This window comes from Bos javanicus, chromosome 19 (genome assembly GCF_032452875.1).
Source record: "Bos javanicus breed banteng chromosome 19, ARS-OSU_banteng_1.0, whole genome shotgun sequence".
Taxonomy (NCBI): domain Eukaryota; kingdom Metazoa; phylum Chordata; class Mammalia; order Artiodactyla; family Bovidae; genus Bos; species Bos javanicus.
Window position 1 is genome coordinate 23,855,195 of NC_083886.1, and position 251,449 is coordinate 24,106,643.

Consider the following 251,449-nt stretch of genomic DNA (forward strand, 5'->3'; position numbering starts at 1 on the left):
AGAGCTCATGATTCAAGGAGAGAAGGCACCACAATGTGAAGATGGTATACCAAAACAAAGAGTAGCACCCTACTTGCCCCAACTAGAGAAAGCCCTCGAACAGCAACGAAGACCCAGCCCAACCAAAAAAAAAAAAAAATATATATATATATATAGGAATGCTAGGAAAATTTACTGATGGAATGCAGAGGAAGACAAGTTCCTTTTATCACATGTTGGTTCTAAGGTTTTCAAAGATCACTCAAGTAGAAATAACAGGCATGGAATTGGAAAAGGGGACTGGCATTTCAAGCTGGAGGAAGGCTACAGATGGAAGCAGCTAGAGAATGTGTGGAGGAGGAACAGGACAAACAAAACCTTGAAGAATGCTTACTTTTAAGTGATAGAAATCAGAAGCCAGCAAAGTTAGGCTCCTTAAGCCCCTTCACTTTTGTCTTATAAAATGTCAACAGTGAATGATTAAGGGTCAAAAGATCTGGACTCCAGCCCTAGTTCTATAACTAAATAAATATGTGACCATCAGAAAGTTATTTCCACCTCTGAGCTTTATGTCAATCTGCAAAGTTAACTGGAGACCTTATGTTAGGCTACAAAACAAGTCTTAACGATTAAAAGACTGAAACAACACAAAGTCTCATATTGAAACTAGAAATCAATGAGAAGGAAAACTAGGAAAATTTCAAAGATGTGCAGAAATTAAATAACATTCTGTTAACTAACTTATGGGCCGAAAAAGAAATCACAAGGAAAATTAGCAAATACCTTGAAATGAATAAAAATGAAAATACAATATACCAAAAAGTATGAAATGCAGCAAAAATTGTGCAAAGATGGAAATTTATAGCTGTAAATGTCTATTTTTTTTTTTTTGCCCCAAGGGCAGCCCCCAGCAGATCCAGCCACTAGTGTAAGCCAGGGATGGACCCGAGACCGAAACCTAAATGTCTAACTTAAAAAGAAGGATCTATAAATGAAATGGGAGCACTGAACATGAAATAGAAAAGTGAAATGAGATAAAAGTTAATCACATAGTCCAGTTGCTAGTTTATGTTTTCCAATTTTTTTTTATGTTGTCAAGGCTTTATCAAGTAGAAAAGCTTTTGTGTATATACACAAATATTATGTTAAAAATACATATTTTATAAAATTTATGAATCTTTGCCTAGCTAAAAAATTTAGGACATTTTTATTCCATTTGTTTGACTTAGTATGAATAGAATGCTAGATTTCTAATTTTAAAAATAGATATGCAACAAGCAACAAAGGATAACTGAATAGCACAGGGAACTATAGTATCTTGTAATAACCTATAATGGAAAATAATCTGAAAATAATATGTGTATATGTATAACTGAATCACCTTGCTGTGCACCTTAAACATTGTAAGTCAACAATACTTCAGTAAAATATATAAAAAAAAGATCTAAAAGAAAAGAAAGATCTCACATATTAGGAAGCCTGTGTCATTGGTCCTACATTCACATACTTCAAAGCTTTATTAAAAATATTTGGATCCCCATGAAGCCATGCTGTACCCAAGTTTACCAGGAGATCTGGGTAGGAATGGAGTTGATGGGCTTTATCATTTATAAAATCAGGAGTACTGATAAAAAAAAGCTTTGAAATCTTCTAGTTCAGCGCCTACTCATGGTCATCTTTAACCAGCTTTTCTTGGAAAGAACATCAGTCTGGTTGAAGGTTTTAGCAAGCTGTGTCAAATGGGAACCTGTGCTGTCCTCCCAGCATGAATAAATGTACCTGTGAGATGCACACTGCCTGCACAGGTGTTCCTCCCTTAGCCCCGTGCCCATCACATCTTTGTGATGCAGCAGGTCTCACTGAGCCATCCCATCCTTAGGAAACCTGAGGGATTGAGAAGTAAGTATCTCAATTAGCAGGTAGGAGTTAGGGATCAGATCTAGGCACTCACCTCTGGTGTTCAGTAAATATGGTAAAGGTGGGGGATAAATGGGAATTTCTATTTGGAATTTATAGGTACACACTACTATATGCAAAATAGATAAACAAGGACCTACTGTATAGCACTGAGAACTATATTTAATATCTCGTAATAACCTATACTGGAAGAGAGTCTGAATATATATTAAATAAAAGTTATATATATATAATTGATTTGGCTTTGCTGTACAGCTGAAATATTGCACATCAATTATACTTGAGTTAAAAATATATTTGTTAAAAAAAAAATATATATATATATATATATATATATATATATATATTTGTTGCAACTTCCCTGGTGGTCCAGTGGTTAAGACTGCCTGCTCCCAATGCAGAGGGCATGGGCTCAATACCGACCAGTTACCTGGTCGGTAACTAAGGTCCCACATACCACACGGTGCGGCATATGTGCATGAAAGTGACCTAAATGAAAGATACTCTGTGTTCCTGGATCAGAAGATAACAGTAATGTTCAGATAACATTACTACACAAAGTGATCTACAATCACTTGATTGCAGAGAGTCAATGCAATCTCTATCAAAATCCCAATGGCATTTTTTTGCAGAAATGAAGTCAAACAGCTAAATTTGCTGACCTCTAGAAATCTCTCCATGGGCTTCTCTGGTGGCTCAGTGTTAGAGAACTCGCCTACCAATTTAAGAGAAGCAAGTTCAATCCCTGGGTCAGGAAGATTACCTGGAGAAAGAAATGTCAACCCACTTCAGTATTCTTGCCTGGGAAATCCCATGGGCAGAAGAGCCTGGTGGACTACAGTCCATGAGGTCGCAGAAGAGTTGGATACAACTTAGGGACTATACAACAACAAGAAATGGCTCCCAGACATGTCACAGCAGCTAAGGTAGATGGGCTCTTCTTCCTTGGGTTCCATGGCTCCTTATCACCTGTGCAATGGGAATCGATTACTCAACTTCTTTACACGTTTTCTCCCCTGTAAAATGGCAGTGGTATTTTCCTCACACAAATAAGAACTAAGTGGGAGATTGGAAGAAAAAAAAAAAAAAGATACTCAATGAATGTTAGCTATATTTATTCATGTTTCTATGGTTCAACCTTGAGTGAGAACCAGAAGTTAGTGTCATAAAATACAAGTGAAAAGAGTTCAAAAATAAGGGGTGGTCAAATGAAATTTTGCAAAGACATCAAGATTAGCACTGAGAAAAAGCCACTGGATATAGCAATGAGGTCATTACTGACCTTCATTCAAGAACAGTTTCAAAAGGGTGTTGGAAGCCAGACTGCATTTGGTTGAAGTACAAAGACAATAAAGTGGAAGCTGTAAGTGTAGGGTTCTCTTGAGAATATGTGAAAAGGTACAAGGTGATTATTTAACTGGGGTGATGACCCCAATAAGGGTGGTCAAATAACTGATTGAGTAGGTTCCAGGTTCGCAAAACTCACCCCACCTTACAAAGCCATCTGTGCTGCCAAGCTGACCACAGAACACGCAGAGATTAGGAGTAACATCTTTTTAACCACTGGGTCTTCTCCCCTGAACACTGTTTCCCACGACTGACTAAAGTCTATAGGAAGGTGACACTTCAAAAACGACTGAAAAGGCAGAAATCTTAAACCTTAGATTGATTCCCTGATCATACTGCCTGTTCTCTCAACTGACAGAACTAAAAGGGACAGAAATTGTTGACAGGGAAACAAAAATATAAAGAGAAACACTTTTGATATAGCACCTGGGATTATGAACAGATAAAAAAAATTCATGGTTCTCTGAGGGCGGCTCCCAAAGTATGGCACTGCACTTCTCATGCTGCTGTGGTGATGGGCACTCACCAACATCGCCAGGTCAGCACTCACCAACATTGCCAGGTCAATCGATCACACCCCTAAATAGAAGTCTCCCAACTTTATTGAAAAATCCGCTTTAATAGAAACAAGATCTGTGGTAGTGTACTAACCACCACACGAAGGAAATGAGACGTTAAAAAATATGATTAGTCATTGCCTCCAGGAGCTTGAAGTTTAGGACTTATTTTCTTTTTCAAGGTATGGTGTTTTTATTTGTAAAAATAAGTTATTTTTATTTTATACCTTTTTGACTTTAATTTTTACCATATATACACACACACACACATATATATCATCTTTACATTTTGATATAATAAATAGAATCAACTTTACAGTTTAAATCTGATGAAAAATTCTCACAATATATGGTTAAGTATAAAAATCAAGAAATACAATCACATATTTAGTATTATTGCATTGGTAAAAATACAGTCATACTTGGAACAAAGATTAGAAAAATACATTAAAAGAATGCTAAAATAAATTTTGTTTAGGGATTACAGATGATTTATTTTTAGCTTGTTTATTTTCAAAACTTCTTGAATTATGTATTACTTTTACAGCCTAAAAAAGGTAAACTAAAAGAATGATTTACTGCTACAATAGTTAGGCAGACTGCTTTTTCCCCTTAATATATCATGGCCATCTTTCCAATAGTATCTATGAAGATACCTTATTCTTTTTAATAGCTTTATGATATTCTCTTAAACCAGTGTTACATCATTTAACCAATCCTATATTGATTAACATTAAAGCTCTTTAAAATATTTTGTTTCTACAAATCACACACAAATCCCTTCTATCTTTACACATATACAAGGATATTTCTAGAAGGGAAATAATTAAGTCAAAGAGTATGCACACTTTTTTGGTAAATGTTATACCAATTTATACAAACAGAAAAGTGTACAAAATTTAAATGCACAACTGAATATTTCCCCAAAAGTAACTCACATAAACTGCATCCCGTTCCAGAAGCAGAATATTGCATAAGGCCCAGAAGTCTCCTGTGTATGCACACTTTTTATAATTTTTACAGTTGTTGTGAAATTGCTTTTCAGAAATGTTAACTGAATCTACACATAACCCAATAGTATTTGAGACTGCCAGGTTCTTACATCCTCTCCAACACAGATTTATCATACTTGAAATTTTTGATAATTTGGTAGATGAGATGAGAATTATGTCTCATTGACTTGCCTTTTTGGGGTTTTAATGAGGTGGAGGATTTTGTGTTTTTCTATAAATTGTCTATTACTAACCTTCTTCATTTTTCTATTAGTTGTCTATTTCTTATTGTGTACAGGAATTCTTTATTTTATAGATGCTACCCCCTTTGGTTCTTAAATATGATGCAAACATTTTCTCATTGTCATTTGTCCTTTATGCTGACTTTTAAACTGAAGAAGTTTCAAACTTCAAATATCCTGTTGTCGCATCCTTCAGTCTTTTTCCTTTTGGGCCTCTCAGTTTTGTATCATGCTTCAGTAGTCCTCTAGACATTCAACAGAACAAAAATATCCACCTGTTCTTTCTTCCTGTTCTACTATAATTTTGCTTTTAACATTTAGATCTTTAATATATTTAAAATTGTGTGTGTTGGAAAGGTAGACCTTAAAAAATCAATAAACCTAATGCTGTTATGGTTTGTTCATTACTTCTAAAGTGGAGGGGCTTCCCTGGTGGTCCAGTGGTTAAGTCTGCCTTGCAATGCAGGGGACACTGGTTTGATCCCTGGTCTGGGAAGGTCCCACATGCCGCGGGGCAACTATTGAGCCCACGTGCTGCAACCACTGAAGCCTGCGCACCATGGAGCCCATGCTTTGCCACAGAGAAACCACCACAATGAGAAACCCACTACAACTAGTGAGTAGCCCCCGCTCTCCACAACTAGAGAAAAGCCTGCAGAGCAACGAAGACCCAGCACAGCCAAAAATAAATAAATATAAAAATTGATTTGAAAATGCCTTCTTTACTATATGCCAAATTTTCTTATATCTGATTCTAAATGTATTTAGAGCTGTTGATCCCTTATTTCAATGATATTACTCATTGCAACAGCTTAAGAGCACGTTTTTATATCTGGTACGGTAAGTTTTCTCTAGAAAATTTCACTTATTTTGTACTAGATGAACTGAAGAATTAACTTAAAAAGTTCTCCCAGGATTCACTTTGATTTTGATTGAGGTTACCCTGAGTTTATAGATTAATTAGGGGAGAATTAGAAATCTTTTCAACAATGAGTCTTCCCACTCAAGAATATATTTCTCCCACTTTTTTCAAGTCTCTTTTATATGATCTTTTTTTCCTTCATCATGATGTGTCTTGTAGGATCTTAGTTCTCCGACCAGGGATCAAACCCTGCAGTGGAAGCTCAGAGTCCTAACCACTAGACCTCCAGGGAATTCCCTCTTTTAAATGATTTTAATTTACATAGTTAGATTAAGAGAGATTTATAGAGATCTTACAAATTTCTAGTTAAATTTATTTCCAAATATTTAAGAGACTATTGGTATCGTAAATGATATCAGTATTATCATTTAATGGGCATTATTGTTGAATTCCTGATTTTAATGGGAATATCTCTAGTATTTCACCATTAAGGGTGATCTGATAAACAGGTTTTTGAAAATCAAGTTAAAGAGATCCTTCTCCTTCGTTTGTTTTAGCTGCCTTGGGTCTTTGTTGCTGTTACATCTGCGGTAAGCCGGGACTACTCTAGTTGCAGTGCATGGGCTTCTCATTGCAGTGGCTTCTCTTGCTGCGGAGGACAGGTTCTAGGGCACATGGGCTTCAGAGGTTGTGGCTCTCAGGCTTAGTAATTGTGGTGCATGGGCTCGGCTGCCTTACAGCATATGGAATCTTTTCGAACCAGGGACTGAACCCGCGTCCCCTGTATTTGCCGGTGGATTCTTTTTTTTCTTTTGGCAGGCAGATTTTTAACCACTGGACCATGAGGGAAGTCCAGATCCTTCTACTTCTAATCTGGCAAGAGTTTACTTAAAATCACGGTTGATTTTCACTGGATGCTTTTTCAGGCTCCATTTATATACGTATATATTGAACCCACACCCCCTGCAATGGAAGCACACTCTTAACCACTAGACTGCCAGGCAAGTCCCATCAGGCTCCATTTTCATGAGCTGTGGTTTCTTCATTAATTAGTATGTACAGCTAATTGTTTTAATAGATTTCCTAACATGGAACCATGGTTGCAACGCTGGAATAACTTCTTTTTAGTTATATATATGATAGGCAGCCAGTGCCTGGATATCATGGGGATACCTGCAAGAGTTCTTTGGCAGGTTCTCCAGGGGTTACAAGCAAGTTTCTTCAGCCCAGCAACTTATTGCTTTGTCCATTTGGTCCTTAGGAAAATACCCATGATCTTACTAAATCGGAGTGTATGCCAAAATAGGAAAGTATGGTGGCTCCCCTGCACCTTCCCTCACTACTGCCGTCTCTGCTCAGTCCTCCAGTCCAGGGCCCAGAGAGGCGCCGGAACGTGAGCCATCCATCGCATCTGCATCCTTCTACTTCTGTGGCTGATTCACGTCAAGATCCTGCTGTTCTCCTGATTACTTGTAAAACCCATCGCTTCCAAACCTCTCAAGAGTCCATAACACAGGAATAAGAAAGGATTATCGTAAAAGTGGCTTGAGGATAAGAGTATGTTAGAAAGAAGTTAGGTCTACACTTTATGCCATTCACCAATTATTTTTTTGACTTAATAAAGTAGGTTTAAAGACCAGCTTATCAAAATGCTAGTATAAAACACAATCAAATAAATGTCTGTCAGATCTGAGAAAGGATGCTCAGAATGCACTGAAAGGAAAAACTATTTGAATAAACAGTAAATCCAATAAATAAAATATGCACAGGATATAACCTGATAATTCATATATGAGGAAATTCAAGGGGTAAAAACAAAACAGAAAGATTAATTTTTACTAGTAATAAAAAAGTGATTGAGATATACTTAACATTTTTAAATTCTTTAAGTGAAAAATTGTAAAATACACATAACAAAGTTAACATCTTAACCATTTTTAAGTATACAGTTCAGTAGTGTTAAGTACATTCACAATGCTATTGGAGATATACTTAGCAGCATACTAAATTATCTTTAAAATTCAATGGTAAGCCACACTTTCTAGGTTATTCTGTTAGCAGTGTTGAAAGTTCGTAAATGTCTTTTAGAAAGCAATATAATTATGGTGGTAACAGCCATCATCCAGTAATCCTACTCCTGGGAATTTGTGCTAAAAATAATTCAACTGAACCAAAAGGCTATATTCACAAATACGTGACTGTAGCAAATTATCACAAGCTTTGTCGTTTACAACAGATTTACTCTTTATGGTTCTGGTGGATAAGAAGTCCTAAAATCAACAGCAGGACTGTGTTCCTTCTAAAGGCTCAAAAAGAGAATCCACCTTTTGTCATTTCCAACTTCTATAGTCTACCTGCATTCCGCTTCCTCCATCTTTGGAGTGCTTCATTGAAACCTCCATTGTTAAATCTCCTTTTTCTGATTCCTCTTGAGTCCCTCTTACAATTCCACTGGGCCCACCAAGATAATCCAGGGTAATTTCTCAGGTCAAGGTCTTTAATTTAATCACAACTGCAAAATCCCTTTTGTCATATAGGGTAACAAGTTCCAGGGATAAGGATGTAATCCTGACAAAACGTGGTCCACTGGAGAAGGGAATGGCAAACCAGTTCAGTATTCTTGCCTTGAGAACCTCATGAATCCCTTTTCATAAAAGGCAAAAAGATTGGACACTGAAAGATGACCTCCCCTGGTTGGTAGGTGCCCAATATGCTACTGAAGATCAGTGGAGAAATAACTCCAGAAAAAATGGAGAGACAGAGCCAAAGCAAAAACACCACCCAGCTGTGGATGTGACTGGTGATGGAAGTAAAGTTCGATGCTGTAAAGAGCAATATTGTATAGGAACCTGGAATGTTAGGTACATGAATCAAGGTAAATTAGAAGTAGACAAATAGGAGAGGGCAAGAGTGAACATTGACATTTTAGGAATCAGTGAACTAAAATGGACTGGAATGGGTGAATTTAACTCAGATGACCACTATATATACCACTGTGGGCAGGAATCCCTTAGAAGAAATGAAGTAGCCATCATAGTCAACAAGAGAGTCCAAAATGCAATAGTTGGGTGCAGTCTCAAAAATGACAGAATGATCTCTGTTCATTTCCAAGCAAACCATTCATTATCACAGTAATCCAAGTCTATGCCCCAACCAGTAACGCTGAAGAAGCTGAAGTTGAACGGTTCTATGAAGACCTATAAAACCTTTTAGAAATAACACCAAAAAAAGATGTCCTTTTCATTATAGGGGACTGGAATACAAAAGTAGGAAGTCAAGAGATACGTGGAGTAACAGGCAAATTTAGCCTTGGAGTACAGAATGGAGGAGGGAAAAGGCTAACAGAGTTTTGCCAAGAGAACACACTGGTCATAGCAAACACCCTTTTCCAACAACACAAGAGAAGACTCTACACATGGACATCACCAGATGGTCAATACTGAAATCAGATTGATTATAATCTTTGCAGCTGAAGATGGAAAAGCTCTATACAATCAGCAAAAACAAGACTGGGAGCTGACTGTAGCTCAGTGGAAATGCAGAGTCTCATCCACTAGACCACCAGGGAAATCCCTGGACCATTTGTTTTATAGAGTATCTCACATCCTGGATTTGTTTCTTCAGCTCTTTGTGGTGTTATTTAACTTGTTCCTCTATTCCTATTTTCTGTAAACTAATAGCTGGATTAGAGTCAGGTTCAATTTTGGGGGGTTTGAATACCTCAGAGGTGGTGCTTGTTGGGAGCTTCCTGTTGTATCACATCAGAGACAATGTCCTGTTTGCTTTTAAGTGATGCTCACATTGAAGAGACAATGTTTTTAAAATGGCTTTACTGAGATATAATTTACATACCACAGAATCCACCCACTTCACGTATACTATTCAATGACTTTTATCTATTTACAGTTGTACAATCACTGCTACAATCTAATTTTAGAACACTTCCATCACATCAAAATGAAACTTTGAACCCATTTTGAGTCCATCTCTCAGCCCCAGGCAATCATTAATCTATTTTCTGTCTCTGTAGATTTGCCTTTTATAGAAACAAATCATATTTTGTGTGCTTCAGTGTTCTGGTCTCTCTGTTAACTCTCAGTTGGTTTCTGAACTCAATTCAGACATGTGAACCTAAGTCTGTTTGTTTCTTGCTCCTGGTTCTCTCAATCCCTCATTCATTTTGACCCACTTGTAAGAACAAGTGCTTTCTTCATTTTCTTGCATATTTCTATGCAAGAAACTTCATTTCTTCATATTTCTGTGCAATATTTCCTGTGTTTTCTTCATTTTCTTGCTTTGTGCATTTCGTGCCATCTCATGTTCCCAGTAACCATTTCTCCGCTACCCTTAGGTTGAGTATCCAGGGCCTTATTAGCCCAGAGGGAACTTTTGTAAGACATAAAAAATAAGTGTCCTTTCCACATAGATGCAGCCCTAGGGGCTCACTGCTTAGCAAGCAAAATGTACCTTTGAATTTCAAATGGTGCCTCCTGCAGGCAGACAAAGCCAAGTCAGGGACTGGGACTGTTTCTTAGCTACCACAGTACAGGCTGGATTTCAACTTCACTCCTTGCCTGGCATGTCCTTGGGAAGGGAATTACTTGTACATCTACACGCAGCAGCACTGTTGGTTAAGATGAGACGTTCAGCTCTCCTTTATAACAGTAAATAAGAGGTTTACTCTTATCCATTCAACATATTTGCTGAGTGCTTTCCATGTCCTAATCAGGTGAGGTGCTACAGATAAAAGTTAATAAAGTGGACACAGTCCCTTTCCATATGAAGCTTCCTGTCACTCTTCATTCTCAGTGCCATTTTTCCAAGTGCCTTTCTTCCCAAAGTTCCCATAGCCCAGTTCCAAACACCTACTTTAGCAGTACTAAAAATCATGATTACACATGCAGTGTTCAAATTACAAAATAAAGTGAAGAAAAACTATGGACATTTGGGTATTGACTCACCCAGTGATGATGCTTCCTAGTAATGTGTGCTTCTTCACGTATTTTAGTCAAATAGTTTCTTTGGGGTAGCTGTGCATATTCCAAAAATGGCTGGATTTGGTCATTCTTCCTATATCCACACCCCTTTGCAGTATGAACTTAACAGTTTCTCCCATCAAGAGGAAGAGTCTATTTTTTCACTCCTTGAATTTGAGCTGGCCTTGGGACTTGCTCTGATCAAGAGAAGGCAGTGTTATATAGACATTGTGTCAGTTCTAAGGCTAAGCCTTAAGAGGCCTTGTGTGATTCCATCTGTTCTCTTGGAACCCTGTCAATAGCCATGAGAACCAGTCCAGGCTACCCTGCTGGAGGATACAAGATCACAGGAAGCAGAGATTAAACTCTGCTGGCTGAGGGCCATTCAAGACCAGCCAGCCCCCAGCCAATTAGATGCTAGATATGTCAAATTAGCCCAGACCAGAACTGTCCAGCAGAACCAAACGGAAACTGCTAAGCTGCAGAATTACAAGATAAAGGATTGTTTTAATTCACCACGTACCGATGTGGTTTATCCTACAGCAAAAGCTGACACTGTAACCTTAAATCCCTAAGAATATTACTACCCAACGCTCCCTCTTGACTTTTGATGATATCTAGCCCACCCATCCTGAGGTTCATTCTTTTGTTCAAAATACACACTCTGGGTATCTTGCTGTGTGTCAAGCAGGGCTAGGTGTTGGAAATATGATGATGTATCTTGGTCTTGTGACAGATACACGCACAGGCAATTTCAATTCAGTGTGACAACTGTAGGCATATATTGCCAAGAGAAGACATGGAACAGATAGATAAGCCAAATTAGAGTGTAATTAGTGTAGCTGAAGGTGAGACAGATAAAGACTGTACAAAAGCCTTGAGGGTTGAGCAAGTGGATCGGTCAGGTAAAGAAAGGACACAAATGCAGCATGGCTAGAGCTCAGAGTAGAGAAGGGAAGTGAAGAGAGGGGAGGCTGGAGACAGGAGCAGGAACTAACATACAGAGCTCTGCATCTTCTGTAGAGGGAATTTAGGTATCTGCTGAGGGAGAATATAATCTATTATAAACTACAGAATGCTCACTAAGGCTGCAACAAACATAACAAAGGGGTTGGAGGAGCCAAAATTAAAGGCATTCTGGTGACTTCTGAGGTCATCCAGATGAGAAACATTGGCATCTGAACTAAGGCAGCAGCAGTTGGGAAGGAGGTAAGTGGACTGATTTTAGATGGTCGGGAGTTAGGACTTAGTAAGACTACAGATGGGATGAACTCTCCAGAGGAAGAATAAAAGATGGTCCTGGGTTTTTGGCTTAGCCAAATGGTGCCATTGAGACAGGGGATATGGATGAAGGACTGATGGGGGAAGGGACAATGAATTCAGTTTGGAATATATTAAAGAGTTTGAAGTTCCTTCAAGATATCCAAAAGGTGTTCACTAGGCAGTTGGATATATCTAAGACTGGACAATATTCTACTCATTTGTTCATCTTTGGAAAAAAAAATAGCAGGTGGCTAATAGTTGAGGAGCTTAGGGACTAGAAAGTGCCTTGAAATGGAAGAACTAGGGCTTTGGGAAGACAGTGAGAGAACAGAAAGGCTAGAAGGTAGTGATCAGAGAGTAAGATGTTTTAAGATTCCAGGGATATCACAGTACAAGATAATGGATTTGAGGTGGTCCAAAAAGTGAGAAGCCAAGGTGATGAAAATGGTAACCCCATATGACAGCAGATCTTGGCAAAATGAAACACTGAGAACCAGATGACCAAAAATAAATGAGAAGAAATTTGATTGGGACAGCAAAGACAGTAGGGAGCCTAACGGGTTGGTAAATCTTCAAAGAGGAGAGTCCAAAAATGGGAGATGCGTGATCAGAGAAGACTCAGTACAGCAAGAGGATGACAGTAATAAAATGAGAGGTCATCAAGAAGCCTTACATTTGGGACAGTTAGAAAGATAACAAGAACAGGAGCTCTGGAAGGAGCTGCTTGGCCCCAGCTGTCCTGGTATGGATTGTTTTTGCTTCAGAATTCAATTTCCCTGGAGGAAAGAGCAGCCTCCCTGCAGCAATGTTTCTCTAAAGGGGAGACCAGGGATAGAGTTGCCAGGTTTAGCAAATAAAAACACAGGATGCCCAGTTAAATTTCAATTTCAGGTATTACATAGGTCATACTTACACTAAAAAGTTACTTATCAGGTATCTGAAGCATCTTATTTCTACAAAGTTTTGGCATCATGTGGCCCTAACCATCTACCAGATGGTCAACCTCTCACCTATTCATCTCCTTTGTATTAGTTGGAGTAGGCTAGCTAATTCAACCTTAAAACATATGGTTGAACAAAAGTTTATTTTTTGCTAGCTAAGTGTGTCACCAGGCTCCCCAGGTGGCTCAGATGATAAAAAAAAAATCCACCTGCAACGTGGGAGACCCAGGTTCAATTCCTAGGTCAGGAAGGTCCCCTGGAGTAGGAAATAGCAACCCACTCCAGTATTCTTGCCTGGAGAATTTCACGGACAAAGGAGCCTGACAGGTTGCAGTTCATGGGGTCACAGAGTCAGACATAAGTAAGTGACTAACACTTGCACATTTTCAAGCTGGTCATCAAGCCAAGCTGCCCCTCTCATGTGGATGAAGGCTCTAGCCTGGGTGTCATCTACATTCCTGCCTGATAGAAAGGAAGAGCATGGAGGAGCTCCTAGAGGAGGGGTCTAGAGGCCAGGGCTGAAAGTGGTGCAGGCGCTTCTGTGCATAGTCCATTGGCTGCACTCCATCACATGGTCATGTGCAATGCAAGGGAGCCTGGGAATCATAGTGTGCACAGGAAGAAAAGACTATGGCTTTGAGGGAGCATCTACCACACCCCTTATATCAATTTATCCATGGATTCCCTAGGGATCAAGATTCTGGATCAATAATCTCTGCTTGAGAAGAACAGGTACCCACACATAAACCATATCCTAACTGCTACTGAAAATGCTGATCAGGGAGAGTTAAAGATCATTACATGCAAAAAAAAAAAAAAAGATCATTACATGCATTCCTTTTTCCCTAGACATCAAGTTTTTTTGATAGCTAAAAGCAGTACCTATCAAACAGATCTCACTAGAAAGATGAAAAAGTCAACCCTGTTGGTCCAAATTCTAGCTGCTAGCCCACCAAGTTGTGTGTTTTATCTTTGCATTACGATGAAATTTACCACAAACCATCCCAAACAACTCATGTTATCCCCTGGTTCTTCCTTATGCAAATGTTGGTTGCTGTGAAAACAAAAAGGCCTGCCATTGATCAAAGGGCAGAGCTTGCTAAGGAACAAGAAACGAGATGGTTCAGGCATAAACCTAACCCTGCACGCATGTTTATTTAACAAGGGAAATAAGAAATTGGGGCAACTTCTTATTGAAAAGAAAAAGTGAAAGTAGAACTTGATTCTAGTAAGAGAAAAGATGTGGCCAAAGAATTTACATAAACTGTTTCCTCTGCCTGCATTCTTTTTGGGGGATGGTACCTGGCTTTCTCTTTTGTTGTTGTTGAATCACAAGGCTCATAAAACGATTTGGGCCTCAGACTTGGGACACTTTTGTCTACTTTCTACCTACTCTGACATTAAAGCGGGGCCGTTTACCACAATGCACAGAATTCAAGAGGGCCCTGCCTCCCTTAGGCGCTTTCTGGAGTTGCTGCCTCTGAGGTCTGTTATTGAAAGACCTAAATGCCAACAGGATACGGTACAGCTACTCAGTATTGTTTAGGCTGTTAAGCTGCTTCTATTACTGGTATTGTAGAACAAGATAATTCTGACATTTTTGTTAATTCACTCTTTTTGAAAATATCACCAAAACTAGAAATTACAATACAACCAGTGAATGGTCTTCATTGTATGAATATAGCTTCCCTTTCAGTGATCCATTCACCTCTCCTATGGGGGGAAAAAGCAAAACAAAACATGGAAGCACCAGAGTTCTCAAGACTGGGCTTTGTCAAGCATTTCACATTTCAGAAGCAGAATGACCTACGGAATCGGGTTTTACTTTAACCAAAATTAAAAATGAACCTTCCGCCATGGACCATACCCAAGAGCAGGGGTGCTGCAGAGAGCAGCTGAGAGGTAACCAGCCGGGTCCCTATTCCCCAGACTCAAATCCTGCCAAGAAAAACATTATTTGATCAACAAGTATATATTTTCTGCTGTGAGTCAGGCTCTGTGCTGGGCTCTGGAGATGATGAACAAATTAGACGTGGCTCCTGTCCTGATGGAACTGATTTATAGTCTAAGGGAAGAGGTGGAATAAAATCAGAGAAAGAATAATAATCTGAGAGGAGTGCTGAGAAGGGACTTGAGATCAGGGAAGACATCTCTTGACAAAGCAGCATTTAAGCCAGAATTGAGTGGAGGCAAATTAAGCTCGCTTTCGACCTGTATCCCAACAGAATCCTTAAGTCTTGCTCTTTGAGCCTCGATTCTTAATAGCAGTTCTTCTTGGCCCCCTACCTTATCTCCCCATTTCTTTTTCTTCATATATGTAGCAGTCGAGTTCCAAATTCTTAGCTTCCTCCTGCAAAACTTTGGAAGACTATTTTCATATTTTCATCTGTGGACAGGGCCACCTCTTTCTTCACTTCTGTAAGAGGAATAGACTTTAATCTGAAGATCAGGGTCACAAAATACAAGACTGTTAGGAGCACTCCAGGCTATGTAAAGAAATCCAACTCTACCTATCACAAAGATTTTATTTCTAATTGATAAAAAAGTGTAAACACATTTAAATCACCTTGCTGTTAAGTGTGTGTACAGCAAACACAGCTCCCTTGCAGTGGTTGCCTTTATTTACCTCTAGGTTGATATTCTGCCATGTATACAGCAGTAGCTAGACTGTGCATTTGGGTTCAAGGCAGCATACTCTATGACTGACTGACCACGCTTGTCCTTATTATCTTAAAACTTCACTGTCCACAGGAACATAAGACTATGGCGTATACAGTCAGCTTTTTAGGTATATATATCTACACATTGTACATATCCATCTAAATACACATGTGCTTCGAGAAAGGATGGGAAGAACAAAATGTTTTAACTTTTTAAATTTCCCAAATTATCTACACTGAAGTACTGTCACTTACATAAAAAAGGAGAAATTATACTGAATATCTCCCCTAACGATTCTAAAAACCTACTGTGTAACAGCCACACTTCTCACTTGCTTTATGAAGACCCCTACCACAATCATATTTTCCTTAAACCCACGTGTGATTTGGTATTATCTGTTCACATCATTCCAGCTTTCCTATCATTATATAATCATTCTTCTTATATTCCCCTCAAATCATTATTTTTGGACTTCTGGAGACCCTTCAAAGTAACACCAATGATTGATCCCATTTTTATGAGTACCTAGTGTGTATAATTGTTTATCTGATTGTTTGTAGGCTGTTGAGTACTACACACAACTCTGACTCCCTAAGCATAAAAGATTTAGCTCTTTTGTGAAAAATATTCAAAGATTGCTTTCTTCAAAAGATCACCAAGCCAAACATTTGGCCATATTTTTATTTACTACATATACTATAAACATATACAATACATGCTACAAAAAAAACATTTTTAAAATTTAACTGTCAAGAAAGTGTATAGTGTTATAATACAATGGCACATGTTTCATATTTTATTTCAAATTGGTTTGCTTATCATCCATTTCAAACCTTTAATAGTGAAATGTTACTTATGGATAATTAAAATTATCTATTTGCATTATTAACAATAAACAATTCCAACAATTAATAAGAATTAACCATGTCAAATATTAGTATCCAAAAAAATGGGTTTTTGCAGAAATTATTATATCAAATATAGCAGCCAATTGCGGTTTATTTTGCTCACTGACAATGTACATATGCACTTGAATAGGATTCTTGCATTTGCTTTTGGAAGATACTTATAAGAAGTCCTTTGAGTTCTTAAGGTCCAACAACTGCCAAACCCAGGCAAATCCAACCCAACAATTCATGTAATGGCTTTGGACAACCGATCACTGAGAAAGTCTTCTGATTTGGGTAGAGCTGCATGTTCCACCAAAATTACATATGATGAAAAGAGACATTACAAGCCAATATCAAGGTCAGAGGCAAAAAAAAAAAAAACACAAACATTCAAATCAGTTGTGACAAAGCTTTTCTACAAATATTTTAGATGTCATACTTTCAGGAAAACAAGATTCAACGTGTAGGGTTTTACAGTATCTACGCTCTAACTGAAAATGTAAGAGTCGTCAGATGGAATTAAATCTAGTATTGCAAACCTGTCCATTCAACATTACTGAGCACCCACTATGTGCATAGCACTGTGCCAACATTTTATAAGTTGAGTATTAATGTCTTTATCAAGCACTATCTTAGTGTGAGGTAAAAATATATTAAATTAGCGTCAACTCATTAGTTTGCTTGTGGTAATGTATGTAATCCTGTGCCAGCTGGCTTCCCTGTGCCATATAATGAGCTTCTGCACACCTCGCATTCACTCTCACAAATCTGTATGCCAGCTGTGCCAGGCACGGTGCTAGTCACTGGGATATCATGATTTAGCATACGTTCAATGAATGCAAATTAATCTTCACCTAGGCAAAACAACTGGAAAAATACTTTTCTAAAATGAGGCCTGAAGCAAAGAACACGGTGTTTCTATTGGTCATATCACACCACAGACCAGTAAGTGCTTCTAGACTGGGAACTAAATTTGAAAAAGTTTCATATGGTAGTCTAAATAGCCTACATCATTTTTGGTCTCAGAAGTCAATTCTTTGGAGCACCTTACCCTATATAAACCATTCCATACTTAAAAGGGTTTGTAAACTAAACTTGAACACAAAGAAAAAGCGCCCCAAGTGAAGGCAGTTTATAACATCGTGTATTTCAAGCACTATTCTGGCCATATGAAACAAATACATAAGTAATTCATGATTGGTTCAAACATTTTTCAAAGCACTAAAACCCTATCCCCAAACTCATGTAATTTTAACTTGATTTTTATACAAGTTGTACATAAAGCAAAGGGCAGAATTTGGCCCCCCAACCATCCATGGAATATTCTAAGTGATTGGTCCTTCCACTCCAAGTAGAAGCTAAGAATTTCAAGAAGTCCCCTGACAGAACAATGGCACTCAGGAGAACGGCATGCTGGATCCCATTAGCCAGGAGTCCACTGAACTGTGGTAGCAATGTGAACCTACTATGACCCTTTGAGGGATGGCAGAGAGCTGGGAGTTTGGCTGTCCACGCAGTGAATCCAATACTGGCTTAAAGCTATGCACTGAATAAAGTGCTCTGCACATCCTGCTTATCATCTGGAATGAAAATAAACACTTATCTTGAGAATTAACCTATCTGCAGGTCTAGGGAAAAGGAATTACAAGGCTTGAAAGAATCCCAAGAAAAAGTATGAAGCACTGACTGGGAAGGAAGACAAATGCCTCTAGTAGTGTCCTCAGAATTCTCAGGATTTGAACTGTCAGAATGAGTCATACAATGGTCATGTTCCATAAATGAAAAAGCAATCCCACTGGGTACTATTCACACGTGCACGATTACTTCATGGGGTGGAAGGGAACAGTCTATTGCCATTTGACAGCATAGTTTCAGAATGAAAACCAAACCGTTGAATAAATCAGGGTAAGTGGTGTGCAACACTTCTCTCCCGTCCATCAGTTTTCCACAGGTTGATTTGTATTGCCTAAGAAAAGGGAGGCAAGATGCTGCTCCTTTCAGATACACTCAGGCAATGGTGCTACCACCTAAAACCACCAATTCAAAAGTTAACACACAAGCCCTCCAGTTTCGTACCCTGAATATGGTAAATAAGACCAGGGATGGAGTAGTTCAGTCTAAAAAAGATCACAGGCAACAGAATGCTTATATAAACTAGACTGCTTTGACATCTGTAAGAAAACTGTATAGATGGCAATTGGAAAAAAAAAAAAAAAGATTGTTCCCATCTGTCAGCAAAACTGTTTGTTGAGCTATACTCAGCTGAAGTCCTCATCGGGATTCTGTTGATCCAGCAGACGGACATGTGTGAATGGGAAGTGACCTCGTTTGCCATTACACTCCCCTTCCCACTGACCACTCACATTAATCTTCGTAACCTTTACCAGCTCACCGACCTGCAGGAGGAGAATAAGGACAGCACTTTATTTCCAGTTATGAATGCAAGCTGAAAAACTCCATTCTCTGGTTAGCCATACCCTGCCCATGTGATTGCTCTAGGACTGATATTACAGAAACGGCTATTTGCTGCCTCCCAAGCCCCAGCCACCAGACCGATTACTTATGGTTAATGCAGGCAAGAGGAAGAAGTGATTTTAGCAGTGCAGAGAAAAACAGAGTACAGAAAATAGGAGGAATGCTAGAAAATGACACCTTTTGGAAAGTTCAAGGGTCTCTGGAGCAGCAACCCTACCTAGGATGATCTATATGCCCTGTCTTTGTAGCCACTACTCTTAGCTTCCTGCCTGGTCCACACTGGCCCTCCCCTCTCTGGCATATAGCAGTGCAATTCCCCAGCCCACTCTTATACACACATCCTGGCCTGGTGTTGCTTGTAGAGCAGAAGACAATCAGAGGAAGCATACATCATTTGGTCCCAGAAAACGGAAGTGTTCCCATCACTGTCCTACCAAGGCAAGGCTTCCCCACTTGGTACAGGCGAAGACTCCAAATTCTATCAGCTCCCTGAAAGCCTCAACCTTCTTCAGCTAGTTTTACTTGGCAGGCCACTGCCTGCCAGTCCCCCCCACTACCCACCCCTAAGCAGGTACTGACAGACTTTGCTGCTCTCTCAATGCCACCTGGTACCTGTTCCTTAACAGTAGGAGGATATCGTGTTTCTGCTGTTACAAAAAGTTTTCCTGTTGCAACATCAAATATTTTTGACAATCTAGGATATACCTGTGTCTTAATATGAAACTTAAAAGATAAGGTGTTTGATGAATGGATTCACCCTGTAACAAAGTATTTAACAATGGTGAGGTACGTTCCCAAATGCCACTAAAGAGCTTTATGACTATCCTTGAATTATCAACATCTGAGTTCTGCACACGCAAGTGGTTTCTAAACATTACTGTTCATTTGGTTTCATTAATAATGATATTTAACTCCCATAAAGTACTATAGTGCTTTATATAAAATCATTTTCTGATAATCATATAATCCTTTAAACAGGAATTCTTTTCATTTTACGTATGACATTCAGAACAACTACATGTTACACCTGAAGTCACAAAGCCAGTGACAGGGCTGAGATTTGAGCCCAGAAGTATCCAGCTCCCAAGCCCATTTATGTTCTTCCACTATATTAAGAACTTTCAAACTATGCTCCCCTAGCCCTGCAGGTTCCTTCCCTGCGAAGGCCTATGGGCTGACTACCAGCCAAAGCCAACTCGTTTAGGCCAGGGCCTTCTCTTAAACCAGCCTGATCTCACTCACAGAGGAATTAGGTTACCTACTGACCTACCTACAGTTTCCTTAAGAATTATATGAAAAGCTTAGAGGCCTAAAGTGGCTGCAGGAATCATAAGATGCTGAGAAAAGGAAGAGAGAAACCATGGAATATTAGAGAGACAGGGATAAGATACAAGGGTGAGAAAAGGCAGCAGCTTGATGGGTTAATAATGAAGATGAAGGCTGATGGGGAAAGGTGAGGAGAGAGGAAAATGACACTGCGTATCTGTCTTTGCAAACAGATCCAGCTCCTACAGGCTCTAGCACCCAGGGTTCTGTTTATTCCCAGCAATCTTCCAATTCAATTCCTGATATCTGAGCAGGCCAACTATGACAAGTAAAAATTTTCAGTCTTTGTAGAGGAAGATCTGAACATCAAATGAGAATTTCTTTGGTGGTAAAAACAGTCTGGAAGATTTCTTCTTATATCCCCAATTCTAGTTCTCAAGACTACCTCGCTTGTTCCCATCTTTTAAAAATTCTTAACAGCATTACAAGAAGTTAGGCTCTATATAAACTCCGTAACGTGTGACTATTCCTTAGTGAATTTTCCTCCTTCCTGACCTGTCAGCTACCTTTGACTCCCCATCCTTCACACACACACACACACACACACACACACACACACACACACACAACACATTACTGGAATTAATGCCCCTCCACCACTAGCCCCTTGCTATGTTACAGTAAACTTTACTAAGTGCAACGCTCTTCCCTCTCATTTTTATTATGTACTCATGTTATACTCAAGTGCTATTCAGACAGCTGGACCCAGAATAAGTTCCTGACCTTAAGAAAGAAAAAAAAAAACACTTAAAGGAATAGGTATGCTCGTGTCAAAAATTTAAACTGCCACTCATGGGACTTCCCTGGTGGTGGTCCAGTAGTCAAGACTCTGCTTCTACTGCAGGGGCACGGGTTCGATCCCTGGTTGGGAAACTAAGATTCCACATATAGGAAAATAAATAAATAAATAACCTTGCCACACATGTTAGATTCTCCTCCAGATGGCCAGTAAGTGGCCAGTTTCTTTTAAGAAGCTGGTCTGATGCCATCCCAGCTATCTTAATCCATCATTTTACTGATATTAAAAACACAACTAAGGGACATGAGGGAACAATCTGGAATGGTGAAAACATTCTATACTTTCATCTGGGTGGTTGTCACATAGGTATATATGCATATAAATTCACTGATCTACATACTTATATACTTAGGACTGGTACATTCTACCAAATGATTTCATATCTAAATAAAAAGGTGAAAAGAATGTTATGTTTCTCCAGCTTTTCTTTGTTGCTCAGTTGTGTCTGATTCTTTGTGACCCCATAGACAGCAGCATACCAGGCTTCCCTGTCCTTCACTATCTCCCAGAGCTTTTCTAGGTGTTTTGTAAAAGACGGGTCTTCAGGATACAAATTTAAGTCCACCATTCTACTTGACACCAAAACCCAGGTTTAAACACCTCTCTTTAAGACTGTCATTCTAAGAATAAGATTGTTGTTATTCTTAAGCATTCAAAGTGCTGTCTCAAATCATGTCCCAAAGAGCTCTAAGCAACGGGTAGTTAAAATGTGGACCATCCACCCGCTCCATGGCATCAGTACCACAAAACCACACTAGCTTCTCTACAAGAGAGCAAAGCCTTCTGCTCTGCCCTCAGACCATTCTTCCTGCAGAATTCTAAGTGAGAAATGAGTCAGGGCTCCCATACAGCAAGATGCTAGTAGGGAAAAGAATGAAGTGCAAGATAGGCCTTTGGACAGCATCAGGGTCATCTCTGATATACACTCTCTTGGTTCTAACTACAGAGAAAGACTCAGGAAAAGCAACCATCTTCTAGAACCCAGAATCGTTTTTTTACAGTTGATTAGGTTCTTGGCAGAAAAGTCCAAACATCAAGGGGTGAAAGAAAGGTTGGGTCATGACTCTGAAATGGTTCTGATTTTTAAACGGGTAAAAGAGGAAAGCTGTAAGCATTTAATAAGCTAATTAACCTGCCCAAAGTGGCCTTGAAGCACAAATACTTCGAGGTAGACCTTATTAAAATTAAATACCTATGCATAATACCCTATGGGTTCTTTCTCCTGAAATAGTCAAAGCACATAGGGAGTCCTGGGGTCAAGAACAGACAAGTCCCAAAGGCAAAAACATGACTATCTTTGAGAAAACATGCTATGGAGCCTGAGGCAGAGTGCAGGAGGGGATGGGGCAGTCTAGGAATATGGCACTCCACTAAGCGCAGTTCTTTCTCCAAGTCAGAAATGACACGGTAATTTGTGCTCCTCTCCCTGTTAGGCAACAACACTCTAAAGGAGAGTTCCCTCAGGCAAGACCAGGGAGGATCAGGGGGTGCACACAGGTTTGAAGCTTGGTGTACTAATTCAAAGACAAAGAAAGGGAGACTGAGTGCCTGCCCTAGAAATGCTCCAATTTTAAGACACAAAGGAATGTACTTGCAGTAATAACTGTAGTTCTCACATTACCAATTTCAAAATTCACATTACAGATGGAAGAAAAAACTCATCTGCGCACTAATGAAAACGAAAGAACTTCTAAAGGACCTGAAGCACGACAAGGCAGTTAACCTTTCTTTTCATGAGGCAGACTTCACTAACACCTTGTAAAGGAGAGACTGATGATGCTTTCACCACCAAGGTACTATTTTAGTGTTGAGTTAGTTCCTAGTCTCTCAACCCTATACCACACCCTCAGGAGTAAGTCTGCAAGTAAATCATGGCGTCATCTGTAAAGAGGACCGAATGTAGTTACTCTCTTTTCCTCACTCCCAGGGAACTTAATGAACACTCACCTTTACCAGTGAGTTCCAGGCATAATTAGAAAAAATATGAAGTCCAAATGGCATTAATTTTTGGTGTTCCCTAAATAGGAGACGGATAGGGTCAGATACCACTGAGGGACTTTACTTTCACCATGCATTGGAGAAGGAAATGGCAACCCACTCCAGTGTTCTTGCCTGGAGAATCCCAGGGACAGGGGAGCCTAGTGGGCTGCCATCTATGGGGTCGCACAGAGTCAGACACGACTGAAGCGACTTAGCAGCAAACAGGAGACACCAGAAACTGTGACCTCCCCTGCTGGCGCAACCCCAGGTGACTGCTTTTCTAGTTTCTATCCCTGCTATCTAAGAGGAAAGGCATCAATAGTTGCCAATGCTTCTTTGATCCAGATTTGCTGCATGATTCCTGTGAGCTCAGGACAGGAAACATATAACTAACTTTATGTAAATAAAGCCCGGGAAACCAAGCGCAGAGACAGACTACAAGGACTTTGTTTTCAAAGACTTTCAAACACACCAAGAACACATTTCAAGATCTGACTGAAGGAGGGAAAAAGGTAAGAAAACTACAGCAATCTAAGACAGGGCTCGGCAAACTGTGTGGCCCATGAGCCACATCCAGCTTGCTGCCTGTTTCTGTAAATAGCTTCACTCTAACACAGCGAGCTCATCTGCTGTTTTGTCTATGGCTGCTTTCTAGCTACAGTGGCAAACTGACAGAGGCTGCATGGCCTGTGAAGTCCTTCACAGGAAAAGTCTGCAGATCCCTGATCTACAGAATAGGTAATATTTAGGGCCCATCTAAAATCTTTAAAATCAGTGAAGACAAGTGAGGCCAATTCAGTCTTAATGATTCACTTGCCTCAGAGACGGACTGAAGTGCACATGGCTCATATTCGTGGATCATTGCAGGTCTTTGAGATTTAACTCGTAGATACATTTCCTGATGTCAAGCAAAAGCACCACACTGAAGACAGGTGTTACCCTGACTGTAGTCCAAGTCCAAAAAGATCTTTCTGTAGCTCAACAACTGATAATAACTGAAACTAAGTTCCCCACCCTCTTGATGAGAGGTACACGGAACAGATACATTTTAGCTCAATACAAGGAATTTTCTAAGAACTAGTACAGTCAACGAGACCCGAGGTTCCCAGACTGAAGAGTCAGAGGCACTGCCGCCAATTCTGAGGGGTCCCACCAAGTATTCTGTATTTTTGAGGGAAACAGAAATATCTGATGTCTGTTATGCCATGTGAACTACAAACTCAAAACTGTTAACAATTTTGACATCAGATTATACTACATCCCTTTCAAAGATGTCATGTCTTTGCAAAGCTGGGCTTTGGCAGTTGCTATAATAAAAATCAAGTACCTTATGAAAATAAATGTGGAACAGGAAATGAAGGTGGCAATGTTCCACATGATCCCAAGGTTTGAGAAACTTTGCTATTTAATGGGGGGTTAAATAACTGACTATTTTATTAAAATGAAAATATTCATAACTTTCAATTATGTTTATTATTTTTTCAAGTGGGTATGAAGTTATTATACATATAGCCAAGACTTGTCACGCAGTTCTTACACTTCCTAATCTCATTTTTTCTCTCTGGAACAAAGGGGAAATTAAGATCTTCATTTCACTTTTCCATATATAGGTCAAAAGGCCTAAATAACTTAAGGTTTCAGAGCTCTACATGGGGAGATGTAGAGTTAATATAGTCACTGCTGCATATAACCAGGGACTCATGGAACTTTACATCTTCCCTATCTGTGACCAGAAGAACAGGTTCACACCTAAGTCCACCTGAAAGGCTCCTTGGTTACTCAGAAGTCTTATCTATCAAAGGCAAGAGGCCAGGCTGAATCAGAAAATGGAAGTTACATGAATAGTACATTCCAAGATAATATGATTGTTCTGGACAGTCTACAGAGGCATGAAATAAACTTTAACACCTGCAATTTACAAGATAAGATTCACCACTATTCCAGCTCCCAAGGAGCCATGACTCGTGAAACCAAAACCAATCAAATTGAAATCTCAGATCAAATCTAAGACCAAAAAAGTAAATGAGTAAATGGTGCCTCTGCACTGTTCTAGTGTTACTTCCAGTGTTTCTCCTTCAAAATACATTTGTTTAAAATCTCTTTATTAGAAGCTCCAGGATGGAACAGATGGTGTCTTCCTGGTTCGGTTACATTCCCCAGAGTTACAGTGAACCGAGGAATACCCCTACTTTGGTTGTTTGCTAGAATTAATCCCTTCTTTCCAACAACCTTCATTCCTACTAGAGAAATCTGATGGGTGGGAAAAGAGGAAGGAGTCATTGACTTATATTCTACTGGAGGACTCTGGTCACAGCAAATATACCATGCAGGAAACATCCATCTGTAAGGGGAGGACAGGTGGATCCTGAACATAAGTACAGAAACCCTTCCTTAAAAACAACCTTAGAGAGACACCGATATTTAACACAGTAAAACAAAGTGGCTTTGACGGAAGTAAGAGAGGTGACCCAGAGCGCTGCATCCGCAGCTATCTTCTGGGAAATACTAGGAGTTTGGACCCTTACTATACCTGGGGCTCTGCCCACTTCTAAAATGCAATGATTTCAACATCAATTTCAAGTTAACTGTAAAACTTCTCCGAAATGTGCCTAGCTTGTCTACAGATCTCAATCTATAATGGGTCAACTACAGCAATGAATTTTTTTCTCATCAGAATGCGAAGGTCAGAAAGTCAGAGCTTCCTAATCTTATCTCCTGGCTTCATCTCCACAGGGACTAGGCATCAGCTCCTATGGAAAACCAGAGATGGGAAAGGAAACTGCCTCCCTGCACGGAGAGTACACATGAGGACACGCTGCCAGTTACACCACACAAAACTGACAGGAGGGCAGTATCACCACCACAAAACAAAAAGTACCACAGATGCAATCTGGGCATGGATGAAAAGGCCCCACTGTAGATCTGGACTCCTCATCTCTCCAACTAGTTTAAACAACCCATTCAATCCATCCCTTACTTTTTTCAATAAATGAATAGGGGTATCTAAGGTCTTTTCTAGCTTTAGATTTCTGTGATGCTAAACTAACATGATGTTTTCTTAAGTACATGAGGTGTTTTTAAAGTTATTATTTGGGGTATTTGTTCTAACGTGAAAGAGGCTATTGTCATCAGTCAACACATGTGGCTCAAAACTAATACCCAACCAAAAAAGGAAACTTACTGACATCACAAACCACTCTTCTACTTTAGTCTTTATTGCACAAGGTTTAGGTTTCACAGTAGGGGAGCAGCTCGACCATTCTGGAGCACTAAGGCTTCTAATTAAGGCAAGCATCGTTGGGGCAAACAATTCTGGGAATTCCCTGATGGTCCAGTGGTTAGGACTCGGCATTTTCACTGCCATGGGCCCAGGTTCAATCCCTGGTTAGGGAACTGCTGCTGCTGCTAAGTCACTTCAGTCGTGTCCGACCCTGTGTGACCCCATAGACGGCAGCCCACCAGGCTCTCCTGTCCTTGGGATTCTCAAGGCAAGAACACTGGAGTGGGTTACCATTTCCTTCTCCAATGCATAAAAGTGAAGTCGCTCAGTCATGTCCGACTCTTAAATCCTACAAATTGCTCAGTGAGGTCAAAACCAAACCAAACCAAACCAATTCTCTTTGAGAAAGGAATTGCAAGTGGAAGCAAAATTAATGTGGTAACTATTCTCTCCTGGGTATTAGCTAGCTATTTCCACACTCCAGCCCAGTGCTAACAGGGCCTGCAATAAATGTCGAGTCACAGCTGTCATGGGCACAGCACCATCTTGGCTGTTGCCATCATATGAACTTAAATGAAAACATGAACCTAGAAACTTGTTTTCCTTATCCTCCAAATTCTAAGTGGGAAAAAGTAGTGTAACCTAGACAACATATAATTCCTTTCTCATCAAAAGCAGGACACAATACTTTTCAGTCACAACATGACCTCAAAATACACACATTTTAAAAGCACACATTTTTTTTCAGTCAAACCTGTAGACCTAACCCTCCTTTGCACCCACTCTTCAGAATGCAAAAGAAAAACTTTAAATCCAGTAATATCAGACTATTTCAAATAAATTTCAGCTCACTGTACAGCCTTTTACTTAGGCAACTCCCACTCCTCAGTGTATAAGCATGATCCAAAGGATTTTAGAGATTTCCATTTACAAAAATATATTAATACTTTAGCCCCTTCTCTGCTAACCTGCCCCCCCACCTGAGTAACTTCAGCCTATGTTCATGAAATTTAGCTACTTGCTTAAAGTGATCATATCTGAAAGGCTCTGAAAGACAGGAAAGCATGCCACTTCTACACTAGCTTTTATGCTGAACCACTACCTCTGCATAACTCAGAAAGGGAGGGAGGGAAGGAGGGAAGAAGAAAGAGAAGAGGTAAGAGACAAAGCTGTGAGTGCTAAGGATAAGAATAAATACAATGCAATGGTTGGCCAGAGGAGATGGGCTACCAAGGATAACTATTCACCAGTAAAAGGTAAAAATTTATTCCTCAGGAGGAACTGGTTTCTTGAGTATAAAATGCATCAAACAACAAAGACCAAGTAAACCTGCTGCTTCTTGGAATTAATACTTTTGGGTATCTATCTCATTATACCTTTACAAGTAATCAATGGTAAGAAACCCCAAGCCCCCTAAAGTAAAAACACATTTCTGTAAGAAAATTCATTTAAGTATTTTGATAGAGACCACTTATACTCAAATTTGTGGAGCCCACTTATTTCAGATAATGATAAACAGAAAGAAACAGATTAGAATGTAGATGAAAAAAAATATTTTAGGTTAATTCCTGTGAATTCAGGTGGTGTTATTAAAGAAGTCAAAGTATGGTTTAGTAAATCAATCAGAACATTCAGTTATACAGTTTTAAGCTTACTCATTCCAAAATAGGTTTTCTATAAAAAAGAGAAAACCCCACATTAAGTGCCAAGATCAGTACTTAATGGTAAAAGTACCATTCAACATCTATAACAATGTTACAACGCTGCTGCTTGTATTCAGCATTCCTACAAAGCTCTAAGAGGTCTGAAAGGGAGACCCTGTAGCAGATCTCTTCTTTCTACATTTTGCACATTATGTACCTCCAAAGCCAAGGCTGTCTTGTCGTAGGCATTAGGGACTCGCTTCTGGATTACCCTGGCATAAATGGGCCCATTCTGGAGGTTAGGGAGCGGAGTGTTGACGCTGGGTTGGGCATAGGGCCCAGGCTCCGGCCCACCCAGTGGCTGTGGGTGGGAACCCTCCTGGTTACCTCCAATCAGAGCCGATACTGAGGCGGAGGCAGGTCTATACTTCTCCACGTAAGGGACTGGAATCATCCCTCTCTTGCCTTCGCTGTCCTCTGCATTCCACCACTGCTCTTCAGGCTTATCCCGGATTCTCAGGATGTCTCCTTTCTTAAAGGGAAGATCTTCTTCATCATTCCCATTAAAGTCAAAGAGGGCTCGTACATACTCTGCCTCTTCCTGCCTGAGAATCACTCCACTACCCTGCCTGGATCTGGAAACTGGTTCTATCAACGTTGTAGTGTCCAAATAGTGTATTTTGTAGAATTCCAGTAAAGCAGGCAATGAATCAAATTCTTGATCTCCTATTCGGAGTCTGGAGGGACTCACCCCTAAAAAAAAAAAAGAGTAGGGTATTATTGAAAGATATACTGGAGATGAAATGCAGATTTTAAGCATCTCCCCGCACATATTTACTCAATATTTAACCAAAAAGAAAGAGAAGGAAAAAAATAATCTAAATAACCCCTTCTCCTAACAGTAAACTAAAATCATACTTTGTAGCTCAAATGTTCCCTGGGAATAAAGTAAGCGATCACCACCTGCAGCAGAGAAGAGACAGAGGCTGTGATAGAGCAACCACGCCTGTCAGGACAAGCTCACATATTGGACCAAAGACAGAGCACCATGGAGACTTCTTGTTCATTCTACCAAAACGTTCTGTGGCTATTCGATTTACAGAGTACAAGGGTTCAAGGCTGTGTTAGTCTTCTTTTTCTTTTCAACCTCAGGAAATGTAGCAAGCTCTCCGTTTTCACAGGTCCCAGCAGCTATCCCAACAAAAGGCGGGATATTTTATTCTCAATTTTTCACTACTGCAAACAATGCTCTTATGAGTGCTTTTATTAATGAACATTTTTTATTACCTCCTTAGGATAAACTTCTTAAAATGCAACTGCTGGATCAAAGGGTAAGAACACTAAGGTTTATGTTGCCTGTCGTCCAAAAAGTTTTGATTTTACACTCGCACCAGTGGATTATGAGTTCCCATTTCCCCCATGTCCTTGCCAGAACAGCAAGGATGTCTCTTCTTAAATATCATCTTTGATTGTTTGATGTTTTTCACATTTATTGAATATCTGTACTTCTTTTGTGAAAATTACTTGTTCGAGTTCTTTGTTAAAGAGAGGGCCTAAACTACCCTCACCACTCCTATTAAAACCAGTCAGTCAAAACAAAAACCTAACCAATCCATCTAAAAACCCTTTGCTGTTAATGCTGTGAAACAGGAACACTGCAGTAGCCCAGCTGTCTAAATTGCTTCGCCACTCTAAAAAAATGAGACCAAATTATTTTGTTCCGTGTTAGAAAACGCTCTGTCCAGATAGACGAGAAAAAGTACATTTAAAATTCTCTCCTGGGGAGAGGTGAATGATAAACTTTGGAGGTTAACCAGAAGTCCTCAGTATAGAACGTATATTGATGAGTGACTTCTCTTTGCACCCATATGAAACAAAGGCCGAGCCTCAATTTAGAGGACAGATGCACATTTCTTACATTGCAAAAGTCCATCTGTGGAATTCATGGCTATAAACTAAAACAAGTTAATAGCCCACAGCCAGTAATGCTGGCTGTCTCTCTGACTCAAGATGTTGAAATACATGCTCATACCCAGGATTGTCCATCTATGGCAAACACTCCTCAGACACTAGCAGAATGCAACCCCAATAGTTCCAAGTACAGAGCTGGTGACTGGAGAGATGATTTTGGTTATGACCATACCAGAGCACAGTGGTGCTATATGCTGGAGTTTCTCTTCTCTAAACTTGATCACTGATGGGTAATTATTCCTATTCCAGCCTGGTAAACAAGGAAGACGCATGGCTACCTCATCCATCACCTCTAGGCTACAGTGATCCTTCAGGCCTGTGGAACTATGTGAAAGACAGAGTCAGTGTGAGCTCCAAGAAAATCTACTTTGTACTGCCTGGTCAAGAAAGCCTAAAGGGCAGAGTGGTAGGGAGAACCTTCACACCAGCAGAGAACCTAGCTTAGAAAGTTGTCCTGGTGACACCTAGGAAGAAAAGTTCCCTTCTTAGAATTCACCCAACAATACGCCAAGGTACAACTGCCAATATGGCTGTCACTAGTCACCCTTTAGGGACCGTGTCATTAAGTGTTAAGACAATGAACGTAACTCTCAAGTGAGGAAAATCTGTCCCCAGGTTTGACAAACTCACAGCATAGCTGGGCATACAAAGGCAAACACAGTGTGGCTGGTGAGCAAGGGGCATAGCAGCATGTTTCAGGAAGACATTCTTTTTCTCCCCTGGCATTCACTTCCAATTGGGGATGTACTCTTACAAAAATCAGTGGCAACAACAAGCTACGTTTTAAGATAGAACAAAATTACGATAAAAGAATAGCTCTTTCCATTCCTGAATGGTTCTTTCTTTCCTTCTTTCATTTTGCCCCATTGGGAAGCTTGCGAGATCTCAGTTCTCTGACAAGGAACTGAACCAAGATCCCAGCAGCGAAAGCCTGGAGTCCTAACCACTGAACCACCAGAGAACTCCCTCTTTTCCTATCCTAATGACATTATAATTATTCCATAGAGGAATACCTGTTTTTGTGTACTGCTGCAGCAGTTACATGTTTTATATATATATATATATATATATATATATATAGGCAATCAAGCTTCAGGAGAGGAGGGAGAACAAAATATACATACATAAGTTCCAGATAAGCCCAAACCTCACCACAGCCATGTGCTCCGGCTCCTTTTCCCTAGTTCATCTCTTTCCAACCACAAACAGCTAAAGCCAGGAAATAGAAGGGCGGGAAAGGAAGGAGACACAGTCAGTCAGTCTAGAGAACAGAACCAACAGCAGAGTTCTCATAGCTTGGACTTGGAAAACCTCACTGACTTGTTCTCCATCAAACCTGTGCTGGATTCTAAATGTGCAGTTATGAACATAGTCAGAAATCAAAATCAATGCAGTCTGAGCTATCTTTTAACCAAAAGAGCTGTACATGCTCAACTCATCACTTCCAAGCATGTCAGCCCTCAGGTTACAACAGTTTTTACAATACCATTCCCTGAGGGTTTTATGAAGAACACCCGAGAGCTCTGTGGGCTAAACAGGCCAAGTCACTTCTGGCGTGGGCATCGCCACAGTGGCTCCATTATCAGTCTCTTAATCTCACACTTCTTCTCCTTTCTTCTCTCCTAAATTCTCATTCCCTCTCTTCTTTCTCCACTGCCTATGGTATTTATAGAGGTTCCTTGAACGCTCTTACCATCTGTCCACTACAAAGAACTAACAAGGCCACTGACTTCATTTGAGAAAGTATCCTGAAGAAGTTCTAAAAATGGTGGCTATCAGCATGTGACTTTGCAGATTCAGACTTACAAAGTTTGAAGAATTCAGGCTGTGGTATTTCTAGCTATCTGAATTGTTATTTAACTTTTCACAGGGATCTATACTACTAATAATAAAATTTCTAAAAGTAGCTGGTATATTATAGATGCCCAATAAAAGGCAAATGAGCTTAATATATATCCCCCAAACCTCTGAACACCTCTGTAAATTTTCAATTCTTCCCAAAGAAGATTCCACAGAATCTCAAGATGCTTCTCAAAAAGTGCTGTGGTCAGACTGGTTTGAAAAACCCACTATCCAATACCTGCCTGTCTAGAGTCACAATTTCACATGAACATAGGGAAGGCTTAGAGAATCCAGCGATAAACGCACTTTCTTTTACTACGGATTTTGGGGCGGGGGGGCGGGGTCTAAAATCTTTAAGTAACTCACTAAAGAACTCCTCATAGAACCACTGAATATCTTTAACTCATTAAAGAGTGAATCATGAGGACCAGGTTTGAGAACTACAAGGATGAGCCAAACAAATGAAATAAATGCTGGATGTTCACAAAGCCAGCAGTGGTTAAGAGGCAATCCCCTAGGATCTCCAGAAGTAGCCTGGCCCAGCACCACCTTGAAGAGGCAGCACAATCATCACCCTAGCATCTGCCCCCACCCCCAAAATGAGACAAGCTTTTATGTTCCCCTCACCCACTAGGGCCAACAGGTAGGAGGTTCTGGGCTGAGCGGGTAATGGAAGCCATCATCTTATTTCCACACACTGGATCCAAAGTTCCTTCATACTTCTTGATGCACCCCCACCCAGCACTTACTCCTTCAGACATGCTGTGAGCCTCTCAAAGCTGAGAATTGTTTTCCATTTTGCTTCAATTTTTCCCTCTCCACCACATCTGTTAATATACCTAACGCTAGTTCCATTCCTAAGCATTTAATATTTAAACTCATTTAACCCTTGAAATAACCCTGTCAGCACTATTTCCCCTCTTTCACTGATGAGGAAACTGAGGCAGAGAGAAGTTAAAGAACTTGCCTAAAGTTATATGAGCAGTAAGCAGAAGGTAAGGAAGGTTCAAACCCAGACTTCAGAACACAAGCTTTTAACTATTCTCCCAACTCATATTTACTGTTTTATTGACTGTTTATTGGACAAGGTCTAGTAAAACCTCATGTTCAAGAGGTAAAAACTAATGGATCAATCAACGATTGCAAAGTCTTCCCAAGAGGTACACCTGACAGAGTGTGACCGGTAGACTTGACCAAGCCCTGCCCTATGGCCCTGGGGCACAGTCAGGGGACTTCCAGGCAATGGCAGCACTGGCAGCCTGTGGGAGCTAAACACAAGTTAAAAACAAGCTAACCAGAAAAGGCTGAGAATATCTGGTCTATTTTGTTCATATACCTCTAAAATGTATATCTAAGCCATTCCGTACAAATTCATCCTATGCATTATGTCCACAAAATACATTATATAATCCTAAACAAAAAGCTCATTTCCCATATTTAATCTGCCAAATAAGGTTATTAAAAACCTCTTCATCACTGACTTTAGATAGCAGATGCATACTGCCTGAGCGCTAAAGCCAGCTTCTTGTCATCCTTTCCTTTGGTCTTTACTTAGGCCATGCCACGCGGCATGCAGGACCTTAGTTCCCCAACCAGGGATCAAACCCATGCCCCCACAGTGGAAGCCTGGAGTCTTAACCACTGGACAGCCAGGGAAGTCCCTCCTTTCAGTCTATAAACAGAACCTGGGACCCAGAACAGAGAAAAAAGTGTTGAGGCTTCACACTGCACTGCTGGGATATCAAAAGTAAACTGGCTTTGACAGAAAGCAGTGCAGTGTAACAGTGTCAGCTCTCAGGCCACAATTCCTAGGTTCAATTCTGGCTCAGTCACTTACAAGCTGTGTGACTTTGGGGCACTTTACTGTATCTCTGTCAGTTTCCTCATCTATAAAATGGAAATAGTTTAATAAGTGGAGATCATAGTACTTTCCTCACTGGACTGTTATAGACAGTAAATGAGACAAGGCATATAACGTACTCAGCAAAGTGCCTGGCACAGAATAACCAGTCAATAAATGTCAGCTATTAATATTGTATATGCCTCTCTAAAATTGAAGAAATTCTTCTGTGTGGTTTCAAAAGAAAAGAGCTTGATGGGGGGAGGGGGAGAACAAAGATTAAGTAATCTTTATAAAGACAGCAACTAAATAAATTGTCCTATGCAGAAAATAGGGTACATGGCAGAAACAAAAAGGACCACAATGCCCGTGAACCTTCCACACCCCAGCCACAAACTCTGGCAATCCTCACCTTCTCTCCTGGGCCAAAGATCTGAATTCATATCTGTTATGAAAAGGTGGAGCTCAACATTAAGCTAACAGCTGAGATTAAAGTTATTAACACCAAGACGTGGGGAAAGCTCAAACAAAGCTGTGTGTTAGTCACTGAGTCGTGTCCAACTCTTCGCGACTCCATGGATTGTAGCCTGCCAGGCTCCCCAGTCCATGGGATTCTCCAGGCAAGAATACTGGACTGGGTTGCCATTTCCTTCTCCCAGGGATCTTCCCCACCCAGGGATTGAACCTGGGTTCTCATGCACTGCAGGCAGATTCTTTACCATCTGAGCCACCAGGGAAGCCCCTGCTGCTATTTCCAAATTTTGCAACCAACAAAACACACAAAAGGTTGAGAACTTGAGTTTCAGTGACTGTTTGCCATCATGTCACTGCACAGTAATGCAAAACCCCAGATATCATGAAGGTGGTAAAAAGTAGAACATATTTGGTTTAGAGCAAACACACATTCCCACCTCATGTTATAATGCTATTAAACCAAACAGACTGAGAAAGACCTAGAATAATTTGTAAGCTTTACGATCCCTATGCTTTTTTTTTTAATTGGTATGTGTTAACAAGAGATTATCCCATTTCATTTCTGGTCAGAGAGAATAAACCTAAATTAGGACTCTCCTAAAAAAGTAAGTCTGCAAAGGCTGGTTCAGGAGTCTAATTCAGGTGAGACTGGCCTGAATCTAGTCTCACGTGGTCAGGATTAAACTGCTTCCACCTGGAACAGCGAGGTGGCACTAAGACTCTCCGTACTGTTACACAGATAACAATAACCTCAGAATTACTCTGTATACCACAAATCTCAAGTACCAAATGCACAAATCCCTTTAACAACTCCAGTGGCCTGGGTGAGTGTCATGTCTCAACCTTTAGCAAGGAAGATCCAGTGCAGATCATTTAAACTCTCAAGAGAGTCACTTCAGTGGGATCTGTTTTCAACATCTAGGAAGACTCAAGCCACAGCCCTCAACTTACTGAACAAGGAGAGGCCCTGGAGGACAAGACTGATAACGTTCAAGTCCAGGGAAAAATGAACTTCCATTCACTTTCAGGGGAGGGATTGTTTCCACTGGCTTATTTCTGAATTATTTCCTGAAATTAAAAAAAAAATATCTTTCCTCCACTGATTGCTTTGAAAACTATAACCCCCTCATTTTGGAGAACAGTCTCTGGACGCTAAGATCTCTTGGACACAGTCAGCCGGGTATCAGCTTATTCAGGGCTGGTCACAGAGGCTTTTCTTCTATAACCAAGGCACTTAGCTCACCACCTTCATTCTCCGCGGGGGAAGAGGAAGGTAAAAGTATTTTGGAAAAATGCCCAAGAAAGGAAAAAGCTGACCGATTTCCTGAGGGTGTCTCCATCCCTCTCGGCCAGTATGTGGTGACTTCCTACCAAAGGCCACCAGGGGAGTATAGCCAAACCCGGCTCTCCGACACTGCAGGAAATGTTTCAAGCCTAAAAAGCCACTTGTAGGATTATCGGATTCATTCCCGGCACCGCTGCCAAGTGATGCCCCCGCAGTGCCAACATCATTCTCAGCTCTTTGTCCCCACGTTGCCCGGCTCTGCTCGGGCGCTAGCCCCACCCTGGGGCCGAGGCAGTTCCCCTTCCCCTGGGCTGTCCTCCCAAGTCACACCCAGAGGCCTGGGTCAGCGGCTCCTCCTCCCCCACACACTCGCGCTGGTCCGTGGGAGCGAGCCCCGGCAGAAGCTGCGCCCCGGCCACGCTCACTCCAGCCCTGTGCCCACGTCCCTCGTGGGGGTGAGCTCTCGAGGAGCAGCCAGGCTGGGGAGTTCCGCGGCCCTCACCCCCGCCCGGGGCCTCCCGTCCCGTCCGTCCCTCACCGGGCGGAGGCTGGGCGGGCGACGGTGGCACCGGCGGGCGCGGGCCGCTGCTGTTGATGATGTAGTGGGAGACGCGCGAGTTCTCGGAGACGCTGAGCACATAGTCCCCGGGGCTAGTGCTCGAGTCCCGCACCAGGAACACCCCGTGCCGCTGGCCCTGCAACAGCGCCACCGCCTCCTGCCGACTCAGCCGCCCCCAGTACCAGCTACTCCGCTCCTCCGAGTCGAAGTTGCCCGCCATGGCCGCCTCCGCGCCTACACGCTGGGCCGCCGCCGCCGCCGCCGCCGCAGCCGCGCGCGCCCCTCCAGCCCCGGCCCCGCCGCCCAGCGGACCGGCTCGGGTCCCAGCCTCACAGCAGCGCCCGAAATGGCGGCGGCGGCCGCAGGCCTTCCCCACCGGAAATGACGTGATCCTGGCCCCCCGGAGGATGCCGGGAAGGGGACCACCGCCCGCCATTGGGAGAAGGGCAAGCGACAGATCGTGAGAGCACTGCGCATGCGGCCTCTTGGGCGTCGCCGCCTGGCTGGGACTGGGACTGCAGAGGGTGACGGGGCGTCCAGGACCGAGGGGCGGGGCTTCAGCTACCAGTCGGCTGTTGGCGACGCGGTTCTTTGCTCCTCCAGGTTTCAAGTTACTGGAAGGCCCAGGCTTCTAGGCAGCGACTAGGGTACAGAATTAGAGCAGAAAAGGTGATTAGAGCAGAAAAGGCCCCAGGGGCTGTGTTTCCTGAGACTGTCTTTTTCCGATGGTTCCTCCAGCTTCTCCCCATGCCTGCAGAAGTTCTTATTTTCATTGATTCATTCAGCAAACAGTTGACACCACATTTGCCCTGAGGGTGCAAAGGTCATCAAGGGTGAGCCCTTCCCTCACCGAATTCTCAGACCAGTGGGAGAAACCAGGAAACAGTCTATGAGGAAGGTGTGCCAAGTGATACGATAGGGAAGGGGCAAGGGGCTCTAGGAACACATAGCAGAGCCCCCTAATCCATTCTGTAGGGGAATCCAGGAGGGCTTCCCAGAGGAGGTGACTTGCACTGAATATTGAATGGCAGTCAGGGAAGAGCATTCAAGACAAAGGGAACAGAGGGTGCCAAGCCAGGTGGAAGTATGGAGTTCTCTCTGTCTAGGCTCTTAAGACACCTGCCCAGATTCTCTAAACTCTAATTGTGGCCATGGGTATCCTCTGCTCTCCCTGCTGTCAGGACCATTTCCACCTCTACATCCCGTATCTATTTTTGTATTCTGTGACAGCCTGCTCACTGCTTTCTATAGTCTTGCTGTCCCTAATTGTATAGCACACATCTGCCAGTTTGCACTTTCTCAATTATAGCTCTGAGTCAGCTGCGATTCTGTATAAAACTTTTAACAACCTCCAGGTGTTAGAACTCCCCGTTTACCTCGCAGCATACAACCAAGCCAGCATCTCATCTTCACCACTTCTACATGAACCTTGTGTTTCTTCTCTCTGGAATGCCCCTCCACTCCTTTGGGGATCTCAGTGTCAAAAGTGTCCCCTTTCCTGACCATCACATCACTCCCTCTCTGTATGTACAGCCCTATTTCTTTATTATCTCTATTATGGTTCTTAACCACTGTACTGTAATCTTTCATTTACAAGTCTGTATGCCATGGTAGATCTCAAAGGCCAGGCATCTACTGTAGGAGGCACTCCATAATCATTTCGTAATAACAGCTAACATTTATTCAGGAAATACTACCTGCCAGGCATAGTGCTAACGGCCCTTAGATGGATCACTTCATTTAATCCTCTCAACAACCTTATGGATTGGTCCCATTTAACCAATGAAGCTCAGAAGGGTTAGGTGACTTGTCCAGAGATACATAGCTGCTGTTAGGATCTGGGATTCAAATCCTGGAAGGAGACGAGAGCTATGATCACTCTGCTGTGTCCTCAGACTTCTGAGGATAGGAAAGGCAGGAGATGGGTGGGGAGAGTAGAGGAAGGATGGCAGAAATAAACATTTTAAAAAAATCAGTCAGCCCTGGGTTTCATGGTTTTCTATGAATAACACACCTCTTTCAGACCCATTTCACATGCCCCGGGCCTGCTCTGGGAAGGGGTGGGGAGCAAGGGCATCTTCTCTGCTGTGGGTGACTCATCACGACCCTGGCTTAGTCACAGCATGTCACCACAAGCCAACAGAAGAAGCCAGGCCAGGGTAAAGTCTGGTCCTTTGGGGAAAAGAAGTGCCTGCTTTTCATTTCCCCAGGACGACTGGCCTTTGGGGCAGGAACTGACCATGGACTGCCATGGGGGTCTGAAGCAGTGCCTCTAAGCCCCCTTTCTAGGACACATGGACATGACAGAACAAAATACCTTAAGAGAAAAAGAAAGAAGGAAAGAAAGGAGAAGAAAAATAAAGAGGGAGGCAGGAGAGAACAAATCATAACTAAGCTGAAAAACAGGCAAGGAGATTGGTAAGGAGGGGATGAAAAAATGAAAGTGTTAGTCGCTCTTCGGGACCACATGGATTGTAGCCTGCCAGGCTTCTCTGTCCATGGAATTCTCCAGGCAAGAATACTGGAGTGGATAGCCATTTCCTTCTCCAGGGGAACTTCCTGACCCAGTAAACGAACACGGGTCTCCTGCACTGCAGGCAGATTCTTTACCGTCTGAGACACCAGGAAAGGAGGGGATACCTAGCACCAGGCAGCCATTAAGTGTATTCTGCCTCGGAGTACAGAGAACCTACAAAGTCAGAGGCCAATGAGGTGGGAACGGGAGTGGCCTTGGGACAAAAAAAGGGCAAGTGCTACTGCCCCTCCCTCCTTTCTCTTCTCCTTCTCCCCCTCCTCTCCCCTTCATACAGAAAGATTTACAGCTAAGGTGGTGGCTTTTGCCCCTTGATCAGTCTGAGATCTGCCCTACAAAGAATGTAAAGAATGTGACCTTCTTGTGCAAGAAGATGCTCCTGGAGTTGCCTAAAGGAGAAGCAGAGATGAAAGAGGAAAAGAAAGAGAAGACTTCCCTAGATCAAGAGAAAACCACATCAAAGTCGTCCACTCCCTCCCCTCTAACCAAAGAAAGGCGTTCCTGGGAAATCCCTGGCTATCCAGTGGTTTGGACTCTGTATTTTCACTGCGGAGAAAGGCACTCTTTTAGCAAAGGACCAGGAGCAGGGGTTCGAGGACCTATTTGCCTGCCTGTGTCTCCTAAAGTCATGAGAGTTGCCTCGTACAGCTGTGCAAGTTGTGCCCTGCACGACTCCAGGGTACTATATAAATGAAACCCTCCGGAGTTGGGTTACTCACACTCATTTTTCCTTAAAAAAAAAAAAAAAAAAAAATTCCTGTGACGATGACAAAAATTGCTATATACAGAGAAAATGAAAGTATCACCTTGAAAAATGTGTATGAGAGAAAGGGAGAAACAAAATTTGGTGTATGTATAGGCACCATTTGTACTGGTGGGAAAATACATTTCTGCCTAGTTCTCATCTATGGATGGAGACAAGAAGAGAGAAAGGAGACAGAAAAACTCCCAAGTCTCTGCTGGAATTTTGGGATTATGAAGAAGAGAGATTCCCCACCCCTCACCCCCCACCAGTGGGTAGCCCTTAGTTTTGCAAAGACACGGATCTGTTTTAAGCTATGCAAAGGTAGGATCTAGAGGCAGCTCTGGGGAGAGAAGTCAAGGGATTGCAAGGGAGGGGGAGGGGAGGAGAGCATGCTGGGAACCAAGGCAGGAGGTGGGACCTTCCTTTTGTTGTTTGGTCACTTAGTTGTGTCCCTCTCGTTGCAACCCCATGGACTACAGCATGCCAGGCTACCCTATCCTTCACCATCTCCTGGAGTTTGCTCATATTCATGTCCATTGAGTCAGTGATGCCATCCAACCATCTTGTACTCTCTCGTGCCTTCTCCTCCCACCTTCAATCTTTCCCAGCATCAGGGTCTTTTCCAATGAGTCAGCTCTTCACATCAGGTGGCCAAAGGATTGGAGTTTCAGCTTCAGCATCAGTCCTTCCAATGAATATTCAGGATTGATTTCCTTTAGGATTGACTGGTTTGATCTCCTTGCAGACCAAGGGACTCTCAAGAGTCTTCTCCAGCACCACAGTTAGGACCTTTCTAGAAAGGTCAGTGAGATGTTCCCTGGGGCGACGACATGCTTCGGGGCTTTTGAGACTCATTCATCTGCTTTGCTTCAATGTAAGTCCCTCTGATTGTCCCATCCTTTAGAAGAGCTGCTCACACAGATACCTCTGCAGGGAGAAATCAAGGTGTCTGGAGTTCCCTGGCGGGCCAGTGGTTAGAGCTCTGTGCCTCCAGTGCACAGGAACTAGGATCCTGCATGCTATGTGGCATGGCCAAAAAAAAAGAGAGGGAGAGGGTGCCATCTTCCTTGTCTCCATCTTCATGGAGCTGAGAAAAATCGAGAACGTACAAAGGAGGTGAAATGCAAGTGTGCCTGTCTTCTCTTCTGCTCTTTTCCTCCTTCCCACTCCTTTCTGGCCCCACTAACCTTTCTCTTCCCCTTTGCTTTGACTTGCTGTTCCCTCTACCCAGATTTCCATGGTCATTCCCTCAGAGATCTCCTTCCTCTGTCTCTGCTCCCACGTTGCTTCATCAAGGAGACCTTTCGACACTGCAGACTGCCTACCCCACTTTCCCCCTCCCCCTTCTCTGCTTTGTTTTCCTTGTACTCACCTCCTTCTAATTTTACAGATTTGTTTCATGCATTGTCCTCTCTTCCCTAATATGTGTAAGCTCCATAGGAGCAAGAATTTTGGTCTTTTTGCTCCTGTTGTATCTCAAGCGCCTGGCAGAATGCCTGGCACGTAGGCCTTACGTGAATGTTAGTTGAATGACGAAATGACTGAAAGGAGAGTCCAGCGGAGGCACTTGTTCAGAGTCAGATTTAGCTTCCTGTAATTGGCAGGTGTCTCCTGGCAAGCACTGCCCTTCCAGCAGGAGGTGAGCTGGGGGTGCACAATGTTTTTGGTTACCTCTCAAAAGGATAGGTCTGCGGCTGCATCTGGACTGGGTCGGTGACATCACTCTCCCATGTGCTTCTGCTTGCTAGAGGAAGGCGTGTGGTTACAGTTGTAAAGCTGGTAATTGCACCTATCCGATTGCTTATCTTATCTGTCCCCTCCTTGGTGTCAGCTTCTCAGGGCGCGGTTCCTACTGACAAGAATGGACAAATGATTGTGGTGCTTTCATTTTTCTGTAACTTATTTGTGGGGTGGCGTCTCAAATCTAGGTGTGGTCACAGGATGGTGTGAACCCTGAGACAAAATTAGTTCAGTTAGGTTCAGTCCTTCAGTTGTGTCCAACTCTTTGCTACCCCATGAACTGCAGCACGCCAGGCTTCCCTGTCCATCACCAACTCCTGGAGCTTGCTCAAACTCTTGTCCATTGAGTTGATGATGCCATCCAACCATCTCATCTTCTGTAGTCCCCTTCTCCTCCTGCCTTCAATCTTTCCCAGCATCAGGGTCTTTTCAAATGAGTCAGTTCTTCGCATCAGGTGGCCAAAGTATTGAACTTTCAGCTTCAACATCAGTCCTTCCAATGAATATTCAGTACTGAATATTCCTTTAGGACTGACTGGTTTGATCTCCTTGCAGTCCAAGGGACTCTCAAGAGTCTTCTCCAGCACCACAGTTCAAAAGCATCAGTTCTTTGGCGCTCAACTTTCTTTATAGTCCAACTCTCACGTCCACACATGACTACTGAAAAAAACATAGCTTTGACTAGATGGACCTTTGTTGGCAAAGTAATGTCTCTGCTTTTTAATATGCTATCTAGGTTGGTCATAGCTTTTCTTCCAAGGAGCAAGCGTCTTTTGACTTCATGGCTAAAGTCACCATCTGCAGTGATTTTGGAGCCCAAAAACATAAAGTCTCTCACTGTTTCCATTGTTTCTCCCATCTATTTGTCATGGAGTGATGGGACCAGATGCCATGATCTTAGTTTTTTATTTTTATTCCCAAATTTCAGCCATTTATTTTTGTTTCATCTTTTAATTCCTATGGGGTTCATCAACTCTTTATCAGTAATGTTCTAACTGACAAAGACCAATTTACATTAACTATAGTTATATACAACATATATAGTTATATACAACATGTCAAGGGAGTACACAGGAAAATCAGAACACAAGACTTCATCAGCTAAACAGAGTTCAAGTTTGCTCTTATGAAGACATACAAGAAAACAAATACACTGAAGCATAAACAAACAAACAAAAAAATCAGAGTCACACATTCCAGAAGGAAAGATACAATAAAGATCTTAATTTACAATATGATAATTATATAATTTATTAAAATTAACACAATTCATGTACATAATATTAACATGGTAGTCATTAAGTTTGTTAAGCACTTCAACTACTGAAATGTTAAAACACAATGAAAACTACATTAACCAACTTCTCCATCAAGGGATCTAACCTAGCTCACTAGTTCAAGCTGAACATTCACTTTCCAAAGTACTTCAGGCATGCAAAAAACAGGGCTAACAGGTTTAATCTGTTCTTCTCCCAAAAGTGACAATCCAACAATTCCAAACAGAGTATGAAAAGGATCTACCGTATCTCCTGGCCTATCTGCAAATCCTCCTGTTTCCTCATCTTGACATGCGAGGATGAAACTGCAGAGTTTTTCTCTATCAACCCTATGAAGCCTTTCAGTTATCTTTAGAAAAGCCAACACCCACCATGAATAACATACGTCTGGTTACTTCTCTGGTCTTACATTGAGTCTGCCTGATGGAAGCTGTTGTTCACAAAATCACCAACCGTGTAAATCAGAATTTACTTGGTGCAACTGACTAGTAATAGACAAGAATCCTGCCCAGCACGGGATTCAGAACCTGGCCTGCAACCAAATCCACCATCAAAGTTCACACATGATAAAACAAATTCGATTGCCTTTTCCACATTAATAGCATCCAACTTCCCCAATAGAGCCAAAATTGCCATCACACAAAAAGAGAATCTTGTATCAGTTTTCCCCCAAGTATCTCCAGCAAAAGAACCATCTTTCTGTAGACTCTGAACATATTCTACAACTTTATTTATGTCAGTAACATGAATACTATCAATGGCACCCCACTCCAGTACTCTTGCCTGGAAAATCCCATGGATTGGAGGAGCCTGGTGGGCTGCAGTCCATGGGGTCTCGAAGGGTCGGACACGACTGAGCAACTTCACTTTCACTTTTCACTTTCATGCATTGGAGAAGGAAATGGCAACCCACTCCAGTGTTCTTGCCTGGAGAATCCCAGGGACAGGGGAGCCTAGTGGGCTGCCGTCTATGGGGTCACAGAGTCAGACACGACTGAAGCAACTTAGCAGCAGCAGCAGCAGAGAGTAAGTATTTGAACAGCACTAAGAGTGTACAAAAGGTGAGGATCATGTCCAATACTAGCACTTATTCCACCACACTTGTGTTGACAAGACTTAATAAATGTCAGAATTTCTTCTCTATTCATGCAATGTAGTTGTCTGATGAGATCCATTACGGTCAGACCCCAATAGATGCCACTCATTCTCAAATACTCAGACATGCAATATTCATAATCATCTTTCTTTGAGCCATAGGATACAGTATAATTTCCCTCCTTCTCCAGTAACAGGGTGTCAGGTGCATCTGACTTAATAATAACATCCTACTGCCGTGTACCCCTATCCACTCTCCTACTGATGTATCTAGACAGCAATACAAAACACGTCCACACTCACCATAACCCTGATCTTGGTTTTTTTTAATGTTGAGTTTTAAGCTAGCTTTTTCACTCTCCTCTTTCACTTTCATTAAGAGGCTCTTTAGTTCTTCTTCACTTTCTGCCAGAAGGGTGGTGTCATCTGCGTATCTGAGGTTATTGATATTTCTCCTGGCAATCTTGATTCCAGCTTGTGCTTCATCCAGCCCAGCATTTTGCATGATGTGCAAGATAGTCATATGTTATGTGATATCTTGTTCTTTGGGGACTTCTGTCCCAGGTGATGAATCTAAACCCCTCAGTAGGTACTCTGACTCCTAATTAAACCTTTCATGACCTTTAAACCCTGCACGTGCCATTGCCATTCCTCCTACCTACAAGGCGCCTCCCTTTGGGGAAAATGGCCTGCGGAGGAGCTCAGTAATTGCAGCTTTTAACACTTACTCCCTTTCTTCTGGAGGCAGCATCTGATTTTCAGGGAAATCATCTCTCCCTAGTCTCTATCCTTGAGGTCAGGTGTGGTTCGTGCTTCTGTCTTGAGGGGGAGCAGGCATGTGACCCAGGTCCAGTAGGCATGTATCAGAATGAGCTCCGCTCCCAAACTACACCCGTTGGGGCAGGGGAGAGCACATCATTCAAGCTGGTCCACCGAGAATCAGCTCTGAGACTTTCTTTTTAATTATTTATTTTTGGCTGTGCTGGGTCTTCATTGCTGCACGGACTTTTCTATAGTTGCAGGATGTGGGCTCAGTAGTTGTGGCTCCTGGGCTCCAAGGCACAGGCTCAGTAGTTGTGGCACATGGGCTTAGTTGCTTTGCGGCATGTGGGATCTTCCTAGATCAGGGAATGAACCCACGTCTCTTGTATTGGCAGGCGGATTCTTTACTCACTACTGAGCTACATGGGAAGCCCCTCTAAGACTTTCAAATCACTGAGAAAGAGATACTTTCTGCTTTCGAGGCTGAATTACCAAAGCCTGAGGCTGCCTATGGCTGCTGCTGCCACCACACCCGAGGGGAGAATGGGCCTGAGAATGCAGCCTCCAGACACGTTCCTGAGAGTGAGTATCTGGAAGCCACCTACCCTGGAACTGTTAGGTTGCTAACACTAATAGATGCCCTTTTCTGCTCAAGCCACTTTGCATTTGGTTTGTCATTTGCAGGGGAGTTCATAGACTGTCCTTTGAGATGGATGACCTCAAACGTCATCTCTGTGAAGTGTTTACAAATCCTCACCCTCTACCTGAGTCAGTTTCTCACCAGTGTGCCCTTGATGCCTGTACTTCCCAAATGGACTGTGTTTCCGTCTGCCAGCCCTGCCTGCTGGGCTAAGGGCCACATGGCAGGCACTGTCTGATGTTTCCCCCTCCCCTGCCCCCTGGAAGGGCCAGGTTGAGTGGCCCTTCCACGGACGGTCAGTGAAAGAGCAAGGCCACGTTGCAGCTACTGACCACTCCTGCCCTTTTCCTGGGGGAGGGAGCCCAGCCTCCTTCTGGGGACAAGGCAAAAATTATAATAATACAAGACCCCTGAAAGGATAGTTAGGGACTTTAGAAAGGTCATGTACACACTGCTCTATTCAAAATGGATAACCAAGAAAGAATAAGAAAAACAAAAACAAAAATAAATAAAATGGATAACCAACAAGGACCTACTCAGTGTATAGAACTCTGGAACTCTGCTCAGTGTTACGTGGCAGCCTGGATGGGAGGAAGGTTTGGGGGAGAATGGACACGTGTATATATATGGCTGAGACCCTTTGCTGTTCACCTGAAACTACCATAACATTGTTAATTGGCTATTCCCCAATACAAAATAAAAAGTTTTTGGGGAAAAGAGAGTAATACAAGACCCTTGGTTGCCTTCTAGGGGGTTGTCTCCTTTTTATTATTTTTGGCCACATCAAGTGGCCTGTGGGATCTTAGTTCCCTGACCAGGGATTGAACCCATGCCCCCTGCAGTGGAAGGGAAGTCCTTACCACTGGACCATCAGGGAAGTCCTTCCCTTTACTAACATTCACAAGGAGACCAACATTGGCAAACACATATTGCTTTATTTAGTGTTTCTCTGGATTGCAGAAGTGTCAGCAGTGGGCTGAGACCCGCAGGAGGGCAGAGGCAGCTGGGCAGCCCCCAGGCCCTCTGGGGAGTTGGGGGTGGGGGTGGGGGAGAAGCAGCAGAAAGAGGTGATGCCCCTGCAGCTCCTCCCAAGGCCAGCCCCTTCCCCAGGCTCCCAGGATAGGGAGGGGGTCAGGAGCCAGTGAAGGCCCCGAGTCTTTAACCTGGGGCCAGAGTATACAGGTAAGGTGTTTGTCATCCTAAGGCATGGACTCAGGTGGAAGCCCTCCTCCCACCTGGTGGCCCCCAAGGCTGATTGCTGGTCAGGAAGCCACATGCACCCTTAAGACATGAGCCTGTTTCACGGGGCCCCCAGTCCCTGGGAGAGGCAGTGAGGTGTGCTGAGGACAGTCTGGTTTTGCCCCAACCTGCTGGATCACCTTGGGCAAGTCCCTTCCCCTCTCTGGGCCTCTATCTCTTGCTCCATCACACCAGAAGACTCAACTAGGTGATCTCCCAGTCGTCCAAATCCTCCGCTCTGAGAGCCCCGCCTTTACTCCAGGATGTCCTCAGGCTGGGCTGATATTAGAAGGGCATTTTTAAGGCTGGACGGAGAGGGAGGCAAGGGTGGTTTTAGCCCCCAGGGGAATGTCGGAGTGGGCTACAGGTGGACAGGCAGACAGACAGACAAGGTGCCAAGGGAACGGGGAGAAGAGGGGGGCCTGGGCAGGGAAGAGGGCACCAGGGCCCAGATCGCCCACCCTCTCGGCAACATTCCCTGCCCTGCTGAGTCAGGGAAAACACATCCAGTGTGTCTTGGCGGTGGCGGGGGGACGGGGAGGGCACGGGTGGGAAGATGGCTTTTTTAAAAAATAGTTTCCTATAAAGCATCAAAAAAATCTCAGAGAAAAACCTCAGCAAAAGTTCCCTTCTCTCAAATATTTGGCATTGGCAGTGGGGCTGGCGCGGCTGCCTCTGGCCCCGGCTCTTCCTATTGCTGTGGCCCGGCCTGGCCCACTCCTGGGGCAGCTTCCTGCGCCCCTGCCGCCCCCTCGAGGGAGGGCCGAGCAGGAGGCGGGAGTTTGTCGGTGGGCTTCGAGGTGTCCCTGGGTCCCTGTCTGGAAGCTCGAGTCTTTGGTAGCTGGGAAGGGAGGAGGGGATGAGCAAAGCACTGGGAGGCGGGAGGGGTCCTCTGGGTGCCTTCATCACCGCGAGTTCAGCCGCGGGGCCACCTGCGGGGACCAGGGGAGAAGCCCAGAGGTGAGCAGGAAGCAGAGGTGCTCCGGGCACTGGTCTTCGTGAGGTAGATACTTGGTAGTACACGCTGGGGCAGGGAGGGGGCAGGTCCGGAGGCCTCGGTGCTGGAGACTCGGCCCTTAGATCCTACTGCCCCGACTAGAGTGGGCCTCTCTTCCCAAGCAGCATATCCCCTGCCACCTGCCCATGCTGCCCTCTTTATGACCCTCTGCACTGGTCTCTGGTGCTCAGTGGGCAATGGGTTGAAGGGTGCCCTCTGGATCGAGACCCACAGTGAGGTGCCTAGGCTCTGTCCAGGATGGCCGAGGGAGGAAGGCCCAGCCCCCAGAGGCTCTGCCCCCGCCCCACACTCACCACAGCCAGGTGCCCGTTCTTGGCCTTGGTGATGAGCAGCTCCGAGCCGGGTGTGAAGTCAATGATGCCATCCCTGCCGGGCCCCCCTGCGAACGTGATGCTGGAGAGAAGTGGGTGTGTGAGGCCTGCCCCCTGTGCATGCACGGCCTGCTCAGCAGCCTTCCCTGCCTCACCTGCCCTGGTTGATGTTGATGTTGTTCACTCGGTCAGCGCTGAGGGCCGTCTTGGTCAGGGTCTCGATCACGTGGTCACTCTGCAGCACCACGTCCCCCTGGGGGCCCACACAGGGACAGGGGTCAGGCCCTGCCCAGCGCTTAGAGGACCCGTCCCCTCCCCACCTCCCCAGGCCCCAAGGGGCACCTTCTGCTTATTGTCCTCACGCTGCACGTGGAGCACAAAGAGGCTGTCGCTCAGGCTGCTGACGGAGATTCCTGGGGGGAAAGGGCAGAGGTCAGGGATCAAGGGGCAGAGCAGGGCCCCCTCTATGGAGCCAACCTGGACTCGGGCTCACCGGTCAGGTTGGTGTACTCAATCCTCTGCTTGACCTTGGCGTCCTCCACAATGACCACGGCGTTGGGCGTCAGCAGCAGCTGCCGGGAGCGCGGCTTGTAGCCCTTGCGGTCGTACTTCACGACGGGCACGGCGTACTGGGGACAGAGGGTGGGTGAGGGGCCTCCTCACCCCCTGCCCAGGCCCCGCCCCCCGCCCACGCAGCCCTTGGGCAGCTGAACTGTGTGGGGCTGAGGGCTGCCCACAGGGTCTCACCTGGATGGGCTCCGAGCCCAGGGCCTGCAGCACTCTGGGGTTGATCTCATCTGCACCTGCAACCCAGATAGGGGAGCGAAGGGGGCGTGAGCGGAGGAGAGAGGGGACCGGGCTGCTGATGGAGGGTTTGCACACTGGAGGGGCGGGGGCTCACCAAGCCGCGTGCTGATGAAGAGTCTGGGGACACTCTGGGGGTAATTGTCCTTCTTGCCCTTGAAGATCTCACTCGCAACGGCCTTTTGCTGCAGCTGAGGAGACAACAGCAGGGAGGGCGGGGGATGTCAGAAAGGTGGGGCCGTCACAGCAGAGCAGGAGTCTGCTGAGACAGGAGCTGAGACCACCTCCCTCACCCTCTCTCTGGACCCAAAAGCAGGAGGCTAAGCCCTGCCACCAATACTCCCCTTCAGCCCCTTCTCTCTCTTACCCCCGTCCCCACCAACCGAGGCAGTGGCCTCTCCACAAGGGTCATGACAGTGCTGTCAGGGTCCAGGCCCCACTTCGGGGATTATTCCCATCATCACAGGCCCTGGAGCCCCTGAGATTCAGCTCTGGCCTGAGATCTTAAAGTTGGCTGATTCTAATACTCAGAACTACTGTGGGGCTTCCCTGGCGGTCCTGTGATTAAGAATCTGCCTTGTAATGCAAGGGACATCAGTTTAATCCCTGATCTGAGAAGATCCTACATACCTTGGAGCAACTAAGCCTGTGGTGTGCCACAACTATTGAACCACAACTACTGAAGCCCTAGAGCCACTGAGCGACTTCACTTTCACTTTTCACTTTCATGCACTGGAGAAGGAAATGGCAACCCACCCCAGTGTTCTTGCCTGGAGAATCCCAGGGACAGGGGAGCCTGGTGGGCTGCCATCTATGGGGTCGCACAGAGTCGGACACGACTGAAGTGACTTAGCAGCAGAGCCTGTGCTCTGCAACAAGAGAAGCCACCGCAACAAGAAGCCTGTGTACCGCAACTGGAGAGTAGCCCCCACTCGGTGCAATTAGAGAAAATCCTGAGCACAGCAATGATGACCCAGCATAGCCAAAAATAAATAAAATTATGCAAAAAACCCCCCAAAACTACTGCAGGTTAACTCTGCTGGGTGGGTCCTTCATCATCATCCGATACTGAGTTGGCAAATACAAGGCCCATCGGTCACCAATGTCTCTCTCTGGAACTATTCTAATAGACCGATGCTGCAGCCTTTTCAACACAGGACTCTGGGTAGCCTCAACCAGTCCAGTGCAGCTGCTCTAGAAGATAAACTTTATTTGCCTTGCAAAATCTACTCCAGTCTCCACTTCACACAGGAGCCCAGACAAGGGCCTGGATCAATTCAAGGTTGCATGGTAAGTCAGGGCAAAGGTCCTCCAGGCCAGCTCTCTTCCAGCACCGCCCATCCCCCACCCCCCACGCCCCCCCCCACCTCCCCATACCTGCCTCCCAGCCCCATACCTGCTGCTTCCATTCAGGGCTGATGCTCCGGCAGTATTTCCACACCATGTTCTTCCGGCACAGCTCCCGCAGCAGCTCTGAGGCCTGTGGGTGAGAGGGAGGTCAGGGCACCCAGGCAGCCTGGCTCCTTCCCTCTGCAGACAACAGGCACGTGCCCACCATCGGGTCTTGGCCTAAGTGACACCCCCTCAACCTGGACACCCTTCCATTCCTGAATTGTTTCTCTGCAAAGAACTCGCTCTCCATGGCCCAGCTCCAAGTCCCTTCCCTTCCCATGGATCCTCGGGTCACATGGTTATTAGGTCCCTCTGCTGGGTAAATTGGTAGTCCCCCAGTCAGCAGGGAGAGCCCACAGACCTCACGCAGGGCAGGTGGGGGCGTGGGCCAAGAAGTGTCCAGAATATTCCGGGGCAGCTGCCGTCGAAGGTTGAGCAGAAAAGAGGTGCGCACATGGTCCACGAAGAAGGCATTCTCAGGGCAACGGGGCGCATGGCGCAGGATGAAGCCCTGGATGAGCCTGGGGGCGGGGGTCCGACATGGGTGGAGGTGAGAAGCCTGGCAGCAGACCTGCCCCGACACTCTGCTCTGCACCCTCTGCGTGGCGCCCAGTGCTCACCGCCGGATGGTCTGTGCCGCCCACTTCCTCTTGGCCGCCTTCCTCCGGCCCAGCGTTCCTCGCCACCACGACTGGATGCAGATCGCTGCAGAGACCACAAATGGCTGACCTCTATCTCTTCCCACAGTGGCCCACCCTAGCCCCGGCCCCCATCGTCCTGAAGACCCCTGGGCGCCCGAACCTGATCGCTTCACCCGGAGGAATTTCTGCCGGCAGTGAAAGCCCCTCCAGGTGGCCTGGATCTTCGTGGCTGTGGTTGGGAAAGAAAGTCACTTGGCCAGAGCGCAAGGGACCCAGCTGGGGGCCTGGCCCTGTTAAGAGCTCACTGAGTAAGGGGAGTGGCTGAACCAGCTTCGAGTGCGAGGATAAATAAGTGAAGGAGAGTACAGGAAAGGGCAAGGGCTGGTCTAGTGGTTAAGACTTCGCCTTGCAAATGCAGGGAACACAGGTTCAATCCTTGGTTGGGGAACTAAGATCCCACAGACTGTGGGGCAACTAAGCTTGAGCTGTGCAACCAGAGAAGCCTGCGCATTGCAACAAAGACCCAGAACAGCCAAAAGAAAAACAAGAGCGAGAGAGGGAGCAAAGCAATGTGGGAACATGCTGAGTGTGTATCTGGGAGCAGACGAGGCGGGCAGCCCCATGTGGACATGGCAGACGTCCCAGAGAAGCAGCCGAATACAGTGATTTCTTTCCCACTTCCCAGAACAGACCCCACTGGACAGGATGAGTGGGGCCCCTCGCTCACCCAGGCTCTGTCGTCGGATCTCCAAGGCGTCCTCTGTGGCAAACAGGGTCTTGGGGAAGCGGATGAAGATCTTGGTCCTGGGAGGGCAGCAGTGATCAGCCCCTGGTTGCCAACTCTGTAGCCCTCAAACCCCAGGCATGGGCGCCACTCACCTGCCCATCTTGTACTCTTCCGGCTTGTAGCCCAGGTGCCTGACCAGCACAGTCACCCCATCCTGGGGCCGTCCTGTCCACGTGGGCCATGTCTCTGGGCACAGTGACTTGTACCTGGTGAGAGGAGGAGCAGAAATGCACCCAGCGCCCCCGCCCCCCACCAGCGCTCTTCTCTGGGAACCAGACCAGCTTTCCTGGTCCCACTGACTCTTAGGTCACAGAAAGTCGGGGAGGTAGCTCTGTTACTACCCCTACTTTAAAGATGAGAAAATTGAGGTTTCTCATCTGAGATCCAACCAGTCAATCCTGAAGGAAATCAATCCTGAATATTCATTGGAAGGACTGATGCTGAAGCTGAAACTCCAATCCTTTGGCCACCTGATGTGAAGAACTGACTCATTGGAAAAGACCCTGATGCTGGGAAAGATTGAAGGCAGGAGGAAAAGGGGCCAACAGAGGATGAGATGGTTGGATGGCATCACTGACTTGATGGACATGAATTTCAGTAAGCTCCGGGAGTTGGTGACGGACAGGGGAGCCTGGCATGCTGCAGTCCATGGGGTCGCAAAGAGTCGGACTGAGTGACTGAACTGAACTGAACATCTGCCTAAGGTCACAGGCCTAGAAAGACATGCCTGGTGACTCCTCAGACCCCTGACCAGGGATAACAACGAAGTTGCTTTCTGAACTGACTGCAAACTCTGTCCCCTTCACAGGCTCTTACTGTCTCCACTGGTGATAGGTATGTGAATGCGTGCCTCATTGGACCCCTGACCAGCTGCTCTGTGAGGCCAGGGCCTGGGCGTGGGGAGGGCTGGTCTTTGCCCTCTCAAGCTTAACATTAGGCCTGCAGCATGGAGGGGCCCCTGGTGTGGCTCCCACCGCAGCTGAGGGCTGTCCTCCCGCCCAGGATCTCAGAGGCTCACACCCTCCCAGCCCTTCCCCCTGGCGCCAAGCCAGGCCCCGCCCCCACCTCTGCAGGAAAGCCTCGTATTTGCGGCGGTAGGCAAAGCCGGCTCTGCGCACACGCAGGTTCTCCATCAGCCCTAGGTACTTCACCTGGTGCCGGATTAGCACCTCATCAAAGCGGCCTGGGGGCAGAGATCACTGGCTGGTCAGCGGGCTTTGACCGGCCTCTGCAGGGGAGGCCAAGCCCCCACCGGCCTACGGGGCAGAGGGCCTACCGGGCTGCTTGGAGTCATTGGGCTTGATGCAGCGGACGTAGGCAGGCTCCTTTGACTTCAAGATCTCTACCAGCTCCAGGAGGCTCATCTTGAACTGGGTGGCCACCTGGTCAGCCAAGATGAACAACAGGAAGGTTGGTGGTAACTGGGCTGAAGCCACTGACCCCTGCAAATGCCCCTCCCTGCGCAGAACCCCACAGACACCCCTCCTGGGGCAAAACACCACCAGTTCCCACAGCTGACCCTGCCCTTCGTAGACCTTTTTTTAAAAATTACAACTCTTTATTGCAGCATCTGCAAAGGTCAGATTTCTGAAGCCAACGAAGATGGTGCAGCATTTCCAAGTGAAATGTTACAAGTTTTCTGTCTGTGGGGTAGGGGGTAGCAGGAAGGGTCTTCGGGAAATAACCCTTCAGGTAAGAAGGAAAGGACAAGTAGGAGACAGCCAGAAGGGAGGCAGGAACGGCACTGGGGCAGAGCAACAGAGTGAGCGAAGGCTTGGTGTCCACAGGGAACTACAAGCCATGCAAGGATCTAGGAGGGGAGTAGAAAAGAGCATCAGAGAGGCAGGGTCATGGTAGGACTCAGGAACCACATCAGGGAGACTGAACTTTATCCTGAGGGAAATAGGGAGCCAAAGAGGAATCTGGAGGGAGAGAGGGACAGGAAGAGATCTGCCTTTTGGAGTATCTCTACAGCACATAGGTGGAGGGTGGTTGGTAAGAGCAGGTGGGAAGACAGAAGGCCAGGGAGGAGGCTGACCGGCTCAGAGGACTATTAATGGAATAAGGGTTACGGGGAGGGGCTGAAAGGAAGGGGTTTTCAGGCAACAAAAACCAGCAAGATCCAGCAGTTGTTAGGATGAGGGCAATGGGGGAGGCTAAGGAATGAGGGATGCGGCCCAGGCTTCTGTCTTTCAGGACTGGGTGGAGGGTGGTCCCTGCCTTGAGTTAGGGAAATAGGAGATGCATGCCTGGGACACTGGACAGTCAGGGTGCATCATAGGCTAGTGGGGTCTGGAGTAGCTGCGGGTCCCTGGGAGGGGTCAATGGAATCTCTGGTTTGCTGGAGAGGCCTGGACAGGAGTGGGTGTGTCCTCACAAGGGTGGGGCTGAGAACCATCAGGGAAGGGGTGGGGTTGGGGAACCGAGGACAGGGTCCCAAGGAGTCAGACTCTGGGCAACACTCTGCCTCCACGGCCTCCCTGCCAGCATGTCTTGGCCTGCAGCTCCCTGGCTTCCACCTCTCCCTGACCTTGCTCGTCCTGAGACTGCCCTAACCCTCCCCCTGCCAAGCCTGGCAGCCACACCTCTGTGCACAGCTCACTGGATGGAGCATTCCCCTCATCTGGCACCACTGGCCAGATCTGCCTTCCCTCCATCGCTCTCCTTGAAAATGGCACTTTGTGGTCCACTTCCTGGTCTTTTTTGGACTGTGCTCCTGTGTGGGGCTCTGCAGGGCCCTCCCATACGTCTGACAAGCATCTATACTCATTCCCAAGTTACCTCAGAGGCTTCCTCCTTCAGGAAGCTTTCCCTGACTCCCCTCCCCTCTTCTACTTCCGCAGGCAATTTGCTGCTCCCTATTGTAAGCTTCCATAGCACCCATGCACATTTCTAGGTCAGCATGTGTTCATTTTTGTATCCTAAGTGTCCAGTAATGTCCACCACAAGTGTCTGCTGCAGGGAGTGAATGCATGCAAGCACCCACACAGACACAGGTGTACATGCGTGCATCCATACTTAAGAGACGTTAGACACCCAGACATCCATCAAAGTAGGCACAGATGCACCCACGGCAGCCTCCCAGACACACACAGATGTGCACCGAGGCACCAGCAAACACAGGAACTCACACACACACACACTGCCAGCTCCCAGCTCAAGCAGGCAGTGGGCCTGCTCGCGTGTGCACACACACACCCCCTGGGGTCCCACCGCCTTCACACCGTCTCTGGCCGCTTCTTGTCGCTGAGCTCACTCCGGTCGAAGCACTGGCCCAGGATGGGGTTCTCCGAGCTGCACATGGTCTGTGAGGGCAGGGCAGGGGCCATGTAGGAAGCATAGGGACAGGCCAGTCAGCTTTCTGGGGCAGAGATCATTCAGAGCCCAGACCCTCAGCCCTCCCCCTGGAGGTCCTCCTCACCTCCTTCAGGTTCCGGAAAAGAAGGTCGTTGTTTTTATCCAGAAACCCTGAGGGGAGAGAGCAGACATGAGGGGAGGCAGAGCCCTTCTCCCAGCCCCCCCGGGGGGACACAGCCTTAGGGTCCTCACCGGTCACATTGTAGGTCACCTCCCCGGCATAGTGCAGGAGGCGGAACTCCCCGCGGTCCAGAGATTTCCTGGTCCGCTGGTCAGCCAGCTTGTGCCTGGGGCAACAGGGAGAGGAAGCTGCCAATGGCTGGCCTGAGCCAGGCCCCTGTCTGCCGAAGAGACTTCAAGAGAGGAATCAGGCATCCTCTAGGAAACCAGCAGGGCGGGGCCTCCTCCCGCAGAGGCCACCACAGAGGCTCAGAGAGGTAGATGGCCTTGCCCGGGGTCACACAGCGCCAGGACTGGGACCTCAGCCTCCATGCTGCCAGGGCCCGCAGGGTGGAGGGCTATTTGGTGTTGCCTTTGGCTGTTGCATTGGAGAAGGCAATGGCACCCCACTCCAGTACTCTTGCCTGGAAAATCCCATGGACGGAGGAGCCTAGAAGGCTGCAGTCCATGGGATCTCGAAGAGTCAGACACGACTGAGTGACTTCACTTTCACTTTTCACTTTCATGCATTGAAGAAGGAAATGGCAACCCACTCCAGTGTTCTTGCCTGGAGAATCCCAGGGACGGGGGAGCCTGGTGGGCTGCCGTCTATGGGGTCGCATAGAGTCAGACACGACTTAAGCAACTTAGCAGCAGCAGCAGCAGCAGCAGCAGTGGCTGTTGCGTGGCTCTGCTCAGAGTGCTGAGTGCTGCCCGCTACATTTTAAGAATGGAATCAGCCCCCAAGAGACTGCTGCTGCTGCTGCTGCTAAGTTGCTTCAGTCGTGTCCGACTCTGTGCGATCCCATAGACGGCAGCCCACCAGGCTCCCCGTCCCTGGGATTCTCCAGGCAAGAACACTGGAGTGGGTTGCCATTTCCTTCTCCAATGCATGAAAGTGAAAACTGAAAGTGAAGTCGCTCAGGTCGTGTCCAACTCTTCTCAACCGCATGGACTGCACCCTACCAGGCTCCTCCGTCCATGGGACTTTCCAGGCAAGAGTACTGGAGTGGGGTGCCATTGCCTTCTCGCCTTAAGCATGTCTATACCCTTTAGCCCATTTTCTACTTTTAAAGAAGAATTCCAAGCAACTAACCAGAGAGACCAGGCAGAGATTTAAGGCCCAGGGGTAGGTATTCTCTTTTCCCAGCAGAAACCCAGAGGCTGGACAGGGCCCCGAGAGGCCGGGTGAGAGCAGTGGTGTGTGTGTGTGTTAGAGCCGCCGGAGGAAGTGTTTTGAGGAAAGTTTTCTGTTTGATGATACAGGAAGATACTCAGGATATAACGTTATCCTGAGTCCTATATACAATAAGCTCTCAACCACAAAAAAGAAAAAAAAGTATATAGAAAAAGGCAGGAAGAAAACGTCTCAAATTATTAACAGTGGTGACCTCTGGGTGACAGGCTTACAAGTGGCTTTTGCACACATTCCAACTTTTCTCTGAGGAGGGATTTTTTTTTACAAACAGAAAAACAGGTGTTTTTCTTTCTTTCTTTTTGCAGGCAAGGCTTTACTGGGACCCCTGCTGCAGCCCGTGGGGAATGGGAACAAACGGGTTCCTCGCTTGCTCGCTCCAGAAAAAGCTGCTCAGGAATTCCCTGGTGGTACAGTGCTTAGAACTCTGCTTTCACCGCTGGGAGTCAGGTTCGATTCCTTGTCAGGGAACTAATCTGTGGCTCTGGGCCTGAGGTCCAACTCTGGACTTGATGTGAGATAACCTCCGGCAAAGGGCTGTACCTCTGAAAGTCTCAGTAAAACCTCCTCCGGGGGTTGCTTCTAGTTAGAGGAGGTGATATTATCAAAATATGCAAGGCAAAGCTGGGACAGAGAGGCTTGTTTCTTTTCTCCCCTCATCCCATTTTACGGGATATCTTAAATAAAAAGGAATTTCCAAGCAAGGAGGCTAAAAAAAAAACCTTAGCAAGTTTCATTCTTGAGCGGGTTAAGGAGGAAGTGGCGTTCCTCGCTTATTACTCGGGAGGCACCAGGAGCCAAAGCTCTGTGTGCCTGGCCTTCACTGGCACCTCCCCCGGTCACCTCTTTGTGGCTGGCACTTTATGGGTGAGGGGGTTCCCAGGCTTCCACAGGCTCTGGCCCAGGACAGCCCCCAGCCCCACTCACGTCAGGAAGTGTGGATGCTGCTTGATTGTGTCCTCCAGCTTCTCCAGGAAGGTCAGGTCCGTGGCCTCCCCGGGACGCAGACACTCCTCGTCCTGGGTGGGTGGTGGCAGAGGGTGAGGGGTGTGTGTGGGGGAGGGACCGGAGAGCACAGGGACTCAGGGGCCCCGGAGGGAGGCGCAGACACTCCCAGGGCTGGCCAGCGCCTCCCCTCACCCTCCATACACAGCCCTGTTCTGTCCCTCATCAGGCTCCGAGGACTCTGGCCCTCTGCAGACAGGCCTGTCCAGCTGGGAGAGCGAGGGGAAAGGGGTGACGTCATCCCACCCAGCCCCCAGCCCGAGGCCCTGGAGGAGCAGATGGCTCACCAAAATGGAGATGATGCCTTTGAACTTCTCCTCCACCAGGTCACAGATAATCTTGTTGTTGAAATACTGGACCGGTTCCCACTGAGGGGCACAAGGGGAGGGAGGCATCACCGTGGGGTCGAGGCTCCTCCCCTGGGGACACCCAGGCCTGGATCTTGGCTGCACGTGGGGCCGCCCGCGGGCCGGCCTGCACTCACCGCGATGCCCTCGGCCTCGTACTCCTCCTGCTCTGACTTGAGGGTGAGCTCGATGAAGAGCTGCTGTAGCTTCTCATTGCAGTAATTGATGCAGAACTGCTCAAAGCTGTGAGGGAGACAGAGGCGTCCTCAGTACTTTAGTTGGGGGAAGGGGGCCAGACCAGGAAAGGTGGGGAGGGGCAGAACAAGGCCCCAGCACTAGCCGAGGGAAGAAACATACAGCGGGACCCAAGCGGCTGGAAGTCACTGGCAGGAATGAAGGAGGCCGGGAGAGAGGTGAGGGACCAGGACAGGGGAGACGATGGGAGGAGAGACAGGCAGAGTCAGGGGAGGCGCTGACCTGTTGTGCTGGAACACTTCAAAGCCGTAAATGTCCAGAAGCCCAAGGACCGTGGTGCTCCGCCAGCTGGGGCTCTCGGCATCCTAGGGCCAGCCAACCAAGGGTGTGGATCCCCACGTTCGCCACCTCGCAGCCCTGGCCTCCCTGAACCGCCCTCCCTGCTACCTTGGGAGTAGCAGGGGCCAAGTTCTCACCTTGGAGGCCAGGGACCTGTTGATCTTCGCGACCAGCCAGGTAAAGGTGCGACTGTACACAGCCTTGGCGAGGGCGTCCCGTGCATATGCAGCCTGTTCTAGGTTTAGCGGGCTCAGGAGCTGCAGGTGGAGGGTGAGATGGGAGATGAATGCAGTCCCTTCCCACCCCTGGCCCCTTTGACTCAGGAAACTGATCACTCTGCCATCCCTGCCCCCAGTGAGCCTGGTGCCGGCCAGGGGGCGGCATCCAGGGGAGGACACAGTGGCCCCACCAGAGGTCTCATTCCTGGAAGTCAGTCTTCCTTCCAGCCTCACCCTCTTCCTGTGTGACCCTGGCCACCTCCCTGTGCCTCTCTGAGCCACCTGCCTTATAAGCTTCCGATATTGCTAAGAGGACCAGCTGAGCAGACCAGGGTAATGGGGGATGATGGGAGCGGGGGCTGCCTTGGAACACCTGTCCCCCCACCGCCTGGCCTCACCTCTTCGCCCTTGGCGATGATCTTCCTGTGGGTCAGGGCTTCCCGCAGCGTTGAGCCTTCCACACCAAGGAGCTGCCAAGGGGGTGGGGCTGGTGAGGGTGCAGCCCCCCCGCCCCAGCTGCCCCGCCCTCGCCTTCTGCTCGCCTCCTCACCCTGGTCAGGTACTTGAGCTGGTTCTCGGTGGTGACCTGGGCGTTGCTCTCCTCATCGGCGGCAAAGTGGGTGTTGCCCAGATGCAGGACGCTGGCCACGATGCTTAACAGGTCCTGGATGGGGGTGAGGGGACAGGGAGGGGCGGCGGGGGTTACGGGAGGGTCTGAGAGCCCCAGGAGGGCACATGTGGATGGTCAGCAGGAGCTGGGAATGGAGGGAGCAAGGCGTGTGAGAGGAGACGGCGGGGGGAGTAGAAGCAGGCTATAAAGGTAGCCTGGGATTTTCACGGGGTGACAGGAGGGAAGGGCCGGCCCCCGACAGAGGTCTCACCTCCACCTCGTCCTCGGTGAAGTCGATGACAGTCAGGGCCTTCCTGACCACCTTCCAATCACTCTTGTCGTTGATGGAGGAGACTTTGGCGCACTGGCCCTGTGGCACGGGCAGAGCGGGGTTACAGCTCTGGCTGGGTGGGTTCCCTAGGTGGCACCAGGTCCTGCCCGCCAGCCCCTCTCTACTCACCTTCACCAGGTACAGGTAGCTCTGTGGGTTCCGTTCCAGGCCCAGCCTGCGCAGCGTCTCCTCCTCACCCCCCTCCAGCAGCTGGTAGAAGATGTGGAAGTTCCTCTCCCCGTGATTCTGGTGCACCACCCGGGACTTCTCCAGGAGGTAACTGAGGATGTGGCCACCCACGGGGGCACCCTGCGGGCCGGGCAGGATGTGGTGACTGCTCAGGGGGACAGGGGACACAGCCCATCTTCCCCTTCCCCCCCTGCCCTCCAGAGTATGAATTTTAGCTCTGGCTGCATGGGCTCAGGCACGTCGCCCCTCCTGGCCCCCATTTCTTCCTCTATGAAATGAGGATGCTAAGCCCTTTCTTGGGCTTCCCAGGTGGCACAAGTGGTAAAGAACCCTCCTGCCAATGCAAGAGACATGGGTTTGAACCCTGGGTCAGGAAGATCCCCTGGAGAAGGGCATAGCAACTTGCTCAAGTATTCTTGACTGGAGAATTCTATGGACAGAGGAGCCTAGCAGGCTACAGTCCACGGGGTTGCAAAGAGTCAGACATGACAAGCCACTCAGCACACATGCATGCATGCTCTTTCTACCTGGTGGATCACACCTGGAGGTCCCATAAGCATCTCAAACTCAACAGGTCTGAAACTTAAGTCCTGGTCTCCGCTCCTCAAACCAGCTCCCTCCTCCCACTCTGCTCACCCTTCTAGGTGTTCAGACCAAGAAGTCTGCGGTCCTCCTGGGGGCCTCCCTGTCTCTCACACCTCACATCCAATCAGCCAGCCAATCCTGCCACCCTCACCTTCAGAATATCCAGAATCCAGCTACAGCCACCAGACTGGGCCCAGCCACCATCATCTGTCACCCAGATCTAATAATCATCAGTTTCCTAACTCATTTTCTTGCTCGGCCTCAGTCTCTACCATTTATTCTCAACAAAGCAGCCAGAGCGATCACTTTAAGAGGAAATTGAGGTCATAATACACTTCTCTTTCAAACTTTTGGGACTTCCCTGGTGCTTCAGTGTACTTCCACTGCAGGGGACACAGGTTCAATACCTTGTTGAGAGACTAAGATACCATATGCCATGAGGCCCGGCCAAAAAATTAAAAAAAAAAAAAAAAATATATATATGGTTCAAACTTTCAGGAATTTTCCTGGTGGTCCAGTGGTTAAGGCTCTGCACTTCCACTGCATGGGACATGGGTTCAGTCGCTGGTTGGGGAACTAAAATCCTGCAGGCCATGTGGGCATGACCACACAAACAAACAAAAATCCCCCAAAATTCTCTTGCCTCACTTCCACTCAAGAGTTTTAAAAAAATTCTTACAAAGACCCAAAAGGACCCGCACCATCGAGCCTCCTCTTCTGTTCCTTGGCCCCTTGCTCTCTTCTCCAGCCATTCTGGCCTCCTTGCTGTCTGTAAACACATCCAGCATCTTGTTCATCTGCACCTCTGCACTGGTCGTGCCCTCTGCCTGGACCCTCTCGAGTGTATGCACAACTCATTCTCTGTCTCCATCAAGGCTTTACCAAAGGCCACCTTCTCCATGCCTACTGTATCTGCATTATTTCAAACAGCCAATGCCCCTTCTCCTTGCCTCATTTTCTTTTTTGTTGTGACATGTGTTGGCTACTTTACACTTTTCTGTGGACTATCTCCCTGCTGGTCGTTCAGTCATGTCTGCTGTTTGTGACCCCCATGGACTACAGCCTGCCAGGCTCCTCTGTCCATTGGATTCTCCAGGCGAGAATACTGGAGTGGGTTGCCATTCCCTTCTCCAGGGCATCTTCCCAACCCAGGGATCGAAGCTGGGTCTCCTGCATTGCAGGCAAATTCTTTATCTTCCTGGAGGCAGGATTTCTGTCTGTTTTGTTTCACTTCTGTGTCACTAGCACTTGTAACAGTGCCTGATACACAGAAGGTGCTCAATAAATGTTTACTGGTGCCAAAGACGCGGGCCAATGGGTGCCCACTACATGGGAATCCCATTCCCCCTGCCCTGCCCCGCCCATGGGTACCTTGAAGTCAAACTGCACGTCCATGTACTTCCCAAACCTGCTGGAGTTATCGTTCCGGAGGGTCTTCGCGTTGCCAAAGGCCTAGGAAAGGGCCAGGGTGTGAGGGGTGCCTGGTGGCCTCCACCTGCCCCTCCCACCCCCAGGGGCTGCTGTCCCCTCACCTCCAGCACCGGGTTGCTCTGCAGCAGCCGGTCCCGCACAGCACCACCCCGCTCAGGGGCTGGGCAGGTCTCGGCATAGAACTGCAGCAGCCGCTTGGTGGCCTCGGTCTTGCCTGCCCCGCTTTCCCCAGAGATCATCACTGCCTGGTCCCGGCGCTCCGTGCGCAGTGCCCGATAGACAGTGTCAGCCACCGCGAACCTGGGGCAGAGGCCCGTCAGGAGCTTAGGGGGCAGGGGGGCCGAGTGGCTGCAGGGGCTGGGAATCCCACAGGAAGGACTGGGGGTGTACCCTTGAGGACAGGTGACCCCTCCAGGATGTGGGTCAAGGGAGATCCTTCACAGTTGAGAATGAGAGTCATATTCTGATGGAAAATTGAAGGGCTCACTCATGGGTGAGGAGATTGGAATTCATTCAGGTGAAGATTGAGGTCATTCATAGGTAGGGCTGGGAGGTCCTTCAGAGGTGCAGGTCAGAGGGTCACTAAGGTGGGAGGGCCATGTCCAGGTAGTGTTGGGAGAATAAGTCACAGGTGTGGGAATTCCCTGGTGGTTCAGTGGTTAGGGCTCCACACTTCCATTGCAAGGGACATGGGTTCAATTCCCAGTCAGGGAACTAAAATCCCGCAAGCCACACAGCAGGGCCAAAAAAATAGTCCTGGGTGTGAGTTGGGGTGGAGGCTAGGGGGATCCTGATGCAATAGAGAGATTCACCTTGGGTGAGGACTGGGTATTCCTCAGAGATGTGAATTGTGATTCATCCCAAGTGGGAAGGTGGGTGGAATCATCTCAGGTGGTGATGCTGGGGGGCGGGGGGAGTGGGGGGGTCACTCACAGGTGAGGTGGAACCTCATAGAAGCTGACGCCTCGGTAACGCTCCATGTGCTGTCGGCTGTAGATCTGCAGGTCTCGGTAGGGGTTGACAGAGACCAGCACGGGGCCAATGTAGGTCTGGGGGTCAGAGGAGGAGGCTCAGAAGTTTCTCCCAGAGGCCCCGGCGCCGCTCTCCCGACTCCCTGCAGCCCTGCATCTGTGGCCCCCGCGCCCCCTCCGCCTTCCCACTCCGGCCTCACGTAGATCAGGTTCTCCCGGAAGCGCCGTCGCAGGTTCTCGATGAAGGCGGCCTCGCTGGTGAAGTTCTCCAGCAGCACGAAGTCCTGTACCCCCACCCGGTCACGGGCGGTCAGTGCGCTCTCCATGGTGACCCGCACCCCGTCACTGCCCAGGGCCTGCAGGGACGGGCCACGGGAGAGAGTCAGAGGCAGCAGGGCAAGGGAAGGGCTCTTCTCCCCTTCGCCACAGCCTGGAGGACTGAGGGGGCAACCAGGGCACGCGAACACAGGGCACACCTGAGAAACAGGTGCCCCAGGCTGGGTAGAGAGGGCCTGGACGACAGAAAGCTGGCACACGGGACACTGGGAACATGGGTCCGAGAAGCAAGGCCACCTGGGCACGTGGGCCAGAACACGGGCCACTGGACACACAGGCCCCAGAGGACATGGGGCCAAGGCCGCTGAGTCCAGGGAGGGGCTGGTTTGTGTAGAGAGAGTGAGGGGTGGGGGAGTGATGTCATGAGAATAAAAGAAAGAATGCTCTGTTGACCTGGGACAAAACCCCTCCTCTCTCTGGAAGGCATCCCAAGGAGGAGGAGTTGAGGTAGACCAGGTGACTTCAAGTCCCCTAGCTCTAGGCCTTGTGTGACAGGTGCTTTGTAGGACAAATCGCATGGAGTGAATTCTACAAGCAGGGTGGGGCTGTCTCTCCCCCTCTGACTCACCAAAATCTCCAGGGGGAGAGAGAGGGTCTAGGGACCCAGCAAGGGGCTGCACCAGGCGCCAGGAGAGAGATTCCCCTGGGGCAGGGGCAGGGAGACCCTCACATCCCAGCTGGGCTCACCACTCACCCCAGAAGGGGGCCCTCCCTCCCAGAGCGGAACCACACCCTCCCCGCCAGCTGCCAGGCTCCCCAGACACCCTCCTCCACTGGGAGTCCTGAGAAGTCTCAAGGGAGCAGGGGTTTTACCAGGGAAAACCCAGCTGGCAGCTGGAGCCCATCAGAGGGTAGGAAGAAGCACAGGCTCAACAAGACCCTCACCCCTCACCACACTCTTCAAAAGGATCTGAGAGCTCTAGGAAATTGACACCAAGAGTGTCAAGGGTCAGGGAAGAAAGAGCAAGCTGGCCCCAGGGATAGGGATCCAAAGAGGCCACCAGGTCGCCTCCAACCGCAGACCATCCAGATCTTGGGCGGGGGGCACCCCTTTGGGTCTGGTCGTGGCCCTGCCTCTTCCAGGCCTGCCCCTCAGCGCCCTCCCCTCCACCTCTCTAATTCTGTCCCGAAGCTGCTGCCAAATCTGACCCAAGCCCCAGCCCCCTTGCCCTCTGGGTGGCGGGTCTGGGCGCTCTCAGACTTCCCCGGGAGTTATTGGCCCGGCCTGGGTCCGAGCGCCTCGCGGCCCTCCCGGCCTCGGCCTCCACTCTCCTGCAACTTTCCGGGACGTTTTTCCACCCGAAATTCCTGGGCCGCGCCCGCTTCCTGGCGGGGCGGAGGCGGCGCCGCGAGGCCGGCAGGGACGCCTGGGACCCCCCCGGCCCTGCCCCGCACCCCTCGCTCACCGACGCCCGGTAGCGCATCCTGCCCGGTCGGCCAGGCGCCCGTCTCCGCGGCCCGCGCCCTCGGCCCGGGGTTCGGCGGCGGCGGCGGCGTCACGAGGGAGGGGCCGGTCCTCCCCCCGTTCCGCCTCCGCTAGGCTCGGAGGCGTGGGACTCCCTAGGCGCCCCCGCCTCGCTCGGGGCTCGGACTCCGGGGTCCCTCTCCAGTTGGTAGGGGTGGGGCAGGCGCTCAGTGCGGGGGACGGGGGGAAATCTAGCGGCGTGGGTGGGGACAGAGCGGGGGCGGAGCTCCCGGCTGGGCAGGGGCTCCGCCTGAGTCAGGTTTTCCAGGAGGGACGTAGTCGGTTCTCCCAGGGGTGGGGCCCGGAACCCGCGCGGCCGCTGCGTCTACACCGACCCGGAACTCACTTCCGGGCTCGTGTCTACACTGCGCACTAGGCCAGGCTGGGGACTCAACTCACTAGGCAGAGAGGCCCGTGGGTCCCGGAGGAAGCAGGATTTCCCTCCCCCGCCCCACACCCCAACCTCGAGTCCCGGGAAAGTTAAAAATAGAACGAAATGTCCAAATACGGCCGTCGTGCCCAGACAGGCGGAGCCTCGGTGCGGGGACACTGTCCACCCCCCACCCCGTACAGTCTGGAGGGTGGGTCCCACGTCTTTAAACCCAAGAAAATCTCTTGGGTTCACAGAACACTCGCCCCAGGGAGGGAGACGGCCACAGGACGCCTGTGCCCAGCGTCGTTCGTGTAGGGCCTCCACGGAGGGCTCAGCTTTCCATCTGGGAAATCCACGGCCCGATTTCCAGCATTCGGAGCAATACCCTTCCCCCTACCCAGGACACCCTGACTAGGCTCCCCCCACCGCGCCCAAGGGCTCCTCACCTTTCTTTTTCTTCTGTTTGGTGGGGGGACTCCCTCTCTGGATCCTTCCATATTTTCTGCCCTGGACACCCTCCAGCTACCCAAACCAAACCAGCCTCCAGCAGCCCCATCCTCGCTGAGCTCTAGGTGCGCAGTGGGCAGCAGCCTGCGGGACAAGTCTAGCTCAGATCCCAGGGCAGGTGGGGGTGTAATGGCTGTGCTTAGTCACTTAGTCGTGTTGGATTCTTTGCGACCCCATGGACTGTAGCCCTCCAGGCTCCTCTGTCCATGGGGATTCTCCAGACAAAACTACTGGAGTGGGTTGCCATACCTGCCTCCAGGGGATCTTCCCAACCCAGCGATCCAACCCATATGTCTCGCACTGCAGACAGATTCTTTACTGTCTGAGCCACCAGGGAAGCCCCGTGTGATGGCTAGTGCTTCCTAAAGGCCGGGCTACTTCTCACAAGCTGTATGACTGCCAGCAGGTCATTTCACTTCTGGAAACCTCTCCTAGAGCCTTGAAATGAGACTAACCTCTGTCTCAAATGGCTGTTGAGAAGCCTAAGATAAGGCACCCAGGCACCTCCCAGACCCTCAGTAAATATCACTTCCCTCTCTGGCCAGACACTCTCTGCACAGGCTTGGAGCAGACGTCTCTCTTCAATGCAATGCTAAGTCCGCTTCAGTAATGTCTGATTCTGCGACCCTTAGGGACTGTGTAGCCCACCAGGCTCCTCTGTCCATGAGATTCTCCAGCCAAGAATACTGGAGTGGGTTGTCGTGCTGTCCTCCAAGGGATCTTCCCCACCCAGGGATCAAACCCGCATTTCTAATGTCTCCTGCATTGGCAGGCGGGTCCTTTACCACTAGCGTCATCTGGGAAGCCAGTGGGAACAGACATACAGAGCCAGGTCCTGGGTCAGACAGGTCACACTTATTATCTAGCAGGGAAAGCCCCTGAGGCGTGTCCCTCGGCCAATTAGAAAGAGCTCTCCAACTTCACCTCCATTGCACCTGACAGATAAGGAACCAGAGGTGCAATAATGCAGATACCGACTTTATCCTAGGGGGCAGAAGGCAGGGTTAGGACCCAAAGCCCTAGCCTGGCCCACACTCTTGGACATAGGCACCCCGGGGAGGGAGTGAGGTGGCGGCAGGTGCGGGCTGCAGCCTCTTGGGGAAGGCTTATTACTTTGAAAACAACAGCCCGGCCAGAGCCCGCGGGACCCCGCGGCGGGGGGCGCCAGCTGGGAGATGGGGCCCTCTGGAGGGACAGAGGGGACCGAGCGCCACCGCGCGCAGCTGGGAGATGGGTGGGAGCGGAAGGGCGGGGCTGGGTCTTAAATGCCACCAGCTTCGGGCTTCGGTCGGGAGGAGGCCCTCTCCGCGAGGCCCCCAGGGTGAAAATGCAGAAAGAAAGAGCGCGGAGAGGACTCAGCCTCCCGCTCAGCTGGAGTGGGGAGGTACTTGGGGGACGGGAGGAAGAGGGTAAAGCCGGTGCCCACCGGGAGCACGGCTCCGAGGGCCGTGCAAGCACCGGGTTGGCGCGGCTGGCCGTGGCCCGCGGGCCCGAGGGGAGGGGCTGGCAAGGGGGCGTGACCTGGCGGGTAAAGGGGCGTGGCCTAGTCGCCGAGGCTAGCGGCTGGAATGAGGGGAATCCGCGCACCGAGGGGTTTGGCCGGCCACCCCCGCCCGAGCCGCTCTGCCGCATTCCCGGGATGCCCGCCGACGCCCCCTGAGCCGCCACTCGGTGGCGGAAGGAGGGGGCGGCTAAGCGGCTAAGCAGGCCAGGCGAGACCGCAGCCCCTGGCCAGCGCCACCGGCCATCCCGCCCCGCTAGGCGGAAGCGCCTGTCCCGGGGGAAGAGGAGTTAGAAAGGCGGCGGTGGGGTGGGGGTTGGGGTGGGTGGACCGAGAGTGTGAGAGACACCAGGGCTGCAGCGCCTGGCGCTTCCTGCGTTCGGATCGCTGTCTTCTGGTACTACCTTCAATGCCCTTGAACTGAGCCTTGAGGTCTGGATTATTACCCCCATTCTACAGACAGGGAAACTGAGGCTCAGTAGACGAACGTCGTGTTCAAGATCCCAGGACTAGTAAAAGAAAGGGTGGCATTGGAACTGGAAAGTCTACCACTGTCTATTCCTGTAGGGCTGCCTAAGGGGGAGACGCCTGCTTAGCCCTGGCAGATTTCCCAGCTTCTCTGTTAGGTTAACCTGCTACCTGCCAGGCTGTGACCTTCCTTAATGAACCTGTGACTGCAGTGCCTAGTATCCACCTTTGGCTGTGTTGTGTGAGTATTGACGTGTAGGCCTTGGGAATAGCAGCTAGGGAGTGGGCCATGATCCTTGGGTCCCCAGCATGGCCCTGAACCTAGGGGCTGGCTGCAGACTAGGATGCAGCCATGCCTCACCTCTGAGTGACCCAGGACTTATTTTCCAAGGCTGCCTCTAGGTTTCATTCCATCTGGAGAGGGGTTTCCCCTAAAAGCGGGGATGGGCAGACCCAGCAGACCTGGATTATTCCCCCTGTTACCTAGTATGGGCCAGGTGCCCCCAAGCCTGTCCTCTGGGAGGGTAGTGAGCAGCTTCAGGGGTTCCTTCAGGCCAGGGCTATGGAGGTCTGGAGAGGGTGTTCTGAGGATCCTCAGATTGCCGCTAGAAACTGGTTTCCACTGGGGGTAGCCTCCCAGCCTGTTGGGGCAGCAGAAAGTACCATAGCCTATCTTACCCCCAGCACATGCTGGGCACAGAATAGGTGCTCGACTTTTCTTTTTTTAAATCAAACATATCTTAGGTCTGGACCCAGGTTGCCCCACCTAGGACTGTTCCAGACTCAAGGGAACTGTTGTAAGGGGGAATGAAAAGGAAAGACGAGGACTTAGGGGTTCTACCTGATATCTCATGGACCCCAGTCAAACGTTTACACTCACGGGCCTTTTGCCTGCCAGATGCCTCTATCTGGGGGTCCAGTAGAAGTAAACAAAGTACCTTGCCCCCTAACCTGTCCTCCTGGTTCAATATCCCATCTGTTGAGAGGAGACAGGCACCTCCAGCTAGTTGTCACTGCCGGGCATCAAAGGCCCTGCCCTCCTCCCTCCGCTCCTCACACGGAGGAGTCACCACCTGCCAACACCCCCACACACACACACTTTGTTCCTCCATCACTGTTGTGCCCCTGGATGAGGCAAGCAGCCTCCAAACTGGCATCCCTGCCTTCCTCCAATTCATTTTCCTGCAGCCTCCAGTGGTATTTACAAATGCAAATCTGATCAATTAACGTCTCATGTTAAGAGAGTGAAGGTTCCCTATGCCAAGCACACCCACTGCTTCTTGCCAGGCCCCTGTTTGTGGACTTCAGCCGCCCTCTCTGTCCTCAGTTTACCACTGCTCCGGAGTTCCTGTGTGGCCACAGGGGTACCCTCTCCAGTGCCTTCTCTCCCCACGCCTCCCTCACTACCCCACACAGCCAAGAGGCGCTCTACGGACGCCCCTGCCACCAGCCGCCCGGCTCTAAGCTTCTCGCCTTTGCACCTGCAGCTTCTTTGGCCCTCGCACCCAACCCCCTCCCCACCTGACTGACTCTTAGTCATCCTTGAAGACTCGGGTCAGGTATCACTTCCTCCAGAACCCCTTCCTGACTCCCCGAAACACACAGCCCCCTCCTTGTCGCATTCCGCTCTAATCGAAGGTTTCCTAGTCCGTCGCTCCCGGGAGATTGCCCCCGCTCCAGGCAGGCACACAGTGGGGGCTCAAAAACTGCTCGCGGACGCCTGCGTGAATGAATGAATCACAGAGCCCGGGAGTGTGAGCAGAAGGCCGGAGCGTGCCGGGCGTTGAATAGGCCGTGGGCCAGCCATTCATTCTCTCATTCATCTCGGAGCCCCCCAGCCGGCGCACACACGCAGGGGCCACTCGCGCGCCAGGGCCCGGAGGCGGGGAACGGGAAGGGGCGGGGCCCGGACGGCTGCTCCAGAACCCGGAGGCAGAGCAGGCTGCCCGAGGGCCCCAAAGGGCGCGCAGGGTGCCTGAGTCCCGCGGCCCCAGCCGCTCCTCACCGCCCTCACGTTACCCGCAAACAATCTAAGTCTCCAACAGGCCGAGTTCCGGCGCCACCGGCTCCTGGGACCCCCGCAGCGGCCGTGCAGAGCCTACCCGCAGCCCCCGCGATCCCTGCGCCGGCGACCCTCGCCTTCCGCACGGTAGCTCCGGGACTGGGTCGCCGCCCGGCCGCTTACCCTCTTCTCCATCCTGCCTACGAGCGAAGCACCCAGCTCCCCCGGGCCACGCGGCTGCGGCCCGCCTCGCGCCCTGTGTACCCACCTTCTCGGCTTCTCGGGTGCGCGGGCGGGGGCCAGGCTAGGCGGCGTGGCCGGCTCCGGAGTCGGCGGCCCTGGCACGCTCTCCCCGCCCAGGGCCCGCCCGGGGCCGAGCCGCTGCCTTTCGTCATCCCAGGCAGGGCCCAGGCCCCGGCGCGCGCGCGCACCCTACGGCCCCGCCCCGGCCGGCCTTGGCCGGGCTCCGGCCCCGGCCCGCGTCCGTGTCCGCGGGGGGCTTGATGCAGCACCCTCTGCAGCCCGTTCCCCGGGACGAGGCGCGTCACAGTCATACACACACACACACACGCACGCACCCTCCTCTGTCGACGACCTGGCCCACTTGCTGCAGTGCAGGGTGGCGGGGTGTCTTACACGTTTCTCCTTTCTCACCCTAGTGCGCCTTTGCAAACCCGACCCTCCCCTGCTTGCCAGGCCAAATAGTTCTTCCCCATTTGCGCCTGCCTGACTCTCTTCACCCTCCTTCCCCACCCTCACTACTGCTCTGAACTGGCCAGTGTCAGTTTTTCAAGCCAGATGGGAAAGCCGGGCGGTATTAACTGAGCCTGTACTGTATGCCACCTGGAACTTTATACGCACCGTTCTTTAGATCTCGGAGCGGCCCTGTCACCTCCGTGTTGTTAACCCAGTTCATAGCCCGGCCCACTGAGGATCAGGGAGCTGGAGGAGAAGGGAGTCAAACCCAGATCCCCACTTTGAAACACTCGGCCCCTAGTGGGCTTAAACCCATCCCCCTTCCTTCCATTTACCCCTTCTTGTCCGGTCCCTTCACGTCCTACCAAGGACCAGAACGCTTCCCCACTGCTCACCTCTTCCCCATGGAGTTTGCTTGAGAGGGGGCTTCTGGGCACTGGGGAGACACTCCCACCCTCCTCCCAGCCCAGAGCATCCCAACTTACTAGCTTGCAGGGCCTGTGCGGGTGAACCACACGGATGATCTCCCCGGTAGGTATCAGCTCCACTTGCAGCGCCATTCCGCCTGTGGAGAGCCAGCGTGCCGAGCTCTGGGACCTCTGAGCAAAAGCCCGCCTGCCTGCCTGCCCGCTGGCTCTGGCTGTGCCCGGAACCAGGAATCTGGTCTCACGCTGGGATGGCCACTGGGTTCAGCTTCAACTCCTGCCCCAGGGGATGGGTCTGGTCCAGTGCCTCAGGACACAGCTGGAGAAGCCCAGGTCTGATTGGGAGGCCTCTTGGCCCAGCAGGGTTGGGGCAGGAAGAGGAGGGGCTGAGGGATGGAGGAAATGCCTGTTGTCCCAGGTAACCAGAGGAGCTGATGCAGCCACCCCTGGGGGACCCTGGGCTCCAGGTCAAAGGGTAGGAGGCTGTTCCCCCAGCAGCTCCATGACCGGGCCTCTCCTGATGCCCTCTCACCAATGTCAGCTGGAGAGCACAGTGACCACTCCCCAAAATCAGAATGTACATCCTGCCCTGAGCCAAGAGGAGCCGTCATTAGGCACTGCGCCTTCTGCGTGTCCCCACAGCTTGCCTGCCACCCGCAGCAGCAGGTGAGCCGCGGGGGTTTGAGAGGCCAGGGCTGCTGGGGACTGGCCATGTTGGGCAGAGGGAGTTGGCTGGAGAGTCAGAAGGGCACCTTGAGGAGGCCCCTATCCTACCCTCCTCTGGAGCCTCGAATGCTTGAGACATTGGTCCCTGGGTTGCTTGGCCAGCCGTGGGGAACCTTAGTCTTGTTTGCTCCCTACTTTTCCATAGCACCCTCAGTGCTCCCCACCCCCAAATGTTCCTGTTTTTCTATCTTTATTGTTGCTCAATCACAGCTGACACTTTCCTGGCCTGGGACTGAGCCCTCGGGTCTCTGGCCGTTCCTTATAGGAAGGGCAAAGTGAATGGGCGAAAGCGACCTTTCCAGAGGAAGATACTGGCAGGGGAGGGGTGGAGTCCCGTGGGCCTGCGCTGGCCTTGACAGCCCCTCTCGGGCGGGCACCTTCCCCCAGGCACCCTTCCTTGCCTCCCCTCAGCTTCCCCCGCCCAGGAAAGGCCAGCAGAGCTTCCTTCCTTCCTCCGGGAAGCACATCTATCCAGGGCAGGATCATCCCAGCGGCCACACAATGGCCCTTATCAGCCGTGGAGCCAGGCGCAGAGACCCAGCGCACACGAAGTCTCACATATTTCCTGTTTCCACTCGGCGGGTCAGGGCTGGGCCCAGAGCGGCCATATCCTGACTGGGGCCAAGGGGAGGGAGAGCAGCCCCCCTTCCCCTTCCCGCCTCTCAGTCACTGCTGGACTCAGCCCTCCTGGCCACAAGAGGCAGGGGTAGGAGTGTGTGAAGACAGAAGGGCAAAGGGGAGAGGTGGGCACGTACAGGACATGCATGACCCAGAGACAGAAGGAGAAACACGGGGATCCCTGGAGTCAGGAGCCCTGGGGTCCTGCCCCAGGGCTGCATCGATTAGTTTGAAGACCTGGGTAGAATGTTTTGCAATTGTTCTCACACAGTAATCTTGCGAATTGGAATGCTATTTGTTATTTTATAGAAACTGGGACTCCTAGAGTAGGGTAGAGGAGGGTACCCTACTCGTAGAGTAGGGGAGAATAGGGTAAAGCAGGGACTCTCATTCGAACCCAGCTCTTGACCCCATTCCTGTGTTTCTGCATGACACCACAGTTCAGGGGATCACGCCATTTCTCTGAGCTCTCGCTTCCCCCAGCTACAGAGGAAGGGTGGCAGCACCCATGATGCTTGTGCATGTGAGGAGACGTAGGGGACTTCCAGGGTTGGGCTCCTCGGGTGTGTGTGTGTTGTGGGCAGAGAAGTTACCATGGGGACCTCGGGGTAGAGGGATCTGGGGAGAGGTAACATTTTCGGAGAGCTTTCGTGCACCACTACTACTGAGCCCGGAGTGCAGCAGCTACTGAAGCCCGCACGCGCCACAGCCTGTGCTCCACCGTGAGGAAGGCACCGCAAGAAGCCCGCACACAACGAAGAAGAGTCGCCCCTCACTGCCCCTAGAGAAAGCCCAAGCAGCAACGAAGAGCCAGCACAGCCAAAAACAAATACATAGATAAAATTATTAAAAAGAAAAATACTAAGGTACGAAGGAGTGCCAGGTGAGGAGGGATTAACTGGTGAGAGCAGAGTGGACACCTTTTCTGAGTTCAGCCCCAAGAAGCCCACTCTACCTACTTAGAAGGAGTAAGCCAAGTGCCCAACAGCAAAGGAGGCACAGCCCCCTGGGACCCAGGACCCAGAGGGCCACCATCCTGGAACCTCATTCTCCCATTTCAACACAGGCAACATCTGTCACCATCATCAGACACTCTAGTCTGGACAACAGGGCCCTCATCCTGGAGTCAAGCAGGAGCCCATGAACATGGGCACGTTCCCACCACCATCACAAAAAAGTCACACACAGGTGTAAAAGCCAGTTTCTAATTAACCCCCAATGCAACAGCCACAGAACACAGCCAGCCATGGCCCACTAGAGGCCAGAGGGACAGTTCCAGATGGCTCCCAGGGTGGAGTCAGGATACAGAGCAACTGGTGTCCCTCCGTCTCAGGTCCTAGGATGGGCCTGATGGTCACAGAGCAGGCTCCCTGAGGTGTCTTCTCCTGGAAGGTGACCGTTTCAGCCACTGTTGACTCAAGGGAGATGGTGGGCGTGGGGCCAGGCTGCACCCACACAGCGCCTGGAGAATGCTCTCTGAAGACCCCCAGGCCAAATTCTCCAGAATGTCTTGATTCCGGCTCCGCCTGCCCCCACTTCTAGGTCCCAGGGCAGAGCGGGCAGATCTCTGGCCAGCGACAGCAAGCGAGGATAGGGGCAGATGGGATGGACTGGGCATGGACCGCCCTGCGAAAGTCTGTGGCCAAGCTCCTCTACCAACTGCCAGCCCTTCTCAGGAGGGCACGTTGGGGGCATGAAGCCTGACTTATGAGCAGAAGCCAACTTGGGTGCAATCCTCTGCTCAGACCCTGAAACTTTCTGGGCTGGATTCCTTGAGCTGGGGGTGGAGGTGGGGGTATGTGTGTGCGGTTGGCAGGACATACCTCAACCTGTCCGCAACAACTACAGGAGAGCCTGGGTGGAGGGCTCCTCCATCCTGCCTACTTGGCCACTGGCTTCTGCTGAAAGCAGGGATCTCAGACCCTCTGCCCACCCCTCAAGGGGACAGGCAACAAGATGTCAAGACTCCTGGGACCCATGCTCTGTGCGCCAACCAGTCTCTGCAGCCTGTACGAATGGGAGCATCTCCTCCGCCCAGCCTAAGGCCCAGGGTGGCGTGACAAGAATGCAGGCCTGTGCCAGATGGGGCATGTGCCTGGCAGGCCTGCCCGGGCGGGGCTGGAAGCGTGTGGGCAAAATTCAGAAATGAGATGCGGGAGGGAGGGTCCTTCCCGCATCCAGGGGCCTGCCTCTAGATCTTCACTGTTGACAAACTAGCTGGTTTCACGCACACCTCAGCAACAAAAAAACCTGTATTTAAGGGGCCCATTCCAGAGATCTAGACTGAAGAGAGCAGAGGAGGGTGGCCAGGGCTCCCCCTCAGAGGTGGAGGATGCCGCTGCCTCCTCTGGGGGCTGGGCTGGGCCCCCAGCTCCTGGCAGTGGTGGGCAGAGCTGGCTGCCAGCTCCGGCCTCTGCCCTGGATTCACTCTAGCCCGGCTCAGATCTGTGGCTGGGCTTCATCCAGTGGGTCCTCCTCCAGGAAGGAGAAAGGCTGGATCTGCAGGGATAAAGCAGGTGGTGAGTGGAAGGGGCAAGGGCAGGTTTTTGGTCCATGCCTTCCGTCTCTCCCACCCCCCAGTGGATGCAGTGGTGGCAGGGTTTGCGGGGCTCCTTGGCCCATGGCCTCAGGGAGCCAGCGATGGGCTCAAGTCTCCTGGACTAGCCTTCCTTTTGTGTTGTTGCTCTTTAGTCACTAAGCTGTGTCCAATTCTTTTGTGACCCCGTGGACTGTAGCCCGCCGGGCTCCTCTGTCCATGGGATTTCCCATGCAAGAACACTGGTATGGGTTGCCGTGTCCTACTCCATGGGATCTTCCTGACCCAGGGGTCAAACCCAGGTCTCCTGCATTGCAGGCGGATTCTTTGCTGCTGAGTCAGCAGGGAAGCCCACCCTTCCTGTTACCCACCGGTATCTGTTACCTTGAAGGGTTTGCTTATCCCCACCACAGAATGTAGGTTGTTGCTATAGTAAAAAAGGAGAAACTGATCCTCAGTCTCAGGGATGTCGCTGATGTCAATGTACACCTGGAAAGGACAGACAGATGCAGATCAGCTCTATGGCCTCAGGCCCCATCCAGCTCTCAGTGACTAGGTATCCACCTCTCTGTCTCTTCCAGAGGGCAGAGGAGAGCTCAGGCAAGCCCCCCTGCTGGCGAGGTGGAACACCTGTCTCAGGTAAGGGGGAAGGTACCTGGTTCAGCCTGTCACTGAAGGAGACCTGGTTGTCCTTGACCCAGACATAGGAGACATAGTCATTAATGTGGCGCAGCCCCACCTGTAGGAGGGGGGGATCGGGCGGGCGGTCAGTGGTTTGGGAGGACACGGGACCCATGTAAAGTCCTAAGGAGAGGATGGTCTCATTTCTGAGGCTGGCATCATAGCATTATCTGCCTCCTCCCCTTCACGGCCAGCCCCTCGGTAGGCAAGGACTCCGGGTGGTCTCTACGCCCAGCTCCCATGAGCCCTCAGAATGGATAAACCACGGGGGTGCGGCCGATGGGCCCCGTCACCTTGTACAGGCCAATCCAGTCCCAGGGGCTGCTGAGGAAGTCTGCAGCCAGGCAGTAGCTGATCAGCAGGTCGTTCTCCATGGTGCATGGGCCCTCGGGCAGCAGGGTGATCAGCGGGGCAGACACCAATGGCTTCAGCTACACACAGGGGTCAGAGGGGGTTGAAGTCCCACAGCAGCATCCCCTTCCCTGGGACGAGAGTCCTGACTGTGCCCTTCCAACAGGTCAGGGTCACCGCGGGGGTAGGGGGGCAGCCAGCGGGTGGGGTTAGCTCTTGCTAGGCTGCCCAGAGGGTATCAGACCTTGGCTGGCTGGCTGGAAAGAAGGGCCAAAGGCTGGTGGGGGATGGCTGGCCCCGCCAGGGAGGATGGGCCGGGGGCCGGGTGGGAGGGTAACCTGGCAGAGAGCCACGTACTGGGGAAGAGTGTGGGGGTGGGGGAGACCGCGGGAGCTGCTGACAGGACGAAGAAAGCAGCCAGGGAATAGCTCTCAGGATTCCACAGTTTCTGACCCAAAGGCCCAAATTCAATTTGGGGGCCTCTGGTGAGAACAGCCGGAGGCATGTGGAGGGACACAAGGATATAAAGACACACAAGATGAGGGCAGCCGGTGGCTCAAAGGGGACCGCACCGCCTCGGTCACTAGACGGCAAGATACAGGGGGAGGGGGCTCCCTCTGCAACACGAGCCAGACAGGTTTAGGACAAATGAAAGGCAGTCCTACCTCACATGGTAGGTAATAAGCATAATAGAACTCAGGAGTCCCCGGGGACAGTTCCAAGAGGTAAGGGAAACCTACTGACAAAGGGTTCCAACATGTTTTTGACAGACAGAGCCAGCCACGGCTCCTAAGAACAGGGGGACACCTGACCTGAGAGGAAAGGCAATCGTGTCCTCCTACAGGCCACCCCGGGGGGCCTGCTGAGCTCTGAACCCAGGGCAGGTGGGTCTGGGATGTGGCCTGGCACAGCTGCGGCTCTGCCAAGTGCCAGGCAGCCTGGAGATTTACCTCCAAGTCAAAGGTGCAGGTGACGGGCTTATGGTCACTGATGGTGTACACCATGTGGCTGACGTAGCTCCTCAGGAACAGGGCGAAGGGGGCTGAGAGCTCGGGGGTCTGGAAGTCGGTCTGGGACTGCCGCTTCAGCCTCCAAAGGACGCGATCGGTCCAGGCAGGCTTGCGCTTTTTCTCACTGGGGGTGGGGGGAGAGGAAGAAGGAGAGAGAAGGCTCAGCAGGCCAGCAGGAAGGGACCCCCACAAGCTCCCTTGGAGCCCCTAATGCCAGGGCCTGTTAGCCACCATGAGATGCCCCAGGACAGAGCTGGAGCCCAGCCTGGTAGTGGGCAGGAGCGTACCCCGTGGAAGCAACAACAGTACATGGGTCTGTGTCAGACTCAGCCAAGGACCCTCGGTCTCGTCTACATTTTTATGAATCAAATGGTGACTCAGAAACACTCTAAAACCTTTCTTACTTCTTGAACAAAAGCAGCTGCAGATCAAAGAGGCTGAGGTTTGGAATGCAGGGTTAGAGCTGAGCTGGAACTTGGCTCCCTCTCCGTCCCTACAACTACAGATTGATCGTGGGAAAGGCAAGGGAAGTATTTAGGGAATCTCCCCACGTGCTTTCGACCAGGACCATTTATCCCCTCTTCACAGGTGGAGAAAATGGGTCTTAAGAGGGGTTGGGACTTTCCCAAAATTGCCCAGCCATGGCGTGGTGAAGCCAGGACTCTGGGCCAGCCAGCATGACCACAGGGCACATGCCCGTCGTTGCCAGGATAACCCCTCTTGGGCCTCAGCTCTTCATCAGTAGAATGGAGATAACAGTAGTTACATCTCAGGGCTACTGAGATGGTTAAATGAGATAAAACACAAAGAGCAGATAGCGCCGTGCTTCCTACAATGCAAGCTGCCCACGGACACTGGCTCTTATGAGGCTTTCTTCTCAAGAGTCAACTGAGGACCTGCCATTCCCTTTCTGTACTCCCAGCTTCCCCAACGGGCATGAGAGACACCATACGGCCTGGTCAGATGATTCACCGCTTTAAAACTTTTAAGGACGGACTTCCCTGGTGGTCCAGTGGCTAAGACTCTGTGCTCCCAATTCCGGGGCTTGGGTTCCATCCCTGGTCAGGGAACTAGATTCCACATGCTGCAACTAAGATCTGGTGCAGTCAAATAAATAAATGTATATTTTTTAAAACAAATCCAGCAAAAACCTTTTAAGGAGTCTTCACTGCCTCCAGGATAAAGTTCAGGTCTCCAAATGTGACTTTCAAGGTGCCCAGGATTCTGACCCCCCTTATTGTACCATATCACCCACCTCCACCCCAGACCCACCTGGCCCTGGTGACCCTCTCAAGCCTCTGGGCCTCTGTTCTTGCAGCTTTGCTGCCTGGCACTCCCTTTGTCGCAGGGAGAGGCCCAGTTCAGTGCGGTCGTTGTCATAAAGCCGCCCCTGACCTCTCTGCTTCCAGAGCACTTGACACGAGCACGTCTACTGCTACACTCTATCGTAGTTTACTGCTCCCCACTCAGCCTATCAGTCAGCGTGAGCTCAGAAGGCAAGGAAGGGGCTCTTGGTGTCTCCTGTGTCCCCTTGGCACTAGCACAGAGCCTGGTATGCAGCAAGTACTCAACAGTATAGCAGTTAGTTCCTCACTTGTGTCCAGCTCTTTGTGACCGCATGGACTGTAGCCCATCAGGCTCCTCTGTCCATGGACTACCTCCAGGCAAGAATACTGGAGTGGGTTGCCATTCCCTTCTCCAGGGGATCTTCCCAATCTAGGGATCGAACCCATCAACAAGTGCTCATGAAAAAGAAAAAAAAAAAAAGCGCTTGTGAAATACAAATAACTAAAAAAAAGAAAAAAAAACAAAAAAAACCCCAAGCTCACTCTCCTTCCTCAAAAATGCCCAGTCAATTTTAACATACACGACTTCACATGCTTATAGCTTGAAAGGCTATTTTTGTCTTCTGCTTTATTCACTTACTATTTTAAACAAACATTCCTGCCACACTTTCATCACTTCAATAGCAAAATGGCTCTCTAGCAATAGTGGCAGAACGGTGGTGCCCTGGAGGTGAACTTTGGCTCTAAAATCGGAGACCAATTGGTGAAAAGTTCTGTCCTGTTAATGAAGAGTTCTGGGTTGGTGAATTTGGGGAGTGGTGCGCTTGGAGAGGGTATTGAAGCTCTGTTCCTCTTCCCACACCTTGTCTGACACATCTCTTCCATCTGCCTATTTCTGAGTTGCATACTTTTAAAACAAATCAGTGATCTAGTTTAAAAAAACAAAGTTCTGCCCTTGGCAAGTGACATCATCACTCCAAACCTCAGTTTCTTCAACTCTAAGATGAGGTGATAACAGTACTTACTTCAAAAACCTTATCGAGGGACCGTTCCAGAAGTGGTAAGTGGCCACATCTCTTCCTCTCTGTGCTCCTGGCGTGTTTTGACCTTTCATGCTTCTGAAGAGTGTTCGTGGGATGTTGGAATGTGGTAATTCCATCCCAGAAACTACAGACACAAAATCTCTAATGCAACCTTGGACATTCAGTGCCTAGCAATTCTTGAGACTTGGTAGTGAACTGCATGAATGCACCACTCTCCCTTTCAAAGCATCCTCCTGCCCCCACTTCCCTATTATGGTCAGCAGCCCATACATGCAGTCCCGTCAGAATCCTCCCCAAGTCCTGACCACAGCCCCACTCTCCTTCCCCCGCAGGACCTCCGCCTGTCTCCCTTTCTTCCTTTTCCATGGCCTGGCCCACACTCATCACTGGGCACCTGTACTGTCCATTCTTTTGAAGACCTTTGTTGCTGTTCAGTCGCTAAGTCATGTCCAATTCTTTTTCGATCCCCACAGACTGTAGCCCGCCAGGCTCCTTCTGTCCAAGGGATTTCCCTGGCAAGAATACTGGAGTGGGTTGCCATTTCCTCCTCCAGGGGATCTTCCCAATGCAACGGTTAAATCCACATCTCCTGCATTGTAGGCGATTCTTTACCACTGGGCCACCAGGGAAGCCCTCAATCACCTTTACTGAGCCCTTATTATAAGACAGGAGACTGGGGAGGATCTGATAAATGGGATTGCCAAACTTCTTGAGGAGCTTGTTTAACAAACAAAAGACAAAGGAACAAATAAGCAGAATAAATATGTACAAACTAAATATATTCCCCCAGTTCTCCATTCCTGTAACAGCTAAACACGCGGCCGCTCCATGCATCACGTGGCTGTGGCAGGCACCTCAGACTGTTCTAATCTTCCTAACCCCGGGAGGGCGCCACGGGTCACATCTCCCTTCTTCTCCAGGACACTGACGCTGAGGGAGGTCAGCGAGTGCAGGGGAGCTGGGTGCCCTCACGGTGCTGGCCAGGAGTTAGCTCTCCTTCACCGCACCCGTGTCCTCCCAGTCTGTCCCTCCGTGGCCGATCCCCAGCGTGTAACCAGAGTGGGGCCTCACTAATGCTTTTTTTGGCTGAATGGTCATGACTGAGAACAAGAACTTTTTTTTAAATAATTTTCATTTATTTATTCCCGGCTGTGCTGACTCTTGGTTGCCGCTCGGCCTTTTCTCGAGTTGTGGTTCGAGCTTCTCATTGTGGTGGCTTTTCTCGTTGTGGAGCGTGGACTCGAGGGGGCGAGGGCTTTGGTAGTTGTGGCTCAGTGGTTGTGGCTCTCGGGCTCTAGAGCACAGGCTCAATAGCTGAGATACACGGGCTTAATTGCTCTGCAGCATGAGGGATCTTCCTGCATCACGGTTCAAACCCATGTCTACTGCATTAGCAGGTGGATTCTTTACTACTGAGCCACCAGGGAAGCCCCCAAGAACTGTTTCTGGAGACAACAGGCACACCCCGGGTTACTGTGCTTTCTTATTAATACTTGGCTGAGATTGCGATTTTTACAAATTGAACGTTTGTGGCAAACCTGCATTGAGCAAGACTACTTGGAACCATTTTTCAAATAGCATTCGTTCCCTTTGTGTCTCTGAGTCACATTTTGGTAGTTCTTATAATAGTTCAAGCTCTCTTACGGTTATAACTGTTAGGTGATCTGTGACCTTTGATGCTACTATCACAGAAAAGGAGGACTTGCCAAAGGCTCCGAGACTGGTTAGCATTTTTTACTAATGAAGTATTTTAAAACTAAGGTATGTACATTATTTTAGATATGTTATTGTACACTCAATAGACTACAGAACAGTATAAACCTAACTTTTCTGTGCACCAGGAAACCAAAAAGTCTGAGTGACTCTATTGTGATATTTGCCTTACTGTGGTGGCCTGGAACCAATTCCACAGTATCTCCCAGGCATGCCTGTGATATGTCTTTACTTTCTAAAAATTAAGACCCAGTAGCTCTGCAAGATTCTCCAGGCTTAAGAGCCTAGAAAACTTGAGCCAATTTACTGGCCCCAAAGGAGTGATGTGTTCCATTTTTGGGTCTGAGAGCATTTTCCTCTTGGCTCCCTATAGGTGGTTTCTAAGTGTCCCACTGAACTCAGGACTTGAGTCTTGCCTAGATCGATCGTAACATCCTCTGCTCACTGCCGAGCGGGGAGGTGGACTAGGTTCCTGTCGACTGTAACAAAACCCTACTACAATCCCTGACTTTAATAGGATTTGCTGCCCTCAGCCCCTTTACCCTCCCCTGTAACGGAGCCGACCTCGTTTCTCATTACATCTTGGCTCGGGTGCGTTGCCGAGGCTGGGTAAAGCTGCAAACCATGCCCTGCACACAGCTCAGTCCCTCTGTACAGTGGGGCAGCCCCACTCAAAGTGCCTCTCATCAGCGCTGCTGCTGAGAATGCCTGTCCTTTCTGTGAAACCTGCTGCCTCGCTGACAGTTCTCATTGACTCCTCATGGCTTCAGCTGTCCGCCTCCTTACCGTTCACTTCGCTGTCTTTTACCACTTCCACACAGAGTTCTGGAACCTTCTATCGGCCAGCTCCTGGACTTGAGAGTGTTTATTTGGCTCTCTCGCTCTGGGTGGGTCCCTCTACTAGACTGGCTGCTCCTTAAATATCTTATCTTTTCCTTTTGTTCTCTCAGGCTCTCAGTTCAAACACATGGCAGGCACACTGTGCTATATAACCAGGGACGGTCGTAAATCAGACCCAGCCTCTGTGCTCCGGGCATTCATAGCACAGCAAAAAAGGCACGCCATGTCTTAACAGACACACTGAACGCATGATGTGCAAGGCTTGCAGGCAGCACAGCACCAGGAGAGAACTCCCAGCAAAACTGGCAAGGGTCAAGGAAGATTTTCCAGTAGAGATGATGCCTCAACCTGGTTTTCAAGGATGAATAACAGGCTGATCACACAGCAATGTTTCTGTTCCCTACACGGGGCTCCTGCCAACCGCAGGCACTCCCAGCTGGGGATATTTCAGTTGTGATGTCCCCCTGTAATGCCGTTGTTCCTGTCCAGACATTCCTTCATTTCCTGGGCTCCAGGCAAGGGGAAGCATGAGTCTGGATTCACACAGACCTCAGTTCAAATTTTTGCTCATCACTTATTCTGTTACTACCTTACTTAGACCTTCTGAGATACAGAAGGTCTATTTGTACGATTTGTACAAATCTTCCTTATTTGTAAGAAGTCAGTATCAACAGTGTCTACCTAATGAAGATACAGTAGGAATTAAGTGAAGTGATGCAGGCAAAGCGCTGTGCCCAATGCCTGGCCCGTTGTCAGCACTCAGCGATGTCAGTCACCGTGTGGATTTTATCTATCACGTAGAAATAACATCTGCCTTCTCCTTGGCAAGCTTTTTGCTATCCCAGCCCTGGGCTCCTTTCTGCTGCTAGCTGGCAAGACTGGCTGTGTGGGGACTTCCCTGGTGGTCCAATGGTTAGGACTCCACGCTTCCAATGCAGGGGGTGTGGGTTGGATCCCTGGTTGGGAAACCAAGATCCCACATGTACTGTATGGCACAGCCAAAAAATAGATACACATTAAAAATAAATACAATTCATAAAAAAAAAAAAAAAGACTGTCTGTGAACTTGGAGGCACTGCAGGCTAGAGGAAGGCATCATGGGCAACACAGTCTGGAGAGGTCTAGCCCCGGCTCCACTGTCACGAGCACAGCCACCTGGGGAAGGCCGTGAACATCTCTGAGCCCCTCTACACCGCCTGCATGACTTCCAGTCTCCTGCGGGCTTCCCTCCCATACCCAGGGGAGTGAGCAGGGTGATGCTTGGCTACACGGCCTGTGAGCCATTCTCTTCCTGTGGGCAAGTGTCAACTGGTAGAGGATCCCGGCTTGTCCCACAGAGGCCTGACAATCTCCATGACGATCCTCATTTCCAATGGATGGCAGGGGAGATGGACAGTTGCGGACCTGGGCCCGTGGGCCAGCGGAAGCCTGCCCTCTTCCCTACTTTCTGGCTTGTGCTGCGGCCCAGGCTGGTCCTCAGTTCCAGTGTCTGTGGCCTCCTCTTGTGTGCACTGCCCCTGACTGTGACCCCACTCTGTCTTGCTCCACACGCCTCAAATGGCTCACGCTCTCCCCTTCACTTGACGGGAGAGCCACACGGCTTCCGGCCCTGGGCCAGCAGGGCCCCCTCTCATCCTGGCCTGGCTGTGGACAGACCTACTCACCGCCTAAATCCGAGAGGCCTGGGCTGCCCTGGGGGCACCTCCTATCTCCCTCAGAAGACAATTCTGCTAGGGGAATACAAAGAGCCCCATAACGTGTAGGGGGTTATTCTTCTTCAAAGAGATGAGGGTCCCTGCCCTAAATCAGGTCAGGGGCTTTGGGCTTGAGCTACTTTTGCCCCACTGCCTAAGTCTAAGGTTTTGGTGGTTACCTATCCCTTTCTCAGTTCTTTAGAAAGGCTTTCAGTAAAACTCCGACCTGAAGATCAGAATCTAAAAACAACAACAGCAGTTATCATGGTGCCTACTGGGTGCCAGGCACTAGGCTAACATGCCAGGTCTTATTTATTTCTTTTTAAATATTTATTTACTTGGCTTCCCTGGGTCTTAGTTGCAGCATGTGGGATCTAACCAGGGATCGAAACAGGGCCCCCTGCTTTGGGAGCTGGGAGTCTTAGCTACTGGACCACCATGGAAGTCCTTTGGTGGTCTCAATGAATCCTCAGTCCCATGAGACAGGCACTGTTATCATCCCCATTTTATAGACGGAAAAATTGAGGCTTAAATACTATGACCAAGGTCATGCTGCCGATAAAGCACAAACTGTGCTTCTGATTTCTAACCAGGTGTACTATCTCTGCATTGTTCCCCATTAACTGCCCCACTGACAACTCCCACTCATATTCCTTAACTAGTACTCAACCCACTCACAGCCAGGGCAGGATTACTTAACACCAGTGACTGGCTGAGCCAAGCTTTCTGTCCCCACCATCATCTGGGCAGGACCAGAAAGCCCTGAGGGGGCAGCAGGGCAGGAGTCTAAAGGATGCTGAAGTATAGTCCCTCCCCGATCTCCCTTGCCCTGAAGTCAGCAATCAGCCGTCTTCCCTCCCCTTTGGCTCTACCTGCCCCGGCCCCAGCTCCCCTTCCTGCTCCCTCCTGGGACAGCTCCCATAATCAGCATATCATCAGGGGTGCAGAGGCACCGCTCCTGAGCAGTGATGGCTGGATCTAGTCCTGCTCCCCCAACACTTCTAACTGAAGGTGGCTCCCTTGATCACAAGGGCCAGCACGGTCTGACTTCCCAGGCCCAGATCTGCGACAGGCACATCCTCTCCCGGCGGGGCCCCCTCACCTGGTGTCATAGTTGTTGGAGTTCTTATCAAACTTGTAGGTGGGTGGGAAGAGCAGGGAGCCTTCCTGGAATTCCCGCAGCAGTGGGTCGTGTCTCTTGGCGATGCTGAGCTGGAGGAAAAGGGATTGGCATTTGCCATCGCAGTGGGGCAAGAACTCAAACCTGGCAGTGCCCTCCCAGTCAGACTGCTCCTCACTGCCCCAGCCCTGTACCCCACCCCCAGGACAGCAGTTGAATGCAAACGCAAACATCACCCCCTCACGCCCACCCCATAGTCCCAGGGCAGAGAGCCGCCTGCCACTTCCCAGTCCTTGAACCACAGGGATCAGGCTCTGAATTCTATTTCCCTAGGAGCCACTAGCAGAAGTGTATCAGAGGGGAGGCTGGGGTAGGCAGGGTATCCCAATGGGTGGTATCTCATCCTCCAGGAGGCAAGTCAGGTTGGGAGTGGGAAAGACAACAGGGACATTGAGGGCTGGTGCAGGGCCAGCAGGCCAAAGCCCTGCTCACTCCCTGACCTCACACACACCTGGTGCTGGAGCGCCTCCAGGTGGAGACCAGGCTGGCCAGATAAGCCTGACTGCCCCACTCCCAGCAGCCAAGGCCTATTAGACTCTGCCCTGCCTGGGGTCAGGGACTTTTGAAGGCTTGGGAAAAGAGAATGGGCGCTAGGGAACCTCCCCACACCTCCTGTTGACCTCCCTGGCCTTGGGCTCAGAACTCTCCTCTCTTGGGCTCAGATCCCCCCTCTCAGATACCTGATCCTTCTCCCACAGGTCACTGTAGCGCTGATTTTTTATGGATTCTCGAACAAAGTGCAACCCGAAGTCCTCAATCCGAAAGTTCATGTCTCCAAACCAGAGAATGAGGCTTCAGAAAGAAAGGAAGACAGGCAGCCTGAAGGGCTGTGATGGGGTCAGAGCAGGCAGGAGACCACAGGGGCTCTGACCGCTCACTGCAGGGCTGCCAGGGGGCAGAAGGCTCGGGGGGCGGGTGAAAAGCCAGAGGCTGAGGGAGGATCAGGTAAAGACAAGGGCGGGCCCCAACGGGCCTGTTCTCCTGGCCCCACCGGCCATTCGAGCCAAAAGGACCAGCCCTGAGGGGCAAGTGGCAAACATGGAGCAGGCTCTAGCCCTCCCTCCGTTCCCCAGCCGGGTACCCGGCACCAGGTGCCCCAGAGGGCACACCTGAGAACCAGCCCTTCCTGGGGACCTCAGGAACCACAAGGTTCTTGACCTGGGATGTTTGGAAGCATCCAGAATTTCTAGGCAGGACAGAGGGGCCAGGGAAAGGGAAGGGGTCCCAGACCCCAGGCAGGCAGAGCTGGAGAGGAGACAGGGCATCAGGGAAGAGGCTGCGAGAGGGCGGGAGATGGGGGCAGACTGCCTCTGGTGGGGGAGCAGTGACCGGGCAAAGCAGGCTTGCGGGGCTGGCCTGGGGGAGACGGTCGGGCACAGTTCACAGCAGCACGCTCACTCGTGGTCCAGGATGTTGGGGGTATCCTGTGCCTCAAAATTCTGCATCTCCAAGATCCGGTCAAAGTGCTCCAGCCGCTGGTCATTGTTGGCCATGTGGGGGGGCAGGTGGCAGTTGATGATGCTGACATAGTAGCCGTAAAGCTTCAGAAAGATGTTGACACCCCCTTTGTTCCCCTGGTAGGTGGGCAGGAAGGGGGGGGACACACCTCTGTTTTCCCATCTGGGGCCTGAGGGCAGATGGTCTCAGTTCCTGCGGGATCTCCCAGGGTCAGCAGACACTCACCTCCGCAGAGCCCAGCTCACCTACCTGCCGTCCCAGGGACACTAGGCCCCCCAGAGGAGGGAAGGCAGCTATGCGGGGCACTGGCCTGGACAGAGTGCCAAGATTCATTTCACCCCCTCTTTTCAATTCATTCATTCCCTTTTTCAGTTGCCCAGCTCTAAAGCCCCCAGCCCTACCCCATCCAGTGAGAGAAGGCCCCCAGCTCCTGACTCAGAAAACAGCTCAGTCCTTACCCAGTACCCGAAGAGGCCGGTGGGGGTGGATTTAGTAGACAGGACCTGGATAAAGGGCAAATGCTGGTACTTGGCAAAGATCAGTAAGAGGAGCCCTTGCATGCGGACACTGGAGACCTGCGGGACAGAAGGGTGACAGTCATTCATGTCCCTCTAGGGCCTGTGCCGGGAGCCCTTGAGAGCCCTGAGCCACATGGATGTCCTGCCCCAGGGGTCTATGGCATCTCAGTGCCGATGGAGTCTCAGCTGCCAAATGAGGCAATCTGGGGGCTCTGCAGCGGGTGGAGACATCCCACCAACAGGAGGGCACTGACTCTTCCGCTCCAGCCCACGTATGGTGCCCTTCTCCCTAGTGCCCTCCTGAGCTCCCACGGGTACTGTGCATGGAGGGGCTCAAAGAACTTCAGAGATGCTTTATGGGAAAATGGCTAAGGGCCAGATCTACGTTCAGAAACCAGCTCAGGCTGTTAGTATTTGATGCCGGACAAGTCTATTTTCTCATCGATAAAGCAGGAATCTATCTTAAAGATGCTGAATTAACTGGTAGTTCTTGATATTAATTTTTACTTTAAGGATTCTTGAAAGTAAATGCAGAGAAGGGACATGAGCATGAGAGAGCGGGAAATACTCTGTATCTTGATTTGATGGGTGGCAGCGTGGCTACATATACGTATAAAAATCCACCAGACTCTACACTTCATTTCTCCATACATTATAGCTCAGGGAAAAACAACTAAGAAAACGCTACTGAAAAATAATACAGACTATGGGCAGCTGGTGTCCGTGAATGCCACGCAGAGGGGATGAGAGTGAGCACAGAGGACGAGTCGCAGGTTGGGGGAAACAGCTAATTCTGGCCAACTTTTGAAAGAAGGGTCCCTGTTTGAAGAAGGACTGAGGCTCAAGGAGACTAAGGAACCAGCAGGACCACTTTGAATAGCAATGTCAAAGGCCCAGGACTGCCAGAATCCCCTCGCTCAGTGGCCGTGGAGGTGGGGTGGGAATGGGCCTGTGACCCTCTCACAGCTTCAGGCTGTCTACACCCACCACCCGAGTAGCTATTTCCGGAGCATGAGGTGCAGAGGCCAAGGAGGAAATCCCCGGGTGGGGAGCATGTACTGGGGCCTTCCAGGAATTATGAAACTTGATCCCACAGGCCAGGAGCTTTGGGATGGTGGAAGAGTCAAGGGAGGGGGAACCCTGAACACAAGACGGAGGGAGGGAGGCGTGAGCACCCAGAGCTGGGCACAGGTTGCTACAAATGTGTCCCCGACTTCACTTTCCACCCCTATCTTGGTCTCTCCCCTTCGAAAGCAAATAGGACAATGGGAGTGGGGAAGGGCTGGCTCCTGGGGGTGGTGGGGGCTGACTCCCAGGGAACTGAGAAAGATTTGGGAAGAGTTTCAAGATTAATCTGATCCCACAGAGCAGGTCTGGGCCACTGAGCCCCGCCCCACAGGCTAGAGCCCACTCTGAAAGAGGAGGGAAGTGGGGGTGGGGCAGGGAGGATGGAGGTGGGGGTGGGGCAGGAAAACTTCAGATTGGGAGAAAGGGTGGGGCTATGGGGAAAGGCAGGAGACTCCTAGGGGAAGTTTTAGTTGGAGGAAACGAAGGAGGAGGAGCTAAGGAAGGGACTAGAAGGAGGGAGGCTGGGAGCCTAGGAGCCCGCAAAGGGGATCAGCCCCAGGCTTCTCAACCTGTGGCCAGCAACTTCCGGCCCCAGGAACAGGCTGCAGGCAGGGCTCGCCCTTCACCTCTACTCTCTACTCTCGGCCGTGCAAAGGAGGGGTATTTGCTGTGGGTGCCTGCCAGGCCCTCAGGCTGGTCTCCCAGCCTCGGTAGGCCGCATGGAGAGAGTGAGCTGTGTCCATGCCACAGGATGAGCTAATTTCCTTGGCTCAAGTCCATCCCACCGATCCCTTGCCAGTGAGCCGAGGTACAAGGAGGCCTCCAGTCTTGGGAAGGGAGTGGGTGGTAAGAGACAAGTGATTTTGCCCTCTGAGAGGGGCCAGCTCCAAGTCTGCAGGAAGAGGCCCTAGTTCAATCTGGAGGGAGCCAAGGGCTTGGGGACTGGCATCTTTTAGCCTCAGCAGCAGGATCACATCTGATGTGACCTCCTGGCTCTGCCCGCCTCCAGAGGACTCACAGCTCTTGCCTCAGCACCTCTGGGCAGATTAGGGTAACGGAGTGAATTCTGAAGCAATCCAATCACCCAGGGAAAGGAAAAAAGGAATTCTGGTATTTCTGAGAAGCAATGCTTCTTGGAGGTATTTTTAGTGGGACTGTGTTTCATCTCTTAGCTGTGCAGGGCAGACAAGTAAGATTCAGCAATCTAGAGCATTCCTGCAGATTCTCCTATGGTCTAAACATTTCTCAAAGAAAAAAAAAGATTTCCCAAAGAATACTGGCCTTATAGACTGAGAACCCTTCTCCTCCACATGTGTCTCTTCTAACCTCTGAGTCTCTGAGGATTTGAGGTGCATGTCTCTTAAGATCAGAGGACACCCTCTGATACCAGCAGGAGAGTCATAGGATACCTGTCAACCTTCGAGATCACCAGTACAGTAATAAAGTACAGTAGTTAAGGACACAGGTTATGAAGTTTGAAAGATCTGGATCCAAATCTGTCATGATCTCTGAGTCTTGGTTTTATCCATACAACACCTATATTTCAGAATAGTTAAGATTTTTAAATAATGTATATAAAGAGTTTGTTTATAATGCTGATGCTTTCAAACTGTGGTTCTGGAGAAGACTCTTGAGAGTCCCTTGGACAGCAAGGAGATCAAACCAGTTGATCCTAAAGGAAATCAACTCTGAATATTTATTGAAAGGACTGATGCTGAAGCTGAAGCATCAATACTTTGGCCACCTGATGCCAAGAGCTGACTCACTGGAAAAGACCCTGATGCTGGGAAAGATTGAAAGTGGGAAGAGAAGGGGGCAAGACAGGATGAGATGGGTTAATGGCATCACCGACTCAATGGACACAGGGTTGCAAAGAGTTAAACACGACTGAGTGAACAATAAAATACCACCACCAATAAGCAAGCCATGGACAGTGGCAATTATTATTATACTCTGAGATTTCAGGCTGGGTCTTTGAGTAGAGACTGGAGGCTGGGGGTGGGGTAGGCAATCAGGTGTTACTAAGCCCTGCTGCATCTCCCCAAGGAATTCTCCCAACCTGAAAAATATCAAGGTGTTAAACTAGCCCCTGGGGTCCCAGCTCAGCCCCAGCTACTTCAGAAAGACACAAGGCAGGCAGGAGCCCCAGGGAACCAGGTGCAACTGGGGTTTGGGTCTTTAAATAAAAGGGTAACAGCATGAAAGCTGGACTGGGAGACAAAGGACTAGGGATTAGTAATAAGAGGTGAGACACATTTCCCAATTGCCCACGAACTTGCAAGTTACCTTGACGAAGCTCAGAGGGGAAAGCACGTCCATGAAGTAACTGCTCCATGGGTCTTCAAAGGCAGTGTCGGAAAGGAGGCTCATGATCCCACAGTTCAGTTCCTGCAAACTGCCCATCCCAGATCAGAGGCCTGCCCCCTGGCCTGTAGGGCCCTGCCTCTGCTCCAACATCCAGCACTGTCCTCAGCCGACTGTCCAGCGCTGGGTTCTGCCTCCCCTGTGGCTACTGCTCGCCAGCCCCTTGCCACTGCTGACCCAGGACAACAGATGTGGCCTGGCTCTGATGCAGGCTGAAAGTTCTTGGCTTTCACACTCCAGGGCGAGGGCGAACAGGTTATAGTGGTTCCCTGTGGGGACAACTTGGGACTGGTCAGGCTTACCTGATCCTGATCTCAGATATAGGCATGCGTGACAGGTCCTGTGGACACCTACCCAATGACATATATGTCCAGGTCCAGGTTCAGGTTGTTCAGCTGAAGCAGATCACTGAGGTCTGGAGGGGGTGCTGCAGAGGCCACGTTCCACGTCACAACATGTATGCTGAGAAGGGAAGCCATGGAGGAAGGAGGATGAGACCTCGTCCAGGTAATAGACCGGGGGCTGCTCCTGCTAAGGGCTGGACCATAATCTGTTGTAGTCAGAATGGGGAAATGTGTGTTTTTCTGCATCCACTGGAGGGAACTGGGGCACTGAACTACAAGCCCTTCATCTTCAAGCCCTCTGTCCCTTGAAGCAGGAAATGCCCACCCTGGATAGGCTCCTCCGTGCAGGTATACAGCTGCCCACGGCTGGCGGCACCTGTGCTGCTGACACCAGGAGAGCTGCCAACGAGCGGGGCCGAAGGTTTTGGAGTCAGGCAAGGGAAGGGGTGTGAATGGGGTGGACAGTGAGGACTTTATTAATTCCAATAGTCCTTCATCTGTGGCTCGGTCAGAAACTTCCCACCCCCCACTCTTCAATCCATGGGGTCCCAGGACCACCAGAAAGATCCTAGAGGTTCAGTTTTCACCTTGTGAGAGGCCTGAGTACAGCAAGACAGGGGAATTTCAGAGAGGCTAACAAGATTCTAAATAACAGGTTTCCCAACATCTTTCTCAAGAGTCTACCCGATTTGGGGAAAAACCATCAGTTGGATAACAACCAACGAAGCTTCATATAAACCCCAGGGAAACAACAGATCTAATCAGCAGCTCTCAATAACACTGGCTTCCTCAGAGGCTCAGGGGAAAGAGAGACTTGAAAATCTCTTCATTTGAACAGTTATAGCAGTGCTCCTGGGAAGCCCCCAGACTGCCGCATACACAGCAGGCAGGGGCTAAAACCCCACAGAGACCAAGAAGAGCCAGCAAGCCCCAGGTAAGTCCTAGGCACACCATTAGGAGGAGGATGTGTAACAGCAGAAGATTTAAAATGGGGGCGAGAAGAAAAGGGCAGGATTTCTCCCAAACGTCTTTTCTCCACCAGATCCCCATTCTTAGACGTTCAAATTCTAAAAAGCACAACCTGAAGAAATTCTTGGCCAGTTTAAAGCAACTTCCTGCCGTTCCCTTTGAATATCAACAAAACAATAAGAAAACCACCTTCCCAGGCACTCAGCCAGAGGTTCTGCGCTTCGTTTGTTTACGATCTCCCCCTGCTGTCCAACGGAGGATTAAAGGGTAGCTCTTTTACTCCAAGGCTCCTTGTTTTCCTAAGGACCTCCAGAGCAGGGATTTCTTGTTCCCACTGTTAGGTCCCACGATTAGCAGCAAATCCTTGCATCGTGACTGGCACTAAGTTGGTGATTAGCGAATGAGCAAGCATGAGACCAAGCTTTTATCACTTCACTAAAGGATCTTATCTAAATCTGATTGTGGACTTCAGGAGGTCGTAACGGGATCAGGCAGATCCCATGATGTATGTGCTGATCTAAAGAACAAGGTTTCTACTCTAGATCTAAGGAGAGAATGCTTTGTTATAGCTTTAACTTCAAACAGTCTAACACTGCTGCCTCCTCCAGAATCTAACTGGGACACCTGCTAGGGGCGCCGAAGTGGGAAAGAGCTTGGAGGCCTGAGTTTGGAGGAGGCGCAGGGTTTGAGCCCAACATAGCCCTCTTAGATACTGGCTTGGGAGAATGTGAGAGGCCTCTGAACTAGAAGCAACCTATTGGTCTGGCCCCTTCTCTCCCAGTCCGGTTCTGGCCCAGACCCGCAGCACTGATTGGGTCGGAGGTAGCGATCCCGCCCCGGGCAGCCGGCAGCCGCCTTCCTCACCTGAGCGTTCTGCATCTCGGCTCGGTCCGTGGGCTCATGGCCTCCATCGTCCCCACGCAGTGGCCCGGCCGGCTTGAATCTCGCCGGTCCTGGCCCGATCGGCTCTCTCTGGGAAGCAGGTGCCGGTCCGCTCACACTCCCGATTGTTTTTCTTCCGGATTCCGACCCTCCGACTAGGCTTCCGTAAGAGGCGGAGCCGGCGCGCACGGAGGACTCTGGGTGGCGGGTCCGCAGGAAGAGGCAGGACTCTCCAAGGAGCGGGAAACGGGAAAAGGCGGAGGGAAAGGGGCCTAGGGGACCGGGGACGTAAGAGAGGCGTGTCCCCGTATCAGCAGAACCCGACGCAACACTGCCCGGCACGCGGGGCGCGGCGGCCTAGACTCCGCCCCCGAAGCTCCCAGGCTGCCCCGCGCGAGGCTGGCCGGGAGGGGCTGTCCTCCGGCGGAAGTCGACGCCACGCCCTCCCCAGCGCGTCCTTTTTCACTATCGGCGAGTGGGGTGTCTGGGTCCTAGGGCACCTATTTCTACAGGTTCCCAACGCCCGGAGGGGCAGAGAGCGATCCGGATGGGACGCAGCCAGCCACTGTACGGCCTGTAATCCACTCTTACCCCCCAGCTACAGGTAACCTCCCTCCTCTAGGCCACTGAGGGCCTCCAGTTCTCCACTTTCAACGTTCAGGTGTTTTCCTCTTTCCAGACTCGTGCACACTGCTACACCTTGGACACTTAGGGGCTTCTGGACTCGGAAAATAAGCCGTTGGTGAACGAAAAATAAGTCACTACCTCTATCTATGCCCAAACATGAAGATTATTTACTGTGCCAAAGATGATGATTTCCTTCAAATCACTGATTCGTTGTTAGTCTTTTGTGGGTGCGAGGCAGGACCGTGCATGGGATTCCTTTGAAGATCTGATGAGAACCATGACTCTCCCAAGAAAAATGCACGACAATTTTACAAACATACTTCGTAAGGTTCAGACCCAGAAGCCAGGGTAAGAACTCCCTTAAATGTTTTGCTTGGTAGGAAGGATAAAGGGAGATGTGGAGAGTAGGAGAGACAAAAGCAAGAAGCAAATACTACCAGTAGAAAATGGCCCAAATACTTTCAGGTATGTGATGTTTGTATAAGTAAAATGATGAGCGATTGTCTTAGTTTACAGAAATCCATGTGCCACAATTTCTAGAGGTATCTTGGATCTTTCTAATCCTTCCCTGGTAAAATGGGGGATGTCAGCAAGAGTTTGAGGATATCTAAGTTGTAAAATGGACATGAGAACATCACCAATAAGCTGGACTCCAGACAGCTCTGTCTAGGATTTTATTAGACTGCTTTTTTTTTCCCCCAATATACCTGTATTGGAAGATTGAGACAAAAAGGCACAAACTCACATTAAATAAACAAGGTAATCTAATCAGGTCTACAAAGTGTATTTTGTAAAAGAAGTAGCACTAGGAACCAACCAAAATAAGTCAGGGAGTCCCAGCAGGGACTGTAAGAGAATTGGGGAAGATATACACGTGCCCACAATACTGACCCTGTCCCCTACGCCTCTCCGTGAGAAGCCCAGAGCCCAGCACCCCTCATCCCCCAGAGGCACCGCTGCTTCCAACCGGGACTGCGGCCCTGGAAATCCGATGGAAGCAGCTGGTCTGAAGGGGCATGGCACATCCTCAAAGACTACCCTTGGAGCTAAGCCTTGCATCCTAAGCCCCTCTGAGTGCTAGTCAGTTTGGGCAGGGTAAGTAAGAAGGGAAGGGAGGTACTTAAAAGGTATCATTGCCCAGCAGCGACACTCTCCACGGGGACAGAATAGACCAGGCTCATCCCTCCTTACGCTGATGTGGACTGGAGCCCCAGATCCAGCTGACCTCTGAATCAGCTCACATGGATGCTGAACTGGGGCAACAGGTGGAGGCAGGTGGAGCTAGAGAAAAGGCCCACAAAGAGCAAGCCCCGCTGCTCCCCAAGTTGGAGTGATATGTATGAATCTCAGAGAAGAACTGAAGGAAGAAGACCAACATCTGCTGACCCTCAAACCACGTAAACAATCGTCTGCTTCCATTATCACTGCTTGTTTCTCCCAGGCTAACGCACATCTGGACTTCACTTAGTTGATGAATGAAAGAAGGGAAAGCTTTAAGCACAAATATAATTACAGCTATTACAGAACTTGTAGGAAAACATGTACATTTTTCTCCAGTAGGAATGCCACTTCAACTTGCCCTGTCAAATGCGACCAGCAGTTGGGCTGCTAATAACCAAATGAATTGCCCCAGATCCATTACTATAGACCCCACAAGGTGCGGAGACTAAAAGGAAGGTGTGTTGGGGTATTTTGTGGTCCCAGAGGGGACTCAGTGAAGGCAGGAGCTAACCACGCTGAACCTGTCCCCCCTGCCTTGCCCCAGGGGGGCCACAGGGAAGCAGCCATCAGGAAGTCCCAGACGTGACACTCCCTTATTGCACTTAGAAATCAGTAAGGCAAAACAAACTGACAAAAACCTAAGGACAGATCATCCCATTCTGCTTCTTGCTCCCCTAACAGAGATTTGGTCTCTCGTTAGCTTGAGTCACTGCACACTTGGCCAACAAACTTCACGAGGCTCGGGAGATGTCAAGTGACACCACGGCTATCTCAGATTCTCCCACTGGGAAGGCGTACTCCAGCGCTGCCAAGTCACAGGCGACTAGGAAGCCCTCAGCAGCCTCTGCTCCCCCGCAGGCCTGGGCTTTCACACCAGCCAACTTTGGTAGAATTCGCCACTGCGATCACTCCTGGCTCTTGATTGTCCAGGGCAGAACTCTGCATGGGGGCAGGACAAGCTGAGATCTTGATCCTTTCCGGCCACTGGAGAGGAGGGGGGAACGTGTTCTGGGAAAAAGCTTTTTGCATGCTTGTTTTGTGCAGCATGAAAAGATCAAGACCCCTTGTGTCCTGACCAGCCTCAGACAGAGGACAGGAATCTAAGAAAGCACAGAGAGGAGGGGGTTATTGCTGAGTGGCAGCACCAGCCCAAAAGGGAAGAAGAGTGTGGACACAGAGCTCCTGGGGATGGTGGGAGCTGGGGGGTGGGCACACTATTAGGTATATATGGGGCAGACTCAATTCTAAGGGCCACGTGGGACAGTCCCCTCCAGGAGAGTTGACCCGGGCATATTACAGGCTCTGCAGAGATTCAGACAGAGTAGGCAACAGGAGGGCCAAGGAGCCATAGGTATTTCTAAGACGAGTGACCAGCGATGCGATGACTGGAGCAGGGGTTATCTGTTGTTTAATTTTCAAAACAGACTGGCTGGGCCTTGGGTACTTCCATGGTGCCTAGAGCACTCTTAACAGTGGGTTCCTAGGAGCAGAGATCAGAATTACGAAGCCACACTGATGTTCTGGACAACTGGGGGGGAAACAAATCTATTTCTGCCTCATCCCCTCTCCCCCTGTGAGCACTCAAAATTGCGAAGACCTGCCCAGGAAGCCAAACACTTCAGTTTATCCCAAGGTTGAAAACAAAAGTAAATCGTTTAAATCACCACATCACAAAAGGTAGCTATTTTCAAAGACTAAAAATGTCACTTGGAAATAAAGGGGGGTGGGCAGGGCACACAGAAATGGGTCAAGAACACAATGGTTGAAGAGGGAGGCGCTGTAAATACAGCCGCCTACAACGCCACACATCTCAGAGGGGCAGGTTCCCGCTCACACGGGCTGCATAATACCAGACGGTCTATTTGTTCACAACAGTAAAGGGCATCTAGAATTAGCTACGGTAAGGGGTCAGAGTTGCCTGAAGAATGGGCACAGAAGGCTGCGTCCGGAGATGGCCTGTCACTCGGGAGCGTGGAGCTGCTGGGCCTTCCTGTTGACCACTGGCTTGCAAAACTGGAAGAGAAAGAAAACAGAAACACTAAATCATGGACGGGGGAATTTCAAAAGGAGGAAGTATGCCAGGCAGAGCGGGGCGGGGTGAGGGGCGGGGGTGGGGGGTGAAGAGGGAGGGGACTGAGGTCCCAGCGGGGGCAAGAAGCTGGCGTCGCCACCACCCGTCCTGTCCTACCCTCTCATCTCCCGGAAGGTCTCCTCAAGCGTGCGGGGCAGGAAACAAGCAGAGGTTCGTGGCACAGCGGCTGAGTCCTGGGCCCCCCAGTGCTAGGCAGCCAGGTTTTATTGGATAACATTATTTTTTCTCAGAGCCAGATGGGGAGCAGGGCCAGGCCTTTCGTTCCGTGCCTAAGCCCCTCTGAGCTGCTGGAGTAAGAGCAAGTCTAGAGGCTCTGGGAGCTGACAGAAGGAAGGATCTTGGGAAGGGATGACCATGTGCAACAAGGGACATCCCAACCTGGTCCTACGGCCTGGGCAGAAATACTCTCCCAGTACCTGAAAGGTGCTGTCTCCGATGGGGACAGTCTGGGATCAGAGGGTACAGAGAGGAAGGAAATGAAGCACCAGACCCAGCGAGGACCACTAGGAAAAGCTGTCTGGGCAGTGAATATTCCAAGGGCTGGGCAGGGAACGGCTCTGGTCCAGGGGGTAAAGGAGCAACCAGAAGACCAGCTTCCACTTGAAATGGCTCCCCTCACGGGAGGAAGAGTAATCAGGTGCAGATAAGCTGATTCTCATCCGCTGCCCCCTTCCAGCCCCACGTCCCACCCCCTGCCCGTCTCTAGTGGGTTTGTATCCAATCACATGGATCCCTGAAATGTCTTGAAAGCCATCATCTCCTTCAGTGGAAGCCCGAGAGCTCTCTGGCACCACAACCATCATTACAACTAGAGGGCAGGATGAGGAAAGAGGCGAGGACCCAGACTGATGACTGATTTTGGCGTCTGTGATGCACTCAGTGAGAAACTTGGTACATACGGTGCAGGAGGGGGGGAGTGGCTTTAGTCATCCGCCGTCATGCCTTTCACTGGGTCCTTTTGTCTCATCTGCAACAGAAAAGAGGAGAAATGCAAGGTGTTTGCTGCTGCTGGAACTCCACCACAGGCACAAATTCCTCCTCCTCAAGCCTGCCAGCGGATAGGGTAGAGCATGTATTTTGCGCACAAAGCAAATCGGAAGAATTGAATTCTGCGTACACAGGGCCAATGCCACACAATTTATAGCTCTGTCACTGGTCCCAGCGGCCATGATTTCTAGTTCTCTCCCCTGCGTCTCAGTGTTGGGGTTTAGTTCTTAAGCTCCTCTCTTTCTTTCATTAATTGAACAAATATTTATGAAGCATCTTTTTTTTGGCAAGGCACGGTTCCCAGCCTGAAGATTCAGCCATGAACCAAAACAGACCAAGTTTCTCCTCAGGGAGCTTACATTCTGGGACAAAGTAAGGGGAAGACAGAGAAACTAGTCCACGTCAGATGGGGCTGCAGGTTGCTGGGATGGAGAATGGCTCAGGGGAGGTGCTGTTTTATGAGCTGCCTGGGGAAGGCCTCTCTGATAAGTGACGTCTAAGCAGAGACCTGAAGGAAATGAGGCAGGAAATCCTGTGGGTACTCAGGGGCGGCGGTGGGGGGGTGGGGGTGAGGGCGCAGCAGGAAACATTTCAGGCAGAGGGAACAGCAATTCCCTTTCCTGGGCTCTGCTTAGAGGCTTCGCCTGGGACTTGCCTGTTTCCAGGGCGGGTGTGTGTGTATGTGTATGTGTGTGTGTGTGTGTGCACGCAGGTTCCATCCCTGGTTGGGGAGGACCCCACATGCTGTGTGACATGGCCAAAAAAAAAAAAAGAGGTTTTGGCCAGTCTGCCCAGTCAGCCAAGTGGGCACAGGGATGGAGAGTGCAGGTGGCAGAGCTCAGCTTGGCAGAAGTGTGAGGCTGCTGGAGAACAGAACAGGGTCTTCTCTGGGAGCACTGAGTGGTCCCTGTCCCCTGCACCTTTCAACAGCAGTGGACACAACTTCTTGTTGGGAACACCGTGCTGGTGATTGCTCTCAAATCCTTTCCAACTTGAAAACAGTTTCTAATTGCAGGATGTCTATAACATGTCTATTATAACTTCCCATTAGACATGTCTTCACTGTCCATGAATTTTCTGTGCCAGGTATCAGTCTTTACTCATTCAACAACTTTTGAGCCCCTCAGAGCATAGGCGCTGGAATCAGACTGCCTGGATCACATTCTGGCTTCATCACTAAATTGTGACCTTGAACAAGTTACTTCACTGCTCTCTAAGCCTCAATTTCTGTAATAATAAAAATAGAGATAATAATAGACACTACATATGTCATGGGGTTGTAATGAAGATTAAGCTATTCAGGGAGAGTACTTAGCACAGAGGAGTGCTTGGAACGCTGTACATGTTATCAGTCCTGTTATGTCTTTGTTCTAAATAGCACAGCGAACACGCCATGTGTGCACATAACACTCAAGAAGCTGCACGTTTAAGCTACAGCCTCCTCAGTTGTGCTTTATTCACTAGACTTCAGCCACATTATTCAGAGACTCTATCTCATCAGTAGTAGCTTTCCACTGGGAAACACCTTTGAATATACTTCCTGCCACATTTCAAACCCATGACCGTTGTTTACCGCCCCCCTAACTATTATAAATCACTGAGCCCACGTGGAACCTGAACATGAGAAAAACATCCTCCCGGTCCTCCCCAGAGTTTCCCATAGTCACTCCCTACTGATAATGATTACTGTGATTATATCTAAGCTCGCAGCTTGGTCTTTCAGGTTAGAGTTTTCTCAAAATCCTTTTCTTTCCTTGGCTGTGCTGAGCTGCTTGTGGGATCTTAGTTCCTTGACCAGGGACTGAACCCAAAGCCACAGCAGTGACAGTTCTTAGCTCCCTCTTGGAATGCCTCTTCCCTGTAGATTTTGCTCAAAACTCACTTTCCTGAATGGTAGCTTTAAATTTATATTGCTCCTATAACTTTGGTTATCCATAGTAATTAATAAAGTACTTTATAAGAGCTTAACAAACTCAAGATTTTTCTTGAGTCAAATTTTTTAAAAGACGGAAAGTTACCCTTGTGGTGTGAGGTCGGAATTGGAAGTATTTGTGTGAACGTAATAGATCAGAGAGAGATAGAAATAGCTACAGATGTTAAAATCCCTCCAGGCCATCCTACAAGGAGGTCTGGGATCAGCAGCACCCCAAGAGTGATGACCACACCCAGGTAAATAAAGGTAACTTCACCCGGACTAGACAAGAAGGACAGGCAGAATACAAGGAAAAGAACACCGAGCCTGTGACCTTTTGGTCTGAAATACAGACGCTGGATCTAATCACGCAGAAGCACTGGACTAACCCCAACTGAAACACCGTCTACAAAATGACTAGCCTATCACCTCCACGAATGTCAAGGTCATGGAACTCCCAGAAAACAGAGGCTGCGCCAGACTGAGACTAGGAGGGTGCGCTGGTGGACGCTGTCTTACCCTTTCCTTCGTATTCTTGTCATTTTCATTAAGTTTGAAACTCTTTCAGAAAACAACAAAAAAAGAAAGTCCTTCAAAATAATTACAAAACCCCCTACCCCACCCCCCAAACCAAAAATGGGAACTTCCCTGGTGGTGCAGTGACTAGGACTCCATGCAGGGGACCTGGGTTCGATCCTTGGTCAGGGAGCTAGATCCCACATGCCACAACTAAAGATCTGGAGTGCCCACAACTTAAGACCCAGCGCAGCCAGCCAAATAAATAAATGTGAAAGAAGACAGAAATGCACTCATTACATGGCTGCTCACTAATGACCATTCATGTACATTTTCAATAATCAAAGAGGCTAAGATTTAGTATTATGGGAGCAAAGCTTTTGGGTCTCAAGCAGATACCTATAGACCCTGAGAGCTCACTGCCTGGCTTGCATTTACTAACGCAAAGCCAGGTCCTGTTCTCCTATTGCTTGAAATAAGATGCAACTTCCTATCAGGAAACACAATAGCTTCCTTTACTCTCAAAGACAAGGTCCCCCCACAGAGGGTGCACCGAAATAAAAATGCAATATTTCATTCTTACAATGAAATGTTCTAAGAATGCTTATTTCCTGTTTTCAGGGGCCTAAAATGAGAGATTTTATCTAACGTTTATAGTGTTCCTCGGATCAAGCCATCACCGGCTATCTATGCACATACAGTCAAGGAACACAAAAACAGAAGCTCCGGTCCTGAATGATTTCTTTTTAGCAGGGCTTTGCTCTAGGCAATGAGGCCAGGGGCTGGAAGAAAGGGACTTTCATTCCTCTACTTATTTTTATTTATTTATTTGGTCGTCTTCTTCTTTTTTAAAAAATATTTTTCTGCATCTTTTGAAAACTGCTTTTCCTATAAGTATGAAATACACCTTTGACTTAAAGGAACTTGTAAAAGTATCAGTGTCAATTTCCTGGGTGTGATATCATATTATCATTTTGCAAGACGTAGTCACTGGGAGAAGCAGATCTCCTCTCTGTATTATTTCTTACCCCTGCATGTGAATCTCACAATCATCTCAAAATAAAAAATTCAGTAAAAAAAATTAAGCTAGAAGGAAATCTAAAAAAGAGGGGATATATGTACATACAGCCGATTCACTCTGCTGTACAGCAGAAACTAACACAACACTGTGAAGCAATTATACTCCAACAAAAATTAAGTAAAAAATTAAGCCAGTAAAAAAAAAATCATATATGACACTGAATAGTAACCACAAACCTGTTCTGAAAGCACAAGGCAAATGCGGAACTGAACTTCTTTAGAAGCCTACTCTATAAACAGGTTCAGCCTTTTGGGGGAGAAATCTGGCAATAAGTAACAAGAATGTTAAATCCTCTAATTCTACTTGTAGGAATTTATTCTAAGTAAATAATCCTAATTACCCAAACAATGGAGTGCATAGAAATTTCTCATCATGGCATTATTTATAAACAATGAAAACCTGCAAACAACATGAAGGAAAATCCAACACGGGCCAGAGAGTACAGAGCAAGATGCAGCTACGTGAGAAACGTGTATGTGGAGGGACTTTTCTCCTGGTTTGAATGCTGTTACAGTGTTTAGAGAAGAGTGAGAGGACCACCCAGGCTCGTGAAGCACCATCAGAACCAAGTGTGTAAGAATTCTTAAAACGTTTATAGTGGTTGTTTTTAAATAGAGTACAAGTGATTTTTTTCTATTTTTTTACTTTCCTAAAAACTGTTTAATGCTCATACATTACCTTAATATCAAAAAATTTAAATATTTATAAAGAAAATAAAGCTGCTCCCCTATTTCAAGATGCTGGTCAATATTCCAGGTGGTCTGCTCTGGGGTCAACCGCTGCTGGGCAGGGTGGAGGGAATTAAGACTCCAAGGACAGCATCAGCTTCAGAAGACAGGGATCCCTCGGCCTCAGAAGAACTCGCTCTGCCCTCTGCAGGCACTACAGGAATCTCAGATACAATCTTCCACAGCCCAGCACAAGAACCAGGCACTGAGTGTTTTAATCTGAAGACCCTTGTCTATCACAATCCCAAACAGGGAACTCTGGGATGTAGTATCATGCCAGGCACTTCATTGCACAGGGATGTTTAGGTAATTGATAGGTAATAGGTCCAGTGTTTAAGACTTAAAATCTAGAAGTAATGGTGAATCATCAGTGAAAAAGCCAGAGGATGGAGCAAGGGCCCTCTTCATCCATACTAAAGTGATGAGAAAGAGACAGGCACATTCAGACTCAAGCAAATGGAAAAGGAGATTGTCTACAGAGACGCTCAGAGACAAGCCCGCCAAGTGAGCCCACAGAGCAAAGAGTGCCACGAAGCCTCTGAGCTCCATCCCAAAGTACAAAGTCCAGAAGGGATGGGCAGTGGAGGGATCAGAGGAGCCAGAGTTAGAGAGGCAGACCCACGGGGGAAGACGAGGACGAAAATGCTGCAGGGTCTTCAATCATGTGTTCGTTGCTGTTTTTCAGCAAATGTTCTAGAGAGTCCTGTAAACAGGGAAACAAGCTGTTTTGTTGGGGTTTTTTTACAATTTTTAAAATGAGTCCTCTTCTCCCTATCTCATTATCTCGAGTTAATGACCAAGGTCCAGGAGGTACCTGCTCTCTGAACTGGAAGGTATCCTTAACTTCTCTGCAAAGAATACCCGTGGCACAGGTAGCCGAGAGGATGTCGTGACAGTGCGTGTCAGATGTCAGCTCCCCACACGTGACAGGCACATGGGAAGACCTCATAAACGTCAGCTTCTATTAATAATAAAGGACGTTACTGTGTGGGAATTCCCTGGCAGTCCAGTGGTCAGGACTTGGTACTCTCATGCCGTGGCCCTGGGTTCAATCCCTGGACAGGGAACTAAGATCCCGTAAGCCACAGAAAAGCAACTTATTGCAAATCAACTATATACTTCAATTAAAAAATATGGATAGATAGATATGTTTATGACTGGCATGTTCATAAGACAGGGAGTTCCCCATTACAGGAGGTGCTCAAGCACAAGCTAAGGGGAAAGGGCAGAGAAGACTCGAGCACTGGCCACATAATTAGACTAAATGACCTTTAAGGTACTTTCTTCCACTTTTGAGATTATGCGTTTCTTAAGAACAGGACAGGAGAGGAGGGAGGGGAGAGAGGGAGAGCCACTGCTCCCCCACAGGCACACATTTCCTGACATTTTTGTTTTTAGGGCAAAGGCCTAATCTCTTGATCCCTTGTTTCTCAAATCCTTGAGCCTCATCCAAGAATGGCGGGTTCACCTCCCAGAGGACAAGAGTTATGGCAGGGGTGACTGTGGCCTTATAGTGACCTCTTGTAACTCACAAAACAACCCACTCACCCCAGACTGCTATGCCTTGGTTTAAAGAATAACAGTCATAATTTCTATCACAAACTTGGAGTTAATCATGGCAGGCTGGATGCAGTGCAAGCATTTACTGCTATTTCTCCTCCAAAGCTTAGCATGATGACAGTAAAGGAATTAAAAAAAAAGAAAGAAAAAAAGATGGAAAGATGGAAAACTACAAAGACAACAAGAACAGAGGAGGAGACAACAGCAGGTAAGAGATGGAAACAGCATTCTGGAAGACGAAAGGAGGACGGAGGAGCAGTGACTAATCTGCAGAGCAGCAGGAGCTGCGGGTGAGGAGGGCAGCCGGGAGGGAGCGGACCCACTACTGCCGCAGGTTCTCCAGAAGCTTGGCAACCGGCAGCAGCAGGTGCCTCTATGTGGAGGAAGTGCGGCTGGGGTGAGAAACGGGTGACTTCTTTGCAAGTGGAAATAAAGAAGAGTTTGGCTCTGGCGTGTCCTGTGTTTACTCCCCTGGTTCTCAGTCTACCCCTAGGACCTTTCCCTAGATCAGCTCCCAAGATGCTGGCCTTGACCAGCCCCATGAAAAAAAGGCTGGGGTGTCCTCTTGAAGCAAAATGAGCAGCCCAAGAAAAACAGACTCAGGAGCCTGAAGTGGGAAGTCCCAGTGAAACCATCTGACTACACTTCAGTAAGCCCAGCCACTGATTCAGAACTTGGGTGAACTCCGAGAGATGGTGAGGGACAGGGAGGCCTGGCGTGCTGCAGTCCTTGGGGTCGCAAAGAGTTGGACACAACCGAGCAACTGAACAATAACAACAATTGATTCAGAGAGCTTCATCCACTTTTTGGAGCTTCACTCTTCACTGTGAATGGACAGCCCAGGACCCCCAGTCATTGGAGGGAAGCCCCTAAGAGGAAACACAAAGTCCAACGGGAAGAGGAGCTCAGGGGAAACAATGTTCAGGGGGAAGACAGACCTCAAAACCAAACGCAAGAACCAAACCCCATGCTTCAGAAAAGGAAACTGATGCCAAGAACAGAACAAGAAGTGCTTAAGAATGTCTTAAATTCAATAGAGGAGACAGAAGTTAACATCAGAAAACCTCTCCTAGAAAGCACACAAAAAAGGAGACAAAAAATAAGAAAATTAGAAGGTCGATTCATGATGTCCAACTTCTAACAACAACAACAGAAAATTCCAGAAAGAGAACAAAGGGGACAGAAGGGAGAAAATCATGAAACAGGGGACACAGAAACATTTTCCAGAACTGAAGAGATCTTCAGATTAAAGTGTCTATCGAGTGGGAGCAAAATGAATGAGAATGAACCAGCCTCAACTACTGATATTGTGGCAACCAGCCCAACCACGCACCCGCGTAAGACTCAAAGACACAACTTAATGATACAGACACAAAACTAAGCTAACAACGAGGGGCGCGTTTACTAACTTCCTAAGAAAACCAGAATTATCCACGGAAGAAATGAAAACCAGAGGCGGGGATAGGGTTCAGATATATATGTATGTGTATGGCCGAGTCCCTTCACTGTTCACCTGAGTTATCACAGTATGCATTAACTGGCTGCACCCCAATACTAGAGAAGGAAATGGCAACCCGCTCCAGTATTTTTGCCTGGAAAATTCCATAGACAGGAGAGGCTGGCAGGATACAGTCCATGCAGTTGCAGAGTTGGACATGACTGAGCTAATGTATGTATACCCCAACACAAAAAATTCAAAAAAAAAAAAAAGGATTGCAAGGGGCTACTTCTGGGGCCGCAACCTTGGGGATAGGGCAGAAGAAGCTAGCGTCTTCCTCCTAAGTGTGGGATACTACCTGAGTTCAAACCTATGAAAATACTTGTGGGGTGACGGTACTGACTGCGGCGACTGTTGCACGAACGTCTGTTTATCTGCAAACTCCGCAAGATGTACACATTAAATAGGTGCAGCTCTCTGTATGTCAGACCTCAGTGAAGTGGCTTTTTTTATAAATGGAAAAAAAAACCTCTGAAAATAAAACTTTGATAGAAGTATTTTTAGAAAGAGGAAAACTAAGAAAGGAGAGCCACACGTGAGCCAGAAGTACAGTCAGCACAAAGGCTCCAGGCCGCTGCGAACGGGGCCAGAACACGCCCCCAGTGGTTTTGCTTGCTTTCCCACCGCCAACTATTTAAAAAAGTCCAGTTCTAAGGAGGGATTTCTGCATCTGCAGTTATCTTGGACAATACAGATCATCCAAACTTTTGGCACAATTATCCACAGAATGGAGAAACAAAGACGAGGCCTAGGGACTGAAGAAGAACTCTGAGGACGAGTGCCCTCGAGCTGTGGACCTGAGGGAGGCAGCTCAGCAGATCCCCTGGACAGCCTGCCCAGAATTCGACCCCAAGAGTCTTATACTCTTTAGATCCCAAGAGTTTTTAAACGTTGGCTGTTGGCCAACGTTTCCATGACCCTGGGGTATGCTGGCCTGCTTGGCAGCAACAGGCAACTGGTGCTGCAGACTAAAACCTCAGAGGCTCTGTCCCTGTTCCTCCATTTGGTAACTTGTTTCTTTTTTTTTTGGTCAGGACTCAGGTGACCACAAGATTCAAGGCTTCTCTCTTACACTGTTAGAATCGCCAGAGCTCTGGACATTAAAACCTACCGCTTCCTGAAGATCTTTAGCAGAAGCAGGACTTGTGTCCAAAATCCTACCACTTCCCTGGAACTGCAGCTGAATGAATAACTTAAACATCTGCCTTCAACAGGAACTCACTCAGCAAACCGCTGCAACCAGTGAGTCAGCCCGGAAGTGTCATCCTGGAGGGTAGAATCCATTCCCCACGGGGCGCCCCCTCCAAGGAAGAGCACGTGGGCCCACTTTCCACCAAGACCAGCACAGCGCAGCGGGAGCACCAGTGTAGTGGGGGGCACCTTGGACCTGGGCCTGCATCTCACCTGAGGGCCCGCTGGAGAGCCAGGCACGGCTGTGCTAAGCTCTGCCTGCCACACACCAGGCTCCATGACAACCCTGCCAGGGCAAGGAGGGAGAGATGGATGGCAGTTCGTATGAAACAGAGCTTCCTGCCTTATTTTCAGCCCCAAGAGGCAGGAAGGAGACCCCGATGGCATGTAGAGGGAGGAGAAGCGGCCGAGTGACTGAGTGCTACGGCTCCTCCTCCCTTGACTGTGTCACCTGCAGGCTGTGTGACCCTGGGCCCGGCCTTGAACTCTCAGCGCCTCTACCTCCTCACCTGAGTGTGGGGAAACAGCGGCACCCCCTCACAGGGGTTGTGAGAACCACAGGAGATGGGCCGAGACCTGGAGAAGCCCTCCAAATGATGCCTCACACTGGTGGGCGCCTGAGTGCTATTTACTAACAGTCTCCTCAGAGGGAGTCTTGCAGGCAAGCAGCCCCAAATTCCTCAAAGGAGGCAAGAGGGGTGCTAGGTCTTCAGGCTCCCATGGAGCAGCAGATAGCTCTCCTTCTGGGAACCATGCCAAGCCAGAAAGAAAAAAAAGAGGCGGGGGCAAAGGCTCCAAACTCTAAAATAGCTCCAACGCCGTTAAAAAGGGGTTGTGGTGTGCGCTCCGCCGCTGTCCTCTGTGGGCTACGTGCGCGCTATTCGTGGACCAGCCCAGCCTGCCTCCGCCTCCCGGGGCCACCTCCGCCTCTGCAGCCCAGCACGGTTCCCCCACCCGGCTCTGGAGGACCGTTGCGGCAACTGTATTACTCACTTGGCATTCAGCACAGCCCGCCATATCTGTCTCTCTGGATATGCCAAGACCTCGACTAGACTGCAAGTTCAAGAGCACAGGCTGCTTTCTTCCTTGTAGTTCCCATATCGCCTGGCATTAGACCTTACCCACAGTGGACGCTGACATGTTCCTAGAACCACAGGACGGTGCCCTCAGTGAGCTGCCCCGGCACGACAGTCTCCTAGCGGACAGCCCCGGAGTCTCCTCGGGCCTCCCACGTACCTCATCCAGCTGTCTCTTCGTCTCGTCTTCCATCCTTCGAATGTCGTCCATCGTCAGGTCGACCCACTTGTCCAGCCAACAGAACAGCTGCCGGTGGAAGTTTGTAAACAGACGCCTCTCTTGCTATAAAAAGGAGGGACCCAAGTTAGAACTGGAAGGTGGGGGCCGCTGCGGCAGCCCTCTTGCCCACGCCCTCCACGCCAGCACCCAGTGTACTGAGAAGGTTGGGGGAGGAGTTGTAGGTACCCCACTGGCTGATCTGGATCGGTCCTCCAATCCCTCAGGTCAGTGACCCTTGCCTCCACATTTCTGATGGGTACGGCCTCAAGTCAGACAAGCCCCCGAGGAGAGAGTGGTGCCTAGCTTGCCCCAAGGCTCTGTGCCCAAGACAGGCAATCCATGAGCCAAGATCCCAAAATGACTGTGCCAAGTTTCCTCCTTGTCTCTGGAGCCTCAAGACCAGGTTAAAACTGGCCAGCAGCAGGGGGAGTCCCTGGCAGCCCAGTGGTCAGGACTCTGTGCTTCAACTGCCAAGGGCTTGGGTTCGATCCATGGTCAGGGAACTAAGATCACGCGTGCTGCGTGGCATGGCCAAAAATAAGTAAATGAAACTGGCCAACAGCTATGAAATGTTGCTGCATTTTACCAGACTCTCACACATCAGAGAGAAGACTACAGAGACTTCTTAGGTGCCACTGGGGCAAGTTACTCAGTTTTCCTGGGTCTCCCATTTACACATGTTATTACTTTTGTCTGATATTCTGTTAAAAAAAAAAAAAAGGAAAAAAAAAGCCTTAGATTTGTCTAGTTCAGTAATTCAGGGTACTAGAGAATTTGGTCCACAGTACTTTTTGCCTTTTGATGTCAAGCAAAGATCCTGAGTTTTATTTGCCATTTAATCGTAACAAGCCCCCTCCTGTTTCCTTCTTTTGCCTCAGTCTCCTTCCCATTTGCATGTGGTACCCCTGGATGAACAGCGTTAAACTCTAAGAGTCTGGTGCAAGGGGAAGTGGGGGTCTGGGAAATCAGACCTATATATCCTGATGCTGGCCACTCTAGGATAGAAGCCACATGGGTTGTATGATCTTCTCTTGGACAAAACACCCCCCACCAACACACTGGAAGGCCTCCCACCCTGGTCACTTACCTTATGTATAAAGTTTTCCACTTTGTTCTGCAGGCCCCACCACTTGAACTTGACAGTAACCAGTTTGTATGCACACATGTATGGGCAGTCTTTCTGATTTACAAGTTCTTGCTGTATTAGAAACACACCCACAGGCAGACAGGTAACTTAAGAGCTGACCTCTGGCTCTCCCTTTGCGCCCCCCACCCCCTCCCAGTTCCCCACCTCCAGGAGGGAGGCCCAACCACACTGGCCCCAGCACCCCCTGGTGGTAAGAGTGTGAATTGCACCTTCCAATTGGGGCCCAAGGGTCCTCGGCCTGTTTTGATAGACTTATATTTTGCTGGGTCCTCTTCTGCCTTGTAATCCTGTCAGAAGTTGGGGGTGGGGGAGGGGGGTGGGTAGGGAAGAGAGAGGGAGAGAGAAAGAGATCAGATTTTCCACCACAGTTCATACCATTCTTGATGCTTTTGGCGCAAAGAAAACATGGGAAAGTCTATAAACAAGATATAGAACTGTTTACATTTGCCTCTGAGGAGAGCTCTCTGTGATTTTGTCTGCCAGGGCTTGTTTTCAGTTTTACCAGACTGTGTGAGCAGGCTTGGATTTCCACTGTTTAAGATGGGGATTTGAAACCTGGAGTGAACATCCAGAGCACCAGGGAAGGTGTTTTCAAAATACAGTTGACCCTTGAGCAACGCAGGGTAATTTTTTTTATTTTTTTAGGGTAATTTTAAAGAACAGGTAATTCTAAAACAGCAGCTGGAGCTGAGAACAATCAGCCAGTCATTTCTGAAATCTTCCAGTCCCACCTCTCTCTGGCTTGTTCTGTTTTGTTTTTAAACTGCCTTGTTTTAATAAAATCACTACTGGAAATGTTCGATGTATTGACTTTATCCTCTTGTGTACTGCTGTCAATCTCCCTTCACTGATTTAAAATGCAGTCAATGCTGTGTGTTAATTAACAGTAACAAAAGTTTACTCTTGGGCTGTTTCTCTGCATTAACTAATGTGGGCAAGGGAAAACCCAAACTCCTTATAGCATCTGCTTATCAAAAATAACAAAGATATACAATCACATGCATTCACATACAGTGGTGAAGCACCTTCCAAAGTGAAGGAGATTACCTATTAAACCTTCCCTACCTCTGCTTCTCTCCACTCACACGAAACAACCAGAATCGACAAAACACTCAAAGGGCCATCCTCTCGGCTAGTGTTTCTGTCTGAGAACTATCTGGGGATGTTCCGTTTGAGGTATACAGATGCACACTTAGGATCTATTCACGTTGCTATGTATGTTATACTTCAATGAAAAGTTTTTGTTTTTTTGTTTTTGTTTTAAATCCACTAATCTTTTGAGGATAGGAGTGGGGATATTAAGCCAAGAAGCACAAGAGTGTATATCTGGGCCACTATTTGCCTGGTGGTATCCCCAAGTCAAGATAAGGTGATTCTTAACACTCATTTAGAAAATAAAATACTCAAGAGAGAACTTCCCTTTGACTCAGGTTGGTATGATTCCTTGGTTTCTCTGACATAAGTGACTTCTGCATCTCAAAGGCCACCCATACAGCTGAATACTTCCTACCTTGCTAAGTACTTGGCTTCGATCTGCAATGTCTATATATATGACTTCCACATGTTTCCATGCCTCAGGCTCCAGTTTATGCACCTGCAGGAACAAGGGTGACCACTCATTATGTACAATTTTATAGCTACCACACCCTTTACCCAGAATGGACATCTAACAGCAGCTGTTCCCATAGCCATAGTCATGAGATTCCTACCAGTCCATACAAAACTATCCAAAGGAGTGGGAGGGTGAATGAATTTTAAGTGGACATACATTTGAGAACTAATGCTCTGATTTTTCAAGCTAAATATGACTGCAGCAGCCCAAGACACTCTCCAGGCTCCCCTAGCACCTTCTTCATTTCCGTGTGTTCCCCCTTTGTAAAGATTGCATATTCCTCTTGTGAGGATCCTGCCTGCTTAGCCATATACTGCTTATTTTGATGCTCTTAAAAATTATTAATAACTAACTTGGAACTTCCCTGTGGGCCAGTGGTTAAGACTTTGCCTTGCAATCTGGGGAGCTAATATCCCTCATACCTTATGGCCAAAAAGCCAGAACATAAAAAAACAACAGAAGCAATACTGTAACAAATTCAAGGAAGACTTTAAAAATGGTCCACATTAAAAAAAAAAAAAAAAGGTCCACATTAAAAAAAAGTAAAAGATCTTAAAAAAAAGATAAAAATTAACTAATTCAAAGAGGTGGTATGAGTTACAAAATTCTGATACAAGTTGAAACATACAAAAGGATATGATAAAAAGTAACTCTTTCTCTTGCATGTCTCTCAGTCAGCTCTCAGGTACCACCACTGCAGAGATTTTCTTTTAATACAGAAGGTAGCACATATTTTACATCCTTTTTTTCCCCACTGAACAATATCTTTTAAAGACTGTTCCCTCCTGGCTCTTTTTAATGGCTGCATAATAAACGGCTACATGGTTGCACAATGTTTTCTTTAACAGGATCCCACTGGTGGGCTCTTATGTTTTTAACCTTTGGCTACACCAAGAATGGCTCAGTCGTAAAGAATCCCCCTGCCAATGCAGGAGACTTCAGTTTGATCCCTGGGTTGGGAAGAGTCCCTGGAGGAGGATATGGCAACCCACTCCAGGATTCTTGCCTGGGATATCCCATAACCAGCAGAGCCTGGCAGGCTACAGTCTGTGGAGTCGCAAAGAGTCGGATATGATGTAGTGACTAAACCAACACCAACAATACAGCAATGACTCTCCCTGTATATTGAATGATTTCACACATACGAAAACATAACTATAGTATAAATTCCTAGGTGTGGAACTGCTGGAGTAAGGGACACGTATATTTTAAACCCGAGGAGTTACTGGCAAACTATGCTCTACAGAGGCTGTAATTTTGATGGGCTTTTTTCAGGGGTGTGGGGGCGCATCGCACATGTGGCTCTGGGATCTTAGTTCCCTGAGCAGGGACTGAACCCAGGCCCACTGGGTGGTCAGGGGATTCGCTCATTTTGATGTTATAAAACTTTAGCTCTTCTGTGCCAGGAGTTGTATTTTAGACCAATCCCAGCACTAGCAGAAGGTCCTTGAAAGCATCTTGGAGATCATACTTCTAAGATTAGAGACAGAGCAATCCCATGCTGGTAGGACAGATCTAGGCACAGGCTGCGAGCTTCCTGGCCAAGAAAAAGGGGACCACAGTGAAGAGCCCTTGGCAGGGATAGTCTCGGTACCCTGTCCTGAGGCCTGGAAGGCCTCGGGGGGCTTGGGAAGTGCTACTTACGTTCTCCAGGGTCCCAAGATCAGGTTTGTGCCAGGTTTCAATTTTAATCAGGAAGTCTTCTTTCATGTACTCATTCTGCGGGAGGGGAAAGGACACCTTGCAGTCACTCGGCTCGAAGCTGCAGAGTAACTGCCCCTCACCACCCACTCTGGGCAGGCAGGAGCCCCCAGCCTCTGCCTGGTACCGACAGCTCACTGTACCGGGGGCCCACAGTACGCCAGGCGCACGGTACCTCACTCAGTCTTCACCCCAGCCTGTGAGGGCTGTGGCAACACGACCCTCACCTCACAGTTGAGGAAAGTGAAGTTCAGAGGGGACTTCCCAAGTTCACAGAGATAACAACAGACCTGGGCCTCAAACTCAGTTTTGTCTGACTTCAAAATTCACGTACTTAATCCTTGTATCTCTGCCATTCTCCTCGTGTGCAGGGTGTACAGGCTGACTGGCAGCGTGGGAAGAGCACAGGGAGACTCCCGAGCCATCCGAGCGTGTTGCCCACTTCCCCCGCCACTAGCCAGCCTTCAGCTGAGGCTGAAGTTCTCAGCCTTTTAAGCCTTCATACTAATTATCATCTTCTTCCCTTAGTGGTTTTAAAAACTGGAACTACTTAAAGGAGGAACATGTTAACCCCCTAACTCCTCAGTGGGAATCAGGCTCCCCGAAACTTCCTGTGAGGATGCTGCAGGGAGGACAGAGGGGGCGCTGACAGAGGGGCTGGGCAAGGAGAAGACCAGGCTGATGCCACAATCCTGCCTAGTGCTCACTGGGGTCAACAGATGCCCAAATGGGAATGCCCTGATCGGGTCAGTGGCACTGGAGTTTTCTGTACAGCCTTGAGGAGGCCAGGCCTGGGGCGGGCAGGGGAGAACCACGCGTCACTCTGTACACATGAGACCTGGGGCTAGGACGCCACAGTCCTGACTACTGACTGCTGCAGCACCTACAAAACCACCTGCCAATGCAGCTTCAAGCAGGAGGGGACGGTGCCAATTAACAAGTTCCTCATCAGGACTGAAAGGATGAGGCCTCAAAAGCCCCAAACGTCACCCAGGACAAAGACAGGAATATCCAGGAGGCCCCAGGGCAGCTCCATTTTTCTTTCTCCTTTCCTTATAAATCATCTACAGTCCCAACGCCCCTGAAAATACTTACTGTGATAACTGCTCCACAGCAAGGACATAGAAGGAAGAGAGAAAAAGATTAATGAAGATGAATAAAATATCCACCCCTCACCCTGGGACCACGGAAGCAAAGACTTTTACTCCCTGGGGCTTACGCCACAGTCACCCTCCAAGTCCCAGCAAGTGCATTTGGGACCTCAAATGCACCACCTCCGAGTTTGACTCGTACACAAGTCCCCGAAGGCCGAATATGGGGTTTCATTAAAGGGATGCCACTACTGGCTCCTGGGGACTATTCCCAGCTGGACAAGGACAGGGAGCAGCCCTGATGAGCTGAAGCACCGAGCCCCATGGCTCTGCGGTCAGACCATCCCCTGGTGTCCCCCTCCTCCCGCCCGGCCCCTGCTTCCAGGGGCACAGGGCAGGGCACCGTAGGCCAGGCACTGTCTATCTGCCCTCTGCATCCTTCCTGTCACGGTAACCAAACCTCTCACCCGCCACACTCCTGCTCATTGTAATGAGACCCCCTCGGAAAGCACTGTTCAATTATTTATCAGAGAAAATGATGGCAGCTCTAATGTCACTGAGGAACGGACTAGCTTTCCTCCTGACCACAGCCCAGATCATTCTGTACTCTCTGAATTTAGGAGTTGGTGCAATTTTGGATGGATGCCCCCACTGCCCCCTCTGACAGCATGTGGGGCTAATAGTCAAGCTCCCTGACTCCAAAACTGAAACTAAGGTTACCTCTGAGACTGAGATGAGGACAAGCTGAAATATAAGGGATAAGATCCACCTCCTATGGAAACAACCCAAGAATAACTGACAAGAACCTAGTGTACAGCACAGGGAATGCTACTCAATATTCTGTAATAACACACGGGAGAAGAATCAGAAAAAGAAAGAGTGTCTGTAGATGTATAACAGAATCATTATGCTGTACATATACCTGAAAGTAACACAACACTGTAAATCAGCTACACTCCACTAAAATCAATAAAGGGAAAATGTTTTAAAAAGAAAGGAGAGAAAGAGAAACAACCCAAGAGACGATCTCAGTAACCTCCCTGAATCCAACGGAAGTTACTTGGAAGAAAGCAACAGATCAAGATGATAACTAAAAGGCTTATTGAAATAACTGCCCTGTTATTCGTTTAAAAAAAAGGAAATGATGGGTGCAATATCCATCAAGGGTGAGTCCAAAGAGACCAGCGTGGCAGCAGTTCTCTGGCGCTGTACGAGGCCTGTCTAGCAGCCCCACCCTGAGTGTCAGGTTGGCCTATTAGCAGCCCCACCCTGAGTTCAGGTTGGTCTGGTCTGATGACACGCGTCACCAGGGTTCTCCAACAAACCACCTGATTCTGAGTCTATGCTCCCCGAGCAGCTTTCTAGTTTGGCCTCTGCCGGGATGGAATGTGCTGATCGATACACACAAGGGTCTGATCACTTAAGCAAGTGGATGATGTTCTCCACTACACGCTGGAATTTGGTTTCCCGAGTAGATGAGCCCACAAGGGAAGAAAGTCCTACTTGGCAAACAGGAATATCTGGTTTCATTAGTCATTCTGTATTTCATTTTAACTTAATATTTTGGCATTTCGGGGAGGGCGGGGGTGGGGGATACCTTTGGATATCAGCTCTTTCTAGGATCCTGAGAAGCAGATCCACTCAGTTCTGACAAATTGTGAATGTACAAGGGTGATGACCCCCGTTTAATGGCCTTTCATGCTAACATGGGTGAACAGACAATCCTCCCTAATCTTTTCCAGCCTCCCTGCTTCCAAACACCTCTGCACTCAGACAGTTCTCTTTTCTTCAAACTGCAACCCTAGGTAGTCTGGAAGAGCCTCAGTAAACTCTCTGCAGTTGGAAAACAGGGCTCTCCAATGAGACCAGTAAGGTCCTTCCCATGCTTCCAAGGCAAGGGGCATAGGTTCAACCCCAAGACAGGGAACTAAGATCCCACATGCTGTGTGGTGTAGCAAAAAAAAAAAAAAAAAACAGAAATCCTCCCAAAACTATGTCTTTATTGAAATTGTATTCAGACAGGGTTAAGGTTAGAGGGAGAGGCAGGAGGAGAAATATTTATTTCCCTCTTCCTACTTTCTTTCCTTTTTTCATGGAGTGCTTCATGAATTTGCGTGTCATCCTTGCACAGGGGCCATGCTAAACTCAGAATCATTCAAGTTTTAGTCTATGTGCTGTTAAAAGCAAGTGTCTCTTCCTGCTATCATTTACAGGCCCAGGCCCATCTTACCCTCTGCTCATGTCCCAACTCATGAGCATCGGGGGATAAGAAATAGAGAGAAATAAGGTTAAGAGGACAGAAAGAGCTGAGAACAAGTAGAATATTGCAAATCCATCTTCCTTCTACTCAGAACAAGGTCAGAACCTTCCAAAAGGCATGTGGAATTTTGCTCCACGCCCCATTATCCCTCTCACTTCAACTCTGATCTGCTTAGGCCAGCCTAAGAGTTCTGAACTAATAATCTTTCTCCCACCAGTCCCCAGCGGGAACTGGACACAGCCTTCCTTGTTCAGAGCTCTTTTAAAAGACCCATGTCTAACTGAACAGATCTAAGATTCAAGCACTCATACTGCATGATGGTGGGTTCTGAATGTAAAGTCAACACCCACTGAAGAAGCCAACCTCCTCTCCCTCACTGCCTGCCTCTCCTCTCCGTGGGGTATTTAGAAATTGGTTTTCTTCTTTTGGCCATGGATCAGAACAAGATGCTAATGAACATAAGGCGTCTAGAAAAATGCCCGTCAGCTGTAGCTCACTCTCCCCAGACCTACACAGAGGGCAGCAGCGGCTCAGCGGGCACAAGCTGTGAACCCAGAACCCCGCCCCGGGCATGCAGCAGTCCACACTACCCGCTTGCCTCCTTTATGCCAAGTTGGCTAAGGTTCTTATGATGCATGCTCAGTGCAGCTCTCTGAGACATCAGGAAAACTCACCCTTGGCCCCAGACCAGCCGCACCCAGCCACGGCGCACACTGTGTGTCTTTTAGGAAAGTGTGTGTGTGCCCCTTTTCCAAGAATTGAACAGCGTCCTGTCTGATGCTTAGGGAACAGCGATGTTTGCGTTTTCAGCTATAGCAATAAAACTCTAGGCATTACACATGCCAGGCCCCACCAATGACTGAGCATCTCCTGATACAAGGTTCTCGAGTGAACAAGGACCAGAGAGCAATGACCCTGTTTCTAGATGGCAGTCATTCCCTGAACAGGATGAGGACCACACAATTTTCCTCATCAGATACAATCTAGGGAGTGCTGGGTCCCCACAAATGAGAAGATAAGTGTCATAGTACATGTAAGCAGAGGCTGGCAGGAGGACCCCACAGCCAGACTGTCTTCACCAACAAATGCAGACCGGCTGGAGGGAAATCCTCGTAACTCACAGTCAAGTTCCAGGGACCTGGAGGGAACCCCCACCGAGGATATGCATCAGTAACAGCATGGGCTGTCCAAGAGGTCTGCTTCAAAACAACCCTCAAGACTTAGGAATTTTGAAAAGGGATTCCCAGAATGTCTAGAATAGAAAACCCAGAGACGAGACTAGTGAAGATTAAGAGAAGCCTTCCACTCCCACTCCCTCCTTCAACTATAGAACATGCTGGTCAAGTGGAAGGCGCTGACTTATGGCTCTTACCAGTGATCTCCCTCTTGCTGGGCCTCCCCTCCTCAAATCTGGTGTGCGGATGGCAGGTGTTACGTAACATACTTGGGGAATAGCTGTTTCTGAATCCTTTGTCATCACATATTGGGCTTATTTCAACACTTCTCCAATAATATCAAGGTTTTCCTTGCTATGTTTCTGGTGTATAAGCCTGGTCTTTCACCCGGGCAAGAAGGTAACCCTAACAGGCTCTTTCCTATGACTGCCCCTCTCTTTTTTTAAAAAAAGAATCTTTTGGCCACATGGCATGCAGGATCTTACTTCCTACGACCAGGGATTGAGCCCATGACCCTTGCAGTGGCAGCACGCAGTGCTAACCACTGGACCGCCAGGGACGTCCTGGATGGCCTCTCTCCAGAGTCCCTGAACCTCACAGTTGCTTTTCAAGCCAAACGTGAATATATACCATTAAGGCTGGAAACTTCAGCATCTAACACTAAGGGAGGGGTGTAAAAAGACCCTAGCATGTTCAAACAATGGAATTCTGTGCAACCATTAACCAATTTTTAAAAATAGACTATAGATAGTGACAGAAAATAGGTTTTCCATCTACTGAGTAAAAACGGGCAAGCTAATAATTAGTAACATTTGACCCACAATTTGTCTGGAAAACACGTCTGGAGGCTTTACACACACACACACACACACACACACACACACACACGTATATAAAAGCATTTTAAAAAAGGATTAGACAGAAAGACACTAAAATGTTAACAGCGACTAGAAAACGGAAGGATCATGGGTGATTACTTTCTTATGTTTGTATGTATTCTCCGAAACTTACCCAGAGGACATTACTTTTGTAATGAGTAAAAAAAATCACAATTATCATACTATCCCCAAATAGGAGGGACTGGTTCTGTGCGTCTTGGGCCGGGGCTCCTTGGTGGTTCCCACCCAGCTGGCTGCCAAACTGCACTAGGCGACACTGCCGCTCACCACCAGCCTGAAGAAAGACCCCAAGCTCATCCTTGCACTGGCTTAATCTGGAAAATGGAGGCGGGAGACACACCCCAACTCACTGCCACCCAGGGCCTACTTAACTACACATCCACGGCGGGGCGGGGGCTGTACTCACCGGTTCTGCAGTAAGGGTAGGCATTCCATGCTTTTTCATGTATATTGAGGGCTCCCTCTGGGGCCAGCATTCGAACAAACGTGGGCACTTTGCTGTAGTGAGAAAAGGGTTATGAAGAGAAAAGGGGGAGAGAGTTAAAGACAGTGGGCTTCTGTGGTACATCCTCCAGGGCACAGTTCCAGTCTCTTCACTGGGGAGTTGACACTCTAGTTCTCACGAGACCAGGAGGTTACTCTGGTTGCATGCAAAGAGCCAGCAGTCAGAGCCCGACACCCCAGCTCCGCTGGCTACTAACATGCATCTGCAACCTGCCCCACGACCTGGCAGGAACAGCACAGCGGATGAGGCCCCAGGCTACCTGCCGTGGCTCATCAGTCCCCACGCTATCGTTACACACCCTTCCAGAGCTCACTGGGCCCAGGGCACGACACTACACCCTGCAAGGATGAGACATCTCTGAGACTGGACCAGAATGACTGGCTGACCGACTTGGAATAGGGGATCCAAGATGATCTGATATGCTGGGGTCAGTTCTAGTGGCCAGGAGGGCCCCAGGGCCATCCTGCCTTTCAGGACAAAATAATTTCTTATCTCAAGTTACAGAACAACAGGTATATAAAGTATGAGCACTTTTTATTTTTTTTAAGGTATGTATATTCCTCTGCCTTAGTGTTATTAGTTTTTTAAAAATATTTATTTGGCTGCATTGAGTCTTAGTTGTGGCACGTGGGATCTAGTTTCCTGGCCAGGGACTGAACCTGGGCCCCCTGCATTGGGAGTGTGGAGTTTCAGTCACTGGTCCACCAGGGAAATCCTCCTCTACCTTAGTTTTTAACTGGTAATCTATGCAATTTAGCAGGTGCCAATAACCTCATCAGCTTTGGTGCCTGAGGCCTCAGAAAGATGAGCTACCCCCAGGAGAGAGCAAACTTCGAACAGAGAGAGCAGTCCCCTGAGACCCACTCACTCACAGCCATACTCATTCAGGTGTCTGTGTGTGCCAGGCACGGGACACACGCACACATCACGCAGCCGTGGCCCCTGTCCTCGGGGAGCTTCCGTTCTAGTGCGGAGTGGAACTAATCAGGCAGAGCACTGTGAGGACACATGAATGGGGAGGTTCCCCAGGGAGAGGAAGGTTTATGTGAAAACACAGAGTCGTGAGTGGGTAGGGCTGAGCTAGACAAGAGGACGGGGGTGGGATGGGAAAAGCTGGGGGGAAGAGAGAGAAGTTCAGAGCAACTGGCATAAGGCATAAGGTGGGGAACACAGGAGAACTAGCAGAGGCTGAGCCACAGAAGATCCTGCATCTACACCACAGAGGATGGACTTTGTCCCGGGGGCAAAGGGCCATCTATAGCTCTAAAGCTGGGGAGCAACAGATCTGGACAGAATACTAGGAGCTGTGCGGAGTGGCAAATAATCCAGACAAGAGACTGGAAGGAAAGAGAAATGCTGATATAACCAAGGACATGGACTCAAAAGGACTTGATGTGATATGATGAAGAAGGTAGAGGGTGTGGTGAACCCATGGTTTTTGACCGGGAAGACTAACAGCTGACAGGAAGGCTTTGGTCCTTATGAGGAGAGGTGGCCATGGCACACAGCACTGTTGGTTTGGTTTTAGTTTTCTTTTTATAGCAGTTGGGTGTCTTGCGGTTAACAGCAGTGGTGGGGGTGGAATTCCCTGGTGGTGAAGTGGTTAGGACGTGGGCTTTCATTGCTGTGGACCCGGGTTCAATCCCTGGTTGGGGGACTAACTCTCCATAAGCTGCATGACCTAGCCAATAAAAAGACTAGTGGTAGGCAGGTTCAAAGCTTCTACCCTCTCCATAAGGAAGAGGGTGAGACAGGGCCTACTCTCTACATGTACTCGACTACGTCTCGAGGAACCAACTGGTCCCTGCTACCAGCCTCACTATGTCTTTTCAAAGTTCTCATTAAAAAATGTTGGGCTGGCCAAAAAGTTTGTTGGGTTTTTCTGCAGCACCTTATGGAAAAACCCAAATGAACTTTTTGGCCAACCCAATACAAACGCACTACAAGGAAGGTTTGTCCTGAGCCTAACTCTCATCAATGGCTCAGAAAGAATGGGTAGGCAGTCAGCTCAAAGGTCGAAGGGGAGGTGTAGAGGGAATAGAGCACAATGGCGAGGAAGTGGGATCGTGGTGAGATTTCCTCCCCCACTTCAGCGCTGCTCTGCACGCTCCGGCACTCACAGAACCGTGGACCAGCCCCTGGGCTGGCGCTTCTACATCCCTAGAGCAGACTTCAATTAGCAATTTTACCAAATGAAAATGGAACTGCTTTGTTCAGTTGAATTGACTAGAGATTAAGGTTCAGGTCTATGTTGCACAGCAATGCGAACGTACTTAATGCCACTTAACTTAAAAATGGTAAAAACAGTGAATCTTGTGTTGTGTACATCTTACCACAATTGTAAAAAGAAATTGAAGGCTTATTTTTTCCAGCAGTGGGTCGCTTCTAAAACAAGCTTGATTCAACATCCACTTGAGCTGGTCTAAGTTTACTATGACTTTCAACGTTCTTTTGGGCCAGTTTACAGTTTACGAAAATATTACTGTCTTGGTTAGGGATTCAGCAATTGTGTGATTTGCAACGGATTCTGGTACCCAAATCAGTTTGTGCAATACTTTTAAATACTTAACAGCTTCAAGGTAAAGAGAGGTACCAAAATTTCTCCAGGACCCGATTTTATAACATCAGAATTTAAAACACTATCTGAAGCCACAATTCTACTTTTAGGCACAATTTATTATAGATTTACACATACTAAACATATCACAGGATCTGTGCAGAAGGAGTTTTAGTGGAGGACTGCCTATGAACATGTGGAAATAACGGTAAATTTATTTCAAGATTGGCAAAACCACTGCCAGCACGTCTGTTCGTAGACTGCATGTGCTTTAAAAGAGGCCAAATATGCTGACAGTGAAACAGCCATGATAAGAAAAGAAAGAAGAGATCCCATCTCTGTCAGATAACATAACAATAAAGGAAATGAACACCCACTTACACACACACACACACACACACACACACATTCTTTGTACTCACAGACAATGAAAGGGCCCACAAGAAGATAAGCACTATCCCTTCTAGGGACTAGGAGCCTGGTGGGGCAAGTAACACTTTAAAAACAAACAGAACAGCCCTTAAAAGAGCAAAGAAGAACCACCTCTACCCACTGTCACAGGTGAAACAACTTGAGTAACCAGCCAACACTACAAACACCCGCAATGGGCCGCCGTCTGCGCTCTGACAGCAGGCCCCACCCTGGCTCTGCCGTGGGCACCTACCTCTGTAAGTGGTAGATCTTGTGCGTGTATTGGCCTTTCTCGCCGTCCTTCTCATAGGGCTCGTTCACCAGGACCTCCACGCCTTCACCACCACCCGTTTCATTTTTGCTGGCCTCAGCCACAGAATACAGCTGCCCTACTTGATACTGAAGGAACACAGAGAGGGGAGTTACTGCCAACCCAGAATCTTCTTGAGGGCTGCACAGAGTCCTGTTGCCGGGAGCTGTCCACTGAGATGGCTCTGGGATCCCTGAATCCGGGGGCTCATCCCGTAGTTCCTAACGTGGCCTGGTCCAAATCTCCCCCAGAGCCACTGACAACGCTGCTCTGTGCCCCTTCTTTACCCGTCAGAGGTGTCTAATTTCATCCTTCCCTTTTTCACATCCTCCTTCAAGGTTTAAGGAGGCAGGTGAATATACTTCATTTCATACCACTATCCAGAAAATAGATTATAGAATCCAAGGTAGTTTTTGCTCTGTGTCTGACTCTGGTCCCAGATTCCCAAACAAGATCGGGCTGGTTGCTAGAAGTCTCTTTATCCCATCCCCCTTAACAGACGTGACTTTCTGTGAACAAACGCACCCAATGCTCCGTGAAATCCACAACCTCTGCTGTCACCCGGGCTCATCTTTTTGCTTCCGCTCCAGCACTGGGCCCCTCCTCCCCTGCCAGCACCTCAGGGAGAAGTCTTGCAGGCAACCAAATCTCCTGATGCTTTCCTGATTCCTGGTAGGGCTGAAGCAAGTGCCCTGCTTCTCGTATTCCATAGCACAGATTCCTATCCCACGGTGCTGGCCAGATGCACCCTCTAGGTTGGCACTTACTAGGTGCCCAAAGCCTAGTTTTCCTTTATTTGGGTCACATGCCACCCTATCAAGTCACCAGTCAAGATTGCTGGCCTCCTCTGATCCCCTCAGGACAACACGGTATGAGGGCCAATGACCCGGGCAGTGCCCAGGCCTGGCCCTTCTGTTTAGAGGGGAAAACAAGGTGAGAAGAGAACAAACAGCAGCTGTTAAAGCAGGAAGTTACACCTATACCAAGGGATGCCTCTTCCCTGTCATGGCCAATGCCACGAGCCACAACAGTTTAGGGAGTACGAGGAAAAGAGAAAAAGGTACTTGATTACAGTTTGGGGGAGAGGTGGGGATCGAGATTGCCTCATCCCTCCACACTCCCTCCCCAAGCTCCTGGTACTCCCGGGAGCGAAAGACAAAGGTCTTTCTCTCCTTGAGATTAAAGCAGAAAAGCTGTGTCTCTGGGCAGCCACCGTGGAAGCTACTGTGTGCAGCAGCAAGGAGCAGTGCGGCTTCCCCCGCTCCGCCTCAGCCTTGGAAGGCCGCTCTAGCCGGCAGCCTCCCGAGCTCCGCAGGGACATTTCTGGGCAAAACCTGTGAGGTGAAGCAGCACACCAGGACTCACTGTTCACCGCGAGAGAACCCACCTTCCAAAGCAAAGACACAGTACAAGTTGCCAAGGAAAGACCCAAGCAAACCAGCAAGGCTCAGTTGATCCCGTGAAGAGGCACATCTGGGTGAGAGCCAGTCACCTTGACCTTGCTACTCCAGAGTTACATCCAGGCTGCCTCAATGCCCCCACAGAGCCCCAAGCTGTCCCGGTGCCTTTCCAAGTCCAACCCCTAACAGGGGCGTCCATGAAAACCCCTATCAAGTGGGTCAGGGTTTGGCTTAGCCAGGGATCCTAAGCAGCAGCAGTGAGTCTGTTTCAGAGTCATGAGAACATCCAACCACTGACTCAGCAATCCTGAAGGGCAGGCTGGGGAAAGGGCCTGGTAGAGGGGACTGGGTTGCTGGCTGGTGGTGCTGCCTGGGGAGGGGCCCACGCATTGACTAATCCCCTTCGTTTGGTTCCTCTTCAGCTGCAGGAATCAGAGGGCAGGCTCTAAGAGGATCAGTGTGCTGGGCTGGCATCTTTCCCTTTTAATCTCTCTTGATATTCTGATCCTTTAATCCCAATGAGACATGTGAAGGCGGTTTTGTTAATCCAAAGGGGTGAGCAAGACTGGCCTCCACAAGCCACCAGCGAGGGACACTTTTCATATCAGAGGGTTCCCTTTGGCATCGGGGCTCCACACCCTGCAAAAACAGAAAGCAGCCAGACTCTGATGGCATAGAGGCGGGGGCTCGGGGTCAGAACATTAAATCAGATAAAGAGCCTTGGGGAGACCAGGACTGCAGCCTCCTCTGGCCCAGAACACTGCTCCCTGCCCTGGAGAGCTGCTCCTTTGCTCCTAAGAACTAAGGAAAACAGAGGCCCCACCACACTGGAAAATCTGGAAGTGGGAGCCCGGGAAGATGCGGTGGGTGGGCCTGGAACATGTCATGAAAAACAGCGCAGCTGTTGCTCCCACCCCCATGGCCCTGCCAAGCCAGGTACCAAAGGGGCCTGGTGCCGTGCATCTCTGGAAAGGAGAAGTAAAACAGCCCTATCCACAGGAGGGGGAAAAGGCGGGCGGGACTGAGTAAGAAACCGCTGGCGGACATAGCACGTTAAAGGACCAGGGCTCTCTGGCTCTGCTGCGGAGCATCTAGAAATCCTGCCCAGTTAGGCCAAAGGCTCTGGCCAGCCACACCCGATTTCACCCCAAACATTGACTCAAGCCATCGGGATGGTCATGAAGACAGGGTCTTCTCTCTTCTCTTCCCCTTCCCAAATGATAAAGCTCCAAGGGCCTCCAATTGGGAAGTGAATCCAACTGCCACGTGACACTGGGCTGTTTCCAGTCAGGACGGGTTATCAATAAAGACTCTGGGAAGACTGGTCATTATTTATTTCTTCTAGGGCTTCCCCACCCAAGATTTTCTGATCTTCTGGAACTAAGGTTCAGCCAACCAAAGAACAGCTCCTGCTTCAACCTGACACAGGCCAAGCACCGCTTCCTCATTGGTGGTTTCTGGCTGGGAACGGGTTGACCATCATCAGGCTTACAGATGAAATCCCGACCTGTGCTTACTTCCTAAGCTTCTGCTTTCAGGCTTGGTTCACCCCACCTCACCACTTCCTCAAGGCTCCAAAAAAAAAAAACAACAAACAAGCCACTGCAAACTGAAAACCAGCAATTGCAGACGCTCTCAAGGTGTCTTCCCCTTTCCCGCCCTTCGTGGCCCCACCATGAGCAATCAGCCCAGAGCTGCCCTAGACAAGTGCCGGCCCTCCTGCATCTGCCACCTCGCTCAGACACTCCCACTTGTCATTAAAGTCGAGAAACTCCCTGTAAGAAAAGATCCGTTTCACCCCTAAATGCCACTCTGAGGCGCTCCTGAATTTCCAGGGGACGTTTGCCTCACTGGGGTATGGGACCCTGCTGTACAGCAGAGAGGGAGTCACCAGACCCCCAACAGCAGAGTTTCAGGGCAAGTGACATGCTGGGCCTTCTTGCCTGGTCTCCTGGTTTGGAAAATCATCACTTGCTATTTTTCATAAAGAGAACAAGGACCCCAAAAGAGATGGGTTAGCAGGGACCGCCCCCCACCCTCCAAGCCAACAGCTATCAGCCCAGGCACATGATTCCCAGGCCCCCAGTACATCTCAGGGGTCACAGCATCCACCCAGCCACCCCCTCGCCCAGCCTCTCAAGTCTCATTTCTCGTATCCTCCTCTCCCGGAACTCCCCTGTTGTGTCCGAGGTCCACCTCTGAGCCCTCCCCCAGGTTCCTATAGCTCTCAACAGAGATGCAGCCCACCCCGGGGGGCTGATGCCTGCCCACCCTCCCTCTCATCTCAAGTGTGCTGCGAGCTCTGTTGGCCCGGTCTCAACTTGCAAAGGACCATTTCATATGTGGAACCAGGTGGAAGTGCTCAAGGGAGCTGACACTGCAGCGAAGAGCGGCTGTGGGCAGCACTGTGGCTGAGCAGCTTCACCCGAAGTTTAGCTCAGCTGGAAGCTGGGGGCTCTGGTGGTTCCGAAGGGATCAAAGAACAAGGCTGAGCTGGGAGAGGAGCGTGAACGAAGTTCAGAGGAAGGGCGGGACGAGGGAGGCTCCGGGGCAGTGTTCTGCTGTTCCGGAGGCCGACTCTGAGTCAGCTCGGCCTATGAACCTTCATGAGGTCAATCCTGCCAGATTGCCATTCACGGGGACGTCGGGCCCAAGAACCATAAAAGGACAGAGGCCAAGCCAAGCCCATTTATCATTCCCTGCCCTCCGTAAAAGGAGGGTTCTAGCCTCAGCCTTCTTCGCAGTCACCTAACTGTGGCGAGGAAGAGCCTCGGAGATTTCAGCCCTGCTGGTCTGCTGCACAACCAGAGAGGGCCAGGCAGGCCTCCCTGTCAAGTCACGGAGGTCTCAGAAATGCACGTCCTTAATCTCCTCAGTAACATGTCCCCAGACGGGCAGAGTTCCAGCAGGTAGGGGGTGGGGGCTGGTTTTGTGTCTATCCACAGTTATCTTGCTGGCCAACAGCTTGAGGCAGGTCACACACAGTTGGTCAGATACATTAAGTGCCTTCCTGCAACTGAAAAACGCACCAGGAAAATTCACACTGAGTACTGACTATCTCCATGCTAGGACAAACACGAAAACCATGCGACAATACTCGTGAGGGCTGCCTGGAGCCCAGCTGAGCTGAGGGTCACAAGCAAGCATCTCCAACTCTGGATAAAAAGAGGAAAAGGACTTACCTCCTCTACAGACACAGGTAGGATGACTCGACTGCAAGAGAAGGAAAACAGAGGGTCAGCTTGGGGCTCTGAAAGCATCGTCCTGGAACGGTACTGAATGTGTTGCTGCCCATGACACTGCACTCACTGTCAGAACCCCAGCAGAGAATGGCCTCCTGAGTGCTTCAAGGCTGGGACCCTCGGTCCCTTCTGGCACCCCATTCAGAGCCCTGCGATTCAGCACACACCCATCCCCTCACCAGGCACTTCCTAGGCCTCTGGCTCATGTTTGGAGCTGTCTTCTCCTCCCTCTCCCCGACAAATACCTTCCCCAACAAGACTTGCTGATGAGTCTGCCTCTCTCTGTTAACACAGGAGGATCCATCCCTGTATACTCCGAAGCCAAGATGGGGATTCAGGCCCAAACAAGCAGACCCTGGAGACTGACATCTCTGGGGACCCCACCTCCCAACAGCAGCCCTCAACATGAAAAGTCAGGAAGGGGCCAAGTTCCTCGGAGCATTAATCACCCTAAGAGCATGCACCAACCATCTCAGGGCCAGCTATTACAAGCCACTACCACAAAGCCACTGAGAGAGGACACCTAACTCGTGTTCTGACCTCCAGAAGCTGTCCAAAGGCACCCCAACCCAACTTTCTTTTCCTTCTTCTCCATTTCCATGGCGACCAATTTTGCTGGGGGAACCGCCAGTCAGTCACCTGATGGAGAAGCCATGACCAGCAAAGCCCCAGACCGGTCAGAACTCCACACACACAGAGAAGTGCGAGGGCCAGGGCCCTGCTCAGGGTGGCTTGCATTTGTAACGCAGAGCAGTGGCCAACCCCCAGCTCAGAGCCCTGGGGTCTGAGAGTTGAGACAAAAAAGCTTGGCTGTATTCCTACCAATCAAGCCAGCTCCCAACTCAGATTCTCCATTCCCAGACCCTAGCTGGGAGCCCCTGGAGCCTCCTGCATTTTGCGGGCTCTGCTCTCCTTCCTGGACCACGGTTCTGCCAATCAGGACCCTTGCTCCAGGCTGGTAAATAACCCGCTCACTATTCTCTAGTCCTGCAAAGGTCCCCAGACAGCAAGAGGCACCCAGAGGGGTCTGAGAAAAACATCTCAGTCAAGGCAAGGCATGGAGCAGGAAAGTAGCAGGAAAAATAACATGGGTTCCAAGTCTCTACTGCTGGCTAACTCTCCTCCTCTAGAATGACTCAAATAACGTAAACCCTGCAGGTTTTTGGAAGCTGCCCCTAGTGCTCTCCTCCCATCAGTGAGAGCTGACAGCGCAGAGAAATACTTCCAACGTGGAGGCCACAATTTCTGCACCCTCAGAAGAAACTTCCTAGAAAACAATACACCTTTTATCTTCAAGAACAATGGTAAAAAAAAAAATCACATCCAAGAATTTGCAGAAATCAAGGAGAATTCTGCGAGAGGAAGTGTTGGACAACCTTCAGACTCTGGGTGGGCACTGAGTCTCCACCGGAAAGAGACCTGCATCAGTCAGTTCCTGACAGGATGCTCTGACACTGTGACAGACAGCGGCACACCCAGATGCTTCTCCCTGGCTCCCTGGGAGCAAAACCACTTCAGCAGCAATAGGGTGCAACCGCAAAGGATGGGGCCACAGAGGCTGTGCGGGGCTGGGACTGGAGCCTCGCTCACTTCAGCATGACCTTCACTCGCAGTCTCTCTAGAGCTGCAGCGCTGCAGCCACAGCCAAGCGTCTCCGATGCCCCCCTCTGGGGCCCCCCCCCACCCAGGGATGCACACACACACACATGCCCGAACACACTCAGGGCACAAGTTGAGCAGGAAGGAAATGCAGATGCCAAGCGGGTTCTGCATCCCTGGCACCTTGGACCTTTCCCTGGCGGGCTTCAAGAGGAGGAGAACAAAGACTGGGAGGGGGAGGCTCTCTCTTCAAAACTCGCTCAGATCTCTTCGGAAGGTCCCTTCCCTTCCCTACCTGACCGTTTGCACAAAAACTACAGGTTTCTACAGATGCTAGGATTCGACTGGGAATAGACAAAAGAACCAGGACAGTGGGAAAAGTCTGTCATCTGGACAGTCAGGATTAAAATTCAAAGTGCACCCGACCCTCCTCTTGCTGGCTTCCCAAGCAAGATTCTTCCTCCTTAGCACACAAAACTCTGCGCTCTGGCTGAATCAGCATCAGATTGGATGTCAAGTAACAGAGTGGAGGGACTTCGAAATAAAGCTCTTCAGATGAGGTGTCAAGCTGCGATGACACCCAGGTCTCTTCCCTTTGCTATCCAACACTCCACACTATGTCCTAAATGTCCTAAACACCTCCAAGGAGCAGGCCAGCTAGAACGGGGCAAAGTCCTTTCACTGACAAAATGGAAACAGCTCTCAGCACACCTGCCTGGCTACCAAGTGAGGTCCACCAGTTGCTCTCTACCCCGACATCTCCCACTTCTGGACACCTCCCACTTCCTGACTTCCTGGGCTTCTGCCTCAATGCTGTCCACCTGTCCTCCCCTCTAGGAAGTATGGTTTCCCTGAAAGTTCTTCACGTACACATCCAATCTCCCCTCTTCCCCATCCCCCTGTCCCCAGTCTCTCCTCTTGGAAGAAGGGAAAAAGAAAAGTCCTAAGATGTTTACTTGGAACCATGAGCTTCTGGAACGGATCGTCTCATATTTGAAAGATGTAGCAATCCAGACACCCCCACCTGTCATCCAGTCCCCTGGATTTCACGAGCAAGCCCATCTCCCTGAAATTCCTACCAGAAGTCACTCATGCCCCCCACCCCACCCACCCTCACTACTCAGAAACTCCCTCACTCTTCACCGGTTTTCCTCAGTCAATGGCTTGATGACAAACATCAATTCGTCACAGCAATTTCCCCATCTCTTTGTACCAAGACTGAGAATCCTCCAGAGGCAGGCTGGCCCTGCCCGCCCCACCTCCCTAACTCTAACAACATGTATATTTACTCACAATCATACTTTTTCCAAACTGTCTTCCTCCGTAACACCCTGGGCCTCTCCATCATCATAATCCTCTCACTTTAGCCCCTGCCCAATATTTTCTGAATTCCTCACCCTAGTGTCCCTAAGTCCCAAGCAATCATCCTTTTTCCTTGAATACTTCCTCCTCTGTGTCCAGCACTGAAGACACATGTCACACGGCCAGTCCCCTGCTATCTCCTCATACCCTTCCCCTGTCACTCAGCCTGGTCCGGACTCCCTAGTCCATTTCCTGTGTCTGCTTAACGCAGTCCTTCTCCTGATGCCTAAGGCAACACTCCTCACACCCCAGGTGGCCCTCCACACTCCACCCATCATCTCAACTCCATTCCAGAAGCTGTCTTACCTGATCTCCCAGGGCCCCTTGGCAGTATTCTGGCCCAAACCCCCCTCCCCACCCCTGGCCCTGTCTGCCCTTGTCTAACTGTTCCTGGACCACTCAGACAACTCCTCCCTCTCCTGGGGGTCCTCTCTGCCACTGCTGCAGCTCTGGCTGGCCCCTTCCTCCCTCAGCCTCCACTCCAGGACCACCCCACGTCTCATCCAGCGCTCTCGATTCCTCCTCATGCCCTGTCCCGCTCTCACTGTCCCCTTGACCTCATCCCAGGCCTGCCTGGCCCTCTTTGTCCCCTCAGCCTCTCTTCAGGCCTACTCGGTCCTCGCTGCCCCTTGGGCCCCACCTCAGGTGCTGTATCCCTTCCTCTCCACCCCCGTTCGGCCCACCTCCGGCCCTGTCCGGCCCTGGCTGTCCCCTCAGCTCCTGCTGGGCCGCCCAGTAACCCATCCAGCGCTCTCCATGCCGTCGGGCCCCGTCCGGCCGCAGCATCCCCTCCGCCAGGCCATCAGTCTCCCTGGTCGTCATCCTCGACTCTCCCTCCCTCCTCGCTTCCGCACGGCCGGCTGGACACTCACTACTCCTTGAGCAGCACCATGTCGCTTCGCGACTCGGCGGCTGCCTGCTGCCCGTCCAGCCTCCCGCCCGCTTCCTGACGGCCGCTCTTCCCGTGGCCCGGCCTGGCCCGGCTGCCTGTGCGCCTTCGTCGTGGTCTGCTCTGTCCCCGCCGCTCTCGCTGCGGTCGCCGCGCCGGCTCCTGCCGCCCCGGCCTCGCCGCCTCCCGCGCCGCTGCCGACGCCGCCCGGAGCTCCGGTTCCGCAGCGCCGCGCGGGGGCGGGGCGTCTCTGCGGCAACCAGAGCGTCACGCGCCGCGCTGCGCGCTGACCTCAGCGCGGAGGCGGAGCCTTCTCGGGCCCGCCCCCTCCCGTCCTTAAGTGGGCCGCCGAGGCGGCCTGCGCGTCCCGGGTGGGTCCGCGCATAAGCAAGACCCGAGCAGCAGGCGGCGCCGACACCCAGGTGTCCCGCAGGGTCCTAGGGTGACTGTTCATCTGCAGGCGGAACAGATGCCACTGTGCGTTTGGGCCTGACCTGTGGTGTGGTTTGAGATCTAGGAAAGGTTGTATTAGAAAATGTTAATAATGGCCAAGTTTATGTGCACGTAAGGGCTTGACTCCTCACGACAGCTGTATATCAGAAATGTATTATTACTGTCCCCATTGACAGGTGAAGGGGAGGCAGAGGTCAAGAGACTAGCTCAAGAAAAAAAGAAGAGAAAGAGAGAGACACTTGCTCAAGTCCAAAGCTAGCATGTGATGGGGCCGAGGTTTTTACCCTGCAGTCAGTAGTCTAATATCCTTTATCCAAAAAGTTATTTACTGAGGGTCTGCTGTGCATCAAAATCTGTGCTTTTGTTGAGTGAGCAAGTGAAATGAAAGTGTTAGTTTCATTTCAGTCGTGTCCGACTCTGCAATCCTATGGCTGTAGCCCACCAGGCTCCTCTGTCCATGGATTCTCCAGTTAAGAATACTGGAGAGTGGGTTGCCATTCCATTTTCCGGGGGATCTTCCCCACCCAGGGATTAAACCCAGATCTCCTGCATTGCAGGGCAAATTCTTTACCATCTGAACCAACAGGGAAGCTTGAGTGAGCAAGGCAGATATCATCTTGCCCTTAGGGAACTCAAGATCACCTGGGGGTGGTAGGTAGGTGGATGGAGGGGCAGCCAGGCAGTTAGGATGAAAAGGACTGTGAGAGGTGAAATACAGGTTTGGTGGGGTCACACTGGGGAGGTGTAGTCAGCACAGGCATTCTAGAGGAAGAAGTTCTAAGCTGAACTCTGCAGGGGGCTGAGGTGGGAAGAGGTATGGGACAGAGTTGATGCAATGGCTGGGGGCCAGAGGGCCAGCATGTACTTCAGGGGAACTGAAAGAAGTGACTGCTGCACAAAGTTTGAGGGCTGAGGAGCTGTAGTGGGGTGGGGCGGGCAGAGTATGCAGTTCCTGGGGGTGCTAAGGTGTTTGGAGTCCATCCTCAGGGCATGGGCAGGCATCTATGGATTTTAAGCAGGTCTGTAAGCAGGTCTGGTATTTGACAGCTGGAAGAAAAGGGCACTCAGGGAACCGGAAAGGAAACAGGGAGAACCTGCGTGAGGAGGCCTCTGCAGAAGTCCAGGTAGAGTTGGACTAAGACAATGATGGTGAAAGGGGAGGAAAGAAAGACAGAGATGGATTCAGGAGCAACTCAGGAGGTAAAATCAGCAATACTCTATTGACTAATTAGCTGGGAGTGTGACAGTGAGAAAGGAGGGATGAAAACTTCCTGGGTTTCTGGCCTGGGAATCTGGGTGGATGGCATCGTCTTCAGGAAAAAGAGAACAAAGGAAGATTTGCAGATGGGAAGACAATGGCTAAAATGGAGCAGGACCCTGTGGGGCCCTCCCAGGGACAGATCCTTTCTGTGTCTCCCGTTTGCTGTTTATAAGAGACAGGTGTTACGCAGCCTTGTACACCTTTCCTTGAGTTCCAAAGGGCAGATTCAAACAGTTGCTAATCCAAGAAGGGAGGGAATGCAGAAACAAAGGTGAAGCAGTAAAACAGTATCTTTGAGTTCTTCTGTTGGAACTAAGGCCCCCACCCCCAGGTGGAGGATGGTAACTCCAGGCTGAGCACAAGATTCCTGGAATACCAACTTGTTAGCTCATCACCAATCAATTAGAAGAAAATTATTTAATAATTGCCATGTGCTGGCTCTTTCCAGGAAGTAAGTAATCTGGAGCTTGCAGTCTAGTTGGGAAGACTACATCTACTCATTCACTCCGTAAAATATTGATTGAACTCTTTGCCCACTCCTGGGCCTTGTTCTAGGCACTCAGAATACAGGGGTGACCAAGAAAAACAAAATCCTTCTGAAACAGGAGGGAAGGGGGCAGGACACAAGCTTTAAAAGAATGACATAGCACATGATGAAAACTAGTTAAAGACTGGACTTCTGGTGGACCTTGAACCTCCTTATGTGTTCATTATAATACATTATACATTCAGTCATGTTTGACTGTTTGTGACCCCATGGACTGTAGCTCGCCAGACTCCTCTGTCCATGGGATTCTCCAGGCAAGAATACTGGAATGGGTTGCCATTCCTTTCTCCAAGGTATCTTCCCAACCTAGGAATCGAACCCAGGTCTCCTGCTTTGTGGGCAGATTCTTTACTGTCTGAGCCACCAGGGAAGCCCTTTGTAATTAATGGCACACCTACCAGTACCTAGACAGCTCCAAGGCTGACCATCAAAGACCAAAAAGTGGGCAGTTGCCCAATTCCTGGAAATCTCCCCCAAATAGTTGGAATAATCCTCCTCCTCATTAGCCTGTTAAATTACCCAGCCCATAAAAACTACCATGTGATACTTCAGGAGCTCTCCCCTTCTGAGATGACCCACACTCTGTTTGTGGAGTGTGTTTCTCTCTAAATAAATCCACTTCTCTTTTATTTTCAGTTGTGTTGGGTCTCCATTACTGCGTGCAGGCTTTTCTCTGGTTGTGGCCCGTGGGGGCTACGCTTCATTGCAGTGCGTGGACTTCACGTTGTGGTGGCTCTTGTTGCGGCGGAGTACAGGCTCTGGGCTCAGGGCTTCAGTAGTTGCAGCACAGGGGCTCAGTAGTTGTGGTGCATGGGCCATTGCTCCACGGCATGTGGAATCTTCCTGGACCAGGCCTTGAGCCCGTGATCCCTGCAATGGCAGGTGGATTCTTAACCACTGTGCCACCAGGGAAATCCAATAAATCCACTTCTTACCTATCATTTTGTCTCCCACTGAATTCTTTCTGCGTCAAGACATCAAGAACCTGAGCTTCATTAAGTTCTCAAACCAGGTGTGGTTGTTTGCTGCTGCTGCTAAGTCGCTTCAGTCATGTCCGACTCTGTGTGACCCCATAGACAGCAGCCCACCAGTCCCCCGGTCCCTGGGATTCTCCAGGCAAGAACACTGGAGTGGGTTGCCATTTCCTTCTCCAATGCATGAAAGTGAAAGTGAAAGTGAAGTCGCTCAGTCGTGTCCGACTCTTTGCGACCCCATGGACTGCAGCCTACCAGGCTCCTCCATCCATGGGATTTTCCAGGCAAGAGTACTGGAGTGGGTTGCTATTTCCTTCTCCAAGGGATTGTCCCAACCCATGAATCAAACCCATGGCTCCTGCAGTGCAGGCAGATTCTTTACCCCTGAGCCACCAGGGAAGCCTGAGACCTATGTGATCTCAATTAAAAGACTGTGGGTTTAAGTCCCAGTCTCAGTTCTAACCGAGTTTGAGTCTCAGCATGTGGGCTCAGGTCCCAAATCTGAGTTGTACAGTTTCACTTCCCTTGTTTGGTGGGGTTAGGCAGAATATAAACAAATGCAGAAACAACTTCCAGCAGAGGTGAATGTTAAGAAGATGCTGAACAAGGTGACTGTGGGCAGTGAAGGTGGTATTAGATGGGTGGTCAGGGAAGACTCTCAGAAGAAGCCATGTTCTGGGACTTCCCTGACAGCCCAGTGGTTAGGACTCAGTGCTTTCACTGCTGGGGTTCACATTCAATCCCTCGTTGGGGAACTAAGATCCCATAAGCCACGCTTTGCCGCCAGAAAAAAATTTAAAAAGAAGAGGTCATGTTTAGATGGAAACCTGAATCAGAGTTGAGATGAGGGAGTCTGGAGGGCCTGCCAGGCAGTGAGGGAAATATAAAGCAACGCAACCATTAAATTACCCGAGAAACACCTTCCATGTGGAGGAATTCACAGAGAGGAGGCCTCGTACTTGCAGAAAACTGTACCGAGTGATGGAGGTCACTGGCCATAAAGGTGACCGTGTGTGACACAAAGGACAGTGCTGGAAAGAGTCCAAGGAGAGGCTCCTGGGCTGGAGAGGTGAGGAAGTGTCTAGGGACAAGGCGGCGATGAGTATCTGGCTAAAAGAGGGGATTGTCATCTTTGCAGGGAAAGGAACACGTGCAAAGGGGCAGAGTCAGGGTTCTAGGTGGACAGAATCTGGGGAGTGGGGAGGCCAGGGTAGAGCCTTCAGTCGGAGCATAAGGGGTTCATTTGATAGACACACACACAGCCAGGACAGAATATGGGGCCCTGAGAGACAAGTTAGAGATCTGACCTTAAGGAATCCGCATTCCTTATCACTCAGGATCAACTTGGAGAAGGAAATGGCAACCCATTCCAGTATTCTTGCCTAAAGAATCCTGTGGATGGAGAAGCCTGGTGGGCTGCTGTCCGTAGGGTTGTACAGGGTCGGACGCGACTGAAGCAATTTAGCAGCAGCAGCAGAAGCAGAATCAACTGCTGGCCAGATTTTTACCACACCTGCTTCATTTCTTTTCTGAAACATCATGTCATCTCTGCCCTCCATATACCCATGTGCATTCTAGAAATAGGGATATTTTCTTCTGAATCCACAATGTCATTATCACACTGAACAAAACTGGTCATCTCTTACCCAGTTCATATTCAAATGTCCCTAATCATCTAAAAAATATTATTTTAGAGTTTATTTTAAATACATTTGGTATCTGAACAATGTCTGCCTTTTTTTTCCCTCCACATTTTATTCTCAGGTGTTCTGTTTCTTACATCTCTTCCTCTAACAAGCTTTGCTTCTGTGCTTCTGGCGTACATAACAGTTAGGCCTTGGAATTTCCCTGGTGGCCCAGTGGCTAAGACTGCACTCCCAACGCCTGGTCAGGGAACTAGATCCCATATGCTGCAACTAAAAGAAAAGATCCCACGTGCCCACGTGCTGAAACTAAGACCTAGTGTAGCCAAATGAAAAAAAAAAAGATCAAAACCTTACATGCAGGGCCCACAGCACTCTCCAGAGTGCCTCACTGTGAGCCGACGATCCCACTGTGGGAATGAACCCCTGGTGCCTGATGCCCTGGAGTTCCAATCCTACCACTTCCTACCTGTGTGACCTTGTGCAAGTTGCTTAACCTCTCTGGGCCTCAGCTCCTTCATTTGTAAAATGGAGACAATGGTAGTGGCCGCCTTGTGGACTTGCTGGATGTCCGTAGATGAGGCAATATGCGTAAAGCAGTTTCATGCAGCGCGTGGCATATTTCTGTATGACCGTTCTGGAAGAAGGGGGGCCTGTGAGGAAGGACCCCTCGAGGCTACGTGTATATGCTCCTGGCTGAGCCGGCGAGAAGAACGTGAATCTCCAGTATCATAGCAATCCTTCTGTCTCACACATCTCTATCTCTCTTCCTCTATCTGTACCCATCTTTTCTCCATCTCTCTAGCTGCCCCTGTCTCCTTCTGTCTCTCCTCTCCATCTCTTGGTATCTCTCTCTGTTGATCTCTCTTTATCTCACATCTAGAAGTCTCTCTGTATCTCTCTCTGTCTCTCCCTTTCTCTTTTTGTTCTCTCTGTGCCCCTTCTGTCTCTCTCTTTCTGTTCCTCTGTAACTCTCTGTCGGTGCTCTCTCTGTCTCTTTAATCTCTCTTGCTATCTCCTCTCTGTGTTTCTCTTTGCCTCTTCCTGTGTCACGTCCCTGCTCGTCTCCCTCTCTCTGTCTCTCTTCATCCCTGCCATCTTGGTCTTTGTTCCTGCGCTCTGGGTAGTGATCCGCTCTCTCTTGGACTCCCCCTGTCTCCTCTGCACTGTTGATGTCTGCGCCTCTCACAGTCCTGGCCCTCCGTGTGGATGCTCCTGGCTGGCTGGCCCTTCTTACCGCCTCGGTCGCAGCCACACCTGTAACCCATCTCTGGGTATTGCGGGGAGACTGTGTTTCACTGTTTCCATCCTCAGCTCGGTCCCTTCCTGCCTGCTGAAAGCATACTCTTCTCCCAGCCTTGGCCTCAGCCAATTTCAGCCTCTTTTTGGTTTATTTCTCTCTCACTCACTCTTTTTTAAAAGCAGTTTTATTCATTTGTTTATTTTTGGCTGTGCTGGGTCTTTGTTCCTGCACGGGCTTTTCTCTAGCTGTGGTGAGCAGGGGCTACCCTCTGGTTGCCGTGTGCAGGCTTCTCATTGTCGTGGCTTCTCTTGTAGAGCGCAGGCTGTAGGGCGCACGGGCTTCAGTAGCTGCATATGGGCTCAGTAGTCGTGTTTCCCCAGCTCTAGAGCACAGACTCAATAGCATGTGGGATCGTCCCAGATCAGGGATTGAACCCTTGTCTCCTGCATTGGCAGCCAGATTCTTTACCACTGAGCCACCAGGGAAGCCCTCTCTCTCTTTTTTAAACTTCATCCTGCAGTATTTATCGAGCATCTGTTGCATGCCCGGCACCATTCAAGACTCTAGAGTTTATCGTGGCAAAGCAGTACCCATGCTAGCTCTTGGGGGCATTCGTGATATTGGGGAGACAGACAGACAGGAGGGCAGACGAAGCACGGCCCTGCCTTGGCCTTGCCCCCCTGAGCAGAGGAGTGCATAGGCCAGGCTGGGTCTGTGAGTTTGGCTGGCTGTGCCCTGCGCTGGGCCTGATGATTCCTTGTCCCTAAACAGGGCCTGAGGGTCACTCTAGAAGCCGGACTAGAGGGTTTAACCACTTGCTCACTGGACAGCACTCATGATGCCCCAGGCTGGGGAGACACAGGTAGAAAGTCCCAGCCCACGTGGGGCACAGTCCAGACAAACACAGTATCAGTGGGAGGGAGGGAACAGTGGCGCCCTGGACTTGACCTTCTCCCTCTCTCCCTGCCTCCAGCAGAGTTTGGCCTGCACACGGTGAAAAGCCATTTGAGCAGCCATGATCTTTAAAATAAATTTCTCTGAAATTTCATCTGAAAATGGGGATGTTTTACATAAAACTCAGAATTCCCAGCTTCTTTTGTAAAAATCAGGAGATCAGGCAACAGTGGGCTCGTTCCCACAGGGCCTTGAAGGGTTAGAGCTGTGTCAAGGCTGTCCTCTTAGCTGGGGCTGTGGCCTCCAGATCCCCGAGGTGCCCCCCAGGTCCTCTTGTGTACCTGGCAGAGAGGTCACTGTCCAGCAGCCCTTACGTCATCATGCTGGGGTTCTACTTATACTAGAAAACTCGTTCTCCACTGTGTCTGCATCAAAAGCGGGAAAACGAAGGTCACAGTGCAGGGATGTGGCGGAGCGTGGCTTTTGAGCTTGCAATCCTGATGAGTAGAAGCCCTCATGAACCTCCATTTACCATCTCTGCCCTGTGTGCCATGCAGGGGTCCTACCCCGTCCCCAGCTGGCTCCTGAGGCCACCTACCTCCCTGCCCAGGGCCTCAATGCCCTCTACCCTAGAGGATTGGGAACCAAGCTTCAGACAACCAGGCTGCCCTCTCCCCTCCCTGGCAGTGAGGGTCTCCCTGGGGCTTCTCTGAGGAAGCCCAGTGGCTCTTCTTTCCTGCTGCCTTTGCCCAGGGCCCAACTTTGTGGGAAACCCGTAGAAGAAGCAGGTGTGCCCATGACTGCTGACTCAGGACAAAAGCCGAGGGTCAAGAATGAGTACCTGCCTTAGAACTGGAATTCCCAGCTGCCTTGGGCTCCCTCCACCACTGAGGTCCCCTCCTCGGTCCCTCCCCCAGCTCTGGGGTCAGGGAGCACATTTCAGACAGGTGATGGGCAAGACAAGTGGCAAGTGAATGTGTGACTCAGACAGAAAGAGACACAGGGGCCAAGGGGGAAGCAGTTCTTGGCCATTCTCGGCAGATGTTTATTCAGTGCTTACTGTGTGCCAGGAAGCCAGGTGCTAGAAACAGCAAAGGGCCAGGAAGAGTCAGGGTCAGCTGCTGAGCTGTCAGTGACAAGACATTGACCCCGGTTGACATGGGAACAGATTAACCCTTCAGGCACCACTCTGAGGGCCTGGGCTGGGTCCTTGGACAGAGCCTGGGCCTTTCTACCCACCAAGAGAGATTCAGCGAGGCATGACCCTCTCTCTCTTTGTCAAAGGAGAGATAAGCTCCCACACCCTCCTCTAAACACGTTCACACCCGACGTGCCTGGAATTATACCCCAGACGTCAACACACACATGCACACACATGCACACAAAGGCACACGGGCGGTTTTACAAGGAGGTGGCGTGAAGGTGTTGTCCACAAGCTGTGCTCTGAGTCACCCACCTCAACGTAAAACTGTCAAGAGTGCCTGAACATCCCCCATTTAGAGATTATCTTGAGAAGCTTTTTGGCCAAGTCTCTTACCAAAATGCGAAAGACGTCAAAGTGAACAGGGGGACAACTTAAGGCTTTTGCTGAGAGAGGGTGGTCCTGAGAGGGGGAGGGATCAGAAGAAACGGACCTCACTTCCTTTACTTGGCCAAAGGCCCAGGCAGAGCTGCCTGAAGTCTGTCCTGTTACACGGGCGGGGGAGGGTGTGTGCGGATGGTCCTTATCCCCTGTGCTGTCTGCTCCGCTCCAGGGTCATAAAAATAATTCTATCACTGGTTAAGTGCCTACTAAGTGCCAGGTACAATAACGTACAACTGCTTGACGTCCAGGTCCACTGAGTCTCCGGGGGCGGGGGTAACACTTCCATTTTACAGATGAGAAACCGAGGCTCAAGACTTGTCTATGGTCACAAGATAATAGGCGTGGTGGGGCCTCTAACCTCTGCCCTTCCCTCATCGCCTCCTCAGCACAGGGAGGTAGAGTCTCACTCTGGGAAGGGTTGAGCAGCCGGAGGCCCTAGTTGGGTCTTGGATCTGCTTGGGAGGCTGAGAAGGGCTGACTCCAGGGCTGGAAGTGCTGCCTGCAGAGAGACCAAGGGCACAGATGGGAGAGGTCTGCCCTGCGGTGGGCCATCCACATGGAGGACGCTGCGCCTCCTTCCTGATATGCATCCTCACCCCAGGGTTTGGGGCGAGTCAGGGCCTGGGTCGGGGACAGGCTCCCAGAGCCGGCCTGCTCACCCCGACCCCACCCCCATTCCAGGGGGGTCCCACAGCCTGTGGAAAACCCACCTCACTTTCAGGGTCCTGGGCTCCTAATCCTAACCCCACAGTTAAGACGCCTTCCTGCCCCAGAACTCACGATAATCCATTGTATTACCCCTCAGAGGGAGGGAAGCTGTGGATTAAACAGCCCCAGAAGCCTGACTCTGTTAAGAAGACTTCTCAGAGCTCAGAGACGGGAGCCTCTTGCCATAGCGGGCCCACAGCCTGACCCTTCCGGATCACCTGCCCCTGGTGCATATGTGTTTAAATTCACACAGATGGACATGCAAATGTATTAACCGCCAACGCCCACACCCCTGAGGACTTTCCTGGTGGTCCAGTAGTTCCAATGCATGGGGTGTGGGTTCAATCCCTGGTAGAGGAACTAGGATCCCACATGCTGCATGGTGGGGCCAAAAGATAAAAACAACTCCCTTGGAGAAGGAAATGGCGACCCACTCCGGAATTCTTGCCTGGGAAATCCCAGGGACAGAGGAGCCTGATGGGCTACGGTCCGTGGGTCGCACAGACTCAGACATGACTAAGCAACTAAGGAACAGCAACCTGGGTTTGTCAGTCTCTATGGTGTGAGGACTGTAAGAAGCTGAATGGTTAAAAGCATGATCGTGATATAAGAAGAAACAAAACTCCACTGGGCTGACTGAAAGTTCACGCAGTTGTCTGAGACAGTGCTGCGCACGTCCTCCCAACACTGGCCACCTCCCCACCTTCAGCGTGCTTGGGGCCTAGGGCCGTGGGAGGCCCTCATGCTTCACAGCCCAGGGCCAGAACAAGGAAGGCTGGAGTTCTTCTCACCAGGCTGACACTGAGTACAAGAGGGAATAGGAGATGGAGCAAAACAGAAAGGAACCCACAACCCGCAACCCCACCTGTGGCCTTTACGAGGGTGGGAACCTTCCTGACGACAGGCCCAGGCAGCGAGAGCCGCAGGCAGAGGCCAGGAGGCTTTGGAGGAAGCCAGCCACAAAGGATCACCTGGACTCAAGTCCAGGGAGACAGAAAGGACGGGGCTCCTGGCAACACTCCTGAGGCTGGTGTGACCCTGCTTCTTGCTCCAGTTGAACGCCCTGGACCGGGCACCACTGCCTGCTCCTTCCTTCCTACCAGGAACCTGGAGAACCAGGGGGATGATGGAGGGCCCAGGCCAGTGATGACCACTGCCTTTGACCAGCCCATGGTCCCTTCCCCATCCCAGGGCACTCCTCTCATGGCTGGGGGTGACCAGAGACTTCCTCCCCCAAGTTACCATCCGCCTCTAAGGCCAAGATGACTCTACTACGTACAGCTCCCCCAAATCTAAGGAAGCTCTTGGCTCCAAGAAAAGGAGACCTCGCCTGTGTCTGTTTCCCTTCCTCAGGCTGTTTCACCTTGATCTTAAGGCCTAGAGGCCCCCAGGCTGCCGCTCCGAATGGACTGTCCTGATCTAGAGGGTCGTGGCTGCTCCAGAGATTAGGACCATATGCAAGTCCTTGGCTTTAACCATGAGCGAGTTACTCTACCTGTGCAGGCCTCAATTCTCCCAGCTGTAAAATAGGGAGGGGAGTATACCAGCTCTTGGCTTCTTAGCATGCCTCAGTGATGGTAATGAGAAAATATAACTCATCAATCCTGCAGCCAGAGTAAAATGACTGGCAAGGGAGTGGGGGTGTGTGTGTGGCACACGTGGTACCCAAACCGCCTGGTACCCTGCTCTCATTTTCATGTCCCTAAGCCCCATACACTACTGGCTCCGGACTATTTTCCACCCTGAACTCTGGTTTCTCAACGCCTGCTCCTTTCCACGTGTACACACCCTGCAGGCAGGTGGGCGAGAGAGAGAGGTTGAAGCTCCCACTTCGGCTGCGCTGGGGGCTGCTGGGCACAACACAGGCTGTGTCCTTGTGGCCTCAGTACACTTCCCAGTGGGAAGGGCCCTTGCTAATCAGCACTGCCCCAAACTGCACTCCATTGTCAGTGGCTTTCAAATGTTGGGGAGGGGGGCAGCTGCACCAGAATCACCAGGTGGGGCTTAGCAAAGAATAGACTTTAGTTTCCCTCTAGGTCAGAGGCAAGCCCCTGGGGCTATGTTATTAACACACACCCCAAAAGCTCCTGCTGCAGGTAGAACCTGGGCCACACCTGGGGTGGGGTGGCTGGGGTTGTTAAAACCATTCCCCAGCTGCCCACCACACCCCTCTGGAGAGCACAGCCCACCAGCACTGAGCTAACTTCACCTCGTCCAGCATTTCCCAAATCTGACTACAAAACTTTTAAAAAATTATGTATTTGGCTGCACCGGGTTCTTAGTTGAGACATGTGGGATCTAGTTCCCTGACCAGGGATTGAACCCAGGTCCCCTGCATTGGGAGTACAGAGTCTTAGCCAATGGACCACCAGGGAAATCCCAAAATTTTTTTAAAAATTAAAATAACCTTCACATTTTCCAGAACTAGAGTTTTTAGGAATGCTTTGGGAGAAATGTTCATCTCACACTCTCTCCTTTAAAAAAAAAAAAAAAAAGTGTTTAAAACAAATACCTGCTTTTGAGTATTTGAGTGGATGAAGCCTAGGGAGGTGAGTTTCAGGGGCTCAACTGTGACAGGAAGCTCAGGTCTGGGCCTGGGTCTGCCCCTTCCCATCACCACCCATTCCTCCCGCCACATCCTGCCCCTGCTGTCTTTGAGGCTGCGGCTTGTCTGGGGTCACCCTGCGTCCTGAACCCAGGAGGAACCCTTGGTGTGGCTGACTGGTGACAGGAAGCCTGAGCAGGGATGAAAGGGGGTCAGGATTAGCCTGTCTGGCTGGGATAAGCAGCAGAGGAGCGGGTGGCCACACTTCTAAGGTGTCTGCACAGGCCTGATGTGTTAGGGCTGGGGCAGGGGAGGAAGGTCTTTTCCTGGCCCACCGCCCCTCCCAAGACAGCAATCACACCCAGAGAGAGATGTTACCCAGAGTCGGCAGCTGGGGACAACTGGGGCTGCTCAGTGGCAGAAAACTTTGTCCTGCCTTTTCTTCTCAAGCTCAAAACAGGCACATGGAGTCATGAATTGATATGCTAGAAGGGGGCATCCCTTACCAGTAGGGAAGTGGATTTATTGCTTTATAAAAAGGAGTCTGATAAAACTGAAAACATATAACCTAAAAATCCACCCACCCCTCTCAGAACTCCCAGGAAGCCTCAGACACATTTCTGAGCGCAGTCAAGGTGGGTGGGTTGGTAAGCCAGGCCCGCCTGGCAGAGGAAAGGTGGCCTCACCCAAGTAAACAGCTCCAGGGCCCCTAGGAGTCTGCCAGCAGGGGGCGCTGTGGCCCCGCAGCTGGGACAAGCTTGGCCCTGAACAGGGCTGGCTCCCAGGCGCTGGGCTTGCTGCAGGCCTGGCCAGCTGGGGGCAGCTCTGGGAGGATAAGTGCAGTCACCCAGAGCCCACACCCTGCCACCACCCCCACACACATTTCTCATACCCAGCACATGCAAACACAGCCCACACATCCACACCCCCTCGGCCTCTCACAAATTCACCTCCCCACCCAGGCCTGGACCTCCAGGACTGTCAGCCGCAGCCTCATTTCCACACCCCACAAAAACAGCTGTGTGTGTGTGTGTGTGTGTGTGTGTGTGTGTGTGTGTGTGATATGCCCTGTTGGTGCCCCCTTAATTCCCTTCAGGTCACAGCCTGGACAGAGGGTGGCAGTGGAGACATGCCCCCACTCAAGTCCTGAGGGAAGAGGGAAAGGGCCGCTGCCCGGCCTTGTCCATGGTTCCCACGTGACCATCCAGCCCTCCAGACCCTTCCCAGGCTAAGCTGGAGGGGGGAGGACAGGGGGCGGGGGGGCGCTTCCCCACAGGCCTTGAACAGGAGGACAGGCCATGGACAGGCCACAAAGGAGTTAGCACCAACAACAGGAAGCGGGTCCTTCCTTCCTCAGGCAGCTCTGACTGGCCGGGGGAGGAGGTGAGGGGCCAGGCTGGGGGTGGGGGTGTGCAGACAGAGCAAGCCTTTGTCCTCAGGCAGGCGTGGTCGGTGGACATGCAGCCGAGGGGCAGGAGGCGGGCAGTGGATGGCAGACCCCTCTACTTTGGCTAGAGGCAGAATCCGGACACACTTCAGGGGAGAGGGTCTGCTAGCCCAGGCGGTCCTCCTGGCTTCTCCTGCAGGCCCCATGGAGCCCCGAGGCTCAAGGACCCCTCGAGGGTGGCGGAGTGAAGTCCAGAGCCTCCCTGCCTCCAGCAGGAGGAGAAGCGTCTGTCCCGGCCCTCTCCCATCCGTCTGTCCACCGCAGAGCTCCGAGGCAGGACCGGGGCCCTGGGAGGGAGCGTGGACTCCAACACAGTGAAGGACAGGATCCTGGGGTTGGGGGCGGGCGGGAGTGCGTGGAGGTCCTCTGGGGTGGGGACGAGGACACCGCGAGTCACTGAAGCGAGAAGGCAGGAGGCCGCGATCCCGAGAAGGCAGGCGCTACACAAAAGCCTCCTGGTTGGACGAGCCGTTGAGCTTGAGGAAAAGCTTGTCGTCCTCTCTCTTCCGCTCTAGCTGCCTCTCCAGCTGGCGCCGGTAGCAGATGAGGTAGAGGGGGAGGCAGAAGCCCAGCATGCTCACGACCAGCAGGCCCACGTTCACCTGGGGGGCAGGGACGAGAGTGGCCGTCACAAGGGGCAGGGACCCCAGCACGTGTGGGCTGCAGTCCTCGTGCAGCCAGACCCTTCCTCGCTCTCAAGGTTGGGATTGAGGCGAAGGTCACAGGAAAAACATAGGAGGAGTTTCAGGAGGTCCGAGGGCCTGTCATCCCACATTCTGGCATCAGGATTCCCCAGTAGTCCACGGGCCACACCAACGTGCTGATCTGAAGGTCCAGGGGTGTGGTGGGATTGGGACAAGCTCACAGAACCTGGTTATGAATCCCAGCCTCTGGCAGGAGTGGCAGGGACAGCAACTCGGTTCCATTTACCCCAAAATCAGGTCCAGAGGTTGAGACTCTGAGCTTCCACTGCAGGAAGTGTGGGTTTGATCCTTGGTTGGGGAACTAAGATCCCATATGCCACACAGCATAGCCAAAATTAATTTTTTTTTAAGAAACGGATAGAAAGGATACTCTTCCCCTCTTGCTCCCCAGCCTATTCACAAGGGATCCCTGAACTGACCCTAACCAAAGTTCCAAACTGCCTGTGCTGGGGTTCTGGAACACGCTGAGATGCCTCCCAGCTCCCAGTCAGCAGAGTAGAGTGGATGCCCATAACCCGGCGCCCCCCAAACCTTCTTACCCACAGAGGGTCTCCCTGGAGGGGACCCATCATAGCCAGAAACAGGGGCTGCTGCAGGAGAGCGAAGAGGGCGCTGATCAGGGACTGCAGGCCCGTGAGGCTCCCAAACTGTGTGGAGGGGTACCTGCCAGGACAGGAGAGAGCCTGTCACCGCGGGGCCCACTGTCCGGCTTCCCCGATGCTCCTCGGCCTCAGCCTGGCCCCACTTGCCGGTGCCCCCAGGCTGCAACTTGAGGTATCAAAGGAGATGTGGGAACAGCTTCAGAGGACAGTCCGGTGTCCATCTTTGGACTGCTTTGTGATGAGCAGTTCCATGCAGAGAATTTCCCCTTTGGACCAGCATGAAGGCCCTGGGGCCCACGGGTGTCTGGCCGAGCCGAGTGGACAACATGATTCCGGCAGGAGTCTGTGGCTCGGGAGCTAGGCCCAGGGAGCAGGTGGGAGGCTGGGCCGGGCTTGGCTGCACCTTCATCCAGAGGAGCATTGTATAATCACGGAAACATAGCATCACAGCCCTCAGCCGACTCCCTCAGACTCTGCCAGGGTGGCCTCAACTTCCTCTAGGTCTTGGGGCGGGGAGGGTGGCGTGGGGTGGAGCATGCAGACCTGGGATGACCCCCATGGGATGCTCTTGGGAGCGGGGAGAAAGTTCTGGCATAATCTCAGGACATTAGGCATCGTGGCTTAGCAAGGAATGGCTGCAGGAATGAGCCTGTCTTTGGTCAGAGAGAGACAGCGGATGGTGTTTGGGTTCTGGTGTTTGAGCCAAGCCCCAGCCTGAGGAAGACGAACAACTATGGTTCCTTAGGTGTGTGTGGCCTCTTGGAAAAGGAGGCAGGTTTCACTTTAGCCAAGGGCTGAGAAAACTGCGGGCAGACCAGCCCTTTGAGGCCCTGTGTGGGCTCTGTCAGGTACATTCGGGGCTCAGTTATTTATGTCGCTGCTGCCACTGAAGGCCATTTGAAGGTCAACATTCAGATGCATGTAGCCAGAACTCACCCCTGCGCTTCCCATGAGCAGTCAGCAGCAGCCCCAGGACTCAGCTGAGCAGCAGCCCCTGAGGCCGTAACGATACCGAGCTGCACCCTAGCCGGGGGAACTGACTTCGTGTTAAATGCCAAGGCTTGTGGGCACCCAACTGTCTGCCCACTGACCTGCTCCCACCGAGTACGGCCTTCTCCTGACACACCCCACAGAAACCCTAATATCTAAGACAAGAGGAGGAACCTCAGGTAGACAAGATGGTCCCCTTCAGGCCCTCAGCCCCACCTGGAAGCCCCCTCAGGTCATCCATCCCCTTACCCTCAGCCACCAGGCCACCCGCAGCCCCCAGGACTTACACGGCGGCATATAAGCCCCCGACGGCCGAGTGGATGAATCCTCGCACGATTGTGTGCAGGATGAAGGAGAGGATCTGAGATGGGGAGAGCAGAGTGTGAGCAGGAGACATGGAGGGTCTCCCTTTGTCCCCCTGCCCCAAAGCTCCCAGGGTCCTGAGTGGTGGGAGCACTGGCACCCTGGAGTCGGCTTGGCCAGTTCGCCATGGCCTACTCCCGAATGCCAAAAATTCTGAGCCAATTGTTCAACACAGTCATTACTAACAACTCCATTGCATTAAAGGTACAATTTAGTGACAATTGACCCTTGGACAATGTGAGGGATTAGGGGTGCTGACCCTCTATGCAGCCACAAATCCACATTAAACTAATACTCTGGCCTCTGTATCCACAGTTTCATATCCTCAGATTCAATCACCCACTGATTGTGCGGTACATATTTACTATTGAAAACAGTCCAAGCGTGAGTGGAACCGCACAGTTCAAACTTGTGTTGTTCAAGGATCAACTGTGCACTGAAAACAAAGTTCGTGAATACTCAAAGCCCATCACATCTTGATCACTTCATTCTGTTTTACTATTACCTCTAGTCTTAAGGTTTTTTAAGTCTACTGTAGATATTGGGTTGGTTAGGGTTTTCCCCTGAACATCTTAAGGAAAAACTCTAACGAACTTTTTGGCCAGGTGGCACGGTGGTAAAAGAATCCACCTGCCAATGCAGGAGGTGCAAGAGACGCGAGTTCGATCCCTGGATCGGGTAGATCCCCCGGAAGACAAAATGGCAACCCACTCTAGTATTCTTGCCTGGGAGATTCCATGGACAGAAGAGCCTGGAGGGCTATAGTCCATGGGGTCTCGAAAGAGTAGGATACGACTTAGCAACCGAGCATGCATAATATATATATGACGGTGTGTTATCGTGTGACAATGGACAATGTATTGTTTGATACTAGCCATGATGAACACACTTACACCATGCAAATTGCCAAACATGAGAAACCAAGGCTCCCGCTACCCCACTCCCATCTAAAGTCTGCCATCAGGTGTATGTATGGACACGGCACTAGGTAGGAGGTCACCGATCATCACTCCCGCCTTTTGGGACCCGAGGGCGGTGCCCCGGTCTCCCAGCCTGGTCCTCCAGGCCCTACTGGCAGATGGCTGTCCCCCTCTCCTCTCACTCTGCTTTCCTAAGGAAAGGCCACTGCTGGCAGGCTGAGCAGGCCCTTGTTAACGATTCCTGAGAGCCACGAGCTGTCTACTTTGCTGCCGGGACCCTTTGTTTGTTCTCTGCACACAGCCCTGTCATCAGGCGCAGCAGCCAAGCCCTGTTTCCGGGAATGTGGGTGGCGGAGGCAGGGGGACTGCTCTCTGCGGCGCTGTGAGAGGGCTGTGCCTAAAAGCACACGCATCCCTTACAGGCTCCCCCTTTGCACCCCAAAGGCTGTGCTGCCTCTTCACAACTTGTCTTTCAGTAAGAACTGGTTAAAACAAAAAGCAGATCGCGGTCCTCACTGACCACTGCCCCGTGACTGGACAAGGTGGTCAGGGCAAGGGTCTACCGGTCTTGCAGAGAGGGCCACCACCACCAGGAGGCTGGGAAGGCACCAGGGATGTGCCAGTACTCCCGTCTGGAGCCGGCATCAGTCTCTGGGGGTTTATCCCAGCTGCACGCGGAGTCGGCACAAGCACACACCAATACCCGTGGGTGGTGCACACCTGGTGTTCCCTGTATTTCTACATGTGGCCACTTGTAGAAAGGAAGGGACTCCTGCTTTCCTCCTGGACTTGGTCCAAGATACCACCTGGACTCGGGTCACACCCATCTGGGAGCAATGCCATCACTTGTATCCCTTCCTTCAAAGTTCAACTTGAGGACTGGAACTAGAACCCTTCTGTGGACCTAAGGGTGGAGCCAGGCAGGTAACGCAATCTACCTTTCTTGGGCTCTCTGCCAAAAGTCAGGTTCCAAAAGCACTGAAAATCTCGTGCAAAGCAATTAAACTTTTGAACCCAGATACCAAGAGCTCATCATCAGAGGCTTTCTCCTGTGGCCATCCTGAACCAGAAGAGCGAATGCTCCCATCAATGCCACAGACTGGCCAGACCTCTTAGGATGTCAGATCACAGCTGTCTGACCAAAGGCAAAACAATTAGCTACACAAATACACCATGTGACTCCAGAAATGGTAAGATGATGGTATTCATGGTGTGTAAGATGCCCCAAGACCAAGAAGAATAATACACTTTCATAGGGAAGGGTCTACTGTGAAAGGAAATCTCAGTTCCATTTACAGCTTGCTCTTAGAACTGTGGTGCTGGAAAAGATTCTGGATAGTCTCTTGGACTGCAAGGAGATCAAACCAGTCAATCCTAAAGGAAATCAACCCTGAATATTCATTGGAAGGACTGATGCTGAAGCTGAAGCTCCAATACCTTGGCCACCTGATGCCAAGAACCGACTCATTAGAAAAGACCCTGATGCTGAGAAAGATTGAGGGCAGGAGAAGGGGGCGACAGAGGATGAGATGGTTGCACAGTATCACCAACTCAACGGACATGAGTTTAAGCAAACTCTGGGAGATAATGAAGGACAGGGAAGCCTGGTGTGCTGCAATCCATGGGGTCACAGAGAGTCGGACATGACTTAGCAACTGAACAACTCAGCGTTGCACACAGAGCCTAGCAGATAGAAGGCCCTTGGTAAACCAGGGTGGGCTGGTTGATTGGTTTGGCTGGTTGGATTAAATGAATAAAAAGTCACTGTTCTCTTTGCTAATGGCTCCCCCATGAGACATCAGGCCCTCTCTCACTCATCATCCCATCCCCCACACCCACCTGGAGCGGCAGGTTGGGAATGAGGCAGGTCACCCCGAAACCCACGAGCAGCAGGTTGGTGAAGGCGAAGGCCCGCGTGGCATTGGTGATCTTCTGGATCTGCCGGTCCCGCTTCTTCTTCTTCTCACCTCTGTGGGGACACAGGGCATGGAACACAGGACCTGGGGTGGGGTGGGGGGCATGGGGGCATGGGGCCCTCTGGGGTGGGGAAGGGGGCCCCTGGGGTGGGGGCCCCTGGAGAATAGACTCTCCTAGGAAGTCAGGCCCGGGGAGTCACAGCTTGTGGACAATGCAAGACTTGGACACCACCGCCAAGTGAGTGCTAGCTGAGGACTGTGGGGGATAGACCATCACGAGGGACACTCCCCACGGCCCTCTGAACTGAGCACAGAGTGTGAACCTTAGTGGAGAGGTTGGACACGAGAAGATGGGCATCAGTACCCTGCATTGGAAGGACTGATGTTGAAGCTGAAACTCTAACACTTGGGCCACCTAATGCAAAGAGCTGACTCATTTGACAAGATCCTGATGCTGGGAAAGATTGAAGGCAGGAGGAGAAGGGGACGACAGAGGATGAGATGGTTGGATGGCATCACCGACTCAATGGACATGAGTTTGGGCAAACTCTGGGAGTTGGTGATGGACAGAGAGGTCTGGTGTGCTGTAGTCCATGGGGTCGAAAAGAGTCGGACATGACTGAGTGACTGAACTGAACTGAACCCTGCACTATTTCAATGAAGACTGAGGTCAGATCCCCAATGATGGGGAGGGAGGAGGAGGAGGCACCCAGGTCAGGATGTGGCAAAGCCTCCTTCACTGTTGGCTCCAGCTTCACCCAAATCCTGCAGGGAGCTGATGCTAAGCCAGAGAATAAGCCAAATAAGGGAGCAAGTGGGTTTCCCCTTGCAGGGCAGGAAGGAGTGAAGAAGAAATCAGCATGTGGCAGATGGAACTGGAATGGGCACCAACTGCTTTCCAGCTGTAGGACCTGACCTAGATAACAGAGCATCTCTGTAATTATCTCCCTGTGAATTCACTACTACTGATTCAAGTCTCACCACCCACAGGGATGCCCCACGGACAATCGCACGACATCCAAGGGCTCAGAGATATGCAGGGAGGCCCAGGCCCACCACTTTCTCCTTGTGTGACCTCAGGCAAGCCACTCCAACGCCTAGTTTCAGTTCCCTCATCTGTAAAATGGGTATAACTCATCAAGGTGTTGGGAGGCTTCCCTGAGAGATTGTGTATTAAGTGCTTGGCACGGGGCCCGATACAATCAAGAGTAGCTTATTAAGGTGGAGTCAGAGAAGACAGCATCTAATTCATCCTCTGATCTTACAGCCCAACCCTTCTATAAAGAAACTCCAGTTTCTCGTTTAATTCTCACAGTCATGAACAAAAATCTATTAACATGTCTTAAGTTTATACCTGTTTACAACTCACACCCAGTGAAGGAGGCTTTGCAGGCAAACGGAACTGCTCTAAGGCTCTCTGCCCTTGTGCTAATCGTGCTGAGGATCTGTGTGTGGTCCTAAAGGCGGGTGTTTGATAGTTACTAGTCTGCTTTCTCTGGAGAAGGAAATGGCAACCCACTCCAGTGTTGTTGCCTGGAGAATCCCAGGGACGGGGGAGCCTGGTGGGCTGCAGTCCATGGGGTCACTAAGAGTCGGACACGACTGAGCGACTTCACTTTCACTTTTCCCTTTCATGCATTGGAGAAGGAAATGGCAACCCACTCCAGTGTTCTTGCCTGGAGAATCCCAGGGACGGGGGAGCCTGGTGGGCTGCCGTCTATGGGGTCACACACGAGTTAGACATGACTGAAGCGACTTAGCAGCAGCAGTCTACTTTCTCTCCTCTCTTCTAGCTTGGCGCTTCCCAAACTTTTATATACAAAAGACTGTTCCAGATAGAAGTGACAGACCAGTATGTGTGCTGAGCCGAGCGAGGGCCAAGAGTGGCTTTGAGCATGGCCCCTTCTCGCCTCTCCTGCTGACTTTACACCTGCCCCATCCACCCCGGAGCCGCCTAACACCCGCCTGCTCCCTCTGGGGACACGAGGCACACGGGTTCGGCCTACGCACGGGTTGGCGTCTTTCTCCTCGGGCTCCTCGGAGGCATCCTCACACTCCTTCAGCCTCCAATCCATGATGTAGCCAATGACGGGGGCGGTGAGCAGGCAGAGTAGCTGGAGCACCCCGAAGATGGAGGTGTAGAGGCTCACTGAGGAGACAGAAGGGCCGGGTCACGGAGCGGGGCTGGGGGGCTGCCCGCTGAGGCCTGGGGAGGGGGCTGGGCAGAGTCTGTGATGCCACAAACCCTTCTGGGTTTTTTTTCCCCCAGAACCCCCCCCACCCAATCCCTATCACCGTGAGTCATGATGGGAGACAACCTCTGAAATCAAAGTCTGAGCAAGGGGCAGGACACCCTACTCTTTCCTCCAAATCCTTCGCCTATTTCCAAGAAACAGCTACCAAAGTCCAGTACGTCACAGTGACCTTCCCCAGAGCTCCAGGAGGTCTCTGTGACTCTGGGAACCACAAGATTACCGAGGCCCAGGATGGAGCGAGGTTTTGTGTGTCAACAGCCTCGTGTATCAGTGTCCTGCCCCTCGAAACACACCGAGAAGGCCCCACTCACAGGGGCCCCGACGTAAGGGCTCCGGCCTTTAGAGAGCCTTAAAGTCATGATGAGATTTCTCAGAAGCTGAAGGCTGGCTGCGCCACCCCCGCCCCCCCTTCAGTTCTGGCTGAGGGGGACGTGCGGAGTGCAGGGGGCCGTCTGGAGTTCAAGGACAGGTGCTTCTCAGTTGGGCAGGCTCTGGCCAGGAGCGGACGTCCTGTGTTCCCTGACGACCCCCTCCCCTCCCAGACCCCACGGACTTACCGGTAGCCATCACTGCACCGAGACAGCAAAAGTGGCAAAGCAGAGAGGAGTGGGGTTAGCAGCAGAAATGTCAAAGGCTGTTACAGAGAGAGGGCTGTGGGGTGGCGCGCTCTGGGCCCAGCACCCACATCACTTCCCACGGAGCCCTGACTCTCAGAGTGCCCCGCACGGGTATCTGATGACGGTTTCCTGCCTGCTGGGGCCTCGGTCATGTGCGGCTGGGGCCTCATCACAGACGGGCTGTGAATCAGGCCTGTGGCACTTGTGGGGGGACCATGATGGGGAAGTGGCCAAGAATCCACCCCACACCCAGCCTGAGTGTCTGACCAGCCAGTGCTGCCAGCCGCCTGATCCTGACGTCCAGATGTCCATGTGTGCGTGTGTGTGTATGTGTGTGTGTGTGAGCTCTCAGGCACAAGTGCTCAGAGGAGCAGGATGGGGAAAACCAATGCCCTGTCAGCTGTGGACCGAATTTCCTGGCCCAACTTCCTCTACTTCTTAAAACTGACTTTTGAAAGAGGGAAACAGAAGCGGGAAAAAAAATGCCTCTTGGGCAGCAAAAGATTTCTCAGAGAAAGCAAAAGAGAAGGCCATGACTCAGCAGCAGCAGGGAGATTTGCCTTCCAAGGGCCAGTAAGGGCCTTTTCTCTATACTCATCAGGGTCTCTGCCTGTCTGGGCCTCAGGGTATGTAATAAAGGGCCTTTAGACAGGCTAAATCAGCTCTCCCCAAAGTACGGTGGACAGATTTTAATGAATGTTACGTAATAAAAGGGTTCCTGCGGTTGAAATTTAGGGGAATATCATTGAATGAAATGAAGCTAAACAGGTTATTTTTCCCCCCCATCTTCGTGTTTGCTGTGAATTTCTGCAAGGGCACATAATGGGGTTTTTCCATGTTGCTTCACGTCCGAACACCCATTTTCAGAATAGAGCCTGCATTATGTGTGTCCATTAGTCTCCTTCCCCTTTTCTTATAGCTGAGTTTCTTATCCTCTTTAAAAACATACAGGACTTCCCTGGTGGTTCAGTGGTAATGAATCCGTCTGCCAACGCAGGGCAAAAGGGTTTGAACCCTGGCCGGGGAAGATTCCACATGCCACAGGGCAATGAAGTCCATGTGCCACAACCATGGAGTCTGCGCTCTAGAGGCCATGCTCCACAGCAAGAGAAACCACCACAGTGAGAAGCTCCCACACTGCAGGGAAGAGGAGCCACCGCTGGCCGCAGCTAGAGAAAAACCCTCACACAGCAACGGAGTCCCAGTGCAGCCAAGAATAAATTTAAAAAGAAAAACAACAACAACAACAACAACTAAAACCCTTACATTGCCTGGCATATCTTCCCGTGGAGAAAAACAATTAAACCAACTCCAAAAGCTGCACACCAATGAGACTGCCAATAAAAAGGATTTACCCAATGTGTTTGTCCTGATTTCGGATGACTAAAGCTGACTCAGCTCAGGCCCTGAGGAAGTACGGACTTTCTTTGCAGAATCAAAACCTCTAATCAGCTTGTGTGTTCTTTTGGAAAAGTGGGCAGGTGGGTTATCAGTTCTGTTTACCAGAAGTAACAAGCCCGGACCGGATCACATAAGAGGAAGGAGGCTCCACCTGGCCTCGCTTCCCAGTTCAGGACACAGCTCCCAGGAGACCCCGTGTTCAGCCGCAGTGGCCCGGCCCCCACCCCAGCCTCTCCACGTGCTACCCCTGCGGTTTCCCAGAGGATTCTTGGCGCTAGGTTTGACGGATTGTCTTTCAACAAGCTCTCAGGTGGAGTACAGTGTTCTGTGCAGCGTCTTCTCTTATAAACACACACGTCAACCGTCCCCCTCAGGCAACGAAAAACACACCCCACACCCCAAACACACAGTTATTTCAGTCCTCTCCTCCCTCCTAAACCGGGAAACTCTGGCGGGGACGAGAAAGAACAGTTGGGCCCGGCTGTGATGAAATGGCTCTGACGCACCATCAGGCCCTTGGATTCTGCCATCTCACCGCCCTGCTGACCCAGCCTAGCCCCACACCCTCCAGCTGGCCAGGTGGTGGACTTGACCTCAGGCGGCCAGAAGTGACCACCGCGCGTGGACAGTGCCCCAGGGCTTGGAAGCCACCTACCTACGGCCTGGTCGCCGCTGACCAGGAACTGAAGGATGTTGTTCATGGCGCCCATGTAGAAGATGAGGCGCAGCTGTGTGACGCACATGGTGACCAGGCTGAGCAGCAGGATGGGGCTGAACACGCTGTGCATGAACGAGGGGGCCGCTGCGGGGAGAACCGGGGGCTCAGGGAGAACCAGGTGGCCCACGGCCCACCTACCATCCAGGGCACATGTGGGGCCGGGAGGCCCCCGTCACCGCACACCAGATGAGGTAGACGGCTGGGTGCAGGAGTGGGGTCACCCAGCTGTACAAAACAAGCTGGGTGAACCTCACCCTCTCTGAGCTTAGTCTATAAGGCAGGGTGGGTGGTACTGCCTGACCTTGCGGGATGATGTGGGGATGAAGGGAGGTGGTACCCACAGAGCCCTCAGGGGGTGCTGGACCCCATCGGGGTCCCCATCTGGACTGGATGCCCCCTCCTTGTCACTGGGCTGTTGATGGCTCAGGGCAGGCTTGGGAGGTGAGGGGCCACATGCGGGTGGGTACCTGTGGCATCAGGCTGGCACTTGACCTCCAGGTCGACGGTGGACAGGCACAGCTTGTGGCCCTCCTGCAGGGCCGCCTGCTCCTTGGCGCTCCGCGTGGAGCTGCCCACGCTGAGGCGGCGCCCCACTGTGGTCACCTGCTTGTAGAACTGCTTCCCTGTGATCTTGTGGTCGAAGCCCAGCCAGCTGAACTTGATCTTCACCCTGGAGGCCACAGGAGAGTGTCTGGCACGCTGCCCACGCCCCTGGCCGGTGTGGGAGTGGGGGCAGACTGCAGGTCCACTTACGTGTAGTCCATGTCCTCTGGCCCCGGGAAGGGCTCCAAGGGCCAATTAAAGAAGCAGTTGAGGAAAACCAGCCCAGAGCAGCCAGCCCAGACCACGAGGATAACAATGAAGGAGGCACCAAAGTCATAGATGACCTGAGAGGCGCAAGGGGACAGGGGTCGGAGTCAGGGTGGGGCAGAGTTAGCAGAGAAAAGCCGGAGTGGGCAGGGGGCACCCGGCAGTCCTGGTCTGCCTGTGCTGAGCTTTGAGGTGGGGACATGGCCCCTCAGGCTGGATGTTTGGTCACCAGGCACCAGGCATTTCAATCATCTCTGCTCGCCCTGGACCAAATGCCTGCAGTTTGGACCAAACGCCTGCAGCTTGGATCAAACGTCACCTCCTTGGAGAGGCCTCGCCCAGCTGCCCATCATAGCACCGGCTCACAGTGAACAGCCCTGGCTGAGATTTTTTGACTTATGATTCATTTCCTCATCCATCATTAGTCCAGCTCTCTGAAGATAGGAATCCCTAGACTTGTCCACTGATGTTTCTCTAGCACCTTGAAGTGTATACATGGTAGGTGCCAAAAAAATACTCGAGGAATGAACAGTTGAATGTCTCACTTTGCTCTTCTGTGAAATGGGTGTGACACTGGCATGTACCTTCTTGGTGTTGAGGTGCGGTTCAGCGGGTGTGACCCCAGTAGAGGGCCCAGTACAGGGCCTGGTTGGTGGGAAGACTGCCAGACTGTTATTGCCAATTTTGCCATTTATTTCCAGCCCAAGGGTCCCCAGGGCAGTGGCAGACAGCTGCCCAGCTCCCCAGGGAGGGGACCAGCAGTCGGACACTGAGACAAGGAGGAGGAGGAACCTGAGGGCTCCTCCACACTCTAGGAACTTGAGGATTCCTAACATCCAGGGACGGTGGCCCTAGCTTCTCCGGACAGCTCAATGCCCAGGTGGCCGGCCCGTTGTCTATGACTCCTCCTCCTGCTCTGCGGCCTCTTCCCCTGGGACCTCAGTAAAGGGGATTTATTGGAGCTGGGGCCACCGCAGAGAAAAGCTGGTTCTGAAGCCCTTTCAGGAACAACAGGATTTAGAGCAGGAACCAAGACTGATGAGCAGTGAGGTGCTTGCTTCATCCTGACCCCGTGTGACTTCCACGGGCTCAGAATCCTGCCTGGGAGGGAAACAGCTGAACCAACTTGGCTGTGAGCAGCGCTCTGGCAGTAGGGAGCAACAGCCCAATGACAACAGATCTGGGGGAGGGGTGGGGGGGGAGGGAGAGGGGACTGGAGCTGGATTCAGGATGGGGGACATTCTCTCACTCCCTCTCTTTCCCCCCAGCCCTGAAATGCAAAGGCAGCCTGCAGTCACACCCTGCAGAGATATGCTTGACTTCACCATCCCCACTCTCACGCCTCCACCCCACCCCACCCCACCCCACCCCACCCCTGCCCAGCAGGTCTCTTTTCTTACTCCCAGAGGTGCCCAGGTGCATCCTCCCAGGGGCGGGTGGGGGGAAGGGCAGGCCCCAGTGACTTCCCTCTTCGGGGAGGGCAGAAGGAGTCTCGGGAGAGGCCTCTGCTCAGACACCAGCACACACTCTCACCTTGACTCCTGGGAAGGTGACCGCTGAGGAGGCATAGGATCCAATCATCAGGGCAATAAATGTGGACCGAAGGTCACCAAACATGTTGGGTAGCTGAAAGACAAGAAGCAAGGCAAACTTCTGCTGAAAGAGGGACAGACAGGGAGGATGAAGGAGGAAGGGAAGAGAGCATGACGGCATCCTCGGGCACCTGGTCTTATCTGCTCTCCTCCCTGTGTAATTCACGAGGCATCAGTCCAGGGATAATCACTGCTAATTGCACGTTTTTTCTTCCCGGACTGAGGGTGATAAAGGAAGAAGCGGAGAGTAATGCAGAATTCAGACTCTGCGCGTGCAGACAGGACTTTCTGGCTGGCAAGCGACCCTCCTCTCTGCTCTGGCATAGGCTAGGGGCTTCGGTCTCTGCAGGGTTACAAGGAGATGCCAGTGAGTAAGGCAACCCTCAAAGGGAACAAGTCTGTTAAAAATAAGAATCTATTTGAGGATGCAAGCCTAATTTTATAAATAAAAATATCAGTATTCCAGAACGACCAGATGTCAGCAAAAGCTGCTTTTGATTTTGAGAAGAGTAGGTCTCTGGAAGGTGCCAATCAGAATTCTACAGTCTCTGGGGTAGATGAGGAGGCTGGCCTGGGAGTCCTGCTTCTCATTTTCTAGGTTCAAGGAGGGCTTTCTCTTCCCACCCGGAAAGATCAATGGCAAGAAAAGCTCAGGCTTTCTTCCCCATGAGGCCACTCTTCCCATCTCACAGGAGCTTGTTTTGGGCCCATTCGACATGACTGCGAAGCTAAAACCCTCAGTGGATTCCATACAAATTCAGTCATGGTAAACTATGACAACGAGGTCGTGGATTCAGACTGGCATGGGGTGAAGCGCATCCTCCCCTAACTGCAGCCTTCCGTGCGCTTGCTAACCTCAGGAGAGCTCACACCACTTGCTCTGAAGGTTCTCCATCCACACCCACACAGTCCCTGGCATTGAGACTCGCTCTCTGGATCTGCGAACCTGTTTTATTGAACTCAGGCTGCTTATATGGACCTAAACTACGTCTCCCTCTGCCAAGATGTCTGGAATCGTTTTGCGGTTTTATCAAAATGCACCACGTGATGGCTGCCTGCAAGTTAATCCGTTTGCTGAACACAAGCAGTGTGAATGTATTTACCTACCTGCCCCTCATCATTTCTGCCTGTTTTGACCACAATTAAAAATGAAAAAGGGACATCATACAAGTGAAAAATGTTTGTGCTTCAAAGGACACCATCAAGAAAATGAAAATATGATGAGACGAAGAGAGAAAATTTTTATGAATCACGTATTGGATAGGGCACTCCTATCTGCAATATATAAATAACTCTGACAACTCAGTAATAAAAAAATAATCATTTTTAAAATGGGCAAACAGACATTTCTGAACAGACGTTTCTCCAAAGAAGATACACAAATAGCCAATACCGTTATGAAAAGATAACTCAGTATCATTAGTCATAGGGAAATGCAAATCAAACCACAATGAGCTGCTGCTTCCTACCCCCTGTGCATGCTAAGTGGCTATAATAATAATTTTTTTAAAAAGAAAATAGAACACAACAAATGCTGGTGCTGATATAGAGTAGTTGGAACCCTCCTACCCAACTGGTGAGAACCGAAAATGGTGCAGTCACTTTGCAAAACAGTCTGGAAGCTCCTCATTTAAACACAAAGCTACCATGTGACCCAGACACTTCACTCCTAGGTATATACACAAGACGAATACAAACGTATGTTCACACAAAAACATGTAGGTACATGAGTGTTTACAGCAGCATTCTTTATAACATACAAAAAGTGGGAACAACCTTCACGCCCATCAATGGATGACTAGATAAGCAAACTGTGGGATATGCACACAAGGGAATATTACACAGCCACAGAAAGGAATGAAGAGCTGATACATGTTACAACACGAATCAACTCTGCAAAATTATGCCGAGTGAAAGACACCAGTCACAGAAGACCACATAACTGTATGATTCCATTCATGTGAAATGTCCGGAACAGGCAAATCCCTAGAGACAGAGACTAGACGAGGGGCTGTCTAGGGCTGGGGTAGAAGAACCTGGGAGGGACAGGGAGGAAATGCTAATGGTCCAGAATTGTGATTGGGGTGATATGATTAATTCTGGTGATGACCGTGTAACTCTATAAATACACTAAAATCCATTGACTTACATAGTTTAGGTGAATTGTATGGTATGTAGATTATGTCTCAGTGTCATTGTTAAAGAAAAAAAAAACATGAATAAGACACTTGAGATGTTTTGGGATCCCAGGATTAAAAAGGAACATGAATAAATCCATAGTGTGTGGCCAACAAAGCCATCTTGTGGCATCAGGCCAGGGTGCCTCAACAGCTTCGCCACACACACAGAGTTCTTCTTCCAGCCCCCTCTGCGCACTCAGGCTTCTCAGAGAGGGTCGGAGGGAGACAAGGAGCATGTGGAAACTTCCCCAGCAGGAGACAGAGGAAAGGTGACATGCTCATGGCCACCCAAGCACACCTAGGTGAGCCTGAAAGGCACCCAATTTCATTGTGCACACCTGCCTCCCAGGTATGCTGCGGTTCAGAGGACACCCCTCAGATCCTGGGCTCACGTATTTCGGCTGTGCCTCACTGGCTATTCCACCAAGGCAGCTTCAGGCATCTCCAGGCCCATATCTGCCCCAGGGAGAATCCAAAGATTAGCTTTGCTTGTATGGAAGAAGGAAACTGTTCCAGCCTGGAAGGCATGTGAAGAAAAAAGGGATCAAAGATGGCTTAGAGGGATTTCCCTGTCAGTCCAGTGGTTAAGACTCTGTGCTTTCAATGCAGGGGGCATGGGTTTGATCCCTGATAGGGGAATTAAGATCCCACATGCAGGGCAGTATGGCCAAAGAAACAAAGCACAAAACAACAGCAACAACAAAAAAGAGGGCTTAGAACCCAATCAGAAAAGCAGATGGAGGACAAAAGCCACTCAGCACAGTCAAGCCAGGAAACGCTTCTGCCATGGTAGTCACCTTTGGGTGCAAAGAGTGTTCCCAACTTTTTGACAGGGCAAGGGGATACTTCTGAAAAGCAGACAGCTTGCTTACCAGCCCTTTTTCTTCTACCCTAACCCAAGCTAGAGGCCAACAAAACCACAGAGCTTGGGGCTAGTGGGCAACTCTGACCTCATTTCCCGGAGTCTGCTCCCCAGACTGCGTCTGGGACGGGCAAGAATAGGAAGCTGGGAGAGGGTTCTGACTTTCCATCTGACCCTGGATGAGATCCTCGCCCTCATGTCTGGTCAAGGCCAGTAGCCTCCCAGCTGCCCTCCTGGCTTCTCTGCCTCTCCCTGCCTGGAACATTCTTTACAACACCCTGAAAATCCTCCCCCTCCTTAATATGTTCTTTTGGTAAGCATGTGGTATACACTCCCAGGGTATACAGAGCCTCAGGGCAAACCACACTATACAGCCTCCTCAGGAATGTGTACATCTTATACTTTACCTTACAGTTATTTTTTGCTGGTTAGGAAAGCAACGCATGTTCATTGTAAAATATCTAGAACAAAGTACACATAAAAAATGAAATAAAAATTCCCCTTGGGGAAAAAAGAATTTCCCTGATATAGCCACATTATCATTTTGATGTAATTGCCTTCAATTATTTTCCTATAAATACCTATAAGTTTTAACCAAACTGGAATCAGATACTACATATTATTTTAAAAACTTCCTTTTTTTTTATTTTGTATATTATAAATACTTCCTGATTTATTCCTGTATTCATCTTCAACATAATTTGTAACACCTGTCTGGTATTTCCTTTTCTGAATGGTCTATAATTTATGCAACCATTTCTCTGATGTTCTCAGATCCTTTTCAATTTTTATCATAAATAACATTTTTTAATGGACATGCTTGAAGATAAATAGCAAATAGCTATTATTTCCTTAAGGTAAAAATTCCCCAAAGTAGAATCATTTGGCAAAAGGGAATCCACGTTTTTAAGTTTTTTTGTGATACTCTGTGACAAACTACCTTCCAAAAAACTTACACCAATTGGAATTGAAAAAACTTACATTTACTGATTGCTAATGACTTTGAACATTTTTTTCTACAGTTTTTAAAATCAGTCAGTTACATTCCTCATTTGTCCTTCCTTCCTAAGAAGTGTTAATTCATTCATATTAGTTTGGTATAGGCTCTTTATACATTAAAGACCTTCCTAGTTTGTTCCTACCGTTAGGTATGTTTTCCCAGTTTGTCCTTTAATGTCATAGTTGATGGTAGGGTTTTTCTGACCAATCTAAGTGGATTTCCCTGGTGGCTCAGACGGTAAAGCGTCTGCCCGCAATGCAGGAGACCTGGGTTCAATTCCTGGGTCAGGAAGATCCCCTGGAGAAGGAAATTGCTAATCCACTCCAGCACTCTTGCCTGGAAAATCCCATGGACGGAGGAGCCTGATAGGCTATAGTCCATGGGGTCCCAAAGAGTTGGACTGAGCCACTACTAAGTGTTCAAACGGGTAGTCAAAGTATTTCAGCTTTTCGTAGTAGCTAGTAGCTCAGTCGTGTCCGACTCTTTGCGATCCCCCGGAGAAGGCAATGGCAAACCCACTTCAGTATTCTTGCTTGGGAAGTCCCATGAACAGAGAAGCCTGGCAGGCTGCAGTCAACGGGGTTGCAAAAGAATCGGACATGACTTAGAGACTAAACAACATTTGTGTCAGATGAAATTTCTCTGAAAACAGTGTCAAGGATGACCTTGACCAGTGAAAGCTAAAGCATAAACATCCTGGCAGTGGTCAGTGTGTGGTCACAAAACAGCAAACACAGGCGGAGTGAAGTTTACCCTGGGGGCACTAATTATTTTTCAAATGTTAACACTAATTGTGTTTTATCCTTTAAGCCACTTCCTTCCCTTCCTCCCAAAGCTGTCATGCCTGCTAGAGGAAATTTCTCCCATTTGCCCAGGAGCAGCTTGATCAGAGGATTTTTCCTTATTATTAAGTTATAATATATGACAGCATACACGGTTATGTTAATATATTAAATAATATAGTAGCATTGTTATTATAACAGAAACTATTATTATCCTAAAAACCCTCATAACATCCTTACCAAGAAAGCGTCACTCATTACCCTCACTTAATGGTTCCAAGACTTTAGGATTAGAAAAGTCAAGGGGACTTCCCTGGTGAGTCTGCCTGCCAATGCAGCGCTGTACAAGGGTTCGATCCCTGATTCAGGAAGATCCCACATGCTGTGGGGCAACTAAGCCTGTGTGTGCCCCAACGACTGAGCCCTGTCCTAGAGACCATGTTCCACGACAGAAGAAGCCACTGCAAGCGTGGGCCCCGCGCGCCGCAACTAGACAAAGCCTGCACACAGCAACGAAGGCCCAGCGCCGCCAAAAATACAAAAGTTCTTTAAAAAAAAACAGTCAAGGGATCCCTAGGCTGGTAACGGTCAAAACTAGAAGTCAAAGCACGTCAAGTTGACGTGCATAACCACTGGGCTACTCTGTCTCCTGGAAAACACACACGCGGGCCCTGAAGGGTCCACACTTGATTTGGAGGATCAGGCAATTATCCTTACCTCTCATACCTCTCTCTGTTCCTTATTAACCACTCTGTTTGCTCTCCCCATTAGAGATTTCTTACATCCTTTCCGAAGCTCCTTTGAGGCCTACCTGCCTCCTCCCTCCCTGACCTCCCCCGGCTGACCTCCCCACAGTCCAGGGCAGCACTGTCAGGCTGCCCTTGGCTGCACACTCTCCTTTCATCTTGTCTGGGTCTCCTCCCCCACTGGTCTCCACATCCCCCTCCTCCCTCCCTCCTTCTGCCTCTGCCCGACCTCAGCTGCACATAATGGCCACTCAGAAGCCCTGGTGATGGAGTGAATGATGGCTGAGGACTGAGCAGAGTGCCTAGTGCCGGCTGGAGGGCCAGGCGGAGGGGGAAGAACCGTGACTCCTGCCAAGTAGGAAGCTGCAGCCGAGCTGCAAAGACAGATGCGAGGAAAACACTCAGCAGGGCGGTTTCCTGACCCTGGGCTCCCAACTGCTCTCGTAGGTTGGGTGTGGGGGGAAGTGCGGAGGCCCCCTCCCTGGCTCTGGGGGGCTTCCCACCACCGCCGCCATTAATGCTGTTGCTGCCCCGGGGTAGGAGGGGGGCTGGAGTGGGCTCAGCCAGGCAGAACCCGTCCTCCGAGCCGGCCGCGGAATGCCATCCCCGCGCGAGCCGGTGGTGACTCATTGGCTCAGCCCCTGGGCTGCACTGTAAACAGGCCCCGGCTCTGTGACCTTCCCAGAGGGGAAAACAGCAGCTGCAGACGGCCCCTCCCCTGGAGTGCTGGCCTCGGAGCCGGCTACTGGCTGAGAAGCCTAGGATCCAGCACAGTGAGGATGGGCGGCCCTCCTCGGAGGACCCTCTTTAAGATGTCTCTCTTCCCAGGAGCCCCCAAGACAGGCCTGGGGCTTGCTGGCAGGCAGGGACATAAGAGCCACCTGGCACCCACTTTCCAAATCAGTGATCTCCGGAGCCCACCAGCTAGGGGGGGCTCACCCTGGCTCTTGGGGAGATGCCACGGGCCATCCAGGGTGGGGGTGGGGGTGGGGGACTGGCATTTGGGCCCTCAGGCCCCTTTCAAAGGTGACCCTTGTCCTCAAGTGGCTGCTGCACACACCCAATAGCCCCATGCAACCTGAACAGGCCAGGATCCAGGTACCAGTCTGGACAAGTGGACTCAGCATAGCTGGGCTCTTTTCTAACCCTTCACGACTGGCAGCTCCAAGCACACACTGCCAGGTAAAGGTCCTTGTGGTCACCTTTCCGCTTCACTGCTGAAGGGGTGGGGAGGAGGGGCCCCACTTCCCCAGCTACTTAGTTCACTTTTCCAGCCAGGTCCAGCCCTTCCGAGGCCCCCACTACACGTTCAGTCCACCCCTGAATGAGTCACGTGCTGGGGCAACTTCACGGGGTGGAAACCCTCTGATGGGTGGATTTTTCCCAGGCCAATGGTGATGGGCTGACGGCTTTGGGCTCTCAGAGCACACAACAGAAACAGAGGCAGAGCTGGCTGGGGGCAGCAGGCGAGTCCTGCTTACCTGGCACGTGGGGTGCCGTGGGGATCCTCTCCTAGCCATAGAAACAGGTCACCTGAGCAGGAATGCTAAACTCCACACACAGCCCTGGACGGGGCCATCTGTTTCACTGCTATATCTGGAATCCTCTCCCTCCCCTCCTCCCAGGTGTTCGAAGATGGACATTTACTCTGTTCTCTTCAAACTCAGATCTCAACTCCCGTGGGATCATTTCTTCCTCAGGCTCCAAGTAAGACTCCCATGAGTCAGACAGGGAAAGCCCACAGAGAAATGTTTTCATTAAGGAGCCTGGCAGCCTTTGCAATCACTTTTCTGGGAGGGTTTCAGCTCAGAACTCCCCGTCCCACCCACGCTGACAGGGGTCAGAGTAATGAAGTGGAAAAGACATGTTCACAATGTTGGTGGTATCCACTCCCATCTCTAAGCAACCCCGGCCCCAGATCGTTGGGTGGTGGCCCCCAGACGCCACCCCAGCTGCCGGCCGCTGTTTTCCTCCAGCCGCTGAAGCGAGTTAAAGACTTGAACAAACGCGAGGCAGTGAGCAAACAGACCTGAGTGTGCTGTCCAGATGCCAAGAGGAGGCTGAGGCTTGGCACCTTGGGGTGGGCCCTGACCCCCGGTGACCTGCACCCTCCTCCTCTGAGGGTGTCGCATTGCCCAGGACCCTCGGAGGCAGGGACCTGGGAAAGCCAGCCCACCTGGCAGGAGGTCCAGCCTCTGCTCATGGGGGCAGGATCACCCATGGGTACACACACCTCTCTGGCTCTGGAAGGGAGTCTACAGGCTGGTGGGGAAAAGGTGTTCTGTGAAGTTAGGACCCCTTCACTAGCACCAATGGGGATAGCAGTTCACAGTCCCTGGTCATCCTTATTTATACCACAACCCCTTGGGACTCAGAAAGTCCCCCAATTAAGGTTTCCCTGGCAACACAACCCCCCTCCCCCCGGATTCCTAGGTTGTCACTGAGTCCCAAAGCTGTTGATTTAGGAAGCTCCTAAAGGCGACCCTGAAGACTCCTTTGTCCCCCAGATGAGAGCACGGCTAGAAGACCCAAACAGAAAGTGCCATTGTGCTGCTGGTCTGGCACCTCCAGGAGCCGATCCTAACAGTTCTGCTTTTTAAAAGGTTTGGGCTGTGTCAGGACTAGATTCAGCTCTGCTCAGCAGAAGCCCCCACGGCCCAAGACCATGGCCCAAGAGCCGCAGGCTGCCCTCACTGACCTGCTTCTCAGTCCCCTCTCGAGGTCTGATCTAGAAATGCTCCTTATCTGAAGCCTTGTGGGACAGAGGACTGCCCAAGGAGGTCCCTGGGGCCAGGGAACAGAGGAGGAAGCTGGCAGCATGAAAAATGCTTGAGGAGGAGGGTCACATAACTAGAGCTGGGGCTGGGGGTGGGGGTGAGCCCCTGCCTTCTGACAGGGAATCATGATTGAGCAGCTTCTTGTGCTTCTAGACCTAAGGCTGTCAGACTTTTTCTGCCAAGGGCCAGAAAAACTCTACGTTTTGCAACCATGTGGTCTCCATGCAGTGAGACTGTCACCGTCACTCACTCCACCGTCATTAGCACGAAAGAATCAAATGGGAGCGGTTCTGTGCCGATAAACCTGTGTTCACAGAAACCTGCAGTGGCCTGGATGTGGCCTGGGGGCAGGAGTCTGCTGACCTCTGCTCTAGACTCAAGAATGGGAGCCTTAGAGGGACAGGCCACCAGGCTATCTTAAAACAGACGCCTGCTAACCAAATGCTCCAGGGGATGATCAGACGGTTTTCTTGTCTGGTCACTGTCTGGCCTGTGCAGCCTTTACCTCCCTGTGGGAGAGCAAGGAGTTAAGACAAACACTCCTGCTACAGTGTGTTCAGCTTCACACAGACCTACTAGAAGCTGATGAAAGCAACAGACCCTCCCCTAGAAAAAAACGCACCTGCCGGGGCACACACACACGCAATTTGCTTTTGGAGAATTTCAAAGAAATGCCCAGCCCTCCTGAAGCTTCTTCATGGACCTCATAAGGACCTAAAAAACTTAGGGTAAGACCACTGTTCACTCAGATAGAGAACTATTTTTTGTGTGTGTATGAAAGAGGGCTTACAAAACATAATTAAAAAAAAAAAAAACAAGAGAAACAACCCTGTAGAAAAATAGACAAAAGACACAAAGAAGCAATCCCAGAAGAAATACAAGTTATCATCAAAAAGAGGTGGAAAGATGCTCCATCTCACTAACAGTTAAAGAAATTTTAAATTGTAACATATTAAAAAAATAAATAAATAAATTGTAACATATTATTTTTCACCAGATTGGACTGGCTAATGTTTACAAGAATCTGGACAGGGTGTTGGAAGGGATGGGGAAGAAAACTTCTCAGATATGCTGGAAGGCCAGCATCTGTGTATACCCTTTTGGGAAGACCATAGTCTACATTAAAATTTAAAACATGCTGATCCTGGGGCCTGGCAATCCTTCCAGGAATTTATTTTATAGAAATACATGTACAGAGATGTTCACTTTGGCAGAATCATAAATCAGAAAAATTGGAAACCAACCCAAAAGTCCATTAGCAGGAAACTGGTTAAATAAATCATGGCAATCTATATTAGAGAATCACATGGAACTCTCTAATAATGAGGCCAATCTCTAGAGTTTAAAATAATAAGGTAGATTCCTAAGGACTGGCAGGAAAAGAGGTAAGAGATACACTGTCAAGTGAAAAAGGCAAGTTGTAACAGTGTTTCTTTTGAAAAGAACTTTAGTATACTTAGATTCCTTTTTTAATACTAAAGAGTTACATTCTAAACTGATGAAGTTAGGCTTACAGGATTTTACAGTTCACATAGTACATTTCTCAAATAGTTGACTTTTTAAAATCAAACCTTTTTGTTTTATAATCATTAAGAAGAGAAGAAAACAAAAAGAATCCTTATGACCCTCCTAGCCACCCTGACAGGATTTCTGGACCACAACTACCATCTTATTTTGAAGACTGCCCTAACGGGGATTCATGGTAAGGAGGTTTTTAATCTGTTTTAGGCTTATAACAATAGAGCATCTTTATGTACGTCAGAGCATATACTCAAGTTTAAGGACCATCTCTTTCTTTTATCCTGAAATTCAGAACTGCCATGACATAGACACAGTGTGGCTCAAATAATGGGGGTGATGCCAGATTTTCATTTTTCATTTTGATGAAAGAGTTGGTCATGTTTACGCTGTCAAAGAACAAACAGAACTGGGCTCCTGCTTCACAGTGGACACAGCTGAATGGAATTGGTGCATTTGACAGTTCTAACATACTCTGTACAGCTTCAACATGTGCCTTACCCCAGAATTTGAGAGGGAGGGAGATACACCCACTTAAAAAAATCTATCTGGTTGGGACTTCCCTAGTGGCCCAATGGCTAAGACTCCTTGCTCCCAAAGCAGGGGGCCTGGGTTTGATTCCTAGTCAGGGAACTACATCCCATATTCTGCAACAAAGACCTGGTGCAGCCAAAGAAATAAATCATCTACCTGATTTAAAAAAAAAAATAAAAATGCACAAAAGAGTACAAAGTCAGTCTCCTTCACACTACCAGGGCAAGGCAACCAGAGACCCTGGATATTTGAGTCCCCCACTCTGGAGCACACCATGTATGCGGTCCTGGGTGGTGCCTCTCTCAGCCTAACACAGACTCTACCGACTGCTCCATTTCCACGGACGTAGGCCCTGGTAGCTCACCCTTCCCACCAGGATAAAGTTAATAAATGGAGAAAGCACAGGAAGGCTGAGAAGAGGAATCGGGTCCAACCAGGCCTCTGGCTCACAGCCTGCAGGCCAGGGGTCACAGGAATGTCAGCACCTCTTCAAGTTCCTTAGAAGAAGACCAGCAAGGCTCCAGGGCCCCCTCAAAGCTAAACGAGGGCCCTTCAGCAGCCTGATCCCTGACTCATTAGTGGAAAGAGAAAGCAGAAGCCAATGCACTGCAGATAAACAGGGCTGGGAGGCACTGTGTCATTAAAAACCTTCTTGAGGGGAAACTAAGGCAGGCGAGACGTTCCTGTTGGACAGAGAAATCCCTCGGGAAGCCTCACATTCTCACTCCTTTCCCAATGGCCAGCTCTGAAAGGCACACCAGCCTGACCAGGTGAACCTGCAGATAACTCCCTTCTTCCTTCCGGGGAAAGATTCTTTTGGCTTTTTTTGGACTTTTTTCAACCTGGATCTTCATGCAGTCTCATTCACTTCCAAGAGAAGCCCATTCTATGGTGTCCTGGGGCTACCATAAGAGAGTACTCAGCATCCCAAGAAAGGATCTCCCTCCCTTGGGAGAAGGGCTCCCTGTGCCTTGGCATTTAGAAAACCAAGCAGGGCTTCGCTGGTGGCTCCGGAGTAAAGAATCTGTCTGTCAATGCAGGAGACACAGGTTCGACCCCTGATCTGGGAAGACTCCCACATGTGACTGGGCCTGTGTGCCACAACTACTGAGCCTGTGCTTAGAGCCCCGGGGGCCACAACCAGAGTCCACACGCCACAATTACTGAAGCCTCTGCAACCTAGAGCCTGTGCTCTGCAGCAAGAGAAACCACTGCAATGAGAAGCCCAAGCACCATAACCAGAGAGTAGCCCCGGCCCGCTGCAACTAGAGAAAAGTCCGAGTATCAGTGAAGACCCAGCACAGCCAAAAATAAAATAAATAAATAAAAATTATTTTAAAAAAAGAAAGAAAGAAAACCAAGCAGAAGTGCAGACTCTGTGATTCCCCAGAGTTTTTCATTCAGTTCTGAACAAAGCAACAGTTAGGGGCAGGGTGATTCCAAGAGAGGTCTGTTTTGAGGTTTCACTGTTAGCAAGAGCTGCCACAGAAAATATGAGAAAAGAGAGTAGGTGGCAGGTTGTTTTTCTTCCACACAGCTACTAAGCTGGCTTCCTTGGTGCCTGAGTCAAGGTCAGGAGGCAGGAGACAGGCTGCTCTGAGACTGACTCTGCTGCCTGCCAGTCCAGCCTGCAGGACTTCCCCAGCTTGGGAGCCAGAAATAGGCTTTGTTGCCACAGCTTCACCAACAACAACCCTTACTGCTTGGGATACTCCAGCAGATGCAGGTGAATGGAAGGCAAGCAAATTAGAGTCAATAAAAGCTGCCTCAGATTTGCAAAAAGATGACTGAACTAGAAAGTGAAAGTGTTCGTTGCTCAGTCATGTCCATCTCTTTGTGACCCTGTGGACTGTAGCCCACCAGGCTCCTCTGTCCTTGGGGATTCTCCAGGCAAGAACACTGGAGTGGGTTGCCATGCCCTTCTCCAGGGGCTCTTCCCAACCCTGGGATCGAAACCAGGTCTCCTGCATTGCAGGCAGATTCTTCACCACCTGAGCCATAAAGGGATGTCTATAGCTGCTAAGTCACTTCAGTCGTGTCCAACTCTGTGCGACCCCATAGATGGCAGCCCACTAGGCTCCTCTGTCCCTGGGATTCTCCAGGCGAGAATACTGGAGTGGGTTGCCATTTCCTTCTCCAATGCATGAAAGTGAAAAGTGAAAGTGAAGTCGCTCAGTTGTGCCCGACTTAGCGACCCCATGGACTGCAGCCTACCAGGCTCCTCCATCCATGGGATTTTCCAGGCAAGAGTACTGGAGTGGGGTGCCATTGCCTTCTCCGATGTCAATAGGGATGTTCTCAAAAAAACTGGTACTGGGCCTTCTCTGATAGTGCAGTGGCTGAGACTCCATGCTCCCAGTGCAGGGGGCCTGGTTTCCATTCCTGGTCAGGGAACTAGATCCCACATGCCACAACTAAGACCCAGCAGAGCCAAAGAAATATATTTTTTTTAAATGGTACTTACTGTTAATGAGGTAAAAGTCATGCACATCCCACCAAAGCCATTCAGAGCCAGGGCGATGAAGATGAGCACAGACAGGGCTGGAAGGAAGCAGAAGGCTGCTAAGAGGGGAACCACGACTGAGCTTCAGGGAGGCTGGGGCCTGATCCACTGCTGACGAGGAGCTTGCTTTGAGCAAATGCTGCTAGTGATGACAAGTCATCAGGCATTAGTGCTGGACACCTGGGGAGCTGGCCCAGCCTCTGCCTCATCCTCCTCTTGCCTATTTTATGGAGTTTTGGCTCTTGCAAAAGGTGGATCCCCGTCCCCCTTTCTTCACTAACCTTACCCACAAGTGGTGGTTTAGTTGCTAAGTCGTGTCCGACTCTTGCGACCCCATGGACTGTAGCCTGCCAGGCTCCTCTGTCCATGGGATTTCCCAGGCAAGAATACTGGAGTCGGTTGCCATTTCCTTCTCCAGGAGATCTTTCTGACCCAGAAATCAAACCCAGGTCTCCTGCATTGCAGGAAGATTCTTTACCAACTGAGCTATGAGGGAAGCCCTTTACCCACAAGGGAGAGGTCTAAAAAAGCTGTTCACTGAAATAAAAAATACAGGTACTCCCAATCAGGAGAGGAGCCTGGATAAGAGTCTAGTGAAACACAGGCCTCCCTCGGTGGTTAAGACTCTGCACTTCCAATGCAGGAGACGCGAGTTCCATCCCTGGTCAGGGAACTAAGATCCTACATGTCGTGCAGTGCAGCCAAAAAAACCCCAAGATTTTGGTGAAAGTCAAGCCCTATTTTGGTGTTTGTTCCAAAAGTCCTTGCAGCATCAGCTCTACCTGAGCAGAGTGAGGGGCCGGGTGGCTTCTGAGCCGTCCTAAAGTGCAGGCCTGGGCTGCTCTGAGCGGTTCAGATCACGACCTCCGCACACGCTCCTGCAGCTGGCCTGGTTCTCAAGCTGGCATCAGTGAGTCCATCGGGGACTGGCCTGGCTCAGTAATGAGATGGGTGTTCCTCATCCCCTGAGAGCTTCTCTCAGACACTTGTCTGGGGCCATTTGCTTATCCAGCCACCATCTGAATTAAGTCAGTGGGTAAAGGTCTAACAAGTGTCCCTCTAACTCGAGTAGTGAGCACAGGCCTGGCCCAGCTTCCTAGAGCAGGTGGGCCTGCGAGCACCTCTGGGTGCTGTCTCCCCAATCCCTGACAAAAGGGTAGAGGAAAAGCATACTCACAGTTTGGGTTACTTGCTCCATACGCAATCAGCAAGCAGGAGACAGCAAAGCAGGCACTAAAAACAAAGAGAAATACTACATTATTGGTTATCATCATTATTGTTAATATTGTTTATATGGAGGTATTTGATACATGTCAAGACATTTTCAGAAAATGTACATACGTTCTTTTGTTCAACAGTTCTAAGGAGTGTAATTGGCTCTATTTTATGGATGAGAAAAATAAGACTCAAAATAACAAAAATAAAACAACAAGGTCCTACTGTATAGCACAGGGAATTATATTCAATATACCGGGACAAACCATAATGGAAAATAATACAGAAAAGAATGTATACATATAAACATATAACTGAATCACTTTAGTGTATAGTAGAAATTAATAAACATTGTTAATCAACTATATTTCAATAAAATAAATTAAAACACACACACACACACACACAAACACAGGCATTCAAATACCTAAAAATAAAGAAATAAAAAACAAACCCAACACAGAAACAAAAATGAAATTCTTCAGTGTCCTAGCTAGCAGGTGGCTAAGCTGGAATTCAAGCCCCAAAGCCAGACCTGGTAAACACCCCACTGCACTGCCTGCTCCATTCCCCAGACTGGACAGAGTCAAGGCTGTAAAGCAAGAAAGGACACAAACCATCCCGCAGACTCCTGTGTCCGCTCAGCCAGGGGACAGAAAGAACCCCACGGGGCAAGGGATGATGAGTGGCAGCTTTCAAACCCCCTCTACTTGGCTCTGAGCTGGGGACCAAGCCATTGTAAGCTCCAAAGAATGAATGACATTGATCCCCCAGCTGATTTCCTTCAGGGCCACGGGCCTTGCTCATGGCCAACCACTGCCCTGCACAATGCTCACTCCCAGTGGGACTGGCTTGGGGAGGACCCTGGCCAGACAGGGCCAGCTGCTTGGCAGACTGACCCTGGGACTGGCAGACTGGAGTTTTATAGCCTAGGAACACACCCTAGGAGGTGCATAAGATGACCCACTAAGGTGCCTGGGGTAGGGAAATGCTATTTTACAATTTTAGAAATTTTATAATTTTCCATTTTGTAATTTAAAATCTCAGCCATTTTATCTCTTTTGTATATGTATCATAAGGCATATAAAATACTATATGAGATGGTGGATGTTCCCTAAGCTCTCTGTAGGATTCATTTCATGACGTATGTAAATATGATCATTATGCTGTACCTCAGTCTTACACAGGGCTGTACATCAATTAATATCTCAATAAAAATGGAAAAAAAAATAAAGCACATTAAACATTAAGAATGACATATGTATAGGCCTGCGTGCTTAGTCACTCAGTCGTGTCCAACTCTTTGCGACCCCATGGACTGCAGCCCGCCAGGCTCCTCCGCTCATGGGATTCTCCAGGCAAGAATACTGGAGTGGGTTGCATTCCCTTCTCCAAGGGATCTTCCCGACCCCAGGATCAAAGCCTGGTCTCTCGTACTGCAGGTGGATTCTTTACCATCTTAGCCACCAGGGAAGCCCGACAAATGTGTATATTATTGATGATTCCATGTGCTTATATTAGAGGTATGTGTTCAAAATCTTTTTTTCTCACAGAGATGGAAGATGAAAAAGACCGGAAATCATAATGACAAGCAGGTCCTCCCAGGCAGGCCTGAGTCCCGTGACTTTTCTATGCAGATCGGAATAACACAAGGATCACAGCAGCCCCGTCGCAGGTGGGCATTCAGGGAGCACCACAGTGCCCCTGACAGCAGATACCAGGATCCCGTACAGTGGGGAATCGTGGCCCGGGCCCCCCCCCCCACCCCACCCACCTGCCTCCCCCCCAGAACTGACCTGCCCAGCAGCCTAAGCTTCCTTGGGCCGTACTTGTCCATGACGATGCCCAGGGGCAGGGTGATGGCACTGAGCAGGAAGGAGCCCACGGTGAAGGCCAGGTTCAGCATCTCATCCTGGGCCTTGCAGCTGAGCCAGCCATTCATCCGGCTCACCTCCTCATGCTCCGGTTCTGCCGTGGCCCCCACTGTGACGTTGGTGACGTTCTCTGTGTAGAGGGAAGGGAACTTGATCACAGGGTCATGGCAGGGATCTCCAAAGACCAGAGGGGCAGGTGCCCACCCAGAGTCAGCCCGCTGAGAAGGCCAGGGCTAGCTCTGGGCCCCTTCAGAGCTCTGAATACCTCCAGCAGGCTGGGATGTCCACGTGGCCAAAGCTCCCTGGAGTGATAATACAGAGATTCTTCACTTTTCTTTTTTTGGACGGGGGAGTCACCTTCCCTTTGAAGAATCCAATACAGAAAGCGCCGCTCTTGCCCTTAGAAAAGTCTTGTCCACAGTCTCGGGGCTTCTTGTGTCTTTGCAGCACCCACAAGCCCCAGGGTGGGATTCCCATTTATTTATTTAGCTGCACCAGGTCTTAGTTGCAGCATGTGGATCTATTTCCCTGATCAAGGATCAAACCTGCGCCCCCTGCATCCAGAGCCCAGACTCTTGGCCACTGGGCCACCAGGGAAGTCCCAGGATTCCGACTCTAAAGTAAGTGACACCTCGAATAGCAGGCTTTGGGACCTAGCCTGGGCTGCAGGTCCCCAAACTGGCTAGAGCTTCTCTGCAGCTCTGTCCATGGGAGCAGCCTGTGGCCAGCGTACAGGAGGGCAACCCTAGACCACTTGGGAAGGACAAGCTGCTGGGCTCAGCTGTGTCTATTGAGAGGAAGGGTGTACTAATGCCTAATACATCAGATTTCAAACACATCCCCTGTGCTAAATTCTCTCTCATGCTCTCACAGCATCAACTACTACATATACCGAGTCACAGAGCCCCCATGGGAAAGGTTCTTTGTTTAAAAAAAAGAGTACCAAATAACTTGCTTTCGCTTGTCAAAGGGCACCTATCTTCTTTTTCTCACTGGGGTCACAACGTCACTGTCTCTGGTGGCCACACCTATGCCATAATCCTAGTCCTTAATGACCCTCTCCAAAGTCCACCCAACCCCAAGACAGCAAAAGAGGGAAGGAAAAAATGCTGCAGCAGCGAGGGGCAGGAGGGTGGGGACGGGCTGGCACGCAGTGGGGAACGCGCTCTGCTCCTCTCGGGACTGCTAGTTAAGAGATGCTGACTAATCCTGCAGAGAGGAGCAGCCTCTGATTAGATGCGAGGAGGTCATGCCGGGAGACTCAAGGAAATACCTCTCAGCAGATAAGTGCTGTCTCCTGCATGCGGCCCTCCGGCGCCAGGGCCGTAAAGCTGAGGTCGGCAAGGCCTGCCTGGCCCTCTCCTGGGGGGGTGAGCCAAGGTCATGGAAGAAGATGCACGCTGGGTGAATCACGTTCTGTGCCAACCTCGGACCAACAGGTCCTGGTGGGGGGCACACTGAGGGTGCGGGTGCTGGGATCTGGGTTCCAATTCTGGTTCCTCTACTTGCTATTTTATCACCCAGGAGAAGCGACTTCATCTCTCACTATCTCAGTTTCTTTATCTGTAAAATGGGCATAAGGTAATAAATATATCTGTCTCTCCAGGTACGGGGGAGCCTGGTGGGCTGCCGTCTATGGGGTCACACAGAGTTGGACACAACTGAAGTGACTTAGCAGCAGCAGCAGCAGCAGAATTTGGGGTAACATAAAAGAGAAAATCCAGATAATATTTGAGAGCTCACAAAGGCATAGGAAGTGCTCATAACCAATAGCTAAAAGTTATTACTATTATTAGAAGCTTACTAGGTGGTGCCAGTGGTAAAGAATCCACCTGCCAATGCAGGAGACAAAAGAGACACGGGTTCAATCCTGGATTGGGAAGATCCCTAGGAGGAGGGCATAGCAACCGGCTCCAGTGTTCTTGCCTGGAGAATTCCATGGACGGAGGAGCCTGGTGGGCTACAGTCCACGGGGTCGCAGACAGTCAGACACGACTGAAGCAACTCAGTACGCATGCGTTATTACTGTCACTACTCCTCCTCCGACGGGAGACTTGGAACGGGGATAATGATGCAACTGGCAGGTAGCAGAGCCGGATGCTGTAACTGGAAGCAGAGTTCCATACCTGATCATTCATTCATAGCATGAATTCATGTCTGGCCTCCCACTGGGTTAGGACAGGGACTGTGTCCCAGTCACCTGTGTCCCCAGCACCCCCCTTGGTCCTGGCGCACGGTCACTGTTTCCTGAATGAATGCAAACAGTGGGGTCAGATCACCTTGACCAAAAGGATCCAGAAAGAAGAAATGAAACAGGACGCATGGCGCCAACTTGAAGCCAGAGGGGATTGAAGGAGATCACAGCCACAGTGTTACCCCCTGAAGCCACAGAGACAAAATCCAACAAGCCAGATTTCCGTCCCCTCATCTCTGCCACCTTATCTCAGCTTCCCAAAAGATGTCCGCACCACACTGGCAGCCAAAACACATCACAAACAGGGTCATCTGAGCCCAGGAGGTCCCGGCTCAGGGCCAGTGGGCCGGAGCTGCTTGTTCACGGCGGGGCCCGCTTCTGGAAGAGCGGAGCTGCTTCACAGGTCGGCACTGGCTTCGGGTGTCAGCTCTGCTAGCAGCAACAGGAACTGAATGTGAAGCAGGAGGGACCAGGCAAAGCAACGGTCACCTCCGGGCTGCTGTGCAGGTGTGAGCAAACCAGCACAGGTGCAACAGAGTGGATGGAGCAGGGAGTGGACAGCTGCGGGTCCCGGATCGCTGGCTGTGAGACCTAACTGTGGCCATGTAGGGTCTGGGGCCCATCAGAAAACACAAAATCACTCAGGGCTGGCAGTGCTGCGGGGTCGGCTTCTCCAAGCAGGGAGCCCCGACTGAATGCGGAGGGAATGAGGCACTGTCTCTGATCAGAGGCACCAGGGGGCCCTGCTTCTGTCCTTCCCAGGGCTGGGCCTAAAACCACGGCTGTACTTCTCAAGAGAGGGAAGATGAAATCCCAAGGCAACATGTATACTCAAGGCAGACACCCTGGTTCGCTCTTAGTTGAAGATGGGGACAAAAAAACATCTTGAATTGTTTAGCTATCTGGTCACCTATAACTAGACAGGAGGGGCTCCAGGAGAGAGAAGGCAGAGTGGAGGGAAGGGAATCTGTCCCTCCCATCTTTCAGCCTAGGGCCGCTGCAACAGAGCAGGACCCTTACGCGTTGGGCCACAAGCCTTCTCTTAAATCCCTGCCAATGGGGCCACCTGGCTGTCTGCCCTCCTAGCTCCGGGCAGTGATGTCCAGAGACAGATGAGCCAGGGAGCGGGGAGGCCTGAGTGGCCTCTCACCGGCCCAGGGAGCAACATGAGAGTGCCTCTTGCCCCAGATGGAACTCAACCTTCTGTGAGCCCAAAGCTTTGTTGGCAGTAAACAGCCCACATGAATAATCACAGATCCAGCAGATGCCCAAACACAGTCACACCCAGGCTGCTCCTCTCGCTCTGCTCCCACCTGGGCCACTGTGGGCCGGAGAGACACAAAACAGATACGCGCCCAGGAAGTGCCGAGCCTCTGGGGTGCCTCTCTGCTCCCAGCCTAGAGTTTAGCCCTCACCCAGCCCAGCCTGCTCTGGGCCTCACCTGCACCTGCTTATCACAGATGCAGTCAGAGCGGCCCAGCCTAACCCGGGAAGGTAAACCAAGAAGAAACAGGTGAGGAACTGGTGTGTCCAGAGTGTGCAGGGAACAGGCGTGAGGCTGCTTAGGAGGAGACCCAGGGCAGGGAGGAGGGAACAATGCCTGCTCTGTTCGGCCCCACTCACAGAACCCAGCACTCAAAACCCTTAGCGAGAAAGGGGAGAAAAGAAGGTGCTGTGACCCCACTTAGGCTCCCCTAACCGCCCTGGATCAAGGAGGCGGCTCCCCCTACCCTAGGGCAACAAGCCAGAACAGCTGACCAGACGAGGCTTCTTGAGGAGCAAGGGGCACGGGGCTGGAGGCCCCTCTAAACTTGAGCAGCCCCCTGCCCCACCCACCCAATACCAGCCCCTGGACTTCCCTGCTGATGGTCACTGCCCCAGGATCTCCTGTCTCTCTCAAATCCTTAGTCTATCCGGCAACAGGAAGCAGCATCTCCGTCTGGCAGGGGGTATGTAGGCGAGAGGTCAGCCTCACACACAGTGAGCCCGAGGCAGGACACAGACAATCAGAGGACCGCGCTGGCCACACCAGGGTCTGGTCCCCTGGCTGTGGTCACAGAGGGCCGGTGTGTGCTGGCCGCTGTGTTCCACACTAGTGGTTCCTATGTCACTGAGCACCTCCCCCTCCACCCACTGGTTCACATCTGGCCATCTGGAGTACCCAAACAGGTACCTGGGGTCTCGCAGACGGTACCTGGGGAAGCCAGACTTGAGTCTTGGCGGCTGGACCTCAAAGCTCTCCTGACCTTCAGGCTGTACTGATGCTGTACCACCTGGGTCAGAGGCAGTTCAGAGAGAAAATGCTGAGAGAATAAAAGACGCGCGAGGCTGGCAGTGTCAGGGACCATGCCAGGTGGCCCTTCATGTCACCTAGCGAGAACGGGAACCGCCCCCGAGATGCTCCCACGAAGTCACCGAAAGCCAACCAAGCTGGACAGGACCTTCATGGGACGCCAAGAAGGCAGGTGGGGGCAGGCGGCTATGGAGGAGGAAAATTAGGTCACGGGAAGGAGGAAGGCGGTTGGTGAGGAGGGCCGAGGGCATCAGCTTCTCTGTGATACATTCTGAGGCTGGAGGCCCTGCAGGCCTCTCACCCCGGGTATAGAATTAAAAAAAAAATCCAAAATAAACCGAGGTTGCAGGGAGTGGGGAGTGGAAAAAAGCCTATTCACAGCAATAAAAGTGAAAGGTGCCAGCAGTGACGTCTGAGACATACCACCAGCGGAAGAGACATAACGAGGCAGGGCCGTGAAGTGGCGGGGACCGTCTCATGTCTACTTCTTCAGCCTCAGCCCAGTCTGGTGGGGACCAGGCCTGGCCCTGCCCTCTCACGGTCCCGGGGGCCAGCTTCCTACTTTGTTTCAATGAAGGGTACAGCCCCTGGTCACCGAAACAGAGTCACTGAGGAGGTCAAGAGCACAGAGCTGGGGGCTGCCTTGGGGTCCATGGCTGGGCTGGACCATGGCTTCCTCATGCAGAAGCCACATCTCCCATCTCCAGAGCCGCCCCCCACCCCTCCATGATCCCACCCAGCGCCTGGCATGTGGCAAACCCTCAATAATTCCTAAGAGGCTAATAGGTGAATCTGACCGTCTCTTCTGCCTCGGGAGCTTCTTCCTGCCTTGAAAAGGAGATCCAACCTCCCCAGGGCCCTGCAGGCTCCTCCCCATCTCTCCAGTCATCATCTCCCCTTCTGTCCTTTCCCTCTTCTCTTTCAGCACACAGCCTGCTTCAGGGGCTCACTGCCTGTCTTCTTCTGACTCACTCCTTCTGGCCCTCCACGCTTCTGTCTAAGCATCAGAGAGCCCTCCACCCAAGCTGAACCAGATACCCATGGCTGCTCTCCCCCTCACCCCCCATGACCCCGGCACACTGCTCTCTGTTGGGGTCTGACCACCACGTGGGATTGGGTAGGTCTGTGTGTGGTGACTCTCTGATGCTGGCTGACTGCAGACCCCCTGAGGGCCTGGATTACTCTGCGCCCAGCACAGCATCTCAGAAAATGTTTCCTGAGGGTGTGGGTCAGATAAAAGAGATTAAACATCCACAGGGAGCACCAGCCCCCTAAGCGGAGAGAAAAATGAAGAAACAGGTTGGGTGGGGGGTGGGGCTGGTGACAGCGGCCATCCAGAGGCCAAAAGGACACAGGTTTGGGAAAGCTGGGGCTGGGAACCCAGCTGGTCTCCTGCCCACACCAGAGGGCTGGGGAGGCAAAGCCAAGTGCCAACCCAGGTCCCCAGCCCCTGTCATCCACCCTGACCATCGGGTGGACAGGGATTAAAGAGCTGAGGGGAAACGGAAAACCCAGCTCTTTGTTTCTTTGTCCCACCTCGCCACGCTGGAACCCGACACTGTGTCTGTGACCGGATCCTGGCTGGAGTCCCGAGCAAGAGTTCTGAGGACCTTTCAACAGGTTCAGGCAAATTTTCCAAACCAAAGCATGGGTCCTAAAAGCCACAAAACGCTGACAAATTTGCATCTCAATCAGCTGTAGACTGGTCAGCTTTTCACAAGCCTCATTCAATAAATGCAATAAACAGCCAAACTGTTTCTCTGCAATTCAGCTGTCCCCAAGTATGACAATATTAGGCCTAAGCAGAAATCTTGATCCTCAAATCCTCCAGGTACTCCCAGCCAGGCAAGACACGGGGATGCCAGGCCCTGCAAGGCAACAGGCTGCTCAGACTTCCAAGAAACAAGGAGGCCAGAAGAGATAAGCCCTGTGGAATCAGCAGGCCTGCCCGCCACGGATGCTGGGTCAGCGGGTTTGCCAGATAGTCAGAAAAACCAAAATCAGAGCCAGGAACAAAAGGCACAGGATAAGAAGTTGATGTTCAACCCACAATCCTGACCCTTCACCTTCACTTGGTTTACAGGAGGGACCAGGCAAGCCTCAAAAGGGCTTAAACACCAACTCAGCACTGCTGTCAGCACGATCGCTGGGACTCCTCCCACTTCAATGAAGGAAGCAGCCAAGGCTGGGGCAGGGATGAAGTGACCAGCCCCGGCGCTGCCAAGACCATAAAATAAAGTACATCAGTGGGCAACGTGGGGGGAAAATAAACCACCCTAGAATCTGACCTTCTGACACCACAGTAGGACAAAAAAAAAAAAATTGACCACCTCAGTCTTCCAGTCTGGATGAGATGCTAAAAGCTTCATCTGGAGATGATGGTTTTTTTTCTGTTCTTTAACCCCTCTATGCAGCCAGAAGAAAGTTGTCAGAGGCAAGTAGGAAGGGTCATGATCCACAAGAGAGGAGAGGAGGTGCCAAATGCTCCAACCTGTTCCCTTCCAGTCATTAATCTCCTAACATCTCTCAGGCAGAGCAGAAAGCTTGTTCAAGGAACAAGGTCTGAGTGACTTTCCTGTCTCCCAAGGTTTCTTGCTGATGTGGGGAAAGGTCTGCCAAGAACCCTTAGGCTATTAGGAAATAATTCTGAGTGGCTAAAGGCTAAAGGTTATAGATGATATACTCTCTGCCCTCTCTCAGGCAGTCTCAGCATCTCCTCCCTTTCTCCTGTCCTTAACCTCTTCCAGCTGAAGCTTCCCTAGTAACTGGAATGCTCAGCAACCTCCTGGGAAGATCAGAGTAGGAAAACAAGGATTCTACACCGGCTTACACGCAGCATGAGCCGGTCCAAAGCTTTCTCTTCCCTCAAAGTTAGCAGTCTTGGGAGGGAAAAAATGGCAAGCTGATGGTGTGATGCAGGTCAGACTTGGGTTATTTTCATCCAAGGGAACTGGGGCGGGGGCTGGCTGTCAAAGGTACTGGGGAGAGACCCTACTCACTTCAACCATTAGGAAGTGACAGAGGGCAGAAGAAAATATTTATTATCAAGGTTGCTGAAAAGGGGGATAGAAGTGTAGAGAGTGAGAGCCACATGAGTCCCACTGACCTTCAGCAATCAGAATCCTCAAACAAGGTCATCGGGTGTGACCATGGGGGTGGGGGGTGAGATTTCTTGTAGACAGGCATCCTCAGCTTTCATTTAGTTATACCAACGTGTGGCAAAGGCAGAGGACAGCCCTAGTGTCATTTCCAGAAATACCCCCTTCCCCTCCCCCTCACAGGGGAAGAAGGCCACTGAGATGTTCTCACAGCCTGTGGGAGGAAATGTCCTTTGGAAAATTGGAAAGCAGCAAAAATAGAAAAGAAATTGTATCCGACAAGCCCTTTAGACACTCAAGGCCTGACTGAAAACCATCTAGATTCTAGATGAACCTTTCATGGGGTGGAGGCCAAGCCACTTCCTCTCTCTTGCTGCACCCCAGCCACTGAGTCAGGAGTTCCTCTTTCTTACAGTCAGAGAGCAACATGTTTACTGCAAAGCAAGTGATGTGCCAGGCACTGGAAGGAGAGGAGTCCAGTCATATTCCCGGGTGGTGGAAAGAACACCCTGGACTTGGGGGTTCTGGATCTATGACAGTCTCCAGCTGTGAGACCTCATGCAAGTCAGAAGATCTGTCTAAGCCTCAATGTCTTCAGCCAAAAAACAGGGACGATGATCTGTACCCAGCAGAGCTGGAGGGGGGAGGAGGTTTAAATGGGCCTTCTGCTAACTAGGAGGAGTTGCGCAGTGAGGTGGTCTTGCTGGTTGAGTATACACCGCCCTCGTCCCCTCCCAAAGCCCCTATTCCCGGAACGACCACCCCTCAACCCGGGTATCCGTCTCACCTGGCTCAGTACACAGGTAGGAGTAAAAGCCCTCCGACTTGAGCATGATGAGCAGCGAGCCCCAGCCCAGGAGGACTGCCGAGAAGAGGAGGTTTTCCACCACGGCCGTGCAGGCCATCCACCAGCGGCGCCGATGGGCAGTGGCCAGGGTGGGCGCCATGGCGAGGCGAGGCGAGGCGAGGCGCGGCGAGACACGGCGACCCGACTCCGGCTCGGGCTTCTCTCTGCAGCCACCTGCGCGCGGACCTCGGCGTTAGCGCCCGGCCCTACCCAGCCGGGGCGGCCAACCCGGGCCGCTGCCGCAGCGCGCGCAGCTTCTCACCCCCTCCGCAGCGCGGGAGACAAGTGCACGCAGCAAGGAAGCCCCAGCCCTGCCTCGGCCCTGGGCCACCCTCTCCGCCGCTGGCTCATCCGCCAGCCCGCAGCTCCGGGAGAAGCCGCCCCGGCCAGGCAGGAAGACTTCTCTCTCGGCTCACTCGGAGGGAAACTGAGGCACAGAAACACGAAATGACAAACGCATGCTCAGGGACGTGGAAATAATGCAGGCTCCCAGCAGGCCTGACGCAGCTTGGGAGCTGTCAGGAGAGGCAGCCAGAGGTTCGGATACCTGGGCAGGGGCACACCTTACGGCTGCCACTCCCCGGGACCCTCACCAGAGCCCGCCCGCCCGCACGCACTGGAGACCCTTCCCCAGACCCGGCTCCCTTAACCACAAGATCAGCGCACGGAGCTCCGGAACGGCCCGCCCGCGGCCCGCTCATTGGCCTGACGGCACAGGAACTGCCACGCCATTGGCCGCTGTCTAGGTCGCTAGGCGCTGCGGCCACGCGAGCCCCGCATGGGAGAGGCGAAGCCGGTTCAAACCGGTGGCGCGAGCCTCCTGCGCGACCCCCGTCTAGGGCCGTTTCCTCGGCAATTAGCTCGTTTCTATGGAAGCGAACCCTGCTCCTCCATCCCCTAGCTCGCTCCTGAACCTCTTCCCCGGCGGCTCCTCATCCATTCAGTCTCTCCTCCTTTATGCAGACATCTTCTCCCTACGCCCTTACTCCTGAACCTTCCTCTCCCCAGCACTCAAGCTCGGGACCCGGGTCCCCAGGATCCAGCTCACCGGGCTCCTACTGGTGTGTATCGGGCCCGGCCGGCGCCTTTTCTGCCCCCCCCCTTTATTCCAGCCCTTTTATTACGACCCCTAGCAGAAAACACTGCCGCACGCTGATTGGCTGAGTCAGGGCTGGAAACAGGCGTTAACCAATCGGCAGCCACCCGTCCGCCCCGCGACGAGCAGAAGCCGGTTCCGGCCGGACTGGGAGACAAACAAGAGAGCTGGTGGGGGCAGGGGGCTGCGTGTGGCCGTGCTGTAGGTCTGCGGCTTAAAACTGGAGTCAGTCTGGCCGGGAAGCTCCAGGGGTATTCTCCCATCGCCTTTCCAGAGTCTTACCTGGAAACCCTCTCCCTGGATTGGGTCCTCTGCTCGCTGTTCCGGAGCTCTCGGACTTCCCCTAACTGCACGCGGGTCTCCCTCCCGAAGCCCGCTTAGCTCCCTGGCTCCGTTTTCCTCCGGCCCGCTTCGTAGTCCCCAGCTTTCACTGTGTGCTGAGCACCACGCCCGATGCTCTGGCTCCGCGTGGGTCGTTCTGCCTCCCGCCACCTCCCCACGCTATGTTGCCATCCTGTCTTCCTTGGGCTTTGTGTCCTGAATCCTTGCTCTCCTGCCTTCAGTACCCTGTCCAAGCGCTGTCTACACATTCCGGATCCCCGGAGCTCTGTCCAGGCGTGGTGTGCTTCTTCTCTCCTGATTCACGACCCGCACTTCTGGGTGTCATCTGTCCGGTCTCTGGAAGGTGTCCCTCGGGGATCTCCACGTGGGAGTCTGGGGCTTGTCTGTCTCCTAGGACGTCAGGTACCCCCTCCAGCCTCTGACCCCCCAGCCCATTCCCACTGCCGGGTGCTACCTCTACTCCCTTACTCCCCGTTCTCCTTCAGATTAGGGGCCTCTCTGCAAGGTGGGGAGGTGGGCAGCGCAGAACTACTAGCAGAAATCAGGCCTCCGGGAAGACGCTTGGGGTCGGGAGAGCTCTAGGCTCCTGGTCTGATGAGCGACCTGGACAAGCCCCTGAAGGAATTGCCAGGGCAGGGGGATGCAGCCTGGGCTCCGGAGTTTTAGCTCCAATTGGAGGTTGTCCCCCATCAAGGCACAACCCGTCGGAGGGCCCTCTGTCTCCCGCCGATTCAGCTTGGTCTCTCTGACACACTGTGGGAGCTGGTTTGTCACCCTAGGGCTGTGAGAGCCCCAGCAGCCTAGTGCTCCTAGACCCTGAGTCCGAGTGCGCCCCCTGCCGCCATCAACCTGCCGCTGGCGACCTTGCTCAGACCAAGCCTGACGCTCTGGTCTTGGAGGATGCTGGCTGGTTGCCTATCTGGTTGCCCCACCCTGAAGAATCTCCCCAGCTCACTTGACAAACTTCAATCAATCTTTCCGTCCCTCCCTCCTAGAGCCACCTGCTTGAGGGCTGTCTCTCAGGCAGTTGTTTCACACACATTTCTAAACTGTTTCAAACACACCTGTAAAGTAATTCACTTTCTCCCCCCACAAAAAACTGTACCTCGCAGATCATAGCATCACTGCCTACTCGAAGTTAGATACCGTGAAACATCCTTTCAGTATTTGTTGGTCACCGGCTGTTATTGTCCCTCTCCATCCCACCCTGACCCCACCCATAGAATCTGTATCTCCTAAATATTTATCTAATTTGTCCATGTGTGTCCATAGGATGGCAGCTGCTGTTCATCGAGGTTCCAATCTCAGCCACTCAAATCCATCTCTCCACCCCCATTCCATCCCAGTGAGCTTTGGGAAATGCAAATCTAACCTTGGTAAATCTGATCTCTGCTAAACGCTTCGGAAACTCTACCACTGGCACTGCAGGATAAAGTTCAAATTCTCCAACCTGACCCACACAGGCTCCTCCCCCACGGTGGTTGACCTGCCTGCTCTTAGTTGCTCCAATCACATGGAATTACCTGTAGTTCCTGCAGGTGCTGTTCTCTCACCTGTGACCCTCAAACGTAGTCCTTCCTGAAACAGCATGTCCTCTAGGAAGTCTTCCTTAACTATTCCCGGTGATTGTCTCCAATTTTGTAATTATCTATTCATCTGTTGTTTTTTTTTTTTTTTTGTACAGTTCTTCTGTGTATTCCTGCCACCTCTTCTTAATATCTACTGCTTCTGTTAGGTCCATACCATTTCTGTCCTTTATCGAGCCCATCTTTGCATGAAATGTTCCCTTGGTATCTCTAATTTTCTTGAAGAGATCTCTAGTCTTTCCCATTCTGTTGTTTTCCTCTATTTCTTTGCATTGGTCGCTGAGGAAGGCTTTCATATCTCTTCTTGCTATGCTTTGGAACTCTGCATTCAGATGCTTATATCTTTCCTTTTCTGCTTTGCTTTTCGCTTCTCTTCTTTTCACAGCTATTTGTAAGGCCTCCCCAGACAGCCATTTTGCTTTTTTGCATTTCTTTTCCATGGGGATGGTCTTGATTCCTGTCTCCTGTACAATGTCACGAACCTCCATCCATAGTTCATCAGGCACTCTATCAGATCTAGTCCCTTAAATCTATTTCTCACTTTCACTGTATAATCATAAGGGATTTGATTTAGGTCATACCTGAATGGTCTAGTGGTTTTCCCTACTTTCTTCAATTTAAGTCTGAATTTGGAAATAAGGAGTTCATGATCTGAGCCACAGTCAGCTCCTGGTCTTGTTTTTGTTGACTATATAGAGCTTCTCCATCTTTGGCTGCAAAGAATATAATCAATCTGATTTTGGTATTGACCATCTGGTGATGTCCATGTGTAGAGTCTTCTCTTGTGTTGTTGGAAGAGGGTGTTTGCTATGCCCAGTGCATTTTCTTGGCAAAACTCTATTAGTCTTTGCCCTGCTTCATTCTGTATTCCAAGGCCAAATTTGCCTGTTATTCCAGGTGTTTCTTGACTTCCTACTTTTGCATTCCAGTCCCCTGTAATGAAAACGACATCTTTTTTTGGGTGTTAGTTCTAAAAGGTACAAAAAAGATCTTCACGACCAAGATAATCACGATGGTGTGATCACTCACCTAGAGCCAGACATCCTGGAATGTGAAGTCAAGTAAGCCTTAGAAAGCATCACTACAAACAAAGCTAGTGGAGGTGATGGAATTCCAGTTGAGCTATTTCAAATCCTGAAAGATGATGCTGTGAAAGTGTTGCACTCAATATGCCAGCAAATTTGGAAAACTCAGCAGTGGCCACAGGACTGGAAAAGGTCAGTTTTCATTCCAATCCCAAAGAAAGGCAATGCCAAAGAATGCTCAAACTACCACGCAATTGCACTCATCTCACACACTAGTAAAGTAATGCTCAAAATTCTCCAAGCCAGGCTTCAGCAGTACGTGAACCGTGAACTTCCAGATGTTCAAGCTGGTTTTAGAAAAGGCAGAGGAACCAGAGATCAAATTGCCAACATCTGCTGGATCATCAAAAAAGCAAGAGAGTTCCAGAAAAACATCTGTTTCTGCTTTATTGACTATGCCAAAGCCTTTGACTGTGTGGATCACAATAAACTGTGGAAAGTTCTGAAAGAGATGGGAATACCAGACCACCTGACCTGCCTCTTGAGAAACCTGTATGCAGGTCAGGAAGCAACAGTTAGAACTGGACATGGAACAACAGACTGGTTCCAAATAGAAGGAGTATGTCAAGGCTGTATATTGTCACCCTGCTTATTTAACTTCTATGCAGAGTACATCATGGGAAATGCTGGGCTGGAAGAAGCCCAAGCTGGAATCAAGATTGCCGGGAGAAATATCAATAACCTCAGATATGCAGATGACACCACCCTTATGGCAGAAAGTGAAGAGGAACTAAAAAGCCTCTTGATAAAAGTGAAAGAGAAGAGTGAAAAAGTTGGCTTAAAGCTCAACATTCAGAAAATGAAGATCATGGCATCTGGTCCCATCACTTCATGGGAAATAGATGGGGAAACAGTGGAAACAGTGTCAGACTTTATTTTTCTGGGCTCCAAAATCACTGCAGATGGTGACTGCAGCCATGAAATTAAAAGACGCTTACTCCTTGGAAGGACAGTTATGAACAACCTAGACAGCATATTCAAAAGCAGAGACATTACTTTGCCAACAAAGGTCCGTCTAGTCAAGGCTATGGTTTTTCCAGTGGTCATGTATGGATGTGAGAGTTGGACTGTGAAGAAAGCTGATTGCCAAAGAATTGATGCTTTTGAACTGTGGTATTGGAGAAGATTCTTGAGAGTCCCTTGGACTGCAAGGAGATCAGCCCTGGGTTTTCTTTGGAAGGAATGATTACTCCAGTACTTTGGCCACCTCATGCGAAGAGTTGACTCATTGGAAAAGACTCTGATGCTGGGAGGGATTGGGAGCAGGAGGAGAAGGGGACGACAGAGGATGAGATGGCTGGATGGCGTCACTGACTCAATGGACGTGAGTCTGAGTGAACTCTGGGAGTTGGTGATGGACAGGGAGGCCTGGCGTGCTGTGGTTCATGGGGTCGCAAAGAGTCGGACACAACTGAGCAACTGAACTGAACTGATTCATCTGTTTGACTTCCATTTTTCCCATTGACTACGAACTCTTTGGGGACATGAGCCATGCCTTATTCAAAGCTTACTATAACCAGCTCTTGATACAGAAGTAAACACAAAATGAGTTTGTTGAATGAAACATAAATAAATGAAAAGATGAAAAGTGTCAGCTTCTAGGAATAAAGAACTCAAAGCTGGGAGAATGATGTAATGCCAATAATAATGACCCTTTATTGAGGGTCAAAAATTTACTAGGTGCTTTACATACTGTGTCATTTAATCCCTACAGTAACCCTGGAAGATAGCCACATGCCCATTTTCCAGAAAAACAAGCTTTAAGTAACATTTCCAAAGTCACAAAACAAGTATGTCAGAACTGAGATTTGAATCCAGGTCTAATTTGAAATTCTGGGGGTTTTTTTGTTTTGTTTTCTGTGTATTTTTTTTGGGGGGGGGGTGCTGTGCCTTGTGTTTTAAAGTCCCCCCGTCAAGGATTGAACCTGGGCCAGGGCAGTTGTAAGCACCAAGTCCTAACCACTGGACCACCAGGTTATTCCCTGGGTTTGGGGGTTTTTTTCCCCAGTCTTTTTGTCAGGAGTGTTAAAGACCCCACATCAGCACTGCTGGCAAATCGTAAACAAATTATTATACCTAAAGTAAGCTACACTGGGAATATAGCCAATATTTTATAATTACAGTTTAAAAATTGTGAGTCACTATAGTGTACAAGTGTAACATAAAACATTGTACATCAACTGTACTTCAATTAAAAAATCATAAATAAAACCACTAAAGTACTAAAAAAATGTAGAAGATTATTTTACTGATTTTAAGGTAGAAAAGGCTTTTCCATCTTTCCATTACACATGACATTAAACCCAGAAGTCAAAAAGAAAAAGATTTGTCTAAATTTAAATTTTTAATTTCTGTAGGGAAAAGGAGAAAGAAACTATAAACAGCATTAAAAGACCAATCACAAACTGTGCAAAGAATTAATATCCTTGATATAAAGTCACTTATAAATCAATGAGAAAAAGATGACCATCTCAATTGAAAATTGGGGAAAGAATATAACCAGCGAGGGGCGGGTGGAAAGAAAAAAAAAGAATATAACCAAATCATCTACAGGAAAAAGTACTAATAACTGAAAAAGATATGAAAAGAAGTTTGGTCTTAGAATAATCATAGAGATTCACTCTAAAAAAGTTTTTCTAATGTGGGCCATTTTTAAAGTCTTTATTGGAGAAGGAAATGACAACCCACCCCAGTATTCTTGCCCAGAGAATCCCATGGACAGAGGAACCTGGTGGGCTGCAGTCCATGGGGTCGCAAAGAGTGGAACATGACTGAGTGATTAAACAACAGTTGAATCTGTTACAGTATTGCTTCTGTTTTATGTTTTGGCCCCAAAGCATGTGGGATCTTGGCTCCCCGAGCAAGGATCAAACCCACACCCCCTGCTTGGAAGGTGAAGTCTCAACCATTGGACCACCAGGCAAGTCCCAGAAATTCACATTTTAATGATACTATTTTTTTCATTTTTTTAGTGATTCCATTATATATATATGTGTTTGTGTTTTTTTTTTTTGAGTCACGGAGCAAAGCATGTGGCATCTTAGTTCCTTAATGAAGGATCAAACCCATGCCCCATGCAGTCCACTGGATCACCAGAAAGCTCCATATATGTATATATGGAGTTATATATTTTTATTGTGGTTTATTACAGTTATATCTTTCTCACTGTAGTTTATTACAAGATATTGAATATAGTTCCCTGTGCTATATAGTAGGTCCTTGTTTATTATCTATTAATATTTTATATATGTTAATCCCATACTCCTAAGTTATTCCTCCCTCCTTCTCCTTTGGTAACCATAATTTTGTTTTTTATGTCTGCGAGTCTATTTCTGTTTAGTAGATAAGTTCATTCATATCATTTTTTAAAATTCCACATATAAAGTGATCTCATTATATTTGTCTTTGACTTACTTCGTATGATAATCTCTAGGTCCATCCACGTTGCTGCAAATGGCAATATTTCATTCTTTCTTATGGCTGAGTGATACTTCATTGTGTATGTGGACATATCTTTACCCATTCATCTGTTGATGGATACTTACGTTGCTTCCATGCCGTGGATATTATAAATAGTGCTGCTATGAACATTGGCTGCATGAATGATGTTTTTTAAATCATTCATATCAAAATAGCATTTTTTTGAGTTAAAAACCTCAAATAAAAAACTTTTATCTGGGGAATTCCCTGGTGGTTCAGTGCTTAGGACTTCATGCTTTCACAGCTGAGGGCCCAGGTTCAGTCCCTGGATGGGGAATTAACCCACAAGCTGCATGGCATGGCCAAAAAAAAAAAAAAAAATCTCACAAAAACAAAACACTTATCTGTACAACGAGTTTGACATTTTAAGAAGCTTTAACATGTTATTGCCTTAGAGATTTTTTGTGTGTGTGCTAAAATAATAATGAGATTCCACCTCTAACCTATCAGATTGGGTATGGGGAAACAGATACCAATATAATTTATGAGAACATAAAGCCATTCAGCCCTTTTTTGGGGGCCATTTGGAGTAAATACTCAAATATTTAATATTGTTACCCCATAACCCAGCAATTCCACTTCTAGGAATCTCTTCTACAAAAAAAACAGCACTAATACAAAAAGAAATGTAGACCAAGTTGGCTACTGCATCATTTATTGGATCAAAATAATTAGAAACAACCCACATCCCCATAGGTAGGGGATGGCTTAAATAACCTGTGTTATTTCCCCATAATGGAATCCCATTTTTTATAAAAAGAAGTAGTTTTATATTAACTAACATCAAAACATAGCCAGGATATATTGTTAAGAAAAATAGCAAACTGCAGAATGAGACGCTCTTCTGTTTTCATGCGCGCAGAAAAGCATCTGAAACGAAGCACCTAAACTGTTCCTGAGCTTCTCTACCCACTGGGACAGAGGGGTTTGATCTTTGTTTCCCGTCTGGGCAATGCAAATATGTGAGGAAAGAATTCAGGACTAGACCAACAGGCATTCCATGAAAATTGAGTCTGGCCCCTCCCTCATCCCACAGAATCCCTTGAGGAGAAGGGAAATCTGATTTTTACTCTAGACGTGTCTATAATGTTAGTACCTTTTATTTATTTTTAAACTTTTATTTATCTTTGGCTGTGCTAGATCTTCAGTGCTGCACAGGCTTTTCTCTAGTGGTGGTGAGCAGGGGCTCCTCTGGGTGCTGTGCGCGCGCTTCTCGTTGCGGGGGCTTCTCAGGGGCTCCTCTGGGTGCTGTGCACGCGCTTCTCGTTGCGGGGGCTTCTCTTGTTGGGGAGCACAGGCTCTAGGGCACGTGGGCTTTGCTCTGCAGCACGTGGCACTTCCCAGACCAGTGACCGAACTCGTGTCTCCTGCCTTTGCAGGCACATTCTTTACCACTGAACCACTAGGGCAGCCCAGTACTTTTTAACAAACAACGTTGCTTGTTATAATTTTAAAAATTCAACCTAGTGAGAGAAGTAAAAAAGAATGTAGGAAATTTGGAAATTATGTGTAAATTTAAGAAAATATCTGCCGCACTCTCATCTCCCGGAGAAAAATGCCGTGTGATGCCTTCCTCTCAAATGTTTTTTACACACATCCATCTTTTTTATTTCTTTAAAGAATATTTATTTATTCGGTTATGTCAGGTCTTAGTAGCAGCACATGGAATCCAGAGTGGGCAGGCCTCAGTAGTTGCTGCATTCTGGCTCTCTAGTTGTGGTCCGAGGGCTTTGTTGCTCTGAAGGATGTGGGATCTTATAGGTCTCTGACCAGGAATGGAACCCGAGTCCCCTGCATTGCAAGGCGGAACCACTGGACCACCAGGGAAGTCCCCCTCACGTCTTTTTTTTTAAGTCTATAAAACAGTCACAAAATAAACACAAAATGGAAGAATTCTAAACATGTATTCTGAGGCCAAAAGGAATGAAATTTGTAAAAAAGGAAACATGATTTACATGTAACAGGATAGCATGAACAAGCTCCCATATTCTTACACAACCTGATTTAGTTGGTTGTTTAGGAACCTTTCATAAGGAATATCTCTTTAATCTTTTATCATCCAACAGTTTGGTTGTTTGCCATTTCAGAAAAATGTCTTGCAAATGAAGGAAAGAAGAGACTGGGGCTAAACAGAGCCCAGGACAACAGAGAAAAAGTCCCTGCAGTCATCTCTTCCCCGTTCCTGACCCCATTCGGTGGGGTCTCTGCCCAGGCCTTCCAGACCCACTCCCAGAGCTCGGCTAGGACCCAGAGCCACCTGGCCTCCAGCACTGACATTTCCCAGTGAAAGTGCAAGGGGGCATGTCTTTCTGGCCCTGGGATCTTTTCCCAGCACAAAACAATCTGATAGGGGCAATCTGAGGCCTAAGCCCCATCCACCATCTTCCCACTCATGAAATTCAAGATCCTCAGGGTTCCAGTGGCCCAGAGATGGGTACGACATTTTCATACTGGGGCTCTTCCTGCCCTTCCTTGTCAGCCACCTTCTGGGGATCCTGTACTAGGGAGCCATCCTCAGGGGCCAGCTCCTGGCCACCCTCTGAGCTCTTGATGCCGCCCCCCAGGCTCCTGGCCCCTTCCTCTGACCCAGTCCCTGAAGACTCCAAGGCCCCAGTCAGCTCCTCCTTCATGGCTGAGCTGGGGCTCTGATTGGCAGAGCCAGAGTCTAGCCTGGGGCTGTCCTTGTTCCGACTCAGGGCCCGACGTGGAGGCTTGGGAATGGCACTCTTGACCTTGGGTTCTGCCTGGCCTTTCTGGAAGCTACCAAAACGGCGGAGGACAGACCGGACGGGGCCCTCAGGTCCCCGGGGTGTCCCTGCCAACATGTAGATCGTGGTGACAGAGCCTGAGCTTTCCTGGACACTGCCCTCGATGGCTTCCACACGCTCAGCCACTGTCCGGCCACCAAGTGGGAGCCGGCGGCGACCAACAGCTGAATCCCTGGGGCTGGCAGTACCAGGAGGGGCCCCATCTGTTTCCACTTGAGGGCCTGTGGACTCCTCAGTCTCCTGGCTTTCAGGACCTGGCTGGGTCCCCCGGGAGAGCCTCTTGGGCTTTCGGAGAGGGCTGGACAGCTCCCCGGAGCCTCGGCGACTCTGTGGTGCGAACTTGGTGCCTTCAGCAAAGGAGACTGATGGCCGCTTGGCCCTAGCGAGGCTGGAAGTGCGCGGGATGGCAAACGGCGTGGAGGCATCCTCAGGGGGAGGGAAGGGACCTCCAGCCAGGCTGGCCTCTGAGGATTCCGCTGGGACCGCAGGGACCATCCCTGGCAGAGGAGACAGAAGTGCTTGACTGAAGCTGGGCTGGGCTCCCCAATCCATCTTACTTACCCAGCTCAGCATCTTTTGGGAGGCCCCCAAAATGGAGCAAGGGAGAGGGTAAGGATGCAGAGAGCCTGGGGAAAGGGCTATTCAGGCAGAAGCTGCCGCCGCTACCCTCTGTTCCCACTGTTCTCCCCGACTTTGTGATAATGCCACACTCCAACCACGCTGAAACTCTCTCGGTGCCATGTGGCCATGTCCTTCTTACTTACTGCCTTTTGTGTACACTGTTCCCTCTTCCTGAAATGTCACTGCCATTTCTCCCTGTCCCTGGGCTAACTCCTACTGATTCTGCTAGATTCAACTCCAATACCACGAACACCGAGACATCATCTCTGACCCCTGTCACCCCTGACATGCTGGATTACGAGCACCTACTCGCATGGCCCCCATGAAAGCATGTATCACTCTGTCCTACCACCCACTGTCTCGTAGACTATACGTTTGCGCAGGGCAGGCATCTCTCTTGTTCTCGACTGCATCCCACAGCCAAGAACCGTGATGGGCAGAGTGGGTGCCTGCTACACGTCTGCTGAAGGAATAAAGAAGAGGGTGTGATGAGCAGGCTGGCTCAGGGGCAGGAGGCTGTTTGGGGGCTACCTTCTTGGGGTGGCACGCAATAGGCAGGACCCTCATCCTCTTCTCCAGACTCGGAATCCGAAGAGAAGGAGTCGTCCGAAGCCCAGCCAGCGGAGGGCGGCTCGATGAAGCTGTGGTTGAAGGGGATCTCCGGGTCGTGGTGCGAGACTGCGGGGGAGGGGCTCCAGGTCAAGTGCAGCACCCGAGGGGACACCTTGACCCTTGGCAACCCTTGACCTTCAGCACCCACTTACCTGTCACCCAGGGAAGCTTGTGGCTGCTCAGGGGACCACAGGGCAGCGCAGAGCCCAGGCTGGAGGTCAGGGCCCCCCAGACCCGCAGCTTCATCCTGGACATGGCGGTTCCATCTCTCACCGGCCTGAGGGCAAGGGAGAGTGGTCAGTGTGGGAGAGCCCTGACTAGGGCAGGAGAAAAGGGCCAGGACCATTCTGACTCCACGGCTCATGTGACAAAGTGACCGTGTCTACCTCAGTTACTCTCTGTGACTACAGAGTAAAACCCAAACCGAGATCTGGAGAGAGAGAGAGATTGACCCCGAGATCCAGGCCTGACACAGACGGCAGCATGGCTCCAGAGTCACAAGGTGGCCAGTCTGGCTCTGATTTAGCCTCTCTGGGCCTCAACTTCCTCATTTGTAAAATGGGGACAACGACTCCTATCTATCAGAGCTTTTTTTCAGGACCCAGCATAGCACCACCTACACAGAGGACTGCCCCCAAATGCAGCTCTGTGTGATTATCATCTTCGCTGAGCCCCAGCTCACTGATCTTTCTGGAAGTGACACCACCTCTGGGAAGCTCCCCCTTGTCCCCACCCCCAAGCTGGAAGCAACTGCTTCACTCATTGCCATTCCTCAGACAGACTGTGCACGCGTCCTGGTTCCTGAGTGAAGGGCTTCTCCTTTTCCCTGAGAACTAGGTCCCCAGGGTAGGGCCTTCTAGGCCTGCTGCTCTGATGATGCCCCCACAGACAAGAGGGGCATGCTCAAGAGGTAGTGAGTGAACTAACAGCACACCAGACAAAACAGAGTCCAGAAAATGGCACGGGCTTCATGCAGGCCAGTGACTAGCAGGGTCACCTTGGGTCTGTGTCCTCCTGGGAATTAAGAAGGCAAATCCCCTGTCCCCAAGTGCCTTGCTCAAAACCTCCGTCCACACTGCTCTGAGCTTCCAAGGGGCCAAGAAGTATGAAGAGGTTTCATAAAGGAACAAAGCTCTTGTGCAAAGAGTGTTCCCCGCAGCAGCCCCCCAGCTTCAATCCCTCCTCGCCTCTCCTTTTCTCAGAAAACCACGCTCTCTGCTGAAGCCTTGCACAGGCTTTCACGGCACTCTCCCTTCACGTCTCTTTGCCTCCCCTCCCAGAGCTATCCTGCTGCTTCTGCCTTCTGCCAGCCTGGTGCCTGCTCCCCCACACCCCCCACCCCTGGAAGCATCTGAGGAGGGCAGGTGGCTGACCTGGTGTCTCCAGGCCACGGCCATGGCCAGCTACCTCATTACCTCTGACCTACATGTGTGACAAGGTCAGCCTATCTCCATCCCAGAAAGGAAACCATAGATACCACCTTGCTTCCACCCATGGCCTGAGCTGTGGGGTCGGGAATACAGGGGCCTGTGTTCACCTGTCCTTGGGGTCCAGCCGGGCAGCCCAGCAGCAGCAGGCACAGCAGGCGATGGCCAGGAGCAGCAGCAACAGAGGAACGAGGATGCCCACGATGAGGGCGGCGTCCTGACTATGCGATCCTAGGGAGGGCGGGGGATGGACACGTATTCGGGGCCTTCTTGTCTCCCGCACATCATGTCTCCTCTCTAGCTCTGCATTGCCTTCTCCCCAGAATCTCCCACCTGTGGGGCCCTCCCCTTCTTCTGAGAGATGTAGACTTAGCTCAGCTTGGAGGCCCCCTCCTCCAGCCAGCCTCCCTGCTGATCTTTCCCTTCCTGATGGTCCACGGCCCGTTCCACAAACTCTTGCCCCAATTCTCAGGCCTGATGAGACACCCCAGTGTCCAGCCCTGTGTACCCATTTCCTGCGTGCTAGCCTGTTTTCTCAGGGGACCAGGGCTCTATCCTGTCTTTGGGGAGCTCCAAAGCACCCATACAGATTTCAGGTAGAGAGAGCATATCTGAAGTGGGCTTAGCCTTTCTAGCAAGTAAGGCAGTCCCAGAGCCTGTGTCGAGGGCCATTCTTTCATGATTTCCCTGGCAGACCAGTGGTTAAGACTCCGAGCTCCCACTGCATGGGGCGTGGGTTTGATCCCTGGTCAGGGAACTAAGATCCCACATATCACACAGTACAGCCGAAAAAAAAAAAAGGCCACCCTTCCCCCAGCTACTTCACCCTGTACTCTTTGTTCCAGCTTACCCAGCTGGCAGGCCCCAGAGACAGGGTCGCAGTTTCCCTCTGGACATTCGCAGGGAACAGAGCAGTTGTTTCCATGGAAGCCAGATGGACACGAAGTATTGCAGCTTTGGGGGGACAGGGGAGATAAGCGGGAGGCTGGCTGAGAAGGCATAGAGGTGGGCAGGGGAAGGTAGATTTCTGGGCACTGCTCCCCACCCCCTGCCACACAGACTTCCCCTGAAGGATGCCCAGCCAGACTCCTCTGACCTCTGAGCCACATTCTAAGCACCCCACCCCTGGCAGTGTTTAAAATAATCCCTTAGCTCCTAAGCCCATCTTCCAGAGAGACCATCCACAAACTGCCCCCTGGCTCCCAGGCCCCCCAGGGTGCAAGCCTCAGGCAGGGTCCACCTCTCACGATCTTCATTCCATGTCCACTTGGCGCTATCATTGAAATAAGCAGGATGCCAGTGGAATCCAGACTTCCTCGAGTTTAGAGGTCTGGGCAAGGCCCAGCCCCGCCCTAACTCTCTGGGCCTGGGTCCTCTCCTCTGTAAAATGAAATCTCTGCCAGTTAATACTCTCTTCTGTCCCACAGGTGGGAGAACCTGACATTGGCGACACTGACATCCCCAGGTGGCTCAGTGGCAAAGAATCTGCTGCCAAGGCAGGAGGTGCAGGAGATCCCTGGGTTGGGAAGATCCCTTGGAGACGGAAATGGCAACCTGCTCTAGTGTTCTTGCCTGGGAAATCCCATGGACAGAGGGGTCTGGCAGGCTACATACAGTCCATGGGGTCACACAGAGTCAGACACGACTGAGCTGGTTCTACTTCTACTACTGAGCCCCCTTTGGAAGATGCAGACCCCACAACCAGAGGAATACCTTCCTAGTTATGAGTATGCTGGGTGGGCGGTGGAGAAGCCCAGGCAGGGAAGTTAGGGAGCAGACTGCACAGAGGCCTGACCTAGGCCCCTCCTCCTCCCAGTCCTCACCTGGGCCCCCAGTAGCCAGCGTTGCAGACACACTCCCCTGTCACAGCATCACAGGCCCCCTGGACACAGGTGGGGCAGGTAGAGCCGCAACCCTCCCCAAAGGTGCCAATCAGGCAGGGGTCTTCACACCTGAGGTGAGGGGAGACTCAGAATGGAGAGCAAGGCCAGCCTGACCTCCCCCCCAGGGCCCCACCTATCTTCCCCCATACTTCTAGATTTAGAGACCCAAGCGTCTACACATTCAGCAGTGAAGCTCAGGTGCAAGCAGGGCCTTGAATCTGAGGTCAGACCCAATAGGTGACAGACTATAGATCCCTGGAGGGAGATAAGGGTGGGAAGCCTGAGTAGTGGGGGGCCTGCCCAGGGCCCCATCATCACCCATGTTTCCTGCCTTAGTTTTCACCCAGAGGTGGGCCCCATGGGGTTGTGTGACTATATGCTTGGAAGAGGGGGCAGCTTTCCAAGAGGGAGCAGCTGGGGCAAGCATTTAGAAGGAAGGTATACCTCTCCCTGAGCAGCTGGCCCCTCACCTGGGCCCCCGCCAGCCAGGTTCACAGCGCTGACAGTGACCGGTGTCTGGCTGACAGGCCTCTCCAAGCCGGCAGTGGGGGCACTGCTGGCTACAGTTCTCGCCAAAGGTGCCAGGAGGGCAGGGCTGGTGGCACTGGGTCCCGTTCCAGCCCGGCTTGCAGGCCTCGCAGCTGCCTGTGTCTGCAGAGCACGGCTTATTCTGCTTGCAGTGGCCACAGCTGGGAAGAGAAGGAGTCCAGGGAGCCCTGGGAGGTGGACGGATGTCGCACCCACCCAGGCCTCCAGGGTCTAGAGAGCATCTTGGTTCCAGCAGGGCCATTCAGGCAGGTCTGAGCCTCAGTTTCCCCATGTTGTACAACAAAGAGGCTGGACAGACTATCTCTGAGGCTCTAGTAGGATTCCAGCCCTTTCCTAACCACCTCCCCATTCTGAGCCCCATCCTTTGCTGGATCCCAGGGTCCCCAGGAGTTCCCAGCCCAGCCAGGGAAACCAAGTTACCACCCCAAGCTCTGCCTCCCTTCTGCCCAGGGTTTCCTTCCTCCCCCTTCCCCTTCTTCCCTTCCACCCTTGCCACCTCAGAGGTCTGGCATGAACAGGCCTCACTAGTTTAGCTCCTTTCCCATTTTGTGCTTTATAAAAAGGCATCAAGTGCAGGTTTTCACCACTAGCATTTTATCTTTAGATTTTTTTAAGGTTTACTGGGTTATCATTGACATACAGCACTATTATGAATTCAAAGTGTGCAGCATAATGACCTCATATATATAGTGTGAAATGATTACCATGAAAAGTCTAGTGAACACCCATCATCTCATATGGATACCAAAAAATACAGTTTTTTTTTTTTTTCCCCTTGTGACGAGAACTCTCAGGATCTACTCTTTTAACAACTTTTCCACTAAGGCTTATCTTATCTTAATATCGCCTTCATCCTTATTTGAACTTTCTCCCTCCAGAGACTTAATTATCTAGGATCATGCGCTTGGATCAGACTCGTTAGTGGGAGAAGGGGAGTTCATAAAATCAATTTAACAGATCCTGACCAGAATTAAAAAAGGGAGAACAGAAAACATTTGGGTGTATATATATGCGTGTGTGTGTGTGTGTTGTCAGCTTAATTTTTTTACTTCAGTTAATATATTGCCCATCATATACATGTATGATATATATGTATATCATATGTATAAATAAACAAATAAATGGACCATAAAGAAAGCTGAGAACCGAAGAATTGATGCTTCTGAATTGTGGTGTTGGAGAAGACTCTTGAGAGACCCTCAGTCCTAAAGGAAATCAGTCCTGAATAGTCACTGGAAAGACTGAGGCTGAAGCTAAAGCTCCAAGCCTTGGGCCACCTGATGCGAAGAACTGACTCACTGGAAAAGACCCTGATGCTGGGGAAGATTGAAGGCAGGAGGAGAAGGGGATGACAGTGGATGAGATGGTTGGATGTCATCACCGACTCCATGGACATGAGTTCGAGCAAGCTCTGGGAATTGGTGATGTACAGGGAGGCCTGGCCTGCTGCAGTCCATGGGGTTGCCAAGAGTCGGACACGACTGAGCGACTGAATTGAACTGAATACATATATGATGGAATGTAAAACGTTTCTTAAAGTGGGTGGACCTGGTCAAAGTTTGAAAGACCCTGAGTGGCAGAGAGACCCTGCAATAGTCCTTTTGCCACGCGATTCGTTATGTTTCTTTTGTCCTATTTCTATGGCTTGCTAGGAGTATTCTGTTTAACAGTAACCAGATGAACCTACCTAGATAGCACATTGAAAAGCAGAGACATTACTTTGCCAACAAAGGTCCGTCTAGTCAAGGCTATGGTTTTTCCAGTGGTCATGTACGGATGTGAGAATTGGACTGTGAAGAAAGCTGGGTGCCGAAGAAATGATGCTTTTGAACTGTGGTGTTGGAGAAGACTCTTGAGAATCCCTTGGACTGCAAGGAGATCCAACCAGTCCATTCTAAAGGAGATCAGCCCTGGATGTTCTTTGGAAGGAATGATGCTAAAGCTGAAACTCCAGTACTTTGGCCACCTCATGGGAAGAGTTGACTCATTGGAAAAGACTCTGATGCTGGGAGGGATTGGGGGCAGGAGGAGAAGGGGACGACAGAGGATGAGATGGCTGGATGGCATCACTGACCCGATGAACTTAAGTTTGAGTGAACTCCAGAGATGGTGATGGACAGGGAGGCCTGGCGTGCTGCGATTCATGGGGTCGCAAAGAGTCGGACACGACTGAGCGACTGAACTGACTGACTGAAACACATGAAAGTGGTGGGCGAGGGGGACTTAGGGGCACCGAGGGTCTCTTTGCCCTCTTTCACCCCACCCTTGTCTGTTTCTGCGCAACCTTCTCCCAGCGCCCCGGCCTCCCCTCTCATTCTCTCCTGTTCCTTCGCACGCCCTCCTCCCTCCCTTCTCACCCTGGCTCACCTGTCGCGGCACCGGAGCCCGTACTGGCCGGCGGGGCAGGGCAGCTCGCAACGCACGCCTTGGAAGCCGGGCGGGCAGGAGCACTGGCCGGAGACGGCGCTGCAGCGGCCGCGCACGCACTCGCACGGCTGTCGGCACTCGGGGCCCCACCAGCCCGGCCGGCAGGCGCAGCGGCCCGACTCCTGCGCGCACGGCGAGCCGTGGCAGGCGCAGCGGAAGCTGCAGCGGCGGCCCCACCAGCCTGGCTCGCACAGGCAGGAGCCGGTGGCCTGATCGCACCGCGCCGCCGCGGGGTTGCACTGGCACGGGCGGCGGCACGTGGGCGACCACCAGCCGGGCTCGCAGCGGCACGCGCCGGTCTCGGGGTTGCAGCGGCCGTGGGGACCGCAGGCGCACGGAAACTCGCAGCGGTCGCCCCAGCGGTCAGGTTGGCAGTGGCACACGCCGGTGGCCGGTTCGCACTGGCCGTGCGGGTGGCAGGCGCAGACCTCCCTGCAGTCGGGGCCCCAGTACTGGCCCGGGCAGCCTGCGACAGGGCAAGGGGGGACGGAAGAGGGTCAGCGGGCTCGGGGCCGGGCACGGATGCTCGCCGCACGCCCCCTTGTGTGCCAGGAGGGACCCTCCAAGAGCCCGGGACAGCCTGTCCCCCTGGGGCACAGCTCACTTCCTGCCCCCGACTCTGAACCATAAGGCTCCTTAAGCACTGGCCAGCCTCCCACTTCCACATTCCTGAACACACTTAAGAGTGGGAAAGGGGCCGGTCTAGAGCCACACGAAGTGGGTGGGCCTGCATTCGGGCCCCTCCTCCCTCTCTTTGGGTTCCCCCCACCCCCAACTGTGTCTCTCCAGGCCTGGAGGCTGCCCTTGGGGTAGCCACACACCCTCAGCGTCTCCTCTCAACCCCAACCCGTGGCGGCTGGCTACCCTCTGGCTAAACTGCCCACCAACCACTTTGCCAAGTCCCTCTTTGTGCCAGAGAAGGTGGACACTCCAGTCACTCTCCAGACTGGCATAAGGTGTATGAGACTGAGAGCGCATTCATTTTGCAGTTGACCGGAATCTCCAGCATCTTTCAGAAAGTTGAAAGGGAAGATGAACAGCCCAGAACTGAACCTGTGGGAGGACTTTGAGGATGGCGTAGAAACCAGATGACTCAGGGCATCCCCGGGAGTGCGTCACTTCCTGTCTCCGGACCTCAGTTTCCTCAGCAAAGCTTGGAGGGACTCTGGCCCTGCTCTTGTAAGATTACTTTGCTACCTGCTTCACCTCCCCTCTCCCCCAGTCCTGTCCAGCCCCTTTATCCTTCAGGAGACACTCAGGACTCACGGGAGTTGCACTGGGCTCCGAAGAATCCAGGTTTGCACCGACAGAGGCCTGGTTTCACACATACCTCGTCTTCCCGGCAGGCATCCAGCCCCTCGCAGATGGCTGAAAAACACCCCACCCAGGTTGGAAGGACAGGGGTGTGGCCAGGGGACACTCTGTCCCTCTCACTGGCTCCTGCCGCCCCTGCCTCCCTCAAGGGCTATTTCCTCAGGGGCGGGGGGTTGGGTCACAGGAGGGACCCGGCACAAGGGCTCAGGAGGGCAAACAGACCCCAGGGTGGGTAGGAATGAAGGGTCACTGGGCTCTGGCCTCCTTTATCCTCCAGTGGCGGGTGGGGTGGGGTGGGTGGGACCATCCTGGCTACTCACGGATGGTGCATTCTCGATCTTTCCGCCTCCAGCCTGGGCAGCACTGGAGCTCAGCAGAGGGACTGTGGGGCAGAGAGGGGTCAGCTGGGGGGGCGGCCTGGCCCTGCAGGTGGATCACTGTCACTGGCCTCAGCCCCATCTGGTAGGGCTGGCCAAGGTTTCACAGCCCCACGTCCGCAAACCCTTTCCGCTCTGTCCCTAGCCATCCCACCGCTTCCAGGCTGTCCCCGAGCCCCTCCTGCTTTAGCCCCTCTTTCTTCATGTCCTCTTCCCCCTCATCAGACTCCCACAAGACCCACCTGCTGGCCTTGCAGACGTGCCGCCCCCCGGCGTCCAGCTCAGACCCCGGGGCCCCCAGAGCCTCGAGCAGCAACAGAGGGAACAGCAGCCCCGGCCCCATGGCGGCCAGTGCAGCGGGAGGGCTTGGGTCAGTCTGGCCCCCACAGCGCCCAACCCCCTTCCTACTTCCTCCCCAGGCTTTTCCTGAGGAAACCAGGCTAGAGGGGCGGGCTGCCATGAGGCACCTCCCTGAGAGAGTGGGCAGGCGCTGAGATGCAGACACCAGAATAGTGAAAGGAAAAGGGAAGGCCAATGGTGAGGGCTGAGTAGAGGCTTCTGGGCTGGTCTGAATCTGGAGCAGGCAGGAAGATGAGGCTGTAAGTCCCGGATCCCAGGACAGGCGAGCGGGTGAGCCATGGGAATCCATTAGATCACATTCCCCAAGGAAAGTCGGAGAGGGGAGAAGGCCCCCCCACCAGTGACAACCAAGGGGCCATCCTGGCAGAGCTGGGCAGGGGCGGATCACGGGCAGACAGACGTGGAGCTGTTTCTGGCTATCACGGGCAGTTGCTTTATTCCAACAGCTTAGGCCATCTGTACAAACAGCTGGGAGGAGGGCAGTTAGCTCTCCATTTCACAGACGGGGAAACTGAAACTCAGAGAAGCAGCACTTCTATCTGGCCCCCAAGGCTTGGCACAGAGGTAAAGGAAGGACAGCATATTAAAAAGCAGAGACATTACTTTGCCAACAAAGGTCCATCTAGTCAAAGCTATGGTTTTTCCAGTAGTCATATATGGATGTGAGAGTTGGAAAATAAAGAATTGATGCTTTTGAACTGTGGTGTTGGACAAGACTCGTGAGAGTCCCCTGGACTGCAAGGAGATCCAACCAGTCCAACCTAAAGGAGATCAGTCCTGGGTGTTCATTGGAAGGACTGATGCTGAAGCTGAAACTCCAATAATTTGACCACCTGATGGGAAGAACTTACTCATCGGAAAAGACCCTAATGCTGCGAAAGATTGAAGGCAGGAGGAGAAGGGGACAAGAGAGGATGAGATGGTTGGATGGCATCACTGACTCAATGGACATAAGTTTGAGTAAACTCTGGGATGGACAGGGAGGCCTGGTGTGCTGCAGTCCATGGGGTTGCAGAGTCGGTCACCACTGAGCGACTGAACTGAACTGATAGGAAAGAAAGTAGGCTGAGCTCCCATCAGACTCGGACCAGGATTAGAGAAGAGCCAGGGAGGAGGGCAGGGAAGGAGGGAGTCTGGTCCTTTGAGGTCACACATCCAACCACAGACAGACTCCAAAGTCAGGCCTCTGGGGCAGCTGAGACTCCAGACAAAGATGTTCATTGAGAGCACAGCAGGACCCATCAGGAGTCGGGGGCTGTCGGCCTGCCCACCGGCTCCTGGTGGGGTGGCTGCAGGGTCTCCTCTCCTCCTTGTAGCTGGCTGGGAGCCACACTGCTGGTCTCAGTCCCAGGGGCCTCTGCTTCACCCCGATACCACTGGCCAAAGCTGGGGGGAGACCAAGAGGTGTTTTGAGCCTGGCTGCCAGGGAGGTCAAGGACAGGGGCTGAGGGCAGCAGAGGGTGCTGTAAAAAGGGGACCCAGAGCAAGAAAGGGCAGCATGAGGCAGGGGGCGGTAAAGGGGCCACCAGAGGAGCAAGAGGGGATGGGCATGCTACTTGCTTGGGGCAGCAGGAGGGAAGATGGGCCCCTCCACCCTCCACCCCTACCACATTCGTCCTTCCCTTCGTCAACATACAAACTCTGTATTCTGGACTCAGGGGCTGGGGGTTCAGAATGGTCTCCCTTATCGCTGGACAGCAGGAGCCATGAGCCATCCTCATCGTCACTGAGGCAGAGAAGAGTGAAGAGAGGAGAGAAGACGTGAGGGTCCTTTATCAAGGCCCTGAGGGCCAAGGGGAGTCCGCTATGTTCAGCCTTCTGTGCAGCCCCCAGGAGCAGGAAGGGGAGGACAGAGCGACCTTGGGGCCCCCAAAGCTGGAGTGAAGGAAACTGAATCACTTTGCTGTATGGCTGAAACTGTCACACAACACTGTTAATCCACGATACGCCAACATAAAATAAAAAGTTAAAAAAAGAAAGCTGGAGAGAAGGAAAATCTGGGCAGACAGAGGACATCTTGAGGCTTTTCTTTTCTAGCCAGATACATAGCAGGCCGTGGACAGGCCTGCAGCTACGGCCTTACCTTTACCTGCCTGAGAACAAACAGATGCAGCCAAGACAAGAAACCAAAGAAACCGAAAACCGACTGTGGAGAAGCAGAGTCAGGATGTGCAGCAAACAGGGCAGGTGGGAGCAGCTGTGATCCAGTGAGAAGGCGGTGGGTTCAGCACGGCAGGCTTGGGGAGGTAGGGTGACCAGGCCAGGTTAGCAGGTTCCAGAGGTGGCTAAGCTAGGTGACAAGCACAGTCTGAGGCAATGGGTTCAGAAGGTGACTAGGCTCAGTGGGAATGGAGGCCAGGACTTACCTGCTCTCTGCTTCCTCTGGAGTCCCTAACATTTTGGCCTTAATCTTCTTCCGCTGCTTTTTGACAGCTACCTTCATGGCTTCGAGCAGAAGCCCAGGGACCCGGTGGTCTGTGAGCAGCTCCCTACGGAGGAGGAGGAAGGGCAGAGACAAAGCGGTGGGGATGCTAAGAATAGGTCTCGACTCAAGTACCTGTGCATGTTGTTCCCCCTTTTGGGAACACTCTGCCTTGCTAACTCCTCTGCCCCTGAGCTTAGGTGTCACCCCTCCTGGGAGTACTTCCCTGACAGCCTCTGCTGCTGACCCTCAGCACTGGCCTTCCCCTGTGTGGAAGAAGATCCAGGAGGGCAGGGACTATGTGACTCACGTCCTCCAGTGCCCAGCATGGTGCCTGGCACACGACACCGTGGACGTATCAACCACTCAAAGAATGAGGCGGGTGAACCGAGGCCAGGGAACAGGTGCTCCTGGCGCCCCCGAGCCTCCGGGCCCTGCCCAGAGCCCTCACCGCTGAAAGTAGGCCAGCTCCTCCTTCAGCAGGAACACGTTGGCTTTGAGCTCATTCCGCTCCTGAAGGATCTGCTGAACCTCCTCTCGACTGAAGCTGCACTGCCCTGCCTTGGCGGGGAGCCCTGGCGGCAGTGGGGCATCCGCCTGTGGAAGGACAGGCTTGGTCAGGGGGCGCCTCGGTTGGACAGGGACGCGAGAGGACTGGCAGGGAGCCTCGGGAGGCCAGGGCGCTACCATGGGTGCCAGGCCGGGGCTCTGGCTGAGAGTAGGGGCGGAGGCCGGCTGGGGGCGCACACTCGTAACCACCTTCTAGCTAGCTTGTTGGCCCTGCTACGCAGCACAGCAAAACTTTCCCGAGTGCTCACCGAGAGCCGGACCGGTCCCTCACTGGGCACTCACCGGGTCCTCGGGGGTCCCCGGGGCTCTTGTGCCCGCGGCCGCCCGCTCGGACTCCCACCTCTGTTCGCACCCGGGGCCCGCGGCCTGGCCCTGCACCGGCTCTGGAGGCGGCTCCACGGCCGCTTCGCGCCGCTGCTCTCGTTCGCTCTCGCGGTCCCGCGCGGCGCGTAGCTGGGTTTGTACCGCGGCCAATTTCTGCCGCAACTCCGCATTCACCAGCAGGAGGCGCTGCAGCTGCTCCTGCAACTGTGGGCGGAGCCAAGGGACTGGTGGGCGGGGCGCCTGAGGGCCTGCAGGGCCCCGCCCCCCGCACATTGCCCCGCCCCGCCCTCACCGCCTCGGTCTCCTGGCTGCGCTGCAGCAGGTCGCGGTTGTACGCCCGGAGTTCGTCCCGCTGGCGGTCGGTCACCTCCTTGAGCTGCCGCAGCAGAGCGCGCTCCTCTGAGGAAGGGGCGTTCTCAGCGGCGGGCCCGCGAGAGGGGGAGTCCTGAGCCGCCCCGACCACGGAGCTCCGCAGGCCCGCACTCACCCTGTGGTCCAGAGCGCAGCTCTCTGCGGAGGCGCTCGTTCTCTTCTCGCAGCCGCCGCAGCTCGAGTTCCGCCTGCTGCGCGGATACCTGCAGCTGGGGAGGCCGCGCTGTTAAGGTCAGCCCCCGCTGGCCCAGGCGGGCGGCTGGGGAAGGGCGCCGTGACTTACCGAGTCCGGGGTGGGCCCCACGGCCGCCTTTTCCAGGAGCTCCAGCGCCTGCACCACGAGTGGCACGAGTCCGGCTGCGGCCTCCGGCCCGAAGCGGCGCGCCAGCTCCTGCAGCTCAGCGCCCAGGGCCCCCGCTAGGTGGTACACGAGCTCCGCGGCTGTCCCCGATCCCGCGGCCACCCGAGGCCCGCAGCCATGCGCCCCAGGCACCGCCCTTCTGGGCTCCATGTCCCCCGAAGGCGACCAGGGCTGCGACACCCTCCTCCCCCAACTGAGGCAGGAAAAAGCCAATCAGCCCCAGCCCAGGAAGCGGCTTAGGACAGTAGAGGGCGGGGTAGAAGCGACAAGGGAGGAGCGATTCAGGGAAAAGGCTGGAAGAGTCTCAGGGCCCTGGACCCTGTCCTGTTAAAGCCCCCAAGGTCACAGGAAGTAGGACCTTCCGGCCAGGAGTCCAGGAGCTGAGGCCCAGGGCTGTAAGTGGTCACTTTTGTCAAGCCCTCCCCAGTGTCCACACCAGGCTCCACCCCTGTGTCTAGAGTCATGGGGCCTGACTTGGCTGCCAACTCTCCAGCCAAGAGGTGAGAGGTAGGCGGGCTGTCACTGACCTCAGCCAGCGGCAGCCAACTGTCCAGCCGTGTGCCTATTTCCAGGACAGGCTGAGAGTGACACAAAGCTTAAGGGGCTAAGCTGGGCTCTGCAGCTACAGAGAACAAGCCGGGAGCTTCTACACTCAAAATAGTGACTGCTCCAAGAGATGCTGAAAAGCGGTGAGGGTTTACAAGTATTTGGGGGAAAACTGGCAAACGTGGTCATAGCAGCAGGGGTGTGAAAGCCCAACTTTCCTTCAGCTCACTGAGCTTAGAGGACATTTATCCCCACAGCTCCGAACAGGGGGCCTCAAGGTTCAGTCCAGCAGCTTGCTGTGAACACGTCCAGCCTCTGCCATCCCTCCACCCAGAATCTGAGCTCAGGGGAAAAAAAGCTTCAAAACCTCCTATTTATACAAAATTTATTATTATACTTTTTCACAATTACAAGTCACCAGGGGTCAACAACATCACAAGCACAGAAGAGAGGAAAAAGGGGCCAAGCTGCTGAATGTCACCAGCTTGTCTGTGGGGCCACAGGCTCTAGCCTTGACCAGAAGGCTGGAGCAAAAGGTGAGGAGACGACTACGCATAGAGGTCCTCTCGGTCCGCAGAGTAGACCTCGCCCTCCTGCAGGAGAGCGAAGTTGAGGAAGTGGGAGGGCCGGTGCACCTCGTGGTAGAACTCTTTGGGGTTTGCCAGCTGCAGCTCGTACTTCATGTTGGGATCATGCCGGACACCTTGGAGTAGAAGGAAGAGGCCAACATTGACAAGGTCCACCTGCCTCACCCAGCCTGGGTCCCTGGGCCATCTCTAAACCAGAATCTGGGCCCAAGTGCTAAGGCTGGTGGCCTAACCTCATCCCCACTTTCCTGTGCACCCCTGCCCCCAGCCCACACCCTGCCCCACATACCCATGAAGTTGTAGTTCCACGAGGACTGGGCAGGCACCATAAAGAAGCCAAGGAAGCGATCCGACAGTAGCATCTGGACCCTCTCGTAGTGCGAGGGTAGGTAGCCTTTGGGGTTGTTGCCCTTGTCTGTGTTCTGGCGGCCCCATTCATAGCCACTGGGGGTCAGCTTGTAGGCTGTCAGGGTGCAGGAGCCTGGTGTGAAGCTGGAAGAGGAATGAGGACAGAGTCAGAGCTCAGGCCACCATTCTGGGCCCTGGCCCGCAAAGCCTCCCATCACCCTTCCTTCAAAGGGGGCGCAAGCCCACCTGCAGGTGATGATAATGGTCTTCTCGCCATCCCAAGATGGGTTGTCAGCCATGATTTTGGCATGGGTGGTGACATCCTGGGGTGACAGCTGAGGAGACTCGTTGGGCTGAGTGTGGATCCAACCTAAGGGTTCCATCTCCTATAGGAAGAGCAGTGGAAAGCTCTTTAGGGCCCAGGAATCCCACCCATGAGAGTAAAACCTCTGCCTTCCCTCCACCACCCCGAGAGCAGGATGCCACAGCTCTCCCACTTCCTCCGCTAACCTTGAGGTACTCGTGCTGGGGCAGCTGGCCAGGCAGGTGCACAGTCTGGTGAGTGCCCCACTGTGGTACCATCACGATGCAGCGGATCTCCTTCACCTGGGGGTTATCTGGTGGGCTCACCCCATACAGGTAACCTGCAATCTGGAGACAAGGGGGTCAGGAACCAAAGAGATTCTTAGTACCAGCTTAAGTCCCTTCTCCAGGAACAAGGTCAGAGTTCCCCAAAATGTGGCCAGAATCTCCTGCATCAAAAAAGCCTGGGGGTGCTTATTCAAAATGTTAAACATGGACCTCATCTCAGATTTAATCACATCAGAATCTTGAGTGGGGTCCAGGAATCAGCATTGCTCACACATTCCCCAGTTGATTATTTAAGTATTTAAGTACAGTATCCATAAATGAGCACACAAGCACACAGCTCAGGCATTCAACAAGCTGTACACACCTTTAAACCCAGCACTCCGCAGCACTTTTTCCACCTTCGGTTTCTCCTCAAAACTACCTTCAAACTTTTTGCCCAATCTTTTAGTTATCTTTTATTTCTTCTAGTTATCTTTTATTTCTTCCTGTTTTTGTCTTTTGTGGTACTCTTTGTCACACACAAGTTAATCATTTTGATGATGGTTTTGTGTTATATATCTTATTTAAGATTATTCCATCACTAAGACAATAAATATTTTCTTCTAATACTCTACTAGAGTTTAGTATTTTACATCCAGATTTTTATTCCACCTGGATTTTACTTCTGTAAGTGCTACAAAGTAGGAATCAAGTCTTCCTTTGCTGATTATTCCAATATCATAAAACACACTTAATCCCACAGAGGAAGTGGAATCCTCAAGTGATACAACTGATTTATTGTATACACATGAATCTGTTTCTGACTATATAATACTTCTTTCCAATAACTTCTAGGCCAATCACACATTCTCCTCTCAATTACCATAGCTTTATAATGCTTTGGTATCTGGTGGGGGCCAAAACCTTCTTCCCTGTTTTGGCTATCCTTACATATACTTTACTCATCCATGAATTTCAAAACCATCACCTCCAGTTCTAGGAAATCTCAGGTGAGTTTTAGGCTCATAAATGCTTAGTACACACTGTGGCCTAGTTGGACAAACATACTCACTTGGGCCCGAAGGTCAGATATGCAGATAAACTTCTTAAGCACGTTCTTGGGAAGGATATAGGTGTACCCAGTCTCCTTGATGTCATCAGATGAAACATAGATGTGATTGGTCCTTAGGTGCAGGTTGGCGGCAGAGATGGCCCTAAACACAGGCAGGGAATGTTGGCATTTCTCAACTCAAGCACCTCACACGGCACCAGCAGGCCTTCCCATCCCCACCCGTCTTGCCCTGTGCACTACCTGACCCTCCATTCAGTCTTAGAGGAGAAAGTCTGGGTCTCGTAGTTGCTGGTGGTAGAGGTGATTATTTCGTCACCATGCTTGTTGACAGTGCGAGTCTGGGTTGCAGTCAGCTGCGACTGTTCCTTGGTCTGCTTCTCAATCTCAGCAATCTGCTGCCGCTGCTGTGATGGTGCTGAGATCTCCATCCCCAGGATGATGTCCCGAATTTCTGACTGTGTCAGCGATGCCACATTCACACTGTGGGGATAGTGTGAGTCACACCACAATGATCCCTTCCCTTGGTCACTTATGCCCCTAACTGCAAGCATGTTAACTGGGTGAGAAACGGAGCCCATGTGTACCCTGACCCCTGACAATCCTAAGTGATACTTATACAGCAAGTGTGAAGTGGAAATACACTAATATGGATCAGATTTGTCATATCCCAGGCTGACCCAATGCCTGTACACCTTTTGACCATGCTCAAACCAGATTTAGCAACCACACGTCCCACTCTACCTCAACAAAAAGTGCCCTGAAACTGGAAAAACTTTCAAAAACGAAAATCCTGAAACAAGTTCTCAATCAGAGTTGACACATCAGTCACCCTTACCAGTGTCTGGAAATCTATGGACATTTTTGGTTGCAAAAATGACAGGGAAAGAGAAAAAAGGAACGTGTGTGTGTGTTTTATTACCTGTGCTACTGTGGGGTCTGGGATGTGAGAACTTCGTGTGTGTGTGTGTGTGTGTGAGACGAGCGGTGGTACTGAGGGGTCTGGGATGTGAGAAGTCCCTGGACTGCATGGACAGTAAAGAAACACCCTGCTCAAAATGGCAACAGTGCCTCTGCTGAGGAACAGTGCCCAAGAGTCAGCTTGAGCCCTGAGACATGGACACTTCCTGTACTATCAGAAGACACTGCCTTACAGGCATCTCCACGACAATTTCCTGAGAATCGTCTCGGCTTAAAATGTTTTGAAAATCCCAGAAACCATATACTGAGCCGCCCGTTTCACCCCCAGCGGCTCTCCTCTGTAGCCCCCACCCCTGCTCACTTGTTTTTCTTGCCGTAGTCAGCCAAGATAAGGTCCTTGAGCTGCACCTCCACCTTGATCCACTCCTCGTCGGTCAGAGTGGGCCAGATGTGGTGCGGCTCTGTGATCGTGGTCTTGTCCGGCTTCAGGATCACCTTCGCGCGGTCGTTGTTTACGTGCAGGGCGCGCAGGATCAGGATGAGGCGGGAGAAGGCCTAGGGAGGTATGGCGGCACGGGAGGTCAGCAACGGACGCTCTTCCCTCTCCTCCAGCCCACCCCTTCGGACACTAACCCCTAAGGGGGCCCCCTCACCACAGGCAGGGCACTGGCCCATTCACAGGTGGATGAGGTGAAAATAAGCCCCCAAGAGGCCTGTGAGAAAGCTAAGGCACAGGACTTTCTTGTGACCCCAAACCCACTCTTCTCAGAGTGACGCTCCCAGCAAGGTGGTTTCATACCGTGTAAGATGAGATAGTCTTGAGCCAGTCGTCATAGAGGTTAAAGAGAACCATCTGCGGCTCAGTGGCTTTAAGGATGAGATCCCCAAACTTCTCCACCTTGAGGCAAGCCTGGAAGGGGAGCTGGAGCTCTGATCCTTTAATCACAATATTGGGGAAGTCCAGCAAGTGCACCTGAGACGAGATCAAGTCCAAGTTTAGAAACAAAGCCAGCAGGTCTCAGCCCTCTTTCCTTCTACCTCATTCACCACTTCTCACCTCCAGTGGATCCAGCATGCCTTTCCTAGTGACAATGATCTGCTTGGGCTGCTCCTCCACGGGCAGAGATCGGATTAGGGCAGCCACCTCCTCAGCTGTCTTCCATTTAGCCAACTGATAAACAAGAGAGGAGGACAGGGAAACTGAGTCTCCGCCCTCCCAGGTCAGATAAAACAGAACATCCCAGTCTCGAAACACTTATCCTTACCCTATGTTTCTACTGTATGCTACGAACTGTTAGGTACTCAAGAGCTATAGAAAAAATGTCCAATTGTCTTGCCCCAAAGGATGTTTCAACCTAGCTGGCCAGACAAAACTCACACAAGCTAGTGTTTGATTATACACACACTATGTCAGGGACAAAAGAAATTAAGGCTAAAGGTCACAAAATGTTGCACAAAGAAAGAAGTCTTGAGGAATGAGTAAGACAGTGATTAACAGAGCTAAGAGAAGAGTTCATGCTAGCAAAGCCACAGAGGCGGAGATGTTCACCAGGGTTTGGGATACCAGGATCCTGGACTGACTGCCAGAGGGCACATGCTACAGAGGACGAGAAACTGTGGCTGGACAAATGACAGCCTACCTAGATATGAAGTACCTAGAAAACCAAAGCGTTAACTCAGCAAGACGTAAGGGGTTACCAAAGGCGTTGCGGTAGAGATGCGGAGAAATCGACATTTTAAGTGTGTGCTCCCTTTAGAAAGATGATTTTTCATAGCCCTCTTCAAGATAGGTTAGAGACAAAAGATTCATGAAGCAGAGAGCCCAGTTAATAGGTGATGATGGACCTCAATTATTCTTGGACTTCTTACAAGAAGAACACTTCCCAAGTTAAGTAATTCAGGGGGAAAAGTGTAAATGAGATACCCTCAAACTTGCAAAGACAGAAATAGGGAGATTCTCTCTCACACATCCACCCAATAACAAAGAATAAGAGGCAGCAAGGTTCTACAGCCTCTCTACCCTTTAACAGGCTCACCTGTCCCAAACGCTTCTGTCCAGCCCACACAGATGTGTGAATTATCTTGAGAAACAGCTGCCCTGTGCGTGGGTTGAAGATGAAGATGGCCCCATTGATGGGCTTGGTGGTCAAGTTCCCTTCAAAGGTCTAAAGAATGATTACATCAGTTAGCACAGTCTAGACACAATCAGCCTTCCTTCCTTCCAGTATGCACACACTTGTCCAGTCACCCTCCCACAGGCATATACAAAGCCCCACACCCTCACATGCGTCTAACTCTCACCTTATGGATAGTCACTCTGTAGACATTAGTGTCATCCACAAACCAGATAATCTGGTTGGAGAAGAGCTCACCGTAGTTCTGAGAGGACAGATAGGGCTCAGTGGGCTCCGATGAATAGAGCTGCAGCCCCTTACGGATCCGTTCACGTAACACATACAAGGCAGGATTTGCCTTCATGATCTTGGCCATGGCCTGCTGTATGAGAGGCTTGCTGCCAGGGAACCAGTTTCCATAGGCACTGTGAAGGGGAAAGAGGCAAGAAAGATTAAGACCAGACTAGAAGTCCCAGGAACAAGGCAAAATGCAACTACAGAGGAAGAAAAGACTGTTCGCCAGGCTGAGATGAAAGTGTCTGCTCATGTACACAGAGGCGAGGAAGAGTCAGTGACCCAGATGAGCAAACCGGCAAACCTCAGCCTCACCTGGGCAAACCAAAAAGCACATGCATACTGAAGTATGGGGTGGGGGTGGGGGTGGGGGACGAATTAGGAGGCTGATAATAACATGTATACACTACTGTATATAAAACAGATAAATAACAGAGACCTAATGTATAGCACAGATAACACAAGACGGTGTAATAACCTATATGGAATCTGAATCTGAAGAAAAACTGCTATAGGTATAACTAAGTCACTTTGCTCTGCACCTGACATTAACACAACACTGTAAATCAACTATCATTCAATATAAAATAAAAATTAATGGGGTGGGAGAGAGGTTCAAGAGGGAGGGGCCGTATGATACACCTATGACAATTCATGTTGATGAACGGCAGAAACTAACACAATGTTGTAAAGCAATTGTCCATCAGCTAAAAATAAGTAATTCTTAGAAATTAAAACAAAGTGTGGGGCTGAGGAAAAACACATGCTTTCGAGCCTCAACTTACCTATGCAGGTTATATGCCAGGTCAATGGCAATGAGCACACCAGTGGGCGAAGGGTAGATACTCATGTTGTCTGTGGTGTAGTCCAAGAACTTGGCCCGGGCATAACGCTCGATGTCATGGGAATCGTAGTCCCCCCAGCGCAACTGTATGTCAATCCAATACTTCTGAGTGGTGGTGCTATCCATCACATCCCTGAAAGTGGAGAGGGGTCAGGAGTCTAGGCTTCCAGGAAGACACTGGTACAAGCAATATCCCCAGAACACCAAGAACTCTCAATCGCTCTGTCTACATCTTAAAACCAACCCCTCTCCTATTCCAGATCAGCAAGATGCACCAGACAATCAGCAGACCTGGCTGAAGGTGCTGACAGAATCAGGGGGTAGCATGGGCTTCTAATTATAAAGAAAGGCAGCCAGGACAATTTCAAAAGTAGTGCTGCTAGAAGAACAGTAAAATGAAGGTTCCCAGATGCTCAGGGCCCAGTCAGAAGGCACTTACTTAGAGTCGGCCAGCAATGAGGGCCGGGAGACATTCCACTTATAGGATGCAAACAGCAGGATATCTGCACAGGAAGAATTCATCTTATAGGACTTTCGGGGGTGGATTGTCTCCTTCTGAACTGTCTCGATCTCCAGTGCATCCAGTTCCTGATCAAACACCTGGAGGCGAAGGTGGAAAGGTTACGACTATTATGGAAGCCTGCTTGGCGTGGGGGCTGACAGACTGAAGATAATGGGGCAGCTGGGACCACAACAGAAGTCTCATCCTAGGAGCTCCGAGGGTGGATTTCCACACCCCAAACAGCGAGCGAGCAGACTGGACTTCCCGTGGCATCCTTCCCCCTCATTCAGGCGCACCTGACACAAGTCCATAACGATGCTCTCGTGGATCTTCTGCCACAAGTGAGCTCGGAAGATCTGGATGAGAGAGATCTTCAGCGTGGGGATCTTGCCGTGCATGAAGATACCGGTCAGGTCCAGCTGCACCTGAAAGCCCACGTACACCTGATGGGAGGAAGAGGAGGAGAGTAGAAACTGAGAGACTCTGGTTCTCAGGATATCGTTAAGGAGGGAGAAACCCTTGCTTTTTGCTTCCCATTCCCATATCTACCAATCACACTCACGTTGGCTCGGTTGATGGTTGGGGACCACCAGAGGGTGAACCTACGATTGGGAATCTGGTTCAATCCTGATCGCTGGGCATTGGTGAGCTTCTTCCACTTCATGGACTCCTCAAAACCACTGGCTTTCTCCCTGGGAAACAGAAGAGATCAGGTAAAGTGATGTCCTGCCATCCCTCCCCAGAATACTGCTGACCTCCTGGGGTGGCTGTCTGGGAAACTCTGCAGTAGCAGACAAAGGCACACAAGGGATGAATTCAAGAGAGCTGTGACATGTGAGAGATCACTGTAGAGAGAACAGGGATTTCCCTGGTGGTCCAGTGGTTAAGACTCCACACATCCAATGCAGGGGGTGCAGGTTTGATCACTGATCAGAGAACCAAGATCCTGCAAGCCCTGTGGCACCGCCAAAAAGTAAATCAATGAATAAAAACCGACTAGCAACTGTAAGAAGAGAATAGAATCCTCACCAGAAAAGCCCCTCCCAGGTAGGGAAGTAAGTGCCCTTGAAGAGGGTGTGTTCCAGAATGCCTTCCACACCACCCAGGGCCTGGATCATGTCGGTACGGTAGTTGTTCAGGTTCCAGAGCTTCCCATCATGCCGCTGGTGTGTCCACCAGAAAGGATTCTGCTTCAAAACCTAGAAGGCAAGGCAGGTCCAGTCAAGCTTCCAGGAGCCCACTGCCCCCGGTTCCCACAACAGCCACAGTCCCCCCCAGTACCTGGTACTGCTTAAAGTCAGTTCGAACACGCCAGCCCTTATCATAAGCCAGTGTGTGCCTGTCCTTCTGGAACAGAGTGTTGATTCGAGGAATGCCACGATCCCATGAATCTTCTAGATCTTCTAGGGTCAATCGTCTGCCAAGGAAAAAAGACCAAACTTAAATACATATATGAAAAGTTCAGCATTCCTCCCTAGCCAAGGATAAATATGGTCAGATATAGAACCTACTTCCTTGACTCCACAAAATACGGAATGCTCTGCCCTGACCTCTAGGCAAGGCTCAAAGGTCACCCCTCCTCCTCCGACAGAACTGCTACGCCCTTGTGGATGCCCACCTGTTCTGAGCAATGGCCTCTTGTCTCTTGAGTGCATACTCAGCCCAGACCCGCTGAGAATCAATGAACTCACTCTCCCATGGCTGTATGTAGCGATACAAATTGGGAATCAGCTGGTCTTCTTCATGGCTCATTCCTGAACGGAAGTGTGTGATACCTACATCTGTCTGCTTGGACCACCTGTTCGGGGGCACAACCAAGATTAGGCTAAAAATAAAGAAACATCCCCTTTTCCTCAGGGTCTAAGATTCTTAGCGAAGTCCTACCTGAGGTCAGACTGGGGAATGAGCACATGGCCCATTGAAAGCATGCCAAGTCCACCCAACTCCTTAGGGGTGTAGAAAACGACAGGGGGGAATCGACTCGGCATCTTGGAGTTGAGGCCAATCTTGATTCGTGTCTGGATCTTGTTCTCACACTTCACCAGCAAGTCCAGGAGCTCCTGGGTGTTTACCACAGCCTCTCGAAAGTATGTCATAAGGCCAATAAGAGCTGTGTTCCATTTATTCACAATCTGAAGACAGTGAGGAGAAAGTAAATTATGAATAAGTTCTTGCAGGGAGAGGACTGTGGCTAGGAATCACTAGATACAATTGGCTAAATTCTCTCTAGTTCTCAAGAAAGAGCTGAGCTCAATGTCATTCGGGAAGTGTGTATAAATCAAAATCACTATGAGATATACTTAACACACATTGGAATGGCGATGAGTGAGTGACAAGTATTAGCAAGGATGTGGAGAAAATACAATTATCATATACTGCTAGTGGTAATATAAAATAGTATAGCCACACTAAAACAGCCTGGCAGTTCCTCAAAAGGTTAAACAGAGTAACTGTATGACCCAATAATCCAGGTATACACCCAAGAGAAATAAAAACTTATGTCCACACAAAAATGTGTACATGGACTTCCCTGGTGGTCCAGTGGTTAAGAATCCGCCTGCCAATGCAGGGCACAAGGGTTTGCTCTCTGGTCCAGGAAGATTCCACACGCCACAGGGCAACTAAGTCCACGTGCCACAACTACTGAGGCTGAGCTCTAGGGCCCAAGCTCCGCAACGAGAGAAGCCTCTGCAACGAGAAGCCCACACACAACCAGAGAGTAGGCCTCGCCTGCTCCAACTAGAGAAACACCATGCACAGCACTGAAGACCCAGCACAGCCTAAATAAATACATTAAAAAGTCACATTACAAATGTGTACACAGATTGTTCATAAAAGCATTATTCATAATAGCCAGAAAACAGAAAATCCCCAAATGTCCATCTACTGACAAAATGTGGTACAGCCACATAACGAAATATGAAAAGGACTGAAATACTCATACATGCTGCTGCTGCTAAGTTGCTTCAGTCGTGTCCGACTCTGTGCGACCCCAGAGACGGCAGCCCACCAGGCTCCCCTGTCCCTGGGATTCTCCAGGCAAGAACACTGGAGTGGGTTGCCATTTCCTTCTCCAATGCGTGAAAGGGAAGTGTCTGACTCTTCATGACCCCATGGACTGCAGCCTACCAGGCTCCTCTGTCCATGGGATTTTCCAGGCAAGAGTACTGGTGCCATTGCCATACATGCTACAACATGAATAAACCTTGAAAACATGTTAAGTGAAAGAAGCTAGATGAAAAAGGTCATATCCATGATCCACTTATATTACACATCGAGAATAAACAAATCCATATAGACAGAAAATAAGAGGGACTTCCCTGGTTGAGTCCAGTAGTTAAGAATTCACCTAGCAACGCTGCAGATGTGGGTTTGATTGGGGAACTAAGATCCCACATGCTGTGGAGCAACTAAGTCCCAGTACTGCAACTACTGAGGCCACATACTCCAGAGCCCACAGGACATAACACGTCCACACGCAAGAGCCCACATGATGCAACACATCTGCTGTGTGCCACAGCTAAGACCCAGGAGCCGCGACTCCTGAGCCTGCATGATGCAACTCCTGAAGCCCACAGGCCCTAGAGCCTGTGCTCCACAAGAGAAGACACTGCACTGAGAGACTCACCCACCTCAACTAAAGAGGAGCCCTGGCTGCTGCAACTGAAGAAAGCCTACACAGCAACGAAGACCCAGCACAGCCAAACAGAAACAGAAACAACAGATGATGGAATTAGTAGACAAAGACCTACAGCGTTTATAATTATGCTTGAATATACAAGAAAAACACGAACATAATGAGGAGAGAAATAGTTGTTAAAGACCCAAATGAAACTTCTAGAGATAAAAATTTCAGTATCTGAAAATGTAAATATATTGATGGGATTTACAACATTTTAAAGCTTCAGAAGAAAATAATAAAGGCAAAATAAATACTTTTCCTGACAAACAAAAGCAGAGCATATTCACTGCCAGTAGACACTTACTACAAGCGATGTTAACGGACATTCTTCGAGCAGAAAGAAAATACCAGATGGAAACGTGGATCTACATAAAGTCATGAAGAACACCAGAAACAGTATGTGGGTAAAAACACATTTTTTCTCATTTTGTAATTTCTATAGAAGATTAAAGGACTGTTTAAAGCCCAAAGAGCAACAATGTATCACTGTGTTTATAATATAGGTACAGTTAACACTACAAAGAATGAGGGGAAAAATGAAAGTCAACTACTGTAAGGTTATCATACAATACGTAATGTAATAGACTAGTGGTCACAGAGTACAGTGGTCACTAGTGTACAGTACTAGTGGTCACTAGTGTACAGAGATGTACACTGTAAACCCTATAGCCACAGGGTCACAGAGTACAGTGGTCACTAGTGGTCACTAGTGTACAGTACTAGTGGTCACTAGTGTACAGAGATGTACACTGTAAACCCTATAGCCACCAAAAAACCCAAAGAACCGTAGCTAATACTCAAAGAGTGGAGATAAATTAAAATCATACCAAAATCCCCACTTAATCCAAAAGAAACTTGGAAAATTAGTTACTCAAGTTTTCCTGGGTCTCTTTTTACAGATTTATGTTATGAAACCTTTGTTTTTCTCATGTTTAAAAAAATAAGTTAAAAAGAAGGCAGGAAAAGAGGAAAAAAACCAGAACGAAGAACAGATGGCAGATTTAAACTCAACCATACTGATAGTTATCTCAAACGTAATTGGAGTGTTTAGACTACTCGTATGGCAAAGACTGTTCAAATGAATTTAAAAAGCAAGAACCAACTTAGTGCAATCTGTAAGAAGTTAACGTTAATTATAATGACACAGCTTAAAAGTTTAAAGATGGAAAAAGACATCCATGCACACACGAAACAAAGCTAAAGGGGTAGTACTGATGCCAGACAATGTAGACGTTAGAGCAGAGAATATTACAAGGAACAAAGGACATTTCATGATGATAAAGGAGTCAATTCATTAAGATATGATAATTCTAAACATACTGCCTACTTAATAACACAGCCTCAAAATATATGAAGCAAAAAAAAAAAAAAAGATGGACCTGTTGAAATACTAAGACTCAAAGAAAACAAAGCATATGATGATGCCCAAGGGTATGGACTCTATATACCTCGCCAGGGCGCCAACAGCGCTGCTTCTATCTACTGAGACGTCTATGTGCGCACCAGCTGCAAAGTTAATTTCTAACTGCAGCTCTATCTTCAGGTACATGATAACAACATTCCACCTGGCACACGCCTTGGTCATCACCCATACGCAGGTTTCTGAAGAAAAATGTGTCTCAGTGAGATGGCTCCCTACTCCCCTAAACCTGCTAATCTCCTGGTGACTCACTGGTTTTTCATCTGCAAGCCAAGTATGTTTGTCCAACTTTCACTAAATATTTAAGATACCAGAGCAGTCTGAATTTCAGACATCCTTTCATGCTCAAAAAAAAGTATAAATTTCTGGAAAAATGTCATGTGTCTTTGTATTATAAGCTTAGATGAGTTTAATAAAGTGAATGCTATCTCTGAAGCCAAAAATAAAAAGAGGAACCTGGAAGGGGAAATAAATCTACAACTTCCAACACTCTTCTTTCAGTAACTGACAGAAATAGGCAAAAGAAAAAAAAAAAGATATTAAAGGACTTGAACAACACAACTTACAGAACCTAAATGACATCTGTAAAACCCAACAACAGCAGAATACAGATTCTTTTTCAAGTACACAGGAGACAGTCACCATATAGGCTAAACCATAAAACAAGTCTACATTTGAAAAACTAAGATCATAAAGATCTGACCATAATAGAATTAACTAGACACCAATAACACAGAAGTATCTGGCTTCAGCAATACGTGAACCATGAAGTTCCGGATGTTCAAGCTGGTTTTAGAAAAGGCAGAGGAACCAGAGATCAAATCGCCAACATCCGCTGGATCATAGAAAAAGCAAAAGAGTTCCAGAAAAACATCTATTTCTGCTTTATTGACTATGCCAAAGCCTTTGACTGTGTGGATCACAATGAACTGTGGAAAATTCTGAAAGAGATGGGAATACCAGACCACCTGACCTGCCTCTTGAGAAATCTGTATGCAGGTCAGGAAGCAACAGTTAGAACTGGACATGGAACAACAGACTGGTTCCAAATAGGAAAAGGAGTACGTCAAGCCTGTATATTGTCACCCTGCTTATTTAACTTCTATGCAGAGTACATCATGAAAAACGCTGGATTGGAAGAAGCCCAAACTGGAATCAAGATTGCTGGGAGAAGTATCAATAACCTAGATATGCAGATGACACCACCCTTATGGCAGAAAGTGAAGAGGAACTAAAGAGCCTCTTGATGAAAGTGAAAGTGGAGAGTGAAAAAGTTGGCCTAAAGCTCAACATTCAGAAATCAAAGATCACGACATCCGGTCCCATCACTTCATGGGAAATAGATGGGGAAACAGTGTCAGACTTTATTTTTTTGGGCTCCAAAATCACTGCAGATGGTGACTGCAGCCATGAGATTAAAAGACACTTACTCCTTGGAAGGAAAGTTATGACCAACCTAGACAACATATTCAAAAACAGAGACATTACTTTGCCAAAAGTCCGTCTAGTCAAGGCTATGGTTTTTCCAGTGGTCATGTATGGATGTGAGAGTTGGACTGTGAAGAAGGCTGAGAGCCGAAGAATTGATGCTTTTGAACTGTGGTGTTGGAGAAGACTCTTGAGAGTCCCTTGGACTGCAAGGAGATCTAACCAGTCCATTCTGAAGGAGATCGGCCCTGGGATTTCTTTGGAGGGAATCATGCTAAAGCTGAAACTCCAGTACTTTGGCCACCTCATGCGAAGAGTTGACTCATTGGAAAAGACTCTGATGCTGGGAGGGATTGGGGGCAGGAGGAAAAGGGGACGACAGAGGATGAGATGGCTGGATGGCATCACCGACTCGATGGACCTGAGTCTGAGTGAACTCCGGGAGTTGGTGATGGACAGGGAGGCCTGGCGTGCTGCGATTCATGGGGCCGCAAGGAGTCGGACGTGACTGAGCAACTGAACTGAACTGAATCTGGAAAAACACCTCAATATTTGAAAATTAAACAGCATACTTCTAAGTATGGGTAAAATAAGAACTCACAAGGGAAATCAGAAAACATTTTTAACTGAATGAAAAGGGAAACCTATCAAAATTTGAGGGATGCAGCTAAAGCAGTGCTTAAAAGAAGATTTTTCAGCACTAAGTACGTCCATTAAAATGAAAGGTCCAAAATTGTCATTTAACCTTTACTTTGACAGACTAGAAAATGAAGAGCAAATTAAACCCAAAGTAAGCAAAAGAACAGAACCAATAAAATAGGAAAGAGAAAAAATAAAATTAAACAAAACCAAAAGCAATTTTTGAAAAAGATCAATTAAAAAAAGAGAATAAACTAAAAGTTTATTCCAAAAGATATACTCAAGGTTTTAAGGCAAGGAATGTTTGTCAGACAATTGTTGACGTGAAAGATCACATTGGCTGGAGTTATCATAGGCATCAGCCTTGAACAAACAGTATTCAGGACAGGCAGTACGAAGTGACCCCAGAGTGAGGTAACAGCCTGAACCAAGTCACAAAAGCAAAACTGAGCATCTGAGCAACAGACCTACAGCAGCAGCTGGGGGCCAGAATGGGCTAGATCTGGCAGTAAAGCAGACTTCAACAGGGTACCTGAGGCTTAGTAATAAGTTCTCTGACTGTATTTGGCCCTTGGAATCACAAGCTGCATGGTTTGTATTACAGAACACCCCAGTTCTGCTGTAGCTACCAGTGCTGTATTTCTGGTAGGGAATAAGTATGAATTCCGAGACAGCATCATGTTCCTTTAAGAACAGTAGCAGTTTCCGGGGATGAGTGGAAGCAAGAAGGAAATGACACTGAGTGATTCCATGTACCGTGTACCATGTACCATGGTTAAGAACTTCACACATGTTATGTCTTCATAAATGAGATAAATTCCATCACATAACCTGCACATCATAATACATGACCAACTTGGAATGTAATGTGGAAAAATAAAACTGATGTTAGGACAATGGGTTGCTGGTGTTTTATGGATTTTGTTAGTATTTAATTTCTTTTTATTATAAATGAAAACATAACTATTAGAGAACTTAATGATAACTTTTACTGTATCCTTTTAAACCATGATATAGTAGAGACCGATTTTTCTTCTATTTAAAACTAAATGTATGGCTGGGGTGGGGGCAGGGGAGACAAAGAGGCAGAGAGGGTTTTTTAGGGCATGAAAACTGCATGTTATTTTAGCAATGGATATGTGTTCTTATCGGCTTCCCAAGTGGCGCCAGTGCTAAAGAATCCATCTGCAATCCCTGAGTTGGGGAGATCCCCTGGAGGAGGGCATGGCAACCCACCCCAGTATTCTTGCCTGGAGAATTCCAAGGACAGAGGAGACTGGCGGGCTACAGTCCACGGGGCTGCCAAGGGCAAGACACAACTGAGTGACTGAGCACAAGTATTCCAATACATGTGTTCAATCCCAGAGAATATACACCACACCAAGAGTGAACCTAAGGTAAACTTGGGACTATGGATGGTCACAATGTGTCAATGCAGATTTTTCTGTGGTAAAAATGTACCACTCTGGTGAGGAACGCAGGCGCAGGGATTTTATGGGAAATCTTAGTACCTTCCTTTCGATTTTATTATAAATCTAGAACTGCTCTAAAAAAAAGTTTATTAAAAATAATGTAAAATAAAAATCAAAACAAAAAAGGACAGAGAAATACACCTACTGCTGGGCAAAGATGTTTGTTTCCTCTAAGTCATCTACACATGCTTAAAGGGACTCCCTGGTGAGAGGGAGAGAAGACAGGGAACTCGGCAAGAGTTCCTGTCGGTCCTCCAGAAGCTAAAGTTAGGTAAGTTGTACCTTACAGGTCAGGTGCTCGAACGTGGTACGTTGCTATTTTCCTTCTGTTATTTCTGGCACTTACCAGAGTCTTGTTTAAATGTTCCAGTCTTATTTCATAGCCACTACTAGGACTGAGGGCGTCCTGGCTCCAAGCCTGGGCGAGCACACTGCCCATACATAAAGCAAGAATGCTCCTAAAGCTGTAGCATCAGTAATGACAAGTGAGTCCCCCATTTTACAGATGTGGGAACTGAGGCCCACAGTGTGTGAGTGACTTAACTCAGATCCCAACCAGTAACGTAGCAGAGCTAGGACTGAACCTAGTTTGACTCCCAAACCATTATTCTAACAACTATATCACACTGCCCCCCTGACCTCTGGCTCTAACCTCTCACACATCTATTCCCTTGAACCCTGCCTTTTTCCCCTAGGGCCATTTGCCTCTCTGGTTTCGTCCTTCTCCCCCACCCAATATCCAGGATTCCAATGGGGCCAGCATCTTTGACTCCCTGCATCCAGTCCCTCATGACTCCCCACAGCCCTATGACAAAGCCCCCATCCTAAATCAGCACTAGAATCGATATACCTTCTCCAGCCCCTCGCTGAGTGCTTGAATAGCTGAGTCCTGGGAAGAGGCACTCACTCACAGCTGTCTTCACTCTCTTAAAGCCCTCAAAGTTCCTTCAACAACTGAATCACATCCTCACTGCTGTGCTCAAGTAAAACATCCTATGCCACTCACTCCAGCCCTGGCAAAACTGAAAAAAGCAAGATTTGTTACAGCTTCCCACTATACTTATCTACATTCACATCAATACCGACCTCTTTCTACTAGGTTCAGAGGATGCGTCCCTGCACCTATTCCTGCTGAGCAGACACCACTCCATCGCTTATCACGTCTCTGCTGCACTCAGAACACTGCTGGCTCCCTACTGTGCAACGACTCCCATCACTCCCATTTAAAATACCTGCCCTGACTTCTATCTCCCTCTAGGTGGCGTCTCGTGTCCCTCCTCCTCCAGCTGCTCTGGCAGACTGACAGTCCTTCGTGTCTCCACTCCCTCACTTCCCATAAGGCCTCACCCACTGCAATCTGGCATCTCTCCCCACTATTTCTGAAACAGCTCTTGCTAAGGTCACCAATGACGTCCTGACTGCCAAATCCAATGGCTACTTGTCAGGCCTTATCTGACTGTAACACTCTTAGGCAACTGACACTGTTAAGTGCCCGTCCCGATTCTTGACAGGCTTGGCGCCCGTGACCCGGCACTCGCCCAGTCTGGCCACACTGATGCTCAGTGTTCCCTAAGGTTTCAAACTCATCCCTCTGCTCTTCTCGCTCCTTCCGCTTTCCCCAGATAATCTTGCTCATCTTGAGCTTTCAACCATCGCCTTTATGCTGACAGGCTCTTAAACCTACATTTGCAATCCAGACATCTTCTCCAAGCTCCAGGGTGCAAAGTTATCTCTACCTAAACATCCTATAGGAACCTCTAAGTTCCCCCTAACCTCTTACTTTCTCATCTCATTTCTCTCCCTGGAGCTTCAAACCTGTAATACTTTTTTTCATCAAATCTAAGAGGTACCGCTAAGAGGGACAAAATACATACACTTATATATGGATATATTTACCTTGGAACTGAAGAAATGTGATTTCAGTAAGTGTCTGCTGGAACTTCTATCTGGATGTTTTTAGGAACATCAAACTTCTTATACCGTAAACTAAATCCATTTATCTTCTCTCCTAAACCCACTCTTCTCCCTGTAGTCTTCCAGTTGGTGGCTCCATCATCCATCCAGTCACCCATACCAAAAACTGAATGTTATTTTGACTTCCTTTCCCTCTGGCATGTCACCACGATGAAGCTCTGCTGACTTTTATCTACTAACTACTTATCAAATCTGTTCCCCCATCCCTCTACCTTCAGTGTTCTCATCATTTTTATCTGGCCTTCAGCAGAGCCCCCAAACCTCATCTTTCTTCCTACTCTTCTGAATCCATCTTCCTGACAGCTGCACGAGTAAACCACCTAACTCAGAAACCTGAACAGTCACCCCGTGCTCAGGACCCTTATGGGATTAATGAGGCGGTGATGACCTCCATCATCTAGTTCTTATCTGTTCCGCCTCCATCTCTTCCACAATTCTATTGCCCCAAACTTTTTATGGCCCCACAGACACTATGCTTGCTACCTCTTCATACCTCTGGCTGAAAGAAGGCCCTCCCTCACCTGTCTCTCACCTGTTATATCTTTTGGGAAGTATTTCTCCCTTTCCCAGACTGGGCTAGAGTCAAGACCACGAGGACTTTCACTGATCCCCAAATAACACGAGAGCTCTAAAAACATACGGTACTATAGTTCTCTTGACTATGCATGTCTCTCCAACTAGGCAGTGAGCTCGAGGAAGGCAGAGACTCTCACAGGCAGCGTGTGTGTATGCCTTGAACACAAGGAATGAATGAGTTACACAATTCCTGTCACCTGACTCTAGAGGACATAAACCAACCGAAGAAGACAGACACTTTTCCCCGCACTATACCCCCCCCAAATGTATCATGGGGAAGTTGAGATAAGGAGTATCATTAAAAAAAAATGTATCCTTAACAAAACTATTAAAAAACTCTACTAAAAAACTGAAAGCCTTCTTTATTACATATTTAAAGGGATAGGAAAGCCAGAAGGGAAGAAAATGCTACAGCTAAGAGTTACTCTAAGACAAGTCAGGAGGAGGTGATATTTTTTTTAACACACTGGGGCATTTTATCTCTATATATGTACTATATGCATTGAAAAAGAACCAGGTTATCCCCCCACATGTTTTTACATCTTGCTTCTTTGTGGTGCACGATGCCAGCTGAGTTGTCAGCACAATGAATCCAAACTGATGGGGCAAGAGCAGAATATACTGCCATTTTTCTAGATCTTTGAGTCGCACAGCAAATCTGGGGCTGATCACATCACGACAGTGTTTAATCTGCCTGTGAAGTTCACAGTTTTGCCTGCTCTGTGATCACTAGCAATTTCAAATTCACCAGTATCACGCTGCCTCATCACCACAGCTAGAAACTGGACAATCACTTTGAAACACAACCTGGTAAGAACCTAGACTTCCCTTTCTTTTTGGTATAACTGATGCTCTTGAGAGCAACAGCCAGGACACTCATGTGCACCATTTCTAGAATGGGAAAACAGCAGAAAGAGCAACGCGCCTTTTTAAACCTTGAAAAAAATGTAAGCACACACAGTTAAGTAATCTTCAGATTATTCCTTCTCAATTCCAGCTGCCTTCCAAAGGGGTGGAGCGGGGGGCTTTGGAAGCAACTAAAGAAGAAATAAACAAAGATAGCTTGTTATACTTGCTTTTTAACATGCATGCTACGTTAAAGGTCAAAAGATTAAATTTATGACCTGGATAACAAGCCAGGTTGGGGAAGACACAAAAATGGTGATTTTTGTCCAAATTTAAAAATCCCACTTCTACTCTCACCTTAACTTAGAAGCATTGCAACTACGCAGATGCAGGCTATAGAATTCCTACAGGGATTCTCAGGAAACCACTATGAATTGATCTGACACTCCAAGCTGCAGTATCATGAAGCATGGAGACTGTACCCTGAGCACAGCTGGGAAAAAAGAACAAAGCAGGGAAGGGTGGAAGGGATGAGCCAGAGAGAGGCCACGACTACTGTGTGTACCTTCGTGAAGGTGGTGGAGCCAGAGGCCATCAGAATTTGACGCACGCGGTTGTGGAAGCGCTGCATTGACTCATCATCCACACGCAGGAAACACTGAGCTGTCCGCTCTTTAGTCACCTAAATCACAAGCTCAAGGTTAACTACCTCTGGAAATGCCTGGGGAACAAGAAACAACTCTGACCACCACTAAGCCCTAGCCTCCCAGGAAGGCCCAGCTGATTGACGATGGAAAGTGTGCCGCGCCTCTCGCCCCACACCCGTGAGGATGGAGCTGGGCCTGCTCCTACCCCCGGGCCCACCCGAGACTGTACCTCGTTCTGTAGGTTCCAGACCCCGTCCTTGTGGGTGAACTCCTCGTAGCTGGTGCGGCACTTAGGCAGGATGCGGCACTCAAAACCACACATGTTGAACAGCAGGTTGGGATTGTCCTTACTGTACACGGACACGAAGCTGTTCTCCCACTGAACTGTAGTCACTGAGCGTGGCAGACGGTTCTTGATGTCCCAGAACACCGCCCGACCCCTGCCCACAGAGAACACAGGGTCACATCGGTCTCTTGGAAGAAGCTTCCCTTCAAAGGCCAGCCAGACTGATGACGTCCCGACAAAGCACACCATCCCACCCAGGACACCACCTCATCAACTCCTTTTAATCGCCCTCTGGGTCCCTCAGGCTGACACTCTTCCAGCTCCCACAGCCCCAGCTTAGACTCACAGGTTGACATCATGCTTCATGAGGCGCATGCGGGCGTCTCGGGGCCAGCACTTCTTGTTATTGTAGCCAACGATGTTTTCGTTGTTGGGGTCAGGGTGCTCTGTCAGGTAACGCTGGATCAGGTCCCGAGCCTCATCTGCTGTGAACCTACAGAGCAAGGTGAGTGGCTGAGGCCCAAGGACACTGGGATCTCATGAGGCCTATGGCTCCACAGGTGGAGGCCACTCCCAATCCCCATGCTACTCACAGGACTTCATCCCATTTCAGAGCGCCAACCCAGCAGCAAGTCAACTAAGGTACAATAGCTGCTTCAGAAGTTGGGCAAGGACCTCAACACGATGAGACTCCAGGCAAGCCCTCACCTGAAGAAAATATGGATGCGATCAATGTATCTGCAGAAGAGACGGATGGGGTGGGCAGCCTCGGTGGCTATGTCTTGGAAACTGAGAAAATCATTTGGCATCTGAGGTGGCCCGGCCATCTCACTGGCTCGGTGCAACCCCAACACAAGCAAGTCCATCACCAGGCCATAGTACTGTACAATGAAAGAGGCAAACTGCAGGCCTCTGATGATCCCGTATGAATTTGTATGGTTCATGTCCTAGAAAGAAAGACAATTCTTAACCACAGCCAAATCCCGGGGTTTTCAGGGCCCATCCTCTTCTGCCTTCCCCCTGCCATGGAAATCCAAACTCAGTGGGCCAGACCACCCCCCACTTCCCCCAATTCCTTGCCACCCTGCCCCAAGACACACCTTGTAATTGATAACGACGTTGTTTTTGGCTGTCATGTAGTCAGCTATATTATGGTCAACGATTAGACGCAGCAGCCTATTGAGCAAGGTCAAGTCAATCTTCTCATACATCTTCTCAAATCGTGACTCCAGCATGACATTGCACTCGCCCTCGCTTGTCTCCCACACATCCTGCAGGTTATTGATGCCTGAGGGGGGAAGAAACACAAAGCTCTGGCAGGTCAGAAGTTCCCTTTCAGGACTAGTGCCTACAGAGCCATCACACTCCTATCCAGATCATACGACCACTCCATTCATTCACTTGGATTGCTAGCAGAGTCAAACTGCTCAGTGTAACATCAACACCATTTCTTTGGTACCAGGCATCAAGAGAGTAAATTAATTATGCTATCTGGATGAGAATTTCAAGGTAGAAATTAAGGTATCTGCCTTCCTTAGAGGCAACCCCGGAAAAGTTTTACCTTGGCACCATTTGTAAACAAGCAGAGGAGGTGGTTCTGTGTCTGCAGGCTTGATCCAGGGTGGGAACAGGCGGCGCTTGTCAGCTTCGTACCACAGGTACTGGTCCAGGTAGGCATCAGTGATCTTCTCCAGTGGCTCCACATCATACACTGGCACCAGGTGGCTATAGAGGTCCATGAACTCAATGCCCACCTGTGGGACAAGGAAGCTGGCTCACACCAACCCACCAAACACCCTGGGTGCCATGAATGAATCACACAGCCAAAAGAAAACATGTGGGGCATCTCACTCACTTCTTTAAAGGCTCTCTGTGTAAGGAGGTGTCGCTTGATGCGGGACAGCGCCTCATGGGGGTTGTCATAGGCCTGCTCGATCAGACCTAGCTCCTCCCTCTGAGACTGGTTTAATCGAGACTTCACACTGACAAGGCAGAAGAAAAGGTGAATGAGGGCACTTCCCTGGTGGTCCAGTGATTAGGAATCCACCTGCCAAAGCAGGGGACATGGGTTCAATCCCTGGCCTGGCCAGGAATATTTCACATGCCGTGGGGGTAAACTAAACCCATGCACTGTTAACTTCTGAGCCCGAGCTCCAGAGCACATGCTCCACAAAAGAAACCACCGCAATGAGAAACCCACACACTGCAAGTAGAGTAGCCCGTTTGCTGCAACAAGGGAAGGCCCAAGGGCAACAATGAAGACCCAGTGCAGCCAAAAAACAAATTTAAAAAAGTGTGAATGGGAAAACCAAGAGGAAGCCATCCCCAGAAAGGCCTTCTCTGGACTCTAAAGATGATGCCACTCTGTGTCCATCACCTCCCTAAAGGGACCTGTCGACCCTACTCCTCCCTCACCTGTAAGCTTCCTTGAGCCGCTCCAAAGCCAAGATCAGCAACTTGGTGTCATGCTTGTAGGAGAGCGGGGGGAAGGGGATGGGTGAGAATCTACGGCTTTCCAGCCAATGCACAGTAGTGGTATACACCGCCACCGCTTCCTCCGCTGTGATGTAAGGACCGTCCTGCAAGGTGGATATGAGAATCAGCTTCCCACTGCAGCCTCATCCCACCAGGGCCAGGCATGGTTCCAACCCTGCAGTCTGCCCTCCTGCTCGCGCCCACGCCCCTAGCCCAGCCTACTCCGTCCAACCTTTAGGTAGTTGTGCTGCCGCTCCTGCTCTGCCTTCAGGTAGAGCCGAGTCAGGCGGCCCAGGTTCTTTTTGCACACAGTCTTGTCTACGGTGGCCCCGCGGCGGATGCGCTCTCGGTTGTAGTGGGCGGTGTTGGTCCACCAGTCAGCCTTGGCCTTCACGTACCGAAGAATCATATTCTCTATCGGTGTTGGCAGCCCAGGGACCTGAAGGTGCAAAAGGCACAATGAAAAAGTGACAGGGGGCTAAAGCAATCCAGGACCGGTAATACCCAGGCCCCTCTATGAGCCGGGGAGACCTCCCCACCTTCCAGGGAATGTTGGCCTTCCAGCAGCGCCAGGCCTCACTGAGGTGCTGCAGGATCGTCCGGGCCTTGTTCTGCTTGATCCCCTCAGGCATCATGTCCAGGATGTCATGCATCACAGCGGCCCGAAGCTCAAGGTCAAAATGTGACTCCACTCGCTGCTTTGTTACCGTCTTGGCCACCCCCTTTGAGTGTCGGCCTAGAAGTATAAGTGGTTAAAAGCAAGATTTGTTGTTCCTACTAAAGTCTCTACTTTCATATCCGTTGACAACCATGGTTACAGTGAAATCAGCAAGTATGAATAAAGCCCAGCACATGCAAGACACAATACGTCTGAAAAGATTCACAACGATGCTTCTGAGGCATTTCCATCCTACAGATGCTCGCTGGCCTTAAGGCCCCACAATGAAGCCCAAGAAAAGAGAATACTAGGTCAGACTCCTTAGGTACTGGGCCTTAGAGGTGATCCGACAGGAAGGGATGCTCAATCTCAAACAAGGACAAGGGAAGGATCAGGAGCACACGTGGCCTATTCTTGAATGGGAGAAGTCAGACATGGAGAAAACCACTCACCTTCAAACTGCCGGGCCAGGAGGTTGCCCAGCCATCGCTCCAGCAAAGGGGTGATTCCACGCATGAAAAACAGCCAGACCCGCCAGCCAGCAGCCCAGAAACCACAGCCAGGGCCCTTCCCTACAGGACCCTAGGATCCCAAGCCAAAGTCAAGAACACAAGTTAGTAATTCATTCAGACAACAACAGAACACTGGGCAGAGGTGGAGCAAAGGGCACAGGTATGGCAATAAAGGGGGGGAAAAGAGAAAACTCTTTTAAGATCTCAATATTTAAAATGGAGTAAATGAGGAAACCAGCAACTGAGATTTTCTATTTAGAACTAAAGGTGGGCTCTGGGGAGAAGTGTTGAGATCTACAGGACAGCAGTAATAACACTCAGAGCCTCTCTCCAAATAGGCCCTTGGAAAGAGCCCTGATCGATGTAAAATTAAGATGGATCTGAGAATATGAATGCACAAGGGCAGGGTCCTACCGTGTTAAAGCGATAATAGATAAGGTGCTTCAGGTCCTTGCACATACGAATCTGCCGCATCAGCTTGTATTTGTAGCGGTACATGCCCGTCAGCTGCCCCACGTGGGCGAAGATATACTGCAACCCATCTGCCAGCTGCAACACAGTGGCCCCAGTAGGCTTCAAGCTAGAGCCAGCTCCATGATCAGCCCAAGCTTCACCCAGCTTCCCTACAGGGGGCAGGGACTGGGGATTCCTAGCCTCACCTGGAAGGCATCCACATTGCCCAACCGATACTGCACATGACTGTCCACCACCAGCTTAGTTAGACGCAGAACTTCTCGACACAGATGGAAAGCATTTCCAAAACGAGATTTCTTCCTTTCCTGGAAAAAATGCCAAGGACAGAAACAACATTAGTCAGCAATGCTCTGGACTGGATACACACCATCCCAAGAGGCCAGGGCAAAACCAGCCCGTCTCTCAGCCCAGGACCCCCTTAAGGTCCAATGCAAGTACCTTGGTGGTGAGCGTCTTAACAGGTTTAAGGTTGAAGTTGTAATCCAGGTGCAGATAGTTGAGGTTCTTTCGGTGAATGAGAAGGTTGAGCATGTTGTAGCCCTGGCGGCAAACCTGTAGCCCCACCTCCACCCAATCCAGCTTGGTAGACTGGAAGAATTTGGTGGCTTTGAAGGATCGGAATAGATACCTGGGATGGGAATAAGGAGTAAGAGTGAATCTCCTGATCATCTCTGGAACAGAAGAAGGCTGAGCAGGGGCCCCAGGGCACCTCACCTCTTCTTTTGGGCTTTCGGGGGCCGGTGCTTCAGGGCATTGAGCACATAGTACTTAAGCAGCTTCTGGTAGGAGACCCTCACTTTCACAGGCTGCCCAGCAGGACAATGCTCCCGATACCTGAAAAAACACACCCATTAGAGCTTGGCCCACCTCTCCCTCCAGCTGCCCTGCTAAAGGCTATATGCCCACCCAGCTGGAGTCTTTAATCCTATACATCCGCTACTCTCCCCAGGTAGAAGCCTTACCAGTTCTTGACAAGGGGGATGTCTAGGGCCCGGCGAGTGCGACCAGAGCGTAGGTTGAAGGGCCGGGGGGCCCAGAGCAGGGCGATGCCATTGGCTGTATTGTCTGTGTAGAGGGGTGTGTCCTTCAGAAAGGGCTCCACAAATTCTGGGAGCTCAAACTCCTCATCGTCATCTGGCAATGGTTCCTGGCTCTGAAAGAAGAACCCCCATGGGTTTAGCTCCTGCTGAACTGGGCAGAGACCTGGGATGAGAGAGAAACTCTCTGGGGCCAAACACAGTGGCTCCATCTGCTATGGAAACTGGGCTGCCTGACAAGAGAAGCCCTGAAGAACGAGGGCAAAGGAGGCCAAGGGAGCAGAAAACAGGGCAGGGCCAACTGGGCGAGTGAGCAGCACTCCTCTCACCCCAACTGGCTCTCCACCAAAGGCCTCCCAGAGGAGCCCCCAACACAGGGAGAGGTAAACGTGCAACCACCTCCTGTCCAAGCTCCAAAAACTGGGCCTGGGGAAGGAGATCTGTTTATGTTAAGAACATGACGGAACATGAATCAACACCAAAAACACTGTGCCAAGTGTAAGAAGCCAGCCACAAAAGACTACATACTGTACAACACTATTTATATGACATGTCCAAAACAGGCAAATCTATAGAGACAGAAAGCAGATTAGCAATTGCCTAGACATGGAAAATTCAAGAGAAATAGACAGTGACTACCATGGGTGCAGGGTTTCTCTCTGAGGAAAGGAGAATGTCCTAATAACTGTGGTGATGGTTACACAGCTCTGTGAATAAACTAAAACCACCGAATCATACACTTTAAATGGGTGAATTGTGTGTAGTGAATTACAGCTCAAAAAAAAGGATTTAAAAACACACTGGAGAGACTTCTCCAGTGGATAAGACTTTGCACTTCCAATGCAAGGGACACAGGTGTGATCCCTGACCAGAGAACTAGATCCCGCATGCCACAACTAAGGCCTGGTGCAGCCAAATAAATAATAAAATATTTTGAAAAATAAAAAATTTTTCTGGAAACAGACCAGAATAAGATTCGAGTCCCAGACGAGAAACAATAAAGCCCAGATGGGTAATCACAGAAACCAAGATAATGTGAATAACTTGGTTTGAGCCAAGTGCCAAACTCTCACACGACAGTTCCCCTCTTACAGCTCGAGGGGAACACTTAAGGATGGAAATCATGTCTCCCTCTAGGTGAACTTTTATCTAGTCATGCTTCTGCCCAGTCAGGAAATTTATCTTGAAGAGCTGAGAATGTCCCTTCCTCTCACCTTGACAGAGTGTCTATGGGAAATTGGGTTGATCAAAGGATCAAAGTAGAAAGCTGGCAAATCAGGATCCTCAGTTTTGATGAACACAACATTAGGAGTGTGGTACCTGAAATGAAACGAGAGTCAGCCAAGGCGCTCCTCCCGGCCCACCCCAAACGCCAGCCACCCCTCTCGCCCAGCTGGGCTCCAGCTCTCTCACCAGGTGAGGTGGACATGGTGCGGCAGGTTGTTGTACAGGTAAGGAAACGCAATCTTGTACTCGGTGCGGATAGGCTGCCGGATGATGATCTTGTTGATGTCATTGAATTCATTCCAGTCTTCATCCCTAGGGCACAGAATCAAGGGTGAGCAGCGGAGTTGGGCAGTCTGGAAACTATAATGGGATCTAAAGGATCAAGATTAGATTTTACAATGGCTGCTTCATGTTGATGTTGGGCAGAAACCAACAAAATTCTGTAAAGCAATTCTTCAATTAAAAAATACATTTCAAAAAAAAAAAATACATTTCAAATTTATTTAATTTAAAAACACTCTACTCTCTCCAACTTACTGTAGGTTGATGTCTCGGACAAGAGGCTCAAATTTGGGGCCTCCTGGAATAGCCATATTAAGTGCCTTGGATGTAAAAAAGGCCTTCAGATCAAACAGATAGAAGTAATTGTCATCAACCAAGTCTGTCAAGAGCTGATTGGCCAGGCGGTAGAGAGTGGACATCATAGGCAATGTGAACTGCCAGCGCTGGTAAGTGGAACCATTTACATACCTAGGGAAAAAAGAGAGGCCCATATAAGTTCAAGTAGGTGCACCAGCTAGCCAGGGCATGCTACCTACTGGTCTCCCAGGACCCCCTCTGGAGTTCCAAACCCTCACAGGAGTGGTAACTCCAACTATCACTCACTTCCGGCTATCCCTTAATGGCTGGTGGTCATAGAACCAGTCCAACACAGGGGCATCCTCCTCAGGGTCCAGCTCTAGCTGAATGGCTTCCAGTGGCTCAACATCTAGAATATTGTCAGCATAGTCCAAAGGTGGCTCCTCATCATCAAAAGGGGGGAAACGCATCCTCTTGAAATGCCTCCTGTCTCTTTTTTCCCGACGCATCATAATCCACATTGACCTGGAAGTCGACAATGTCACGCAACAGTTTCTGCATAATGTCCCCTCAACCGCCACCACCACACCCCACATTCCAGCCCCTCTCACCCCCACTGGGAGATGTAGACAGGTTCAATGACCCAGGGGATCTCATTGACAAAGGAAATGGCTCCGGTGATGTGGTACAGCACAGGCACATCCCGAATCTGCTCCCAAGGCATAGGCATGTTCTCCAGGAGCTTGAGGACTGCATGCGGCATGTACTTGAGGGCCCTGTAACAACAGGAAGAGAGAGGATTAGAAATGACAAGGTGTTCTGCTACCTAAGCCATGCAGAGAAGTAACAAGGTATCACATTCCACAGAAAACCCGCCTTACAGTCTAACTCCTAAATATAGTACCCAGGCCCTCTGTGACCAGGAACTCTGCCTCCCCACCTCCAACAGTGCCACTTCTTTTTCTTAAACATCACTGTCCCACAACACTGGGTTTCAGTCCCTCTAAATCACCAGCTATCTCCCTAAAAACAGCTTTTAGGCTATCTCACATTCTATTCTCTCTGTGAAGTGAAGTCGCTCAGTCGTGTGCAACTGTTTGCGATCCCATGGACTGTAGCCTACTACGCTCCTCTGTCCATGGGATTTTCCAGGCAAGGATACTGGAGTGGGTTGCCATTTCCTTCTCCAGAGGATCTTCCTGACCCAAGGATCAAACCCAGGTCTTCCGCACTGTAGGCAGACGCTTTACTGTCTGAGCCTAAATAAGAAAATACTCACACTTTATTTTAATCATTTGTCTGTTATGTCAGTAGGCCATAAGCTCCAGAAAGACTGTTCCTTCCTTATCATTGCTATATCCCTGGCACCTAGCACAGTTCTCAAATACTTTTGAAATAAATACAACTTCCATTGCTGTCTTGGACTAGTTCATTAAATGGCTAACACTTTTGTGTAAAAATAAAAAAGGATCTGCTAAGGTATTTATACCTGTACTCACCCACCTTGGGAAAACAAAAGGACACAAAGACCTCAGGATGGAACTACCCTCAAACCTGAAGACTCTTGTCACTTAGGAATTACAGGCAACAAGAATGTACAGGTGTCCTGCTCGGGGCTTTAATTCACTCAAAGATAAAGATGTCTTATCATAATATCAACAGGACAAATTAAAAACTCCAGGCCCAGATCAGGGAAAAGAAACATAACAACAAAGAACATAACTGAGAACATCTTACATTGTTGGTAGTAACATAATTGTTACAGTCACTAAGGAGAACAATATGGAGGTTCCTTAAATAACTAAAAAACAGAGCTACCATATGAGCCAGCAATCCTACTCCTGGGTATATATACAGAGAAAACCATAATTTGAAAACAAACATGAACTCCAATGTTCACTGCAGTACTACTTACAACAGCCAGAACATGAAAACAACCTGAATGCAGATCAACAGATGAATGGATAAAAAAGATACAGTACATATACATTCTGTCCAGTTCAGTCGCTCAGTCGTGTCCGACTCTTTGCGACCCCATGAATTGCAGCACACCAGGCCTCGGAGAAGGCAATGGCACCCCACTCCAGTACTCTTGCCTGGAAAATCCCATGGACGGAGGAGCCTGGTAGGCTGCAGTCCATGGGGTGGCTAGGAGTCGACGACTGAGTGACTTCACTTTCACTTTTCACTTTCATGCATTGGAGAAGGAAATGGCAACCCACTCCAGTGTTCTTGCCTGGAGAATCCCAGGGACAGGGGAGCCTGGTGGACTGCCGTCTATGGGGTGGAAGAGAGTCGGAAACGACTGATGCGACTTAGCAGCAGCAGCAGTAGGCCTCCCTATCCATCACCAACTCCCAAAATTCACTCAAACTCACTTCCATTGAGTCAGTGATGCCATCCAGCCATCTCATCCTCTGTCGTCCCCTTCTCCTCCTGCCCCCAATCCCTCCCAGCATCAGAGTCTTTTCCAATGAGTCAGCTCTTCATTCCAATGAGTCAGCTCTTCACATCAGGTGCCCAAAGTACAGGAGTTTCAGCTTTAGCATCATTCCTTCCAAAGAACACCCAGGACTGATCTCCTTTAGGATGGACTGGGTGGATCTCCTTGCAGTCCAAGGGACTCTCAAGAGTCTTCTCCAACACCACAGTTCAAAAGCATCAATTCTTCAGCGCTCAGCTTTCTTCACAGTCCAACTCTCACATCCATACATGACCACTGGAAAACACATAGCCTTGACTAGACGGACCTTTGTTGGCAAAGTAATGTTTCTGTTTTTGAATATGCTATCTAGGTTGGTCATAACTGTCTTTCCAAGGAGTAAGCATCTTTTAATTTCATGGCTGCAGTCACCATCTGCAGTGATTTTGGAGCCCAGAAAAATAAAGTCTGATGCTGTTTCCCCATCTATTTCCCATGAAGTGATGGGACCGGATGCCATGATCTTTGTTTTCTGAATGTTGAGCTTTAAGCCAACTTTTTCACTTTCCTCTTTCACTTTCATTAAGAGGCTTTTGAGTTCCTCTTCACTTTCTGCCATAAGGGTGGTGTCATCTGCATATCTGAGGTTATTGATATTTCTCCCGGCAATCTTGATTCCAGCTTGGGCTTCTTCCAGCCCAGCGTTTCTCATGATGTACTCTGCACAGAAGTTAAATAAGCAGGGTGACAATATACAGGCTTGACGTACTCCTTTTCCTATTTGGAACCAGTCTGTTGTTCCATGTCTAATTCTAACTGTTGCTTCCTGACCTGCATATAGGTTTCTCAAGAGGCAGGTCAGATGGTCTGGTATGCCCATCTCTTTCAGAATTTTCCGGTTTGTGGTGATCCACACAGTCAAAGGCTTTGGCATAGTCAATAAAACAGAAATAGATATTTTTCTGGAACTCTCTTGCTTTTTCGATGATCCAGTGGATGTTGGCAATTTGATCTCTGGTTCCTCTGCCTTTTCTAAAACCAGCTTGAACATCTGGAATTTCATGGTTCACGCATTGCTGAAGTCTGGCTTGGAGAATTTTGAGCATTACTTTACTAGCGTGTGAGATGAGTGCAATTGTGTGGTAGTTTGACCATTCTTTGGCATTGCCTTTCTTTGGGATTGGAATGAAAACTGACCTTTTCCAGTCCTGTGGCCACTGCTGAGTTTTCCAAATTTGCTGGCTTATTGAGTGCAGCACTTTCACAGCATCATCTTTCAGTATGCTATGTATGTATCATATTTCAATATGATATGTACATCATAATGTACATATACATTAGTACAATGGAATATCACTCAGCTATAAAAAAGGAAATAATGCATTTATAGCAATACAGATGGACCTAGAGATTATCACACTGAGTGAAGTCAGACAAAGGAGAAATATTGTATGACATCCCTATATGTGGAATTTAACAACAAATAGAATCAACATTGCCAGGAGAAATATCAATAACCTCAGATATGCAGATGATACCACCCTTATGGCAGAAAACAAAGAAGAACTAATAAGCCTCTTGATGAAAGTAAAACAGGAGAGTGAAAAAGTTGGCTTAAAACTCAACATTCAGAAAACTAAGATTACGACATCCAGTCCATCACTTCATGGTAAATAGATGGGGAAAGAATGGAAACAGTGAGAGATTTTATTTTCTTGGGCTCCAAAATCACTGCAGATGGTGACTTCAGCCATGAAATTAAAAGATGCTTGCTCCTTGGAAGAAAAGCTATGACCAACCTAGACAGCACATTCAAAAGCAGAGACATTACTTTGCCAACAAAGGTCCATCTAGTCAAAGCTATAGTTTTTCCAGTAGTCATGTATGGATGTGAGAGTTGGACCATAAAGAAAGCTGAGCGCTGAAGAATTGATGCTTTTGAACCGTGGTGTTGGAGAAGACTCTTGAGAGTCCCTTGGACTGCAAGGAGATCCAACTAGTCAATCCTAAAGGAAATCAGTCCTGAATATTCATTGGTGCTGAAGCTGAAACTCCAGTACTGTGGTCACCTGATGTGAAGAACGGACTCATTAGAAAAGACCCTGATGCTAAAAAAAATTGATGGCAGAAGAAGAAAGGGATGACAGAGGATGAGATGGTTGGATGGCATCACCGACTCGATGGACTTGAGTTTGAGCAATCTCTGCAAGTTGGTGATGGACAGGGAAGCCTGGTGTGCTGCAGTCCATGGGGTCACGACTGAGTGACTGAACTGAACAACAAATGACACAAATGACCTTTATTTAAAATGGATAACCACCCAGATGAGCTGTCTGAGAACATTAAAAGTCCCAAAATGACAGCAGCTCTCCAGGACTGAAACATAAGAGACAGGGAGAAGGAAAAGGGACCAAATGCCAAATGAAATAATTCCAGGATGGTCTTACCCCAAGTACACCCTTTTATCATGCCGAAACTTCCTGTTGGTCATGTCTCCGTGGTCTCGGATGATCTTCCTGACATGTTCTGGAGGCATGTCTTCCTTCTGCGCATCCACAAATCCAAACTTCCGCTTTTCGGCATAGCGCTTGGCCTGCAATTGTTGCCATTTCCGGGCTGCAAAGACACCTCAGTTTAAAGACCTGCACATCATTTGCTTCATCTCTCCCCACCTCTCACCCTAAACTGAGTTTTCGTCAGGATGCAGGACAGAGGGTGGGCATCCAGAAGGAACACTCCCTGCCAATTCTCTTGTCAACTTGCTCTGCTTTACTTTTTAAAATTTTTGCCAGCCATTTATCATTGCCTAGTACTTTTGGTACAACTAATGAAGCCTTTTTTTTTTTTTTTTAAACTATGTCTCTTTGCAATTTAAACCCTGTAAGGCAATGGGGTTTTGTCTGCATCACTATTGCATTCCCATTGTCTGGATCAATGCCTACAAGTAATAGGCACTTAAAAAAAAAAAAGGATGGTTTTAGAAACTCGATTAGATGAAAAAATTAATAGGGGCTAATAAGTGCACTAACACCTAATGTTTTGACACCTAACAAAACAGGGGAAGGGGTCAAACCCGCTGCGCGCACGCGCACACTGGCACACCCGCCCCCAGGCGCCTCTACCACCCGCTTTCTTCACCTTTCTCCTGCAGCTTCTCCTCCGACATGTAGTCTGGCAGCGGGGCTAAAGGGCCAGGCACCGGGTTACCCGGCCCTCGGTAAGGAAATACTCCGGCCATGCCCGGAGAATCTGGGAAGCAGCAGAAGAAAAAAAATTAACGAACAGGGCCCAGGCCCTCAAGAGAGGCCGCAGAAACACGTCGAAACCCCCCGCCTGCAGTTCCGCCTCGCTCAGAGTGCGCCGGCCCAGTCCGTCTGGCCGCTCAGCCCCACTGGCCGCTCAGCCCCAACCTAACCTCGCCTCCCGCAGCCTGGCCCTTACAGTCCGCCACGCACCCCTACAGCCCCTCACACAGGCGGCCGCTTTTCAACAAGGCAATGGCGGCAAGCCTACGTCCGCTCCTCGTTCCCAAAGCCAGGAAGTACGCAACCCAGGTTCAGCAGCTGGCCCAATAGGCGCCAAAGTACTCAGACGGTTTGGCGAACTCACCAAATAAGAGTTGGAATTTGGGCAGGAAGGGGCGGGACCAAGGACCGAAGTGTTGAGCGCGAGGGGGTGTGGTCGGAATGGCTGCAAGCCCCTCCTTCCGCTTTTTTAGAACAGTTTCTAGAGCCTCAGCTGCGACTGGCCTGAAAGTGAAAGTGTTAGTTGCTCTGCTGTGTCGACTTCTTTTAAGCTCCACGGACTGTAACCCGCCAGGCACTTCTGTTCATGGGATTCTCCAGGCAAAAATACTGGAGTGGGTTGCCATTCCCTTCTCCAGGGGCTCTTCCTGACCCAGGGATCGAACCCGGCCTCCTGTATTGCAGGCAGATTCTTTACTGTCAGAGCTACCGGGGAAGCAACTTTGCGACTCGCCTGGGGCCACTGGAAACCCAAGCTTCCAGAATTTTAATAAATTTGTCGAAATTTGGGGCTGCCCAGGTGGCTCAGTGGTAAAGAATCCGCCTGCCAATGCAGGATTGGCAGGAGACACGGGTTTGATCCGTCGGTTGGGAAGATCCGCTGGAGGAGGAAATGGCAACGCACTCCAGTATTCTTACCTGGAGAATCCCATAGTCAGAGAAGCCTGACGGGCTACAGGAGTCAGACACGACTGAACACGCATGCACGTGGGAATTTGCACTTTACTCTGTGTCTAGGCTTCTGTATTTAGACTTGACGTGCAGTATTAGCTCCGAGTCAGTCAGTCTTTTGTTCATGCGTTCAGTCGTTAATTCAGCCATCATTTATTGAAGGCTCACTAATGTATCAGGGGTTGGGGAGAGGGGAAAGCCAACCGCAAGGAGCTCAACAAGCTGCCCTGAGGTAGACAAGAACCCAAGCTCTTGTGATGCTCTGTGATAGGAATTCGGGGGCAGGGTATTTAACCCTTTGTTGTCAAAGAGGAGTTAGTCAATGAACCGTCAAAAATAAAAGAGGTGGTGGGGAACTACATTGCAGAAAATTTTCTCCCCCTCCCTCTTCATTCCTATTTTCTGTCTCTGGCAACCCTATGGAGTGTATAATGAATACCCTATAACTGCTTCTTAACTCTTTAGTTACGTCTTTCTGCTTGAATTGCCCTACAATCTCCTTTCCTTCGTTTTACATTTCATCCCTCTTGCTCCATTTTTGGTAACAGTGTTGAATCTGACTTGGATCAGTTTGTTCAAACACAAGTTTATTGTGGGGGATGTAGAGGACTTGTAATCCTTACAGCTTCTTCATCTAGATGGGAATTTAGGACTCACAGGAGAAAGTGACACCTATGCAAAGGAGAGTCCAGGCCATTGCAGGCTGGTGTGGAGGTTTATGTAGTTCAAAGAAGAGAGGAAGAGAGGAGCAGTATTAGAGATGTGCTGGAGATGGGTGATATAAGGGATTTGAGGAGGTGAAGAAAGAGGAAGGAAAAAGGAATCCCAGGTGGTGGTAAATGCTAAGGTTAGAGTTTGGAAAGAAAAAAATATGGCATGTTCTGAAAGCAACCAACAAATCAACCTGGCTGCAGTAGAAAGTCCAGTATCATCTTTATTATGTTCATCACTGTCAGTGTCCTGAAGTTCTTAGCACTTGTATAAGGTTCACTGTGTGCCAGGCATTATTCTAAAACCTGCTAAAATTCTAATATCATCTGTTTTAGTTAATGGTATTGTACCAATGTTCGCTTCCTAGTTTCGATTGTCCTCCTACTGTTATGTCCTGTTGCTATGCAAGAAGTTCTCAAGCAGGTGAAGGGTACACAGGGACTCACTGTACTATTTTCTAAATGGCATTATTGAGAAATAATTTGCATTCCATAAAGTTCACCTGTTTAAAGTATACAATCCAATGGCTTTTAATATATTTACAGAGTTGTGCAATTACCAGTACCTAATTCTGAAACATTCTCGAAAGAAATCATGCACCTATTAGCATTCACACCCCATTTCTTCCCACCTCCTTCTCCTCAGCCCTTCAGTTCACTCACTCAGTCGTGTCCAACTCTTTGAGACCCCATGGACTGCAGCACACCAGGCTTCCCTGTCCATCACCAACTCACAGAGCTTACTCAAACTCATGTCCATCAAGTTGGTGATGCCATCCAACCATCTCATCCTCGTAGTCCCCTTCTCCTCCCACATTCAACATCTCCCAGCATCAGTGTCTTTTCCAATGAGTCAGTTCTTCCCATCAGGTGGCCAAAGTAGTGGAGTTTCAGCTTCAGCATCAGTCCTTCCAATGAACACCCAGGACTGATCTCCTTTAGGTTGGACTGGTTGGATCTCCTTGCAGTACAAGGGACTCTCAAGAGTCTTCTCCAACACCACAGTTCAAAAGCATCAGTTCTTTGGTGCTCAGCTTTCTTTATGGTCCAACTTTCACATTCATACATGACTACTGAAAAAACCATAGCTTTGACTAGACGGACCTTTGTTGGCAAAATAATGTCTCTGCTTTTGAATGTGCTGTCTAGGTTGGTCATAGCTTTTCTTCCAAGGAGCAAGCATCTTTTAACTTCATGGCTGAAGTCACCATCTGCAGTGATTTTGGAGCCCAAGGAAATAAAGTCTCTCACTGTTTCCATTGTTTCCCCATCTGTTTGCCATGAAGTGATGGAACTGGATGCTGTGATCTTAGTTTTCTGAATGTTGAGTTTTAAGCCAACTTTTTCACTCTCCTCTTTCACTTTCATCAAGAGGTTCGTTAGTTCTTCTTTGCTTTCTGTCATAAAGGTGGTGTCATCTGCATATCTGAGGTTATTGATATTTCTCCCAGCAATCTTGATTCCAGCTTGTGCTTTATCCAGCCCAGCATTTCGCATGATGTACTCTGCATCAAGTTAAATAAGCAGGGTAACAATATACCCAGTTGTGGATGTGACTGGTGATGGAAATAAAGTCTGATAATGTAAAGAGCAATATTGCATAGGAACCTGGAATGTTAGGTCCATGAATCAAGGCAAACTGGAAGTGATCAAACAGGAGATGGCAAGAGTGAACATTGACATTTTAGGAATCAGCGAACTAACATGGACTGGAACTCAGATGATCCATTATATCTACTACCATGAGCAAGAATCCCTTAGAAGAAATGGAGTAGCTGTAGGGTAAGGGAGTTAGAGAAGGCAAGGTTTGGAAAAAGAATGAGACCAGCACTTTCCAGGAACAGATCACATTTGATGAGGTGAGAAGGGGCAGCAGTCAGATTAGTGAGCTGCTGCAATAACCCAAGAAAAGAGTAAGTATATTAGGCATATATGTGGAACTCTACTGTCTTAAGGGGGCCTGTTCTTATCCAAGGTTGTTCGGAGTAGTTATCTCTTAAAAGGCTAGGGCAAGGAATTCTGGAGATCGGCCAGAGGCTGGACCAGCTGGGAGCTGGGCGTAATCAACCTTAAGGTCCTTTTTTTTTCTTCCGGTGAGAGAGTTCTTTGTTTTGCATAGAATGGTGGGGAGGACCCAGAGGGGAGTTTTAACTCCAGGCTATTTTGAGCCTTGTAACTTTCCTTCAGTAGCCCTCATAGTAAACAAGAGTCTGAAATGCAGTACTTGGATGCAATCTCAAAAATGACAGAATAATCTGTTTCCAAGGCAAACCATTCAATATCACAGTAATTCAAGTCTATGCCCCAACCAGTAATGCTGAAGAAGCTTAAGTTGAACAGTTCTATGAAAACCTACAAGACCTTCTAGAACTAACACCCAAAAAAGATGTCGTTTTCATTATAGGGGACTAGAATGCAAAAGTAGGAAGTCAAGAGATACCTGGAGTAACAGGCAAATTTGGCTTTGGAGTACAAAATGAAGCAGGTCAAAGGTTAATAGGGTTTTGCCAAGAGAACGCACTGGTAATAGCAAACACCCTCTCCCAACAACACAAGAGAAGGCTCTACACGTGAACATCAACAAATGGTCAATACCGAAATTAAATTGATTATATTCTTTGCAGCCAAAGATAGAGAAGCTCTATACAGTTAGCAAAAACAAAACTAGGAGCTGACTGGCTCAGATCATGAACTCCTTATTGCCAAATTCAGAGTTAAATTGAAGAAAGTAGGGAAAACCACTAGACCATTCAGGTATGACCTAAATCAAATCCCTCCTCAGCCCTAGGCAAATACTAATCTACTTTTTTTCCTCTATAGATTTGCCTGATCTGGATATTTCATATAAATGGAATCATAAGATAGTGACTTTTTAACTTTTGTGACTGGCTTCTTTTACTTAGCACGTCTTTGAAGTTCATCCTTGTTGTATCACATATGTTTTCTTTGGAGAAACATCCTTTCAGATCCTTTGCCTGTTTTAAAATGGAACTGTCTCTATGTATTCTAGATACAAGTTCCCTGTTATATATATGATATGCACAATTTTTCTCCTGTTCTTTGGATTATCTTTTCACTTTCTGGGTGATATTCTTTGAAGCACATTTTTAATTTGTATGAAGCCTAACTTATCAGATCTTCTATTGCTTATGACTTTGGTGTCATATCTCAGAAATCATTGCCTAACCCAAGAGAGATAATATCTATTTCATAAGGTTGTTTTGAGGATTGAGTTAGCTGATTTATTAACTGTTTTGAAATACTTTTTAGACTCACCTGGGCTTCCCTTGAGGCTCAGAAGTTAAAGTGTCTGCCTGCAATGCGGGAGACCCGGGTTTGCAATCCTAATTTGCAATCCTGTGTTTTCTTTCAAGAGTTTTATAGTTTCAGCTCTTACCTATTTATGATTCACTTTGAATTCATTTTTGCATAGGGGTCCAAATTCATTATTTTGCATATAGATATCCAATTGTTCCAGCACCCTTTGTTAAAAAGACTACTCTTTGTTCTTTGTCAAAAACCAACTGACCATTTGTTTTCTCTATAGATTTGCCTGATCTGGATATTTCATATAAATGGAATCAAGCTCTCAATGCTGTCCCGTTGAGCTATATGTTTATCTTTATGCTCTCTCTGTTATTTTTGCAACTTCCATGTGAGTCTAAGTGAAGTGAGGTCGCTCAGTCATGTCTGACTCTTTGCGACCCCATGGACTGTAGCCTACCAGGCTCCTCCCTCCATGGGATTCTCCAGGCAAGAGTACTGAAGTGGGTAGCCAGTTCCTTCTCCAGGGGATCTTCCCAACCCGGGGATCGAACCCAGGTCTCCCGCATTGCAGGCAGACACTTTAACCTCTGAGCCACCAGGGAAGCCCAGGTGATTCTAAAAAGTATTTCAAAACAGTTAACAAATCAGCTAACTTAATCCTCAAAACAACCTTATGAAATAGATATTATTTATCTCCATTTTACTGTGAGAAACCCAGACTCAGAAAGGTTGAGTAACCTGCCTTGGGGCACTTGATTAATTGCATAAACTATGTGTCAGGCTCTCTCTAACTTATATGCAACTGTTCATTTAATTGTCACAATAATTCAGTGAGGTAGGTGCTATTATTTAGCCTCATTTTGTAGATGAACAAACTGAAGCTCAGAGAAACCGAGTTTCTTGCTTAAGGCCGCACAGACAGCAAATAACAGAGATGGTAAATAATGGCTCTGGAGCTTGCGGGGTTTTTTTTTTGGCTGTGTTGTCAAGATCTTTAGTTGCAGTGTGCAAGCTCAGTAGTTACTCTGTAGCATGTCGGATCTTGGATCAAACCCAGGTCCCCCTACATTACAAGGTGGATTTTTAAACACTGGACCACCAGGGAAGTCCCTGGAACTTCTGTTCTTAACCGTACTGCTATATCATCTTCTATTTTCTTCTCAAAAACATAAATGATACAGATGAGAAAATTGGGACCAAATCAAAGCTGGTCTTGAATTCCAAACAGAGTTTTGACCTAATTGCCAACGATTTCCAAACTTTTTCTTTTAAAGATGGAAAACACTTGTGCCAACAAAATAATTTGCAAATGAAGAAACTAAGACTAAAAGAATTAAGAATGTCTCTTAATGCCTTGTAACTGTTCAAACACAGTGTGTCTTGAGTTAATCTGATGAAGTTCAGTTGAATAGGAAAGTGACCAAACCAGAAACAGATCAGAACAGAGAATATTAGCTGCCAGTGTTATTAATTGCAGCCAAACCAGTCTCCTCATTGTTTGAGAAGTTTAAAACTGAACTTGGAGGGGACTATGGGTCATCTAGGTCAGGGTCCCCAGCCTTTGTGGCACCGCGGATAATTCAAGCACATGATATTTATTGTGTGTTATATGTGTTAGTTGCTCAGTCATATCCGACTCTTTGTAACCCCACCCCACCCCCAACCGCCCTGCTTTGTGACCATGTGGGCCATAGCCTGCCAGGCTTCTCTGTCCATGGGATTTTACCAGCAAGAATACTGGAGTGGGTAGCCATTCCCTTCTCCAGGGGATCTTCCCAACCCAGGGATTGAACCCAGATATCCTGCATTGCAGGAAGATAGATTCGTTACCATCTGAGCCACCATTAAGCATCAGATCCTGGAGTTTGGGGACCCCTGATATAGATGAAGGAGTCTTCTGGCTTAAAATATTCAAGTGGCAGTCTAGGAACACAGAAGAGAGGTTGAACTATCAGTTCATGAGAAAGCCAGGAGAAAAAAATCAGTACATAGAAAAAAGAATAACAGAAAACTGATGAGGAAGGCTGGAGAAACACATGGTCTGGAATACGAAAAGGCCCGAAAAACCCAGGGAGGTCACAGCTGGAAAAACTGGAAGAGGCGCAAGGAAGGAAGACTTTCAAGAAAAAGAAGCCCTCTGTCATGTGAAATGATGTACGAGGTAGAAAGACTGAGATAGGATACAAGCTCGAAAGTTTTCTGACCTAGGAGAGCAGTGTCATAAAAATCATAAAAATAAGGGGAGAGGAAGCGTCTCAGTTGCCAAGGAGGATCATGAAACAATGGAGGAAATGGGAATCCACCATTCATTTGAAAATTTGGACATGAAAAAAGATAAGAATTTAAACCAAGCAAGAGGGTTAAGAGAAATTGAGATGAGAAAGAAAGATTAGAATCATAGAACCAACAAAGACATCAGAGATTATTGTGCCCAAACTCCTCTTCAGTGCAGGATGTCTTTGCAAAGTATACTTAACACTGAAAAGATTTCATTCTACAAAGGCTTAATGCACACCTCCCGGTGCTGGCCTTGCCAGGGTGCCCAGATATAGAGGAGAGCAGACCAAACGGAGGCCATGTGTGGTGGGAGCTTGTATTCTAGATGGGAACACAGATGTTAAATAGCTAGCTATACATTTAAGATTTTCATAGTTCTTGTTGTTGTTGTTCTACCAGTTTATTGCTACCAACCCATCTCCCTCCACCCTCCTTATGCATGCGTGCTCAGTCATGTGACCCCATGGACTGTAGCCCGCCAGACTCCTCTATCCATGGGCTTTTCCAAGCAAGAATATTGGAGTGGGTTGCCATTTCCTTCTCCAGGGAAGAGTTTTAGTTTTTACAAAGTTAAGAGTCTTATAGAACTTGTTCCAATGGTTTGTTCCAAAGCACAGCCAACAATGCTCCCTCTATTTCTCTCTCCCCAAAAGAAATCACTTTTACCAATGTTAGCTGATTATTTTGGCCTGTTTTTCTGTTTCACCAAGCAATAAGCTTATATCGCTATTTCTCGACTTTCTACTTTGCGGCATTATCTACTCATTTTCCACTGTAGAAGATGAAGATCCTGGGAATTCTCTGGCCGTTCGGTGGTTAGGACTTTGTGCTTGCACACCAGTGAGGGGTGGGGGACAGGTTCAATTCCTGGTTGGAGAACTAAAATCCCACAAACCCACAGAGCAACCACACACACATAAAAAAACGGAGCTCCAACACCTCCCCTTAGCCTCTCATGTGTGTGTATGTGCTTCCCACTACCCCATACTCCCAATATGATTGTGACTTTGGTGAGATTAATAATCAAGGTTTACATAACTGTGCATGCAGTAGTAATAGCTAGGCCTTATAGAGCATTTTGGAGAAGGCAATGGCAACCCACTCCAGTACTCTTGCCTGGAAAATCCCATGGACGGAGGAGCCTGTTGGCTGCAGTCCATGGGGTCACTAAAAGTCAGACAGGACTGAGCAACTTCACTTTCACTTTCATGCATTGGAGGAGGAAATGTCAACCCACTCCAGTGTTCTTGCCTGGAGAATCCCAGGGACGTGGGAGCCTGGTGGGCTGCCATCTCTGGGGTCATACAGAGTCGGACACGACTGAATCGACTTAGCAGCAGCAACAGCAGCATAGAGCATTTACTCTGTGTCAGGAACTTTTCTAAGCACGTTAACATTAATTCATTTAATTCTCATGATAATCCTATTATTGTCCTTCCATTATACAAATAAGGGAACTGGGACACAGAGAGGTCAAGTAACTTGCCCAAGACCACGCATGTAACTAGTAAGTGGAAAATCTGGGATTTAAATCCAAGTATTCTGGCTGTTGAAGCCAGGACCTATTGTACCCACCCTGGCTTTCTGTGAAGGACTCAGCAGTACTGGAGTGCGTGCCCAGCCTCTGAGATGCTCAATTATTTCCTAAGTTTTCAAGTACAGCCCTACCTCCTGGGCAGACATCGCCCCTTTGCTAAGCATCCAGGCTATAGGGAGGGAACCTGCACCTTCCCTCCCTCTTCCCCAAAGTTGTCCTCTCTCCCTCCCCTCTGTCAAGTGCAATCACTTCCAGCTGGCTGCTATCGTCACTACTTTATATGAAGTTAAAATGTAAAACAAACACGGTTCAGTGGTTAGGATTCCGCCTTCCAATGCAGTGGGTGTGGGTTCGATCTCTGGTCAGGGAGCTAAGATCCCATGTGACTTGTGGCCAAAAAATCAAACCAAACCAAAACATAAAACAGAAGCAATAGTGCCATAATTCCATAAAGACATTAAAAACCCGTCCACATTAAACAAATCTTGAAAAAAATAAAAACAATTACACACACAAACTTTATTATGCTTCTCTGTTCACAGGCACCCACAGATTTGCAGCTTACTTATTCAAGTAGCAAACTATGATTACATTTCCTTTTCCAAGCAACTGTTTGTTTTCCCATAGTTAGTAGCTGTATTTGCTTAGTTTTTTGTTGTTTTTTCCTATGGATTCTCTGCCAACTCCCGCTCTGGCTGTTCGTTGGTTTTTAAATCTGTTTTAAAATGTTCAGACATATAAGGTAGTCTATCAATTTCACCTTCCCCTGCAAAAAAAGTCTTTCCCAGAGCTTCATGAGCTGCTGCAGAATATCTAGTTTCCCTCTCTATTTGTTGTATAGCTCTCTTCCTAGGATCCCCTTTCACCATCAACCTGGGAAGTCCTATCTTCTATGTTGGATCTCCTGTTTTCTATTAATATGTCTGGGTCTTCTTTCTTGGTTGACTTCTTTAATTTGATGGAGTGTGTTTTCTAGTGGCTTTCTGAGAAGGGTTCATGGCAGATAAATGTTTTTAGACTTTGCATGCCTGAAAATACCTTTATTCTGCCCTCATACTTGATTGATGGTTTCACTGGATATCTTATTCTATTTCCCCCAAATTTTTGGCGAACTTTTTTGATTGCCTTTTAGCTTCCAGTGTGTTGTTTAGAAGTTCGATGTCGTTTTGATTCCTGGTGTTCTTATGTAGCATTTCCCTCTTCCCCTCTGAAGCATTCATCTCAATGTTCTGAAATTTAATTCTGTTGTTGCTCAATGTGAATCTGTCTCCTTTCACTCTTCTGGGAATTTCAATGATCCATCAGTATGGAAACTCATGTCCTTTGGTTTTGAAATTTTTCTTTCATGATTTCATTTATGATTTCCTTTTTCTTTTCTGTCTTTCCTTCCTGTTTCTCAATTTTCTCTTTCTCTTCATTATTTTAATGTTGGGTGTCTTGGACTGGTACCATGATTGTCTCATTTTTGTTCCTAATATCTTCTTTCTGGGAGATTTTCTCAACTTTATCTTCCAACTTTATCTTTCCAATATCACACTTCTAAATACTCTTTTAATTCTGACTGGATTTAAAAAAAAATTTGGGAGCATTATTTCATGCTTACAGTATATTCTCTTATCTCTCTGAGGAAAATAATGAGTTTTTCCTCAAGTTTTATTTTCCATGAATGGCTTTTACTCTCTCTGTGTTTTCCCCTGTTTTTCACATTCTATATTTTTCATGTTAGAGGCTTTCCTCAAGAGCTCATAATCAGTCCTTCTATTAAACTTGTAATAAGCACTTCCAATGAGAAGTGAGAGTGTATAAGATAAAGGGAGTGGAGTAGAAGGAGGGGAGCCAGGAAGACGGAAACAGGGGAGAATGGAAAGCCTACCAGGCGCTGGGCATTGTCTGTGCAAGGTCCTGAGAAAGGAAGGAGCGCGGCGTATTTTATAAACTGAATAAAACCACACAAAGAGTGACACGGAGGGAGCTCCCCGGCAGTCCAGTGATTAGGACTCAGTGCGTTCACTGCCAGGACCAGGTTCAAATCTTGGTCAGGAAACTAAGTTGCATGGCAGGGTGGGGAAAAAAGGTTGGCAGGGGAGTGAAACAAAGTACCATGGGGCTTCCTTGATAGTCTAGTGGTTAAGAATCCACCTGCCAATGCAAGGAACATGGCTTCGACCCCTGGTCTGGGAGGTTGCCACATGCAGAGAGGCAACTAAGCCTGGCCACCACAATTACTAAAGCCCATGAGCCCTAGAGCGTGTGCTCCCCAACAAGAGAGAAACCACTGCAAGGAGAAACCCGCACATGGCAACGAGTAGCCCCCGCTCCCCGCCACTTGAGAAAGCCTGACAGTGACGAAGATCCAGCACAGCCAGAAATAAACCTGAAAAATAACAAAGACAGTACCACAAATCTGGACAGTAGACAAGGGTCACCATGCAGAAGCCTACAGGTCGTATCATGATTTATATATCTATCTGAAAAAGGAGGAACACTGGATGTATTAAGCAGAGAATGACATGATCCAATTTGCATTTTAACAACCATAGACTGATCACTATGGGGAGAGTAGTCACTAGGCCACCATCATGTCACCCAGGGTAGAGATGATGGTGACTTCAGCCAGGGTGGGATAAGAGAAATGGAAAGGAATGAATGTGAAAGCCATTCTGAACTCAGTGATTAATTGGACATGTGTGTGTGTGGGAGTGGGAGGTGGAGTGGTATGGCTTGAGGATGATTCTTAAGTTCCTGTCTTACCCTGTGAGTTGATGGCAGTGCTATGCACAGACCAGGAGCACAGCAAAGGGTGCAGGTCTGCGGGGAAACATCCTGGACGAACCCTTGAATGTCAGAATGCAACAATCCCTTCCTCAACATGTCGTCAGGTCATCTTCAATCTGTGGATGACCCATTTCTACATCCCTTACCTCTGGTTTCCCTCCTTTGGATGACTCCTACTTTCTCAATTTCCCACCTTAAAAAATTTTTTTTCAATGTGTTTGGCTGTGCTGAGTCTTAGTTGCGGCATGTGAGATCTTTGATCTTCATTGTAGCATGCGAACTCTTAGTTTCTGCATCTGGGTTCTAGTTTCCTGACCAGGGAGCAAACCTGGGCCCCCTGCATTGGGAGTTCAGAGTCTTAGCCACTGGACCATGGGGAAGTCCCTCAATTTCCCACTTTAACCATATCCTCCCTGTAGCTCCCTGCAGCCTGGTCTCTGTCTTGTTTATTCACTGTTACATCACCTATGGACTTTTATAAATACTTGCTGAAAGGAAAAATAGAGTGGTGTGGGCCAATCATAGTTAGAGCCACAAAATAAAACAGCACATTTTCGTGGATCCTAACACCAACAGTTTCACTCGACATTTAGTAAAATTTAAAAAAAATTTTTTTCAAGTATTACAACTTTTAAGTGATTTCAAGTGTTATTTTATATTTAAAGAGATGGGAAAAGATTTTGAAGCAGACTGCAAAGTTCACATGAATTTTTAAAATTCAATATATGTCAAGGAAAGCCTGTAGCAGCTACCCTAGGCTAGGCCCCCCTCTCTCCCTCCTCCCATTTCCTCCATGCTCCCAGCCTCCAACCCCTGCTTGCTGCCAGGGTGGAAACATTTGGATTCTAGGAAGAGCTGGGGTTAGGGAAGGAAGGGCACGAGCATGAAGAAAACAACGTTTGGACAAGCTGCCGAGGGAAGCTAAGAAGGGCTGATGCGCAGTATCTTTCTGGGCCAACACAGCAGCAGGAATCTGTGGCATCCTTGTTCCTTGGCTTCTCCGTCCTCTAGTGGTGCCCTGACCTGGGATCTGGGGCACAGCGAGCCTCTGTGCCAGTCTCTCTGCCCCAGGGATTAGCAGTGCCAACCAGTGAAGTTTAAGGAGGTGAAGGAGCCCTTCCAAGGGCACAGGCTGGCAGGTCAGAATGACAGGACAAAGTTTAATCCAAAGGAATCATTTACCATCCTTGGAATGTCAGCTACTATGCCAGAGCCCGTGTTGGGGTTGGATGGTGACAGGGTGGAAGAACCGCTGCAGGAACCTCTCATTTCACTCTGTAAGAATGACCTCCTAGGGACTTCCCTGGGGATCTGGTGGTTAGGATTCAGTGCTTCGAGTGCAGGGGGCACGACTTTCATCCCTAATCAGTGAACTAAGATCCCACATGCCATGCTGCGCGACCAAAAAAAAAAAAAAAAGAATGACTTCCTAGTCTTCTACTCTTAAAGCCCACATGGCCTGCATTCTTATCTCAATGAAAAGAGCTCATTCAGTCTGAGAATCACTTTCATTTCAGCGTCTACTTCCTGTGGAAGATGTGAAGGTTTGTCCCCCACCTGGTTCAGTTCAGTTCAGTTTAGTCACTCAGTTGTGTCCGACTCTTTGCGACCCCATGAACCGCAGCACACCAGGCCTCCCTGTCTGTCACCAACTCCCGGAGTTTACTCGAACTCATGTCCATTGAGTTGGTGATGCCATCTAACCACCTCATCCTCTATTGTTCCCTTCTCCTCCTGCCTTCAATCTTTCCCATCAGGGTCTTTTCAAATGAGTCAGTTCTTTGCTTAAGTGGCCAAAGTATTGTTATTTCAGCTTCAGCATCAGTCCTTCCAATGAATATTCAGGACTGATTTCCTTTAGGATGGACTGGTTGGACCTCCTTGCAATCCAAGGGACTCTCAAGAGTCTTCTCCAATACCACAGTTCAAAAGCATCAATTCTTTGGCACTCAGTTTTCTTTATGTCCAACTCTCACATCCATACATGACCACTGGAAAAACCATAGCCTTGACTAGACGGACCTTTGTTGGCAAAGTAATGTCTCTGCTTTTTAATATGCTGTCTAGGTTGGTCATAACTTTCCTTCCAAGGAGTAAGCGTCTTTTAATTTCATGGCTGCAATCACTATCTGCAGTGATTTTGGAGCCCAAAAAAATAAAGTCAGCCACTGTTTCCACAGTTTCCCCATCTATTTGCCATGAAGTGATGGGACCAGATGCCATTATCTTCGTTTTCTGAATGTTGAGCTTTAGGCCATCTTTTTCACTCTCCACTTTTACTTTCATCAAGAAGCTCTTTAGTTCTTCTTTGCTTTCTATCATAAAGGTGGTGTCATCTGCATATCTGAGGTTATTGATATTTCTCCCGGCAATCTTGATTCCAGCTTGGGCTTCCTCCAGCCCAGCGTTTCTCATGATGTAGTCTGCATATAAGTTAAATAAGCAGGGTAACAGTATACAGCCTTGACGTACTCCTTTTCCTATTTGGAACCAGTCTGTTGTTCCATATCCAGTTCTAATTGTTGCTTCCTGACCTGCGTACAGGTTTCTCAAGAGGCAGGTCAGGTGGTCTGGTATTCCCATCTCTTTCAGAATTTTCCACAGTTTATTGTGATCCACACAGTCAAAGCCTTTGGCATAGTCAATAAAGCAGAAATAGATGTTCACCTGGTTAGAGGGAGGGAAAGAATGTGCTCTCAACAGTGAGTTAAGTGATGTTCGTGTTGTCAGGGGAATGCCGAAACGGACCTCTGCCCTGCGCAATGACTACATTCCTGAAAAGTGCAGAAATCAATACTTGGTGAATAGAAGTTTGGCTTTCCAGCTGAAGAAGCATCCTGAATTATAAATACCACTTCAGAGACAATTTGTCTGATTTGATTGATCTTCAGTTGTCAACTTTCTACAGGTTTCTCCCTTTCTCAGGCTTCCTATAAAGAAAGGGGCAAAATAGTGTATCAGAATGTTCCCTGGATTCTTCTTCTGGTTGTGCCACAAACTAGTTGGGTGTGCTTGGATAAGTTGCTTTTCTTTTTTGTTTTTAAGTAATTTTTAAATTTTTATTTGTTTATTTATTTAGTTGTGCCATTCATTCAGGATATTTAGCTGCTGTGTATGAACTCTTAGTTGCAGCATGTGGGATCTAGTTCCCTGACCAGAGATCTAACTTGGGCCCCCAGCATTGGGAGCACAGAATCTTAGCCACTGGATCACCAGGGAAGTCCCCTCACTTAACTTTTCTAGGCTTTAATTTTCTGCAAGGAAATTCGCTGGCAGATCAGTGGTTAGAACTTGGTGCTTTCACTGCCAGGACCTGGGTTCGATCCCTGGTTGGGGAACTAAGATCCCCACACGCCAAAAGGCATGGCCAAAAATAAATAAATAAAATACACATAAAAAAGGATTAAGAAATTAAATGGTAAGATAATCTTGAAGGTCATATATTAATAAAGACTCACTGTTACAAGTAAAAAAAAAAATTTGTTCATACTCTGTTGGGGGCCAGAGTGAGGTACTCCGCCCATGACAAAGGTCATGAGGAAGGAGGCTCGACATACGCAAAGGCGGGATCGAGCCTCAGGAGTCCCCCTGGAACTCCTCGAGCATCTACCCCCATTACCAGAGCCTGCCTACTTTACTACTTTGTGCTCTTACCTACACCTCTGACTTTACGGGGGGCTGTCCCCCACCACCTCTTTCGGAGAAGGAGTTAACCTAGAGCTCCAGTCAATAAAAACTCTTGGGTGTGACAAGAGTGTTTTAACCTACAAACTCCTCTGAAGGTTCTCTGGCCTGCCTGACAGACTTGTCCGGCCACATGTGATCACTCACAGCCTCCCAACTGTGAGAGGCACAAGATGCTTTAAACCTTCTAAAAACAGGTTCCTTAGAAAAGTTAGAAAACTATTAGTATAAGTATAATGGGCTAATTAGAAATTGTGTTGGTGAAGGGTTTTTCATTTGTTGAGCCAATGTTTGTTGCTAAGTCTCCACATCCCCTGCCCTTACACACATTAATGAATATATAGAATTAACCTTTGATATTAATCACGTTAGACCTTAGGCTAAGTA

General features: G+C 49.6%; 8 protein-coding genes, 1 long non-coding RNA gene, 1 other non-coding gene and 2 pseudogenes across 20 annotated transcripts; 2 read left to right on the forward strand and 10 right to left on the reverse strand.

Annotated features, from left to right (window-relative positions):
- Positions 1-16,376: 16,376 nt before the first annotated feature.
- On the reverse strand, positions 16,377-36,419 carry CRK (CRK proto-oncogene, adaptor protein). Of its 2 annotated transcripts, none has more exons than XM_061390627.1 (3): positions 36,021-36,419; positions 28,458-28,823; positions 16,377-19,023 (listed from the first exon to the last, which is right to left on the reverse strand). In XM_061390627.1, the coding sequence occupies exons 1-3, from the start codon at positions 36,259-36,261 to the stop codon at positions 19,016-19,018; spliced, it is 615 nt and encodes a 204-aa protein (XP_061246611.1). In that variant the 5' UTR covers positions 36,262-36,419; the 3' UTR covers positions 16,377-19,015. The 2 variants fall into 2 exon arrangements, with proteins under 2 accessions (XP_061246611.1, XP_061246610.1); XM_061390626.1 differs by having other exon boundaries at positions 28,288-28,823; positions 36,021-36,418.
- TRNAE-UUC (transfer RNA glutamic acid (anticodon UUC)) lies at positions 26,528-26,600 on the forward strand. The gene has a single exon. It is a non-coding gene; the product is annotated as a tRNA-Glu (tRNA).
- Positions 36,420-41,791: 5,372 nt separating the features above from the next.
- LOC133231905 (geranylgeranyl transferase type-2 subunit beta-like) lies at positions 41,792-43,659 on the reverse strand (annotated as a pseudogene).
- Positions 43,660-45,748: 2,089 nt separating this feature from the next.
- Positions 45,749-70,082, reverse strand: MYO1C (myosin IC). Of its 3 annotated transcripts, none has more exons than XM_061390612.1 (32): positions 69,791-70,082; positions 62,158-62,313; positions 61,920-62,035; positions 61,088-61,286; positions 60,927-61,007; positions 58,911-59,090; positions 58,722-58,820; positions 58,391-58,504; positions 58,239-58,310; positions 57,760-57,879; positions 57,566-57,648; positions 57,226-57,331; positions 57,029-57,109; positions 56,664-56,755; positions 54,575-54,669; positions 54,447-54,493; positions 54,250-54,330; positions 52,302-52,407; positions 52,091-52,208; positions 51,118-51,231; positions 50,966-51,042; positions 50,399-50,467; positions 50,218-50,302; positions 49,959-50,118; positions 49,602-49,685; positions 48,303-48,396; positions 48,149-48,204; positions 47,895-48,030; positions 47,744-47,814; positions 47,557-47,654; positions 47,384-47,483; positions 45,749-47,004 (listed from the first exon to the last, which is right to left on the reverse strand). In XM_061390612.1, exons 1-32 carry the CDS (start codon positions 69,863-69,865, stop codon positions 46,978-46,980), a joined length of 3,192 nt encoding a protein of 1,063 aa, XP_061246596.1. In that variant the 5' UTR covers positions 69,866-70,082; the 3' UTR covers positions 45,749-46,977. The 3 variants fall into 3 exon arrangements, with proteins under 3 accessions (XP_061246596.1, XP_061246598.1, XP_061246597.1); XM_061390614.1 differs by lacking the exon at positions 69,791-70,082 and adding an exon at positions 68,878-68,985; XM_061390613.1 differs by lacking the exon at positions 69,791-70,082 and adding an exon at positions 63,700-63,991.
- A 2,502-nt stretch (positions 70,083-72,584) lies between these two features.
- Positions 72,585-91,318, reverse strand: INPP5K (inositol polyphosphate-5-phosphatase K). Of its 3 annotated transcripts, XM_061390622.1 has the most exons (13): positions 90,994-91,313; positions 89,171-89,278; positions 88,739-88,847; positions 85,325-85,441; positions 84,807-84,982; positions 84,089-84,200; positions 83,331-83,440; positions 77,964-78,056; positions 75,593-75,776; positions 74,585-74,722; positions 74,266-74,349; positions 73,995-74,099; positions 72,585-73,573 (listed from the first exon to the last, which is right to left on the reverse strand). In XM_061390622.1, exons 1-13 carry the CDS (start codon positions 91,038-91,040, stop codon positions 73,514-73,516), a joined length of 1,443 nt encoding a protein of 480 aa, XP_061246606.1. In that variant the 5' UTR covers positions 91,041-91,313; the 3' UTR covers positions 72,585-73,513. The 3 variants fall into 3 exon arrangements, with proteins under 3 accessions (XP_061246606.1, XP_061246607.1, XP_061246608.1); XM_061390623.1 differs by lacking the exon at positions 77,964-78,056 and having other exon boundaries at positions 90,994-91,318; XM_061390624.1 differs by lacking the exon at positions 90,994-91,313 and having other exon boundaries at positions 88,739-88,840; positions 89,171-89,258.
- Positions 91,319-91,480: 162 nt separating this feature from the next.
- Positions 91,481-93,280, forward strand: LOC133231907 (uncharacterized). The gene is made up of 2 exons (XR_009731264.1): positions 91,481-91,615; positions 91,691-93,280. It is a non-coding gene; the product is annotated as an uncharacterized LOC133231907 (long non-coding RNA).
- On the reverse strand, positions 92,300-128,125 carry PITPNA (phosphatidylinositol transfer protein alpha). Its single transcript, XM_061390629.1, has 12 exons — positions 127,864-128,125; positions 123,971-124,001; positions 119,332-119,477; positions 116,012-116,103; positions 111,276-111,283; positions 110,124-110,198; positions 108,378-108,461; positions 107,077-107,154; positions 106,808-106,918; positions 105,661-105,783; positions 95,851-95,918; positions 92,300-94,872 (listed from the first exon to the last, which is right to left on the reverse strand). The coding sequence occupies exons 1-11, from the start codon at positions 127,881-127,883 to the stop codon at positions 95,874-95,876; spliced, it is 813 nt and encodes a 270-aa protein (XP_061246613.1). The 5' UTR covers positions 127,884-128,125; the 3' UTR covers positions 92,300-94,872; positions 95,851-95,873.
- On the reverse strand, positions 113,358-113,458 carry LOC133233102 (U6 spliceosomal RNA; annotated as a pseudogene).
- A 7,787-nt stretch (positions 128,126-135,912) lies between the features above and the next one.
- Positions 135,913-179,628, reverse strand: SLC43A2 (solute carrier family 43 member 2). 4 transcript variants are annotated; one of them, XM_061390617.1, is made up of 14 exons: positions 179,540-179,628; positions 178,432-178,665; positions 169,982-170,189; positions 168,148-168,203; positions 166,932-167,008; positions 154,010-154,102; positions 152,420-152,553; positions 152,134-152,336; positions 151,604-151,750; positions 148,686-148,824; positions 146,599-146,728; positions 143,764-143,837; positions 142,424-142,547; positions 135,913-141,782 (listed from the first exon to the last, which is right to left on the reverse strand). In XM_061390617.1, exons 2-14 carry the CDS (start codon positions 178,589-178,591, stop codon positions 141,621-141,623), a joined length of 1,707 nt encoding a protein of 568 aa, XP_061246601.1. In that variant the 5' UTR covers positions 178,592-178,665; positions 179,540-179,628; the 3' UTR covers positions 135,913-141,620. The 4 variants fall into 4 exon arrangements, with proteins under 4 accessions (XP_061246601.1, XP_061246602.1, XP_061246603.1 ...); XM_061390618.1 differs by having other exon boundaries at positions 178,432-178,918; positions 179,540-179,557; XM_061390619.1 differs by lacking the exon at positions 178,432-178,665 and having other exon boundaries at positions 179,540-179,573.
- Positions 179,629-187,965: 8,337 nt separating this feature from the next.
- SCARF1 (scavenger receptor class F member 1) lies at positions 187,966-199,650 on the reverse strand. 2 transcript variants are annotated; one of them, XM_061390615.1, is made up of 11 exons: positions 198,301-199,649; positions 198,002-198,063; positions 197,634-197,735; positions 196,308-196,833; positions 193,862-194,080; positions 193,332-193,460; positions 192,359-192,462; positions 191,619-191,739; positions 190,234-190,358; positions 190,001-190,147; positions 187,966-189,345 (listed from the first exon to the last, which is right to left on the reverse strand). In XM_061390615.1, exons 1-11 carry the CDS (start codon positions 198,705-198,707, stop codon positions 188,489-188,491), a joined length of 2,799 nt encoding a protein of 932 aa, XP_061246599.1. In that variant the 5' UTR covers positions 198,708-199,649; the 3' UTR covers positions 187,966-188,488. The 2 variants fall into 2 exon arrangements, with proteins under 2 accessions (XP_061246599.1, XP_061246600.1); XM_061390616.1 differs by lacking the exon at positions 193,332-193,460 and having other exon boundaries at positions 198,301-199,650.
- On the reverse strand, positions 198,828-202,903 carry RILP (Rab interacting lysosomal protein). The gene is made up of 8 exons (XM_061390625.1): positions 202,390-202,903; positions 202,222-202,315; positions 202,027-202,133; positions 201,693-201,938; positions 201,292-201,437; positions 200,785-200,907; positions 200,055-200,144; positions 198,828-199,804 (listed from the first exon to the last, which is right to left on the reverse strand). Exons 1-8 carry the CDS (start codon positions 202,615-202,617, stop codon positions 199,660-199,662), a joined length of 1,179 nt encoding a protein of 392 aa, XP_061246609.1. The 5' UTR covers positions 202,618-202,903; the 3' UTR covers positions 198,828-199,659.
- A 478-nt stretch (positions 202,904-203,381) lies between these two features.
- Positions 203,382-236,181, reverse strand: PRPF8 (pre-mRNA processing factor 8). Of its 2 annotated transcripts, none has more exons than XM_061390610.1 (43): positions 236,072-236,181; positions 235,755-235,865; positions 235,064-235,232; positions 230,806-230,970; positions 230,501-230,719; positions 230,153-230,365; positions 229,802-229,927; positions 229,603-229,708; positions 228,314-228,504; positions 228,066-228,185; positions 227,790-227,979; positions 227,537-227,656; positions 227,292-227,426; positions 226,818-226,947; positions 226,247-226,443; positions 225,940-226,146; positions 225,648-225,811; positions 225,088-225,214; positions 224,794-224,986; positions 224,333-224,520; positions 223,941-224,179; positions 223,579-223,725; positions 223,176-223,386; positions 222,865-222,981; positions 212,147-212,394; positions 211,881-212,060; positions 211,544-211,679; positions 211,292-211,461; positions 210,825-210,954; positions 210,559-210,705; positions 210,200-210,360; positions 209,702-209,893; positions 208,810-209,047; positions 208,545-208,673; positions 207,566-207,679; positions 207,308-207,481; positions 206,870-207,063; positions 205,831-206,070; positions 205,591-205,732; positions 204,459-204,599; positions 204,195-204,334; positions 203,890-204,092; positions 203,382-203,716 (listed from the first exon to the last, which is right to left on the reverse strand). In XM_061390610.1, the coding sequence occupies exons 2-43, from the start codon at positions 235,852-235,854 to the stop codon at positions 203,562-203,564; spliced, it is 7,008 nt and encodes a 2,335-aa protein (XP_061246594.1). In that variant the 5' UTR covers positions 235,855-235,865; positions 236,072-236,181; the 3' UTR covers positions 203,382-203,561. The 2 variants fall into 2 exon arrangements, with proteins under 2 accessions (XP_061246594.1, XP_061246595.1); XM_061390611.1 differs by having other exon boundaries at positions 236,058-236,151.
- Positions 236,182-251,449: the final 15,268 nt, after the last annotated feature.

Excerpts from the sequence above, each read along its gene's own strand:
- MYO1C (XM_061390612.1), bottom strand. The coding sequence starts at position 69,865 with ATGGCGCTGCAAGTGGAGCTGATACCTACCGGGGAGATCATCCGTGTG. Across the intron at positions 61,008-61,087 it reads AGAGCAACCCGGTGCTGGAG|GCCTTTGGCAACGCGAAGAC; the intron begins GTGAGGGGACAG and ends GCCCTTTCCTAG. Across the intron at positions 52,408-54,249 it reads ACAAGAAGCGGCCAGAGACG|GTGGCCACCCAGTTCAAGAT; the intron begins GTGTGAAGGCGG and ends TTGGCTGACCAG.
- CRK (XM_061390626.1), bottom strand. The coding sequence starts at position 36,261 with ATGGCGGGCAACTTCGACTCGGAGGAGCGGAGTAGCTGGTACTGGGGG. Across the intron at positions 28,824-36,020 it reads GCCCGCCCAGCCTCCGCCCG|GGGTGAGTCCCTCCAGACTC; the intron begins GTGAGGGACGGA and ends TTTTTTTTTTAG. Across the intron at positions 19,024-28,287 it reads AGACAGCCTTGGCTTTGGAG|GTCGGTGAGCTGGTAAAGGT; the intron begins GTACATAATGTG and ends CTCCTCCTGCAG.
- PRPF8 (XM_061390610.1), bottom strand. The coding sequence starts at position 235,854 with ATGGCCGGAGTATTTCCTTACCGAGGGCCGGGTAACCCGGTGCCTGGC. Across the intron at positions 230,366-230,500 it reads CCATTAAGGGATAGCCGGAA|GTATGTAAATGGTTCCACTT; the intron begins GTGAGTGATAGT and ends TTTTTTCCCTAG. Across the intron at positions 205,733-205,830 it reads AAGACTGAATGGAGGGTCAG|GGCCATCTCTGCCGCCAACC; the intron begins GTAGTGCACAGG and ends GCCTGTGTTTAG.
- RILP (XM_061390625.1), bottom strand. The coding sequence starts at position 202,617 with ATGGAGCCCAGAAGGGCGGTGCCTGGGGCGCATGGCTGCGGGCCTCGG. Across the intron at positions 202,134-202,221 it reads GCTGCGCTCTGGACCACAGG|AGGAGCGCGCTCTGCTGCGG; the intron begins GTGAGTGCGGGC and ends CCCCTTCCTCAG. Across the intron at positions 201,438-201,692 it reads CGGGGACCCCCGAGGACCCG|GCGGATGCCCCACTGCCGCC; the intron begins GTGAGTGCCCAG and ends GTCCTTCCACAG.
- SCARF1 (XM_061390615.1), bottom strand. The coding sequence starts at position 198,707 with ATGGATTCCCATGGCTCACCCGCTCGCCTGTCCTGGGATCCGGGACTT. Across the intron at positions 198,064-198,300 it reads CACGTCTGCAAGGCCAGCAG|TCCCTCTGCTGAGCTCCAGT; the intron begins GTGGGTCTTGTG and ends TCTGCCCCACAG. Across the intron at positions 189,346-190,000 it reads TTGCGTGCCACCCCAAGAAG|GGATGGTCCCTGCGGTCCCA; the intron begins GTAGCCCCCAAA and ends CTCCTCTGCCAG.
- SLC43A2 (XM_061390617.1), bottom strand. The coding sequence starts at position 178,591 with ATGGCGCCCACCCTGGCCACTGCCCATCGGCGCCGCTGGTGGATGGCC. Across the intron at positions 152,337-152,419 it reads CCAGAGGACATGGACTACAC|GGTGAAGATCAAGTTCAGCT; the intron begins GTAAGTGGACCT and ends TGTGGCCTCCAG. Across the intron at positions 146,729-148,685 it reads GAGGAGAAAGACGCCAACCC|AGGTGAGAAGAAGAAGAAGC; the intron begins GTGCGTAGGCCG and ends GTGTCCCCACAG.
- INPP5K (XM_061390622.1), bottom strand. The coding sequence starts at position 91,040 with ATGGAGGCCATGAGCCCACGGACCGAGCCGAGATGCAGAACGCTCAG. Across the intron at positions 85,442-88,738 it reads CCCCTCTGAGCTTCGTCAAG|GTCTCCAGTGTCCGCATGCA; the intron begins GTAACTTGCAAG and ends TCTGTCCCGCAG. Across the intron at positions 75,777-77,963 it reads CCCTCGATAAGGTTTTTGAA|TGAGAAAAAGCGCAAGCCTG; the intron begins GTAAGTACTGTT and ends CCCCACCCCCAG.
- PITPNA (XM_061390629.1), bottom strand. The coding sequence starts at position 127,883 with ATGGTGCTGCTCAAGGAGTA. Across the intron at positions 107,155-108,377 it reads GAAGCCAAGTACTTAGCAAG|GATTACAAGGCAGAAGAGGA; the intron begins GTAGGAAGTATT and ends AACTTCTGACAG. Across the intron at positions 95,919-105,660 it reads CGAAGAGACAGCTGGATGAG|ATGAGACAAAAGGACCCAGT; the intron begins GTACGTGGGAGG and ends TTTCTGTTGCAG.